General features: G+C 36.8%; 1 protein-coding gene and 1 long non-coding RNA gene across 2 annotated transcripts; both read right to left on the bottom strand.

The window, feature by feature from the left end:
- Positions 1–126,179: 126,179 nt before the first annotated feature.
- On the bottom strand, positions 126,180–281,422 carry LOC131429458 (neuronal PAS domain-containing protein 4B). Its single transcript, XM_058593593.1, has 10 exons — positions 280,600–281,422; positions 268,820–269,346; positions 237,548–237,729; positions 209,211–209,275; positions 199,708–199,797; positions 179,265–179,504; positions 179,004–179,188; positions 162,799–162,905; positions 153,190–153,343; positions 126,180–127,853 (listed from the first exon to the last, which is right to left on the bottom strand). Exons 2-10 carry the CDS (start codon positions 268,828–268,830, stop codon positions 126,548–126,550), a joined length of 2,340 nt encoding a protein of 779 aa, XP_058449576.1. The 5' UTR covers positions 268,831–269,346; positions 280,600–281,422; the 3' UTR covers positions 126,180–126,547.
- Positions 245,453–246,321, bottom strand: LOC131429459 (uncharacterized). Its single transcript, XR_009229430.1, has 3 exons — positions 246,262–246,321; positions 245,937–246,198; positions 245,453–245,879 (listed from the first exon to the last, which is right to left on the bottom strand). It is a non-coding gene; the product is annotated as an uncharacterized LOC131429459 (long non-coding RNA).
- Positions 281,423–288,358: the final 6,936 nt, after the last annotated feature.

Genomic DNA, 288,358 nt, shown 5'->3' with positions numbered 1-288,358 from the left:
TTATGAGGGTTCTCAAGGAATATCAATAAACCGGAAGTCGCCATCTTGGAATTCAGAACCACCTCAAATATCGTTTTACTACATGTACTCATCAAACCCGTTTGGAAAATACCCATATTGTAAGGGTTTTCAAAGAATATCAATAAACCGGAAATCGCCATCTTGGAATTCAGAACCACCTCAATCATCATTTTCAGACATCTATTCATCAAACCTGTTCCGAAAATACCCATATTGTAAGGGTTTTCAAAGAATATCAATAAACCGGAAGTCGCCATCTTGGAATTCAGAATCACCTTAAACATCATTTTCCGACATCTACTCATCAAACCCGTACCGAAAATACCCATATTGTAAGGGTTTTCAAGGAATATCAATAAACCGGAAGTCGCCATCTTGGAATTCAGAATCACCTTAAACATCATTTTCCGACATCTACTCATCAAACTCGTACCGAAAATACCCACATTGTAAGGGTTTTCAAGGAATATCAATAAACCGGAAGTCGCCATCTTGGAATTCAGAACCACCTTAAACATCATTTTCCGACATCTACTCATCAAACCCGTACCAAAAATACCCATATTGTAAGGGTTTTCAAGGAATATCAATAAACCGGAAGTCGCCATCTTGGAATTCAGAAAAACCTTAAACATCATTTTCCGACATCTACTCATCAAACTCGTACCGAAAATACCCATATTGTAAGGGTTTTCAAGGAATATCAATAAACCGGAAGTCGCCATCTTGGAATTCAGAACCACCTTAAACATCATTTTACGACATCTACTCATCAAACTCGTACCGAAAATACCCATATTGTAAGGGTTTTCAAGGAATATCAATAAACCGGAAGTCGCCATCTTGGAATTCAGAACCACCTTAAACATCATTTTCCGACATCTACTCATCAAACTCGTACCGAAAATACCCATATTGTAAGGGTTTTCAAGGAATATCAATAAACCGGAAGTCGCCATCTTGGAATTCAGAACCACCTTAAACATCATTTTCCGACATCTACTCATCAAACCCGTACCAAAAATACCCATATTGTAAGGGTTTTCAAGGAATATCAATAAACCGGAAGTCGCCATCTTGGAATTCAGAACCACCTTAAACATCATTTTCCGACATCTACTCATCAAACCCGTACCAAAAATACCCATATTGTAAGGGTTTTCAAGGAATATCAATAAACCGGAAGTCGCCATCTTGGAATTTAGAATCACCTTAAACATCATTTTACGACATCTACTCATCAAACTCGTACCGAAAATACCCACATTGTAAGGGTTTTCAAGGAATATCAATAAACCGGAAGTCGCCATCTTGGAATTCAGAAAAACCTTAAACATCATTTTCCGACATCTACTCATCAAACTCGTACCGAAAATACCCATATTGTAAGGGTTTTCAAGGAATATCAATAAACCGGAAGTCGCCATCTTGGAATTCAGAACCACCTTAAACATCATTTTACTACATCTACTCATCAAACTCGTACCGAAAATACCCATATTGTAAGGGTTTTCAAGGAATATCAATAAACCGGAAGTCGCCATCTTGGAATTCAGAACCACCTTAAACATCATTTTCCGACATCTACTCATCAAACCCGTACCAAAAATACCCATATTGTAAGGGTTTTCAAGGAATATCAATAAACCGGAAGTCGCCATCTTGGAATTCAGAACCACCTTAAACATCATTTTCCGACATCTACTCATCAAACCCGTACCAAAAATACCCATATTGTAAGGGTTTTCAAGGAATATCAATAAACCGGAAGTCGCCATCTTGGAATTCAGAATCACCTTAAACATCATTTTACGACATCTACTCATCAAACTCGTACCGAAAATACCCACATTGTAAGGGTTTTCAAGGAATATCAATAAACCGGAAGTCGCCATCTTGGAATTCAGAAAAACCTTAAACATCATTTTCCGACATCTACTCATCAAACTCGTACCGAAAATACCCATATTGTAAGGGTTTTCAAGGAATATCAATAAACCGGAAGTCGCCATCTTGGAATTCAGAACCACCTTAAACATCATTTTACGACATCTACTCATCAAACTCGTACCGAAAATACCCATATTGTAAGGGTTTTCAAGGAATATCAATAAACCGGAAGTCGCCATCTTGGAATTCAGAACCACCTTAAACATCATTTTACGACATCTACTCATCAAACTCGTACCGAAAATACCCATATTGTAAGGGTTTTCAAGGAATATCAATAAACCGGAAGTCGCCATCTTGGAATTCAGAACCACCTTAAACATCATTTTACGACATCTACTCATCAAACTCGTACCGAAAATACCCATATTGTAAGGGTTTTCAAGGAATATCAATAAACCGGAAGTCGCCATCTTGGAATTCAGAACCACCTTAAACATCATTTTCCGACATCTACTCATCAAACCCGTACCAAAAATACCCATATTGTAAGGGTTTTCAAGGAATATCAATAAACCGGAAGTCGCCATCTTGGAATTCAGAACCACCTTAAACATCATTTTCCGACATCTACTCATCAAACCCGTACCAAAAATACCCATATTGTAAGGGTTTTCAAGGAATATCAATAAACCGGAAGTCGCCATCTTGGAAATTTATGCTGCTTAGATCATCCTTTTACTGTAAATACTCGTAATTTTTGTTCCATAACTATCTAATATATTTTACATATCTAATAATACATATACATAAGGAAAACTTTTTTTACGTTGAAAATTCCAAATAACGTAAACTTTTTTTACGTCGAAAATTCCAAATAACGTAAACTTTTTTTACGTCATAATTCGATTTACGTAGTCCCGATTATTACGTAAATGGAGGTTTGGGTGTATTAAATTTGGAATAAAATTCCTGAAGTTTAGTTTAAACAACTTTCTTCCTAATATTGACTCGTAAAATCCATTCCAAAAGTAACAATATTATAAAATATTCGACAGTAAGTCATAATTACTCAAACAACGTTTAATAAGTACTGTTATTGGAACTCGTTTCGAAAACATTCGTTTTGCTACGGGTCTCGAGAAACACCATCTTGGATTTTGAAATGACTTTAAACATCATTTTCCGACATCTACTCACCATACCCGCTCCAAAAATACCCACATTATGAGGGTTCTCAAGGAATATCAATAAACCGGAAGTCGCCATCTTGGAATTCAGAACCACCTCAAATATCGTTTTACTACATGTACTCATCAAACCCGTTTGGAAAATACCCATATTGTAAGGGTTTTCAAAGAATATCAATAAACCGGAAATCGCCATCTTGGAATTCAGAACCACCTCAATCATCATTTTCAGACATCTATTCATCAAACCTGTTCCGAAAATACCCATATTGTAAGGGTTTTCAAAGAATATCAATAAACCGGAAGTCGCCATCTTGGAATTCAGAATCACCTTAAACATCATTTTCCGACATCTACTCATCAAACCCGTACCGAAAATACCCATATTGTAAGGGTTTTCAAGGAATATCAATAAACCGGAAGTCGCCATCTTGGAATTCAGAATCACCTTAAACATCATTTTCCGACATCTACTCATCAAACTCGTACCGAAAATACCCACATTGTAAGGGTTTTCAAGGAATATCAATAAACCGGAAGTCGCCATCTTGGAATTCAGAACCACCTTAAACATCATTTTCCGACATCTACTCATCAAACCCGTACCAAAAATACCCATATTGTAAGGGTTTTCAAGGAATATCAATAAACCGGAAGTCGCCATCTTGGAATTCAGAAAAACCTTAAACATCATTTTCCGACATCTACTCATCAAACTCGTACCGAAAATACCCATATTGTAAGGGTTTTCAAGGAATATCAATAAACCGGAAGTCGCCATCTTGGAATTCAGAACCACCTTAAACATCATTTTACGACATCTACTCATCAAACTCGTACCGAAAATACCCATATTGTAAGGGTTTTCAAGGAATATCAATAAACCGGAAGTCGCCATCTTGGAATTCAGAACCACCTTAAACATCATTTTCCGACATCTACTCATCAAACTCGTACCGAAAATACCCATATTGTAAGGGTTTTCAAGGAATATCAATAAACCGGAAGTCGCCATCTTGGAATTCAGAACCACCTTAAACATCATTTTCCGACATCTACTCATCAAACCCGTACCAAAAATACCCATATTGTAAGGGTTTTCAAGGAATATCAATAAACCGGAAGTCGCCATCTTGGAATTCAGAACCACCTTAAACATCATTTTCCGACATCTACTCATCAAACCCGTACCAAAAATACCCATATTGTAAGGGTTTTCAAGGAATATCAATAAACCGGAAGTCGCCATCTTGGAATTTAGAATCACCTTAAACATCATTTTACGACATCTACTCATCAAACTCGTACCGAAAATACCCACATTGTAAGGGTTTTCAAGGAATATCAATAAACCGGAAGTCGCCATCTTGGAATTCAGAAAAACCTTAAACATCATTTTCCGACATCTACTCATCAAACTCGTACCGAAAATACCCATATTGTAAGGGTTTTCAAGGAATATCAATAAACCGGAAGTCGCCATCTTGGAATTCAGAACCACCTTAAACATCATTTTACTACATCTACTCATCAAACTCGTACCGAAAATACCCATATTGTAAGGGTTTTCAAGGAATATCAATAAACCGGAAGTCGCCATCTTGGAATTCAGAACCACCTTAAACATCATTTTCCGACATCTACTCATCAAACCCGTACCAAAAATACCCATATTGTAAGGGTTTTCAAGGAATATCAATAAACCGGAAGTCGCCATCTTGGAATTCAGAACCACCTTAAACATCATTTTCCGACATCTACTCATCAAACCCGTACCAAAAATACCCATATTGTAAGGGTTTTCAAGGAATATCAATAAACCGGAAGTCGCCATCTTGGAATTCAGAATCACCTTAAACATCATTTTACGACATCTACTCATCAAACTCGTACCGAAAATACCCACATTGTAAGGGTTTTCAAGGAATATCAATAAACCGGAAGTCGCCATCTTGGAATTCAGAAAAACCTTAAACATCATTTTCCGACATCTACTCATCAAACTCGTACCGAAAATACCCATATTGTAAGGGTTTTCAAGGAATATCAATAAACCGGAAGTCGCCATCTTGGAATTCAGAACCACCTTAAACATCATTTTACGACATCTACTCATCAAACTCGTACCGAAAATACCCATATTGTAAGGGTTTTCAAGGAATATCAATAAACCGGAAGTCGCCATCTTGGAATTCAGAACCACCTTAAACATCATTTTACGACATCTACTCATCAAACTCGTACCGAAAATACCCATATTGTAAGGGTTTTCAAGGAATATCAATAAACCGGAAGTCGCCATCTTGGAATTCAGAACCACCTTAAACATCATTTTACGACATCTACTCATCAAACTCGTACCGAAAATACCCATATTGTAAGGGTTTTCAAGGAATATCAATAAACCGGAAGTCGCCATCTTGGAATTCAGAACCACCTTAAACATCATTTTCCGACATCTACTCATCAAACCCGTACCAAAAATACCCATATTGTAAGGGTTTTCAAGGAATATCAATAAACCGGAAGTCGCCATCTTGGAATTCAGAACCACCTTAAACATCATTTTCCGACATCTACTCATCAAACCCGTACCAAAAATACCCATATTGTAAGGGTTTTCAAGGAATATCAATAAACCGGAAGTCGCCATCTTGGAAATTTATGCTGCTTAGATCATCCTTTTACTGTAAATACTCGTAATTTTTGTTCCATAACTATCTAATATATTTTACATATCTAATAATACATATACATAAGGAAAACTTTTTTTACGTTGAAAATTCCAAATAACGTAAACTTTTTTTACGTCGAAAATTCCAAATAACGTAAACTTTTTTTACGTCATAATTCGATTTACGTAGTCCCGATTATTACGTAAATGGAGGTTTGGGTGTATTAAATTTGGAATAAAATTCCTGAAGTTTAGTTTAAACAACTTTCTTCCTAATATTGACTCGTAAAATCCATTCCAAAAGTAACAATATTATAAAATATTCGACAGTAAGTCATAATTACTCAAACAACGTTTAATAAGTACTGTTATTGGAACTCGTTTCGAAAACATTCGTTTTGCTACGGGTCTCGAGAAACACCATCTTGGATTTTGAAATGACTTTAAACATCATTTTCCGACATCTACTCACCATACCCGCTCCAAAAATACCCACATTATGAGGGTTCTCAAGGAATATCAATAAACCGGAAGTCGCCATCTTGGAATTCAGAACCACCTCAAATATCGTTTTACTACATGTACTCATCAAACCCGTTTGGAAAATACCCATATTGTAAGGGTTTTCAAAGAATATCAATAAACCGGAAATCGCCATCTTGGAATTCAGAACCACCTCAATCATCATTTTCAGACATCTATTCATCAAACCTGTTCCGAAAATACCCATATTGTAAGGGTTTTCAAAGAATATCAATAAACCGGAAGTCGCCATCTTGGAATTCAGAATCACCTTAAACATCATTTTCCGACATCTACTCATCAAACCCGTACCGAAAATACCCATATTGTAAGGGTTTTCAAGGAATATCAATAAACCGGAAGTCGCCATCTTGGAATTCAGAATCACCTTAAACATCATTTTCCGACATCTACTCATCAAACTCGTACCGAAAATACCCACATTGTAAGGGTTTTCAAGGAATATCAATAAACCGGAAGTCGCCATCTTGGAATTCAGAACCACCTTAAACATCATTTTCCGACATCTACTCATCAAACCCGTACCAAAAATACCCATATTGTAAGGGTTTTCAAGGAAAATCAATAAACCGGAAGTCGCCATCTTGGAATTCAGAAAAACCTTAAACATCATTTTCCGACATCTACTCATCAAACTCGTACCGAAAATACCCATATTGTAAGGGTTTTCAAGGAATATCAATAAACCGGAAGTCGCCATCTTGGAATTCAGAACCACCTTAAACATCATTTTACGACATCTACTCATCAAACTCGTACCGAAAATACCCATATTGTAAGGGTTTTCAAGGAATATCAATAAACCGGAAGTCGCCATCTTGGAATTCAGAACCACCTTAAACATCATTTTCCGACATCCACTCATCAAACTCGTACCGAAAATACCCATATTGTAAGGGTTTTCAAGGAATATCAATAAACCGGAAGTCGCCATCTTGGAATTCAGAACCACCTTAAACATCATTTTCCGACATCTACTCATCAAACCCGTACCAAAAATACCCATATTGTAAGGGTTTTCAAGGAATATCAATAAACCGGAAGTCGCCATCTTGGAATTCAGAACCACCTTAAACATCATTTTCCGACATCTACTCATCAAACCCGTACCAAAAATACCCATATTGTAAGGGTTTTCAAGGAATATCAATAAACCGGAGATCGCCATCATGGAATTCAGAATCACCTTAAACATCATTTTACGACATCTACTCATCAAACTCGTACCGAAAATACCCACATTGTAAGGGTTTTCAAGGAATATCAATAAACCGGAAGTCGCCATCTTGGAATTCAGAAAAACCTTAAACATCATTTTCCGACATCTACTCATCAAACTCGTACCGAAAATACCTATATTGTAAGGGTTTTCAAGGAATATCAATAAACCGGAAGTCGCCATCTTGGAATTCAGAACCACCTTAAACATCATTTTACGACATCTACTCATCAAACTCGTACCGAAAATACCCATATTGTAAGGGTTTTCAAGGAATATCAATAAACCGGAAGTCGCCATCTTGGAATTCAGAACCACCTTAAACATCATTTTCCGACATCTACTCATCAAACTCGTACCGAAAATACCCATATTGTAAGGGTTTTCAAGGAATATCAATAAACCGGAAGTCGCCATCTTGGAATTCAGAACCACCTTAAACATCATTTTACGACATCTACTCATCAAACTCGTACCGAAAATACCCATATTGTAAGGGTTTTCAAGGAATATCAATAAACCGGAAGTCGCCATCTTGGAATTCAGAACCACCTTAAACATCATTTTACGACATCTACTCATCAAACTCGTACCGAAAATACCCATATTGTAAGGGTTTTCAAGGAATATCAATAAACCGGAAGTCGCCATCTTGGAATTCAGAACCACCTTAAACATCATTTTCCGACATCTACTCATCAAACCCGTACCAAAAATACCCATATTGTAAGGGTTTTCAAGGAATATCAATAAACCGGAAGTCGCCATCTTGGAATTTAGAACCACCTTAAACATCATTTTCCGACATCTAATCATCAAACCCGTACCAAAAATACCCTTATTGTAAGGGTTTTCAAGGAATATCAATAAACCGGAAGTCGCCATCTTGGAAATTTATGCTGCTTAGATCATCCTTTTACTGTAAATACTCGTAATTTTTGTTCCATAACTATCTAATATATTTTACATATCTAATAATACATATACATAAGGAAAACTTTTTTTACGTTGAAAATTCCAAATAACGTAAACTTTTTTTACGTCGAAAATTCCAAATAACGTAAACTTTTTTTACGTCATAATTCGATTTACGTAGTCCCGATTATTACGTAAATGGAGGTTTGGGTGTATACCATTCGACTGAGTTCATCGAGATCACAAAATGTCTGTCTGTGTGTATGTGTATGTATGTATGTATGTATGGGTGTATGTGACAAATAATGTCACTCAATTTTCTCAGAGATGGCTGAACCGATTTTCACAAACTTAGATTCAAACGAATGGCCTTATACAATACTTCCGGTTCCGGAATTACAAGGCAATATGTCATGAAATTCTTTAAAAAGTCCCCGAAAAAATGATCCAGATCTGACTACCGGTTCCGGTATTACAGTGCAATTAGTGAAAATTTTCAATTTCATGAGTATTTATTTACAAGCGATAGCGAAACGAGGTGCACATTTTTATAAAACTTACTGCTAGATTCATCTAATTAGCAGATCTTGTTAGTTAGTTAATATATAAAACTACTTTGAGACTACTAGGTTTCCGCTTCCGAAAGCACCGATGATAGTGAAGAAAATCTCCAAAAACGGAACTCACTTCGATTTCTCAGCAACGGTTAAGCCGATTTTCCCGAATCATTATTCAAATTTAAGCTCTCATTGTCTTATAAAATACTGTGAAATTTCATCCTGATCCGACTTCCGGTTCCGACATTATAGGGCGATGAGTGTCAAAATATTAAAATCGTAATTCAAAATGACGATGCAAAACTAGTACGCGACGGTACGTGCGGCTTTGATCCGTTTGCAGCGTGCTTTGTTCAATTTCGTATAGCGCGCAGCGTTGCCTCATTAAAATTTATATTTTTCAGATAAAAAATATGTAAATTTCTAATTCTTTTATTCAATTGGTACCTACTTGTGTTAGTGTTATTACAAGATCATGATAACGATGATTTTCTATAAAAGTACACTTATTGCCTTTCTCATATAGAGAGTTTATGCAAACACTTGAAAAATTTACTGTGAAAATTGGCCCAGAGGGCTAAGTGTTTTATACCATATGTATTGATGTGAGTATGTGTCAAATTATGTTACTCATAAAATAAAAAATCTCGTAGTCCCATAGGTTCCTGTTGAATCTCACTTCGTTATTTGGAGCAACGATGCAAAAAATGGTAAAATTCTTCTAGATTTGGCTTCTAACTGATTCAATTTGTAGGTTATATTAGTTACTTACTAAACGGCTTCGGCTTTACTAATCCCAAGTTCCCGGTTCCAGGAGTACCGAAAATAGTAAAGGTTAGGTTCCAAAAGTACCGAAAAAGTTTAAAACGAGACTCATTCACAGATAAAAGTTCCTATAGTCTCATAGGTTGCTGTTTAATTTCATCCGAATCCGACTTCAGGTTCCAGAACTATAGGATAAAGTGTGTTTAATCATTTAGTGCGACGATGCAAAATACAAAAAAAATATTATTAACTTGACATAACTGTTTACAAATTGAAAAGGTTATGTTTGCTACTCAAGAAAGTTTCTTATTTTATTCAAGGTTGAAAAAAATTTCTTAACAGAATCTTCTAGTGATATTTTGGGAAATAAAAGTAATATGAGAAAGGTATCATTACACCACTAAGTGGATTAAAAACGTTTTTAATTTTATGCTTGTTTGTTTTAGTTATACAAAGTTAAACTTGAAAATTCTCAGTTTTTCAACAATATTTGTCACAATTGATCTTTTAAACGATGTATGATTCAAAACTTGATTTCAACAATCTTAGGCCGCCCGGTGAACGACCGAAACTAGGTTAAAACCGGGCTTAAATAAACGATAATAATAATAATCTTAGGCCCAATCGAAGGCAACTATTGGATTTTGATCAAATTTAAAGATCAAATAGCAGATACTTCCGGTTCCTAAGTTATAATCGGATAAGTAAGGTAACCGACAGAGCGCGCTTTTTTCTATTTGCACTTTTTTTTTTCAGAAAGTGACCATTGATCATGCTTATACTGGTACTTCTGGTTTCAAAAATATTTTCGAATATGCGCTACTACGACTCGCTCCTTTGAAAGATCCGAATTAATTGGAATAAATTTGTGTCAAAATGAAATTCGTGTCAGAAATTATCCTAGCGATAAAATATGTTTTAATGAGATTGTTTGAATGCCAAGAGAAAGGCATTATCACACCACTTGAGTTTATGGCAATAATTAGCGAAATGATTTCATATGAGAAGGTGCATTGAAATGACATTGTCTACAATCTTTACCTGCTTCCAGTAAAAAGTAACTGCCTTCACCTATGTGCTGGAACATTAATTAAAGGCATCAAATTTCAGTTTTGGTGCATTAGGTGGATAAAATCATGTTTCCTTAGTACTGATTACCTTTGGTCATGCGCATTTTACAAAGCTCTTGGTAGATCGGAAAGAATCGTCGATGACTTTATTTTAATTTCAAAGAGTATGCGCGTTCGAATTTTGGTTACTATTTTTCGAAATATCGTTGAACCAAACAATGTTCTTTTCTCTTTCGGACGCTTACAAAATGTTGATGTTTAAATCAGAGGTGGAAATCAGATTTTTTTGGATTCACAGCAAATAAAAATAGTCAGTGTCATCTTTTCATATCACATATTTATTGTAGATATTATGATGAATTTTGAAACGAATGATTTTTGATAAGATACATTTTGGTTTTACTTAGAGTTTAAAGATGTCCTCATCGTTATCAGTATCACTGTCTGATAACCGGAATCAACATTTCAACAAAGTTAGGCTCGTTTTAATGCTACTCTGTGTGCATTAAACAGGATTGAACTTTAAATGGCTGTCACTTACGGTTCCGGTGATATAATGGTATAAGTGACGAAAACGTTAAAACTGTTTATGGCTCAATTTTCTCGGATATGGATTTTTTTTTTATAAAATTTTTTTATTCAGGCCAATTTGCGTACAAGCTTTACGTGGCCGAATGAGCCATTTTTTTTTATTAGATAAAATAATTTTTTTACCGATGGATCTCGTTGTCGCCCTTTTTCTAGGGGGAGAGGAGCTTCCATTTTTATCTTGCGATGAGTGAGGGGCACTTTGTTCGTCGCTCGTCTCGTTCTCCATTGCCGCATCGGTGGTATCGTTGTTGGTTTCCGTTTTTTCTTCGTTTTCCTTGTAATTCGCATTCTTGGGTTGGTTGTTAGTTGCTGTAGACGCGCCTTGTTGTGCATTAATTGCAGTTGCTGGTGGGTTTGATGGTACAACAGGAGTACTGCGCTCACTAGTTTCCGTTGTTGGGCGGTTGTCCTTATTTTTGTTTGAAGATGTCCTTTTTGCAGTTTCAGTGCAAAGTTTGCCGTAGTGTGCAGGTTGTTCACAAAACTGACATGTAACCAGTTGATTTTCATACGTAATCAGCGTTTTACACGGATGTATCCCGTCTTGATCACAAATGATGTAAGATGGAATTGCTTTACGTAGTTGCATACGTACCACTCGCACGCCATTCCGGATACCCGGAAAAAAATTCCGCCATACTTCCCTTTCGATGGAAAGAACTTCACCGTACTGCGACATACATTCCCGAACATACCCATCGCTGGTCTGCGGGGGAAGGTCATGCACGCGTACTTCTATGGCATTGTCCACCATGTACACAGGGATTTTATATTCAACATTGTCATGATCAATACTGTGCATTCCGTTATTAACCGAAGCAAATGCAATTGCATCTTTTTCACGTTTGAACATAATGTACACACAGTTAGACGCCTTGTTGAATTGAATCTCACTTACATCATTAACGTTTAGATGCATTCGTTCCTTAAGCAAGGTTTCAATTTCGGTTGCTGCTGGTCTAACTTTGCAGTGCTTGAAATCAATACAAATTGAATTTGGCCTTGTGGCCAACTTTCAGGCTTTGTTAAATCGTATTTTCCCATTTCGTACACTCTATTGTTCACTACACTGTATTGTCTTTGTTTTTATCGTCTCGACCGTAAGCAATTGTTGACTGCGTCTTATGGGATGCGAGCACGAACTGAACGGATATGGATTATCCGATATTAATAATTTTATATTCGTTAGGTGAGTTTATTTCGTCGGTCGCATCGAAATTCCATGTTTCGTGATGTATTGGAAATTTACTCCGTGATACCGTCGTGGTGGAGTAATATCATCAATAAAAGCAGCTAATAATATTAACATACATGCATGAATAATGGGTGCGGGTCATTTCGCCGAAAGGATCATGTCTCCTGTATGTTATGTCCCCTGTATAACTGAAGTAGCGCAGCCACATAACCGAAGCCAAGATGGCTCGGCGGCACAAAGCCGTCAAGGCAACGTCAGCTGAGTCGACCCGCCGTCGGAAGCGGCGGCCTCTTGCATACAAACCTGTAACCGCCTCGTTGGCCCGGTCTACTCAAAGCTAGGTTTCTTTGCTTTAGTTAGGTCCGAATGAGCGGTAGCGAGGTCGGAAAGCACATGAACCAAAACGATGTGGCGTAGCCGCATTAGATATTTTGTCATTTTCACTTAATAAACGGAAAATACCACATACATTTGCCTGGTAGATACACCTATGCAATTGCTTTGATCTTTAGTAGCTAATAGTCAATAAGTTTTCTTGCGAACTCAAGAGTGCAAGAATCAATTTTTATTCAAGAAGTACAATTGTAGGTTAACAAAACGGGCGTTAACGCTATATCATCCTTCATTTGGCTTTCGGCGAAATGGCATTTGGCGAAACGGCCCATTCGGCGAAATATCATTCATTTCATCGAATGAAATGAAACCCTTTCGAAAATGACCCTGATCCTGAATAATAATTATAATGATAAGAAAAACATGTCCATTCACAAAGCGCTTGAAGCATGAATCTCATACACAGAAGTAACAGAAGTGCAGAATTTGCTACGCCAATTCAAACACACCAACGCACCATTCAAACGCTGTGCCAAATGCTGCGCTCTTGTTACTTCTAAAATAATGATATTCATATCAAATAGCGTTTTTTTCGTTCCCATATCCCCTTTTTACCCGTTTTTCTACAATATTTACTAACCTATGTCTCTTTCATTCTCTTCCGTAACATAACCATCAACTCCAATGGAAGACCGCTCCAATCGATGACCAGCATGCGGGCCATGCCGGGTCTTCGTAGCCTGGGGGTGTTTTCCGCGGACCCATACGGACCAAAGGATGCGGACAGCATAAATATTTACCAACGTCATCTGGAAGACTCGCGCTATATTCAGTTCATCGACCACTGCGGATAGCCAGCTGTAGGCTGGATTCTCGAGAATCGACAATTTCAACACCAATATTACAGTTTTATGTTAGTCGTTAACTAAAATTGGAAAAAGCCGGCATCTTAAAGCTTAAGCAGTGTTCCTTAAAAATTATATTATATTATTGAATAAAAAAAAGCGTTTTATTAAGTTTAACGTAATTAGTGCATATACATCATCATCAGCATCAACCAGCAGCTGTAAGTAAACCAAAGTCTTTTGTTTCTATAATCACTATTTGGTGGGGTATATTTTTTTTAATAGTTTGGCGTTGCGTATTGACGTATCTTTTAATATTCCTTATCACCCGTCATTAAACTTCCCAAAGATACAAAATTGGAAATTTTTCTATGATTTTAAAAGACTCATCGATATGCGTTATCCATAGTTAAAAAATCCTGTAGGACCCCTCATCGGGATCAACGATTTTAGACGTAAATCAATCGGCACTCATGTCTGATTCTGCTCATATTAATACTTTGTATGCCAAAATCGGACTTGAACTTTCCAGAGCAGAAAACCTTTAGAGTCATTTTTAGTGCAAGAACCGGGGACAAAAAGCTTTGAATCGGATAACCGGATAAAATCTTAGCCGGTACTTTCAGAGCAAATGTGTTGATTTTATCATGGAAACTTTCTACGATTTTTGAATACTGGCTATTGACAACGAACCTTTCATTTTAATCTAAATGAATAGAAATCAGATATTTTTATCTTGATCTTATTCGATAATATATGTCTATTAAAATATTTTTCGGAATCAAAGTTAATTAAAGAGAATTATTGTTATTATTATTACATCGTTATTTCAATTCACCCCGGATTTAACCATTAATGGTTATTCGCCGGGGGGTTAAAGTGTAAAAAGTTACTCCAACTATCGATATTATCAGGTTTGAAAAGTAGTTTAATATAATTAAAATTACTAACGTGATTACTCTATTTTATTCTAGATCATAATTTGAATGTTTTTTATGTATGAACGCAAACAATTTTAAATAAATTTTAAGGTGGTGTTGAGCAAGATTGCATCAAGATTTTCAAGAAATAGATAAAAAAAACTTTAGAATGATTGAATAGTTACAGAAACACTTTTTCCCGCTTCTGAAAACTGAATTATTACCAATATTGTGCCTTACGCCAAGGAAAGTAATTAAACATGTCTCAGAAAACACAACAACCAAAAAATGTAGGGTTTAATATTCTTATAAAATTGTGTAAATGGTGCGATCAGTGTTGGTGATTGCCGAAAATTTGACAGAAGCTGTTCGATATTCATCAATATTGTGTACAACATTTTCAATCCGGCAGAAGATGCTACAAGAACTCGAATCTCTCAATGCATGAACCGCGAGAGAATTTTTCTACATTTCTTCGCTCCACTTCATACTCTGAGTATTTCAAGGTTCTTAAAAAAAATTACAGTTTGATAATGATTGGTGCTGTGTCGAATTTACCAAGAGTGAATCGCAAGTTAACAATTACCGCAGAAAGTCGAATGATGATTCTCTTACTAGGTTGCTATATTTGAAAAACCCTTGTGTGGAGTATTCACATATATTATACGCACATAGTTAGAATAAGAGGCAAAAGTAAAATGATTCCATCGCAAATATCAACTGCCCGTATAGAATCGGATCGCGCAACGAGAAGAAGCGACCGTTTGTTGCTCCAGAGAGAATGCCCACAGCAGCGAGCTAACTTTTGATTCTCAGACAGGTCATTGAGAGAAATTCGCTCTCGCACTGGTGTCTATTCTATGTTAAATGAACCATGCCGGTTTTTTGCTGTTGCGATGATATCCGTCTCTCTTGATGGTTTCCCTACAACCCAATAGTAATTGCTGGGCTCACTGGTGCAGTCCGCCTGTCACTCAGTTGAGGCACCGACCAGCATCCGGTCTATGTGTCAGGATCAGAATGTGTTATGTAGTAGCATAAGTAACACACGGTTTTACCTCTAACTGTCCGTCTATTAATAAAGTCTTTTTTTAATTATTTTCTACGTTTCGTCATTATTAATGTTTGGGTCGTGTTATATTCATTATTGGTCACCTACGAAACGGGGCCACAACTGATGGCACTCATTGAATCGTGTGAAGAGTTGCTGGTGAGCGTTCTTTGACACGGTAAAAGCCATCCTTGGGTGCGATGCCTATTCTCATGCGACTGAAGCACTCGAACCTGAGAACGTACGAAGCGCTGTGCATTCATTTCTGCCGCGGTACATAAATTCGTGAACGAGTTTTTGTGAGAGCAACTAAATCTCTTCGCCTGCGCATGGTTATCTTCCATGGTCTCAGCGCAATAAAAAGAGCGCGTATGCATAAGGTCTTTTGCTACTCTGTGTAATATACAGTTCTCACATTTAAAAAAATAATAATAATTTTGGTTTTGTTACCCAATTTTTTAATTCACGGTGTTCGGTTTTTTGATTCACAACCGAAAATCTTGATTCACATTTTCATGCGCAAAATGGGCTTATTTCAACCTCTGGTTTAAATATTATGCATTCGAAGTAATGCAATGGATAATACCAATTTTTACCTAAAATATCTATTGAAACGAGCGAAGTTGACCGAAGCTCCAAAACGGCTCACCAGAACATAACTACTCATCCCACGGTCAGTTCTATGGATTTTAGTGATCGTATAACCGCATAGGATACGGAGATATGATCTGCGTTTCATGACATTCGTCGGTTGGCTAGCCGGTTCGGTGCGGCCCTGGTCGCCTTGACCGTGATTCAACGGTGGCGATGCCTGATACCGTCATCTCGTCTATTGCCAGAGTAGACAGGCTAAAGGTTAGAAGTTGAAATGTCGGAATCAGCATTCCTTGCCGTTCCCTTTTATTACAGTTGCTGGGTCTCATGGACATTCGATCATACTATGAATCTAGAGCGATCCGGTTTGGTGTTATTTTTCATGTAAACTTTGTGAAGACTTAGAATACTGAAGTAAGAATTTTAATGATCTGCTTGAATTAAATGGTTTTTCGCATATTCTAGGTTATGAACCTCAATGAATAACATGTAAGGGAAAAAAATAGCAGTTCGACTAATAATAGCATTAGCAACAACATAAACAGCATTATGTAATTATGTATCACAAAAAGAGATATTTAATTAAGAAGTTTCCAATGCTGCTTTGGAGATAAAGTACTGAGCCTGTATTCAATTATTTGCAAAAAAAGACACCCGAACCCTAAGCTGAAGCTAAAAAAAAACATTTCACTTTCGGTCGCAACGCGCAGCGCATTTCTAGCGCTTGGTGGAGCATCGAAAACAACAATCACTGACTGGCCGACAATCCTACGAAAAAACCGCACCCGTGTCAAACAGCGGGTCAACCCTTCGTGATATCATTTAATACATATTGTATGCTAAATACGTGCAGCAGCGCGTGAGCCGTGCATTCTCACCTCGGCGTTCGTTCTACTGTCCGGGAAAAAGTGGCTGATATATGAATATGCACACATGGTGTACCAATCTGCTGACGGTTTACCCCCAAACCGAGCACTATCCTTCATACAGTACAATACAATGCATCATACGAGCAAATCAGTCGGCGCGGCAACCGGGCGAACGGCTCGCGGTTCCTTCAGGTGCGATAAGTCCCGGCCATTCGCGCATATGGCACCCGTTGTCGACATCGCCGTCGTCGTCGTCGTCGTCGTCGTCGTCGTACGCCACACAGAATTCAGAACTCGTGAATGCACAGTAACCACACACTCCTGATAAAATATTAACACAATGTGAGGTTACTCTACAGAATAGGGCGCAAAAAATAAATAAATAAATCGCTAAACTCAAGATTGCGTCCAGCCCTGCCATAAAATTGTACGACAGAAGCAGATTACAGCCCTTTTGTTTGCATAAATTTTATTGTGAGAAAAGTGGTGATAAACTTGCTGCATTATGGCTGCCAGTGAGTTTCGCAGAATTTTGCCGATCACATTGTGAGACTTTCGGAGATTGAACTGCTTGGTAGAAAGTATTTCTATAGAAAGATCGGAATACGTGTTATGAACCCGTTGATAGTCAGAATATGCTTGGATTTGTTAAGCAACATTAAAAGTCCCGTTAGACATGTGAGTTCAAAATCTGAACGAAGAAAAACGGATCATTGTTTCACTTGACAACCAAACCATTGTTCGTTTCGACAGTGGCTCCTTTTGAACAGCCCATATTTGTTCATCGAAAGAAATCTGTTACCGTTATGACGAGTAACAAATTGCAAAAGAATCATTTGGTTTTTTTTAAGATACTTTTTTCAAAGGAACATCACAATATTTCTCCACTTTTGATTTCAAGAAGAAATCGAGCCCCGACTGAAGTGAGAGCGTTCTGCCCTGATTGGAACAAGTGATAGTTGAATGGCGCCATTTCTGGATTATTTGGCGGATGAGGTTGAATTTCTCACCTACAACTATCCAAATACACGACGGACATAATTTGTTTCTGCAACTTTTGTTTAGGATAGGGTAAAGTGTTATAATATGTCCCCCTTAAGAAAACATTGAGATATTTCTAAATGTACTGATATATTTTCTTCGAGAATGTAGGTATTTCTTTGCAATATGCCTGAGGAACATAATTTTCAATGATTTCGATAGAAGTGATGAGAATTGATTGATACAAACACATTTTCCAGACCGACCACATTCTCAGTTTTATCGCTTGCCATAGACAAAATGCCCCAGCAACCGTATAATAACATGCCTCAACAAATCGGTGGTAAGGAGTGTATCGAAAATAAGCTATCCACTAATTTTTCTTTCAAATTATGATAAAAAACGATATTTTATTCAAACTAAAAATTGATCCTCTATTGTACGAGGTTTAACTTGAGCATAATGAAAACCGGATGAAATTTAAGTTATTCCTTCACGAATTTTCGAACTTTTTATGGAACGCTCTTCATCAAGTTCCGGACAAGTCTTGCATCGCATTTTCTGGACGCTTGAGCTCAAATTTTTTTAAGCTCCTGCATGTTCCCAGCTGCCTTACCAGTCTTCTTGAAGACCCTCTTCACGATTGCCCAGTAACGTTCGATGGGTCGAAGCTTAGGGCAATTTGGTGGATTGATATTTTTCCCAACGAAATTTATACCCTTTTTCGCAAGCCAATTGACAGTGGTTCTGGCATAGTGAGCCTAAATCCGGCCAAAACAGTGGAGGTGTACTATGCTTCTTAAATAAAGGCAGTAATCTCAGTCTTTGTAGTCAGTAATCTACACTTTGTTTCGAGATTTTATGCTTCTTGTAGGTCTTCAGGTGATTTCGCCTCTTGATTCGCTGCATCATTCCCACACTTGTTCCTGCTTTTTTGGCCAAATCACGTATTGACATTGATTTGTTCTTCATGATTAGAGATACCATTTTCTTGTCCAGTTTCGGGTTGGAAGAACCGGGTTTTCTGCCTCTTTTTGTTAGCTCATCCAAAGAATAGTGTTTCCCAAACTTATTAATGATGGTTTTAACACTGGCATGATGAATTGCAAACCGCTTCGCCAATTTTCGCATAATAATACCCTTCTCACTTAGCCATGTGTCCAGAACCTTAATTTTCAATTCCTTTTCAATACGCGACATTTTGAAAACGCAGAATTTCAAACGCACAAACAAGTAAACAAACGAAAGCTGACAGCCAAACGTACAGCATGCTGTGATCTGAGTATAAAAACCCATCACAAATACATGCGTACAACACAAATGTATGTGGATAGCTTATTTTCGATACACTCCTTATACCCCACAACAATGATACAAAATGCCCCTTGAAATGTAGATGTAGAAGAAAGGCAGATAAAGAAGATATTCTTTGCATCAGAAATCAATTGCATAATCAATTAATTACAACTGAAAACCAATATTTTTTATCCTAACGCATTTTGTTTTAATAACCGTTATAAATCTGTAAAACAATATTTAACTCGAAGCATACTGATGAATCGAAGATGAGGCATAATGTCAGTTGAGTGACTGTTATGAGAAAATTCGAATCAAAGAAATGGCTTTGTTTCTTTGAATTTTTAAAACTGTAAATAGAGACAGTAGCACTGCTAAAGGTTAATAATTAAGTAGCACCCGACCATTAGACGTTGTTGTTTAAAAAATATAAAAAAATTGTAACGCACTACCTTGGGTTGGCAGTTTTCTAAATTTACATAAAAATGCACATTGGTTGTATGATTTCGTCAATTCAGATCAATGTTAAGAATATTTATTCCCCCTCCCTCTTGAGAATATTTTTGTGAACCTCGGTTAGTTGCCCGAAATATGCTGTACTCGTAAAGAAGTACCAATTTTTCGTAAAACCCGATCGATTTTCCCTTACACTTTCTAGGTTCGGGTCACTTACTACACTCCCTCATCCTCAAAATAACCTTATAAGCTATTTTGATTTAACTTCCTTTTGTCAGAGAACTTACTACAGATCTCCTTCATGATTATCCTGAGTAGTGTAGAAAGTATCTGTGCTTTTCAAACAAATATTGATTCCCACCTTTGGTACATGTGCCAAACTTGGTGGCGATTCGTTTAGTTGTTCCGTAGTTATGCTGAGACTTAAACACATTCGCGTCGCGACAAAGATTATTTTCCCTTAGTTCTTTGAATTCTCCGGCAAAATTGAACCATATCTTTTGAAATTATTTAAATAAAATTGCCTTGCATTCAAATTAACAACAGCAATACTATCTACTACGACCTTGAATTTCTCGCCCCTCTCTTTAAAAAAAATGAGAGAAGAAAATTTATTTTTAAAAACCCCTCCTTCTAGTCTAAATGTCGATTCTCTTCAAATTATATAAATTTCGCCATTGACCCTCTCCCCCCTGTTAAGGACACTTGCTACACACTCTCCCCCTGGAAATTTTTTCTTCCCCCTGTTAAAGATACTTGCAACGCTTCCTCCCCTATAAAATACCTTTATGACCATTTCTGAAGAGCAAGAAATACCTGTGCTAAGGTTTAAAAGAATTCGTGCAGTAGTTCCGAAGTTATGCCATTGCAAACATTACACTCTCGGTTTTGGAGGCACTTACTATATTCTCCCCCCATCGAATATCCTTATAATCATATCTAAGTTGTGCTAAAAGTCTCTATGGTCTTCAAAAAGTACCGATTCTCGTCAAATTAGATAATTTTTTTAATGAGCCCTTTTATTAAGGACACTTGCTACGCTCTCTCCCTCCCACAAAAATATTCTTATAACTATCTCTGAAGAGCAAGAAGTACATGTACCAAGTACGTTAGTAATCCGTTAAGTAGTTTCGGAGTTATGTCATTTCAAACAATATACCCCCCTTTTTAAGGACACTTGTTACATCCATCTCCCCAATAGTCATATCTAGGGTATGCTAAATGTTTCTAAGGTCTTCAAAAAATATCGATTTTCGTCAAGTTATATGATTTTTGTTCATGACCCCTCCTTGTTAATGACACTTCCTACGCTCCCTCTCCTATACAAATACGCTTATGACCATCTCTGAAAAGCTAGAAGTACATGTGCCAAGTTCGATAGTAATCCATTCGGTACTTTCAGAGTTATGCCGTTACAAACATTACATCCCTCCTATTTAGAGGCACTTGTTACATACACCCCTCGTTGAGTCATATCTAAGGTATGCAAAATGTTTCTATGGTTTTCAAAACGTATCAATTCTATTCAAGTTATATATATTTTTTCAAAAACCCCTCCCCCCTTGTTGTTGACCCTTGCTATGCTCCCTTCTCCTATAGACTTTATAACAATCTCTGGAATGCAAGAAGCACTTGTGCCAAGTTTAATAACAATCCGTTAAGTAGTTCCGGAGTTATGCAATTACAAACATTACACCCCCCCTTTTTAAAAGGCACTTTCTACATCCACCCCCCATATAATCATATCTTATATAAGCAAAATGTTTCTTTGTTCTTAAAAAAGTATCGATTCTCGTCAAATTAGACCAATTGTTTTTAATAACCCCCCCTGCTACACTCTGCTTGCTACACTACCTCCCCCATCACAGTACCCTTATGACCATCTCAGAAGAGCAAGAAGTATCTGTGCCAAGTTTGGTGCAATCCGTTTAGTAGTTTCGGAATTATGCCATTTTAAACATTACACCACACCCCTCCTCCCCTTTTAAAAGCACTTGCTACATCCACCCCTCATATAGTCATATCTAAGGTCTAATGGCGGTCCGATGCCTTATTTTTTAAAAAAGGCTCAACAATGCACCTTTGTTTGTCGAGTTCGAACCGAATTGAACTCTCGTTGCATAATTTCTTGGACGTTCATTGTACTGAAGACCACTATCAACTTTTAAGAATTTTTCTCAAGGAGTTCATTCAGCGTTTATTCCCAAAATCATTTAATTTAATTCCATACCGGATTCGTGTGACTTGACCCGAAACCTGCACGGTATTCAAATCGAAATATTTTGGGAATCGAGTGGTAGTTTCTCCTGACAAAAGCAAAGCCTTGGTATTACATTCCTGTAGTGGAATTTGACCTTCTGTTTCATCGGACTTCGCAGCCGATTCAGAGTGTACAGAACCATAGCATGGCTAGTGCTACGGTTCTACTGACACTACGAATCCTTCCAGGTCGGGGCTCGAACATACGACAGCTGGTTTGTAAGACCAGCGCCCTATGCATTGAACCGCCAACCCGGGACCAGTTTTTCCTGACACTTCTGCCAAAAAAAGCCAGGTGTCGCTTGACGCCGTTGTTGCCACTCAGGTAACGCTTTACGTAACATGTTGCGGGTATAAAACTTTTTACGATGCCATCGTAGTAGGCGTAATTGCATTGGCAGGTGTAATTTTGAATAAAACATTTTTGGTATCGAAACAATCAAGATGCGTTATCTGTTAAAGTTTTCGTTAGTGCCGCTAATGGCCACCATCGCCTTTCTCGTAACGGATACCACTTCCATCGGACAGGACGTGATTGTTAGCCTTCCGATGATTGTTTTCCGGATTGTTCCATATTCTGGACTTCAATTCTAAGGATGAACATATCAAAGCGGAATGCTTGTGCCGCGAATACGACAAGCGATAACGGAACTATTAGTTTGTTTTTGGAAGTACTATAGAAATTTTTGATCGAAATAAATTTTTTTTCCTCATGAATAATTCGATTATTTTATTAAATGGATTTCAAGATATTTTATACTGCAAGTTATTAGAGAAAGAAAGTTCTAGCAATTTTGTGTATAGAAATGTTTGTTTTACGTTCGATGATTTCCATCAGTTTCATTTTCTATCGGTTGTCTTTAATATTGGTACTGCATAATTCTGCTAAAAAAATGGACTACTTAGATTAATTTGAACAGAACAATCACGGTTTTTCATTGTAGAGAATATCTCTATACGTGATTCTGGTATTTTGGAAAATCCTGAGAAGTGATCAGTAAGGTAAAAGTGGAAGTGAGACGGATAATAAGCGATAATTATAATAATTCCGAGAAAACATTGCTTAATTCTGTAATGCTGTGGTGGGGCTTATTCATTTTTCAAACCGGGGCAAACAATTGCGGCTATTCTGAAGCACCGTTCCTACTGTGCGTAATGCCAACAAACTTAATCGGAAGTGCAAAAATAAAACAATTCACTTTGAGTATACTCTCCATTCCGAATATATTTGAACTCCAATTGCTTGGACAAACTTTAAACCTAGTATTATGTTGTTTGTGTGGTGAACTAATTGTGCTAAATCATTCAATTTAGATCATTTACAAAAGTAGAACGTGCTCTTTTAAGTAATGATTAATAATTTACTTTATTGTAGATAGAAGAGTTGGGGTTGGATAGTCAACCTACATGACTCTTTCATTTATTGGAAGCCGAATTCAGAAAGCACTCGGTAAATATACTTACTTTTGAATAGTATAGTTTGATCATATTCAATTATTTCTTTTCTCAATCAGACTTCATACAGAAAATATAGCAGATAAATCGAACATAGAATCACATTGAATGTTTGATGTAAGAAAATTATATTTGCTTTATACTAACTGAATGATATCTGATTAAGTTCAAGCTTCTATTTCTCTTTATAGGATTCATCCAGTACAAGTCAGAGTACTATTGATCCTAGATTCGGCACTGATCATCTGGATGAGCCTGTTTCAGGTGTTAAAACCTTATTCGCGGAACTCCACGAGGTATCGGATGAGATACTGCGAGATGTGCCAGCTGTAAAAGCTATGAAATTTAAGATTTTGCTATACATTATTGAATTTTTATTCAGTTGAATTGAATATTACAGCAATTATTATTCTGTTGTTATATTTACGGTTACTGTTAATTGCTATGTTGTGAAATAAAAAATAATAATAACTACAAAATCCATGATCAGTTTATCCGAAAACTGTATTGGTTCTATTACATCTGAGCGATCACATATCAGGAATCAGAACAAATTGGCTCAAATGGCACGTTCCCCTTGATATTTGGAGATTTGTGCCTTGCCATCAATTTGTTTTTAGCATCATTTTCCCGATATATAAGAGGGAAGGATTGAAAGGAAATGGTAAGGGTTGGACTAGGAGGATGGGAAAAATTGACGACACAAAAACACATAAAAGCAGAAGTAAATTCTGCACCCCTAAGGGATGCCGAACAATCTGCTGAGGATCACATTTAGTGGAAGCAGAAGTAAATTCTGAACCTCTACGAGGTCCCGAACAGTCTGCTGTTAATAAAACCTCCAACCCACGAGAGGATTTAGAGATCTTACAAAAGCGACACCATTCTGAACTCCCGGAAGAATGCAGAACGATTCGCAGTATGTACGAGCAGAAGTAAATTCGGCACCCCCTAAAGAATGCCAAACAATCTGCTAAACCCTATTTAAGGTGAATACAGAAGGGATTCATTCACTCCAGGAAGAACGATGAACCCTTCTGCCTATAGCTCCTTACCACATTGGGTGAGAAACGAGAGAATATCCTTCAATTTTAGCTCCGCATACACAGACTCAACCATGTATGGAGAACCAAAAACCCGGATACGTAGCTGCGTCAATGCGGGACAGTTACATATCAGATGATATGAAGTACCATAATCGCATTCACACAAATCACACGAATAATACTCAGCACGTTGAATAGTAGCCATGTGATAATTGAGTTTGCAATGTCCAGTCAGAGCTCTGACCAGAATACTGCAATGTTGCTTGGAGAAATGCAGTAGACACTTTGACATTTTCAGATTTAAATCTGGTAGAAATGCTTTTGTCTGAGCGCAAGTTTGCAAGCTGCGCCAGTAGCTGGCATGTTTGGATGCAGCCCAAGAACGAATCTTGTGATTTATCCAACTAGTTGAAAGTGGTAAAGCTGGTTCAGGACCAACGAAATCATTCGTTGCACCAGCTCTAGCCAACTCATCAGCCCATTCATTTCCAGTAATACCAGAATGGCCGGGTACCCATAAGAAGTAAACAGCATTTGAAATGCTGAGGTCTTCAATTTGAGTTCGACATGCGATCACTAGATTCGACCGTGAGTCATTCGAACTGAGTGCTTTTAAGGCTGCCTGACTGTCGGAACAAAAATAAATTCGTTTACCACAGATCCTCTGCTGGAGTGCCGATTGTACTCCACACAGAAACACGTAGATTTCTGCTTGGAATACAGCACAGTATCTACCAAGTGAATGAGACTGCTCCAGCCTCATTTCACGACAGTAGACACCAGCACCAGCACGACCATTCAACAGAGAACCGTCCGTATAACAAACTATGTGTTCATCAAGTTGTCGTTCCAGACAACCAGACAACCATTCCTCACGAAGAGGATAGCTCACATGGAATGTTTTGAAAGGAAAACTTCATGTGAGAGTTAGGTCACTAGGAGCGAGTAAATACTCATCCCATGTAACCATTTGAGACCACAAGCGAGTGTGGCTGGTAGCATAATCTAATGGGTTACTGTTCCAAAGCCCTGTAACCTTAAGACGATATGCACAAGATAATGCTTCTTGTTTTAGGAACACATGTAGTGGTTTAATGCACAGTAGCGCCTCTAGAGCAGCAGTAGGAGTTGTCGTGAATGCTCCTGTCATCGCCATTAGGACCATCCTTTGGAGATGATTTAGCTTTGACTGAACTGTCGCGACTTCTCCTTTCTGCCACCATACAAGACAACCATATGCTAAAATTGGTCTAACAATAGTTGTGTAGATCCAATGAATATATCTGGGTTTGAGTCCCCATGATTTTCCAAAAGCTCGTCTGCATTGGCCGAAAGCCATACAAGCTCTCTTAATCCTGAAGTCAATGTGAGCAGACCAATTCAGTTTTGAGTCAAGAATAACCCCGACGTATTTAACTTGATCGACCACAGTGACCTCTGAACCGAAGAACTGTAACGGACGAGCTCCTGTGATTATCCTACGATTAGTGAAAAGCACCATTGATGTTTTGCCCGGATTTACAGACAATCCAACCTGACAACACCATTGTTCAACAGATCGCAGGGCTTGCTGCATTAAATCAAAGAGAGTGTTAATGCTTATACCGGTCATCAATATATGATAATCGTCGGCAAAACCATAAGTCGGAAATCCAAGGTTATTAAGTTTCCTTAACAAACCATCAGCGACTAGGTTCCATAAAAGTGGGGATAGTACACCACCTTGAGGACACCCACAGACACTCAGCTTTCTAAGCTCTGCTTGCCGAAGCGATGAACAAAGAAGTCGATTGCTAAGCATTGCGTGTATCCAATTTGTGATACTTGAAGGTATGCCATGACCACGGGCTGCTTCCAGAATTGAATTGAAAGACACGTTATCAAAGGCACCTTCAATATCTAGGAAAACTCCCAAGCAAGATTGCTTTTGTGAGAAAGCTTTTTCAATGTTGTACACAACATCATGTAACAGGGTTGTAGTGGACTTTCCACGCTGGTAAGCATGTTGCATTCCATGTAGCGGTTGCACGCCCAGACTAACATTCCTGATATAGTGATCGACTATGCGTTCCACTGTTTTAAGAAGAAATGAGCTAAGACTGATAGGCCTGAAACTCGCTTCGTGTCGCGACCGCCTTTGGGAATAAATTTGAAAATTATTTCCTGCCAGGCTCTTGGAATATATCCAGTCGCAAGACTAAAAGTAAGTATTTTCTTCAAAACATGTTTGAAATGTTCATACCCTTTCTGCAGTAACACTGGGAAAACTCCATCCTTTCCAGGAGATTTGTACGGAGCAAAACTCTCAACTGCCCATTTGACCGATTCAATCGTCACAACGCTTCGAGCAAGGGCCCAAGAATCGTAACTACCTGAAAAAGTCTCGGGAAGAGCTGTCGGTGATGGATCCATACATCCTGGAAAGTGAGTGTTAAAAAGGCAGTGAAGTACATCACTTTCATCAGACAAGTGTTCACCATCTGAAGTTCTTAAGAAACTGACATTAAAGTCCTTAGACTTCGAAAGTAACTTATTTAATCTGCTAGCCTCGTTGAGACTAGACATTTGTGCAGAGGCTTTTCCAACCACTTCGCTCAGACGATCGAAGAGCATTTTTGTAAGCCCTTCGAGCCAACACGAATGCCTCCGACCCATCTCTGCGTCGGTGGTTCCAAGCTCTTCTGCATAGTTTCCTTAGTCTAGCAAGTTCAGCATTCCACCAAGGAGTTCCTCTAGTAGCTCGCACAATCCGAAGTGGACAAGCCTCTTCATATGCTGCAACTATGAGTGAATTTGTCTCGTCGACAACATTTTCCAAATCAATTGGGGTTTCAATTGTTGGTTGGTACCCGTAAAATCTAGTCGCCAAGCCCTCTTCATAGAGGTCCCAGTTTGTAGATTTGGGATTACGATATGTGACAATATCAAATATAACGTTTGAATGATCAAAGAATATGTACTTATGATCAGACAACGAAGGTTCGAGCTCATCGGAGACGAGCCAATTCACCAACTCATGCGCAATTCTATCAGAGCAGAGAGTTACGTCCAAAACCTCCTCTCTTCCAGATCTAGCAAAAGTTGGGCGGTTTCCTGCATTGACTATGTGCAGGTTTGTACTGCTCACGAATTCCATCATATCAGAGCCTCTCGAATTTATATCTGTGCTGCCCCAAATGATATGGTGAGCATTTATGTCACTGCCGATTACAAGCGGTATATCACTCTTGCAGCAGTATGATACAACCTTTTTGAAGTCATCGCTTGGCGAAGGTTGGTTATGCGGTAAATATGCCGAACAATAGACATATTTCCTGTCTATGCCATCAATAGTCATACTAACTGTGACAGCACAAATATCCCGAGTTGTGAGCTCCGATATGAGAGAAACATCGAGAGCACTATTTGCAAGTATGCATGCTCGAGGCATTTCACGTGGATTTGTCATACCGATCTTGTTGAAGGCAACAAAGACTGGGTTTAACAATTTTCCAACGTAGAAGTTTCCCTTTTGGAAATATGGTTCTTGAACCAAAGCTATAGAAGCTTTACCTTCTTGAAGAAGTCTGGATAGATTCATAGTTGCTGTACGTTTATGCTGAAGATTGATTTGTGCCACTCTAACCATTATAAATTAGAGTAACGAACATTCCACCTCCAGCACCAACCGTACAACAACTACAAGAAACCAAATATATTGGCTTATAATCGCCTATAGCGAACCATGTAAGGATTTTTTTAAATGTTATTATCATTTAAATCCCACGAGTTGCGAAGAAAGAAGTCGTCCACTGTGCCAGAGCTTCGCTTAACACAGTAAGGGAACACCCCAAGATATTCCGTTCACGACTGCATTGTTTAACCTCCTGTAGCCATTCAGCCATCGGCACGGAAATACACCTTGGCTTAGGAGTTCCTATTTTTGTGGCCTTTTACGACATGGAACAGGAAACCAGTGGATCAATTCTTGGTAAAAAAATAATTCCGCCGGATGCCACACGGCTTACCTGTTTGGTGGACTTATACCACCGGTACAGGTGGACCGTAGCGTTATTCCTAGCCAGTTGGGAAACCGCTACCGACACTACACGGCTATCTAGGCTGCTCAGAGAGGGAAGTTGACACTGATGGTCAACTTCCATGGATGGCCGAGCAGCCGACAAAATTGCTATGTTGTGAAATAAAAAATAATAATAACTACAAAATCCATGATCAGTTTATCCGAAAACTGTATTGGTTCTATTACATCTGAGCGATCACATAACTAATGAAAAATCAATTCTTAAGTGGTGTGATAATGTCGTTCGATTGTCTTTGGCACTTTTTTTTTCTTTTTTTTACTAAGGTAATTTCTGATACGAATTTCTGCTCATTTTTTATACAAATTCATTCAGATTGATTCGGGTAGTTAAGCAATAATATATTAGAATCTGTTCATTGGTCACTCACCGAAGCTTGAAGTGTCACTCATTTCATCTTCGAATTCGATCCACATCCCAAAATTAGTCTCGAACGAGCCTAACATTATTGAAAAGGTTTTTCCATAACCGAAAAACTTGAGTGGTATTGAGATTTGTCGTTTACGACACCTATACCATTATATCACCGGAGCCATATGTGATTGCCGTTTGAACTTCAAACCTGTTTTATGAACCGATAGTAGCCTACGATCCTACGCTTGTTGAAATCGCTTAAGTCATCTGAATAACGAATTGAAAATCATAAATCAAAATGAAAAATGAAATTCACACACAAATGAAAACCATTACGGGTAAACATTTTTGTTTCTAGTCAATCTCGATGCCTCTGCAAATACGTAAAATTATGTTTAAATAGGTGATAGTTTTTTATTTCACTTATTTTTTCATGAAATACCGGTCTTTTTCGTCCACCCTAAATATATATATATATATATATATATATATATATATATATATATATATATATATATATATATATATATATATATATATATATATATATATATATATATATATATATATATATATATATATATATATATATATATATATATATATATATATATATATATATATATATATATATATATATATATTTTTTTTTTTTCCCAGCACCACGTGAAATGGTGTTGTGGTGCTATGCCAAATCGACCGGTGACATAAGATGACAAGTGTCTTGCCTAAATACAGTAAAACTTAACACTCTTTTCGATACCGATCGACCGTTGTAGTATCGCTTGGCTGAACACCTTGACCATCGAACCACGAATATTCGCCTTTGGCCTTCTCTTGTGTTTGGCTCGGATCTTCATCTGTTTGTCTTCGAATTGTTTTGGTTGTCCAGAGCGGGGCCTGTCTTCAACACTCAAATATCCATTTTAAAAAACTTCGAAACCATTCCCTACCATCATTTATATCAGTTGGAGCAATATCACCATAAACATCCACAAGCATTTGATGCGCTGCACTTTTCTTCGAATTAGAACAGAAAACTAAAACTTATCGCAAATGTTGCTAAGCTAACACGAAATTGCTCATAATTAACACAGAGAAAAAAACAGTTTTTTTAAACTCGAAGCAACTGAATATCAATGCCAGATGTCTAACTTCTTGAAACTATCGACAACAACTGTTATTGTTCAATGTTCATAACAGCCAGAGCCATTTGTTTGAAAACGGACCGAACTAATTTGTTCTTCCAATATCATGCAAAACTTGGGCACAAAAGCGTTTTTCTCTAAATATCAGAATATTACTTCAACAAATTTCGGAAAACTCAGGATCGTCGTTTCTCTACCGCACAAATCTCTATTTAATCATAATGAAACAGCAAAGATATTTTGAAAAATTCAGTGAAGATTTGTGGGATCGGGACAAAACGAACCCTTCATTGTACTATTAGGGTAAAGTGTTCTCATATGCCTCCTTAAGAAAATATTGAGATATTTCCAAACCTATTTTAATATTTCCGAATAATATGTCTCACAAAAGAATCAGTGACATGCCCCACAACAATGATGCATTATGTCCCATTACATGTCCATATAAAAAATACAGAAAATCAATTATTATTTGCATCAGGAATTATATACGTAATCAACTCATAGCAATCGGGATGCAACATTTTCGGTCCTCTCAAAGGTACATTTGGTTTTAATCAGGCGCGGCAATATTTTGGTAACTGGAATAAATATTAGAAAATTTGCTAGAAATATCTTATGATATAACCCTTTTTCCTGTTATCTCCGTAGTTCGTCTCCGTAATCTTTCATATTTCTTATCTAAGTTACTAAAATTTTTTAAACTAATTTTCTTCAATGTGGAATGTACTATACTTTCCCGCTTTCGAATATTGGTTATTACTGGAATAGTAGAGAAAATATTTGTGATTTTTACTTGGTTGCTTTGTACTAACCTCTCCTTTTCCTTTATAAAAATGCTTTATATATAGCAAAGTTCAATGATCTGTAGTAATAATTTTGTGTGCCCCCAATATTTCATGGAACTTGCCACCCCTGGTTTTATTAATCGTATATTTCTCTTCGATTTTTGAAAGAAACCAAGAGATTGTTTATGCATAACATACAGAATAAAAACAGTGTTTTGATTGCGTAAGTCATCCTTAAGAAAACGAAATGGGTTCACTATTATATGCACTTCCGGACCAAAACCCGAGAACCGGTATAATCAAAGTCGGTTCGTACAGCCACCAACTAACATGACACACAAACTCTTCTAGTACGCACTCTATATTACGATTTAAATGTTTTTTGTATCCGAAATTATTTCAAGTGACGGTGTACAATATTGAACAAACTTTACCCTATAACTCCGGAACCGGAAGTCGGATTCGGATGAAATTCTGGGATTCCGTATGGGATCGAAAGACCTTTCATTTGAATCTAAGTTTGTGGAAATCGGTCAAACCATCGCTGAGAAAAGTGAGTGAGATCCATTTTGGTATATATGACCACTATTTCCGGTACTTCCGGAACCGGATACCGGGAACCAGGATAGCCGAAATCGGTTTGTTTAGTTGCCTACTGATAATGACTATCGATTTGTGTAGTTTTGAGACCAGTTTAGAATTTTTTTCACGTATTTTGTTTCGCCGGTTTAAGTGACGGTGTACAATATTGAACACACTTCACCCTATAATTTCGAAACCGGAAATCGGATCCTGATGAAATGTAGGAATTCCGTATGGGACCACGAGACCTTTCATTTGAATCTAAGTTTGTCAAAATCGATTCAGCCATCTCCGAGAAAACCTAGTGAGATTATTTGACACATAACAGGTCGGCTGAAAAGTTCGTATCGTTTCTATGAGAGGGCGCCACTAGAATTAAATCCATACCATTTTCAGTTAGTACCAACCTTCAACAGATACGTGTATAAATTTAACAGCTGTCTGATTATTAGTTTGTAAGATATTGCATTTTGAGTGTAGCTACTTTTGTTATTGAGAAAAAATAGAAAAAAAAGGAATTTCGTGTGTTGATGAAACACTACTTTTTGATGAAAAAAAGTGCCGCCGATACCAAAAAATGGCTTGATCAGTGTTATCCAGACTCTGCACCGGGCGAAGCAACAATTCGTAAGTGGTTTGCAAAATTTCGTACTGGTCATATGAGCACCGAAGACGATGAACGCAGTGGACGTCCAAAAGAGGCTGTTACCGATGAAAACGTGAAAAAAATCCGCAAAATGATTTTCAATGACCGTAAAGTGAAGTTGATCGAGATAGCTCACACCCTAAATATATAAAAGGAACGTGCTGGACATATTATTCACGAATATTTGGATATGAAAAAGCTTTGTGCAAAATGGGTGCCGCGTGAGCTCACAATCGATCAAAAACAACAACGAATTGATGATTCTGAGCAGTGTTTGGAGCTGTTATATCGAAATAAAACCGATTTTTTTCGTCGATATATAACAATGGACGAAACATGGCTCCATCACTTCACTCCGAAATTTCCACTTCACACACGAAATTCCTTTTTTTCCATTTTTTCACAATAACAAAAAGAAGCTACACTCAAAATGCAATATCTCACAAACTAATAATCAGACAGCTGTCAAATTTATACACGTATCTTTTGAAGGTTGGTACTAACTGAAAATGGTATGGATTTAATTCTAGTGGCGCCCTCTCATAGAAACGATACGAACTTCTCAGCCGAACTGTTACACACACAGACATTGCACGGTTTTTAAAGTGATTGCATAACCTTTCTATATGAGAAAGGCAAAAAGTAGATATAAGTATATTGGTTTAAATGAGTAGAGTAGAACCAGCAAAACTTACTTTAGCTAACGAGTTCAAATGATACGATGAGATGAATGCTGAGGGATATGGGTACACTCTAAAAAAATTTGAATTTTACAGGTGACTTAATCCCTCATACGATGTAATTCATAAAGACCTAATTTGTCAAATGACGGAAGATTTTATTTGTAATGACTTAATGTTAGATGAGCTTGAATTTTACTGGTTTCGACTGTAACTCGCGTTCTACTAGCAGGTGCGACTGTATGAATTTAAATGCAATTTTTACCGATCAAGCAGATGTATGGTTCTGTGGCTCGGTCGATTAACGGACGTACTTGCGATCCAATGATTCTCGGTTCAAGGCGCGCGGTGGTTGCTATCAGTATTCTTTTTTTATTTCAACGAATTTCATGTCATGGAGTTTTAGATACAATATAGAATGTTCTGCCACGTGATTTTGCGTGAACAGCGACGCTCCATTTATGTGCATCTTATAAGATGTAAAATCACAGGGATTTTTTTAAGTGTGTACGACCACCATAGTCGGGTTAAAAGTTGACAAAACAACTGCTTAGGGTAATGTGTTATAATATGCCCCCCTTAAGAAAACATTGAGATATTTCTAATTGTACTGATATATTTTCTTCGAGAATGTAGGTATGTATTTCTTTGAAATACGTCTGAGGAACATAATTTTCAATGATTTCAGTAGAAGTGATGAGAATTGGTTGACACAAACATATGTTCCAAAACGAACTTATTCTCTGTTTTTTCGCTTGTCGTAGGCATAATGCCCCAGCAACCGTATAATATGCCTCACAACAAATCAGTGGTATGCCCCACAACAATGATGCAATATGCCCCTTGAAATGTCGGTATAGAAGAAAAGCAGATAAAGAAGATATTCTTTGCATCAGAAATCAATTGCATAATCAATTAATTACAATTGAAAACCAATATTTTTTATCCTCCCAACGCAACATTTTGTTTTTATAACCGTTTTAAATTAAAAAAAAAATTTGTAACTCGAAGCATACTGTTGAATCTAAGGTGGGGCATAATGTCCGTAGAGTGACGAGAAAATTTGTATATCAAAGAAATGGCTTTGTTTCTCTATATTTTTATACTGTAAACAGAGACACTACCACTGCTGAAAGTAAATTAGCAACCGACCATTAGACGTTTTACACAGTTAAAATGCTTGTTTAGTCGAAGCAAAACCTTACATCGAAAAGCTGCCTAGTGATATTCTCAGTTTTTTTCATATTCTACTGCAAACGACAACTACCAAACTTGCATAGCAGAAAGACCTTAGGAAAAGATACTGTTAGTGATAAAACTTTTGTGTAGAAAAGTCTTAAATACTTAAAAAGGAGGGGGCGTTTTGGAAAGCAGGGGCGCTTTAAAACACTTTCCCCTAATGTTGTCAATTGTGCCAGTGAAGGCACACCTTCCTGGGCAGATAATAAGCACGATGAATAAACGGCCGCCAGGTGCACACCGGGGAAACAAGTCCTGATGACAAGAATTGAGGTCAGTGAGTATTGCACTAGCAGCCACAGCTAAAACTTACACCAAACTGCACCTCGTCGCATAGTGCAGTAGGTGGATCCCAAATGCTAACACTATGCTGAACGAGTGAATACAAATATCACAAAAGTCAGTACACATTTCATGGTCTGAATCCGAAGTTATCTGTCTCGGTTAGTCAGGTCACTGGATTGGCTTCTTGGGTGTGGTATGAACTTTAAATCGCAGCAGGAACCGTCCTCGTGGTGGCAGGCATGCTGCTCCCACCGATGAATTCACTTTGTGTCGATTAAAAGGGTAGAGTCATTTACCGACTTATATGGTTACTGTTTGGCAGGAGCACTCCGACATGAAGTTTGACGTATTCCAATAAGAGGTACATTCATTGGTGAAGTAAAACAGCAATCCTAAATACGGTTCTAGCTAATTCGTTCGGTTTGCTGCATGTTTTTTTACACCTGCTGGTGTTTATCATATCTTTTGCTTGTCAGTGGTTAATGGGCTCAATTACCACTTTGCCAATAGCACTGCCAGTTTAGAAGCTTTCAACGCAATAGCATACCAATCTAATCTCGTTTACTGGGTAATAGGTTCACATGCCGTGCACTTTGTTGCAGTCAGGATCAGCAATAAAGTGCTGCTACTGAGCTGTCATAAAACGTGAAATGTTTATGTCGATAGGCAGGGCTGATATGGTGGGAAAAGACTTTTAATTTTTCATTTAATCAAACAGTATGTCACTATTCTAAATAACTGCCCAACGACGATCGAAGATATCTCTATGAAGACATTCGTTAAGCTAGCATTGGAAATGATCCTTCGTTATACTGTACATATTGAATTGAATTTTTATTTCGGCTTGTATTCAATAAAAGATTATCGTTTAACTGCCACAATTCCACGATGTCCATAACTTCAAATCTATTCAAATGAATACCCTCAACCGGAGTGACACTCCCTCTCCGCTTCCCACTCAGTGAAGGTAGGTAGCGCCAGTTTGAAGCATTTTTCAATCGCTGCTGCTTAGCATAATGATGACGTCCAGATGATAAGCAGGCGAAGCCCATAAAGCCAATCAACTGCAGAAGAGGTCCAAGTCCACCTTTCAGTTGCAGCTCATTGCGAGTTCCAACAATGCAACTCACATGAAAATGGTACAAAGCATCGGGCACAACTTCCAATCAACCGTTTTTATTTACTTTTTTTATTATTTTTCGCTGACGGGAGCTGACTGCATGTTGGTCGCAGTCGTCAGCGAATCGGATTGTCATCTGGCTTGATGTTTATGAGAATTGACTTGCATTCGTGATCCTTTTGCTCCAGTCACCTTCCAAACAGGCAGGCAGGCAACCGATTTGCGATGCGACAAACGTACGAAGAAGGGGTGGTTTTAGCATATGGTGGGTCGGTAAATCGAATGTTGATGGCATCATACAAAAGTGTTATTCCAATATCCGCGTCTGAATTGTTCACTCTGCCACTGATGGTTGAGCCATTTCAGTTGAAGGTGGTTTCCGTTTGCTGCTTGGGAACAGAACATTATTTTAAATTCAAACGATGACGACAATGTAATGACGGATTGCGCGCCGATGATCGCTCGGTGGCTATAAAATAAGGGGAATTATCTGCATCTGGCTCTCCGGTGGCGGATATGAGTGCTGGAAACTGAAGCGGATGAGATCTTCGACACTGATTTCCCGGTAATTGATTGGTTATATCAGTCCAGTAGTGATTCCCGCAAGTTATAATCGTTGATTGTGAGCTCAGTTCGAGTGTTTGTCATATTGTCTTGGAATTTAAATAATAGATTTAATCAAATTAAATTTACCCTTAGCTCACTCACAGACATGAAGTCACATTCAAGCTTAGCAGATCCGAGAAGTGTTCTTGTACTATCATGAGAAACAAATACACTTGTTTTCACTGTATAAACTTTTCACGTGATTTATCTAATGAATAGTAATTTGGTATGAAAACCGTGATTGATCGTGTATTTGAAGTGTTTTCCTTACTGATCATAGATGTACTTTATTTCAAAACCAGTCACGCCACTACCTAGAAACAGATGATCATATGGGGACTGTGCTGTGACAAATTAGACCAATTCTATATATCTGTTAATTGGGTTCATTCAGCAGAAGAAAATCTAGATGCAGAAAAGTACAGTTTGTACGTTCCTTCCGGATGAAATCACCTTTACAGATTAAAAACATTGGGAAGGGGATAATGTCTAGAACGTGCTTTTTTACTTAATACAAAACATAATTTACTAGCTGTATTGGAGAGTTGGCATCACTACGAGTACGAGGCGGTGTTAAAGTGTTAATACATGTTGAAGCGACGCAAACTGAGAATTTACCGCCCAAAATTAAACGATTAAACGAAGTTAACTGATTGAAGCGCCATCTGAATATCATTTTCGAAGTTATCAGATTCAAGCACAACGAAAAAATATTGTGGTCGTTGCGACAAGATAGTAAAATCTGAAGTAGATTTAATAGAAAGTAGGTATGGACTGTGTGAAAATTTACAAGTCAATCCTGTGATTCTGGATGAAAATCTAAAATAGGTCTGCAGTAAATTCATCCGCGACTGTTTAATTCATTTTAGTAAAACACCCAATTTTAACACTATTTTTGTAGGAAAAAACAACATCCCTAAACCGTTCCAACGCCCTGATTGTTTTAACTAAAATGTCATAGATTTAACTAACATGTTAGTTGATTTGTTTTTTAACGAATAGCTAGTATTTGTATTTTCTTGAAAGCGCATCTCTAGCATTAGGCTAATTAGCAACATAGTAGAGTAGTAGAGTAAAAATTGTTTAATGACCGCTGAGCAATGTGGTATTTTTAATCAAGATATCGTAGACATTGTAACATATTTCGGACAGCCCAACCGTTGAAAGAATATCTGTTACAATAGGCATTTCACTTCAAATAGCTCAATAACTGCCCACTGAGAAACGGGGTCATTTATCGTACCAACTGTGGAACGTATTGAACCAATGGAAAAAATTAGAGGGTTGTATTCAAGACACGACCGAGCACAATGACATTAACAATGGAACGTTTCTAGGGTCTTCATAATTAATACGAAAATAATGATGATAATGATGATGATACACTAAACTAAAAACTTATTCAATTGACTAATTACAAACTTGCTCTAGTTTAAGCGCTTAGACTGTTAGTGAATGATAAAATTGTGATTAGATTCTTTCTGGATAATTGATTCTATTCAATTTTGATCCCTTTCCACAAATTTTTACATTGTTAAGTTTTTTAATAACGTCCTTTAACTAGAAGTCAATTAGAATGAATTCAAAGTAACTTGAAAGCTCTATTTTAGATACAAACAACCTAAAGATTTAAACCTGAACAAATGAATTATTTCATTTTATTTTATGATAATAATTTTCGAGAAACGTACAAACTTATTAATTTTATAAACAGTTAATCGATCCAAGAAAAGATGTTATTTATTTTAACGAAAAATGTTGTACCAGTAAACTCAGTAATAGTGTAATTTTATTATTCCTTCTTCAAAATCGTCGATAATCTTCGGAAAGTGTCGGTAAATAATATGGCAACAATTCTAGGAAGCAAACATGTGAAACAGTCCGCATAAAATATTAAGCTACTTACATTGATTTTCGCTTTGGCATATTAGGAATATACAGAATGGATACGCATACGGAATGGATATGCAACAAAACTCCGAAATTTTGTTCATATTGTAACTTGATGTTATTAACACATGAATGAACATTGTCATAGTTACAACGCGTGTAGCCATCAGACGCCTATTGTTTTGAAGCAAATAATAATTAAACTGAAACTGGCGGTTATCCAAATTCTACGAGGGTTCCTATTCAAACGATACATGTAAAATCGCAGGTAAACTTACCTTGAGTTTATCTTTGATACTACATGATTTTGCTTTTAATTGTACTGTATATGTGAGCCTGTGGAACTCATTTATACTTCTAAACCGAGGAGGCCGCTTTTGAAGAAGTTTCAGAATTGTGCGGCGAATGACCAGAAACGGTTAAAGTCGCTAATAAAATAAAACAAACAAACAAACAAAGTTTCAGAATTTAATTTTGAATCTTTTGAAGTGTCTAATGAAAAAGAAGTATCTATGATTATCATCATAACATAACTTTATACTGAATCCTTTTTCGCGTCACCGTTGTGTTCGTATGGGAATGGAGATTTAAGTATGCAAACCGATCCGTTGACAAATTAAAACATTTTTAAGCTTACAATATTTAAGCTTTGGAATCATTTAAATGAGGTAAATCCATTAACAAATCATCGAGGAACAAGCGCTGCAAATTCGATCCGAAAAATCTGTCGCCGATAATTCTAAATTGGCCTGATAGTTACCGGAGAGCAATAATAAAATACTCAATGCAAATCAATTTTTCAATGGTATGGAATTGAAATATTCAAATGACGTTATCTCATAAGTTCAAGTTAAATGTTTTCGAATCGATTGGTTGTTGAATTATATAAATCCATCAACAAATGACTGAGTTATACTGACACCCGGCCCCGTATAGCGAAGAGTAAGGCATTTTTAATGAAAAAAAACCTTTTGGAAATATATTGCTATATATTAATTGAAGAAAATAAAACGTGAACGTTTCGTTACTTTTCATAATTACGAAAAATACTTGTTGCATGCATTGAACAATGCGTAAAATATGTCATTTTTCAAAACCTCTCAAACACTTTCCATTGAAGGATAGAACGCCCGATATCAATACTTAATTTTTGTATGCGAATTCCAAGCATTTTGCCCTACACGATTCGGATCATTTTGACTCCATCGACAAGAGACGATAACTTTTACGATTATCAAAGACATCATATTAACAACATATTCCGCTCTCACACTTCCCGAACATATCCTTTTTTGCGAGCATGGCGCCCTCAGGCGAGTCCGCATCGAAAATCGTACATAGAAGCAGAAGATGCCATTTATACAGATTTATCTGTATTATACAGATTTTTACATACACATACAGATTTCATACAGAATACAGATTTTCTAAATTCAATATAGATTTATACACATTTCACAAAACGTAATCGAAAATAATAAGCTTTTATATCTGAGCGATTTATTAGTATTATTAGTATATCAGTGAATCTTTTGTGCAGATATTTGGTGATCAACACTGAAATACATTCATATTATAATTTGAACTGATATTTGAGGAAGTTATATCATCATGGAACTTTATCGTCAGACTGAAAGTTGTATGACCTAACTTGAGGTTGCATTTTAAGTGTTCAGAACTAATTGGCTCAAGTGACACGCTACAGATAAATACAGATTTTTTATACAGAGCAACACAGATTTTCTATGCAAATATATATGGCAACTCTGCATAGAAGTAGGGGAGAGAAATATCAAATTTGTGCACGCCAAAATAGCAGCACTGCGCACCCATACAATGTGATGTCGTGTGATGGCGTTGCTGAACTGAAGAATGATTTCGCTCCAAACTGACAGGATCTGTGATTATTCAATTTATTAATTAATCATCTCAATTAGAATTGTATTTAGGTTGAAAGGAGTGGGTCAGAAGTTAACTGGTTACACTATTAAAATCGTCTTCGTAACTCTAGAAACTTACTATGGAACGAACATCGAAAATGCTTATGACAACGACATAATTGATTTTTGTTTATATTTTCAGATATGAAAAATCCATAGTTACCAAAGTTTTGCAGTTATATCTTGGTATAATAGACTTTCAGCTTCATTAAAATTTCTGTGCAAAAAATGTGTAGCTTCAAAGAAAAGCTTGGGATAAGTTTTGCCCCGGGGGTTCGTTTCATCACAACTTCCTCTACAGGTAACTTTGTTTGGAGTGTGTCATTGCTCAGACTGGGAACCATCTCGTGAATTATTTTGACTTTCAGTTTGACTCTAAATTGTAATTTCATACACACTTAACTCTGTATTTCCGGGCGGAATTCTACACTTTTTTTTAATATACATAATATCTTTCATTTGAATCAAAGTTAGTGAAAATCGATCGAGCCGTTTCCGAGAAATTGGAGTGATTTCTGGTTTTGAGTATACGATCACTGTTATCTGTACTTCCGGAATCGGGAACGAAGATCCGGTATACAAAACATCAATGTGTTTGATCAACTAATCGGACATGTTCTATTGAAGATTTATACGGCTAGTTGAAGGTATATTGGTTGATTTTTCAGTGTCAAGTATAAAAATACGCTCCTAAAAAATGAAATTATTATGATTATTACGGTGATTCCGAAACTGGAAGTCGTTTTCGGATGAAAATTGGTACTTTAAGATTGTAAGTCCTTTCATTTGAAATTAAATATGTGAAAATGGGTTGAACGGTTCGTGAGAAAATCGAGTGGATTTTTTAAATATTTTATCCCGTAACTCCGGAAGCGGAAGTCGAATTCGAATGAGATTAAATAGCAGATTGTGGGACTAAAAGGCTATTTGGATTTGATTTGAAGAAAATCGATTAAACGATCTCAGAGAAAATAGAGTGCACTTTTTGACTTTCTAGTATAGAAAGGCAATGCAATCATTTTGAAAACCGACTTTACAACTGAGGCCCGAATGGCCGAGTGTCTTATACCATTCGACTTAGTTCGTCGAGATCACAAAATGTCTCCGTATGTGTATGTATGTGTGTATGTGACAAACAATGTCACTCAATTTTCTCAGAGTCCCGTAGACAGCGATTAAATTTTATCCCTATCCGACTTCCGGTTCTGGAATTAGTGGATGATATGCACCAAAAATGGAAAAAAATAGTCGGACACGTTTCTCAGAGATGACTGAACCAATTTTCACAAACTAAGATTCAAATGAAAGGTATTATAGGCCCATACAAAGTTCCTGGGTTTCATTTAGATCAGACTTCCGGTTCCGGAAATACAAGAAATTATATGAAAATTTATGAAAAAATACGCACTCAATTTCCTTGAAAATTTCTCAACCGATTTTCACAAACTAAGAAGCAAATTGAAGTCTCCGAAAAGTTGATCTAGATTTGGTTTTCGATTCTGGTATTACAGTGCGGTTGAAGAAAATGTCCAATATCAGAGTTTTTTTTCACAAGCTATGGCAAAACGAGGTGCACATTTTTATAAAATTTACTGGTAAATTTATCCTGTTGGCAGACCTTGTTAGTTGGTGGATATATAAATCTGCTTTGGGACTACTAGTGCCCGGGTTCCGCTTCCGAAAGTACCGGTAATAGTGACGAAAAGCTCCAAAGCACACCTCGATTTCTCATTATCAGGAATCAGAACAAATTGGCTCAAATGGCACGTTCCCCTTGATATTTGGAGATTTGTGTCTTGCCATCAATTTGTTTTTAGCATCATTTTCCCTATATATAAGAGGGAAGGATTGAAAGTAAATGGTAAGGGTTGTACTAGGAGGATGGGAAAAATTGACGACACAAAAACACATAAAAGCAGAAGTAAATTCTGCACCCCTAAGGGATGCTGAACAATCTGCTGAGGATCACATTTAGTGTAAGCAGAAGTAAATTCTGAACCTCTACGAGGTCCCGAACAGTCTGCTGTTAATAAAACCTCCAACTCCCGAGAGGATTTAGAGATCTTACAAAAGCGACACCATTCTGCACTCCCGGAAGAATGCAGAACGATTCGTAGTATGTACGAGCAGAAGTAAATTCGGTACCCCCTAAAGGAGGCCAAACAATCTGCTAAACCCTATTTTAAGGTAAATACAGAAAGGATTCATTCACTCTAGGAAGAACGATGACCCCTTCTGACTATAGCTCCTTACCACATTGGGTGAGAAACGAGAGAATATCCTTCATTTTTTGCTCCGCATACACAGACTCAACTATGTATGGAGAACCAAAAATCCGGATACGTAGTTGCGTCAATGCGGGACAGTTACATATCAGATGATAATCGTACTATAATCGCATTCACACAAATCACACGAATAATACTCAGCACATTGAATAGTAGCCATGTGATAATTGAGTTTGCAATGTCCAGTCAGAGCTCTGATCAGAATACTGTAATGGTGCAGTAGACACTTTGACATTTTCAGATTTAAATCTGGTAGAAATGCTTTTGTCTGAGCGCAAGTTTGCAAGCTGCGCCAGTAGCTGGTATGTTTGGATGCAGCCCAAGAACGATTCTTGTGCTTTACCCAACTAGTTGAAAGTGGTAAAGCTGGTTCAGGACCAACGAAATCATTCGTTGCACCAGCTCTAGCCAATTCATCAGCTCATTCATTTCCAGTAATACCAGAACGGCCAAGTACACATAAGAAGTAAACAGCATTTGAAATGCTGAGGTCTTCAATTTGAGTTCAACATGCGATCACTAGATTCGACCGTGAGTCATTCGAACTGAGTGCTTTTAAGGCTGCCTGACTGTCGGAACAAAAATAAATTCGTTTACTACAGATCATCTGCTGAAGTGCCGATTGTACTCCACACAGAATCGCGTAGATTTCTGCTTGGAACACAGTACAGTATCTACCAAGTGAATGAGACTGCTTTAGCCTCATTTCACGACAGTAGACACCAGCAGCATCACGACCATTCAACAGAGAACCGTCCGTATAACAAGCTATGTGGTCATCAAGTTGTCGTTCCAGACAACCAGACAACCATTCCTCACGAAGAGGATAGCTCACATTTCTATCAGAGCAGAGAGTTACGTCCAAAACCTCCTCTGTTCCAGATCTCAAAAGTTGGAAGGTTGGTTATGCGGCAAATATGCCGAACAATAGACATATTTTCTGTCTATCCCATCGATAGTCATACCAACTGTGACAGCACAAATATCCCGAGTTGTGAGCTCCGATATTAGAGAAACATCGAGATCACTATTTGCAAGTATGCATGCTCGAGGCATTTCACGTGGATTGGTCATACCGGTCTTGTTGAAGGCAACAAAGACTGGGTTTAACAATTTTCCAACGTAGAAGTTTCCCTTTTGGAAATATGGTTCTTGAACCAAAGCTATAAAAGCTTTACCTTCTTGCAGAAGTCTGGATAGATTTATAGTTGCTGTACGTTTATGCTGGAAATTGATTTGTGCCACTCTAATCATTATCAATTAGAGTAATGAACACTTCATCTCCAGCACTTATCGTACAACAACTAGAAGAAACCAAATATATTGGCTTATAATCGCCTATAGCGAACCATGTAAGGATTTTTTAAATGTTTTAATCATATAAAATCCCACGAGTTGCGAAGAAAGAAGTCGTCCACTGTGCCAGAGTTTCGCTTAACACAATAAGGGAAAACCCCAAGATATTCCGTTCACGACTGCATTATTAAACCTCCTGCAGCCATTCAGTCATCGTCACGGAAATACACCTTGACTTAGGAGTTCCTATTTTTGTGGCCTTTTACGACAGGAAACCAGTGGATCAATTCTTGGTAATAAACAATTCCGCCGGATGCCAAACGGCTTACCTGTTTGGTGGACTTATACCAACGGTACAGGTGGACTGTAGTGTTATTCTTAGCCAGTTGGGAAACCGCTACCGACACTATACGGCTATCTAGGCTGCTCAGAGAGGGAAGTTGACATTGATGGTCAACTTCCATGGATGGCCGAGCAGCCAAAAAGACCTTGTTAGTTGGTGGATATATAAATCTGCTTTGGGACTACTAGTGCCCGGGTTCCGCTTCCGAAAGCACCGGTAATAGTGACGAAAAGCTCACTTCAATTTCTCATTAACGGTTAATTCGATTTTCACAAATCATGATTCAACTAAGTTGTCATTGTCTTAAAAGATACTGTGAAATTTTATCCAGTTCCGACTTCCGGTTCCGAAATTATAAGGCAATGAGTATCAAAACTTTTAAACTGTCATATAAAATGATGCAAAATCGGTACGCATCGGTGCTTTGTTCAATTTTGTATTGAAAATGGTTTTTCTCTTTTTTTCGCATATTTTACTCTGTTACTTCCAAAGTGCGATATGAATAAATATTAAAAGCTGGGTGTGGAACCAAGAGACCTTTCATTTGAATCTAAGTTTTCAAAACTCAGTCCGGTCATCTTTGAGAAAATCGAGTGTACGTTTGTTTTACATACACACAGACATTTGCGATATCGACGTGCTGAATTGAATGGTATACGACACTCGACCCTCCTCCGGATCTCAGTTCAAAAGTCTGTTTTCGCAGTGATTGATAGATTTTATATTTTATAAAACCCCGGGGAACGACCAAAATTGCCGGGGTAAAATAAATGATGTATATAAAAAAACATATATTTGATAAAAGCAGAAATTACAGTTTAGAAAAACAACAATTTATTAGCAAATTTTCACAAAATTTTAACAAACCGATTCAGAAAATAGCTAACATTTTAGTTGATTTGCGATCGCAGATTTTTGCGTGTAGTTGGTAAGATTCTGTTTTTCAATAAATCTGCTATATGAAACGAACTAAATAATTGATGTATTAATAGTAAGTAATCATAATTAGTCTTATATTCCATTTCCTTCCATTTTTTGTCACCAATGTACGTACAATACATATGTTCTGCAATAAAATTTGTAAAAGTTTAATTGTATGAAAATATTGACCGTTTTATCGTTCTCATAGAATTGCCAGCGGGAGCGATTCTCCTACATCCTCATTATACTTACTTTTCCTAAGATCAGTAATTATCAAAGTCTGTAATCATGGCCTTTGCAATCATTCATTGGTACAATAAAAATAACCGCGACAGCCGTTTGCGGAACCAACAAACGTCAGCACGGCGTTGTCTCCGATTATCGAAAGTTACCGCATCAGACGATCTCGACATTGACAGGATGATTCTGACTGACAGATAGGAATTGTACATCGATGCTTTAATTGTACAGCATCACCATGGTTTTGTTCCCAGACGGATATCGCTGATTGATTAAGCGGCAATGGATGTTAATTAAGGTTCGTTTTTATTTTGCTGGTGACGCATTTGAACACGAGGATTTACATGAGGCGTTGCTTATGTTTTACAATTCAAACCGAATAATTCCTTATCCTTTTATCTTTAACTGTAAGTTCATGGAAGATTGTATGTCTTTCATCAATGTATTAACTGATCTGATAGTTATTTTCGTTGAAAACAATAATCAATCAGTTGGCGGCTAGTGACGAATTGAAACCACCTCTGCAACCTGTGAAATTTTCATCCCATCCGTTGACCCACCGGCCGACCACCTTCTATAGTTTAATCATTCTAGCGACGTAACATTTCAAATTATTATTCATAGCCGGAGGTCCAATTTGGATTGCGATCGGGGCGAAGATGCTCTCTGCCTGTCTCTCTTTGTGACTCGTTTGATATTACTGTCGATAATGTCATAAGTCCGAGACTGGTGGCAGGAAAAACAAGCCCATTCGCGCGAGAGAAAAGGGAGGAGTGAATAAAAGCGATTAAATGGACCGAAGATTATCGTAAGCGGTCGCGAATGTGAATATGTATGTATTAAAAAAATATATACACCGTAGGTTGGTACATGAACCAACATCGCCGATGCAATTGGCGAGTGCGGGGCCAAGCGGCATCAGAACCAGTCGATGCGACGATGTGCCTTCGGTCGCTAGAGTTGAGTTGGAGGGCGCTGGAGAAGAATCCGATTCTAGAGACACAAAATCGATAAAAGCCTGTCCAGGGTGATGATTGAAATATTCAATTAAATCTTTCCCCACCGTAATAGCCTGAGCTTTTTTTTGTCTTTTGCTTTCCGATCGGCGAGACCCTAACGACTGTCCGGAGCGATGAAATATAATCTGTTTATATGTTGGTATTCAATTTAGTTTTGCAAGGTTCCATTTTGCTCAACGCCAAAGGCACGGGGCAGAAGACAAGAGAAATAATCAATTTATGTGCGATAATAATCGTCATAAATATTATCCCGGTCCAATGAACTGATTTACGTTGTGTTTCGGATAAATGCTTTATGAGTCTTATTGACGTTATCAGTAAACATAAACTTTTCGTAGCACGTTTCCACAGCCCGGCCGGTGGGTTGATCTCACGTCTGACCACAAAGCAATAAATAGAGTGCAAATTTTGCATTTTTGAGTCCAAGTGGAAACTGGTGCGCCAACCACATGAATTATCTGCCCCTCGTGCTAATTCTGGAGTGTAAGGTGCACAAAAACCACAAACAAAATTAATCCTTGAAATTGGTCGGAGGCATTTCTCACCTATGCTGACCAAAATTACGTAGAAAACTCAACACGAATAAATTTCAATATAAGGTCAATTGAAGTAATTTTTTTAATTTCGTTTGGGCTAGGTAACCACAAACGAGTAGAATGGAATTCAGTGCTGCGCATGTTTGTAAACAGTATGCGTAATGTGTTCATATATTGGCTTACTTCGGAACACTGTTCAAATGGAAGGGAAAAAACCGCACAAATCATATAAGCTCTGGGATGGTTCCGTTGCTTCTGGTTCACATATGATACCTAACAGTCCCGGTCGCAGATGTCCTTTGAATAACTCGATCAATCGCAAACCTCTCACGCTACCTAATTACTCTCTTCTTGGCCAACACACTTCTTTGGTGTCCTTCCTACGCCATGTAATCACATGTCTGGCACACTGAATCACGGTGGTATCACGTGAGTTTCATGAGACACGTGGGCTGGTAAGTCCCGGGCCTAACAAAGAGAACACGAGTTTTTGATGTGAAGCACATCTTTATTTTCTATATAGGAGCCACGTATTTTCAATTATAAATGATTGAAATTTAGTTTAGTTTAGTTTAGTGGCGAGCAGTGTCCTATTTTGTCTGCTAAAAATCTCCAAGATACCGGATTTCTCTGCCATAGACGACGGTTTTAAAGGAGTAAGCGATATATCAAAGAGAAAGCATCGCTCTGATTGGTCAATCGATGCAAAAGCGAAACTGTTGGAAGCACGCGAATCTATAAATAGAAGCGAAATTACAGCTAACGTTTCAGTCCTACACGTAGCATGCTAGAGGAAGGTTGTTGCTAGACAGCAAGGCAAAAAGTGCCATCAAACGATTTGAAGCTTTAATTGGTATGCTCTGATCTTGTGTCATGCAAGCTCGGATGAAATTCCATGTTATGTCGTTTCGCATGAGAAATTGATAACTACCCTAGGGTGAATTATTAGTGCTGAAGATTAATTTCTAATTTATATAAGATGAACTCGATTGATAATGAGAAAAAGTTTTTTAACGCTACACGGAACGACCGAAATTAGCTCTGCGCCTACTGTTTACTGTTTTTGAATTAATTGATTTTAACAACAAAATTTCCAAAATAACTATGAAATTAGTTAAAATAAAAAATTTACTTTGCTGAGAAAAACTCTTATTTTTAGAGAATGTGTTTAGTTGGCGAATATCCTGGACACAAACCAGCAATATTTCAATCCAACACGAAATGCTCATTGACAACAAATTTCGTTATTAAAATCAGAAAAATTTTTTCTATTTATCTATCACCGTCATTACTGAAGGACAGCACAAAGAAAACAAATATGAAATTGGTTTTATTAACAAGTTTATTAGTTAAAAACTCATGAGAAGTGTCAAAGCAAAACAATCCATTTAAAAGGTAAAAAGGACAGTCTTGTTGAAACTGCTTGCAAATTGTTTAGATGTTTTTCGCATGTGTTACGATATATCCATATATATTTCTAAACCGATAGGTGAAAATGACGTAAACTGTTAGTGGAATGTGTATTTATTCAGAATTTGTGCGCATTTGAAGCGATAGTGGGTAATAATGTTTTTACGCGGAATAGTGAAGTGAGTTTCGAATGTTGCACTCTAATTGTACACGTCAAATGATGTTTTTGTATCTTCTAACATTCCGGGCTACGCCGTCCGGTGTATTACTTGTATTCGGTTTTTGTTTTCCGAGTGCTCTAAGTTTTCAGTGAGAGAGTCGATTTCGCGAAGTCTAATGAAGAAAACAGCGATTCAGAAGTAAAATTTTCAAAAAGAAGTTTATGTTTCGCTTATGTCTTTTGCTCCAATACAACATCGTATATATACCTGCCAATATAGAAAAGATGCCATCTAGTGGCTAGTAGTCATTACGGTGTTAACGTTTTTTCGGTGACAGAGCGCCATATAGCTGCAAATTGCAGAAACCAATTCAACTATTTATGTTGGTTGAAAACAACGTTTTATTTCTCTAATTCAACTAAAAAATTAGTTTAATGGAAATGAAGTGTGCCTTAGCTAAGAAATGACAGCACGTTTAATTGTTGAATTCAACTAAAAAAATAACCATTTCAACAAATATATTATTATTATTATTAAGGGATTTAGAATTAAAAAATCTAAATTAGCAAAAGTAAGATTATTTTAGTTGTCTCAAAAAATAACTAACTAAAATCAGAAAATCAACTAATTTTTTCGCCAAAATGCTGATTTCGGGCTTTCCGTGTAGGATTATCAGAATGGAACCATTTTTCGACATCATTTGTGACGATCTGGGTCGGTGGATGCACTCAATTATTCCTAAAATATCGACAAAGCCATGGTTCAGGGGACTGAAAATTGCGATCTAGCATTTTTGGTTTTTGCAGTTGTTGTTTTAACTAATAATTAGTTGATTCAACCAATTTGCTATTTGATTTGCACATATTGAAGTAGTCGAAAAATATGTTGCTTTTAATGCTGTCTAATGTTGAAAACAGCACAAAGCAAAACAAAAATCGTAATGGAAAATCTATTATTACTTTAGTTTAAATTCAAACGCGATTCTTAAACATTTTCATGTAAACGAAATTCGTTTATTATACGTTTGTAAAACTCATGAAGAGTAACTTTTGAATGATAGTAAATTAATGTTTGTCATAATACTAGTTGTCACAATATTAAAGTGGTGATAAATTATATATATATATCTTTACTGCTCTGGTGTTACAAGAAGAAACGATTGATATAAAGTAGTGCTATAGCCGTTGGAGATATTGCAATTAACAAAACGTGTTTAACCAAAACTAGAACCCAGTGAATTGTATGCGCTTGAATTTTGGTCTTAAAATCAACTTGATTCTCCATCGTGAAATGCATGTTAATGAATGAGCATCATGTTATCTTCAAGTCATGTACAAAAATTGTATGAACAAAGTGATTTAATTGAAAATGTTTTATATTCATTCATATAATCTGTTGAAACTGTAAGTTGCAATGGCTCAAAAAATGAATATCAGTGCATTCGGTTCGACTTTTTGTTCGTAAGTAATACAGTGGTTACAATTAGAAAGTTTCGTTGACACCAGCACTACTAAAAGACAGTATATTAAAACCAAAAATAAAAATGGTTTCAATGAATAATTCATTTAATATAAAGCAAGGGCTGAGAAAGGTTTTATCATACCGATAGATGGAAGGTAATATCATTCTTCTGCTTCATTAAAAATAATACTTGGCTTGATAGGATATGAGTGTGATCCTTTACCGAAAACTAAAAATTAAAAATAAATTTTAGGAACATAGGACCTCATTAGACTTTAAATTGATATACTAGTTTATTTCGCAAATCAGTTACCAATCATAGAAATCAATTAATTTGATGCGTTACTTTCAAATCGGTAATCATTACTTCAGTGAATAAAAACCGTGTTTCTAGTCTATTTTGCTATTATGTTGATATCAGTTAACCTACAAAGTCGTATTCGTTAAGAATCAGATTCTTATCTAATTGACAGCTGCACTGATGATCAGTATTTGATGGTAGTCAAAAAGAATGATTTTAAAAGTAGTTAAAGAAGAAAATCTCTCCATTGGGAACAATAATTCTGATCAACAGTTTCAATAATATCACTAACCGAAACAAGATTTCATCTAAACTCAACTTTTGTTGTTTTGGTGACGAAATCAGTGCTGATAATGTTGACGTTAAAATATGAACTCGAGTTGTTTCTTCTTATGAAAATGCAATTCATAGTGCAGTTAAATTGCATCACCCTAATAATTCCTATAGTAAACCGGAAAAGAGTGACTTATTCTTTGCACTTATACTCTATCAAGAACACATAGAACGGTCCTTATGCTGTAGATTTTTTTTTTCTTGCACATCTATTTGTACTGTTAGGATCAAACCTTTCTATGAGGAGAACAACAAATATGGCATTTTCATTTTAGGAAACATTTCATTTTAAAAGCTTACCTTACTTAATTGGTATATTGCTGGAAGTTCTCTTTATCACACAATGAAAATTACGAGTAATCCAAGCTCAATACGCTGTTATAAGAGTGGAGCCATATGAGAAAATCGAACCGTTACAGTGAACTAAAGGAGCAACTTAAATAAACAGAGTCTATGATATTTGAGAGTCACGCGAAAAAAAAATACCTGATACCATAAAGTAAATATACATAGAGACGCGACTGGAATACCCAGTAAGTTTGGACCTTTATACAAATATTTTTTTATGAAATCACTTCTGTACACGACCGCCGGTTTCAGTGCGTAGAAGTACTACGCGCAGAACTACAACAACATTAACTTTAATTTATACCATCATAATATAATATATTATTTATATTAAATATTACATATTTTTTTATATATCTTAACATACCGAACTTTCATTTAAAAAACCAGAACGTATATCAATAAGAAATATTTTATTGTCATTCAAAATCAATAATTTTGCTTAAGTTGAAATAACTAATCGCAATATCTAAAACAACTAAAACCAATTTGTTTTTCAACTCACATAACTGTTAAATCAAAAACAAGGTCGGTTGTTGTAACTAAAATCTTTATTGAAATTGAAAGATGTGTGTCTTGACTAACTGACAGTATCTTTTTTTCAACCAAAAATTTTGTTATTACAACCATCGTTTCTGTTGATCGAAAAACATAAATGACAGTTTAGAAAAAACATCAATCGATTAGTTGTACCAAACTTTAACCAATCATATTCAGAAAAACAACTAATATTTTGGTTGTTTCACGATCGCGAGGGGTTCCGTGTGGATGTGAATAGGGACTACATTCGTGTGATTTCCAGACTCATGTCCAATCACTACACGTTAGATGAACATCTCCTTCGAATTGGACTTTCCGAGACTAATCATTGTGCTTGTAGCGAAGGTTATCGCGATATTGATCATGTCGTTTGGACATGCGTGGAGTATCGTGATGTCAGATCTCGACTAATAAATTCCTTGCGTACCCAAGGTAGACTATCCAATGTCCCAGTTCGCGACATTCTTGCTTGTCGTGTCATTCCTTTCATGAAACTTCTTTATCCAATGATAAGTCCATTGGAGTTCCAATTTAAATTTTAATTTATGTTAGACTGTTTTTTCTTCCATGAGTTCAACCAATAGCCAGCTATCTTATATTAAGTAAAAGTGATGAACTGATACAAACAAACCTAAAATAGTTATAAGATGTACAAAATAAATGTATTTTATTTAATGTAATTTATAATAGCAACTCGCTTGATAAAAACAGTGTATAGATTAACTAATGAATACCAGCATACTAATATGATATTCGAAATGTATTAGGTCTAAAGTACTATGTATTGTGGATGCCACGGCGAAGAAAAGCTTATGTATATTGCCTATGGAATAAAATACACACCTCGGTAAAATGCTACAAGTAGCATAATTCTTTAACAAAGTTGTAGTAAATTTTCAAAAAAAGAACCAATAAAAGTTTGTGTTTTTGGTAAAGTTTTGAAATACACATTAGGAAAACAATGTATTCGTAATTGTTCATACAATCAACACTATTGAGCCATTGTTTCTACTCAATAACAAGAAACATTATTATTGAAAAGAATTTAGAAACATCATTATTCATACTTTGAACGCACATGTGGTAATAATTAGCGATAAATATTCATTTCATCAATTAATCAGCTGTTAATTGCTGACCAATCGAAATTCTATTTATCACGTTGGTTTCCTATATTCACTTCCGGAAATTCTTAAAATTCTAATTAAAAACCAACTTTATTCCTTGTAATTTTGAGAAATTACTCCAGCTACAACACTTAAAATTACGCTGTTTTTTTATCAAATTGAATGCCGTTGGACAGAAAGAAAACTCTTTTGGAATTGCCTTGAAAGCATATTAAAAAGTGAACAGCAAATTCTGTCTTTCACTGTGGGTTAGTGGAAGCATTTTCAATTTTAATAAATGCTTGTAGTAGTCTCCAGTCGTAAACCTAGCACAACAACTTAAAACTTCACAATATCCTATTAAAAACATCTATAAGATAATTTTCATCTAAGTGAACTGTTTTTCACAAGGTTTATAAAGCAAAATGAAAAACCATACATGTGTTCTTGAACATGTGTGTGTGTCTTGCCGTTTTTAAAAAATGATGACATACTTAGAATATTATATTTTATTTACGATTTTAAGGCATTCTTTTAATTTTTTCTTTAAAAAGATCGTTAAAATTCGAGTAAAACAGAAATTATAACTAATCGCCTTGGAATTAATGCTGTTTTTGTGAAAGTCTGCATGATTTATAATCAAAAATTAGTTATCCATTACCATTTTGTTGTTAATCAACTTCATTGCGTAGAATATTGTGCTGTTGTTCTAATAAATAATGAAAGTCCTTCATATATCGTCCTTTTTTGTTTTTATTTTTATGTCAGCAAATGTTACGGTAGAACATCGAAATGGTGACCATTCAATTTTCCCCAATACTAATTACACTTAAACAAAGATGCAATTCATCTTATATCCCAGAACAGACGTGTCATAAATGTATTTCAAAACAATTAAATTTGTTATGAGTGAAACTGTCATCCGATGAACACAAACAAAAACTAGTTTGGTGAAATAATTTAGAGTGACAATGATTATAGCTGTCACTTTGCGCTAAAAACACATAACTATTCTTATTTTTTTATTTCAGCAGAAGTGCTATGTCTTTACTGAGTTGAAAGCGAAACGTAAAAAATATTGCGTAAAAACCCCTAAATAACACTATCTGTTGACGGCCAGAACGTTGTCACTTACAGGGTTCGCCATCTAACATGTTTTTTTTTAAACTAACCTTAATGTCACTTCTGATTTGACAGAAACTTAGTTTTATCCTTCCGTTGAACGAAAATGGCTGTGTATACGCTAGAGGAACGCGTGAAAGTAGTGCAGTTTTACTTTGAAAATCAGCTTGAAGAAGACGCCGATTTTTGCCAAAAAATCATTTTCTCGGATGAGGCACATTTTCATCTCGGCGGGTATGTTAATAAGCAATATTGTCGCATCTGGGGGACGGAAAACCCGCACGTTATCATGGAGAAGCAGATGCATCCTCAGAGAGTGACGGTTTGGTGCGGATTTTGATCTGGCGGCATCATTGGGCCATTTTTCTTCGAAAATGAGACAGGAACCGCCGCCACGGTCAATGGCGAGCGCTACCGCGCCATGATTAGCGATTGGTTCTTCCCGTTACTTGAAGAGGAAGACTTGGATACCATTTGGTTCCAACAAGACGGCGCTCCGTGCCACACAGCCAACGCTACGATCGATCTTCTGCGCACAGCCTTCGAAGATCGAATTATCAGTCGAAATTCGGATATCGTTTGGCCGCCTCAGAGCTGTGATTTGACACCGTTAGACTATTTTATTTGGGGAGCTGTTAAAGATAAGTGTTATGTAAACAAGTCAGAGACAATTCAAGCCTTGAAGGACAACATTCGAGCAGCCATAGCTGAAATAAAGCTGTATACAATCGAAAATGTACTAAAAAACTGGACTGACCGTATGGCGTACTGCAAGGTCAGCCGAGGGAGCCATTTGAATGAAATTATATTCCACAATTAACCGGTAGGATTGTACTTTAATATGAAAAAATAAATTTTGAAATCGGATGAACCGTTTGTGTTTTATTGCATGTTTAAAAAAAGGTGGGTGGGTAATGTCAGAGACATAACTGGATGTCGTGAATACGAAAAAACTGGCACGCTCCCATCGCTTTTCCGAATATCAGTTAGTTGATTGATTGTATGAATTGTGCAAGCTTTCCTCTTTTTCACTAATAGAGTTTGAAGCGATGCTTCTACATTAAAGTACAGATTTGTTACATTAAACAGCTACTATTCTACAACTGTATATTCTAAACTTGAAACAATTCCTTTTTAATTTGCTGTAGTTTATTTTTATTGAAGCTGTGAAGTTCGAAGATATCTGATTCTTCTCGAAATTTCAGTACGAGACAATTGCAATGGCCTGGTCTGAAATGTATCGACGATCTTCGGTCATTTAATAATAATAATCATAGTAATAATAATGATACTAATAATAATGATAATAATAATAATAATAATAATAATAATAATAATAATAATAATAATAATAATAATAATAATAATAATAATAATAATAATAATAATAATAATAATAATAATAATAATAATAATAATAATAATAATAATAATAATAATAATAATAATAATAATAATAATAATACAGATTAATCTGTACATGTATGTATATATAAATAAAATACAGATTAACCTGTATATATGGCAACCCTGTTTCGCATGGCATATTTTCACACGACCCTATACTTTCGCTTTCGCATTGCCGTTCGTAATTGAATGTGTTAGTGACGGTGCAAATTATTTAAACTTCTCGTGTGTGTCTTGTTTCGGCAACAGTTGCTCGGAAAATAGTAGGATAGCGACAAAATTCAACTAGTTCTTTATGATTATCTTCAGCACTAAAAAGTGCTTTTGAATGGGCCTTGCTGGACTTTTTGACTGCCTTTCTACCGGTTTTCGGTGCCATCGTGCTGACGGTGTCTCGTACGTTCAGAGTAGCTGCTTTAACTTAAATGACGCTATTTCTCACATCACATTTCATGTTATACCTGCTACTGGCAGCGGTGCACGGAGAGCCCTTTCCCAAAATTCTTTTTCTTGTACGCAGAACTGGAAACAGTGAGACGACAGGTCCTCGATGTTGCTCTCGTGTGTCTTGTTTCGGGAACAGATGTTCAGCAAATGGTAGGAAAAATGAACCACTCAACTCTTATATGGATGCTCTTGTATAGATGCAGATATCTCGCGTTCTGATTGGCTGGTGCTGTCATGGGTTAAATTAAACAAGTTTTTCAATAGTGTACTATTGAAAAACTTCAATGTTGTTGCAATACACGTTCAAGTTGAAAATTTTCGATTCTATTGGTAGTTAGATTATATAAATCCTTTTATTGATCATTAAGCATTTGTGAAAAGTTTAATTTTGACCTATTTGAGATTATGTCACACAACTGAAAATTTTATCATAGAATTGTGATCATATTTCCTATGGCATGTCGCAAGAATTATGTTGATTCATTAGATACAACAGGAGATATTCACGGTCAAAAACTTATCAATTTAAATTTTGAAAAGGCGCCCCATAGTAAAGTAAGTCGTATTCACGACAAAAAGTTACATGGCGGACCCTGTAGTTTCGTTTCTTTCGGCACGTTAGTAAAGATATAACACTTCGGTGTAATAAGTGTATATGCAAATAGCATTAACTTTGGATCTGCTCTACGGCTTATGGTGATTCGGTAGGTGGCGTTAGCAGTTCAACACAAACTGCTGACGCACTGATGAGCTGAGGGCGAAACGTAAACAGTTGCAAGATTCTCTCTTGGCTCACTGCGAGTGATCAAATCAGCTTATCAAACAACCTAATAGTAGTTTTCAAACGAGTCTAAGTCTTTCGAAATCTCTAATCTTCAAGAAATGTTGTTGCATTGAAGAACACTGTGATTTGTCGGTAACGTCACAAAGAACATTACATTTCTCGAGCCGGCTATAAGCCTTCCAAAATTGATAAACATTGTTAGCTTTCAAATAACTTTATCGAGATTCATTGAGTCATCTTCGAGAAAATTTAGCCGAAAAATGTGTATTTAATCGGTTACGTCACTTATATTAAAAATCTTCAGAACCGGAAGTGACAGCCATTTGATTTTCGAACTTCATCTAAAATTCAATAGTAGTTTGCAAACGAGCCTAGCCATCTTTGAGAAAATTGAGCGGTAGAAAAACAACGCGTTTTGCCGTTTACGTCATTTATACCATTATGTCTCCGGACCCAGACATGGCGACCGTATGATCTTTGTACTTGATCAATGGTCAAATAGTCGCTTTCAAACGAGCTTAAGCATCAAATCCGAGAAAATTGAACGATAAATTCTTTTTTCAAAAGTTCGTTGTTAGCTCTCTCTCTCTCTGTTGTTGTTCTCTCTCTCTCTATCTATCTCTCTCTCTCTAGAATGGTAGTAAGACTTGTTTTAAAGCTACTATAGAGCTATCGATCAAGTTCGAAGCTCAAATGGCTGTAAGTTTTGGTTCCGAAGATAAGATGGTATAAGTGACGTAACCAACTAAACGCACTTTTCTCTCCGCTCATTTTGATCGTGATGGCTGAACCGATTTCAACAAAGTTAGGCTCGTTTGGAAATTACTATTGGTTTATTAAACAGGTTTTAAGTTCAAACGGATGTCACTTATAATTCAGAATTTCAGAAACTAAAAAAGAAATCAGAATTTCAAAAACTAAAAGAAGAAATCAGATCACTGAATAATTTATTCATATAATAAAAAAATCATTCAAAACTTTTGGCTTGAAACGATGCTAACAGTTGGCTGTGATATAGTTTTTCTGTGTTAAATTTGCTATCTAATTTATTACAACTATTGTTATAAATTCCTGCTTTCGGACTTCTATAGTTATATCAAATTCAATAATAATTGTGATACGAACGTTTCAAAATCTGTTACGATTTTGTTCCCGCTAGAGTCTTTTTTGTTATGGTTTTTGTTATTTTAACAGCTTACCAGCCAGAAAAAATTTCAAAATTTGTTACAAAATATTTCTGAAATAAATTACTCCAATTGTTATAATTCTGTTATTCCCATCTGATCGGGAAAAGTAGTACATTTCAATCTGATCGTTAGTCACTTTCTGAACAAATATGCGGATAGAAAAATAAACGCGATTGTAGTATCTGCAATTTGATCTTCGAAGTTGATCAATAATCGAATAGTAGCTTTCAAACGAGCCTAGGATAGTTGAAATCGGTTCAGCTATTTCCGGGAAAATTGAGCGAAGGGAAAAATTGCGTTTTGTCGGTTACGTCATATAGACACTGAGACTAAAAATGATAGCCAATTGATCTTCAAACTTGATTTACTGCTACTGTCATTCAAATTAGCCTAAGTTTATGAAAATCGATGTAGCCATCTCTGAGAAAATCAAACGGAGAGAAAACAATGCGGTTTTTCGGTTACAACACCTATAAAATTATAATTCCGGAACCAGAAGCGACAGCCAATTGATCTTCGAACTTGATTCAGAACCTAATAATGGCTTTCAAATGTGCCTCAACTTTTGAATTTCCTATTTCAACCTTTTGATTTTACCAATCGCTTGAATGCATAAGGTTATATTTATTGATAAATTGATCGATCAGATCTGTACAACATATTGCTAATAGCTTAGTAGAGCTATATCCCAACAAGTACTAGGTTGCTAAATCTTTCCACCGAGGATCGATGCAGGTGCGGTTACACAACGAACCCAACCCAACCCATCGCGAGGAACGTGTTCCGAGTCATCCTGCCATTCATTATTGGGAAGCGATTCACTGGAGAAGGGCAGCAATTGTTCTTGAATTAAGCGGAAAAACAACAATCCTCGTACCGTTTGCTACGTCGCCCAGTGCTCCGTTCTCCTCATCCTGTGCCCTCGATATCCTAATAATTTGCGGAGGCAGCACAACAACACTTCATTTATTGTACGGTCGATCGGTGGTGCGCGCCCTTCATCTGGCGCAAAACTTGACTTGCGCGCGATCATTGTTGAGATGCTTATGTTCCACTTGAAGACATTATTGAGCGCTGAGAAAAACATAACACAACCAGTACACACCTCCGCATATCGGAGCGCGAGAGATGCATCCGAACTGATAACGCTTTGATCGTCGCATTGTGGCCCCACGATCGAAGTCCCCACGAGGCACATGTAAGTTCCGGATCAACCCTGACGCGACCGCCGGAGACCACCACTGACTGGCACATTATTCGATGATGCCGAGCTTTCGGAGAGCCCCGGAGGTACGGCGGGTGGATTAAGGCGTGTGAGCTGCGATGTCGTTTAAATGGTTCCCTTTCAGCTGTTTGTGCGGAAATGTGATTGAGATGCTGTGAATACGATCCCTTCAACCTTCAATTGTTGTGTCAGTCATACTGCGATGGTGGGAGGTTCGATGACGATCGGATCCTTTTGCATGTATTACCATTCAGTTGACGGATTTGTACGTGGTGGGAAAAATGAACTTATTAATTTAATTAGCAGAAACGTACACTTTTTTTCCCGTGCCAGAGGCTCGATTCGGGTTGGAATTATTTTTATTCGCATTGAATTCGAGGCCTCACGGAATCACCCGAGATCGTAATACGACTAGAATATTAGTTGTTTTTCAGAATTCGTTTCTGTTGTTCGCAGAATACTTATTAGATTTGCACTGAAGTGCAATGTCCTTACTAACGTGCCTAACGATAAATTTTTGTTTCGATTTTTAGACACACGTTAGTCGAATCAATAAACAACCGGATTAAAACAACTAATGTAGACGATGACTTCCTTGTTTAGAAATGAACAAATAGTTGGGGGGTCATATTTGGAGGATGGAGGGGGGGTGGGGGGGGGGGTAAGTGTGCGACGAAACGAAATTATTTCGAGTCCATTGTTTTGAGCTTTTGAGCGTCATAATGCTATCTTGAATTTTTTGTAAATGTTCATGAATTGACAGCATGTGAAAGCTGCATTTTTTTAACTATCAGCTAAGGAAAAACCAACAGAAACGCAATCAATGTTGAATCAATAACTTTTCAGTTGAAACAGCCAAGGCAAGAATCAAATTTTGCAATATTGCAAATATTGCAATATTGGTTCTCCATGCGACAAATGTGTTTTCTTTTGAAAGGATTTCATCGAAAGAATGTCTTTTTTTTGTTGATGTTACATTGATAGTGAAATTTAAAACAAGTAGGTTCCGTTTATAAATACTTGAATTAGTCCATCTAGCATATAACTGCACGAATTTCCTGAATTATGGAATTAGGAATTAGCCACGAAAATCATTTAGCCGTACTTATAGTAAGAATTAATTTTCCTGAAGGCGGTTTCATAAAACCTTGATTAAAGCTACGATTTCAACGAAAACATAAAAGATGATCGCTGCACAGGCGTAAATATCTGGATCATCCAAGCAGAAACGAAAATTCTCAATATGTACGCAACTTCGTAATCTGTGTTCCCACTCCTTGAACCGCTTATTAGCAGGTAGCCGTAGAACGGTTGCCGTTCGCACCAGAAGAAAAGGGAAGCAGGGGAACGGTTTCCCGAATGTGTAATACAGGTAGCCCAGAGAGCAACACAAAATGATATGTATTGCGTGTGTTTGCCCTCTGCCGGTACAAACGTGGTCCGGTTCTCTCGAATCGCTCAAATCCCCAGAGCGAAAAATGAAGAACAGAATCGCTACCACCAAGTCTTTTCGTAAAGCGATTGAAGTATATGTTTTCATCGAAATTAAATGCAACGCCGCCGACAGCCATCGGTGATCGTCAATATCGTACAAGTAAACGCGTTGAGCGATAGGCAGTTTCCCTTCCTTGCGAGTGTAATAAAAGCGATTCCTGTTGCATTTCAACCTCCGACTGTGGACTAGAGGATAACTGCCAAGAAATAATACGTATGTTTGAAGGATTAGCACGCAACGAACGCAAGGACGAACGGAACCGTTGAAATGGTGAAATGAGCTGGACTTTATTACCCCCGGGCTTTAGCAACGGCGGTTGTGTGTGGGAACGCGAACTCACAACAGGTACGTACATAAAACGAAATCATCGGGTTTGTGCTGACCATTACGAAAATTGGCGCCCGCTACCGTAATAATGCTTCGGCTAAGAAGGGATTTCCCATGAATCATAAAATACGCAAATATTTTTTTTGCTTGCTCTGAATCATGATAAGTATACGAAGAAAAACTACTTGGTTTACGATGTATCTGTTCGAAGAAGAAGTGTACATAGATAGATGTTTGGAGTACTCGATAGATATCATTTTCTCACACGCATGTAACTTTTTAGTTCGGAAAGCAAATTAGCGAAAGGTTGAAACTTGTGTGATCGATACAGAAAGGGAAATAATCATGTGAATATATCATGAGTGTGCATGTGTAGAAGTATAGTGTAGCTTTGTTTAGCTACCCGATCAACAAGGAAGAACAAAGTTGTATCTGGGGTTGTTTCGGTTTTTTCTATCCAAATTTGTCATAATCTTGACCTCGTTAATAGTTAAAATAACAAAAATTATAACTCAATTTAACCTAGGTGATAACAAAATTGTTACAAACCTTGATATGTAAATATCAATATTATATCTTAATTTATTACAAATTTGGTACGACTTTTCAGCTGTTATTATCAATTTTTTGGGGGGAAAGGCTTTACCGCGCAAATCTAAAAAAAGATTTCGCGAAGTAAGATGAAATTGGTTCCGAACCGGGAAGTTTTGAGTTGCCAACATTGCACAGTGGTCGAGGAAGCAAAATTAGCAGGAAACAATTGTTTACGCTTTTATTATTGGCCTCAGAGATTTGAAGTCTTCAGCACATTTGTTCCACTTAATAAACTGCGTGTTTCGGCCATAGTGGTTTTAGGGTGGTCCTACAACAAACTATGAATTAAAAAATTATTTCAAAATCTGGATGAGATAGAACAATGCATCCTTCCACAATAACTTAGAATAATCAATTTAAGGCAACTTTGTCGAAGATATTGGTTGTATATCTTTAACCGTTTTTAAATTAGAACGGTTAACATATCCTTAGTTAGGGTGCTTCTTAAAAAAACAGTTTTTATTCAATAACTTTTTCATTTGAATTTTCTCAATAGAGTGATGTTCTAAGAAATTCAGGAGCCTAAAAAGACGCAACTTTTAGTGGAAGAAGATTTGTTTTATACTACCTGGTTCAATAGTTATGTAAGATTTTAACAATAAAATACGCCTTTTTTAAATAACAGTTTCTAAAAATGGCGCAATCCGAAAAAAAAATTTTGATTGCATTTGATAGCTTGTACTTTTTTATATAATAAGAGAAAAAATTGGAAAACAGTTATTTTTCTATCTCATTTAAATCGAAATTTCATGCAAGTATTTTTGTACGTTATCATATAGCATGATAGTGAAGAATATTTTATTTGAACAATTTTAACAAGTCATTTAGGGGTTAACCTTAGTTTGTGCTTAGGGCACATAACCGTTTTAACTTTTCCTTACGTTTCGTCTTAAACTCGTCAGTGCAGAACAGTTCAAATTGAACTGCTTAATGCAAACTTAAACAGTTCAACTTAAACCGTTAAGCAGGCGTAAAGTTAATGCTATTTGCAAAACACTTATTAATTGGCACCGAATGATCATACCTGAATCGGCCAGTATTAGCAAAAAATCACGTTTCCGTTCGGCACGTCAGCAACGATGCCGATTAATAAGTGTTTTGCAAATAGCAGTTCAATTTGAACTGCTCTGCACTGACGAGTCTAAGACGAAACGTAAAGAAAAGTAAATTTTAACAAGGTTATCAACCCTGCTTTCATACCATGGGCTCAACTACGAAAAAGTCGTTAAAAGTTCCGCTTTGCGCGAGAAAAACACGTGACAGTACTACTGAATTGTTAAAGCGTGTTCATTCGTTTGAGATTGACTGCGGTGAAAAAAAAACGAATCAAGTTTTACAAGATCACATCACAACTTCATGATGAATCAAGTTTTTGTTTAACATATACCGATGCTTAAATTTATAATAACACCGTTATCTGTCAAATGATGTTCATTCATCGTAGTGTGTGTGATTTTGTTATGTTCGTGTGAAACCTAAAGCGGCCCATACACGTTCAGTTTTCCGGACAGTTCAGATGAACCTTACTCTGAAAAAAAAAAAAACAACTGCACGATTATTTGAACTGAGCAAGTGTTGCGTCAGGTTAGTTTTGCGTTTTGTCTTCATGTCAGTTTCATCAGTTTTGGCAATTCAGTACCAATTCGGACTCTCTCCGCTTCATGCGTATATTCGCACCAGGGGCGGTAAGTTCCGTGAAATATTGGGGGGGCACAAAAATTATTACTACAGACCATTGAACTTTGCGAAATATTAAAAATTTTTATAAATGAAACGGAGAGGTTAGAGCAAATAAAAAGCAACCAAGTAAAAATCACGAACATTTTCCATACTATTCCAGTAATAACCAATATTCGAAAGAGGAAAAGTATAGCACATTTCACACTGTAATATATTAGTTATAAAATTTTAGTAATTTAGTAAAGAAATATGAAGGATTACGGAGACCAACTACGGGGATAACAGAAAAAAGTGTTATATCATAGGATATCTTTAGCAAATTTTCTAATATTTATTCCAGTTGTCAAAATATTGGGGGGGCATGGCCCCTCCAATAAATCTTTTGGGGGGACCAAAAAGTGCCTTGCCCCCCCATAGTTGCCGCGCCTGATTCGCACTATGGAGTTGCGTTTGTGCTTGGAGAAACCAAATCGTTTGTGCTTGGAGAACATTGAAGTGGAACATTTCAAAGAAAAATAATCAAGAGCAAGGTGGTCTACGAATCGGTGAACCTCGGCCAGGGGGAGGAAACAGCGGTAATGTTACGAGGCGGTTTTTTTTGAAAGAAGAGAGATAATCGCTAAAATTACAGGACTGGATCAAGATTTATTGGAAAGATTTTATGTTATACTATCACTAATTAACAGCAAATGGAAATCGATGTGGTGTCTTTCAGAATATATATGGTTGGTACGCTTTGTCACCAACTGTACACAAATTACTCGTGCATGGAGTGACTATTGTACAATATGCAATTCTTCCAATTGGAATGTTCTTAGAAGAAGCAGCAGAAACGAGAAACAAATGCATTCGAAGATTTAGGAAAAATAATACAATAAAATTCAACAGACAGGTCAACTTAGAAGATCTGTTCTTAAGGCTTCTAATGACTTCCGATCCCATCATTTCTCTGGAAAACAAAACAAACAAAAATACTAACAAAGTTTTCCTTCCAGCAAATACGCGGCATATAATATTGTAATATGATACTTGTTAATATACTTATTGTTCCAATTAATTTTACTAAATAGTTTAGGAAAATCCCCTTCCTTTACATTACTACTTATAAGAAACACTAGGAAATTGATTTGTTGACGCTTTTCACCATGTAATTGTATATAAATGAAATGAAAATTAGGAGATTTCTCTGAGATCCCCATTAAAACTAAGTTTGTTAACATCAGTTAAACCATCTCCGAAAAAAATTCGTGCGCAAAAGTGTGACAAACACAAACACTTTTGATTGGTATATGATATTCGGCTTTACGGACCTCTGTTCAGAAATCAGTTTTCACAGTGATTGTAAAAACTTTCTTTATGAGAAAGATAAAAAGTTTAATAAGTATATCTTACTATACGTACTACAAATGTCCAAAGAATAGATTTTAAATATTTGTTATGAAAATACACTATCAATTCCTTTTTCTAACACTCCTTAGTATATTACTAAGCTAGATGTTATATGATAACGTACAAAAATACTTGCACAAAGTTTTGATTTAAATGAGATAGAAAAATAACTGTTTTCCAATTTTTTCTCATATTATATAAAAAGTACAAGCTATCAAATGCAATCAAAATTTTTTTTTCGGATTGCGCCATTTTTAGAAACCGTTATTTAAAAAAGGTGTATTTTATTGTTAACATCTTACATAACTATTGAACCAGGTAGTATAAAACAAATCTTCTTCCACTAAAAGTTGCGTCTTTTTAGGCTCCCGAATTTCTTAGAACATCACTCTATTGAGAAAATTCAAATGAAAAAGTTATTGAATAAAAACTGTTTTTTTAAGAAGCACCCTAACTAAGGATATGTTAACCGTTCTAATTTAAAAACGGTTAAAGATACACAACCAATATCTTCGACAAAGTTGCCTTGAATTGATTATTCTAAGTTATTGTGGAAGGATGCATTGTTCTATCTCATCCAGATTTTGAAATAATTTTTTAATTCATAGTTTGGTTTAGGACCATCCTCAAACCACTATGGCCGAAAAACGCAGTTTATTAAGTGGAACTAATGTGCCGAAGACTTCAAATCTCTGAGGCCAATAATAAAAGCATAAACAATTGTTTCCTGCTAATTTTGCTTCCTGGACCACTGTGCATTGGCATGAGAACCAACTGAGGTTGGAAGGATATATTGGCATCATATAATAACTTGTGTAAGTCCATATTGCTACAAAAATAATCTTTCTCTCTCCACCTCTTTCGTAGTTTTCTTTCCAACTGGCATATGAATGACAAAGGGTTATAGTTTTTTTTATTCAATAATATAAGGTAAGGGCTCCCTATTTCATCTCATTTGTAAAAACATTGCCTCAAAACCCCGATTTAGCCACTATAATCACTATAACTATTTCATATTATTGCTTCATTCGCCTTGCTCCACGTTGAGAATTGATTCACATTTCTTGAATTATCATGAAACAGCTAAAAACTCTTATGATGTGTTCACTACTCTGCTCCTAATTTCATCTCAATGGATTTTTATCTATCCTTTCGTTGGTCCTTTATTCATCCTATAAATTAGTAATGGCGACAGCAATCAATACAAAATATTCCACTATTACACTCTCACGTTCAAAATGTCAGAATTCTTCTTATAAACGGCCTAATGCCAACTATGAGACAACACACGATATTTTAGAACCAATTTGAAATCATTTCAACGTTTAAAAAATTTTCGGTCGTTTCCGTTACCTTTCGCCTTAAATTTAAAATTTTATTGCAAAGTTAATTTGGTGAACTTTAAATAAAACCAAAGACGGAATTGTTACTATTTAGGCATTAGCCCTTCTTAAAACAAAATGTAGAGCCAGAGATGCCATTTATACAGATTTATCTGTATTGTATAGATTTTTGCGTTCGCAAACTGATTTAAATCAATGTACAGATTTTATACAGATTTCCTAAATTTAATACAGATTTCTACAGGTTCATAAAAAGTGAGAAGTAAAAAATTAGACTTTTCTCTCTGAGTATCTATTAGTATTTGATTACAAAGATTCTGTAAAAGTTTACTAATCAACGGACAAATCACATGTTAAAGTGGGAATCTTTTATACAGATAATTGATTATGATTAACACCATTTCATTAGTGAACAGATAGAGCAGATATAGACTTTCTATGCGAAGTAATACATATTTTCTATGAAAATATCTGGCATCGTTGTGCACAGCCGATGAAACATACACACTTCACAGCGTTATGTTGACGTATAGCGGAATGAAACCAGTGCTACTAGATTGACTACTTTTGATGATGATTTGAAGAAGAAAAACAATTTTTGTTCTGTTACAATATGAGATAACTTGGCAACTTTGCGAAACCAAATGAGATGAAAACAAAGCGCAATCAAGTGAACTAAGTGAAAATCTTTCATCTCATATTTTTGAAGACTTTTATCACTTGTCGGGTAATTTTTGAAGTTTTTAATCGTTAACTAAGCAAGTGGCAAGTGAACATTACTAATTAAGAAGTCATCCAGCATTCAATAGTAGTGTATTTGTGCGAAATAGTGATCATGTTTTGAAACGAATCGATTAGTAGATAATCAGAAACATGACGAACTGTAAATCTTGACACGAAAATGTGTGCTAAATTGAAAAGTCAGTTTATTTTAAATGAAAAACCTGTTTTAATCCACCTAGTGGTGTAATGATGCCTTTCTCATGTACATATAATATTGTGGTATTCTATTCAAAAATTTTCTCTTCGATTTTTGAAAGAAACCGAGTGATTGTTTATGCATAACATACAGAATAAAACAGTGCTTTGATTGCGTAAGCCATCCTTAAGAGAACGAAATGGGTTCACTATTATATGCACTTCCGGCACCGGAACCCGAGAACCGGTATAATCGAAGTCGGTTCGTACGGCCACCAACTAACATGACACACAAACTCTTCTAATACGCACCCTATAACTCCGGATTCGGAAGTCGGATCCGGATTAAATTCAGGAATTTCGTATGGGACCGGGAGACCTTTCATTTGAATCTAAGTTTGTGGAAATCGGTCAAACCATCGCTGAGAAAAGTGAGTGAGATCCATTTTGGTATATATGACCACTATTTCTGGTACTTCCGGAACCGGATACCGGGAACCAGGATAACCGGAATCGGTTTGTTTAGTTGCCTACTGATAATGGCTATCGATTTGTGTAGTTTTGAGACCAGTTTAGAAAAATTTTCACGTTTTTTGCTTCGCCGGTTTAAGTGACGGTGTACAATATTGAACACACTTTACCCTATAATTCCGGAACCGGAAGTCGGATCTAGATGAAATTCAGGAATTTCGTATGGGACCACGAGACCTTTCATTTGAATCTAAGTTTGTGGAAATCGGTCAAACCATCGCTGAGAAAAGTGAGTGAGATCCATTTTGGTACATATGGCCACTATTTCTGGTATTTCCGGAACCGGATACTGGGAACCAGGATAACCGGAATCGGTTTGTTTAGTTGCCTACTGATAATGGCTATCGATTTGTGTAGTTTTGAGACCAGTTTAGAAAAATTTTCACGTTTTTTGCTTCGCCGGTTTAAGTGACGGTGTACAATATTGAACACACTTTACCCTATAATTCCGAAACCGGGAGTCGGATCTAGATGAAATTCAGGAATTTCGTATGGGACCACGAGACCTTTCATTTGAATCTAAGTTTGTGGAAATCGGTCAAACCATCGCTGAGAAAAGTGAGTGAGATCCATTTTGGTACATATGGCCACTATTTCTGGTATTTCCGGAACCGGATACCGGGAACCAGGATAACCGGAATCGGTTTGTTTAGTTGCCTACTGATAATGACTATCGATTGGTGTAGTTTTGAGACCAGTTTAGAAAAATTTTCACGTTTTTTGCTTCGCCGGTTTAAGTGACGGTGTACAATATTGAACACACTTTACCCTATAATTCCGGAACCGGAAGTCGGATCAGGATGAAATTCAGGAATTCCGTATGGGACCACGAGACCTTTCATTTGAATCTAAGTTTGTGGAAATCGGTCAAACCATCGCTGAGAAAAGTGAGTGAGATCCATTTTGGTACACATGGCCACTATTTCTGGTATTTCCGGAATCGGATACCGGGAACCAGGATAACCGGAATCGGTATGTTTAGTTGCCTACTGATAATGACTATCGATTTGTGTAGTTTTGAGACCAGTTTAGAAAAATTTTCACGTATTTTGCTTCGCCGATTTAAGTGACGGTGTACAATATTGAACACACTTTACCCTATAATTCCGGAACCGGAAGTCGGATCAGGATGAAATTCAGGAATTCCGTATGGGACCACGAGACCTTTCATTTGAATCTAAGTTTGTGGAAATCGGTCAAACCATCGCTGAGAAAAGTGAGTGAGATCCATTTTGGTACATATGACCACTATTTCTGGTACTTCCGGAACCGGATACCGGGAACCAGGATAGCCGGAATCGGTTTGATTAGTTGCCTACTGATAATGACTATCGATTTGTGTAGTTTTGAGACCAGTTTAGAAAAATTTTCACGTTTTTTGCTTCGCCGATTTAAGTGACGGTGTACAATATTGAACACACTTTACCCTATAATTCCGGAACCGGAAGTCGGATCAGGACGAAATTCAGGAATTCCGTATGGGACCACGAGACCTTTCATTTGAATCTAAGTTTGTGGAAATCGGTCAAACCATCGCTGAGAAAAGTGAGTGAGATCCATTTTGGTACATATGACCACTATTTCTGGTACTTCCGGAACCGGATACCGGGAACCAGGATAGCCGGAATCGGTTTGTTTAGTTGCCTACTGATAATGACTATCGATTTGTGTAGTTTTGAGACCAGTTTAGAAAAATTTTCACGTTTTTTGCTTCGCCGATTTAAGTGACGGTGTACAATATTGAACACACTTTACCCTATAATTCCGAAACCGGAAGTCGGATCTAGATGAAATTCAGGAATTTCGTATGGGACCACGAGACCTTTCATTTGAATCTAAGTTTGTGGAAATCGGTCAAACCATCGCTGAGAAAAGTGAGTGAGATCCATTTTGGTACATATGACCACTATTTCTGGTACTTCCGGAACCGGATACCGGGAACCAGGATAGCCGGAATCGGTTTGTTTAGTTGCCTACTGATAATGACTATCGATTTGTGTAGTTTTGAGACCAGTTTAGAAAAATTTTCACGTTTTTTGCTTCGCCGATTTAAGTGACGGTGTACAATATTGAACACACTTTACCCTATAATTCCGAAACCGGAAGTCGGATCTAGATGAAATTCAGGAATTTCGTATGGGACCACGAGACCTTTCATTTGAATCTAAGTTTGTGGAAATCGGTCAAACCATCGCTGAGAAAAGTGAGTGAGATCCATTTTGGTACATATGACCACTATTTCTGGTACTTCCGGAACCGGATACCGGGAACCAGGATAGCCGGAATCGGTTTGTTTAGTTGCCTACTGATAATGACTATCGATTTGTGTAGTTTTGAGACCAGTTTAGAAAAATTTTCACGTTTTTTGCTTCGCCGATTTAAGTGACGGTGTACAATATTGAACACACTTTACCCTATAATTCCGGAACTGGGAGTCGGATCTGGATGAAATTCAGGAATTCCGTATAGGACCACGAGACCTTTCATTTGACTCTAAGTTTGTGGAAATCGGTCAAACCATCGCTGAGAAAAGTGAGTGAGATCCATTTTGGTACATATGACCACTATTTCTGGTACTTCCGGAACCGGATACCGGGAACCAGGATAGCCGGAATCGGTTTGTTTAGTTGCCTACTGATAATGACTATCGATTTGTGTAGTTTTGAAACCAGTTTAGAAAAATTTTCACGTATTTTGCTTCGCCGGTTTAAGTGACGGTGTACAATATTGAACACACTTTACCGGGAACCAGGATAGCCGGAATCGGTTTGTTTAGTTGCCTACTGATAATGACTATCGATTTGTGTAGTTTTGAGACCAGTTTAGAAAAATTTTCACGTTTTTTGCTTCGCCGATTTAAGTGACGGTGTACAATATTGAACACACTTTACCCTATAATTCCGAAACCGGAAGTCGGATCTAGATGAAATTCAGGAATTTCGTATGGGACCACGAGACCTTTCATTTGAATCTAAGTTTGTGGAAATCGGTCAAACCATCGCTGAGAAAAGTGAGTGAGATCCATTTTGGTACATATGACCACTATTTCTGGTACTTCCGGAACCGGATACCGGGAACCAGGATAGCCGGAATCGGTTTGTTTAGTTGCCTACTGATAATGACTATCGATTTGTGTAGTTTTGAGACCAGTTTAGAAAAATTTTCACGTTTTTTGCTTCGCCGATTTAAGTGACGGTGTACAATATTGAACACACTTTACCCTATAATTCCGGAACTGGGAGTCGGATCTGGATGAAATTCAGGAATTCCGTATAGGACCACGAGACCTTTCATTTGAATCTAAGTTTGTGGAAATCGGTCAAACCATCGCTGAGAAAAGTGAGTGAGATCCATTTTGGTACATATGACCACTATTTCTGGTACTTCCGGAACCGGATACCGGGAACCAGGATAGCCGAAATCGGTTTGTTTAGTTGCCTACTGATAATGACTATCGATTTGTGTAGTTTTGAGACCAGTTTAGAAAAATTTTCACGTTTTTTGCTTCGCCGATTTAAGTGACGGTGTACAATATTGAACACACTTTACCCTATAATTCCGGAACCGGAAGTCGGATCCGGATGAAATTCAGGAATTCCGTATAGGACCACGAGACCTTTCATTTGAATCTAAGTTTGTGGAAATCGGTCAAACCATCGCTGAGAAAAGTGAGTGAGATCCATTTTGGTACATATGATCACTATTTCTGGTACTTCCGGAACCGGATACCGGGAACCAGGATAGCCGAAATCGGTTTGTTTAGTTGCCTACTGATAATGACTATCGATTTGTGTAGTTTTGAGACCAGTTTAGAAAAATTTTCACGTTTTTTGCTTCGCCGATTTAAGTGACGGTGTACAATATTGAACACACTTTACCCTATAATTCCGGAACTGGGAGTCGGATCTGGATGAAATTCAGGAATTCCGTATAGGACCACGAGACCTTTCATTTGAATCTAAGTTTGTGGAAATCGGTCAAACCATCGCTGAGAAAAGTGAGTGAGATCCATTTTGGTACATATGACCACTATTTCTGGTACTTCCGGAACCGGATACCGGGAACCAGGATAGCCGGAATCGGTTTGTTTAGTTGCCTACTGATAATGACTATCGATTTGTGTAGTTTTGAAACCAGTTTAGAAAAATTTTCACGTATTTTGCTTCGCCGGTTTAAGTGACGGTGTACAATATTGAACACACTTTACCGGGAACCAGGATAGCCGGAATCGGTTTGTTTAGTTGCCTACTGATAATGACTATCGATTTGTGTAGTTTTGAGACCAGTTTAGAAAAATTTTCACGTTTTTTGCTTCGCCGATTTAAGTGACGGTGTACAATATTGAACACACTTTACCCTATAATTCCGAAACCGGAAGTCGGATCTAGATGAAATTCAGGAATTTCGTATGGGACCACGAGACCTTTCATTTGAATCTAAGTTTGTGGAAATCGGTCAAACCATCGCTGAGAAAAGTGAGTGAGATCCATTTTGGTACATATGACCACTATTTCTGGTACTTCCGGAACCGGATACCGGGAACCAGGATAGCCGGAATCGGTTTGTTTAGTTGCCTACTGATAATGACTATCGATTTGTGTAGTTTTGAGACCAGTTTAGAAAAATTTTCACGTTTTTTGCTTCGCCGATTTAAGTGACGGTGTACAATATTGAACACACTTTACCCTATAATTCCGAAACCGGAAGTCGGATCTAGATGAAATTCAGGAATTTCGTATGGGACCACGAGACCTTTCATTTGAATCTAAGTTTGTGGAAATCGGTCAAACCATCGCTGAGAAAAGTGAGTGAGATCCATTTTGGTACATATGACCACTATTTCTGGTACTTCCGGAACCGGATACCGGGAACCAGGATAGCCGGAATCGGTTTGTTTAGTTGCCTACTGATAATGACTATCGATTTGTGTAGTTTTGAGACCAGTTTAGAAAAATTTTCACGTTTTTTGCTTCGCCGATTTAAGTGACGGTGTACAATATTGAACACACTTTACCCTATAATTCCGGAACTGGGAGTCGGATCTGGATGAAATTCAGGAATTCCGTATAGGACCACGAGACCTTTCATTTGAATCTAAGTTTGTGGAAATCGGTCAAACCATCGCTGAGAAAAGTGAGTGAGATCCATTTTGGTACATATGACCACTATTTCTGGTACTTCCGGAACCGGATACCGGGAACCAGGATAGCCGGAATCGGTTTGTTTAGTTGCCTACTGATAATGACTATCGATTTGTGTAGTTTTGAAACCAGTTTAGAAAAATTTTCACGTATTTTGCTTCGCCGGTTTAAGTGACGGTGTACAATATTGAACACACTTTACCGGGAACCAGGATAGCCGGAATCGGTTTGTTTAGTTGCCTACTGATAATGACTATCGATTTGTGTAGTTTTGAGACCAGTTTAGAAAAATTTTCACGTTTTTTGCTTCGCCGATTTAAGTGACGGTGTACAATATTGAACACACTTTACCCTATAATTCCGAAACCGGAAGTCGGATCTAGATGAAATTCAGGAATTTCGTATGGGACCACGAGACCTTTCATTTGAATCTAAGTTTGTGGAAATCGGTCAAACCATCGCTGAGAAAAGTGAGTGAGATCCATTTTGGTACATATGACCACTATTTCTGGTACTTCCGGAACCGGATACCGGGAACCAGGATAGCCGGAATCGGTTTGTTTAGTTGCCTACTGATAATGACTATCGATTTGTGTAGTTTTGAGACCAGTTTAGAAAAATTTTCACGTTTTTTGCTTCGCCGATTTAAGTGACGGTGTACAATATTGAACACACTTTACCCTATAATTCCGGAACTGGGAGTCGGATCTGGATGAAATTCAGGAATTCCGTATAGGACCACGAGACCTTTCATTTGAATCTAAGTTTGTGGAAATCGGTCAAACCATCGCTGAGAAAAGTGAGTGAGATCCATTTTGGTACATATGACCACTATTTCTGGTACTTCCGGAACCGGATACCGGGAACCAGGATAGCCGAAATCGGTTTGTTTAGTTGCCTACTGATAATGACTATCGATTTGTGTAGTTTTGAGACCAGTTTAGAAAAATTTTCACGTTTTTTGCTTCGCCGATTTAAGTGACGGTGTACAATATTGAACACACTTTACCCTATAATTCCGGAACCGGAAGTCGGATCCGGATGAAATTCAGGAATTCCGTATAGGACCACGAGACCTTTCATTTGAATCTAAGTTTGTGGAAATCGGTCAAACCATCGCTGAGAAAAGTGAGTGAGATCCATTTTGGTACATATGACCACTATTTCTGGTACTTCCGGAACCGGATACCGGGAACCAGGATAGCCGAAATCGGTTTGTTTAGTTGCCTACTGATAATGACTATCGATTTGTGTAGTTTTGAGACCAGTTTAGAAAAATTTTCACGTTTTTTGCTTCGCCGATTTAAGTGACGGTGTACAATATTGAACACACTTTACCCTATAATTCCGGAACTGGGAGTCGGATCTGGATGAAATTCAGGAATTCCGTATAGGACCACGAGACCTTTCATTTGAATCTAAGTTTGTGGAAATCGGTCAAACCATCGCTGAGAAAAGTGAGTGAGATCCATTTTGGTACATATGACCACTATTTCTGGTACTTCCGGAACCGGATACCGGGAACCAGGATAGCCGGAATCGGTTTGTTTAGTTGCCTACTGATAATGACTATCGATTTGTGTAGTTTTGAAACCAGTTTAGAAAAATTTTCACGTATTTTGCTTCGCCGGTTTAAGTGACGGTGTACAATATTGAACACACTTTACCGGGAACCAGGATAGCCGGAATCGGTTTGTTTAGTTGCCTACTGATAATGACTATCGATTTGTGTAGTTTTGAGACCAGTTTAGAAAAATTTTCACGTTTTTTGCTTCGCCGATTTAAGTGACGGTGTACAATATTGAACACACTTTACCCTATAATTCCGAAACCGGAAGTCGGATCTAGATGAAATTCAGGAATTTCGTATGGGACCACGAGACCTTTCATTTGAATCTAAGTTTGTGGAAATCGGTCAAACCATCGCTGAGAAAAGTGAGTGAGATCCATTTTGGTACATATGACCACTATTTCTGGTACTTCCGGAACCGGATACCGGGAACCAGGATAGCCGGAATCGGTTTGTTTAGTTGCCTACTGATAATGACTATCGATTTGTGTAGTTTTGAGACCAGTTTAGAAAAATTTTCACGTTTTTTGCTTCGCCGATTTAAGTGACGGTGTACAATATTGAACACACTTTACCCTATAATTCCGAAACCGGAAGTCGGATCTAGATGAAATTCAGGAATTTCGTATGGGACCACGAGACCTTTCATTTGAATCTAAGTTTGTGGAAATCGGTCAAACCATCGCTGAGAAAAGTGAGTGAGATCCATTTTGGTACATATGACCACTATTTCTGGTACTTCCGGAACCGGATACCGGGAACCAGGATAGCCGGAATCGGTTTGTTTAGTTGCCTACTGATAATGACTATCGATTTGTGTAGTTTTGAGACCAGTTTAGAAAAATTTTCACGTTTTTTGCTTCGCCGATTTAAGTGACGGTGTACAATATTGAACACACTTTACCCTATAATTCCGAAACCGGAAGTCGGATCTAGATGAAATTCAGGAATTTCGTATGGGACCACGAGACCTTTCATTTGAATCTAAGTTTGTGGAAATCGGTCAAACCATCGCTGAGAAAAGTGAGTGAGATCCATTTTGGTACATATGACCACTATTTCTGGTACTTCCGGAACCGGATACCGGGAACCAGGATAGCCGGAATCGGTTTGTTTAGTTGCCTACTGATAATGACTATCGATTTGTGTAGTTTTGAGACCAGTTTAGAAAAATTTTCACGTTTTTTGCTTCGCCGATTTAAGTGACGGTGTACAATATTGAACACACTTTACCCTATAATTCCGGAACTGGGAGTCGGATCTGGATGAAATTCAGGAATTCCGTATAGGACCACGAGACCTTTCATTTGAATCTAAGTTTGTGGAAATCGGTCAAACCATCGCTGAGAAAAGTGAGTGAGATCCATTTTGGTACATATGACCACTATTTCTGGTACTTCCGGAACCGGATACCGGGAACCAGGATAGCCGAAATCGGTTTGTTTAGTTGCCTACTGATAATGACTATCGATTTGTGTAGTTTTGAGACCAGTTTAGAAAAATTTTCACGTTTTTTGCTTCGCCGATTTAAGTGACGGTGTACAATATTGAACACACTTTACCCTATAATTCCGGAACCGGAAGTCGGATCCGGATGAAATTCAGGAATTCCGTATAGGACCACGAGACCTTTCATTTGAATCTAAGTTTGTGGAAATCGGTCAAACCATCGCTGAGAAAAGTGAGTGAGATCCATTTTGGTACATATGACCACTATTTCTGGTACTTCCGGAACCGGATACCGGGAACCAGGATAGCCGAAATCGGTTTGTTTAGTTGCCTACTGATAATGACTATCGATTTGTGTAGTTTTGAGACCAGTTTAGAAAAATTTTCACGTTTTTTGCTTCGCCGATTTAAGTGACGGTGTACAATATTGAACACACTTTACCCTATAATTCCGGAACTGGGAGTCGGATCTGGATGAAATTCAGGAATTCCGTATAGGACCACGAGACCTTTCATTTGAATCTAAGTTTGTGGAAATCGGTCAAACCATCGCTGAGAAAAGTGAGTGAGATCCATTTTGGTACATATGACCACTATTTCTGGTACTTCCGGAACCGGATACCGGGAACCAGGATAGCCGGAATCGGTTTGTTTAGTTGCCTACTGATAATGACTATCGATTTGTGTAGTTTTGAAACCAGTTTAGAAAAATTTTCACGTATTTTGCTTCGCCGGTTTAAGTGACGGTGTACAATATTGAACACACTTTACCGGGAACCAGGATAGCCGGAATCGGTTTGTTTAGTTGCCTACTGATAATGACTATCGATTTGTGTAGTTTTGAGACCAGTTTAGAAAAATTTTCACGTTTTTTGCTTCGCCGATTTAAGTGACGGTGTACAATATTGAACACACTTTACCCTATAATTCCGAAACCGGAAGTCGGATCTAGATGAAATTCAGGAATTTCGTATGGGACCACAAGACCTTTCATTTGAATCTAAGTTTGTGGAAATCGGTCAAACCATCGCTGAGAAAAGTGAGTGAGATCCATTTTGGTACATATGACCACTATTTCTGGTACTTCCGGAACCGGATACCGGGAACCAGGATAGCCGGAATCGGTTTGTTTAGTTGCCTACTGATAATGACTATCGATTTGTGTAGTTTTGAGACCAGTTTAGAAAAATTTTCACGTTTTTTGCTTCGCCGATTTAAGTGACGGTGTACAATATTGAACACACTTTACCCTATAATTCCGGAACTGGGAGTCGGATCTGGATGAAATTCAGGAATTCCGTATAGGACCACGAGACCTTTCATTTGAATCTAAGTTTGTGGAAATCGGTCAAACCATCGCTGAGAAAAGTGAGTGAGATCCATTTTGGTACATATGACCACTATTTCTGGTACTTCCGGAACCGGATACCGGGAACCAGGATAGCCGAAATCGGTTTGTTTAGTTGCCTACTGATAATGACTATCGATTTGTGTAGTTTTGAGACCAGTTTAGAAAAATTTTCACGTTTTTTGCTTCGCCGATTTAAGTGACGGTGTACAATATTGAACACACTTTACCCTATAATTCCGGAACCGGAAGTCGGATCCGGATGAAATTCAGGAATTCCGTATGGGACCACGAGACCTTTCATTTGAATCCTAGTTTGTCAAAATCGGTTCAGCCATCTCCGAGAAAACCTAGTGAGATTATTTGACACATACACACACACACATACACACACACACACACACACACACACACACACACACACACACACACACAGACATTGCTCAGCTCGATGAACTGAGTCGAATGGTATATGACACTTGGCCCCCCGGGCCAATTTTCACTAGTCGGTTTTTCAAGTGATTGCATAACCTTTCTATATGAGAAAGGCAAAAACGTTCACCGAAGAATTTAAAACCATTTCTTTCAATGGGAAAGTGTGACAATAGCTTTTATAATCATTTTAAAATATTTCACAGTTTGATTCAGATAGGTTGTAAAATATTATTCATGTTCAAAGTAATGAGGTGACGGGATGAGATGGAAATAGGCGCTCAGATGAAATAGGGAGCCGTTACCCTAATATAATTTCTAGGCACACTTGAAGAATAGTAAATAGTAAATGAACGGAAATGACTACATTCTGTGAAACAAAACTACCTTATAGAAGCTAAGGAAATTAACTAATGAATGATAGTTTTTCAGTTTTTTCTTCTTTGTACCAAGACTTTCAAATAACATTCGAATCAGTTCGCTCGTTCAGTTGAAGTAGTGAATTGTCTGTACGTGTATGTATGTCGATTGGCGGGCATATTTGATTGAAATATGTACTTAATTTTCTCGGAGATGGCTGAATCTAATTTCTTAAATTTAGATTAGAATAAAAACTCATTGGAAAGACAGTGCAAAATCTGAAGAAGTGTATAGCTCATGGTTCCGGATTGGCAGTAATCAAAATACTACGAAATGAGACTATCATAAATTTATCATATATGGATAGATTAGAATTTTCAAATCAAAGGTATTATGGTGTGATAAATCGTTTTTGTCTGATTCATGAATGTTAAAATGTTCATGGAATGATATAGATGACAATGGGCAAAATGCGATATCTGCAGTTTGTAGATCTTATTAATTGATAACCAAACCAACTAATTTCGATTTTACTGGTTTTGTATCTAAAAATTGTGAAAGTGATTGGACATTACTTTAATTTGCTTTAGGCCATGATGATATCATCAGCGCCACCAGTGAACATTTTTCAATGTAATATTAGCAAAGCTTTTTATTTAGAATAAACTCACAAATCATACCAATCAAAGTTTGAATAAAACAGATATTTTATTAGCAAACCCTTGTTACCTTCAAAGTAGATGTTAAGAATTTATGAATGGAAGTGATAAGCATCTAATATGCATCTCTAAAAAATCGGCCTATCACAAATAGTGAATAATATTCATCTAAAGCCTAAAATCAATATCGTTGACGCACCACAACTACGTAAAGAATCATCAGATCAACATAGTATAAAGTACAGAACTAAGAATAAATCCATACGAGTTTTTTTTTCTCTATTTTCAGTACATCCAGGGTCCAGTAAAACTAAACTCGCTATTTTCAATTTCGCTGAAACTAAAAGACATATAAATCGAAAAAGTATTGAGCTGAGTTTAGATTTTGTTTTTCGTTTATTGCAGCGTCACTTTTGAAGACGTTTTGAAATGTCAACGATAAAATTGAAGAATTCAAGCATTCATTTGACTCCAAGCTTGTGAAAATCATATCTGAGGAAACATTGCAAAATTCAATGAACTGAGTCGAATGCTATATCACTTTTTTTAAATATTTATTTGTCGAGTTTTAAAGCTTTCCCCTTACCTTCCTTTGTTCGTAAGAGAAAAAGCGCAAAATCACCTTGAAAAATACTTATTTTAAATATAAAATTAATATTTGCATAAAAGCTTTACACAAATTAGTAGGAATTACTTAGGAACGTTCTCAAATTGAAAATTGAAAATCAAATATCATATTATTGTTTTCAAAAGCATCTTCAGGTATGTGCAATTGGAAAAAATGTTTGTTACTGCTCTACACAGATAAAAATATTTTGTGATTTTACATTTATTTTAATGCACATATTTGGAGCAGGCAATTGAATGGAAATTTACATTACAAAACGAAGCTGTTTGTAAATATACAGTCTTGTTCAATGAAAAACTAAATGATTTTTAATGTAATTTTACATCAATCATGGTTTTAAATCAGATTTTCGTTTCAATTGATGTCTATTTCATAGTACTATCGGTTTACATGTCGTGTAAGTTTCATCTTTTCTTTCTGTGTATATTGAAGCATAGCATTTTTCGGATTGAAAGTCAAAAACATGATCGACAAAAGTGACAAAACTTGATCAAATTTTCCACCGATAATAGAGAAGTAACAGTCATTTTCATTTTAGAAAACATTACATGGAATTCGCGACAAGGACTGGACATCCTTTAATACGTATACCTCTGGAAATACTTCATCAATGCGTGTAATATTTCACAGACTAATGATCGTATGCCTGTTAATTGTGTAAAATCTATTTTTGGTAATACTACAATCTTTTAGATAGAGGATGGCGTTAAAAAAAGAGCACGTGCGAAAAGCAATTGTGTGCGGTCGCCATGAAAATTCGAACCTGACAGTAAGAAAACTTGCAAAAACGGTTCGTTTCCTGCAAGCACTATCCATAACGTGTTTAAATCTTTCGATACACCTTTGACAACATCCAGGAAGGCTGGTAGCGGATCAAAAACGGATCTCATGATGATTTGAAATGACTTTTTGAACAACTTTGCTGAACACAGAAAGAAATTATGAATTTTACAGGTGACATAATTCTTCAAATGATACAATTCATAACTACTTAACTTCTCAAATGACACAATATTCCATTCGTACATAAATTCACTGGCTCCGAGCGTAATTAGCACTCGGCTAGCAAGTGAGACTGTATGAATTTATATGCACGATTTACCAGCCAAGCAGATATGTGCTTCTGTGGCTCAGTCGACTAACTGGTGTGCTTTGTGATCTAATGTTTTTCGGTTCAAGTCGCGTTGTTGATCTCGATCTTTTGATTTTTATTCCTTTCGTTTTAAAGCCATGTAATTTTCAAATCACACAATTTTACATGTTCTTGAATATAAATTTGTGTGAAATATGACGCTCCACTTATGTGCATCTGATAAGATGTAAAATCGCAAGAATTTTTTGAACTGTGAAGTTACTTAGCCCCTAAGTTGACCCTAAGTTGACCTAAGTTGAGCATTAAAAAAAACAATATTATTATCTCACTTTTAGGGGATTAATCACAAAAATAAAATTTGCCAAAAGATGGCGTCTATCATTCTGAGCAAATTATGAAATTGCGCTTTTGAACCACTGTGCATCGTGTGGATTTCTTTGTTATCTGTCACTCCACATAACTGTAACCTGTGACAGGTATTTCATCCCGTCTGTGGAAGAGTTATCTCTCCCATGCTCGCTCGTACCCTATCATTCTGCCACTTTCGCAAGAGGGGGTGGAACACAGTCGATATCGATAATTGTTTTTAAACGAACATCTGACTAAATCATAGAAATGCATACCTTGGTTACGAGATAATTTTTCGATTAAAGCCCCAGGAAGTAATATTTGAGATGACATCATGGGTTCTACCTTGAACGCAAGAGAAGGCTACTGATTGCACAGGTCTTCTTGGGAAAACTAAAAATCCAAAAACAAATTTTCAAAACTCAAATTTTGATGATCGCTAGTTTACGATACACTATGGATTGTGAAATGTGTTACCAAAATCTACAGTGCATCATCAGCCCGTCCATGATACATGCACTCAACTCAAATCAGTCCATTTTGGTCCATTTCTGGCTAATACAACATCAATTATAAAGCACCGTTTTCGCGGATTAAAATAATCTGCAAATTAATGTTGATTTTGTTCGAAAAAAACAAAACATTAAAATGTGTGTCCCAACGCGAATGGTAATGGAATGTCACAAATGACCACTAAAAGAGGCAGGTAATTAATCTGGATCAACTGGTAAACTATGCTTAACTTTAAATGTATGAATGCTCTTAATGACGCGCTGTCAAGTGGTCTTCAAAAGACCAGAAATCTATAGAACAACCTCGAATTATTGAGGGTAGTACTACTATTAGTAATGTGGCTCAATACCGATCGGAGTATGACTCTTCATTTCTTTGGAATATCCCAAACAGACTCAGCACTTTGTGATGTACGATAGTTTTAATTCTGAAATCGGCTGAAGTACCGTCCGTGTGGATGCGATGATTAATTACCTACATTATGTGCTTATCAATAACGTTATTATACTTAGCCTTGCTGGTTCCTTCCAACATCGCTGAAACAACAGACGAAAAAATCATTTGGTCTCAGTCTTGAGACAGCTTAAGAGGAATTAGAAAGTGATATTCGAATTCGTCGAGACATTAACAGATTACGTTACTTTTTTTTCGGTCGACATCGTGGGGACAATAGTGCGTATGTGTGTAATGCCTTATAGTAAGTAGGAGGATTTTAACTTTACCCCGTATTTCTTCGAATATGATTCATTATGATTCTGTGCATTAATTCAGTTCAAATTTTGCCATTATACAAACAAAAATTTAACTAGTGATTAACAAACTGACCTTCAGTATGAAAAAGCCATTGGTTCTAGAAAGTCATTGCATAATGCAGTACGGTTGGGTAACTGAATTCAATCAATCAATCCTTCAGCACACCATAACCGTATCCGTGATTCACTGCTTTGCCGTCATTTACGACCATCAACGTCCTCCCAGTATCATCGATTCCATGTTTTCTCGCACTCCATAACTCGTACCGGCCGGGTAATGTTTTGGAAGTAGGTAGGATTTTTACACACCAACACCTCTGGAGTCGATCTGGACAATCCGACTGCTGCGTCACGGTTACCGATGGCGCTTTCGATTCTTTCGTACACCCGAACGGTGATTGTTCGCCGGGAGATGAAAACATCTCGTAAAACAAAACCATCCGCAGCGAAGCAGCATCGTACGGAGCACGCAAAATTTATGGCTCTTCCTCGCGGTTTAACTTCGAAAGCAGTAACAACAAAAAGGGGTTTGGACACGAGCGAACCCATCAAGCGGATGGATCGGTCATAAATCAGGCAGCCCCGGTTGACATAACGAGATCACCTCCCGAGTGGACAGTACCGACGGATGCAAACAATGCGTTCATATGGGAATTCGTGCAAAATCAGCTGTAAAAAGGTTGAGAAATTCCGATGACGGTATGGATGTGTTCCTGGACATGTTGTTACGTGCCATTGTGATCCTGGAAATTTGATACTCACGCGTAGTTCAGGTTTTCCACTTTTATCGTGACTTGCATTTATTTCTAGTTAGCTTTATTCAAAATAATTGAAATTTCGAGTTCGTTGAATATTTGAGGTATTTTTTTCTTAAATAGAAGTATGGAATCATTTAATCGAGTCTTTCGAAACTATACTACTATCAAAACGAGTGAATTAGTCCAAACGTCATTTAGCTATCGTAGTTACAAGAAACTATATCGTGTATAAAACACATTTTCTTTTCTACGTTTCGTCTTCTTATGAAGGGTGTACGGAATCAAATTGCATCACATGCAAATATTCGGCAAAACTCACCCGTAGATATCCAACCTTTCAAAGTATTAAACCAAAGATATCATTTAACATTTTCCATGTTCTTTTATTCATTTTTTTGCCATACACAAATGCACGAACCTTGCTCATCAGGCGCGTATCCAGCATTTCGTTTCAAGAGGGGCCCCACAGATGAAAAAATAATGTTCCTGAAGACTGCTTAAGTATGTTAGATAATTTCCGGTGTGCCATTTACCGACGTTTTTAACAGACACCTTATACTTTTACACTGGACCCTTTAAAGGTCCATTTCTAGAGCACAAAAATCCACAAGACGTGTAATGGATTTTGAGAAGTGATCCGAGATAGTTCCCTTACTTCGATTCGTGGAGAACGGAAAGTTTCTTTTAAATTTGTAGGTGATATTAGTTGATGGCCATACAAACTTACAATGAAATCATATTAGAACCAATATATATTACACTTAAATTGCATTACCCTAAAACAAAAAATCTTATGAGGCAAACGAATAAAAATAAAACAATTATTGGTGGATTTCGCAGAAAGCTGCATTAGCGAACGTTAGGGTAACAGAGGTATTTTGGCCACTTCGTATATTTTGGCCCACCTAACAAACTATATGGATTTCCCCGATGTTAAGTAACCCACGTTGCATCAATTTGAAGCTAATTACATTAAATTACCTATTGCGGAAGAGTTTTTCAAAGATATTACAACATTTGGTGGACATTTTTACAAAGTGGGCCAAAATACCTCTGTTACCCTAATTCTTCTTTGTTTACTTTTTTCTTTCGGTTGTTGTGACGCGATCCCGAAGATTTCCATTCCCCTTTTTATATCGAAAATTTGAAAATTACAAAAAGTTGAGAGGTGAACGGGGGAAATATGTAATAATTAATAGAAAAGAAAGTAAACTACGAAGAACAGTCTGGTGAACAATCCATCGGACGTTTATATAATATGAATACATTTCTAAAATATGTGGATCAAACTGAGCTTCAAGCCAGATTGAATAAGTTACACGAAGATTTTTGCAGCCATTTTGTTCAAAGCATTTTAGGTCTATGTTTGACACTTAACAGTTCGGCTGAAAAGTTCGTATCGTTTAATAGAAACACACATTTTTTGCCAAAATTCGTTTTTATTATTCAACATAATTGCCATCAGAGGCGATACAGCGATTATAGCGATCTTCCAACTTTTCGATACCATTTTTGTAGTACGATTTGTCCTTTGTCTCAAAATAGGCCTCAGTTTTAGCGATTACCTCTTCATTGCTTCTAAATTTTTTACCAGCGAGCATTCTCTTGAGGTCTGAGAACAGGAAAAAGTCACTGGGGGCCAAATCTGGAGAATACGGTGGATGAGGGAACAATTCGAAGCCCAATTCGTTCAATTTCAGCATGGTTTTCATCGACTTATGACACGGTGCATTGTCTTGATGAAACAAAACTTTTTTCTTGTTCAAATGAGGCCGTTTTTTTTTTAAATTTCGTCCTTCAAATACTCTAATAACGCTATATAATAGTCACTGTTGATGGTTTTTCCCTTTTCAAGGTAGTCGATGAAAATTATACCATGCGAATCCCAAAATACAGACGCCATAACCTTACCGGCCGATTGTTGAGTCTTTCCACGCTTTGGGTTCGGTTCATCGCGTGCAGTTCACTCAGCTGACTGTCGATTGGACTCCGGAGTGAAGTAATGGAGCCATTTTTCGACCATTGTTATATATCGACGAAAAAAATCGGTTTTATTTCGATATAACAGCTCCAAACACTGCTCAGAATCATCAATTCGTTGTTGTTTTTGATCGATTGTGAGCTCACGCGGCACCCATTTTGCACAAAGCTTTCTCATATCCAAATATTCGTGAATAATATGTCCAACACGTTCTTTTGATATCTTTAGGGTGTCAGCTATCTCGATCAACTTCACTTTACGGTCATTGAAAATCATTTTGTGGATTTTTTTCACGTTTTCATCGGTAAAATCCTCTTTTGGACGTCCACTGCGTTCATCACTGAACACGATACGCTCATATGACCAGTACGAAATTTTGCAAACCACTTACGAATTGTTGCTTCGCCCGGCGCAGAGTCTGGATAACACTCATCAAGCCATTTTTTGGTATCGGCGGCACTTTTTTTCATCAAAAAGTAGTGTTTCATCAAAACACGAAATTCCTTTTTTTCCATTTTTTTTACAATAACAAAAGTAGCAATATCTCACAAACTAATACTCAGACAGCTGTCAAATTTATACACGTATATTTTGAAGGTTGGTACTAACTGAAAATAGTATGGATTTAATTCTAGTGGCGCCCTCTCATAGAAACGATACGAACTTTTCATCCGATCTGTTGATATTACCAGAATTATCAGCGAATTATTACGAAAACATATGTACTTCAACACAGGGACACTCAAACTGATATGTTATGACATTGATCTATGTCCTAAAATTACAAGATTCAGTTTTATGCCCAAAGTATGAGATATCAAGATGCCCACACTTAAGATTCGACACACTTCATATTTATGCGCTAAACTTTTGAAGTAGAAATGCAACGTATTTAACTTTTAGTGCTCCTAGAAACATGGAATATATTTAGAAAAATACATAGAAAAAAGTGTTGATTTTTAGCAGTGCAGGTTCGCTTCAACCAAGGGCGACTACATGAGCTTTTTGTTACACCGAAAAGTAATCAACGATGGAGAAAATTCTACAAATCATCTTTCTCATGGAGTGTAGATGTTTACAAAAGAGCATTAAGAACTATCCAACTGTTGAAATGTGTACATCGGAATTGAAAATAATCAGTTCAGTGAACCATTCGATCGAGTAAGGGTAATAATCATAATTAATAATAATCATTCAAAAATTCATTCAAACGGTTTGAAAGCAATATTCGATTATTGAATAATCGAATAATTTGAAAAAACTGGCATCCCTAAACGAGTGCAAATAAAAGTTAGTGACGTCTCGAACACATTCAACCACGGGCAACGCTCACACACAATGCAAAATTAAAAGTATTGAAAATCTATTGCACATGATTTTCTCACCGTATTTGGTCGTTCATTACGATTCGGTGCCTTTTGAACTTTGTATGGAGAGTAAAGGTAAGCTCACCAGCCTGAATGTTTCGATAAATAACATTTTTCCAATTCAATTAACAACAGGTATTATTCCTATATTTCGGATTTTCAACACTTCGAAACACATTGGACTCACTGTAAGTTTTCAAATGTGAAGTAAAATTGAAAAAAAAAAAAAAAGCAAAACTAGCATCCCCACGGAAGGACGGATGTTATTTTTCTAAACAAAAGTTTAAACGTATATCACTAAAGTAAAAAAAGATTCCCATTGCAAACCATCTAGACTATTTGCCTATTATATTTTCCTTAACAATGATTACTAGAATGGTGAGCTTGGACAAAAACGTAATAATGATTAAGTGCTTATTAGTACGTGCACCATAGGGCCACTTTCTTTGTGGGTAAGACCGCTATGGTGTTTGCTTTATTTTTTGATTCTGATTTAGAGTGGGACCATTCACAGATGCCACGGAAGTACAAAAGAAAAGTTGGACGTATAAGTTAGAGCCAACATCAGCTAAATCTAGCAAAAGATGCAATAGTCTGTGCTTCCGAGTTGAATGAATGTTTTCCTTTTTAAATGTGATCTCAAAACATTCGAAATATATCAGTTTCATGAAACAGAAATAAATAATATTATTTAGTTAACCCTAAATTTGAATTCCACAGAAACTCTAAGGTTGTTTGGGTTGAATGTTAGTCTCACTTTGAACGATGTCGGTCTTACCTTCACTGCCCATACTTGCATATCAGTCCCATATGGAAAATCGGCATGTCGAGAAAAAGACGATCAAAATTTGACTTCCGAATTTTTAAATTTATTGTGCTACCTAATGCTAAATCATGGTATTATTACATGAAACATCGGTAATACACCTTTGCTATTCCAATATTGCAACAAATAAAATTATTGAAATTTGCACTGAATGGGACTGATATGCGGGTACTTTCCATATGGGACAGACATGAGTTGATATTTTTTCACATTTTACTGTACAAACCCTCAACTTTTATTGCAATTTCTGAGAGTATAGTGAGGATGTATTTCATTCCTCAAGCTAACTAAAAATTGGTGAAAATCGATATAGGACTGATATGCGAGTATGGGCAGTTCAGGGGGTGGTGATTTTACTAGCACTTGTTGAAGCATCTTAATTATAAACACGTTTTTTTCGAAGCACATAAAACAACAAACCATTTTCCCTGCTCTGCACATATGGTATTGAACTGTACCTATATTGACATATGCCGTGGGTGGAGTTTTAATTCCAGATATCTGATATTAGAAAATAACCCAAATGTTTAGGTTGGCGGGCTTACCCCACAGTGTTTTTGTTGTGTCTTGCACGAAAGTTTCATTCAACCGCAACTTTCAGAGTACTTTTTTTTCATAAATACGTTTATTTCATAAGGCAATATACATGAGTTTTTCTTCACCGTAGCATACACAATACATAGTACTTTAAACCTAATACATTTCGATTATCACATTAGTATGTTGGTATTCATTAGTTAATCTAAACACTGTTTTTATCAAGCGATTTGCGATTTCTTTTAAATGAAAAAACATTTATTTTGTACATGATCTTACAACTTATTCAAGTTTGCTTGTATCTGTTCATCACTTTTATTCAATATAAGATAGTTGGTTATGCACAGAAAAAAATAATGAAATTTACACGACATGTAATAAACATGGGTTGAATCGAAAGTTTAATTGAAAACCATCATCGACGCAAAATTAAATTGGATTGCATTGAATTTTCAATGAATAGAACTGTATCTTTCATTTTACGCTTAGTTTTGCGATTAAATTATATTGAAATGTACAGAATTGTAAAATAACTTCATGTTTAATTGCCTGCTCCAAATATGTGCATGAAAATAAATGTAAATTGAAAAAAAAATTATTGAACTGATGGAAGAGGAAGGAGTCTAACATAAAATTAAAATTAAATTGGATCCAATGGTCTTAATGAAATGATAAAGAAGTTTCATGTATGGAAGGTCACGACAAGCAAGAATGTCACGAACTAGGACATTGGATAGTCTACCTTGAGCACACAAGGAATTTATTAGTTGAAATCTGACATCACGATACTCCACGCATGTCCAAACGACATGATCATTATCGTGGTAACCTTCGCCACAAACACAATGATTAGTCTTGAAAAGTCCAATTCTAACAGGTCGGCTGAAAAGTTCGTATCGTTTAATGAAAACACACATTTTTTGCCAAACTTCGTTTTTATTATTCAACATAATTGCCATCAGAGGCGATACAGCGATTATAGCGATCTTCCAACTTTTCGATACCATTTTTGTAGTACGATTTGTCCTTTGCCTCAAAATAGGCCTCAGTTTCAGCGATTACCTCTTCATTGCTTCTAAATTTTTTACCAGCGAGCATTCTCTTGAGGTCTGAGAACAGGAAAAAGTCACGAGTCTGAACATCACACGAATGAAGTCCGTACTGAATTCCAGCCCCCTGAATCACGCTTTTGTAGATATTTTAGGAATAATTAAGTGCATCCACCGACTCAGATCATCTCTATCCCAAGAAGCTTGCCAGGTGGCAAGTGTTCTTTGGCGGACGCGCTATAGAATTCGTTGAAAGCAATCGGTCGCTCATAAAGTTTTCCTTCAATAGCACCACGTTTGGCTAAAATATCGGCTTGTAGTTCAAGCACTGTTTTTTTTATCCAAGAAAAACGGTTCATTCTTGCCAGTCCGGTTTGAGCGAATGGCTTCAATTGCTCATCTCTTAGAGTACTGTTTGGATTCTTCTTGAAAGCTATAACTATCTGCTTGTTATCCTTTTCACTATGCTAACAAAGATCGGAAACCATCATTTTTTTGCAAGGTTTTTTTTTCAGTGTCAGGAGCAGGGTTACACGATTAATGTAAAACCCCCATTTATGAGTACCACAAATATCCATTTTCGATTTCAATTCGGGCTCTCAAAAGTAGGGTACTTTTTCACATAAAAAACTTGGTGAATACTGTTTATCACCGAAATAAATGGGTTAAATAATACTCTTCAATAATTTTAGTAAGTGAGAGAACTGGTTATCGAATCGAGGAAATGACAGGTTTGACGGCGAATGTCATCAGTTGGCCGAAGAGAAGAATGCAGCAAGGACGAGGATGCTGCAACATCGCACTAGAGCGAACGAGGAACGATACAGACAGGACACGGTTTTCCGGAAGAAAAAGCGCCACCAGCAAGACCTAGATCGCGAAGCGATGGAACGGCTGTACCGCGCAAATGATACACGGAAGTTCTATGAGAAGGTGAACCGCTCACGTAGAGGCTACACGTTACAGGCCGAAATGTGCAGAGATACCAGTGGTAACTTTCTCACGAACGAACGTGAGGTGATCGACAGGTGGAAGCAGTACTATGACGAGCATCTGAATGGCGAAGCACAAGATACAGAGAACGGTACAGGAATCAATCTGGGTGCACGCTCAGCCGACGACAGATTCCCAGCCCCTGATCTGTCGGAGATAAGTTAAGAGATCGGCAAGCTGAGGAACAACAAAGCCGCGGGCAATGACCAGTTGTCAGGAGAGCTGCTCAAACATGGAGGAGAGGCACTGGCTAGAGCACTACTCTGGATGATTTCTAGGATTTGGGAGAAGGAGATTCTACTGCAGGAACGGATGGATGGAGTGGTATGTCCCGTCTACAAAAAGGGCGATAAGCTAGACTGTTGCAATTACTGCGCAATCAAATTGCTGAACACCGCCTACAAGGTACTCTCCAAAATCCTCTACCGTCGTCTATCACCAATAGCTAAGGAATTCACAGGGAATTACTGGATCACATATTCGCGATAAGACAAGTACTCCAGAAGTGTCGTGAATACAACGTACTCACGCATCACCTATTCATTGACTTCAAAGCGGCATACGACACAATCGATCGAGAACAGCTATGGCAGATAATGCACGAATACGGTTTCCCGGATAAACTGAAGCGATTGGTCAAAGCAACGATGGATAGAGTGATGAGCTACGTCTGAATATCTGGGACGCTCTCGAGTCCCTTCGAATCTCGGAGAGGGCTACGTCAAAGTGATGGACTTTCTTGTATCTTGTTAAATATTGGGCTGGAAGGTGTGATTCGAAGAGCGAGGATCGACACGAGTGGCACGATCTTCCGAAAGTCCGTAAAACTTTTTGGCTTCGCTGACGATATTGATATTGTGACACGTAACCTTGAGAAGATGACGGAAACCTACATCGGACTGAAAGCTGAAGCTAGGCGTATCGGACTGGCCATAAATGAGTCGAAAACCAAATACATGAGAGTAAGAGGCTCTGGAGAAGAAATACTACGCCTCCCACCACGAATATTGATAGACGGTTACGATATCGAGGTGGTTGACGAGTTCGTGTATTTGAGCTCACTGGTGACCGCCGATAATGACACCAGCAGAGAAATTCATAGACATATTTTGGCAGGAAATCGTGCGTACTTTGGACTCAGAAAAACCCTCCGATCGAGAAAAGTACTCCACCGCACGAAATTGACCATCTACAAAACGCTCATCAGACCGGTTGTTCTCTATAGCCACGAGACATGGACTATGCTGGCAGAGGACCAACGCGCCCTCAGTGTTTTCGAAAGAAAGGTACTGAGGACCATCTATGGCGGAGTGCAGATGGAAGACGGAACGTGGAGACGGCGTATGAATCACGAATTGCGTCAGCTGCTAGGAGAACTACCTATCGTACGGACAGCTAAAATCGGACATCTACGGTAGGCTTTGCATGTCATAAGGATGTCGGACGACAGCCCAGTGAAAATGGTTCTTGAATCTAATCCGACTGGTACAAGAAGAAGAGAAGCGCAGCGAGCAAGGTGGATCGATCAAGTGGAGGGTGATCTAAGAAGCATCCGTGCCTTGAGTGGCTGGCGACGAGCAGCCATGAACAGAGTTATGTGAAGACATATGCTTGATACAGCAAAGGACACCCCAGGTCTATATCTGTTAGGTAAGGTAAGTAAGAGAGAACTGGTTTTTTAAAACAATCAGAATTACAGCATAACCGAGTGCAAAGCTTGCCTATTTGTCAATTTTAAATAAGATTTAACATTATATTAATTTAGGTTTCGATTTGTTATCTTTGGTTCTTGTTTCAGAAGTTCGCTCATTTTCTTAAAGAGAAGTTGGCCTCAAAGATTATATCACATTCATTATTTACATGTACATAAAATATCATTAAAGGTATGACATACGTGAAAATTTCAATAAATTTTTCAAATAACTTTCATTCATTTAGCTATTTCTAAGCAATACAAAAACACCTCATGTTTGATTCTGAATCATTTAAAAAAAAACCTGTTTTAATCCATCTAGTGGTGTAATGATGCCTTTTTCATATCAATCATACTATTATAAATAATACTGTGGTATTATTCAAAATTATTTTTCTTCGATTCTTAAAAGAATAAACGAAATAGATCTGTTTGACCGTCTACTGATAAAAACTATCAATTGGAAAAGATTTGAGGTCGACTAAGAAAACTTTTTACGGGTTTTCTCTCTTTTCAGTGATGGTATAAAATTTTTATCACACTTTACCCTATATTTCCGGATCCGGAAGTCGGATCCTGATGAAATTCAGGAATTACGTATGGGACCACAGGACCTTCACCTAAGTATGTGAAAATCGGTTGTGCCATATATGAGAAAAGTTAGAACACATATATTCATTTTTTTGCACATTTCACCCCATAACTCCGGAACCGGAAGTGGGATCCAAATAATATACGGGAATTTTGTATGGGACCACAAGACCTTTCATTTGAAACTAAGTTTGTGAAAATCGGTTCAGCCATCCCCGAGAAAACACAGATAAAAATATTTTGTGAATTTACATCTATTTTCATGCACATATTTGGAGCAGGTAATTAAACATAAAATTACTTTACAATTCTGCACGTTTCAATACAATTTAATCGCAAAATAAGCGTTAATTGAAAGATACAGTTATATTCATTGAACATTCAATGCAATTCAATTTAGTTTTGCATCGATGAAGGTTTTCAATCAAAATTTCGATTCAACTCATGTATATTGCATATTACTATTGATTTACATCACGTGTAAATTTCATTATTTCTTTCTGTGAAGTTAGTGCACTTATATTCACAATTTTTTGCACATTTTACCCCATAATTCCGGAACTGGAAGTCGGATCCAAATAATATACGGGAATTTTGTATGGGACCACAAGATCTTTCATTTGAATCTAAGTTTGTGAAAATCGGTTCAGTCATTCCCGAGAAAAGTTAGTGCAAAAACATACGCACATACACACACTCATACACACACAGAAATTTTGCGTACTCGACGAACTGAGTCGAATGGTATATGACACTCGGCCCTCCGGGCTTCGGTTCAAAAGTCGGTTTTCACAGTGATTGCATAACCTTTCTATATGAGAAAGGCAAAAAAAATGTTCTTCGATTCTTAAAAGAATAACCGAAATCGGTTTGTTTGACCGTCTACTGATAAAAACCATCAAATTGGAAAAGATTTGAGATCGATTTAGAATTTTTTTTAAGGTTTTTACCCATTTTCAGTGATGGTATACAATTTTTAACGCACTTCACCCTATATTTCCGGAATCGGAAGTCGGATCCGCATGAAATTCAGGAATAACGCATGGAACCACAGGACCTTTCATTTGAACCTAAGTTTGTGAAAATCGGTCGCGCCATCTATGAGAAAACATTTTTTTTTTGCACATTTTACCCCATTACTCCCGAATCGGAAGTCAGATCCAAATAATATTCAGGAATTTTTATGGGACCTCAAGACCTTTCACTTGAATCTAAGTTTGTGAAAATCGGTTCAGCCATCTCCGAGAAAAGTTAGTGCAAAAAAACGTTACATACACACATACGCACAAACACACACACATACACACACATACACATACACACATAGACACACAGACATTTTGCGTACTCGATGAACTGAGTCGAATGGTATATGACATTCGGCCCTCCGGGCCTCGGTTCAAAAGTCGGTTTTCACAGTGATTGAATGAATTTGTTCCAGCGCATAAAATTGGGTATTAAATAACCCAATTATTGACACATATTGGCTTCACCCTTGATTGAGGAAAGGGTTTTTATCCATGAAATGAGTTTTCTAAGTTTTGTCGGAAATGGGTGGATTGATCCACATAAATGGGTACTTTATTTTAACCGTATACTTTTGACAACAGATTGAATCACTCAACTCAACTGTCAGATTTTAAGCAAAATTTAGAATAATTCGCGAAATAGTTCACAGTCTTAGTTTCCGTTGGATTGTAACACAGATCCTGCAACAGTCCTAAACCTTTTACTAGCCGGCTGCAAAGCCTGTTTAAACAGATGATCAAATTCCGTATCGAAATGTAGTTTCCTGACTATGTTTACAATTATTTTCTAACTAGGCGATTTTGATTGAAATTGATTCTAACGCAGTTTCGACCTCGACTGTTGTCAAGTAGATGGATCTGACAGCAACTGCGAGTTGTGTCTGACAAAACTTGATTTCAATACTTCCCATGAAACTTCCACTGCTTTTAAAACAAATTACTACCAAAACATTGCAAAACCGGTCACTGCAGTCAATCGATAACTACGACTCTGTTGATTCGCAAAGAAAATTTTTGCTTTTCCTGGTCTCCAGCTGAAGCATAATAAACACACCAAGAGAAGAATAAACCGACAAAACATGGGTTAATGGCTATGATTTCCTCAAAGAAAACATCAATTACACCGCCTACAAGCATTGGTTTTGAACATCATTTAGCCCATCATCACTTTCATCACCCGATCCCGGTTCATTTTTTCCCATAATTTTAACCGACTACGGACCCCCGGTTCCGACACAATCAATCCTCTGTGACTACAGAAGCGATCGCTGGTGATGGAATCTACTGGAGCGGCTTTGGGCGCCTCGGCAAGATCACTTTCGTGAGCTTTCTTGCCACGAATAGCGGGCGTGTGTCGATCCGAAAAATAGTATAATTATAATTGATCGATTTTTCTAATACCCATAATTGAATATAAATGAGTTCCTGTGTAAGATCGGCACGTAAGTAGACTGCTGAAACCGACAGTGGATTTGTTTGACCGTACTCAAGCAGTGCTATGCTATGCTCGAGATTTCCGTTTCCTGTAGGTTTCACCTTCGATTCAAATAGTTTCCCACTATGATTCGCGAATGATTTGTAAGTACTTCTCTGTTGCGATTTTATTGATTTGAACATGTTTGTTCTTATCCAATCCTGGCGACACATTAAATTTAACTACATTTAAATTGAAATATTTCATTATGAAAAATCAAATCAAATTTCCATGACGGAACGAAAGACGTACGTATCGGTGAAGGGAAAACCATTTACAAAGCTGTTAGTAGTCACTACGGTGACGGTCGGAATTTGCTTTTGTTTTGATGGTTTCTGTTCGACGACCGGCATTGTAAAGGTATTCATTTTCTGAGCCAGGCGGCGCCCGACAGATTTGGTGGAACCACTCTGAAAGCAGTAATCAGTTACAGGGGACTAACCAACGCACGCGATTCATGGCGGACATGCGGCGGGAGTCAATATTCATTATTCACACAGGAAGCGTTTCAGGAAGGCCCTGGCTAATTGATGGTGTTGGAGGGCTTGTATGATGTGTTTCATATAGTAAACCGCGTTAGAGTGGGGACCATTGGTGTTTACAATAATTATGAACATATCTCAGCAAAATTACTAGTTTCGACAAATCACTCGAATGACATTTCGTACGTAGCAATAGTGTTTGACGAATGATTTTATGTTAGTTGATTGTACACGCGATGACAGATTTACAACTCTGTGTCTCTTCTAAATCATTCCAAAATAGTAAAACATTCACTTCCTTTCAATTTCCCAATGAAATTGCGGCCAGGTGGTATCGTTCAAGATGGATTGATCGCTGCCTGGGAATAGTCACATGTTCGCCGCACGCCACAATCAATTTAAGCATGTTCGCATTAACTACCTTTTTCCCGGCTCATTTCCTGCAGAACCCGGGTAATCTTCCGTACAGATGTATTTGATACAATCGGAGACAGATACCGCATGGTCCACGATGTGGAGATCCGATCAATTGATTGTTTTCATTCCACTGAAGACAGTGGGCGAACCCATATCTGTCGTCAGTCACATGTTACTGTGCGACTCCACAAGTCGGCAATACGCTCACATCAATCGATCACGAAGTTAACAGATAAGGATCTGCAATCTGGTCGGCTTTAGCTAGATTGATTAAGTCGATGAAGGTCGAGGAAGCACCGAACCAGTGCCGCGAAATAACCGTACATTCAGTCATTCTTGGAGTTCCGATGCTATTCAAGAGCTGAATCTACGAATGTTTATTGAAACTGGAAGCGAAAAATTTATCAATTTAAATTTTATAAAAAGCGAGCTTAGAATTTATGAAATGAGCAAACATGTTTTAGGATTTTTTAAAAACCAGCAAATGATAAGATTCTAATATATAAATTCCAGAGTTATCAGTCAAAAAGGTGAAAAAATCGGGATTTACTTGTTCTGATTTGGATGAAACTTTGTACATGTCTTCAGTATGGAAAACCATTAATTTCGTCCGGATAGAGAGACCGATTCGACTGGTTTTTGAAAAGAACGAACGCTTTTTTTTACATTCACTTTTTTTAAGGCTAGGGTCTAACACTCTTGAAAATTCATTTATATTGCTTTCAAGAATTTTTTATCAAATGTTCAAGTCTAGCGGAACAAAACTCTGGAAGTTATGGGCCTTTATCTTTCCTTATCTCATACTGCGAAGAAGTAAGCTCTGCTACGATTGACTTGAAAATTTGGCAAAACATTCTTGAAATGGTTTTTTAAACAAAAGGCAAAGAAAAATATGATTTTTTTTAAGTTTTAGACCCTACGCGCCCTCTAGAAAAATAAGTTGTTTCCTTTGATTTTAGAGAAAAAAAACTTCTTCGTTTTTTTCGAAAGCAAAATCTCTTTTTGTTTTTACTTTGGGTAGGCTTTACAACTACAACAAGGGTAGATTTGTCGTGAAAAATTATAGATTTGGCTTTAAACAACCACCAAAAATTAAAAAAAAAATGGAGTAGGTAATCCCAGAGACATAACCGCGAGATTGATAGCAATTGATTCATTACTGTTTGATGTTTAAGATTGGTAGTTTTGAAAATGACCATTCGGTTGCGTTTGTATTTTATTCTCTGTGACGCGCTCTGCAATTGATATGGCGGAACTTGACGAATCTGTTGAGACATGTTCAAGCTTTCACCAGTCTTTTAATAAGATGAAACTAAACGATTGGCTACATTTCTTTTATATCTTAAAAATAACTGCTTTAAGCCCGCCCATGTTAGGTTTTCAAAACTAAAGCATTTCGAACGTTGATTCATGAAAGATTTCCGATATGAAACTGCCATAATGTTATTTGGAACTCATTCCTAGTCCAGAAAGGTGCCATATCGTGGAATTTTCCCCAATATTAAACACTGCTCGGTCATTTTTCTTGAACTCAAAGCAACTGAATGTTGGTTTTATTTGCATTCGTTTAGTGCGGACTGTGCACTGCGAAAGGCTATGCAATCACTGTGAAAATCGACATTTTAATCGAGGCCCGGTGGGCCGAATGTCATATACCATTCGACTCAGCTCGACGAACTGAGCAAATGTCTGTGTGTGTGTGTGTGTGTGTGTGTGTGTGTGTGTGTGTGTGTGTGTGTGTGTGTGTGTGTGTGTGTGTGTGTGTGTGTGTGTGTGTGTGTGTGTGTGTGTGTGTGTGTGTGTGTGTGTGTGTGTGTGTATGTGCGTGTGTGCGTGTGTGTGTGTGTGTGTGTGTGTGTGTGTGTGTGTGTGTGTGTGTGTGTGTGTGTGTGTGTGTGTGTGTGTGTGTGTGTGTGTGTGTTTGTGTGTGTGTTTGTGTGTCTGTGTGTGTGTGTGTGTGTGTGTGTGTGTGTGTGTGTGTGTGTGTGTGTGTGTGTGTGTGTGTGTGTGTGTGTGTGTGTGTGTGTGTGTGTGTGTGTGTGTGTGTGTGTGTGTGTGTGTGTGTGTGTATGTGTGTGTGTGTATGTAACAAAAATATGCACTCACTTTTCTCAGAGCTGGCTAAACCGATTTTCACAAACTAAGACTCAAATGAAAGGTCTTATAATATCCTAAAAATTTGTGGAACATTTTATCAGGATCCGACTTCCGGTTTCGGAACTAAAGCGAGATAAGTGGAAAATTACGATGGTTAAAAAAAGGGACAAATCCCATAAAACTGTCTGATACATTCTTCTAGTTTGCAGAGCTTGTTAGTTTGTGGGCATGATAACTTAATTCGGCACTACTGGTCCCCTCTTTTCCTGTTCCGAGAGCACCGAAAGTGGAGAAGAAAAACTCCTAAAACTAAAATCACTTCGATTTCTCTGCGATGCTTGAACCGATTTTCACAAATCTTGATTTGAATTAAAGTTCATACTGTCTTTAAAGCTACTGTAAAATTTCATCCGGATCCGACTTCCGGTTCCGCAGTTGCAGGACGATGAGTGTCAACGTTTTCAAATCGCCATATAGAGTGACAATATGTACAACACCGAAAGAAGAAGAAAACACAAAACCAACAAGGCGTGCTTTGTTCTATTTCGTGCACGTTGTGTAGTGATGTCAATAATAATAATAATAATAATAATAATAATAATAATAATAATAATAATAATAATAATAATAATATTAATAATAATAATAATAATAATAATAATAATAATAATAATAATAATAATAATAATAATAATAATAATAATAATAATAATAATAATAATAATAATAATAATAATAATAATAATAATAATAATAATAATAATAATAATAAGAATAATAATAATAATAATAATAATAATAATAATAATAATAATAATAATAAAAATAATAATAATAATAATAATAATCCTATTACATGTTTTATGCTGTTTAGCTTGACTTACATATGCAGAAGTAACAGAAACGCAGGTTCGTTTCGTTTGTTAGATTTCGTTTATTTGGTTTATTCGAAATAAAGCATGAGATAGTAAGTATAGGTTTAACTACGTTCAGAACTGTTCCAGTTTGTAGGTCATATTTGTTTACTACCAACAAATATGGCCTACAAATTGGAACAGTTTTGAATGAACCAACTTCGGCTATTCCGTTTTTCTGAATCCGGTTTCGGAAGAATTGGAAATAGTGATCAAAAACTGCAAAAAGGATTTCACTTACTTCTCTTGGAGATGGCCAAATCGATTTTCACAAACTTATAGGTTCAAAAGAAAAGTCTTACAGTTTCATACGGAATTCCTTAATTTTTTGTGGATACTACTTTCGGTTCCGGAACTACAGGGTAAACAGGTTTTATAGAGTTTGTGAGATTAGATCCGAACAAATTATCCTATTTCTATTCAATAAACAGTTGTTTTTGCGAATTTCACGATTATATTTATGATGTAATGAGTAATATGAGAAAGGCATCATTACACCACTAGGTGGATTAAAATAGGTTTTTTCTAAAGAGATTATGTTTACTTTCGATTTTCATAGTTCAAAGAAGAATAATTCCATTAGTCCCTTGGGAAACCCTTAGAAAGGCAGATTAATGGATTTTTCTGCGTCGCTCACATTTCGGTGTATTTTGCTTGAATGCGAACTACCATCAGCTGGAAAATGACACAATCGCTCATGTATTCCAATATTTCATTTATCTCAATATTTCAGTGAATGAAACTATCAAAATGCTGTACGAGCATAGATGCCAGGTAAAAATTTCAAATATTTTCAGACAGGGTTGTAAAAGTTTGTATATCTGCAGTCAGCAAGTAGTTCTTGCTGGCAGCAATTTCTCTATAATGTATGATACGCTCAACTGACTTGGCGCGCAAAAAAAAACGTCGTGACGAAAAACTCAATTTTCAAAAGTCTGCAAAAGTCTGCACAACAAAAAATGTCTGCAGCACTATGTACGAAATCTGCAGATTTACAGACAAATCTGCAGATCTGGCATCTCTGTGTACGGGATTCATTTCTGACATTCAGAAGGATCAAATTGCGGAATTCTCTAGGAATGATCAAATTGTAGAATTGTAGCAACAAATAGAATTTTGATATCTATTATGAGGTTTTGGATTTGCATATTTCAATGAAAGAAACTATTGAAATGCTGTCGGGTTTCATTTTTGGCATTCAGAAGGACCAAACTGTAGAATTCTATACGATATTTAACACTGTTCGGAACATTTTTCTCGAGCGCGATGCAGCGAAATAATAGTTTACATTCGTTTGGTGTAAATTTCGCATAGCGAAAAGTGCACAAAGCTAATCAAATTATTCAAGATTTGCTATAAAACGGATGATTTTTACTTTCGATTTGCAAAGAAGCGATCTTAATAGTTCTTTTGTTTGAAGTGAAACTCACACTGCGAATGTCCAACAGAAGATATGCTCACAGACGAACTAGTTGTTGTTTTCGGCTGGATGAACGGAACCTCATATTCGCCATTGACTGAAGCACCAGTTGAATAATGAAGGGTGTAGTTCCATTGTCTTGGCGTATATGGCAGCCTGCGCACCGATGTGTCCCCGTTCATGGATTATCATAGACTTAAGATAGAAAACGTGCAACAGGTTTACTATTTATAGATTCGGTTAATTTTAATGTTTAGTGTGTAGACCCATTTTTGCCTTTCTCATATAGAAAGGCTATGCAATCGCTGTGAAAACCGATTTTACAACCGACGCCCGGAGGGCCGAGTGTCATATATCATTCGACTCAGTTCGTCGAGATCACAAAATGTTTGTGTGTGTATGTATGTATATGTGTATGTAACAAATAATGTCATTACATTTTCCCAGAAATGGCTGAACCGACGATCTTAGATTCAAATGAAAGGTTTTAAGGTCCCACATAAAGTTCCTGAGTTTCATTAGGATCCGACTTCCGGTTCCGGAATTACAGGGCGATATGCTTTAAAAAAAGGAAAAAAATAGTCACGCACGTTTCTCAGAGTTGACTGAATCGGTTTTCAAAAACCATCCAGGTTTATCCAGGTCATATGGCCTCATACAATTTTTCTGAATTTCATTTGGATCCAACTTCCGCTTCGGGTATTACAAGAAAATATGTGCAAATTTATTAAAAAATTCGCGCTCGATTTTCTTGGAAATTTCTTAACCGATCTTTCCAAACTAAGAAGAAAATAAAAGGTCTTGAAACTCTTCAAAAAGTCCCCGAAAAAATGGTTCAGATCCGACTTTCGGTTCCGGTATTACAGTGCAATTAGTGAACATTTTCAATTTCATGAGTATTTTATCACAAGCGATGGTGAAACGAGGTGCACATTTATATAATCTAAAATAAAATAAACTAAATGTTTACTTAATTTATGATATAATACTTACTGCTAAATTCATCTAGTTGGCAGATCTTGTTTGTTAGTGAATATAAAACTATTTTGGACTACTAGTCGTCAGTTTCCGCTTTCGAAAGCACCGATAATAGTGAAGAAAATCTCCAAAAAAAATATCACTCATAAAATAAAAAATCTCATAGTTCCATAGGTTGCTATTGAATTTCATTATGCTTTCATTTAAAATTGCACATTTAGAACGACGATGCAAAACAGGGTAAAATTTTTCTAGATTTTTCTCAAAACTGATTCAATTTGTAGGCTATATTAGTTACTTACTAAACGAATCGACTTCGGCTATACTGGTTCCAAGCAATGGAAATAGTGATCAAAAACTCTAAAACGAGATTCACACAATTTTCTCAGAGTTGATTTGATCGATTCCCACAAACTTAGGCTCAAGTAAAAGTTCCTATAGTCTCATAGGTTCTTTTAGTCCGTTTTCCGGTTCTAGATTTATAGGGTGATGTGTGTTCGATCATTTAGTGTGACGATGCAAAATAAAGTAAAATTCTTATTAACTTGACATAACTGTTTAAAAATTGAAAAGTTTATGTTAGTTTATACCCAAAGAAAGTTTCTACCTAAGAATCTTCCAAAGAAATTTTTGAAAATATAAGTAATATGAGAAAAGCATCATTACACCACTAGATGGATTAAGACAGGTTTTCACTATTTAAACAATGTTTTCGTAATAAACGTGGTATTAGTAACAATCTTACACATTTTTTCCATTCGTTTCGTGAAAGAATTAGAGAAAATACTCAATCAGGGAAACAGTTATTAAAAAATCAAATCTGGAGTAACTTTCGTGTCGTGAAATTTTGAAAATGTATCCAGGTGAGCATAGTGAAGAAAGACGTAGGCCTAAGTCAAAAATCAAACAGAAACGTCTAGGAAAACATCTACTATAACTATGTAGAATTGATTCGTTGATTTCTAATAAGTTGGCACTAAGATACAGTGGACACCACAAATCATGAAGCGTCCTCAAAAATAGTCCTTCACCGGTCTAGTTTGAAATATTTTCCCACAAAAAAATAAAATAAATATAACGTTACTCGAATGACGCTTTATGTTATGCAAAACATTTGATTTTATTCTGTGGAACGATAGCACGAAAAAACGCAATAATGTATTGGCATTAAAAATGCCTTACTCTTCGCTATATGGGGCCGGGGGTCAAATAAAAGTTTCAAAAATAGCCGCGTAACCTTTTTGTGTCATAATTTTGAACGTTAATAGCTCAGTCATTTGTTAATGTATTGATATAATTTAACTACCTATCGATTCAGCAACTTTTCACTTAAACAAGTATGACAACGTCGTTTCAGTATTCCAATAACATACTATTGAAAAAATATTAGAATCGACCTATGTTTTCATCCACCAATCCCAGTTGTTCAAAAAGACGTCATTTTCTTGTTCGGCATAGGAGGCTTCGCATCATACATAAAAACACCGCATTGTTCTGCGTAGCAATAAGAGAAATCTATAAATATATGCTGCAAAATATTTTTTTGCCCAGTTGAAATAAATAGATCGTCCAGTGAGGTGATGACTAGATTGTATATGTGTTCGCTCGTTGAATTGTCGCTTTTGCTTACTCTTCAGTATACGAGGCTGGGTGTCAATTTAAAAATGCAAAACTAACCGCGTAACCTTTTTCTGTCATAATTTTGAACGCTTATAACTCAGTAATTTGTCGATAGATTTATATAATTTAACTACAAATCGATTCGGAAACATTTAACTTAAACTTTTGCGGTAACGTCGTTTAAGTATTTCAATTGCATACCATTGGAAAATTCTTTTGAATTGACCTATATTTTCACGAGCCAATGACAGTCGCAGTGAATGATGTTAAACTCTCGTCCGATTTGCGCAATATGAACTATAGCACAAAAGGAAATCTATAAAAATATGCCCGAATACATTTCTGCTTTAGTTTTCCCATGGCTGCCAGCGAGGAAAGGTGAGTGGACGACAAAGCTGGATAGTTTTTTCTGTATGTGTGCGGCGTGTTGATACCGTTTTCACTGGTATTCAATACAAGATAGCTGGTTATTTTGATTCTCCGGTAACTTGTAGACCAACTGAAAAATTATCGGCGATAGATTTTTAGAAGAACCTAATTTGAAGCTTTTGGCCCCAGCTCGGTCATTTATTGATGGACTTGTCTCATTTAACTTGATTCGAAAGCTTCAATATTGTACGCCTCGAAATGTTTTCATTTGTCAACAGGTCGTGTGCATACTAGAATCTCCATTCACATACGAGCAACACGGTGGCGCGCGAACAGATTCAGTATAAAGTTATGTTATGATTATACTCATAGGTTCTTCTTTTTCATTGAATGTGGCTAAACACAATAAACTATCTCTCAGCATAATCCCTCAGACTCTATTTTTGAACCAAACAATAATGGTGTAACCAGATTGAACAGTCAGAAATTGATTTAGTCTTGTAAAGCATAATATTTTCTTCTAACCTTACTTCCAAGAATCTTATAGAAGGGATCCAGACTAAGTGTAGCAAAAACAATGCATATCATTATGCAGTATCAATTTAAACAAGCTGTTGTCCCACCAGGAAATGCTTCAAAAGATTCGGAACTTGATACAAATAAGATTCACAGACTCACATATACATGTATCATTTGAGTCCTCACTACACTCGGGTCACCGCCAGTTTCAGTTGAATTATCATTTATATCAGAACAACAAGTTGCTTTTCACTACATGCGTTGTAACTATGACAATGTCGTTCATGCATTAATAAAATCAAGTTACAATATGAATAAAATTAAGGAATTTGGTTGCGTATGCATTGGTTCTTTAATATGCAAAAGAGAAAATCAATTAAAGTAACAAAATATGCGGACTGTGTCACATATTTTCTTCCTTGTATTGCTGCCAGTCTATTTTCAGACACTTTTCGAAGATTATCGACGCTTTTTAACGAAGGATCATTAAATTTACACCATTACTGAGTTTATTGGTTGACGGTTATTCACATTTCTCTAATTTCTGTTTATAAAATGATTAAGTTCGTACGTTCTCTGTCTTGAAAATTATGATGATATAAAATCGTTTCAATTGTCCAGATTTATATCTTGAGGTTGTTCGTATTCAAAATTGATCTTTTAAGTAACTTTGAAATCATAATAATTGACTTTTAATTACAGGATATTTTTCAAAAATTTTCAAATGTAAAAATTTGTTGAAGGCATCGAAATAGAGTAGAATCAATTGTTCTGAAATAATCTAATTGTAAATTTGATCATTCGCAAAAAATCTAAACACTAAAGGTAGAGTAAGTTTGTAATTTATTTAATTATTTTGTATTTATTATGGATGCCTTAGAATTATTTCATTTTTAATGTTATCGTGATCGGTCGTGTCTGGCATACACCTCTTTAATTTTTTTCGTGTGTTCCTATTTACTTTGAGTCACCTTTTAGTAACACGTAAACAGTTTTAAAATAACTTGTAAATTACCGCTGAAACAACTGTAACAAAAATCATCCATCATATGTAACAGAACTTCACATGCGATATGAAATTTGCACGACACATACTGCTGTGGTTCAAATTTACATGACATAAACTGATCAGCAGTAAATTTACACGTTTTGAAAAAAATCGAGCATGTAGAAGTAAAACAGCACGTGATATTCATTGATAAAATTTTCGGATCATAAATGAAAATGTTGTTTGAATGTTATACATATAAAAGCAATTTATTTGTTTATAATGTTAGATGGTAACATCAGGATAAAACAAACCATATTTTTATAACCAATTCGAATAGCGTTGCAATTACTTTTCTTAGTGTCCGCTGCTGTTTATTTGTTTATTTGTTGTCCAATGTTCACTGCTTGTGACTTGCATCTGTTATTCAAGAAATATTCCTATTACTTTTAAAAAAGTTTTTACCCGTGCTGTTGTTGCAATTAGCATTAGAGACCCCCCCTCCATAAATTCATAGTTTCATAAATATAAATATAGCAGAGTTTTTCAGACCAGTTCTCGCAATTTATTTTACTATAGTGAACTATAATTTTGGTGTATTGTTCATCGTTCGCGCATTTATGCCGCACGCAATATAATCTCTTTCGCATCAGAATCGATACCGTTCACTTCGCTGATCGCAGCACAATACACTGCAATCGATGCGTTTGTTCTTATTACCTCGGACCGCCAGGCTCCAGCACACCACTCACCACACCAGCCAAGAGCGAGACGCGAACAAACGATTGAGGAATCAAACTTCGCAACATAAACACAGGTATTAATTTAGCTGCCTCAATTAATGGTGTTCAAATAGCATTCAAAGGAAAGATTTCCTTCTGTACCTGCGAGCTGCGATGATGCCCGGCGGAAGCAGAGGGCAAAAGTTCCACGACGGCTGAAAAAAAATCTCTGCCCTGGACCCCGATGGGACCGCGCGGATGGAAGCGATATGGGAACTTCTTATCTGCTTCACGGACGACCGACCGACCGACCAACCGGCAGACGGCTTGCCTGACCAGCCGCGACCTCTCGGGACCGGGGTTCCTCCTGCGAATGGCTGCCGTTTTTCCTCCCGCTTTCGCTGCGCAAATCTTCTTCTTCCCACCTTCATACCGTGATTGACTTTGGGAATGAGGGTCTTATGAAGGCTGATTATTTTTTCCTCGTTTCGCAACTTTTCTGACTGGTTGGTGTATGGCAGTCGATGGTTGTCGGTGTAATTATTAGTGAATAAGTGTGTTTTTTTCGCTGCCTGACTGGAATGCGTTGATTGTGGGAAAAATACGGTGAAACATTTTCCAGTACATTGTGTGTCGCTGGAAGAACAACCGCGATAAATCCTGTGCGAATTTCCAGCATCCGTGCTCATTTGCCCAGCGGAGGCGTATCGACCGACTATTGTTGCATGAATGGTAGGAATTCAGGTGATTGTAGCCAACCTTCAAAAAGTTCCTTCCTGTTCCTAGAAAACCGAAACCTGAACGAATAGCAGTACCCCTGAATGGTTTGAACCACTCTTCTTAGGACGACAATTAGCACCCTTTGTTTGTTTGTTTGTTTACGATTAACAGCCGAATTGGTGAGTAGTCTGGTTCGTACCACCAAAAGCCAACCCGACCACCAGTAGCTGCCGAATGAGGTGCTAATTTCAACAGGATATGACGCCAGGATCAAAAGACCCCCGACGTGCTGAGTTCATTAGGTTTAGTCCATAAACATCGTCTCTGGGTGGCACCGTAATAAAAGTGATTCTCGTTTAGAATCAAACTAACTCGAAAACAATTGAGAAATATTTTTTCAATAAATTTCATTTCAATTTGTATCCAACCATTTATCATGGTCGAATTTGGACATTGGTAATTTCATTTTCGATGGATGATTGATGTCTATTTGGATAACGGCCTTCGATTGCAAACGAGGCTAACGATTAAAGATTCCTAGTGATTCTCCTCTCCAAGTGATAGACACTGAAATGTTTTCTTGCATGTCTCTTTGCGCCGAGTTTTTTCTTTGGTGTTTAGTTTTTGGCGTTAACCTTTTGTTATTGTGCTGCAGCACTGAAGATTTCCGTTCAAACGTCGACGGAATGATTTTTGACTTATAATCGCCTTGACTAATCAAACTGAACTCGCGTCTCCATGTTGATTCAACGCGCTAGTTTATCATGTCTATATAAGAACATCCCGAAAAATGAAAAGATTTGGCAGAGCCGAGTAAAGAACGATCGAGCTCATAGTGGTCCGGTAAGGGATCACATGCACTGTCTGCCTGTTTGTCTAAACGATTGATATCGACTACCAAGCCTCACAAATGATTATATTAAAAAAGTGTAATAGCACAATGTGATTTCACCTTCAGAAGTCTCGGTGAAAATGATGTAGTAATGCCTTGTTCATATAGAGAGGATAGGTATTTACTGAGTCAATTGGCAATTCCAGGAATGAGTAGACGAAAAAGTGACAAAATCAGAATCAACCTTCTCCGATTTGGATGAAACTTTGCATTTGGCTTCAATATGCAAACCATAAGTTTTGAACCGATAGAAAGGGTAATCCGACTCACGACTGATTTTTAAAAAAGGCATTTGCATTTCAAAAAAATTGCCTGTTTCAAATCGTTGTAACTCTGAAACCGTTAATTGTACAAAAATGGCGTTTAGGAAGAAGTTGTAGGGAATCGATTGGACACTCTAATAAAGATATACACTGAAAAAAAATTTGATTATTTTTCTCAATAATTTTAAAATGGACCAAAAAAATTTTATTAAAAAAAAACAGGGTTTCGATTTTTTTTGATAATTTTTTTTAAAAGCTCTTATTAAAACCTATAGATTGATGGCTATCCCATCCGTGCCTTTTGAAAAATGAAGAAGTTACAGCTAAAGCATTTTACGGGTCCATGCAAATGGTCAAGTTCTTCTCGTTGTAATTCGGAAACCGTAAATCGTACAAAAATGACGTTCAGGAAGAAGTTGAAGGGAATCAATAGGGTACTCTAAAAAAAATATACACTGAAAAAAAAATTGATCTCTTTATCCCGACACTACTCTGCTGACGTCATCGCTGTTGAAATATAGCACCTTATTTTCTATCGTTTCGTTCCTGCTGCGTCTCGGCTTTTTTTCGTCCGTTGATTTTCTTCCCTGCGACACAATGTATTTGTTCGCCTTGAATTGGGTGACTATTTTCTCCTTCGACCACGAGTTTGGCAAGACTGACAACAAACGCACTTTTTCATTCCTAGTGCAATCAGGCTTAGAAAACTGCTCTATCATTTTAGTAATCACTTCATCCAACTCTGCTACTTTCGTTTTGAGTAATTCTGGACCTTCTTTATCCGCCGGGAACTCGAATATTTGCTTTTATATACCTCTTGAAATATCGAAATATTTTTCTCGAGGATAATTAACATTCCAGGTTTTCTTCGCTGATATCGGAGACACGCTGATTCCTGCGATGTCCTTGTTGAAGAGTTCAATGTTGTGTGCTCTTGAATGCTCTGCCGCGACTGATGCTTCAGAAGATGCTGAGTTGATTGAAGCTGCTGAAGGTAGTTCCTCTAAATCGTATTGCGATGTAGATGGTTGTGGTTCCGTTGTTGAATGCCCTTCTGTTTCCGATGTATGACTTTCCTTATAAGCCCGCCTACGACAGGGAAAACCATACTGATATCTGATGAATTTAGGTAGACAATTCGCCGGTAAGAACGTTGGTTGTAAACAGTAGGTACACAGAAAAAAATTATTAATTTTACTGGTGACATATTTCTACAAACGATATAATTTGCAACTATTTAATTTTTCAAATGACGCAATATTCCACTCGCACAGAGTTTTACACGTTCCAATCGTAATTTGCACTAGGCTACCAAGTGCCGCTGTATGGATTTATATGTATCAATTATTCAACAAACATATGTTCTTCTGTGGTTTATTCGAGTTATCGATGTGCTTGTGATGTAATGTTTCTCGGTTCAAGTCGCCCTGTTGTGGTCGATCTTTTGTTTTTATTTCATTTGAATTCAAGCCATATAATTTTCATTTCACACAATTTTACATGTTCTTGTATATAAATGTGTGTAAAATACGACGCTCCATTTATGTGCATCTTATAAGATGTAAAATCGCAAGGTTTTTTCGAACTGTGTAGTCAACTGGCACACCTCTTTGATTTTACATGTGTTTATTCGTTTTGACGTAGTTCCGTTAGTTCTACTGTTTAAATGATTATCTTTCAACGAGAACTTGAAATTTCGAATATATCTGTAAATTGTTTTAGCTGTAACTTCTTCATTTTTCAGAGGGCACGGATGGGATAGCTATCAATCTGTAGGCTTTAATTAGAGCTTTTGAATAAAAATTATGACAAAAAATCGAAACCCTGATTTATTTTTTAATTAATTTTTTTGGTTTATGTTGAATTCATTGAGAAAAAAAATCATTGTTTTTAGCGTATATTTTTTTTAGAGTGCCCTATTGATTCCCTGCAACTTCTTCCTTGACGCCATTTTTGTAAGATGAACGCTTCCGAATTACAACGAGACCCGTAAACTGTTTTAGCTGTAACTCTTCATTTTTCAAAAGGCACGGATGGGATAGCCATCAATCTGTAGGTTTTAATAAGAGTTTTAAAATAAAAATTATCAAAAAAAATTAAAACCCTGGTTTTTATCTTATTTAACTTTTTCGGATTATTTTGTAATTATTGAGAACAAAATCAAATTTTTTTTCGGTGTATATATTTATTTAGAGTGCCCAATCGTTTCCCTACAACTTCCGCCATTTTTGTACAATTAACGGTTTCTGAGTTACAACGATTTGAAAAAGTCAATTTTTGTGAAATGAAAAAATACTTACGCCTTTTTTAAAAACCAGTCGTAACGCCTTTTTTAAAAACCAGTTGCCCTCTCCATCAGTTCAAAACTTATGGTTTGCCATACTGAAGCCATGTGAAAAGTTTCATTCAAATCGGAGAAAGTCGAGTCTGATGATTTGCTAAGCATTTCTAGAATTGCTCATAACGCTTCTTTTGAAAGTGGCACCCTAATTTTTATTAAGGAGCTAGTGCCAATTTCGAAGAAAAAAATTCTCGGAGATGGTTGAACCGATGTTCACAAACTTAGATTCAAATGATAGGTCTGATGGTCTTATACAAAGTTCCGGAATTTAATTTCGTTCTGACTTCCGGTTCTGAAATTACAGGGTGATATGCATTAAAATTATGCAAATAATGCACCAAAATGTGGAAATAATATCACTCACTTTTCTCGGAGATGGCTGAACCGATTTTCACAAACTTAAATTGAAATTAAAGGTCTTATAATCTCATACAAAGTTCCGGAACTTCCGGTTCCGGAATTACAGGTTGATATAAAAAAAAGTGAAAATAATGTCACTCACTTTTCTCTGAGATGGAGGGTCTTAAGATACCATAAGAATATCCCAATTTTCATTCGGATCAAAATCTTGGGTGGAGGTAGGGTAGCTTAAAAAAATGTCAATTTCAAGAATACTTTGTTCATAAGCTACTTCTTCATATTGGTTAGTGATTTCCTCTAGTTTCCTCTAGTGATGTCAGGCTTTCGGTTCCGGAAGTACCGACAATAATAATTAAATGTGATAAAATGGAGCTCACTTCGCTATCTAACATATGATTGAATAGATTTTTACTAACTTGTAGTATATCAACTTTTTTAAATTGTAGTATTTCGGGGAATTTCTACTGTAATATATAAGAAAAAATGATAATGAGAACGGCATCATTACGCCACTAGGTGGATTGAAACAGCTGTTTTTATTTTAAATTTATTTTTATTTTTGCTGAAAATATAAATTATGTAATAAACGTATTTTTTATTCATTCGCTTTACTTAAAAAAAAAAAAGTTTTCTGGATTCATCTACGTAGAATCTACCTTTGTTGCTTGAGTTTACTACATAGTATCAGATTACATTTCAATAAGTAATATTTCCGAATACACCAAGTTCATATGATGTCACAATCAGCACAAAACAAATTTTATGGGAAAAATAGGCGTTTTTCAAATTCGTTAAATTGTTATTATGTTTTTTAAGCTCATGCTTAAACGCACGACTTAAGCAAATTGTTGCGATTTCCGATTTGTTTGCTTTTTGACAATGAACAATACTACAAAAAAAAATCTAAGTGGAACTCGATGGAACTTTTTGTTGCCTTTTCAAAGTTAGTTTTAATTGTTGAAAATCCGGACAGTTATCAAAAGCTCAACACAAACAACTCAAACACGGTAAAGTTTCATTAGCAATACATACATGTAAAAGTACATACCTTAAAGAAGAAATTCCATGTTTAAACGAGTAGATCAGTTGATTTATCTCAAAGTAACATGATTTTGGAGACGAGATTGTGCGACGCTCACTGCAAAAATGAGTAACAGGGATAGCAAAGGTTTGACGCCTTCCGTTTCTCAACCACGCATGGTTTCACCACGATCATAGTGAAAATGAGTTATACAAAAAGTACTCAAGATATTCTCATTGGAAAATCTATTGTACTAAACAATATTTGCCTTTCTCATATAGAAAGGTTATGCAATCACTTGAAAACCCGACTAGTAAAAATTGTCATTTATTATTCGACTCATTTCATCAAGCTGAGCAATGTCTGTGTGTGTGTGCGTGTGTGTATGTTTGTGTGTGTATGTGTGAAATAATCTCACTAGGTATTTCTCGGAGATGGCTGAGCCGGTTCTGACAAACTTAGATTCAAATGAAAGGTCTCACGGTCCCATACGGAATTCCTGAATATCATCCGGATCCGACTTCCGGTTCCGGAGTTATAGGGTAAAGTGTGTTCAATATTGTACACCCTCACTTGAAGCGGCGAAACAAAAAACGTAGAAAAATTTCTAAACTGGTCTCAAAACTACACAAATCGATAGCCATTATCAGTAGGCAACTAAACAAACCGATTCCGGCTGTTCTGGTTCCCGGTCTCCGGTTCCGGAGTCACTGGAAATAGTGGTCATATATTCCAGATTTTTGAATAGAATACCACAATATTATATTTGAGAAAGGGATCATTACACCACTAGGTGGAATAAAACAGGTGATTTTTACTCTTTTGGCCAGCTTTTTGGGGTGAAGGTATGCATTTTTACAATATTTCATCATATATTGGTTATTGAATTTTTTCCAAAGTTATTTTACGTTTCGTCTTTGACTCCTCAGTGCGTAGTAGCTTATGTTGAGCTGCTACGCACTGATGAATCAAAGACGAAACGTGAAATAATTTTGAAAATGGGTATGTGCACCTTGCATAAATTTTAGGGGTAAAAATAAAGCTTTTTGCCTTTCTTATATAGAAAGGCTATACAATCACTGCAAAAACCATCTTTTCAACCGTCAAAGTCATATACCATTCGACTCAGCTCGACGAGCTGAGCAGATGTCTGTGTGTGTATGTTTGTGTGTGACAAATAATGCACTCACTTTTCGGAGATCGCTTAACCGATTTTGACAACTTAGATTCAAATGAAAGGTCCCATACAAAGTTCCTGAGTTTCATTTGGATTCGACTTCCGGTTCCGGAATTACAGGGTAATATGCACCAAATATGTGAAAATAATGCACTAAAAATGTAAAAATAATGTCACTCACTTTCCTCGGAGATTGCTGAACCAATTTTCACAAACTTAGATGCAAATGAAAGGTCTCATGGTCCCATACAAAGTTATGAATTTCATTTGGATCCAACTTCCGGTTCCGGAATTACAGGGTGATATGCACCAAAAATATGAAAATAATGTCACTCAATTTTCTCGGAGATGGAAGTTCGTAAGATGCCATCAGAATATCCCAATTTTCATTAGGGTGCTAGGTATGAAAACGTCAATTTCAGGAATACTTTGTTCATAAGCTACCTCTTTATATTGGCTATAATTTTCTATACCATGAGACTCTGTAACCAAATAAACCATTGATAGTCCCATAAATGATTTGCTTGCTGCATCCAAGTCCGACTACCGGTACATTTTTTCCAAAATTCAAATCGTGATAGACAATCTTAAAAAAATGTGTAGATCATATTAGTGCATGGTTGAATGAACCGAATGTCACTATGCCGATATCCAACATTTGATTCAGGAAGTACCGGCAATAATAATAAAAAAAATTGAGAAAAATGAGAAAGGCATCATTACATCACTTGGTGGTTTAAAACAGGTTTATTTAATGTGTGTTAAACTTTTGATAATTTTTCGGATTTTCAATAATTTAAACCAACTAAAGACTGTCCCAGAAAGTATGGACGCACTTTGATTTCGCTCTAAATAATTCACAAGTGTTAGATATTCAAGTTTTATCTGATATACTGATAATATTGGACTACAACAACAGAATATTATTCTCAACATTTGCTACTTAACCATTGTAGACTTGCTGGCGCACTTTCTTGCGAACGTTCCTTATTAAATTCCGTACAGACTTCTTGGTGACAAGTTTTGACACTTTTCCAATCTTTTTCGAGCTGTTGAATGGTTTTGGCTGCCGAGACATGTTTCCTAAGATGTGCCTTCGTTAATGCCCAAAATTCAAAATGTTGTGGGCAATTTGGTGGATTCATGTCTTTTGGGACGAAATTGACATTTTTGGTAGTATACCATTCTACCGTTGATTTCGAGTAGTGGCAAGATCAGGCCAGATAACAACATATTCTTTGTGGCTTCGAATCATGGGTAGAAGTCGTTGTGTAAATATTCCTTGATGTATATTTCGCTGTTCATTGAAGCAGTGGTGATGAAGGCTTTCGAAATCTTACCGCAGCTACAAATTGCTTGCCAGACCATAACTTTCTTACCAAATTCAATCGATGTCTCGGACTGGTTTAACACTTGCCTTTGTCGCATCGTATAATATTGTGGTCCCGGCAAGGATTTGTAATCGAGTTACACGTAGGTTTCGTCGTCCATGATTATGCAGTTCAAATTTCCAGCAAGAATCGTATTGTACAGCTTTCGAACCTTCGGCCTGATCGATGCTTCTTGTTTCGGACTATGTTTTGGTTCTTATAGGTTCTTTAGAACGAAGAACATTTGACTTCGAAGTGCTCACTTTTTTGGCCAAATCCCGAACTGAAATCTCCTTCTTTTGTTCGAACGCCTTCAGTATACGTTTATCCAACTGAGGGTTAGCAGGACCTTTTTTCGACCCGTTTTCGGTTTATCCTCAAAGGTGTTATCCTCACCGAACTTCCTGATTACATTTCGCACGGCTTTTTCACTTACTCCTTCTATTTTTGCTATTTTTCTCAATTACAGTCCGCGTTCTGTGCACCATTTGTACACAATTTTTCGACGTTGTTCTGCTGACGGTCCACGCATTTCGAAACAAACTGATGAAAACGAATAAACAACTGCACAAGTGGTTAGAGAAGAGTGTAAACAACAGGACGCAGCCATAAAAGTTGACAGATTCTGAACCATTGCGAAATGGCATTGAGTTCCATTTTGATTTTTTTTCTAGTATTAGGAATATCTTTTCCAAAGAGTATTGTAAAGGTCAGCTTCATTAAGTTGCATATTTCGCTTTGGTGCAGAATTTTATCTTGGGTGAAAAAAGGTAAAATGTTGTATAGCTTTGCCAGGAAATAATAAACCCAAGCACTACCTGCCGTAAAGATATCAGAAAGCAGTGTGTTTACAATTATGCAGGCACATTTGACTATTAGAAAGCTCTTTTCAAAGTGGTTGCGTTCACTCACAGTCGATCAAAAACAACAACAAAAACAACATCGATATGTGACAATAGATGAAACATGGATCCAACCCTCCACTCCGGACTCGAAATGATCATCTGAGTGAACGGCAGCCACGTCCGAAGCATCTAAAGACACAAGAGTCAGCTGGGAAGGTTATGGCTTCAGTATTTAGTATGAACATTGTATAAATTTCATCAACCATCGTGAGAAAGGCAAAACGATCAATAGCAAATACTACATAGCGTTGTTCGATCGTTTGAATTTCTGTTTGAAAAACTACTGTTTTACCAAGACAATGCACCGAGTCGATTGCGACGATGGTTAAATTGGACGAATTCTGGCCGATAAGTAATTCAAAGCTAGACGTAGCAAATTACCGCGGTATCACTTCTCTTTGTGCTGGTTCTAAATTATTCGAAATTCTCGTTAGCAATGTTCTGTTTAAAAAAATAAAATCATACATATCGACCGATCAACATGGTTTTTTCCCCGGGAGATCAACAGCTACGAACTTAGTTCAGTTTACGTCACACTGCATCAGAAACATTGAAGATGGAGCACAGGTTGATACAGTTTATACAGACCTTAAAGCAGCGTTCGATCGTGTTGACCATACTCTGCTACTTGCGAAAATTCGAAAACTAGGTGCATCGGAAACATTCACCGATTGGCTCAAATCGTATCTTGTTGGCCGTTCACTTTCTGTTAAGCTTGGAAATTGTGAATCAAATAGCTTCTCGAATCTGTCGAGAGTGCCTCAAGGTAGCAATCTCGGACCTATGCTATTTTCTTTGTTCTACAACGACATCTGTTTTGTCTTGCCACCAGGGTGTAGGCTTGTTTATACAGACGATCTCAAGCTATTTCATATCATTAGATCTGTAGAAGACTGCAGGGCCTTACAAGTTGATGTCTTTAGCGACTGGTGTACACGTAACCGATTGACGCTTAGTATATCGAAATGCTCAGTTATTTCATTCACACGCAAGAAAGAACCTATTCTCTGGAGATACACTATTTTTGGAGAATTCCTTGAGAGAGTATTAATTGTAAGGGACTTAGGTGTAGTACTTGATTCTCAGCTGTCGTTCAGAGACCACTACTTCCACATCATTGCACAAGCTAACCGGAATCTTGGATTTATCATTAAAATAGCAAACGAATTCAATGACCCTTACTGTCTCAGATCATTGTATTTCACCCTTGTCCGATCTGTTCTTGAAGCTTTATCGGTAATATGGTATCCTTACGCGGACGTTTGGATTAACCGAATTGAATCAATGCAAGCTAAATTCCTTTGCTACGCCCTCAGATCTTTACCTTGACGCAAACCGACAGAATTACCACCTTATACTGATCGTTGTCGATTACTGGGTATGGACACACTTTCAAAAAGGGGAAATATTTCCAGAGCTGTATTTATAGGGAAACTATTGATGTGACAAATTGACGCTCCTAATACCCTTTCTCAAGTAAATATCAATGTACCACCTAGAACTTTAAGATCGCGGAACTTTTTAAGACTTGACTATCAACGTACTGACTATGGACAAAACGAACCCATTAGGGGAATGTGTAATAGTTTTAATAGTGCCTATGAATGTTTTGATTTTTCCATTTCATGTGATGTTTTCAAAGATAGACTAAGAAGATTATTGTAATGTATAAGTGTAAGGCCACAATGTAATATGAAAATGTATGTATAATTGTATTATTGTCAACCGTCAGAAAAGATGAAGGGGTTTTTACGCACAATTTGACGATTGAATTATCCTCAATTGGGCATTTCCCCTTTCCCCTTGCTTCATGGAGACTATAACAGGTCAGATGAAGGTATAAGAAATAAAAAATAAAATAAAAAATAAAATCAAATGAATCCGCAATTGCTGAATGTGAAGCCTATTCTGAGACAAAAGACATATCCTTCTGCAAGTGCGGTATCGAGAAGTTAACGATGGAATGATTGTATTGTTTTTGAAGAAGATGAAGAATAAAATCGATTTTTGGCAAAAATAAAAGTAGTTTTTTCTTAGTTAGTCACACGTTTTATTGAATGATGTGTTAAAACTGAGAAAAATCCTTTTTTATGTTATGTGAAATTTAATTTTAATAATAATAATTCTTATATCGTGGAAATGCAATTCATGCCTTCAAATTGTTATCTCTCATCACAACAATGTCGTAAATATTAGATATTTGGAGTTAGGCATAGTAAATCTTGTTCTCGAATTCACTTTAGATATGATCTCTCTTTAATCGGCTCAAATTTTCATGCACTAAACTGGCCAAAGCACACGGTTCCCCAGAACCAATTAATGTGGACTGAAATTGCCATTAAAGGTAAATCAGAGCCAAACATTATTCTTGCAACGTCAGTTTACTTGCATCGAAACATAATTATTATTTCAGTATTCATCGATATATGAATCGATTGGGACCCACGAGTCTTTCCTAAACTCGGACGTCGCGGTGTGGTCCAGCCAGCGCATAATTTATGTGAGAACGGATCGCACTTGGTTAGTGTAGCTGGTGTGCAAAACTGTGTATGTGCCGTACCGCAGCAAGCAATATTATTACCCGATATATCTACGGTAAAGAAAGTCCACTTTTTGACCGCTTGCTCAGTCGTATGTGAACTTATGTTTCGCTAGCCGCGGTATCGAAATAAACATGCAATGAGCTCTGGGAGAACCGAAAGCACATGTTCGCGAAAACTGTTTACTTTTTTTTGTTTTGTTCGCTGATGGTTTGTGTTGCACAAACGAGAACAAGTTGCAAAACATTCTCCAGAGGAATCCTCGGTGATTTCGAAAGCTACCCTCGATGCTGGTGGCGGAATGCAGCAAAGGGGTTTGGGAGGTCATATGAATTATGATTTCACTGCTAATAATACGGTCCCGTCGCTCTTTTGGTCCATGACGATCGACCGATCGGCCCATGGATTGCCTTCTTGGGAGCAGCTCCGCTTCTCACAAATGAAGCGCGTGTGCCTCGGTTTACCAAAGGGATGCTCCGATGCGGCGCGCGAATTCCCATGTGAGCCGTGCTGTGCGTCCCCATTGATACCTGCTCGGTGAATAGGAACCTCTTTGAAGCTGCACCAGGCGAACCGTTTATGGCTTCATAATAAATATTCGAGAACTCGTCAATATTGGCACAAGTAAGACTGTTGCGAGCCCCGAAACCGGTACTCGCCGTTTCACCTGTTTCGCTGCACCAATGCGATGTGCTATGCAATAAATTCGCCATCAGAGTTGGTGCTTTACTCGGCTGCAACTGACTATTACCGCTCATAAATATCAAATTTTTAATTAACTCGTTAGAGTACCTGCCGGTAATCGATCATTTTTACCTTGCTCTCTGACTTTGCTGGGCTAATGTGGTTTATTTTAGTAAATTGTGTGGCTCGGCTATGTTATAGACCGCAGTGAGCAGGTCCGCCATACGAGCATGTAGGGCTAATTTATAGTTCAATGATAACATTACTTGGGCTCAATTTAGTGCTGCGATCGAGAATGATCAATTTTGTGAAACGACGCTCTGAGAAACCACCACTCGTGATTCATACATTTGTACTACTCTCGATTTTGACAGCTCGCTCGAGCAGCGAAATACTCTGTTGGGAAAATGTGTGTTTAGATAAGCACCAAATCTACCAATTTAAAGTTGTTTTTTCATAGGTTAGTGTATAAGTTTACTGATAATTTGGTAAACCTTGCCAATTCGAAAGATTCTTTCGACTTGTTTGCAACGCTGGTCTGCATCCTTGGCAAGATATAACTGTTGTTGGCTCCAACTTACATGGCTATTATTTCCGTTGTAGTTCCGTGGCACCTGCTGCAAGACTCTAGTCTTAATCATTACCATCAAATAAATCGAACATCATAATAGTCTTACCCCACAAGGAGAGTGGCGAGCTTATTCCATTTTTCCTCGTTTTTAGCACATTTTTCATCGACTTTAGCACGGATCGTATTTGGCAGCATAATCGTTCACATATGACAAATTAGAGGGATGACATACTTTTAAAATTCAAAACAATTTCATATTCATATTAATTGAAAATGCTTACAGCAACAATTGCTGGAAGAACATAACATAACATCCATATACTATTCGAATCTGTTCGTCGAGATCAGCAAATGTCTGTGTGTAACAACAAACAACAAATGATTTCTACAAACTTGGATTCATATGATAGTTCAAATGCTTTCATACAAATTTTCTGAACATCTTTTGGATCCGACTTCTGAATTCTTGAACTACAGAGTGATATGTGTCAAAAATTAGAATAATGTTCCTCATTTTCTCGAAGATGAAGATAATTCAGATCCAATAAAAATTTTCTGTTTTTTAATCGGATCTGACTTCCCGTTCCGGAGATACAGGATCATTAGTGTTTTTTTACAAGTTATAACAATGTAGAATTGGAACTACCAATTGAAACACCTTGAATATTCAATCCTATCCGGTTCACTGGCGCCCCGACGACTCAACACCGGGAGGCGTAACATGAAAGTCGTTGTCGGGAGAACTTACTTCACTGAGGAACTCTTCGTCGGTGTACGTTAGATCATTCGTCGGGGACTAACCGAGTAGTAGTCGTAGTACCGAAATCGAGTCATCGGTGACCGCTACATCGGTTTCCGAATTCTGCTTCCGAAATTCTCGGGAACAGAATCGGGAATCAATCTTTTTTTCAAAGAAGAAAAAACCGAATTTCATAAACAAAAATTCAAACTAAATACTTTGGTCGCCTATGAAACTGCAGGATTTTATTCGATTCTGAAAATACAGGGTAATGAGTTATTAAAATTTAAACCGTCATAGAAGATGACGATACCGAAAATCGTAAACAATCTTCAAAGTTGTGTTCAAAACAATTCCAATTTGCTCCTCATGTGAATTCATGCAGCAAGGGCGAGGATGCTGCAACACCGCACGAGGGCGAACGACGAACGATACAGACAGGCACGAAACAGACAGAACACGGTTTTCCGGGAGAAAAAGCGCCACCAGGAAGACCAAGATCGCGAAGCGGTGGAACAGCTGTACCGCGCAAATGACACACGGAAGTTCAATGAAAAGGTGAACCGCTCACGTATAGGCTACACGTCACAGGCCGAAATGTGCAGAGATACCAGTGGTAACCTTCTCACGAACGAACGTGAGGTGATCGACAGGTGGAAGCAGTACTACGACGAGCATCTGAATGGCGAAGCACAGGATACAGAGAACGACACAGGAATCAATCTGGGTGCACGCTCAGCCGACGACAGATTCCCAGCCCCTGATCTGTCTAATCTAATCCGACTAGTACAAGAAGAAGAGGAGCGCAGCGAGCAAGGTGGATCGATCAAGTGGAGGGTGATCTCAGAAGCATCCGTGCATTGAGTGGCTGGCGACGAGCAACTATGGACCGAGTTATGTGAAGACGTATGCTTGATACAGCAAAGGACACCCCAGGCCTATAGCTGTTAGGTAAGCTTAGTAAAACACCGAGGAATATTCAGGCAAAAAATACATGTGAATTGATTAAAATAGGTACGATCTCACTGCTAGGTGGATTAAGCCGAAATTGTTCGATTTACGAGACCTCGTTTTTGTTTGTAAATGTATATTTGAGTGTATTATCTGGTTTGGTAGCCTTGTCTATGTAATTTATCCTGATGTTAAATAGTATCAGGTGGTACTGGAAGACCTTACGTCTTAATTTATTTTTGTGAAAGCGAATTTGAGTCTCTGAGAAAAAAAATGAGTGAGACTATTGGATGAACACACACTCTTACAAACCACATACGCACACTTCTCAAAGTTGTGAATATGACAAGGATAAATTTTTTAATATTAACATTTAATTCTGTTATAACTTATAACAGAATTAAATGGTAATATTAAAAAAATTATCCTTGTAAAATCATTCTGTTCAAACACTCAAACGAAAAGTTAATGAAAATTGTGAATATGGTTTTTGGTGCGATGAAAACCGTAGGGGAGACCGGTGCGAAAATGGCCACTCGTAATATTAGAGTATATTCGGTGAGTATTTTTAGCTAAGTGAAGTCATAAACTTATTTTTGTTTTGTGCATAGAATTGCTGATTATTTTACAATATTTTCGAGTAACAAATAAATGGTCCAAGAATCCCCAAATTTCGGGCATGATTGATAATCACAAATACGATATTACCGACGACGTTCCTAAAGCACTTTCAGCATCAGCTGCACAAAAGATGAGAGAAGATTCCGAACCATCAAATAGTTTGGACAAATGTTTCGTTTATTGGGACAAATTACTCAATTATCTGTGCTACAATATTTGCATTGAATGCTTACACAGAGCTCAGATAGAGCCTGCATTTTCACATAAGTGAAATGTTTCTCTGAGCCAAACAGTGAATCAGATTATGAGTGAAATATTTTTATTTTATTTATTTAACATAACTAAAAACCAATAGCATTTTATTTCGCTTTTTTACCATTTTTCATATTTCTTTGGCAAAATCAGTAATTTTCAAATGAAATGAAATATGTTCCATGTATGATAAATTAATATATCAATAAGACCAAAAAACTGTTTCACTGTTTTTTTGAGGACGCTTCATAAAAATCATGATTTGAGGTGTAGTATTTTTTTATTTTCAAAAATTGTTGGTGGTTGTTCAAAGTGAAAACTACGATTTTCCCGAAAAAAATCCGTCATTTTGTAGCTGTTAAGCCTCCAACTCCATAAACAACGAAAAGGAAAATGTTGGGGTCTGGTTTTTAATAGGTTTATGAGAAAAACACGTTTAAAGTTTTTTGTCTATAAAATTAATGGAAACAATTAATTACACCAGGAAGCCCGTAGGATTTAACATTTAAAAAAAATCATATTTTTTTCTTTGATAATTTATTATAATGAAACATTCAAAAAATGTTTTGACAAGTTTTGAAATCAATCGAAGTAGAGATCTTGGGCCTGTGCGCCGAGCTCTTGCTTCTTCGTATGTCGTTTTCCCTTGATGCTAAACCTAACCTAGTTTCCACTCTAACTGCTGTCAAACCGTTTGTTTGAAGCTAGTTTCGAACCTAGTTTCAACGTTGTTGAACTGAAAATCGAGTCAGTTTCGAGCCTGGTTGTCATATCAGGTTTGCTCAAACCCCCGTTGCTAAGTGCGAAATCAACATAGTTTCGTGAAAAGTGTTTGTTTGATGAAACTACCCTGGGTCAGTTTCAGTTTTCTCAAGCGAAAACGACAGTAGAATGAGATAGCCATAGATAGAGAACCATAACTCCCAGAGTTTTCTAAAAATAGGCTTGAAAATTTCACAAAAATTTATTGAAATGTTTTACTATAAGAAAATATAAAGAAAATAATAAATGATTTCTCAAAAGTTTTAGACCCTACTCGCCCCTTAAATTATTGAAATTTTGGAACTGCAAGACGAATAAAAGATAGAAATTGTATGAAACCCAAAAATTATTCCTTTCAATATAAACGTGTGACAATGTTGTAGTGAGTTTCTCTTCAAAGTTTTTGTCATTATTTATGATGCTTCCAGAAACGGTATTCAGAGACCAGCATAACCAAAATTAATTCATGTGTCCATGAATTAAAGGGTGATTTTTTAAGAGCTTGAGAACTTTTTTAAACAATAAAACGCATAAAATTTGCAAAATCTCATCGGTTCTTTATTTTAAACGTTAGATTGGTACATGACATTTACTTTTTGAAGATAATTTCATTTAAATGTTGACCGCGGCTGCGTCTTAGGTGGTCCATTCGGAATGTCCAATTTTGGCAACTTTTTCGAGCATTTCGGCCGGAATAGCCCGAATTTCTTCGGAAATGTTGTCTTCCAAAGCTGGAATAGTTACTGGCTTATTTCTGTAGACTTTAGACTTGACGTAGCCCCACAAAAAATAGTCTAAAGGCGTCAAATCGCATGATCTTGGTGGCCAACTTACCGGTCCATTTCTTGAGATGAATTGTTCTCCGAAGTTTTCCCTCAAAATGGCCATAGAATCGCGAGCTGTGTGGCATGTAGCGCCATCTTGTTGAAACCACATGTCAACCAAGTTCAGTTCTTCCATTTTTTGGCAACAAAAAGTTTGTTAGCATCGAACGATAGCGATCGCCATTCACTGTAACGTTGCGTCCAACAGCATCTTTGAAAAAATACGGTCCAATGATTCCACCAGCGTACAAACCACACCAAACAGTGCATTTTTCGGGATGCATGGGCAGTTCTTGAACGGCTTCTGGTTGCTCTTCACTCCAAATGCGGCAATTTTGCTTATTTACGTAGCCATTCAACCAGAAATGAGCCTCATCGCTGAACAAAATTTGTCGATAAAAAAGCGGATTTTCCGAATGGACCACCTAAGACGCAGCCGTGGTCAACATTTAAATGAAATTATCTTCAAAAAGTAAATGTCATGTACCAATCTAACGTTTAAAATAAAGAACCGATGAGATTTTGCAAATTTTATGCGTTTTATTGTTTAAAAAAGTTCTCAAGCTCTTAAAAAATCACCCTGTAGTATGACGAATGAATTGAAATAGTTTTGAGCCCAATTTTAAAGAATTTTCGATATCGTCAGCTTTTATGACGGTTTGAATTTTAAAAACTTATCACCTTGTAATTTCAAAAAAGGATGTTGGAATTGGATAAAACTCATCAATTTTGTATGGGACCATAAGTTTATTTTGATTAGATTTTTTTGTATATGAAATTCGCTTTGGCCTTCTATTAGTTTCTCTATTCCAAATACTTGTGGAAATCGGTGTAGCCGAAATCAGTTAAATTCGCTTAATGTATAGATAACCATTTCTTTTGATTCCAAATTTTTGAAAATCAGTGTAGCCATCGTAGAGAAATCAAAAATCCTTCCACTTCTAATTTTTGAGTACCTTCCGGGATCGGAAACCAAATACCGGTAAAACTGAAATAAGTTTATTTGGTCGTCGACTCTCAGAATCTGTGAACCCGATTAACCCGATAAATTCATGGAAATTTTTGCTATGGATTATGTTGCCAAAATAAACCGTGCCAAAATCGAAACGTCGCGAAAAAGGGCGCTGTGCATAGTTTTTAAGGATGCTAAGAAGTAACTGCATGAAACTGTATTTAAAATCGTGTTTCGCTTTGCTTCGAAACATCGTTTTATCATCAAATGCTTAAAACTTCTACTACTGGAATAAGGCGAAAAGCCACCTACACAAAAATATCGATACCTCAATTGAAAATGAACGGATCGTAACAATCTATGGCTTGCTAGATAGATATTACCGCAATTTAAGTCTAAAATCATATTCTGTTTTGAAGGTCAATTGTGACAGATATTGTCAAAACACTGAAAATTTTAACATAAAACTTCGTATAACTCAAAAAGTAATCATCCGATAGCAAAACCATTCATTATCGTTCAAGGTGACGAGAAGACCTTTCATTTGCAACTAATTTGATCAAAATCCAGTCATCTCTGAGATCTCGACCTCTTTGTTGACAACACACATACAGGTACACGGACATTTTCTCAGTTCGTCGAGCTGAATCGATTGGTATATGACTCCCGGCTCTCCGGGCCTTGGAAAATTTTTCAAAAGTTTGAGCGAATTCTATACCTATTTTTTATATTTATAAAAATATTATGTTGTTGGGCATCTCTTATGGATCAGCTGAACACATTTTAACTGATGTCTTGGGTTTGAAACGCGTCGCTTCTCAGCTGGTGCCAAAAAAGCTGAATTTCATTCAAAATCAGCGTCGTGTTGATGGGGCCAAAGAGATTATTTCCAACGCAGATAGTGACCCCACATTCATCGAATGCATCATAACTGGTGATGAGGTGTGGATCTATGAATATGACATCGAAACCGCACAACAATCGACCGAATGGCGCTTCGAAGGTGAGCCGTTGTTCTAAATTCTCATCCATTATAAAAATCGCCACACGAAAATTTTTCAACTTCTTTGTATAGACGCCAAACAAAAACTAATCGTACGATATGCGTCAAAATTTGACAGAATGTGTATAAAAGTGTTGCCAACGTTGAGAGAATAAAAGTTTACCGATTGGACAAGCGCGGGAATTTTAAAATGAAAATGTAGGTACGGATGAAGAAAACACAACACCGCAATTGTGAACGGTGCACGCTGTGTACGATGTTCGATTTCGGTTCTGGTTGAAAATCATTGCCACAACGGGAAGTGCGCCAGAAGATGTGAAAGAATTTCAATAGACAGTAAGAATGTGGTGATAAAGTAATATCATCTATAAAACCTGTTTTAATCCACCTAGTGGTGTAACATTAATGAAAATTCAATTACAAAATGGCGCCCCACCCCAACCAAATGCGTTTTGTAACTGAATGTTATAGCTTTCGAATTGTTTATAACATTCCGAGTGAATTCTCCGCACTATTTTTTGCTCAAGACCAAAATTGGCCATTTTCGCCCCGGTCTACATAAAGAACAATTTGGCCACGTTGCTTCATCCGATATTTTTAGAGACGCTTTAACCTCTGCATCACCAAGGTAGTTGAATAACTAAGGGCAGGCGCGGCAACTAGGGGGGGGAGGGGGGGGCAAAGCACTTTTTGACCCCCCCCCCCCCCCAAAACATTTTTTGGGGGGGGAGGCATGCCCCCTAATATTTTGGCAACTGGAATAATTATTAGAAAATTTGCTAGGAATATCTTATGACATAAAACTTTTTTCTGTTATCCCCATAGTTCGTTTCCGAAATCCTTCACATTTCTTAACTAAGTTACTAAAAATTTTAAACGAATTTACTATAATGTGAAATGTGCTATACTGTACCACTTTCGAATATTGGTTATTACTGGAATAGTACGGGAAAATGTTTGTGATTTTTACTTGGTTGCTTTTTATTTGCTCTAACCTTTCCGATTCCTTTATAAAAATGCTTTATATATTGAAAAGTTTAATGATCTGTAGTAATAATTTTTTGTGCCCCCCAATATTGATACTTCCATTCATCTCAGCTCTAGTAGTCATCTCATATACGAAAACAATTAGTTAAAGTGTGATTTCTTATCTCTATTCGATAGATTGACTTTAAGGGTGAGGTAGAAATACGAGAAGTCACTTCTAGTTTTAGCGTCGCTATAATAGCAGTATTGAACAATGTTCGAATTATGTTTTTATGTGGTATCGCTTCTTAGAGTCGAAGCTATTGTGTTCGTTAATTGATAGTCGAGTAATTGGTAAAAACCTGTTTTAACCCACCTAGTGGTGTAATGATGCCTTTCTCATGTATAATATTGTGGTATTCCATTCAAAATTTTTTTCTTCGATTTTTGAAAGAAACCAAGAAATTGTTTGTGCATTAACTAGTATAGCATACAGAATAAAACAGTGCTTTGATGCTTCCTTAAGAAAAGGAAGTGGGTTCACTATTCATATTCGGCACCGGAACCCGAGAACCGGTATAATCAAAGTAGGTTCGTACGGCCACCAACTAACATGATATACAAACTCTACTAGTACGCACACTAATACAATATTGAACACACTTTACCCTATAACCCCGCAACCGGAAGTCGGATCCGGATGAAATTCAGGAATTCCGTATGGGACCGGAAGACCTTTCATTTGAATCTAAGTTTGTGGAAATCGATTCAACCATCGCTGAGAAAAGTGAGTGAGATCCATTTTTGTACATATGACCACTATTTCCGGTACTTCCGGAACCGGATACCGGGAACCGGGATAGCCGGAATCGGTTTGTTTAGTTGCCTACTGATAATGACTATCGATTTGTGTTGTTTTGAGACCAGTTTAGAAAATTTTTTACGATCTTTGTTTCGGCGGTTTGAGTGACGGTGTACAATATTGAACACACTTTACCCTATAACTCCGGAACCGACAGTCGGATCCGGATAAAATTCTGGAATTCCGTATAGGAACGGGAGTCCTTTCATTTGAATTTAAGTTTGTGGAAATCGATCAAACCATCGCTGAGAAAAGTGAGTGAGATCCATTTTTGTATATATGACCACTATTTCCGGTACTTCCGGAACCGGATACCGGGAACCGGGATAACCGGAATCGGTTTGTTTAGTTGCCTACTGATAATGACTATCAATTTGTGTTGTTTTGAGACCAGTTTAGAAATTTTTTTACGTTTTTTTGTTTCGCCGGTTTAAGTGACGGTGTACAATATTGAACACACTTTACCCTATAACTCCGGAACCGAAAGTCGGATCCGGATAAAATTCAGGAATTCCGTATGGGACCACGACCTTTCATTTGAATCTAAGTTTGTCAAAATTGGCTCAGCCATCTCCGAGAAAACCTAGTTAGATTATTTGAAACACACAGTCATTGCTCGGCTCGATGAACTGAGTCGAATGGTATATGACACTTGGCCCTTTTCACTAGTCGGGTTTTCAAGTGATTGCATAACCTTTCTATATGAGAAAGGCAAAACATATGGCGACCATACTAATAAGATGATTACTACACTGGCCATAACATATGTAGTTCTAAAGATTTAAGATGATTTGCAATTTCGAATAAGGCTTCAGATAGATTCATTTTCCTGTGTTTCATATTGTCAGTTAGTAGTCTAAGCTTTTTCTGTGGAAAAGAAAATTTTATTCAAAACCGGGGTTTTTGAAAATAATAGCCATCACCTTAATATGGATTGTATCCAGTTCTCACATAAAAACGTAAATATATTGGAGTTACAACAAACCTTTTTTTGAATTTCATCATTCTGTTCCAACAGATTTTGGAATCGATTGTTAGTGTACAGAATCATTGCATGACTAGTGCTACGATCCTATTGACAACAAGAATCCTTCCAGGTCGGAGCTCGAACTTAAGACAACTAGTTTGTAAAAACCATTCAGTAAACATATTCATTAAACCGTCACAACTCTGTTTTCAAACATACTTACGCTAATGTTTTCCTATCTTGACAAACTGAGTCCACAGTAATTTCGTTGCCTTTTTGTTAGTGGTAGAAGTAGAACATGTGGAAACTCAGGTAAATGTCCGAATAAATTTTCTGAGAAACCAAAATCAATATTAACCAAATTGATTTTGGCCACGCACAACAAATTTTCATCATCATGAGTTTCGGAATCGAATCGAACGCTTATAATTCTTACAGAACGAAAGCTTTATTCATAATAATCGTAATCTGCTCACGAAATGTACTAGATAATAAATAAATAAAATACTGCGGGCTAATAAATACTCTAGAAAGGAATCGAACTTCGAGAAGAAATGCACGTTAAACGTCATTGTCGAATTCACTGTGTAGGAAACATTGGAAATAAAAACTTCAGATTCAAATAAATTGCACTTTCAAAACAATAAAACTGTCGTGTGATCTCGCATGTAAAAAATAAACAGTTGACTATGTTACGCTACAAACAACACTAGCTACTTGGCGTATAGCCTCTGTACTATTTACTGGAAGGAATTTGTACCCTCTAGGACCTATATCGTAAAACAATACTGATACTGGAATAAGAAATGGCTTCTACCGAATGGGGCAGAGTGTTTACTTCTTCTCAATGAGATCGCTTAACTCCCCGTTGATGATTGCTGTTCATGCTGCTTCCGGGGTTGGAGGAAGACGACGTAGAGGTTGATGACGAGGACGAACCGGGATTGTGAAGCTGATGCTGCAGCTGTTGGTGCTGCTGCTGATGCAGCTGCTGCTGTTGGATGAGATGATGATGATGAAGATGATTTTCTTCCGTTGGTTTACGGTCTACGCTTGAGGAGGATGTACTTTCCAGTGCCAACAGGCGATGATCCGAAGGCCACGGTGGAGGTGGTATCTGAATTGGTACTGGCACCGGAAGAGACATGGGCACCGGAATGCCGTCTTGATTTATGGTACACGGTAGAACGCATCCGGATTGTGGCGGGGGATGACAATCTGTCATAATTGGCACGAATTGCTCTGGCATCCAGTCAAAGGAAAACGTTGACGGTACGCCAGTAACGTGAGGAGCACTTGTTGGAGTCGGTGGTGTGGTCGTCATGTAGGGACTAAGTTCCTGATGGGTAATGTCTGGAACTTTTTGTACAGTCGTATCCGACCAAGGGGGACTTGGGTTCCACTGGTCGATGAAATCCGTTGGTTCTGTTACTGTCGATGAGGGAGGAGCTTTGAGCACGCGAGTACTTCTGTTGTGAAACGAGGTAGACAGAGTCATGGTTTGAACTCCCCCGGATCCCATGATTGATCCCGTTCCACCGTCAGCGATTCCCGCACTGCTGTTGTGATTTGGATCCGGGTGTTCGAGATTACCGGGATGCGTCGGAGGATGAAGCTCCGTTACGGAACTTTCAGGGGAGTCATGACCATTTTCCGGAATATAGAGTGGTTCTATTCGATTCAATGCTCGCTTTTTTGCAGGAGGCGATCCATTACGGTCGGGCTGAATACTCTGACTACTGCCGCTGCTATCGCAACGTATCGGAATGGAACCCATGGACGGTTGTACTTGACTACTGTAGTCTACGGGTTGAGTTTCCAGACAGTATGCGTACGGTCGATAATGTTCTCCACCTAGACCATGGTGATGACTGATGATTGGGGTTGAGGATCCATTCATGTGATGTCCGCTCGTACCTCCTCCAGTCTGCCCCACAGGTGAGTGGTACCCGTAGGAAACATGATGCGGAGGTGCAATGTAACCGTGGGCTTGGATCGTCGACGTGGGCGAAGGGTGACCGTGGTAATAGGAAGTATTGGGCGGAATCCGAGTCGCTCCTTCGAACGGGATTCCAAATTGCATCTTCGACTGAACGGTGTAGTAATGATAGAGCCATGAGTTCGAGAGCATCACCGAAGCTTCGCGATCACTAAAAATAAAGGAAATAAAAAAAAATTGTTACGAAAAAGTGAAAAAACAATTATTGCACTGTTCAGAACTGCACAGTATGAAAATGTGCTGAAGCAATAATGTGGTCATATATGCAACTGCTCTGATCTGACAGAGCTTTGAGGTCTGTAAACGACAACAGAATTATATGGATTTTTCTTTGTTTCTTTTCAACTCATTATCAAATTTCTAAGCAGGATTATCAGTTATGCAGATATTCGAGATACTTTCATAGAAAAACTAGAACCCAGAAACACGGTTGTATCCAGTGGTGTTAGATTTATCGAAATCTCTGAAGATCTACGGATTCGGAAAAAATCTCCAGAAATTTGAATTGACTATTCAGATAATTTTTTCTATCTCAATTTCGACAGTTTCCAGAACCAATCGGTTGGAGTCTAAACTCATTCGGGATCGGTAGTTGCACTGGAGTCCGCATTGATTCATTGATGCAACAACCGATTCAGAATAAGTTTTGCCGCAGAGGTGGAAATAAACCCATTTTGCGCACGAAAATGTGAATCATTAAAACCGAACACCGTGAATTAAAAAATTGTGTAATCAAACTGTATTTTACACAGAATAGCTTCAGACCTTATGCATATGCACCCTTTTTATTGCGCTGAGACAAATTTGTTCTCATTCTTACAAGACAACCATGCGCAGGCGAAGAGCTTTAGCTGCTCTCACAAAAAACTCGTCCGCGAATTTATGTACGCAGACAAGGATGCCACTTTTCCCTGAGATCGTATCCGTAGATTTGGCGTCAAGTTTACTTATACTCATATATGTTGTATTGAGACTAGATTGTCGTGCGAAACCAGAGCTACCAACTTAATTTTTTTTAAAATTTACGATGGGAGGCCCGGTTTTAACAGGAAAAACACTATACCGTACACCAAAAATTAAAAATCGGTATTGAAATTAACTAAGCGGTATTTTAAAAGAACACAGAATTACGGTATCGAGTACAAAAATCGGTATAATTACCGATTAATCAGTACAGTAGTAGGCAGCGTTGTGCGGAATTCTTCCGACTGAAAAGTCGTGGCCTCAAATATGGACCAAACAACTCACTAAATGTGCCTAAAAATATGTTTAGATTAAAAATTAGTATCCACCAAATGCAAGTAAAAAAATAAATCAAAAATTTATTTCAAATTAACACCTTGGAAATCTAAGCGATAAAAATAGGCATCGAAAAATTAGTAGTGTGTGACGGAAGATGTTTGATAAATTTAATAATTGGGCTCATATAATTTTGCCTAGATATTTAGCGAAATAATATAAATTCTGAGCTTTTTGAAGAAATATTTCAAAATCCGTAGATTTCGAAAGGTCCATCCGTAGATCCGTAGGAAAGACAGAAACCCGTAGATCTACGGATAAATCCGTAGAGTTGGCATCGCTGCGCAGAAGTGAATGTTCGACGCTTCGTACGTTTTCAGTGCATTTAGCCAAGAACGAGGTACGAGTGCTCCAGTTGCATGAGAATAGGCATCCCAACATGTGCTAATTAACTCTCCGATAAGTCCCCGTTCACCATATAACATTTATACAATTTTGTAAGAATATTAAACCCTACATTTTTTGGCAGTTGTGTTTTCCATTCATGTCTATTTATGTTAACTTGAATGAATGTATTAGGCCGCAGAAAATTTTCATGTTGTTGTCGCTCATTTGAATCACAATGTAAACATCTAAAATTATAGTGGTCCATAATTCCAAAATGGAACTGGTATCGATCGATTTTCACGAATTTAGATTCAAAATAAAGCTATTATAAATTGAATTTCATTCAGATCCAACTTTCGATTCTGCAATTCCAGAATTATGAGGCTCTTATCCTTGTTGTTATTCACCTCTCCGGATCAGAAAAACTCCACAAAAAAATTAAAACTGGTGTATAAATGAACAAAACCTGTTTTAATCCACCTAGTGGTGTAATGATGTCTTTCTCATATCTCACATATTCTCATATATAAATGGGGGGTATTCTTCAAAATAATTTTCTTTTCTTTTCAAAAACCCAAGAACAAACAAGAAAGCCAAATTAATGTTTGGCCGTCTACTGACAATGACTACCGATTGGAATAGTTTTGAGGCAAGTTTGAAAATTATTTTACTTTTTCTTTCCGGTGCTTCCAGAATCAGAAACCGAGAACCAGCAAATCCGGAATCGAGTTGTTTGGTTGTCTATTGACAATGGCTACCGAGTGGAATAGTTTCGAGGCAAGTTAAGTAATTTTTACGTGTTTTGTTTCGCCGCGTCAAGTGACGGTATGCAATTTTTAACACACTTCACCATTAGATTCCGGAAGTCGGAACCGGATGAAATTTAGCAGTTTGGTGTGAGACTATGATACCTTTCATTTGAATCTAAGTTTGTTAAAATCGGTCACGCCATCTCTGAGAAAAGTGAGGAAGTAAGTTAAAATAAGATTTTTTTCGCAAATCACCATGTAACTTCGGAACCGGAAGTCGGATCAAAATAAAATTTATGAACTTTGTATAGGACAATTATTCCTTTCATCTGAATATAAGTTCGTAAGAATCGGTTCAGCCGTCTCTGAAAAAAGTAGGTGCACTTATTTTCATTTTTTTGCACATATCAGCCAGTAATTCCGGAACCGGAAGCCAGATTCAAATAAAATTCAGAAACTTTGTGTGGGGTTACAAGACTTTTTATTTAAAATTTTATTTAAAGTTCATAAAAATCGGTTTAACCATCTCCGAGAAAAGTCAGTGCAAAAAATTTGAATGTACATACATACACACACATACACATATACAAAAATTTTGCGTACTCGACGAACTGAGTCAAATGGTATATGACACTCGCCGGTTTTCACAGCGATTGCATAACCTTTCTATGAGAGAAAGGCAAAAAAGTTATAAATCCTCGAAACTGGTTTCACACATACATTTCAAATCACCTTCTATGTCGAATATATGACAGACTCAGGAATATATAAAAAAACATGGCGAGTTTGATTTTTATGCTTATTGCTAGAACGATTTGTTAAGAATCTATAAATATTTTAAGGGATAATTTTTTCAATTTTTTTCATCTAATTAGAAAGCGATACCCATATGCGAAAAATCCTGTAGTTGATTTCTTGAACTTTACAGGTAGTGAAACTGTAAACTTCGAAGATACTCTTGAATTCAGGGCTGGATAAATCAAGATAAAAAAATCATCAAATATCACTACCGAAGTTGATCGCTTGTGATCTAATGATGTGCCAATAAAGGTATCATAACAATAATCAGTTTGGATCATAAACGCATTGATAATGTCAATTTTACATTTTGCATTGCGCAACAGCAAAACGCAATGCAATATAAAAAAATAATAAACCATTATATAGACTTTGTTCTATTTCCATCTGGTTGATGCTAATGATGGTGTTCATGCAGTATTTAGATTAAATCCAATAAAACGCTATTTAATCTGAATTTGATTTATAAAAGTAACAGGAGCACAGCGTTCGAATGGTGCGTTTGAATTGATGTAACACAATCCTGCACTCCTGTTACTTCTGTGTATTATTCATTCATTCATATTCAGGCTAATTAGGGTAATATCAATCAGCTGCGTAGCCCGCTTTGTGATTGGACTTGTTTTTCTTATCATTATGATTATTATTCATCGCAACGTGTATGTTAATATTATTAGCTGTTTTACCTTTTTTTTAAATATAGGTCTAGAATTCGTTCCAACTTTAGAAAATTTTTCCGAGGTCTGGAGGGCCGAGTGTCATATACCAATCGATTCAGCTCGACGAACTGAGAAAATGTCCGTGTGTGTGTGTATGTGTGTTGTCAACTAAGAGGTCGAGATCTCAGAGATGGCTGGACCGATTTTCATCAAACGTCGCAAATGAAAGGTCTCCCCGTCACCCTGAACGCTATTGAATGGTTTTGTGATCGAATGTTTACTTTTTGAGTTATACGAAATTTAAGTTAAAATTTTCACATTTTTTGACAATATCTGTCACAATTGACCTTGCAAACAGAATATGTTTTCAGACTTAGATTCCGCATGGTAATAGCTATCCAACAAGCCATAGGTTGTTAAAATCCGTCCATTTTTAACGGAAGTATCGATATTTTTGTGTAAGCGCCTTTTCCCCCTATTCCAGCAGTAGAAGTTTTGAGCGCTGTATGACAAAGCAATCCTTGGGAGCAACGTGAAACACGATTTTTATAATGTAACACACAATTGTTTCTGAGTACCAAAAAGACTGTGTACAGCATCTTTTTTCATGACTTTTTGTCTCGGACCGATTTTAGCATGGTTCATTTTTGGCAACATAATCGTTGAACGATATGACATTTAAACAGTAATGTTAATATGATAAAATGATGGCAGCATTTTCACGTTGAAAGTAATTCCATAATTATATTTATTTGAACTACTTACAGCAATAAATACTGGAAGAACATAACACCTATATACCATTCGAATCAGTTCGTCGAGATCAGCAAATGCGTGTGTGACAAATAATTTCACTCAATTTTTTTCGGAGATGACTCAACCGTTTTCTACAAACTCAGATTACAAACAAGGATCCTGAATTATGTTTGGTTCCGACCTCTGGTTCCGGAACTACAGGATATGTGAAACGAAATTAAAACTGTGTAACTCATTTTTCTTGTAGATGGCTGAACCGATCTAAGATTCAAATGAAATCTAAGAATCATCTAAGATTGAAATGCAAAGTTTTCTATAATATAGATTCTATATAACATCTTGCTTTTCAGTCAGATCAACTCCCGGTTTAGGGGATACAGGGTGATTAGTATAAAAAGGTCCATTTCACATAAATTAATCAGGTTTATCGGGTTGGCAGATTTGGATCAGTTTTCGATTCGGGACGTACCCAAAAATTTAATTCGCACTACAATTTCTCAAAGATGTCTACACACTCAGGTGAATTTAACTGATTTCGGCTACACTGGTTTTAAAACTCCGGCTCCAGTATCGAATCGTTTCTCAAAGCTCAATCATTTTCTCAAAAAGGCCAAATCGAACTTCAAAAACAAAAATTCAAATTAAAGTACCATGGTCCCATAAAAAATTGGTGAATTTTATCCGATTCTGGAATTACAGGATGATGAGTTTTTAAAATTTGTAGATAAAAAATTATTATTTAGGTATGGCCATGCGAATCATTTGTTATGCTAGTTCCAGAATACGGGCTCTAGCATAACATGATACGTAGGTATCATCTCACTGCTAGGTGGATTAATCACGTTCTTATTGATGATATTACTCCACCACGGCGGTATTACTGAATAAATTTCAAATACATCACGAAACATGGCATTTCGATGCGATGCGACGCACCTAACGAGCCTAAAATTATTGCTATCGGATAATCCATATCCGAGAAAATTTAGCAATAATCAGTTGTGACGTTTGCGTCACTTATGATTGTTTTGACGTTTACGTCACCAATACCATTATCACCAGAACCGTAAGTGGCAGCAATTTGAACTTCAAACCTGTTTAATGAACACAGAGTAGCATTAAAACGAGCCTAACTTTGTTCAAATCATTCAGGGGTTAGCCAAATTTTGTGCTAGGGCACATAACCGGTTCCAATATGTTTACGTTTCGTCTTTGACTCATCAGTGCATGAACTGCCGAGTTTTGCATGAAGCAGTTCAATTTGAACTGCTATGCACTGATGAGTCAAATACGAAACGTGAACATATTTGTTGAAATGTTAATTCCGAATCAGACAGTGATACTGATAACGATGAAGACATTTTAAAATTTTAAATAAATATGTGGTATGAGAAGATAAAACTGACTATATACTATACTACGCCATGCCTATATGGGCGGAATGTGCAAAAACTCACAAGCAAAAGCTTCAGGTTGTGCAAAACAAATGTTTAAAAACGATTCTCGATTTGCCTTATGACACTAAAACAACAGTAGTCCATAGACTAGCAAACATGAAAACTATTCAAGAAGTTATAGAAAATTCTCATGAAAAATTCTTAGAAAAATGCACAAACTCTGAGTATCCTTTGATACAAAATTTAGTTCAATAGGTTAAATTAGTAATTAAGGTTAGGTTAAGTTAGGTTAAGAACAAACAATCACAACAAATGTTGTTCAATAGTTCAAATTGGTTATATGCAAAAATCATACTACACAAACAAAACAGTAATCAAAGATGAAAAATTGATAATTGTATCACTTAAAATGTAAATTATACTGATATGTAAAAAAAGAGAAACAATAAATGAATAATTTCGATAATACTGACTATTCTATTTACTGTGAATCAAAACATTTGTTTATTTCCATTCCTGTTTTGCCGTCTACCAATTGCCTATAAGGAGTGTATCGATAAGTAGTTAGCAACATTCGAACAATTATTACTCGGAAATGGCTTAATTTTTTGCAGCGTATTTTGCGGTGGCATGTTTGTTTACATGTCAATAACAGCTGCGCAATCGATTGGATTCGGTACGGTTTATCGTTTTAATGATGAGTCGAATTGATCCGGAAACGCGAAAGAAAATTCTGCACACTTGGTGCTCAGAAAGTGGTGTCACGTACAACGAAATTGCAAAACGGGTGAAAGTGCACCACACCAGTGTCAAAAATATTATCGAGAAGTTCGGTAAGACTCTTTCCATGAAGGATTTGCCCCGTTCCGGTAGGAAAACGTGTCCCAGCCAGCTTGGCAGGGACTTAAAAGTGGTTGAGTACATCAGGAAAAACCCATCAGCATCGACGCGGGATTTGGCCAAGCAGTTGAACAACAGCATCGGGATGATTCAACGGATCAAAGTTCGGAACTCCCTGAAAACGTACAAGAAACATAAGGTGCCGAAAAAGTCCGTGGTACAGCAAGTTCAGGCCAAAATAAGAGCGCGAAAGCTGTATAACCGGATTCTACAGAATAAAGACGGATGCATCCTGATCGACGACGAAACCTACGTCAAGGAAGACTCTCGAGCGCTGCCCGGACCGCAATATTATACGAAATCGGTGTACCAGGACCTGGACGACGCTGACGCCACGGTGGCGATGGGAAAGTTTGGGCAGAAGGTGTTGGTCTGGCAAGCAATTTGTACCTGTGGTTTGCGGTCGTCGAATTTCTTCACGAAGGGCACAATTAACGCCAAGGTGTACGAGGAAGAATGTTTGAAGAAGAGAATGCTGCCATTGTACAGAAAGTATAAGGATCCTCCTCTATTCTGGCCGGATTTGGCTTCAGCCCACCACGTCAACTCCGTTATACAGTGGTTGTCAAAAAATAATGTACAATTCGTGGAAAAGGACATCAACCCACCGAACTGCCCGGATCTTCGGCCAATTGAAAGGTATTGGGCAATTGTCAAGCGGCACTTTCGGAAGGAAGGTACAGTATCCCAAAACATGCAGGAGTTAAAAAAAACCTGGACAGCTGCCACCAGGAAAGTCACAAAAGTAACTGTGCAGAATTTAATGAAGAATGTCAAGTCCAAAGTGCGAGCGTTTCACAGAAACTAGGATTTTCTTCAACATAATCAGTGAAATGCATAAAAATGTAATTTTTCTACAATATATCGAAAACTGATATCAAAATATGTTTTTTTTTCGCTTTTTTATTCAATAATCAATGTTGCTAACTACTTTTCGATACCCTCTTTACATCTCAAAAAGTCGGTTTTCATATGGTAAAATGACAAGAAAATAAAATAGTGAAGATTAAACTTCTTACCTTCCGGCATTTGAGGCTTTCATACAGAAACAGAACTGTAAACAATTCTGATATTGTCTTCTCAATGCGTAAATAATCACGTATATGCAGCGATGCACTCGTAGAACTTTTTGTCACAGATTGATTAAGATTTGCTTGGGTAATTCAACGCTAATGTCGTTAATACGGACACTTTCGCTATACCGAAAGTATCAGTAATAATACATTTTGAGCTTGATTACTAGCCTGATGCATTTCAGCTCTTTAGATTACTATGTACATTATGGAAGTAAGTGATGTAGTTGAATTAATTCCATGATTATTTTCCCCTTATCAAATGTTAGCCAAACCGAACTCAGTTCCATCGACCATTCAATACAATCGAAAGAATTCTTTCAATACAGGAAATTATGCAACTATTCGACTTACATTTAATTGGTCTCGAACCAGTAAATTGACCTGCGCACCATTGCCAGGTTATCCTCCTGCGATGGCAATGGCTCACACGATCAGTTCGCTCGTCTTCAGGACGCCATCCGTAACAAACAACAATCACTTCGACTTACTTTAGTTCTTCTTTTCTTTTCGTCTTATGTGGCTTCTTTGTTGTGCACTGGAGATGTTCTCATTCGTCCAGAAAAACGCATATTGTACCATCCTGTCGGCCGGACACAATGTTCATTTCCGCCCCATACTCTAAGCCCCCCGGGTTGGAAACTTTGCGTTCGCAGTAATGTGAGTGAATTAAAATAAATCCTCGAAAGCTGGGTAGAAAGATTGCAAGCAAAGTGGATATGCGGAATACTGAAAATTCCAACTAAATTACCCCCAGAACAATCAAATTTTATTTTATTCCAATGGCCCGTGTTCCCTTTTATGCGTCGTCGTCGTCGTCGTTGTCGTTGTTGTTGTTGTTGTCGTCGTCGTCGGTACAATGCGCAACGCTGCAATGCCTCCAGGGCCCAGCAGGGTTTGGATAGGAAAGGGCTTGGCGTGAACTTTGCATGAATGAAATGCGAATCGATATATGTCGGTTGGTTTCAGGTTAGAGGATGTGATCACACACTCGCGTGCCTCATCCGGAAAGGATGAGACCTCAACGCACCACCCAATGCAATGCAATGCTAGGCTCTTCGCCTGCGTCTTTGCATACGTGTGCGAGTCGAGCCCCGCTCAGCAAGTCTTTTGTTTTCTTCGGTGTAATTCAATTAATTTCTTCTTGCATTTCGCTTGGCATTCGTTTTGTTGGGCTTCTTTCATGTTGTACTTTGCCACATTAGAGATTATTGGCCAATTAATTACGAACCCAACTGCTGGTCATTTGAAGTCCCCACGCCATACATAGGCGATAGTTTTGTACTTTGCGCAGAACAAGCGTGTGAATTATTTGGCCTATTCACGACTACTGAAGGTGCCTTAATGAGGTTTAGGTAGGTCAGTGAAGTGCTTCTGAATTTGTGCAACATGCTAGCTAGTGTCTGATTGTATAGTAAATGACCAGACATTTGTTTTCACCTCCGGGGCTTTACGTACCACGCTCGTATTAGGAACTGAACTGGGTCTCGCAGCAGGGTGTAATGGGCCTTCATGGAACCTGTTACAACCGCCGACCGAAACTGGGGCCGTGATATGTTGATAAATTCACCTATCAATGGGAAATGAATTGACCAATTAAATACAAATCTGGAGTCACATATATTCTGGCAAGTGTAGTCTAACCTAACGTCAAACGAAAAGTGAATAAAACGTCATACGGGTACCATCAAGTTTATTGCGAAACTCCACGAAGCCACGATGAAAACTTGAAGCCAACCGTGTGCCGGTCACAACTTGACAGAGAACATAATTTCCCTTCCTACTGACAGGCTCGTTGGTGATGCGGGTAATTTATTAGCGAGTGTGAAATCGGATCGTCAAACCAAAGCAATTCTACTTCTTCTAATCGCTAGTCCACCGACACACATGTGATGCCCGTACATTGATTTTGGTACCACGCTGTACCAGTTCACAGTACACAGTGGTCCGGATCCACAATTTAGGGGGACAAAAACATGTCTGGTTTAGATCTATATTTTAGAACAATGAGGTCTTCAGAACAAATCATCAGAGATAGATATGAGATAGTTGAGATAAAGGACTGCATCCATCGGCAAAATTATAGGAAAACCTATATCAAGCAGCTTTGGCAAAGACGCTTTTGCACTGTGGTTCAAAAGTTCAATTTTACGCTCTTAATTGATAACATGTTAAAAATGTGGTTTTCGAGGTAAAGTATCTTGAGCAAAGTTGCTCACAATGACAGGTGCCATCTTTTGAAATTTTTTATTTATGTGATTAATCCCCCTAAAAGTGAGATAAAAATATTATTTTAGCTCAAGGTCAACGTAGAGACTAAGTAACTTTGACAGAGTTGTGCATGAAGTCATTTAAAACTAATTTGCAGAATGTTAGTACCTTCCGTAACTTGAGTGTAATTTATAATATAATGTATTTTCTCAAAATGCTGTTTTAAAATCAGTTTTTGTAAGAAAGCTTACATATTTTCAATTTCTATGAGTTTTTCATGCTATACAATTTTTTCCATATTTAGAAACTACACAACTTTCTCCAATATACTAGGCCGCTATCATTTCAGTTTAATGAAATAGTCATCAAAAGGCGCAGAAAGGTGCAGATGAGACCACTTACATAAAAACTACTTCAAAGGAGCTTTCATATCGTGGTTGAATTACTCGTTTAAGATCGTCTGCATGCGAGATATGTTCTTTTCAAACATCCTTGTCCTTGTCCTTGATAAGGTTCGTTGTGTATCAGACCAAATTTCAGTGTATATTCATTACCACGGAAATGTAAGTTTTCTTACAAAAAAAAAAATTGAATAATACAGGTGACTTAATTCCTCATACGATGTATTTTATAAAGACCTAATCTGTTAAACGACGGAAAATTTCATTTGTAATGACTTAATGTTAGATTAGCTTGAATTTTACTGTAACTTGCATTCTGCGAGCAGGTGTGACTGTATGCATTTAAATGCTTGTTTTACCAGCCATGCAGATGTGTGCTTCTGTGGCTCAGTCGATTAACAGACGTACTTGCGATCCAATGATTCTCGGTTCAAGTCGCTCTCAGTATTTATTTTTTATTTCAATGAATTTAATGTATGGAGTTTTTATTTCAATGAATTTCATGTATGGAGTTTTAGACACAATATAAATGTTCTTCCACGTGAATTTGTGTGCATCTAATAAGATGTCTCCATTTATGTGCATCTAATGAGATGTAAAATCACAGGGATTTTTTCAAGTGTGTAGGATACCCTTTTCAGAAAATACATTATATCATAAATTACACTCAAGTTACGTAAATAGTATCTTCTGCAAATTTGTTTGAAATGACTTTTTGAACAACTTTGTCGAAGTTATTTAGCCTTTTGTTGACCCTCAGCTAAAATAATATATTTATCTCACTTTTAGGGGGATTAATTGTCCAAACAAAACTTTTCAAAAGATGGTACCAACTTTTCTGAAGATATTTTACCTCTAAAACTACGTTTTTAACGTGTTATCAATTAAGGGCTGAGGACAGTACCGTTATTTTCCCGTTTCAAAAAAAAAATTCTTGGAAACGGTGCAGAATATAGAAAAACCCACCTGACAATGTCTTCGAAATTTAGTTGAGAATATTCTGTGAAATTTTCAGAATGATTCATTGAGTTTAGTGGTCGTGTTGTAATTTTTCTGACTGAAGAACTGCTGAAGATTGGAACGCTCGAAAATGCATACCTCTACTTGTTCATCGAATATCTCGGCTTTCAAGGCTTGTATTATAAATCTACCGTGACAAAGTCTAGATAATTTAGTTTAGATGCTATTAGTACATAAAAACATATATGCTATCGTGATAAAAATAAAGTCTTGTATTTTTCTGTGAAACAAAGTCAGTTTCAATGCATGCACCATTTTTTTCGCTTTGTTTTCCTGATAGCATTCTGAAAAAGGAGAGAGAAATAAAATTGGCTCGACAAGGCTGCCAAACACACAGACATTCAATCTTTGTGAAAGTTGAATATTTTTTCATTGTTCATTGGAATCCATGTAATGTCCAACCCATACTATAGATTAATGTGATAAAACTTCTCATCAAAATAATAAAATATATGCTGGCAACCCGGTACAGTTTGCTCATATACTAGAGAGTACAAGAGAAATACGATGCGCAAAGGGAATTGAGCGAGCCACGTGGTCGATTTAAAACTCAACACGTGACCCTGTGTCCTCAGACTTCAAAAGCGCAAAATTGGTCTTTTGAACCACTGTGCATTGAGATAGGGAGTGTATCGAAAATATGCTATCCATATACATTTGTATTGTACGGATGTATTTGTGATAGTTTTTTATGCTCAGATCACAGCATGCTGTGCGTTTGGCTGTCAGCTTTCGTTTGTTCACTTGTTTGTGCGGTTGAAGCTCTGCGTTTTCCAAATTTTGCGTATTGAAAAGGAAGTGAAAATTAAGGTTCTGGACACATGGCTAAGTGAGAAGGGTATTATTATGCGAAAATTGGCGAAGCGGTTTGCAATTCATCATGCCAGTGTTAAAACCATCATTAATAAGTTTGGAGAACACTATTCTTTGGATGAGCTACCAGGAAGAGCCAGAAAACCCGGCTCTTTCAACCCGAAACTGGACCAGAAAGTGATATCTCTAATCATGAAGAACAAATCAATGTCAATACGTGATTTGGCCAAAAAAGCAGGAGCGAGTGTCGGAATTATCCAGCGTATCAAGAGGCGAAATCACCTGAAAAAGCAGAAAAAGCAGAAAATCTCGAAACAAAGTGTAGAACAGAAGAAGCGAGCAGCAACGAGGGCCCGGAAATCGCATTCGCGTCTTTTGCAGTGTCCGGATGCATGCGTTTCGATGGACGATGAGACTTATGTAAAGGAGGACTCAAAAACCCTTCCAGGTCCACATTACTTTACTGTCGTCGTTGGAGAATGTGAGCGATGCGGACAGGTCGATTCAAGTGGAGAAATTTGGCGGAAAGGTACTGGTATGGCAAGCAATATGTTCATGTGGTTTGAAGTCAAACATTTTTACACATCCGGAACTATAAATGCAGAAATCAATCGATCTGAGTGTCTCCAGAAGAGATTGCTGCCTTTATATAAGAAGCATAGTACACCTCCTTTGTTTTGGCCGGATTTAGCGTCGGCTCACTATGCCAAAACCACTCTCAATTGGCTTGCGGAAAAGGGTATAAATCTCGTTGAGAAAAATATCAATCCACCAAATTGCCCTCAGCTTCGACCCATCGAACGTTATCGTGAAGAGGGTCTTCAAGAAGACTGGTAAGCAGTTGGGAACACGCAGAAGTTCAAAAATATTTGGGGTCAAGCGTCCAAAAAATGCGATGCAACACTTGTCCGGAACTTGATGAAGAGCGTTCGATTAAAAGTTGGAAAATTCGTGAAGGAATAACATAGATTTCATCCCGTTTTCATTATGCTCAAGTTTAACCTCGTACAATAAAGGATCAATTTTTAGTTTGAATAACTTATCGTTTTCTATCATAATTTGAAAGAAAAATTTGTGGATAGCTTATTTTCGATACACTCCTTATCTCTAACGGTTTTAGTGTTACAGCTATTTTAATATTACACAGAAAGAAATGATGAAACTTACACGGCATGTAAACCGATAATACTATGAAATAGACGTCAGTTGAAACGAAAATCTGATTTAAAACCATGATTGATGTAAAATTACATTAATATTCATTTAGTTTTTCATTGAACAAGGCTGTATATTTACAAACCGCTTAGTTTTGTAATGTAATATTCCATTCAATTGCCTGCTCCAAATATGTGCATGAAAATACATAAATGTAAATTTACAAAATATTTTTATCTGTGTAGGGTGCTCCTATAAATCTCGATTTTTTTACTCTAGCTTTTTTATTTATATATTCTCGTTTTTGGTGTCTTTAAATATCTTTTGGAGTTTATTAAAAACATTTTTTTATGACTAGCACATTCAGGTAACGTTTTCTGAACCGAAGTTATGAGCAAAACTAGTTCAAAAACATGTTATTTTTAAACTGCTATATCTAAGGCAAACAAGAAAACAATATGTTCCTTGCATTTGATACAAAATATTTTCGAGCATGTTTATAAAAAACGGCGGAGGAGATATTTTTTTTTAATTTGGGGGTTTTGCCATACTCATATAGAAAGGCTGTGCATGTATGTGTGTATGAGAAAAAATAATATCACTCGATTTTCTCATAGATGGCTGAATCGATTTTCACAAACTCATATTTAAATGAAAGATCTTATGGTTTCATAGATTGCAATTGAATTTTATCCCGATCCGACTTCCGGTTCTGAAATTACAGGGTGATATGTACCAAAAAAATGAAAAAAAATTGTCACTCACTTTTCTCAGAGATGGCGTGACCGATTTTTACAAACATAGATTCAAACAAAAGGTCTTATGGTCCCATAGCTCATTATTGACTTTAACCTTTATTCGCCTTCCGGTTCCGGAATTACAAGGCAATATGTGAAAATTTTACAAACTAAGATGCAAATAAAAGATCTTAAAATTCTTTAAAAAGTTTCCGATAAGTTGATCTAGATCCGACTTTTGGTTCCGGTAATAAAGCGCGATAGGCGAAACATTTTTCAAATCCATGAGAATTTTTTCAAAAGTGATGGCAAACCGAGGTGCAAATTTTCATAAATTCTTCTGGTTGACAGATCTTGTTAGCTAGTGGATATATAAATCAACTTTGGGACTACTAGTCCCCGGTTTCCGCTTCCGAACGCACCGGTAATAGTGCTCAAAAGGCTCCAAAAACGGAACTAACTTCGTTTTCTCAGCAATGGTTAAACCGATTGCCATAAATCATGATTCAAATTAAAGCTCTCAGTGTCTTAAAAGATACTGTGCCATCTCATCCAGATATGACTTTCGGTTCGGGCAATGAGTATCAAACCTTTAAAACTGTCATACAAAATGATGCAAAACAGGTACGCATCGGTACGGAAGAAGAAAACGCCACCGCCTAGTACACAGCATGCTCTGTTCAATTTTGTATAGCGTACAGGATTGCCACATTAAAATCTATATTAACTTGACATAACTGTTTACAAATTAAAAAGGTTATGGTAGTTTATACCCAAAAAGGCGGGTGGGTAATGTCAGAGACATAACTGGTAGTCGTAAAAACGAAAAAAAAACTGACACGCTTCCGTCACACTTCCGGATATCAGTTAGTTGATCGATTTTGTGAATTGCGCAAGCTTTCCCCTTTTGCACTACTAGAATTTGAAACGATGCCTACACTAAAGAACAGATTAGTTACATTAAACAGCTACTATTCCCAAACTGTATATTCTATAAAATGAACAATCACTTTTAAATTTGATAATATAGGCTAGGTACAACAAATTTGTAGTTTATTTTATTGAAAACTTTCAAGTAGAGACTTGGTTTTGCAATAGTAATTTTAATATTTATAATAATGGTAATAATAATAATAATAATAATAATAATAATAATAATAATAATAATAATAATAATAATAATAATAATAATAATAATTATTATTATTATTATTATTATTATTATTATTATTTGTATTATTATTAATATTAAAATAATACTAATAATAATGGGCAAATGGTCAAATTTCATAAAAAAATTAGAAATAATAAAATCAATTATTCAATATAACATTATTCACCGCGGATTCAAGCTAATCAACAAGATGCAAAATTATTGGAATATATCAAGAACTTTAACTCCGCTATTCGTAATATTATCACTAGTATTTCATAATAATTATTGAAAAATTTGGCACGCACTCAAAACATAGGAAAACCAACAATGATAATAACAATCATATCTTATGATTATTATTTCATTATTATGATAACTTTCTTGAAAAACAAATAACATCAGAAGTATGTTCAAGATAAGTAAACGAGCCGCTATAATACCTATATTAAAAAATATGCCATGCATGAAAGAAAAATATAGCATAAACATATCATGTGGGCTTCCAATCAAACCCGGATTTTGAATTCCACTTACTCCAACCACTTTTTAAAGAAATGTGGATTTTTAGCGTTGTTTTTAAAGAAATTTTTTCCTTTCGCAATATTTGCATCTGTATTTTTCAGGCGAAATAAAATACAGATTAATCTGTATATGTGGTAACCCTGTTACGCACGGCATATTTCGAAACGACACCCATACTAGCATAAAGATGTGTTCTACATCAATACTTTCATTTTAGCATTGCGTGAGTCGCAATTAAATGTGTTAGTGACGGTGCAAACTTTGTCTACTTCCATTTTGATGAATCTGATGCTTTTGGTACGAAATAGAGAAAATTCAACTAATTCTCTATGATGATTTGTAGCGCTGAAAAGTGCTTTGAATTTCCACGACCAACAGGTGTAAACTGATGACTTCAGCTGGCAGGCTTCTGCTGTGGTTTTGCTGTGTGACCGCGGCCCGGCTGCGACTGCCGCTCGCGACATTTTAGCGTAAAGTCTTCGATGTTGCTCCCACACCCTAACTGAGCAACGCTCCCATGACGACTGATGATTTCAGATGGCAGATTTCTGGTGTAGTAACGCTGTGTGCTCGGCCCGATGTTACTCTCGTGTGTGTCTTGCTTTTATAACCGTTCCCTACAAAATGATAGAAAAAGTAAAATATTCAGCTTTTATATCGCTGGAGTAGCACGTATTTCGTTCTCTTTCTCAGGACGCGTTCTGATTAGCTGGTGCTGAAATGGGTCAAATCAGACAGGTTTTTCAATAGTGTACTATTTAAAAACTTTAATGTTGTTGCAATACACGTTCAAGTTGAATTATTTAAAGATTATATAAATCCTTCCATAGATCACTGAGCTATGAACTTTTGAATTACGAGAAAAGCAAACGCAGGTCATGTGTTTTACTCTTCAATACTCGCTAATACCAAACATTTCAGAAAAGTTTTTTTTTGTATTGTTTGTGATTATGTCACACAACTGAACATTTTATCATAAAATTGTGATCATATTTCCGATGGCAAGTAGCAAAAATTGTGTTGATTCGTTTGAAACAACAAGAGATATTCACGATCAAAAATCTATCACTCTCTCAGGGGGTAAATTAGGAAAAGGTGCCCCATAGTAAAGTATGTCGTGTTCACGACAAAAGTTTTTGATTTTATTTAAGTTTGAAAAAAAATCTTGACAGAATCATCTAGTGATGTTTTTGAAAATATCAGTAATATAAGAAAGGCATCATTACACCCCTAGGTGGATTAAAAAAGGTTTTTTTTAATCAAAAAATACTCTGTCATGTAAGGCATTTATTAGCTTTATATGAAAATAAGGTATTTCAGACTTCTAGCGTGTTAAAGCTAATTCAACTGCATAATCGGGTAGATGAGTTTTACTCACGTTGGTTGTTAAGAGTCGTGTAGGGTCGTTAAGAGGCGGGTAGGGTCTAACAATTTTTAAAAACCATTTACTTTTGCTTTGTGCATTCAAATTGTAAAACATTTCAAAAAATTATTGATTTTTTGTTCAGTTGGTTTGACGTAAAGCCGCCATAACTAAGTTCAGTTTGCGCAATGACTAAGTGGAAACATATATTGAAGAAGCCAAATAAATGAGAAACTCACAGAAAAGATGTTTTTTATGGAAAAATATACGCTCAGAGGCAGGACTCGAACCTGTGTTCTTATGCGATCCGTGCATACGCGTTTACCGTTTCCACCACCCTGAGCTGTGGTAGACACAGTTCTACAACAGACCGAGTTGTTAACGTACATCGACCGAATTATCTAATCTAATTGAACAAATGTATAGACCGAGAAAACTAGCGTTGGGTGTCTGATGAACAGAGAATATGTTTAGATATAAGGGTATCGGTCGTGAGTATAATAATTATAAGGGAAAGTGTTCGGTTACCGGCACCCTTTTCTTTTACGTTTATAACTTCTGACTAAGTGCACATTTTGCAGACATCTATATATCAATGAAAAGCTAAAGTCTATAGCTAACAACTGAATAAGACAATAAGTTGATTCAATCGATTGAAAAAACTTTATTATTTAGCAAGATGATAAATTTTGGCCATTACAAAAAATGTATTCGGCTACCGGCACCCCAAGAAATTTCGCTAAAAATGGAAAAATATAAGTAAAAACTGCAATTATTCAAAGAAAAAACGAAATTTATTCTTTTCGGAGGCATTTTGGACAAAAGTCTTCATTGTCTGTGGTGACTTCGCCATGGGTCTCTTGGCCAATGATTTGTATAGTGGTGCCTTGGTGTTGATTAGGCCGGTCTTTCACCGACTTCGCGGGATTGAATACGTGGCTGCAGTCGAATTTATTAGCTTCTTATCCACTAAGCAACGTTTAATGGCATTAATCAGTGCATAAAAGTTCATTTTCCTTGACTTGGACGATTTGTTTGAAGTCGTCATGACTAACAGAACCAGAGAACCAATGTTTTTACTTATATGACGGATATATTGAAGCCCTCAAGTTGTCTACGTGTTGCATATCACCAGCGATGCCAGTTAATACAATAAGTTGAGCTAACAAAAACGAAAAGATCGCGCCAATTTTCAAAATTTCGGTTTCGGACTTTCGGTTCGGGCAATGAGTATCAAACCTTTAAAACTGTCATACAAAATGATGCAAAACAGGTACGCATCGGTACGGAAGAAGAAAACGCCACCGCCTAGTACACAGCATGCTCTGTTCAATTTTGTATAGCGTACAGGATTGCCACATTAAAATCTATATTAACTTGACATAACTGTTTACAAATTAAAAAGGTTATGGTAGTTTATACCCAAAAAGGCGGGTGGGTAATGTTAGAGACATAACTGGTAGTCGTAAAAACGAAAAAAAAACTGACACGCTTCCGTCACACTTCCGGATATCAGTTAGTTGATCGATTTTGTGAATTGCGCAAGCTTTCCCCTTTTGCACTACTAGAATTTGAAACGATGCCTACACTAAAGAACAGATTAGTTACATTAAACAGCTACTATTCCCAAACTGTATATTCTATAAAATGAACAATCACTTTTAAATTTGATAATATAGGCTAGGTACAACAAATTTGTAGTTTATTTTATTGAAAACTTTCAAGTAGAGACTTGGTTTTGCAATAGTAATTTTCATATTTATAATAATGGTAATAATAATAATAATAATAATAATAATAATAATAATAATAATAATAATAATAATAATAATAATAATAATAATAATAATAATAATAATAATAATAATAATTATTATTATTATTATTATTATTATTATTATTTGTATTATTATTAATATTAAAATAATACTAATAATAATGGGCAAATGGTCAAATTTCATAAAAAAAATTAGAAATAATAAAATCAATTATTCAATATAACATTATTCACCGCGGATTCAAGCTAATCAACAAGATGCAAAATTATTGGAATATATCAAGAACTTTAACTCCGCTATTCGTAATATTATCACTAGTATTTCATAATAATTATTGAAAAATTTGGCACGCACTCAAAACATAGGAAAACCAACAATGATAATAACAATCATATCTTATTATTATTATTTCATTATTATGATTACTTCTTGAAAAACAAATAACATCAGAAGTATGTTCAAGATAAGTAAACGAGCCGCTATAATACCTATATTAAAAAATATGCCATGCATGAAAGAAAAATATAGCATAAACATATCATGTGGGCTTCCAATCAAACCCGGATTTTGAATTCCACTTACTCCAACCACTTTTTAAAGAAATGTGGATTTTTAGCGTTGTTTTTAAAGAAATTTTTTCCTTTCGCAATATTTGCATCTGTATTTTTCAGGCGAAATAAAATACAGATTAATCTGTATATGTGGTAACCCTGTTACGCACGGCATATTTCGAAACGACACCCATACTAGCATAAAGATGTGTTCTACATCAATACTTTCATTTTAGCATTGCGTGAGTCGCAATTAAATGTGTTAGTGACGGTGCAAACTTTGTCTACTTCCATTTTGATGAATCTGATGCTTTTGGTACGAAATAGAGAAAATTCAACTAATTCTCTATGATGATTTGTAGCGCTGAAAAGTGCTTTGAATTTCCACGACCAACAGGTGTAAACTGATGACTTCAGCTGGCAGGCTTCTGCTGTGGTTTTGCTGTGTGACCGCGGCCCGGCTGCGACTGCCGCTCGCGACATTTTAGCGTAAAGTCTTCGATGTTGCTCCCACACCCTAACTGAGCAACGCTCCCATGACGACTGATGATTTCAGATGGCAGATTTCTGGTGTAGTAACGCTGTGTGCTCGGCCCGATGTTACTCTCGTGTGTGTCTTGCTTTTATAACCGTTCCCTACAAAATGATAGAAAAAGTAAAATATTCAGCTTTTATATCGCTGGAGTAGCACGTATTTCGTTCTCTTTCTCAGGACGCGTTCTGATTAGCTGGTGCTGAAATGGGTCAAATCAGACAGGTTTTTCAATAGTGTACTATTTAAAAACTTTAATGTTGTTGCAATACACGTTCAAGTTGAATTATTTAAAGATTATATAAATCCTTCCATAGATCACTGAGCTATGAACTTTTGAATTACGAGAAAGGCAAACGCAGGTCATGTGTTTTACTCTTCAATACTCGCTAATACCAAACATTTCAGAAAAGTTTTTTTTTGTATTGTTTGTGATTATGTCACACAACTGAACATTTTATCATAAAATTGTGATCATATTTCCGATGGCAAGTAGCAAAAATTGTGTTGATTCGTTTGAAACAACAAGAGATATTCACGATCAAAAATCTATCACTCTCTCAGGGGGTAAATTAGGAAAAGGTGCCCCATAGTAAAGTATGTCGTGTTCACGACAAAAGTTTTTGATTTTATTTAAGTTTGAAAAAAAATCTTGACAGAATCATCTAGTGATGTTTTTGAAAATATCAGTAATATAAGAAAGGCATCATTACACCCCTAGGTGGATTAAAAAAGGTTTTTTTTAATCAAAAAATACTCTGTCATGTAAGGCATTTATTAGCTTTATATGAAAATAAGGTATTTTAGACTTCTAGCGTGTTAAAGCTAATTCAACTGCATAATCGGGTAGATGAGTTTTACTCACGTTGGTTGTTAAGAGTCGTGTAGGGTCGTTAAGAGGCGGGTAGGGTCTAACAATTTTTAAAAACCATTTACTTTTTCTTTGTGCATTCAAATTGTAAAACATTTCAAAAAATTATTGATTTTTTGTTCAGTTGGTTTGACGTAAAGCCGCCATAACTAAGTTCAGTTTGCGCAATGACTAAGTGGAAACATATATTGAAGAAGCCAAATAAATGAGAAACTCACAGAAAAGATGTTTTTATGGAAAAATATACGCTCAGAGGCAGGACTCGAACCTGTGTTCTTATGCGATCCGTGCATACGCGTTTACCGTTTCCACCACCCTGAGCTGTGGTAGACACAGTTCTACAACAGACCGAGTTGTTAACGTACATCGACCGAATTATCTAATCTAATTGAACAAATGTATAGACCGAGAAAACTAGCGTTGGGTGTCTGATGAACAGAGAATATGTTTAGATATAAGGGTATCGGTCGTGAGTATAATAATTATAAGGGAAAGTGTTCGGTTACCGGCACCCTTTTCTTTTACGTTTATAACTTCTGACTAAGTGCACATTTTGCAGACATCTATATATCAATGAAAAGCTAAAGTCTATAGCTAACAACTGAATAAGACAATAAGTTGATTCAATCGATTGAAAAAACTTTATTATTTAGCAAGATGATAAATTTTGGCCATTACAAAAAATGTATTCGGCTACCGGCACCCCAAGAAATTTCGCTAAAAATGGAAAAATATAAGTAAAAACTGCAATTATTCAAAGAAAAAACGAAATTTATTCTTTTCGGAGGCATTTTGGACAAAAGTCTTCATTGTCTGTGGTGACTTCGCCATGGGTCTCTTGGCCAATGATTTGTATAGTGGTGCCTTGGTGTTGATTAGGCCGGTCTTTCACCGACTTCGCGGGATTGAATACGTGGCTGCAGTCGAATTTATTAGCTTCTTATCCACTAAGCAACGTTTAATGGCATTAATCAGTGCATAAAAGTTCATTTTCCTTGACTTGGACGATTTGTTTGAAGTCGTCATGACTAACAGAACCAGAGAACCAATGTTTTTACTTATATGACGGATATATTGAAGCCCTCAAGTTGTCTACGTGTTGCATATCACCAGCGATGCCAGTTAATACAATAAGTTGAGCTAGCAAAAACGAAAAGATCGCGCCAATTTTCAAAAGTCTGTAATTTCTGACGAATGTCTGCAAACAATCGAAGCTTCAAAAGTCTGTAAAAGGACTTTAGACGAAAAAAGGTTTACATGTTAACTAAGCAATTTGATAATTTACGGACAAATTTGCAGACTTGGAATCTCTGCATATCACTGACAAGTTTTCGCGATTTGTGGGGTGCCGGTAACTGAACACCTTGGGGTGCCAGTAATCGAAATCGGTAGACATTTTGAAAATTACAAAAAAAAACTTTGGTTGGGAAAATTTTGATAGCAACCGGTATTAAATCACGAAATAGATCGATTTCACCTCATGAATATTCAATCCACTCCACTTCGTTTTCAAGTAGTTTCATTATCACATCTGGAGTACCCCAAGGAAGTCATTTTGGGCCACTACTATTTGTGCTCTTTATCAACGACCTATGTGATAGACTAACGTCTTTTAATACCATGTAAAGCTTGCTTCATTTAGAATTGGAACAAACTTTTGCCCATATTGTGGCGCTCCTGGTGGACGGATTTGGAAGCTCTTGGCGCCCACGTGTCGGGAATTTTGTCAGCTTCACGTATGATTTTTGACATTCCGAAAATCGACTGTACTTTGTAAACAATCAACATGGAAGCCGAAAGAAGGAAAAAAAATTGTGCACAGTTATTTGGAAAATCCATTGTGGTCTGCATTTAGGCTAGCTAAACAGCAGAATTTGCCCAGAAATACCGTATGGCGCGTTATCAAACGGTGTAAGGAAACATTGACGACGATTCGGAAGCCTCAAGCCGATCGTCGGAGTCGAACTGACGACCGGAAATTGCGTGGTAAGATTTTGAAGACGATTAAGAGGAATCCTAATCTGTCGGACCGTGATTTGGCCAGAAAATTCGGTGCTGCCCATAGTACCGTGAGGAGAACTCGACTCCGGGAAGGAATCAAGTCGTATCGAGCTAGCAAACAGCCAAATCGGACAATAAAACAGAATAGTGTAAATTTGTTTTTGCCGACAAATTTGCAAGAAAATTTATGATTTGGCCGGGCATTTGCAGCTGCGGCAAAAAAACGAAAGTTTTCGTTACAAATAAGACAATGACATCGGAACTATAGCAAAAAGAGTGTCTCCAAAAACGAATTTTACCGTTCATTCGATCCCACGACCATCCTGTAATGTTTTGGCCAGATTTGGCAAGCTGTCATTACAGCAAAGCCGTTTAAGAATGGTATGCAGAGAAAGTGGTCTAGTTTGTTCCGAAAAACCTTAACCCACTCAACTGCCCCCAGTTCCGCCCTATTGAGAAATACTGGGCAATCATGAAGAGGAGACTCAAGGCAAAGGGAAACGTTGTCAAAGACATCAATCAGATGACGACCTGGTGGAATAAGATAGCTAAAACGATGGACGAAGAAGGTGTGCGCCACCTACTGAGCCGTGTTACAGGAAAAATTCGAGAATTCCTTCAAAACCGTGACGAATAATTTTATCCGTATTTTTTCTTAAAAGTATGAAGAAAACGCTACATTTGTATAAAAAAAGATCTTGAATACAATAATAAATAACTGAAATACAGGCAATTGTCTTCAAGCTTCGTTTTACAGAACACTACTCAACGGTTACTGCTAAGGCATTTGCAGTACTGGGACTAATCAAACGTGTAACTCGAGACTTCACAGACGTTTATTGTCTAAAGACACTTTACATTTCCCTGGTTCGGAGCATCCTTGAGTACGGAGTTATTGTGTGGTCCCCGTATCACTCCATTCATATCTATCGTATCGAACGTGTTCAAAAGAGCTTTATGAGATTTGCTCTTAGACGACTTCCTTGGCAAAATCGTTTCCAACTACCTGCTTATGAACATCGCTGCGCTCTCATAAGTTTGCCTACTTTACGTGATAGGCGAATCTTCCTACAGCAACTATTCGTTTTCGACTTGCTCTCAAACAACATTGACTGTGATGCTCTTTTAGCTAAATTGGATGCTCTTTTAGCTAAATTGGATATTGCTACGCGGAATGGATTTCTTCCGATCATCAGTTCATAGAAGGCAGTACGGCCAAAAAAATCCACTGCACGTTTTCTGTAAACAATTCAATAGCGTTTTTAATTTATTTGATTTTTATATTAGCAAAGAGACTTTCAAACAAAGAATAAGATTAGGATTAAATTAGTATAAGTCTAAGTCTGTGCGTAATTATTTTTTAACTCGAAGACAAACAAACAAATAAATAAATAAATAAATTTCGATTGATGCTTTTCAATTTATGATACTATAGAAAAAGTCATAAAAAACTTTTATGTTGATTTTCACGCAATTGATTGATTGATTTATATCGTTTATTTACCCCCGGTTATAATTCACGCAATTAAAATTTGTTTTAAGTGCAGCAAAAAGTGCAAGCGTCTGTTTGTTCATGACATTTGTCGAAATGACACTATCTGTTTTCTCTCAAAAGTTACGGTGGGGTGCCGGCAACCGAACATCTTCCCCTATACGACAACTTGTATATAAGATAATCGCCCTATGCGTCGCCAACCCGAGTTTTTGTAATCAAGAAAGTATTTGAAAAAGCTGGTTCCTTAGAAAAAGCAAGTTCAGTAATGACAGGCGCAGAATATTTGGTTGGCTATGAGAAGTTTCGATGAATATTATAATATCCTTTTGAATCCCATGAATGAATGAATATTATAAGCTCCTTTTGATACCAACAATCTATTGTGCTTATATGTGTCAACTGCAAGTAAATTTGTAAACTTCTTTTTCAGAATAATTTGAAACTTAAACAACTCCACCGATTGCCACCCAACTTAATCGGTAAACATTCCAGAATCAATTTAACCTACAAACAGAGCATTCTCGCAACGACACGAGCTAGCTGCTTGCGCCGCTTGTTCCACCGTCTTTCGGCTTGTCCATTTCGTCTTGTTTTCCATCAAGCGATCAAAATCTACTCGATTCCGAATCTCGACCTGTCGATGGCAGATTACTTTATGGGGCGGACCGGAGAGCGCACCGATCCGCGATACCGATCAAGATCACCGATCAGAAGTTTTTAAGTGCACATTTATTGCGCCGACTCAATAACTGTCAAGCGTTCGGCCATGGTAAGCTATATTATAAAGGGTTTCAATCGATCACGGTGGTACAACCGTCCAGATAGTGATCTTGACTGTGGCAAGTTCCGGGGAGGTTATTGCGAGTGAAATGGTCGACAGTACTGGCCGTTGATGGCAGTGCGGATGGCATGTAGGGACCTACCTCAAGACCTGGTTTGTGCACACGATCACCGACTGTTGGTTCGAGTCCTGGCCGTCACGGACTTGCAGCACCACGTGCACCCAGATGAAGTCGTTCTGCCGCCGCTGCATCCGAACCAGCAGTATGCAGGAACGGTCCTGTTCAGATTGGGTTACTGCGGATGGAAGAGCAAACAAGAAAAAGAGAAAAAGATAGGTGAAAATTTGGTAAAATAAGATTAATCGTTGGGGATAAATTTCAATTTGCCTAATGTGTGTGCTCCATAATCAATTATTTCTCGAGCGGGGAGCGGACTTGGCGGGAGCAGCACTCGATTGGAACGACTAGCAAAAAGCGAGACGCGGAGAAGGCCTAAAAGTAAAAAACCCAACCATATCGATTAGGGTCATTGATTAATGTGCGATGGGGAACCGAGTAACGGCCAGTTAATATATGATACCACTTACGGCCCCGAAGCGAGATTGTTCTTGATGGCTCTGTGCTGGCCAGTCCAGAAGGTCGAAACAAAAAAGTTTGAATGATTGTTGCAAGATGGATGGGGCTTTTTAGTGTTGTATTATCTTGATGAGTTCAATGATAGATTCACCGGAGGAGGTTGATTAGTCAGAATGTTTCAATTACTGGTTGGTTGATTTGTTGGTTTAATTAGAAAAAAAAGTTAAGATCAAAAATTTAACCTGAACTTTTATTAGTTTTTCCCAATTTGTGGTTTAGATTCAAGTATTTTCCAAAAATCTATTATTAATACATTTAGAAAAAATCGTCTTCATAGTTGCACACAAAAGGAGCGTCGTAAATTTACAATTCAAAGCATGTAAAAATATGCTATACAGTTACATCGAAACAGACACAAAAATTAGTTTTACGTGTTCATAGATGTAATATTGTATCATCAGCGGAGAAATTACGGCATGCTTGAATTTACGTCGAGCGTAAATTTCGATTTTCCTAAGAGTGCACACTTAAAAAATGTTACATCTTTATAGATGCTAATTTCACAAAAACTGTAAATAAATACCACCATTCCACAGGTCTGGCAAGTTGACATCGGTTATACTGGTGCCCGGAATCCGGTCCCGCAAGCACCGGAAATAGCAATCAAAAACTAAATTGGGCTCAAAACTTTTCTTATATGTATAAGTCATGTGAGTTGCTGACCATACGTCCATAGTCTTCGGAAAGCAGTTCCGAAATTACCGAAAATTGGAACAAAATCTCATTTTTCTCCGAGATGGCTCAATAGACATCCACGAACAAACGTCCCACGTAAAAGGTAATCCGGAACTACAGGTAGAATTGTGTTTAAAATTTAGCCTTTCTGTTTCATTCAGACTTCACAGCCGAATTTTTACATTTTATACCTACTCAGTAATGTCGCTCACTCAAATCCGTCGTCCGAGTACGATAAGTACAAACAAGTTTTTTTTTATACTCGTTGATACCAAACATCTTAGCAAACTATAATTTTGAGTTTTTTGTAGTTATTTCATACTACTGAAAATATTATCATAAAGTGTAAATATTTCAAATAACAACTTATATCAAACAATAGGGGGTCGATTTCTAGACCTCGACACACACACGACAAAAAATGTCTAATTTTGGCTAGAAATAATTTAGTAAGAATATATGAGAGCAATTGTTGCTTATGAAATGAAGAAAACTATGAACAATAATGAAGTGGAACATTTTCAGTGAAACGAATCGCGCCACGAGTATAAACGATGACAAAAGCGTATGTTAAAGAATGATAAATAACACGAAAGAGGATTTCCAGATTAGATTATTATTTAAAGTACAGAAGAATAGATTAGGAAATATTGTCTTAAATAATTAAGAATATATTAAAACAGTTTGTTGAACCAAGTGCTGGTTATACTCAGTGGATGTACTCTTTGCTACATTTTTTTGTTGCCTTATTCCACACGGTCTCTAGGCTGGTTTTGTCCAGAGAAAGATAACTGTTATTATCAATCTCGTAGTGGACCTCAGCCCGTTGTTGGTGACACTTGCAATGATAAGTGATTTTGCACGGATTTATGCGCAATACAAAATTTCATATGGAGCAAGAGTGGCTTTCATTTGAGCCTAAGTTTGCTAAAATCACATATAAAGATATTTTCTCAGTTCGTCGAGCTGAACCGAATGGTATGTGACACTCGGCCCTTCGGGCTTCGGTTCCGAAGTCGGGTTTCACATTGATTGCATAGTTTTTCTTTATTGCTCTATTGGATTCAATTGAAATAATATATAATAAACAATTTTTTAAAACTTGGAAAGAAAAACATAGAAATTAAAAGCAGTCGGTGTTGAACAGTCGTTCGCACCGCACGCGTATAGCTCTTAACTCCTGGAAATTTTTTCTGGTTACCTAGAGTTTCATTGATGCAAGGGTTCAGTCTTTTTCAAGGCTACTTGAATCACTAACAGTATTTTTAAAGACTAACAATTAGTCAGCCTTTTTCAAGGCTATACAAAGAGTGATATTCTAATATAATCAGTCTTTTTCAAGACTAAGAAATTAATCAGCCTTTTTTAAGGCTAGCTATTCAAAGAACTATTCTTCGAACTAATCAGTCTTTATTAAGACTACCACAAAATCAGTCTTTATCCAGACTTTTCCAAACTAGGAGTCTAATCGAAGACTAATTTAGCCTAGTTAATTTAATTTCAAATTTCATTCATTTCTAAAATGCTTGCGTCCAACCGGAAAGGCAACAAGCCTAGTGCTAAAAATAATTCAATACGGAATAAATCACAATCCGTTATTCAACATTTTTCTAATAACATTCACGATCTTATAGAATCTGAATGTAAAAATAAAAGACAACGGACGGATTTCCCTTCCGTTGATCCTATGCCGTCTAACAATATTTACGAGATTCTTCCTGAATCCGATTGTAGCGACACAGATGAAAATTCTTCAAATGTTTTCAAAATGGATGCTTGTCGTTCTGGAAAGAAACAACAATCTATGCCACCAGTGACGGTGATGATTTCCGAATTCAAAGCATTCCTTACTGAGCTTTCTACTTTTCTCCCGGAAGTAAAAGTCTCATTTCAAATCGGACGAAGAGGAGAATGTCGAGTCTTGGTTGATGGATTGGAAGATTACGAACGTCTTGAAAGGCTTATCAAATGATCAGTACTGATGATATTAAAAACGAACTCAAAGAATTGCTTGGTTTTGCCTCTACCCAAGTAATATTTATGAAAAAAAAGAGTGAATGGTACTTCTAAATCACGCTCGGGAATTTCCCATGAACTTTACTTAATACACTTCAATCGAAGTGATGTAAACAATTTGAAAACTTTAGAAAAAGTACGTTTCATTTCCCACATTAAAATTCATTGGGAACATTCCAGAGTTTACTGAAGATATTAATGTAAATCAAATCGAAGTGCTAGACATAATAGATGCCCTAAACAAATTGGATGTCTCTAAAAGTGCCGGACCTGATGGGATTCCACCCATATTTATGAAAAAATTAGCATTAGATCTTGCAACCCCTTTGTGCTGGCTTTTTAATAATTCGCTTCAGTCTGGAGTTTTTCCAGATACGTGGAAAAACTCTTTCCTTATACCAATTTTCAAAAATGGGAAAAAAGCAGACATATGCAACTATCGCGGGATTGCTATTCTTTCTTGCATTCCGAAGCCCTTTGAAGCGATCGTTAATGACAAACTGTTTAGTCAAATAAAAACTAGAATTACTCACATGCAACATGGATTTTTCAAAGGACGTTCCACTACTACTAATTTGCTTGAATTCGTCCACTATACCCTGACCGCTATGGACAAGGGAAATTACATTGAAGCTCTTTATACAGATTTCAGCAAAGCATTCGATCGTGTTGACATACCCATGCTTACGTTCAAATTACAGAAATTGGGAATCTTACCAGGTCTTCTTAATTGGTAGGAATCTTATCTAACAAATCGTCAACAAATTGTAAAATTTAAGGGTAAAAAGTCGAGCCCCATTCACGTCAGTTCCGGGATCCCCCAAGGATCTCATTTAGGTCCTCTTGTATTTATCTTGTTTGTTAACGACATTTACTTTCTTTTAAAAAAAATAAAAATTCTAATATACGCAGACGATATAAAACTATTTTTAGAAATAGAGAAAAGTGAGGATGCCAAGGTTTATCAAGAAGAAATTCTTTCTTTTTGTACATGGTGTAACAAAAGTCTTCTTCAACTAAATGTGAAAAAATGCAGTAGAATAACATTCAGTAAAAAACGAAATACACCTGACTTGATACTTACTCTTGGAAGTCAAACAGTTCAAAAATGCGAAAGAATTAGGGACTTAGGAATAATACTAGATTCTAAAATGACTTTTGTTGACCATTATAATACAATCATAAACAGAGCCAATAACATGCTAGGACTCATAAAACGATTTTGTTACTGTTTTCACGATCCGTATACAATTAAAACATTATACATTGCCTATGTTCGGTCCGTACTAGAATACTGTAGCTTAGTTTGGTCACCTTACTTAATCACATGGGAAGATCGAATAGAATCAGTTCAAAAACAATTTTTGTTATTTGCACTTCGTAAATTAGGTTGGACAAGACTTCCTCTTCCGTCCTATAAAGCCCGCTGTATGCTGATCAGTATTCAAACATTAAAAGAACGCAGAGAATTTTCAATGGTCTCATTTGTAAATGACATTGTCTCAAATCGCATAGATTCCAGTCAACTCCTGTCCAAACTAAATTTTTACATACCAGCTCGGCGTTTAAGAAATCGAAATATTTTCATTACAAACCACCAGTGAACAAACTATGCAAAAAATGGGCCAATAAATCAATTGATGGCTGTATACAACAAGCATTCAGAAGCAGTCGATTTCACTATGTCAAAAAACAAACTAAAGCAATATTTCAGTTCTATTCGGTAAGCCAATTATTATTATTCAACTCATAAAAAATTATACATTATTTAGTGATCTATTTAGAATAGTTTACTAATTTAAGACGATCATTGTAATTATCCTTATGGTCTACTTTTGAATGACGACAAATAAACAAATTATAAACGGCATAATCGTATTGCACTCTTATCGCAATGTCGTCGTTGCCAAGGCTTCGGCAATGGAATCAAAAATTGTCATATACGGTTATACGGTTTGAATTGTGGTAAATCGCATTCGAAAGACGTTTGTCCAATGAATGAAACCACTGATAAATTTTCATGTTCAAATTGCGATGGAAATCATAAATCCAATTATTTGAATTGCCCTGTCAGGGAAAAAATTTAAACGCTCGTTCGCTTAGACAACAAGTCAAATCAACTGCCTTAAATTTACAGAACATATCTAAAAATAAAAAAAAAGTTATAAATGTCACGCCTAATTCTTCTAAGGCACTTATTTCTCCGAATTTTATACAAAAACAGGTACGCCGCCCAATTCGTCTTGTAACGAAAACAATTTATTGACAGGTAGATCGACCTCGTCATCATATTCTTCTAATGACAGTTACGCTTTGGTAATAGGTAGACAAATACCTCTTCATTCTTCTAATGTAAATAATCAAAACACAGGAACGCCTTCCAGTTCATCTTCTAACGAACACAATTTATCAATAGATAGATCGACCAAATCATCTTCTTCTTACACTAGTGTAACAGGTAGAAATCTACCTAGCAATATTTCTTCATTGCCATTCGCTTCTTTAAACGAAGGCGATTTAGGCGATATAACTGAAAATTAAATGATCTACCTACAAGATCAATTTTTTTAAATGATCATCCGAATGAATTCGACTTCATCACTTTTTTAAGCATTCCAAATCGGATGGCAATTTGCAAATAATATTATAATGAATTTAACAGTGATGTTAAATAATTATTTGAATATTTTAAAATGGAATGCTCGATCTTTAAAATCGAGTGAAGATGAATTTTATAATTTTCTCAAAGTTCACAAAATTCATACTGCCATTGTGACAGAAACCTTTCTTAAACCAAATGTCAAATTGAAAAGCGATCCACATTATGTGGTTCATCGATTTGACAGGTTTACTGGAATGGGTGGTGGAGTTGCCATTTTTTTTCCAACGGTTAATTATAAATCGAATTTTACCTTCTTTCAATACTAAAGTTATTGAAAGCTCGAAGTTGAAATAATTCATGGAATTTATTTCATCGCTGGAGCATGTTTGCCATTCCAATGCACCGGCGAACAATTAAATTTCTTTCACGGCGATTTGCAAAAACTCACAAGATATCGACCGGAATGTTTCATAATAGGGGACTTAAATGCTAAGCATTTCCAGTGGAATTGTAGGCAAAATAACAGTAATGGTAAAATACTTCATAATCAACTCTCAGCTGGTTACTTCACAGTTCTTCATCCCAGTAATCCGACTTGTTTCTCTTCCGTGAAAAATCCCTTTACAATTGATCTGGTTCTAACGGATCAAAGTCACATTTGTAGTGAACCGAATACACATGCTGACTTTGATCTTCCTGTAACATTCAGACTTTCCAACGAAGCTTTAATTAATCCAATTAGTTCTATATTCAACTATCATAGAGCTAATTGGTTGGATTACAGATCTCACATTGAAAACCATGTGGATCATGAAACTATTTTAGAAAATTCTGCGGATATCCGCACAACAATAGATAATTCGAATCATTACATTATCGAGGCTAGAAATCTTTCAGTTCCCAAAGCTCAAACTAAATTAAATTCTCCTATCATCGATGACAATCTTCAACTGCTCATTTGGTTGAAGAATATTCGTCGACGACATATCAACGTTCTCGTGATCCTGCTATGAAAAACATAGTTAAGGATTTACAAAAAGAAATTAAACATAGATTTACTCTTTTACGAAATGAAAATTTCGCTAAATAAGTTGGACAAATTAAACCATATTCTAAACCTTTCTGGAAGCTTTCTAAGGTTCTTAAGAAACCTCAGAAACCAATTCCTGCTCTCAAGGAAGGAAATCAAATACTTCTTACAAATGACGAAAAAGCTCAAAAACTTGCTCAGCAGTTCGAAAGTGCCCACAGTTTTATTTTGAACGTTGTGAGTCCTATTGAAAATGAAGTCTCACTGAAATATGATCATATTTCAACTCAAGTGTTGACATTATTTAGACAAATTTTGATGAAGTAAAGTCTATCATTAGGAAACTTATAAACATGAAGGGTGAGTATAATGATAATATTTGTAATATTCTTATTAAAAATCTTCCCGATGTTGCCTTGAGACTCTTGGTTAAAATTTTCAACAAGTGTTTTTCATTAGCTTACTTCCCAAAAAGATGGAAAAACGCTAAAATAAATCCTATCCTCAAACCTGATAAAAAGCCAGCAGAAGCATCAAGTTATCGACCAATTAGTTCACTTTCTTCTATCAGTAAACTTTTTGAAAAAAAATATCTTGTTGAGAATGATGTCTCATAATAAATGAGAATTCAATTTTTTCACCAGAGCTGTTTAGATTTCGTTATGAACATTCAACTACTCATCAGCTTGTCAGGGTAGCGAACATGATAAAATCAAATAAATTTTCTGGGTTATCCACTGGAGTTGCTCTTCTAGACATAGAAAAAGTATTCGACAGTGTTTGGCACAAAGGTTTAATAGCAAAAATGTCTGATCTCCAGTTTCCTATTTATTTGATCAAAATGATTCAAAATTATTTAACTGATCGTACTCTTCAGGTTAGCTATCAGAATTGTAAATCTGAATTGCTACCCGTACGAGCCGGTGTTCCGCAGGGTTCGAGCGTAGCTCCAATCTTGTATGATATTTTCACTTCTGATCTTCCAAATCTACCCGTTGGTTGTCAGAAATCGCTATTCTGTGACGACACAAGTCTGTTAGCCACAGGTAGAAATCTAAGAGTGATCTGCAGTTGCCTACAAAGAAGTTTAAATATTTTCAGTGATTATCTGTCAAAATGGAAAATTAAACCAAATGCAGCAAAACCGCAATTAATTATCTTTCCTCATAAGCCAAGAGCTTCTTTTCTTAAACCAAACAATAATCACATTCTCAAATTGAATGGCTTGGAATTGACATGATCTGATCAATCAAAATACTTAGGTTTAACCAAAGACATCATATTAACAAGATATCCAGCTCTCACATTTCCCGAACAAATCATTGGCAACAACATTTTTTGCGAGCATGGCGCCCTCAGGCGAGTTCGCATCGAATCTCGTACACAGAAGTAGGGAAGAGAAATGTTAAATTCGTGCGCGCCAAAATAGCAGCACTGCGCACCCATACAATTGACATGATATGTTGAATGTGACACCGTGCGATGGCGTTGTTGAACTGAAGATTGATTTCGCTGCAAGCTGACAGGGTCTGGTTTAACGTATGACAAAAAACGCACTTTCAGGGGTCATATTGAAGGAATCCAGGCAAAGTGTAATAAATATATTAAATGTTTATACCCTCTTATAAACAGAATTTCTAAGCTCTGTCTAAAAAACAAATTGTTAATTCCACCAGGAAGAAAACGCTTCAAAGGATTCAGAATAAAATTCTGAAATCCCTGGTTTAGTACAAATGAGTTACACAGACTCACAAATATATGTTAGAACCATTAGATGTAATGTCACATAATATTATAAGCAAATTCCGACAAAAATTGATGCAACCTTCAATTGAATCGATTCACTTTCAGTATTAGTTAGTAAGTTAGTATATAAGTTCCTTTTCCCCATTACACAATACAAGTAGGTTTAGAATTTTCCCTACACAAAAATCTCAGAATTGCGGAAGCAAATGATGTATTCATGGTAATAATTAAATCATGTATATAATAGGGCTGAAAAGTCACCACTTGTGGGTGAACACCCAATTTAAATCTTAATTATTTAATTTTAACTCACATTCCAATAAATAGTTATTTAAAAAAATAGAAATTAAAAAAATATATAAGTTTGCTTATAAAAATTGGACCCATTTAAGAAAGTGATGTGAGGTATCAGGAATTTTAATTGAGTTATGGGAATTTTCAATTACTGAGCTCTGGGTGGATTAGAACAGGTTCTTACAGTTCGATGTAGTTTAAAAATTTTATAATCCTTGAAAAAGTATCAAATTTAACAACTCTCTTCAAATGGTTTGCCATACTGAAAACGTGTGCAAAGTTTTACCCACATTGGAGCCAGTCGATAGTGATTTTCACATTGTTTCTTCTGTTTATTTCAAGAATTGCTCATCAGTAAGTTTGAAATTTCGATATCTGTTTGATAACTTTTATATTGCTCTTCGTTGTCAATGCAAGGACACCGGCGATTGGTGAAACGACTAATGATATCGATTTGGACTCAATTGCTTTATGTTATTTTTTAGAGCTTTTTCAGAAACGATAAATCATCAACAAACGTCCATCGATCAGTCGTTATCATCATAATTACTTGAATTATCTTTACTAACAACTATTGTGTTATCGCATGTCGATCATTTGCTTCCATCTGATCGCTATCAGTGCGCGTTCATCAGTAGTGACAGAACGTCGTGAGAATCGGAACCAATTTTTTCGTTGACTTTCTAAGAAACGGCGGCTCTTGCCATCCTCATCATCAACAACCAAAACAACAACAACAACTCATACTCACTCAGTCGATGTTTGCTTTGCGCCTCCCGCGTTGATTCCCAGTGCAGCAGCTGGTACCACGAAATGCCCTGCAGTTCACTGCGACTGTAGCCGAGATGAAATTCACCACTGAAACGAGACGAAAGCGGAAAATTGTCAATTTTTTACTTCTCTCTAGCAAAGGATCTCAAAACGGAGTACGGAGCTGTCTGGGAGGACGCGTAACTTTTGTACATATGGGGACGTTTATCTCTGAAACAAATCTCGGATCTCGCCCATCGATATCGTCGTTTCGGATCCGTAAGAGCATAAGCATCCGAGGGAACACAGATCACACAGTGACTAAACAGCACCTGCAGCAAACTGCAAGCAAACGCCGATGCCCATTTGAGCAGATATTGTGCAATTTCAAGGTTTAACGCTTTGGACCCACCCTCGCCACATTGCCGTTGCTGCTCACGCGAACCAAACATGTATATTATTATTATTATTATTAATATTATCGAGGGGTGTTTTGCATTAAAATTCAATAAACCAAGCGGTGAAAATTAAGATCGTATGTTGTTGCTTCGGCGAGTCGCAGAAACACTCCCGGAAAAGGTGATGCTATTGTCGAACAAAAATGACCCCGAGGGTATGCTTTTGTCTTACAATGCTGTTGTTATTTTTTTTCATTAGTAGGGACAATCTAGAGGAGTGCATCCAAGGTATCGAATCCTATTGAAATCGATCTGAATATGGTAGAGATTCGTAACTCTAACAAATCGATTACATGCCCGATGGTTTGTGCGGCATTTGGGGACATGCATGGTGCAGCTGAGTTGGTACGATGAATTTGTTAGACGGTCTCTGAATGTATCGTGTTCAGACAAGGACATTTAGTGCCAAGCAAAACAAACTGTAAAACCCTTTCTCAGTATCATTGAGTTGAATCTCAAACATATGATTATTTTTATTTTTTTAATAAAATGATCTTGCTATTACTAGACCAGTATCAAGTAACGAAAAATGTTTGTGAATAAACCAACCGATAGAATTTTAAGAATAATGATGACTGTTAATCAACGAACTGCTAATTTTAGGGTTTGGTAGCCTTCGGAACTAAAAATGGTAATGAATTTGCCGGGGCAACTGACAACATTTACTGGAACAGTTCAATTATCACTTGTGCAATATTGTTGCAAACAAGCATATTAATTGGAACACTCCCCCGTACCATTGCATTGGTAGAACGGTCTGGCGAGAAATGCGAAAATCCGTATTGGTAAAAGGACGGAATTCATATCTCCTTTAGCCAGGTTCACACCCCGATGCGACCACAGTCGCTGATATGGGCCGATGGTGTTTTGCAAAATCATTGGTCTCCATCTCGGCAACTGAAGCCTGCGCCCCGCTCATTCCATAAACAACATAAAATTTGCGATCTTCGATGCTGTATCAACCGGCAAGGCGTTTGTCCGGCCGTTTGCTGGTTCCATTTGCGATTGCCTAGCCCCATAGCCCGAGACCAGGGACGAATATCATAATAAATGTACAAACGGCATTGTGTTCGTTGGGTAAGCAAAGTGAGAACTCCAAACGATATGTATGATTGTTCGTACGTTAACAGTCTTCTCTCGTATTGTACGGTTTTTCTTGAACTGTTCTTAAATTCACTTTCGTAAACAATTTATATATTTTCATTCGAAGTTTGCTCAAATGTTCAAGTAATCCAAGATTGTTAATGAAACAGTATGCTGAGTACCCAAAATTGATTTTTTTCATCAAGTAAGTTCCCTGCAACCATCCAACTTACCTTACCTAACAGCTATAGACCTGGGGTGTCCTTTGCTGTATCAAGCATACGTCTCCACATAACTCGGTCCATGGCTGCTCGTCGCCAGCCACTCAAGGCACGGATGCTGCTGAGATCACCCTCCACTTGATCTATCCACCTTTCTCGCTGCGCTCCTTTCCTTCTTGTACCAGTCGGATTAGATTCAAGAACCATTTTCACTGGGCTGCCGTCCGACATCCTTATGACATGCCCATCCCATCGTAGACGTCCGATTTTAGCTGTCCGTACGATAGGTGGTTCTTCTAGCAGCTGTTGCTATTCGTGATTCATACGCCGTCTTCAAGTTCCGTCTTCCATCTGCACTCCGCCATAGATGGTCCTCAGTACCTTTCTTTCGAAAACACTGAGGGCGCGTTGGTCCTCTGCCAGCATAGTCCAGGTCTCGTGGCCATAGAGAACAACCGGTCTAATGAGCGTTTTTTAGATGGTCAATTTCGTGCGTTGGCGTACTTTTCTCGATCGAAGGGTTTTTCTGAGTCCAAAGTACGCACGATTCCCTGCCAAAATACGTCTATGAATTTCTCTGCTGGTGTCTTTATCGGCGGTCACCAGTGAGCTCAAATACACGAACTCGTCAACCACCTCGATATCGTCACCGTCTATCAATATTCGTGGTGGGAGGCGTAGTGTTTCTTCTCTAGAGCCTTTTCGTCTCATGTATTTGGTTTTCGACGCATTTATAGCCAGTCCGATACGCCTAGCTTCAGCTTTCAGTCCGATGTAGGTTTTCGTCATCTTCTCAAGGTTACGTGTCACAATATCAATATCGTCAGCGAAGCCAAAAAGTTGTACGGACTTTCGGAAGATCGTGCCACTCGTGTCGATCCTCGGTCTTCGAATCACACCTTCCAGGGCAATATTGAACAAGATACAAGAAAGTCCATCACCTTGACGTAGCCCTCTCCAAGATTCGAAGGGACTCGAGAGCGTCCCAGATACTCGGACGTAGCACATCACTCTATCCATCGTTGCTATGATCAATCGCGTCAGTTTCTACGGGAAACCGTATTCGTGCATTATCTGCCATAGCTGTTCTCGATCGATTGTGTCGTATGCCGCTTTGAAGTCAATGAATAGGTGATGCGTGGGTACGTTGTATTCACGACACTTCTGGAGTACTTGTCTTATCGCGAATATGTGATCCGTAGTGGCGCGGGCTCCAGTTAATCCCGCTTGGTATGGCCCTACAAATTCCTTAGCTATTGGTGATAGACGACGCAAAGAATTTGGGAGAGTACCTTGTAGGCGGCGTTCAGCAATGTGATTGCGCGGTAATTGAAACAATCTAGCTTATCGCCCTTTTTGTAGACGGGTCATACCACTCCATCCATCCATTCCTGCAGTAGAATCTCCTCCTTCCAAATCCTAGAAATCATACAGTGCAGCGCTCTAGCCAGTGCCTCTTCTACATGTTTGAGCAGCTCGCCCGGCAACTGGTCATTGCTCGCGGCTTTGTTGTTCCTCAGCTTGCCGATCTCCTCACTTATCTCCGAAAGATCATTGGGTGAGGATATGTCGTCGACTGAGCGTGCAACCAGATTGATTCCTGTACCGTTCTCTGTATCTTGTGCTTCGCCATTCACATGCTCGTCATAGTACTGCTTCCACCTGTCGATCACCTCACGTTCGTTCGTGAGAAGATTACCACTGGCATCTCTGCACATTTCGGCCTGTGGCGTGTAGCCTCTACGTGAGCGGTTCACCTTTTCATAGAACTTCCGTGTGTCATTTGCGCGGTACAGCTGTTCCATCGCTTCGCGATCTTGGTCTTCCTGATGAACTTTTTCCTTCGGAAAACAGTGTTCTGTCTGTTCCATGCCTGTCTGTATCGTTCTCGTTCGCCCTCGTGCGGTGTTGCAGCATCCTCGCCCTTGCTGCATTCTTCTCTTCGACCAACTGCTGACATTCGCGGTCAAACCAGTCATTTCCTCGATTCGATAACCTCGTACCTAGAACGGTTGCAGCAGTGCTACTCACGGCGGACCTTATGTTCCTCCAGCCGTCTTCAAGAGTCGCCGCGCCAAGCTGCTCTTGCGTTGGTAGCACTAGCTCCAGTTGTTGCGCGTACTCCGCTGCAGTACGAACGCTACGTAGCTGCTCGAGATTGAATCCCGGCGTTCCTGTGCGACGAGTGTTGTGCACCGTCGATAGTTTTGAGCGGATACAAACTGCAACAAGGTAGTGGTCAGAATCAATGTTGGCACTGCGGTAGGTGCGGACATTGATATGTTCGGAGAAGAGAACAGATCGATTTGATTTTCCGTATGTTTATCAGGTGATCTCCAGGTGGCTTTGTGGATATCTTTGCGGGGAAAGATGGTGCTTCGAACTACCATTCCTCGGGAGGCTGCAAAGTTTACGCATCGTTGACCGTTGTCGTTTGTTACCTCGTGCAGGTTCTCCAGCCCGATCACGGGCCTGTACATTGCCTCCCGGCCTACCTGAGCATTCATGTCGCCGATGACGAGTTTTACATCCCGCCCTGGACAGCTGTCGTAGGTTTGTTCCAGCCGCGCGTAGAATGCTTCCTTCTCGTCATCGGGTCTCGTCTCATGTGGGCAATGCACGTTGATGATGCTGTAATTGAAGAAACGGCCCTTGATCTTCAATACGCACATTCTATCACTGATTGGCTGCCACCCAATCACGCGCTGGCGCATCTTGCCCAACACTACGAATCCCGTTCCTAGAACGTTGGTTGTGCCACAGCTCTGGTAGAAGGTAGCTGCTCGATGCCCACTTTTCCACACCTTCTGTGCCGTCCAACAAAGTTCCTGCAGTGCTACGACATCGAAGCCGCGGATTTGAAGCTCATCATGCAGCATTCGGTCGTATCCTGGGAAGGCAAGCGATTTGCAGTTCCATGTGCCAAGCTTCCAATCGTAGTCCTTATTTCGTCGCGTAGGTCTTTGACGATTATTCCGAGTCGTATTTGTATCCTGATTATTCGTAACAAGTGTTTTCCGGGCGGCTTGTTAGGCCTGCACCAACCTCCTGTCTCGCCGGAGGGCCATCGTATCCCACACTGACACAAGGACGGTAATCAGCCGCTCCTAACATGAAGAACAGACGCTGTTCCGAGCGCCCCAACATAGGGAACAGACGCTCGGGTAGGCTCGCTCTCTGTAAAGAGAAGGCAAGCCCCCCCTTCCCCGTCAGCCTACGACCAAGGTCCCACCGGGATTTTTTTTTTTTTTTTTTTTTTTTTTAAATAACTATTCATTGGAATATGAGTTAAAATTAAATTAATAAGATTTAAATTGGGTGTTCAGCCACAAGTGGTGACTTTTCAGCCCTGTTATATATATATATATATATATATATATATATATATATATATATATATATATATATATATATATATATATATATATATATATATATATATATATATATATATATGATTTGGTTATTACCATGAAGACATTATTTGCTTCCGCAATTCTGAGATTTTTGTGTAGGGAAAATTCTAAACCTACTTGTATTGTGTAACGGTCCCACCGGGGTTGGTTTCCCGATCTTTCCTATGGTTACTCGTACCCCAGCCGGTACCGCGGGGAGGTAGGGATAGGAGTTACTGGACAAGAGGCTAAGAACCACATTGGGGCCTGAATTGCGTATTGTCCAGTCGTTTACCAGCCAACCATCCCAACGCTTCCCGAATTAAAAGCGATAGCAACTTATATCACAAAAATAGTTCACTTATATCACAAAAATAGTTCATTATTGAAATAACAAAATACTGCTTAAATTTTCTTTGTTTTGCTATCATTCCGAAAGTTAGAGATAATATAACTTATGCAGGTATAACCCGACCAGAACAAAATAGTTAAAGCATACCTTATCTCCGACTAGCAAAAGAACATAAAGTGATATTCGTGAGGTTTAATTAAGAGCTAAAATAGCTAAACAGAATACTTAATACTGTTACCCGTATGAGTAGAGTTATATAGAATCAGGGTATTTCCAATACCACACGGAGAACCCTTCGATCATAAAATTGCGATATCGTTTTTGATTTGCATATATTCAAGTAGTTAAAAAATATGTTGTTTTGAATGCTGTCAAATGCCGGAGATAGTTGAAAGCAAAACAATAATTGCAATGCAAAATCAATAACTTTTTTAGTTGAAATCTGTTCGCGTCGCTTCAAAATGTCAATGAAAACAACATCGATGGTTAAAGCGTTTGGTGAAATTGTGTTCATTCGATTTGAGAAATTTATGATAACAAGTGTTTATCTAATATCGGTGTTGTGATAAAGTTAACGTTGTTTAAGATGAAAAAGATTTAGTGACAAATTAGAAAATGTTAATGAATGATCATCTCGTAATCTTTCAGGTATGCGCAAAAATTTTATGCTTCAAATTCGATCATTGATTTACTTCCAGCAGACTGTTTTACTTCCAGCTGTTTGATACCGATGATGATGTTCATGCATTAGCAATAAAACGCTTTTTGACATGAATTTAATTTATGAAAGTAACAGGAGCGAAGGGTTTCAAACACACAGAACGCGCTGCGATTGAATTGCGCGTTTAATTGCCGTCGCAAAATTCCAATTCCCAGCGGTTGATGCACCCAAGCTCATATAAATTGACTAAAATTTTCGCAAATCAATAACATTGTTCGAATTGATTCAACTATTTGCAATGTCTAAAACAAATAAAACCGATTTATTTTTCAACTAACAGAATTTTGTTTCAATAACAACACCAGTTATTTCAACTAAAATATTTGTTGAAATTGAAAGGTATGTGTCCTCACTAATTGACAGCATTTTTTTTTCAAACAGTTAAATTAGTTGTTTCAACCATCGTATCTGCTAATCGAAAAACAAAAATGACAGTTTAGTTAAAACAACAATCGATTAGTTGTACCAAATTTTAACCAATCGAATTCAGAAAATCAACTAATATTCTGGTTGAAATGGGATCGCGGGTGGTTCCGTGCAAAACAATAACACAGAAGCTTTGAAATGTAGAATATAGTAACTAAACTCAAAGTGCATTTGAATCAAAAACAAGTTTTATACCAAATTGGAGTGTTATTCTGCCATTTTATTGAAATAATACCTAAATAAGCAATGATAGTAAAATAAACTATTACTCTGATATAAGTTTTCTATTGCTTTTTATTTGGGAAAACTAATGAATTGAAAGTTAAAAATTTTCAACCTTCATGCAGTTGACGACACAAAAACGTAATAAATTTTCTAAGCAGTTTGTAAAACTATTTGAGAGAATTGAGTCAGTCTCGTTCTAGAGCTTTTGTCCATTATTTTCGGTACTTCCGGTATAGCCGGTTCGTTAAGTAAGTAACGAATATAGCCTACAAATTAAATCAGTTTTGGACCAAATCTAGAAGAATTTTAACTTTTTTTTCATTGTCGCTCTAAATGACGGTGTGCAATTTTAAAGTCACTTTACCTTATGAAAAGCATGATGAAATTCTTAAGCAACCTATGGGACTATTAGATTTTTATTGTAGCCTAAATTTGTGAAAATCAGTCAAGCCATCTCTGAAAAAATGAATGACATTATCTGACACATACTCACACACAGACATTGCTTAGCTCGATGAACTGTGTCGAATTCATTTATTGTCCTGTAATTCCGGAACCGGAAGTCGGATTTTTTAAAGAATTTCAAGTCCTTTGATGTGCATCTTAGTTTGTGAAAATCGGTTGTGAAATTTCCGAAGAAATAGAGTGCGCATTTTCTCACAGATTTGCACATATTATCATGTAATCCCGGAACCGGAAGTCGGATAAAGATGAAATTCAATAACAAGCTATGGTACCATAAGACCTTGTATTTGAATCTAAGTTTGTGGAAATCGGTCATGCTATTTCTGAGAAAAGTAAGTTACATTTTTTTCCTTTTCTTTGGTGCATAGCAGTCTATGGCACACTAAGACCTTTCATTTTAACAAAACTGTGTTGGTTTCGCACTTAGCAACGGGGATCTGAGCAAACCTGATATAAAAACCGGGTTCGAAACTGACTCGATTTTCAGTTCACCAATGCAAAGTTGAAACTAGCTTCAAAGAAACGATTTGACAGCAGTTAGGGTGGAAACTGGGTTGGGTTTGGCATCAAGCGAAAACGACATGAGAAAGGCAATAATTAAAAAAATTCGATAACAATAATCGAAAAATCAATCGAATAATCAATTAATAACTCAGATAATCGATCAAAATTATTCAATCGATCAGTTTGGACATTATACCCGGTTATAGATTGAAGAATCGAACATCGGAACTAATGTCGTTTTCGTTTTTAAATTGCACTACACCGGTGTAGCGAAAGTTGCACCTAAACCGTTCGTTTTTACCAATTGCACTACACCAGTGCTACACTTTTTCAGCACCGATACCACTGGTGTAGCACTCATCAAAAGTTTGGTGTAGCTCTGTGCAATGGAATCGTTTATTGTAGTCAATGGTTACTGTTTATGTTTTCGTCATTTTTGTTCGTTTATTCATGCCTCAGTGTAGCACTGCACCGGTGTAGTGCAAATTAAAAACGAAAACGCCATAAGACTACCTTAAAACCGTCATCCGAGTGCGAAAAAGCCAAGGAAGCGTTATGAGTTTTCCTCATTGTTTCCAAAAGTTTGAGACAATCAATTTTTTTTGTTATTTTTGGTATCCCACACTGTTGAAATTTTAATCATAAATATATTTCTGCTGGGATGAAGAAATAATTTTGTTATTGCATTTAGTATAACTCGAGATATTCACGACTAAGTTCTACTCGTTCTTCCAAAGAGCGAAATTTGAAAAGACGACCCTTAGTAAAGTAAGGCGTGTTCACGTCAAAGAATATTTCGACAAATGTCTGTTAGAAATATGATTATCAGAAGTCTGCAACAAAAATAAAAAATAATAAAAATAAATAAATAAATAAATAAATAAATAAATAAATGAATAAATAAATAAATAAATAAATAAATAAATAAATAAATAAATAAATAAATAAATAAATAAATAAATAAATGAATAAATAAATAAATAAATAAATAAATAAATAAATAAATAAATAAATAAATAAATAAATAAATAAATAAATAAATAAATAAAAACCATGTTAGCAGTTTTTTTAGAATGGATCAACAGAAACCATATTTCATTCTGTTTTTTTTTTTCATATTTTGAACCGTACCATCTTGCGATCGCGAAGTAAGTACCTCGCAACGAAGTACTGTATTTCGGTAGGAATAAGCGAAGCAACAACCAGTCGATCTATGCCACCACGCCACTGCGAGCGGGCCTGGCTACCAAAAGCACAGTCATCGAGCATTTCGAACATAAAATACCGCTAAAATACGACGATGGTTGTCACACTGAGAGTCTGTTTAACCTATGCAGTGACCTCCATATTAGTGTTGAGTAAGCTAGCGAAAACACATTCAATCATGGTATAGAGTTGGCCCTGTTGGTCGCAGTCTCAGGCGGAATCAAGATTTATACAGCAGATTTTTCGAATATTTCAGGAAAGGATTTTTTAATGTTTGAACTCGAATTTGACAATAAGCAACACAATTAATTTAAAGCAGAATTGAGGAAATTTATCAAAAAGAGCAGTAAATTTTTATGTTTATTGTTCATTACGATATCATAGTTGACTGGACGTTCCGGAAGTATTAAGGTAACCGTGGATAGAAGCCAGGGAAAATAAATCTAAAATAATTGGTGAAACAATACTTTCTCATATCATAATAATATTTGTGAGTAGAGCGTTTGCCGAAAGAAATACAGTGGCAAGAACAAACTGTAAATATTGAAACTATCAAATCACCTATCAGAACAGAACGGACTTATATCATCTTCATGCTCATTCTGGAGTTAACAAATTGCATTTATGCGACCAAAAGAACATAATGATTGTGCCAAAGAAGATAGTTTACTGTTTGATCGACGACACCATCAGACACTTCGAAGAAAAATCGGAATAATAAGTGTTCGCAAGCGATTTACCGCCAGTTACCACAAATATAGTGACCCTTTGATATAGACAGAAATAATTTTCTCGAGTAACACTGTTTAAGTTGCTACAAACTCGTTACCAAGGAACACTGAGAGCCTCAATAAAGAAACAAACTGAAAAATTGATCTGCGTTCGGAAATTGGTCTGCTTGGAGTAAGTTGAAAATATGTTTTATTTTCCGATAAGGGCTTATTATTTTTAACCTAGCATATCTCTACATAAGCAAAAATAAACTAAAATTGCAGATAACATTACTAACAGTTCTTGGAAGCTTCCAGCTTCTTAAACTTTGGTAAGATACCTTACAGCTATTATTCCTCCAAATGACTTTTGTTACAAGTATTCATTTTCAGGCTCGGAACTTTTCAAATATGCTGGTGCTCGAATCATTATGACCACTGCTCAAGTTACAACTCGATTATTATCCGAAGAAATGAAATTTGAACAAAAATTCTCGTATTTTAAAAATTTGCAAAGAAGAAATGCAATTTGAACAAAAATTCTCGTATTCTAAAAATTTCCATAGTTCGCATTTGCATGATCGTAGCCAAAAATGCAATTGAATCGTAGAAGTGACGCAACTGAAAAAACGCGTTTTTTCTATCTGTTCTGTTTTTCGATTTCTTAAAATCCGTCAGCGGAGTAAATTTTAAAATAAAGGTTAAAAATTTCAATAAAAAACTAGCTTAACAAATTCTTCGGAAGGAATATATGTAATTTATTTCTGATGTATTAGTTTATTGAATGATGGTAATGAAAATTTAGCGAAGAGTCACCCTGAAAGCACTTTTTGAAAACGTGCAAAGTACAGAAAGTATAAAACAAGTAAATCAAATTTGTAGCACCTAGTAGTTTTCAATAGTTAAGATCATTCTTAAAAACAAACCATAATTCGCAATATCTATACGAAACCCTCCAATGGCAAAATAAGCTTTCAGTGTCGTCGTTTCAGTTGTTCCTCAAAATCTACGATTAGTTGAGTTTTATACTTCCCCAGAGTCAGCTAAATATCTCTCGAAGATATATACTATTTATAAACTTAAACCCAACTGTGAGTGACAGAGTTTTGTGTTTCTGAGTATGATATATACTTGTTTTTATGCATTTCACTGCATAAAATCAAATGCACTCGAATCAAATGTTTATATTTCTTCATATGAACAAATTTCAAAAAACAAATTTTTTTCAGACCACATGTTTCTTGTTTACATTGATAAATAGAACCGAATGCGTAACCAAGGTTATGGTAACTGTTTTTCGACAAACAACATTTTATCGACTTTGGTTGCCAGTTTCGAACATTTTTCAAATGAAATCATTTTGACATTTCGAGTTACTGAGGGGTAGTTAAATTTGTGATACAGTTTTGAAGCTGTTACCTAGATGGATTAAGTATAGTAACACTTGTATGCTGTTTTCATTTTTTCGTTATTATTAAATAATTTTTAATAGAAATATTTTCTTGCAATATAGTTTGTAAGACACTATTTTCGAAAAAAAAACATAAGCTTATCAATTTTGTCAAAATAAATATCATCTCTCACAACACTAGTAAAAATGTAATCAGTATGATTTCTGGAATTTACAAACAACATTAAGCATGCGTCTGCTTCACACGTATGTAAAGATGCTTGTGCTGTTATAGTTGAGTTTTTATCAATATGTACGTGTACCTATTGATACCAAATTATTGGACCCAGTATACTTTCTAAATTCTGTAGTATTGTTTTGAACCGACACTTCTGACAGTTCTTCCACTGCTTGAACTGATGAGTCCCGCACATACTCACTACCCGAAACACATTCTATCAACGCATTCCATATAGGGTAAGGGCTCCATATTTCATCTCATTTGTAAGGACGTTACCTTAAAAACCTGATTTAGCCACTAAAATCACTATGATTTTTTCATATTTCTGCTTAATTCGCCTTGTTCAACCTGGAGAATTAATTCACATTCCTTGGGAATAAAAGTAATGTTGAAAAAGTCAGCCAAAAACACTTCTGACATGTTCACTACTCTGCTCGTAATTCCATCCCAAAGGATCATCCTGTCGTTGGTCCTTTATTCATCCTAATAATTAGTAGTGGCGACAGCAATCAAAACAAAACATTGCACTATTACACTATCAGGCTCAAAATGTCCGAATTTTTCTTAAAAATAGCCTAATGCCAACTTTTTCGAATCATTTCGACGTTTAAAATTTTTTGGGCCGTTTTCGTTACCTGTCGTTTTAAATTTACATGAAAAATTTTACTGGTCAGTTAATTTGGTAAACTTGAAAACAAAACAAAAAAGGAATTGTTATTATTTAGGCATTAGCCCTTCTAAAAACAAAATGCAGAGCCAGAGGTGCCATTTATACAGATTTATCTGTATTGTATAGATTTTGCGTTCGCATACTGATTTAAATCAGAGTACAGATTTTACACCGATTTTTTTAAATGTAATACAGATTTGTACAGGTTCATAAAAAGTGAGAAGTAAAAAATTAGACTCTTCTCTCTGAGTATCTATTACTATTTAATTGCAGTAATTATTTGAAAGTTTATTAATCAACGGATAAATCGCATAATAAAATGGAAATCTTCGCAGATATTATCTTTTAACATCATTTTATTAGTGAAAACAGATAGAGCAGATATAGAATTTTTATGCAAAGCAATACATATTTTCTATGAAAATATCTGGCATCTCTGTGCACAGTCGATGAAACTCATACATTTAACAGCGTAATGTTGACATATAGCGGAAAGAACCAGTGCTACTAGATTTGAAACAATGGTCATTTCATTAGTATTTAACACGCTCTTTCTGGTTATATTCGAAGCCGAAATAGTTTTATTGAAATACAAATATCAATAATACAATAAAACTTATGTTACGGATACCAAAAAAAAACTTGTAGATGATAATTTGAAGAAGAAAAACAATTTTGTTTTGTAACATTATGCAAGGATGGCTTTTATCGTATCAAAGAACGCTCACTGGTAACTCTTCACACGATTGAATCAGTGCCATCAAAGAGAGACGGATATCATCGCAACAACAAAACCCGGCATGACTCATTTAACATAGAATCGACACCAGTGCGAGAGCGAATTTCTCTGAGAATCAATGACATTCCTGAGAATCAAAGGTTAGCACGCTGCTGTGGAGATCCTCTCTGAAGCAACAAACGGTCGCTTATTCTCGTTTCGCGATCCGATTCAATACAGGCAGTTGATAATTGCGATAGAAACATTTTACTATTGCCGCTTATTCTAACTATGTGCATATAACCTTAGTATAAGTTGTGTCTATGAAAAAGTATGTGAATGCTCCACACAAAGGTTTTGAAATATTGCAACCTAGTATGAGAATCATCAAGTTGAATCATCGATTCGATTTTCTGCGATAATTGTCAACTTGCGATTCTCTCTTGGGAAATTCCACACAGCAACGATCATTATCAGACTGTAATTTTTTTTAAGGGCGTGAAGTACTCAGAGTATGAAGTGGAGCGAAGAAATGTTGCAAAATTCTCTCACGGTTCATGCATTTAGGGGCTCCAGTTCTTGTAGCATCTTCTACCGGATTGAAAATGTTGTATACAATATAGATAGCAATATAGCAGCTTCTGTCAAATTTTCGGCAATCACCAACACCCGCATACGCATGGCTGCCAGATGGCTGACTAAACGCTGCCAGCTGGAAAAATATGGCTGGCAGACATTCTGGTGACCGGCTGCCTCACCGCTGCCAGGAATACAACTCAAACGATACAACCGTATCCACCAGGATTTTTCCACATTGAAATCTTTGACATTTTCAGCGAAGGTGAGAAGATGAAAACGCTCGGCTAACTTGGATACAGGCGACTTTGTTTTGTCAAATTGGATTTGACAACCGTAACTGAATCAATTTTGGTAGCCTTCTGGTGGCCATGGCTGCCCAGGTAGCCAAAACGCTATGCGGGCACTGACATTATGAGAAAACCTGGTAACTTTGCGAAACCAAATGAGATAAAAACAAAGCGCAATCAAGTGAACTAAGTGAAAAACTTTCATTTCATATTTTTGAAGACTTTTATTGCTTGTCGGGTAGTTTTTGAAGTTTTTAATCGTTAATTAAACAAGTGGCGAGTGAATATTATTAATTATGCAGTCATCTAGCATTCAATCATAGAGTAATTGTGCGAAACAGTGATCATGTTTTGAGACGAATCGTTTAGTAGATATTTAGAAACATGACAAAATGTAAATCTTAAGACGAAAATGTCTCCTAAATCGAAAAGTAATTGAATATTCATTTTTAAACATTTCACAGTTTGATTCAGGTACGTTGTAAGATATTATTCATGTTCAAAGTAATGAGCTGAAGGGATGAGATGGAAATAGGAGCTCAGATGAAATAGGGAGACCTTACCCTATTCTTCTTTTGATTTTCGCGAATGAGCGCTGCGTTCCTTTTCTTAGATGGACGAGGCATTTAGAAAAGATTGCAATACTTGATCTGTTAGTTTTTTCTGCATTCCATTGCGACGGTAAATAAGACACCATAGCTGCGGATAACTTTGAGGAAAGCAATGTTTAAAATGAAAATAAGGAAAATGTTATCGGTATTTAAAAAATTTTTTGAAGATTTTGATGGTGAAGTACGAAAGTTTTGGTCCGTAATTTTATATTAATGTGCTACTAATAGAAAATAAAACCATTTTTAGTGCATTGCAAGGTTTTTTTTCTTATTATGTATGGCATCACTGCCAATATTGAAGGATAGTATTACCAATACTAAAGCACGTCGGCAAACTTTTTATCGATGATTTTTGGAAAATTTCAAAACCAAAACTATGAGTTATTCAAAAGGTTCTATTATAAAATGTTTAGATCAGAGGATATGTTTACCGGTGAATAACAACCCAAAAGTGTTTCAAAAAGCTTACTTTTGCCACAGAGCTATGAAAAGCAGTTGAAATCTTGAGGTGAGTGAAAAATAATAACATTCTAAGAAGAAACTCTCTAATGAAGGTCCGAAAAATTTTAGCACAAATCATTCTTCAGAGTTTATAGTTTATCGTAAACATATATCAATACAACGAATTATTATGTTACCAAATTACAGTAGCAATTCCACGCAACATATTTACCCCTATGCGTAGAAAAAATGTATTTAATGGTTTGTTTACATCAAGAGCAGGGTAAAATGACTGAAGGTGGAGTGGGAGGGTAGGCGGTTTTTTTTGTTGCCATTCGTGGCTCGCTTCCATGGTCACCTTGAAACAACTGTAGCAAACTATAAATACCTTGGCTCAAGTCAGCTTACACTGGAATTTAGCGAATTTGAAAAAAAAATCTTTGTGATTTTATTGCCTTCATTTTAAACTCGTGTCGTTTTAACTACTCAATTCTATTACATTTTTGCTTGTAAGATTATACCTGCAAAGCCTTGTAGGTATTCAATTGAAACCAAATAGAAATATTTTTTTTATTTATTATAGCCTATTGGAAAAAAAAGTTTGCTTAAATATGCCGAAGAGCGAAACTTACTGACAGGTAATAGATTTGTATGTGAGCTATGTTCACCAATCCATTAAAATCATCTCTTAAATGAACAGAGGCAGCTCTAGTATTTCTATCAACAACCATTTCAATATGCATGCGTAAAATATTTTAGGATCATTTTACACCAAGAAGACCTGAACTTTGTAATTATATAACAAATCTTCTGAGTCTGAGCTTCACTTGACGGTGCTCGGCCGCATGACGCGATCAGCATTGACTGGACCACCCCAACGTGGGAACGATAACAAAATAAGTGCTCGCCAAAAATTAAAACCCCAATCTAATCTACGATAAATCGCGAGTGCTTTTACGACCCATTTCCCACCAGGTACCGACGCATTCGATAGTTTAAAACATGTCAAACGGCAGCTTCCAGACGGAATATAATCCTATCATTTTGGAGTAACACCATCAGGCAATCTCCATCAGACAACGTCCGAAAGTGGGTCCCATTTCGACCAACAGCCCAACAGTTTTCATGCAGACAGACAATGTTTCCCGTCATACCGATTTGGCTGTCGTCAGCAGCCGCAGTCCATCATCACACGCTCTGTCGACTTAAGTCTTCGCGAATAATACCTGAAAGAGCTCCGGCGATAGTTCGGGGGAAGAAGCGGGGCTTTGATTGAATGGTCAGCTCTCAGGATTTTAATGTTTCATTTCGATCGTTGAAGCTTACGTAACAAGTCTAACTAAAAGAAAGATCATTCTCTTTAGTTGGAAGTCACCCACAGAAAATAGTTTCTCATAAGTCATGAATAATGAATTTTTCATTCAAATTTTCCGCAGCACAGGTAGATCATGCTACACACTGTCCCGTTAACAAGCCCAGCATAGCAAATAAAATTCAACTTACTTCTTATCGATGTGCACAACTTTCATGTCCATGGAGTGGATCGTGGTGAAGACGTTGGTCGCCCCTTGGACAACGCATTCGCGCGTTTCGGGCATCGCGATCGGGGTACAGGTCGCTATGAAGACCGGTTCATTGCGACTGCAGAGTGGCAGGTAGGAGAGGTAGTGTCCCTGCACCAGGACGACCTATCGTGAACGTAGATGGAATACAGATGTTCGTTAGAATCACAATGAGTAGATCGTCAACAGCGTCATACTCTACCTTCTGATCACCGAATCGCATCTGCCGTCGCGCATTCCGACTGACATTCATCCGACAGAGGAATATTCGTTGCTCTCCGTCCAGCTGACTGGATGCTCCATGGCCATGATGACTGTGGTGGTGATGGGAGGCACTGGTTTGATGCTGCGGTACACCGCGGCCCAGTTCCGCTTGGATGGCACCGTGATCCTGTTTGTCAATGATATCGTACACTGAGTCACCGTGTATCAGCAGGTCTTCCTGTAATGCGGGAAAGAAGTTCAGTGTAGTGTTTAATATAAACTGCTAACGCACTGATATGTCAAGGGCAAAGAGTAAAAATAAACAAGAAATAGAATTTTTAAATACATCGTATTTTTCAGATAGAAAAAAACTATATTAAAACACTATTTTGCATTACAGGAAACTAGTTTGACTAATATCGCAGTTAAAAACAATGCAGACGGAGTTGCTGGTGATCGCTGTCCAGTTTTAGAGTTGATAAAATTACCCGAAAACTGACGATCGGACAAGGAATTTACTGTTCACTCAAAATTTAACTTTTTCACACCATCTAAACGAAAAATTCGATCGTATTATCGAGCAACAATACAACTGCGAATCACTGGTTAAAAATAGATGGTTTAGAACATACATTCCTAAAGTGGTCGATACAAGCATAGTTTTCACAATTGAACGATCGTTTTCAATGTAAAGCGCTATGATTTATTTCCTTGTATGTGTATCGACTCATAACTGAATGACGTTTGATAATTGTGTTTATCTATCAAAACGGTTTGATAAAGGGGGAATATTACAATGTTGAAATAGTACACAACCAGATGGTGCACCTTTTTCACTAGTTTAAGGGAGGTAATACGGTCCTGTTTTTATTATTTTACTTAACAGAAACCGGAGAAAACAAGCCTTTTGGAGAATCTTCAGATGTACGTTTAGGGTTAAGCGGGGAGAGATGCTGCACTTTTTTACATTAAGATAATAAATAACGAACCGTTACTATGAATATTTTAAAAATACTACAAACATCACTTATTAATCCAATCCCAAGTAGCAAACATTGTTCTAGTATTGTATTTCTTATACCGTTTTCGTTTCAGAATCTACACGCGGGCGACTCTGACTCCGAGTAAAACGAACACTTTGATTCCACAAGCAGTAATGTGAATGATTTTCACATTTGTTACAAAAACGTGTAAAATCATTTGTCTAACATATCCAACATGAATAACAGTTCTGTAGCAATTGTGAAACATGCCGATTAAAACAAGTATAAATTGCTACTTGGGATGTATCTGTTCGGAGAGAAATCAATGATTATGATAATAAATTATTGGCAACAAAAAAACATTTTTGCCTTTCTCATATAGAAAGGCTATGCAACCACTGTGAAAACCGACTCTTTAACCGAGGCCCGGAGGGCCGAATGTCATATACCATTCGACTCAGCTCGACGAACTGAGCAAATGTCTGTGTCCGTGTGTCCGTGTGTGTGTGTGTGTGTGTGTGTGTGTGTGTGTGTGTGTGTGTGTGTGTGTGTGTGTGTGTGTGTGTGTGTGTGTGTGTGTGTATGACAAAAACATGCACTCACATTTCTCAGCAATGGCTGAACCGATTTTCACAAACTAAGATTCAAATGAAAGTCCTAATAGTCCCATAGCCAGCTATTGAATTTCATTTGGATCCGACTTCCGGTTCCGGAGTTACATGGTAAAACGCGAAAATTAAAGAAAAAGTGCGCACTCAATTTTCTTTGCAACGTCTCAACCCATTTTCACAAACTAAGACTCAAATGAAAGGTCTTGTAGTTTCCTAAAAATTTCTGGAACATTTTATCCGAATTCGACTTCCGGTTTCGGCACTATAACGTGATAAGTGGAAAATTTCCAATTTCATTAGTATTTTTTCACGAACGATGGTCAAAAACAGGTGAAAATCGCATTTTTTTTTATTAAATAAATTTCAATTCATTGAGATTAGTTTGCAGAGCTTGTTAGTTTGTGGGCATAAAGACTTAATTCGGCACTACTGGTCATCCCTTTTCCTGTTCCGGAAGCTCGGAAAGTAGTGAAGAAAAACTTCTCTGCGATGCTTGAACCAATTTTCACAAATCTTGATTTCAATAAATGCTCATATTATCTTTAAAGCTACTGTGAAATTTCATCCGGATCCGACTTCCGGTTCCGCAGTTACAGGGCGATGAGTGTCAAAGTTTTCAAATCGCCATATAGATTGACAATATATACAACATCGGTACGTGGTGGTACGTTGGAAGTAGAAGGTACAAAACGAACGATTCGTGCTTTGTTCTATTTCGTACACGCTATAAAGAAAACGAAACGGTTTCGGATGTCTGCTGCTAGTGTCTGATATTGGTAAAAGACGGTGCTGCGGTTGATAAAAATTTTATCTATTTTATGATAAGTGCTACCGAGAGAATAAAAGAATGTGAAGCCGGGGTAAAATAATTGATATAAAAAAAAGAATGTTAATGAACTGAAGCTTATTTAAAAAAAATGCAAGTTTCCCAGCCGGTAGTGTAGTAATACCATGCGGGTGGTGTAGTGATTTCAATAATAATAATAATAATAATAATAATTATAATAATAGTAATAATAATAATAGTAACAATAATAATAATATCAATAATTACAATCCTACTACAAAATGGTCGCGCAGGTTTTGACTTTCAAATACCTCGGGGTGTGGTTTGATTCCAAATGAACGTGGGGAGGACACACTTGGTATCTGATAACAAAATGCCAACAAAGAGTAAATTTTCTTCGAACAATAACAGGATCTTGGTGGGGTGCTCATCCGCAAGATCTAATAAAATTGTATTAAACGATACTTTCAGTGATGGAATATGGATGCGTTTGTTTTCGTTCCGCTGCAAACTCTCATATTATCAAGCTTGAGCGAATTCAGTACCGCTGTTTGCGAATTGCCTTAGGCTGCATGCCTTCGACACATACAATGAGTCTTGAAGTTCTAGCGGGAGTTCTTCCATTAAAAGATCGAGCTGTCATCACGCCTGCTAATAAAATGTGAGGTGCTCATGGTAATTAATAATTTCGAACGACTAGTCGAGCTTCGATCTGAAACAAAATTCATGACAGTATATTTGATTCACATGTCACAGGAAATCAACCCTTCAAGATATATTCCTATCCGTGACAGCCTCCTAAATGTCTCTGACTCAACTTTATTTTTCGACACATCCATGCAGCGTGAAGTGTGTGGAATCCCGGAACACCTACGCTCGATGGAAATCCCAAAAGTAAGTTCAGGCATATTGACTCTGAGAAAATGTTTTACACGGACGGATCACGAATTAAAGAGGTTACTGGGTTTGGTATATTCAACAATAATGTTTCGGCCTCATTCAAGCTTCAAGAACCTGCATCTGTTTATATAGCAGAGTTAGCAGCAGTTCATTATAGTTTGAGTGTAATCGTCACATTATCTCCAAACCATTATTTTCTCTTCACAGATAGTCTGAAATTGAAGCCATTCGCTCAAACGCTGCTGGCAAAAATGAACCGTTTTTCTTTGGCAAAATAAAACAGTGCCTGAAAGACATATTGAATAATAATTATCAAATCACAATAGTTTGGGTCCCGGCTCATTGCTCCATTCCAGGCAATGAAAGAGCCGATAATTTTGCCAAACGTGGTGCTATTGAAGGTGAAATTTATGAGCGACCGATTGCTTTCAACGAATTCTATAGCACGACTCGCCAAAGAACACTTGCCAGTTGGCAAGCTTCTTGGGATAGAGATGATCTGGAAGCTCTCAATTATTCCGAAAATATCGTCAAAGGCATGGTTCAGGGGACTGGATGTGAGTAGGGACTTCATTCGTATAATGTCCAGACTCATGTCCAATCACTACACGTTAGACGCACATCTCCTTCGAATTGGGCTCTCCGAGACTAATCATTGTGCTTGTGGCGAAGGTTATCGGGATATTGATCATGTCGTTTGGACATGCGTGGAGTATCGTGATGTCAGATCTCAACTAATAAATTCTTTGCGTATTCAAGGTAGACTATCTTATGTCCCAGTTCGAGACATTCTTGCTTGTCGTGACCTTCCATACATGAAAATTCTTTATCATTTAATAAAGAAAATTGGAGTTTCAATTTAATAAAGGACCCTTTTAAGACTTATTTCTGATTCCAGCTGCGTCCATGAGTTCAACCAATAGCTAAATAAGAATAGAAATTATGTAATGATACAAACAAACGCGAAATACTTTATGAAATTATCAACAAAATGTCTGAAAATAACAGCTTATTTTATAATTTATAGAAGTTTATCGTTTGGTTCAAATAATATTTCCGAGTAGATTTCATAATTAATGGCGAATTACCTAAGATGATATTTAAGTAATAAGAGGAATATGTTTTAATGAATTTAAATCGTTGTGACTATTTTTGAATTATACTAGGATAAGAATTTTATGTAAAAGTGATACTATGGCGAAGAAAAACTTATATAAACTGCCTTAAGAAATAAACGTATTTATGGGAAAAAAATACTACTACATGTTTTATGCTGCTAATTCATGCTGTTTAGCTTGATTTACATATGCAGAAGTAACAGAAATGCAGGTTTGCTTCGTTTGTTAGATTTCGTTTAATTCGTTTAATCAAAATAGAGCATGAGATAGTAGGAATAGGTTTAACTAGGTTCAAAACTGTTCCAATTTGTAGGTCATATTTGTTGCTGGCAAACGAACCAACCTCGGCTGTTCCGTTCATCTGAATCCGGTTTCGGGAGAATGGGAAATGGAGAATAAAACTGCAAAAAGGATCTCACTCACTTTTCACAAAATCAGTTAAATTTTCGAGAAAAAATACTGAAAAAATCCTTATCGTGTCCTACACTGATAAAAATTGACTTTAAAAATTTAAAAAAGATTTACATAAGTTTTTTTAAACAATTTTGATTTCGATAAAATGATGTTCCCTGAAAACCGTTTATCTATTGCAAAATGGGCACTTTAAAAGGAAAAGATTTTTCGTAACAAAAACTATCTCTTGTCAAAGTTAATTTTTTTCTCAGTGTTCTTTAATCGAAAACTAAACTAAACTGAAAGTCATTATCATCCAAAATTCCAATCAAACTCAATTTATGAGAAAAGTACACCGAATACCGGATTGTTAGTTACCCGATATTAGTAAAAAGTATTATATCAAAGATGGATAAGAAAAAGTTTTCGTTAGCAGTTGCCAGGGAAATTAATTATCTATGCTGGTATAATTTCATTCAACTAAAGAATGGTTTTCTTTTGTAATTTGGCTTGAAATTATTGAGATCGATTTTTTCAGTGTAGGAATCGGTAAGTATTGTTTTCATTATTTTCATTCGAAAATTTTACTATCTTTGTTTATATCACTAGCCCTTTTTGTAGGATTTGTCAGTTTGCGATTATATTTTTGCTTTTCTCAAATAGAAAGGTTATGTAATCACTGTGAAAACCGCCTTTTGAGAAAGGCATAATTACACCACTAGGTGGATTAAAAAAGTTTTTTGTAAGAAAGACCGCTTGTGGCTTGTGGTGAATTTATTCAAAATGGGTAAGGCAAAAAGGAAGTACTCATTCTTGATTGAGAACAAATGATGTGAACGTAGTTTGCTATTCGTAAACCATTTTCATAGAATGTAGGATCGAAAATTGAAAAGAAGAAAATTTCAATTGAAAAAATATTATATGAAATAACATCTTTTACGCTGCGCGAAATAAACATCACTGCAACAGAGCTTACAAAACACTATTAGTTATAATTATTTAGATATGAAATATAATTCGCTACTATTAGATGCCTTTTTGTTGTCGTCTCACGAGGTAAAAAACTCGAAAATGCGGCAACTCTCCCAGAGCGGCATCTCACCCCAATTTATTCTATTGAATGGTTTTGAGATCAGATTGAATGGTTTTGGGATCGGATGTTTACTTTTTGAGTTATAAGAAGGTTTTATTCAAAATTTTCATTTTTTTGACAACATCTGTCACAATTGACCTTAAAAACAGAATATATTTTTAAACTTAGATTCCGCACGGTAATAGCTATCCAACAAGCCATAAATTGTTAAAAGCCGTCCATTTTTAACGGAGATACCGATATTTTTGTACAAGCGACTTTTCACTTAATTCCAGTAGTCGGAGTGTTACGCGCTTGATGATAAAGCGATGTTTCGGAGCAAAAAGAAACACGATTTTCAAGGTCGTCAAATGGTGAGACAACTAAGTCCTCACAAGTCCCTATCTCATGCCTCCCCGAGCGTCTATGATGACATTTGGTCAATAAAACGGCGTCGACTGGGTGCTATCGCCTTCTGCGTTAGTAGCAGAATGAGAGGGTGCGAAATGGCTTGTAGGTTGAAGCCCATCCTAAAGTGCAGTGTTTATCATAGTATATTACAACATATAATTCTGTTGTTTATTACATCATGTATTATTATTATTTTTATTATTATTATTATTATTATTATTATTATTATTATTATTATTATCATTATTATTATTATTATTATTATTATTATTATTATTATTATTATTATTGTTATTAGAAGAGCGTAACTGACACTGCGACATTAACTGTTTATTGTATCATAGCATATTATTTCACATATTATCGTCTTACACTATTTTATGTTATTATATACTATGTTCTATGGTATTATACTGCATTGCATTATATCATATTATATTGTATTATATAATATTATATTATATTGTATTCTATTATATTATGTTATATTGTATTGCATTATGTTGTATTATATTATCTTATATTATAGGGTTTATTATGAGTAGTACTACGTACCTCTGCGCAGAATATAAATTTGTTTTCCTTATAAGTTATCATTTTTAAAGTAACTTTTAACTAAATATCAAGGTCGTCACAAGGTGAGCTTGGTCCTCACTGGTTCCTGTTTCATGCCTACACGTGTGTCTGTGGTGACAATTGGTCGATGGAATGCGTTGATGGCAGAATGAGAAGATGAGAAATGACATATAAATTGAAGTAATATAATATCATAGCATATCGCAACATATCATTTTATTCATTATATTATTTATTATATAATTCATTGTACCATATTATGTTGTTTTTTATTATTATTTTCATTATTATATGTATTGTTATTATTATTAATTTGTCAGCAATAATAATAACATATATTATTTTTATAGATGTGGATATTATTATTGTTATTAGAAGAGAAATATTCTACTTCCTGCAGTATTGCGAAGATAGAAGAGCATAACTGACACTCTACATTAACTGTTATTTTATATATTGTTTCATAATATATTATATTGTATGACATTGTATTATATTATATTATATTAAATTAAAATATATTATATTTTATTATGTTATATTATTTTGTAATCTATTATATCATTTTATGTTATATAATTTCAGTACACTATGTTTCATTGTATCAATATAAAACATTTTGCACGGAGGCGTAAATGGGAGGGAGCATCAGGGCATCGGACGAATTGATGACTGGACGAGGGATTGTGGATAGCCAGCCCAAGTCACTTGAAGGAAACTTGTTTCCTTCTGAAGGTTTGAAATGAGTCTGACGCGCCCTTCTCAAACAAACCATCAGGCGGGTTCAAGCATGTATAGCGATATGATTCATCCATGCACTGGATATTATGGTTGGAAGAGCATCTTTTATTCCCGCGGAATACGAGTAAGTGACTCTACTTACATATCCGCCCAACCCTTTTTGTTGGCTTTTCGGTAACAGCTTTAGTAAGAAGGTGAATGGATGAGTCATATCGGGGCTAAGGTAAGTCTACCCGCATCCACTGGCAGTCCTTGAACTGATGGTGGCTTCACTTCACATCACATCACATCACAAAAAGAAACACGATTTTCAATACTGTTTTATGTAATTGTTTCTTAGCACCTAAAAGGCCATGTCCAGCACCTTTTTTCATGAAGTTTCGATTTTAGCACGGTTCGTTTTTGGCAACATAAACGTTCGAACATGACATATGTATTAGAAATTTTGTAGTATATTCAAATTTAAAACAATTTCATTTTCATAAGGATTTATACTACTTCCAACAATAATTGCTGGAGGAACACTGCTTCTTACACCCTTATACCATTCGAAGAAGTTCGTTGAGAAAAGCAAATTTGCGTGTGCACTGATTTCTACAAACTTAGACTCATATGAACAGTGCTATGGTCCCATATAAGGTTTCTGAATTTCATTTGGATCCGACTTCTGGTTCCGGAACTACAGGATGATATGTGTAATGAAATTAAAATAATGTCACTCATTTTGCCCGTAGACGGCTGAACCAATTTCGTCCATCTAGCATTCAAATGAAAGGTCTTAAGATCCCATAAAAACTGCTTGTTTTGCCTTTCTCATACAGAAAGGTTATGCAATCACTTGAAAAACCGACTAGTAGAAATTGGCGTGTGTGTATGTTAAATATTGTACACCGTCACTTAAACTGGCAAGCAAAAACCGTAAAAAATGTAGTAAACTGGACTTAAAATCGTTATTCCCAATCTTAGGGTTAAATGAAAGGTCTTATGGTCCTACGAAAAATTTCTGCTTCAAAAATTCAAACAATAGTTCAGAGTACGATGCAAAATCGTATAAAATCTATAAAATTTAAATAAACTAGTAAAGTTTATACGTCATGTTAGTTGGAGGCCGTACGAACCAACATCGAATATACCGGTTCTCGGGTTCCGGTGCCGGAAGTGCATATAATAGTGAACCCACTTCGTTTTCTTAAGCATGATCTACGCGAGCAAAGCACTGTTTCATTCTGTATGTTATACTAGTTATTGTACAAACAATCCCTTAATTTCTTTTAAAAATCGAAGAGAAAAGTTTTGAATAGAATACCACAATATTATATATGAGAAAGGCATGATTACACCACTAGATGGATTAAAACAGGTTTTTTAATCAGATCCGACTTCCGGGTCAGAAGATACAGGGTGATTAGTGTAAAAATTCCACAAAAATTTGTCGATTTTTTTCGGGTCTACAGATTTTGAGTGTAGATGACCAAATAAACTTATTGCAGTTTTACCAGTACATTGAAGTCTTTTTTTATGCGAATTTACGTACCGCATAAAAAACCGCCTAAAAAAACCGCATAACTCTGAAAATTCGCATAAAAAAACCGCATAACTCTGAAACTTCGCATAAAAAAAGTCGCGTAAAAAACCGCATAAAAAAGACCTCAGTGTATTTGGTTTTCGATTCTGAAAGGAACCCAATAATTTAATTTGGAACACACTATGATTTCTCAAAGATGGCTGGGTTTTCAAACATTGCGAATCTAATAAAATGGTTAACAATCCATTAGGCGAATTTAACTGACATCAGCTACACCGATTTCCGAATTCCGTTTCAAAAATATCGGGAATAGAGAAGCTAAAACGAAACGAAACGAAACGAAAATTCAAATTAAAATAAACTTATGGTCCCATATAAAATTGATGAATTTTAGCCGATTTCGACTTCCAATTTTGAAATTACAGGGTGATGAGTTTAAAAAATTCAAACCGTCATAGAAGTTGACGATATAAAAAAATCTTCAAAGTTGGGTTCAAAACTATTTCAATTTATTCCTCATACTAATTCATGGACATACGAACTAAGTTAGGTTATACTGGTCTCTGAATACCGTTTCTGGAAGTACAATAAAAAATGACAAAAACTTTAAAGAGGAATTCACTTCACATCTCATGGAATCCTGCATCGATTGTCACACGTTTAGATTGCAAGGAATAATTTTAAGGTTTCATACAAGTTTTATCTTCTATTCGTCTTGCAGTTCCAATTTTTTAATAATTTGATCATAAAAATAATTCTATGAAAACTAAACACAACGATGAATAGTCATGCGAAAAACACAAGGTGATGATAAAAAAAGGTGTCATGTCACTGCTAGGTGGATAAAGCACGATTTTCACATATTTCAACTCTTCGTTATGTAATTCCAGAACCGAAGATACGATCCGGATTAAACCCACATGACACCATAAGAACTTTAATTTGAATCTTTTTTCTTGTACTAAATTGATAACATTGTGATGGATTCTATTTTACTTCTGATTTTCATACATATTGCAATGGAAGCTCTTATAGCTCTTTGGGAAAATTTTGTGGCCTTTAGAAGGGCCGATTAAATGTATTTTTTCTGTTGTCGTTCACTTTCGGAGAATTTTACTCTAACGCTTACGACCAGCAGCTGAACAATGTAATAGCGGGACTCATTTCAGGCTTTCTCTATTTACACCCAAACCTCCATTTACGTAACTTATATATGTATATATGTATCAATATATGTACGCATGTGTGAAAATATGTGTACGTCTTAATACATATAAATATTGGTCAAGTAAAAGCGATCATTTATATGTAAAGGGTGATTTTTTAAGAGCTTGAGAACTTTTTTAAACAATAAAACGCATAAAATTTGCAAAATCTCATCGGTTCTTTATTTTAAACGTTAGATTGGTACATGACATTTACTTTTTGAAGATAATTTCATTTAAATGTTGACCGCGGCTGCGTCTTAGGTGGTCCATTCGGAAAGTCCAATTTTGGGCAACTTTTTCGAGCATTTCGGCCGGAATAGCCCGAATTTCTTCGGAAATGTTGTCTTCCAAAGCTGGAATAGTTACTGGCTTATTTCTGTAGACTTTAGACTTGACGTAGCCCCACAAAAAATAGTCTAAAGGCGTCAAATCGCATGATCTTGGTGGCCAACTTACCGGTCCATTTCTTGAGATGAATTGTTCTCCGAAGTTTTCCCTCAAAATGGCCATAGAATCGCAAGCTGTGTGGCATGTAGCGCCATCTTGTTGAAACCACATGTCTACCAAGTTCAGTTCTTCCATTTTTGGCAACAAAAAGTTTGTTAGCATCGAACGATAGCGATCGCCATTCACTGTAACGTTGCTTCCAACAGCATCTTTGAAAAAATACGGTCCAATGATTCCACCAGCGTACAAACCACATCAAACAGTGCATTTTTCGGGATGCATGGGCAGTTCTTGAACGGCTTCTGGTTGCTCTTCACTCCAAATGCGGCAATTTTGCTTATTTACGTAGCCATTCAACCAGAAATGAGCCTCATCGCTGAACAAAATTTGTCGATAAAAAAGCGGATTTTCCGAATGGACCACCTAAGACGCAGCCGCGGTCAACATTTAAATGAAATTATCTTCAAAAAGTAAATGTCATGTACCAATCTAACGTTTAAAATAAAGAACCGATGAGATTTTGCAAATTTTATGCGTTTTATTGTTTAAAAAAGTTCTCAAGCTCTTAAAAAATCACCCTTTATAAATATACACACATATACGCAGACGGGTAGGTGTGTAAGCATACATACATACATATATAAGGTTCGTAAATGGAGGTTTGGGTGTATTATTTTCTTGGCATTACATTCCTTTGTGGAATTTGGCCTTTCTGTTTTCAACAGACTTCGCAGCCGATTCTAAGCGTACAGAATTATTGCATGGCTAGTACTACGATCCTACTGATACTAAAAATCCTTCCAGGTCGGGGCTCGAACATACGACAACTGGCTTGTTAGACCAGCGTCCTATGCATTGAGCCGCCAAGCCGGGACACAATTTCAGGCTTTCAGAAAGTGATATTTTCTACGATATTGAACGCAGTTCTGGGTATTTTTCTCGAATGTGAAGTAGCCAAATGCTGGCTTTATTTGCACTCGTTTGATGCGAAGTTCGCTCTGCGAAAAGTGCACAAAGTATCAAATTATTCTATATTTGCATTAAACTGATGATCTCTACCTCCGATTTCCAGAGAAGTAATCTTTATAGTTCTTTAGACAACATTTAGAGCCCTTAGAAGGGCTGATTTTGTGGAATGATCCCCATCGTTGTTCACTTTTCGTTGCATTTTTCTTTAATGCAAATGACGCAATCGCTCTTTTTTAAAGCGAAACTGCCTTTGTGAACGTCCCGTGACACAACTGTTCACATTGCCGATTGATTCCAAACTGAATCAACTTTGTTTGAGAGCTATCATTTTACGTAACTTCGTTTGTAGCTTTCCCACAAATGGGTGGTCCTAATGTTATACAGAATTTTGATTTCGATTATTTTATTTCGGATTTGCATATTTCTCTGAAAGAAACTATCAAATGCTGTACGGGACTCATTTCTGGCTTTCAGAAGGGCCAAATTGTGCCAGGTAGATAGAGTCAAATTTTCTGATTTTAATCACAAAATTAGTTCCCAATGAAAATTTCGTGTTTGATTGAAATTTTGCTGGTTTGTGTTCAAGATAATCGCAAACGAAACACATTCTCTAAAAACAAGAGTTTTTCTCAGCAAAGTAAATTCTGAATTTCAACTAATTTAAAAGTTATTTAGGAAATTTTGTTGTTGAAATCAACTAATTCAAAAACAGTAATGGCGCAGAGCTATTTTCGGTTGTATTTTTGTACCTTATGATAAAAAAAGAACCGGAATTTTCATTTTAATATTCCCGCGCTTGTCCAATCGGTAAACTTTTATTCTCTCAACGTTGGAGACACTTTCATACACATTCTGTCAAATTTTGACGCATATCGTACGATTAGTTTTTGTTTGGCGTCTATACAAAGAAGTTGAAAAATTTTCGTGACAAGCGCGGGAATTTTAAAATGAAAATTCCGGTTCTGTTTTGATCATAAGGTATGTCTCTCGCTAATAAATATTTCCACAAACTCTGATGATTGAAAAACAAAAACCCAATCGCGATCCTATGAATGGTGTAAACAAAATGATGATCATTATCCTTTCCTGATCGTTGGACTTTCTTGGACTTCGCTAGCACGCGCAACTTGTTAATCATTGCTTTCCTTTAGTGAGTGTTAACGGAAAAAAAATCACTTGTCGTAGGCAGTTTTGCCACCAGTACGGTGATGAAGTTCAGCACTTTGTACTTTGTACGACACACTTCTTCGGCGGACCACGTGGACTCAAATCACACCGTCTACCATTATTGACTTTATTCATGCAATTATTTGTTCAACCGATCTTATCAGTTGCACACCGGTCATAAAGAAACTTCTAACGAGTTGTGCAGCAGGGCTACCACCTTTGAGCCGAAGCCCGCCAGCACTGTATTGATAGTTGGAAAGGGGTAGAAGTGTGGTATAAGTTTCACCTCCGTTCCACTCAGAGACCAACTTGACCGTGATCCAGCACAAGTTTCATTCATGTCACGTTGTTAATGAGCATATAAATAAAGTGTACTTTAATTGATTTTTATCGCTTACCAACCGAAGCTTAGGACCCTAGCCCTGGTTGTCGATAAGAGCGTCTCCTTGAACTGTCCAGCCGAAACACAGCCACAGCGTTGGGATTGGAACACAACCAACCAACGGTGACAGCTGCTGCGGGAGATCTCACCCCACCTTCGAGAGCCATATGAAGCTGTCGCCAAGAAAAACATGACAGACTTAACAAACTGTGTATTCCTAATTGTACAAATTTTCCAATCCTGCTCGAAGCTGCACTTGTCCGATATGGCAATAAATTCGAAGTAATAAGTCATAAACTACCAACGGTCTGTCATAATTGTCAGGTGTTTCTGTGTGCCCATATATGTAGGCAGGTATATGCAAAATACTTCTTCTTGTACTTGAGAACGCAAAACATGTGTTCGCTAAAGTTTGATTCCTAGCGTTCATCCGCCGCCGATTGGGGAAAAAAATCACCACGGGAGGTGCTCGCGGGAACGGCGCGGAGGGGGTCGATGTGCAGAAATCCCACAACTCAAATCGCTCTTGCTTTACGGGCATAATTTATGTGACACTGTAATAGATTTAGTGAACTTTAAATAGGTACCTATTTGCGAACGTTTCGCAAACGCTAGTTTCAATGGGATATGATAATATGTGAACATGTGCGCGATTTTCTTCTTACTGTTGTTGTTGTTGTTATTATTATTATTATTATTAGGATGTGTTGTTAGTTACACACGGGCAGTGCGACGTTGCACGAACAAGATCTATGCACAGAATCCCGATCGTTGTCACCATCGCGACGAATCAGCTAATATTGCATGGATCCATGCAATATACACTTGCGTGAATGCAATACCGCAAATAGAACCAATGACGCAAGCGATCGCTACAACAGGTTCAACTTTTTACCTCATTTGGTCAGTCGTCAGCGGTGTTTGCTGGAAACCGTAGGAACATGTGACATACATATGCTTTGTTTGTGCAGGACTCAAAATCCATTATACAAATCAATTTACTATTATTTTGTTTATGAATGTTACCTTCAGTATCAATTTACACAATTTTCCTATAGGTGTGTCACTCGTCCGAGGTAAAAAGTTGTCAGAAGAAATTACTGCAAAAAAAAAAACATCTCATTAGATCAGCCTGAAGATCCTCCCCTTTTAAGGTGGTCCCAGCAACTCATCACCGTGTACAGCTCATCAAGCGAGCAGCGAAAGTCTTGTGCAGAGAAAAAAAAGTCATTCGCATTGCGATTTCCCCCCATAGAGACACGTAAACGGGCCCAGGTACGAACTCCACCTTGTTTTTCAGTGTTTATATCTGCGTACAATTTATTTTCCCCTTCCACCGCGATGCTTCTGCGCACGGAAATCAACAGCCAACGCACCACTGTTGGCTTGCTGTTGTTTGATATGCATTAATTAACCCCGTCTCTTCCCACCGTTCCGCCTGTCAGCCCATCTGATCATCCGGCTGAGTCTTACCCCAGTCAGATTTCAACCAGTCACCAGTAGGTAGGGTACGGTTGGGAGTTTTTGATATTTCGCTTCATTCAACCTGTTCATCAGTGCTGTCATAATGCTCACTCATCAGGCGGAAAAAGGGAGGTTCCCTTTATGTACGCAGCGGCGCGCGCGATGCAATGAGCTCTTTTGGAAAACTAACCGGAGAATTTAGTGCAAAATGAACATGTTTACGCTGTAATTACTGCCGGCCGAACGAGTGCCTGTTTGTTTTTGCCATCAGGACAGCTCGTTTATGAGGCAATTTCTGTAGCCGGTTCTGGGATCTGGCGCAAACACTGGAAACGAGGGCGGATAAGTAAATATGGCCATCATGTCAAGATATGATGAGAGGCAAAAAACCCTTGAAAATGACAAGGGTCCGCCCAACGGATAACTTTAACTGTTGATGTGGGTCATTAGCCACTAAAATCAAAGTATCATTAATAGTGTATGTTAGTTGGAAAAGCTACTGAATAGTTGATATAAAGTGGTAAATCAAGGTACGGAAACGAAAATTCTTGATTTCCCTTTTTTTCATTCACTATTTATTCGCTACTGATATTGACTATATATTAAGAAAAAATCATCATTCGAATTTTATTTTTTTTATAAAAAAATCCAATCACGCAACATAATAAACGCAAACATATTATCATTCATTAGTTATTAAACGATGTTCATACTTTGTACTTATCGTTCGTCATAATAATAATGATAACTTACGGTAATTTTCAGAAGCAAAGTGTGATTTTGATTAAACTAGTCGCAAATGTCGGTCTTCCCGGCACCCTGAACGCTATTGAATGGTTTTAAGATCGGATGTTTACTTTTTGAGTTATACGAGGTTTTATTTTCTGTAAAAATATCTGTCACAATTGACCTTGAAAACAGAATATGTTTCCCGATTTAGATTCCGCACGGTAACAGCTATTTAACAAGCCATAGGTTGTTGTAATCCGTCCATTTTTAATGGAGATATCGATGTTTTTGTGTAAGCGACTTTTCGCCTTATTCCAGTAGTAGGTGTTTTGAGCGTTGTATGACAAAGCAATGCACAGTGGGGAAAAAACGATCGAAAACGCGACTTTGCTCAATAATTTTATAAAAACCTAAGCAAATATTTTCAAAGTTAGTATTTCTTATGCAACTTTTTTTGTAGAATCGACTTATGATAGTTAAAAGATCCGCAAAATTCACTATCATGCCCGTTTTGCTCCAATTCCTCTTTTTTCTTACTTTACTTCGAAAACTAACTGTGAAACTAAGGAAAAAAATCAATTCGACCAATCGATTTTCATCAACCGCAATCATCCTGCTTTCGGTATGCGAAAGAAAGTTTAACCAGAAATACGACTTATGCTATAAATTGGGGTAAAACGGGTTAAACAGGCTAGTATCGTCATTCACATTGTGTTTAATTGGATCACAGATGTTTTGCGCGTAATATGAACCAATATTGATAGATCGTATTGGATCTGCTTTTGGATTGTAGATCATATTTCAACTGAGTATTATAACTAGAAAAGTAATGGGGTAAAACGGTACAATGAGTTTTCTGCTGTCAATAAAACTATATGCAATCGATTTGTTAGACTTTTTCACATCGGAAACACTCTATTGGCTCTTCTGCAAGTTCTTCGGTTTCATGTTATTTAGTTAAGCTTGAAGACAATGCAGTATAAAAAGGGAACTTGGGGTAAAATGAACATGATAGCGTTTCGTGCGGTCCTTCTAAATACATGGAATCGAATTTACTGACCATTTTACACCATAAAAGTGCTTTGTGGTCAGCTGTATCATGCCTCCAAATGAATCGTCGCGTTTTTGGTCCATTTTTCTCCACTGTGCAATGCTTGGGAGCTACGTGAAACACGATTTTTTATACTGTTACGTACAATTGATTCTAAGTTCCAAAAAAACTGTGTTTAGTATTCTTTTTCGTAACTTTTTCTCGGACAGATTTTAGCACGGTTCGTTTTTGGCAACATAATCACTCGAATATGACATATGTAAACCAGATGACGGCAGAATTTTCGAGTTGAAAGCAATTCCATAATAATATTGATTTACACTACTTACAGCAATAAATGCTGAAAAAATAAAACACCCATATGCCATTCGAATCAGTTCGTCGAGATCAGCAAATGCGTATGTGACAAATAATTTCACTCAATTTTCTCGTAGATGATTCAGTCATTTTCTACAAACTCAGATTCGTATGAAAAGTTTCATGCTCCCAAACAAGGTTCCTGAAATACGTTTGAATCTTACTTCAGTTTCCGGAGCTACAGGATGATATGTGAAACTAAATTAAAATAGTGTAACTCATTTTTCTCGTAGATGTCTGAACCGATCTAAGATTCAAATGAAGTTTAAGAACCATCTAAGAATCAAATAAAAGGTCTTAAAATCCTATAAAACATCTTGCTTTTCAGTCAGACCCAACTTCCGGTTGATTAGTATAAAAACGTCCATTTCACATAAATTAATCAGGTTGATCGGGTTTGCGGATTTGGATATTCGAAAGCCAAATTACCTTATTTCAGTTTTCGATTCGGAAGGTATCCAAAAATTTAATTCGCACTACGATTTCTCAAAGATTTCTCTACACTGATTCTCAAACATTCTGAATCAAATGTAAACTATATAGCTCCTCAGGTGAATTCAACTGACCACAGCTACACCGATTTTCGAATTCCGGTTCCAGTATCGAATCGTTTCTCAAAGCTCATTCGTTTCCTTAGAAGAGGCCAAATCGAATAGAACAAAATTCCAAGTTAAAGGATTGATGGTCATATACAAAATTAATTGATTTTATCCGATTCTGACTTTTGATTGTGGAATTACAGTGTGATGAGTTTTTAAAATTCAAACCGATATAGAAGATGACAATCCCAAAAAGGTCCAAAGTTTGACTCAAAACTTTTGAAATTTTTTCGTCATATTAATTTATGGTCATATGAATCGTTGTGGAGTTATGCTGGTTCCTGAATACCGGCTCTAGAAGTACCGTAAATAACCGTAAACTCTAAAGTGGAACTTACTTCGACGTCTCATGGGATGTTCAATTGATTGTCACACATTTAGATTAAAATTTGATCCGATTTGCAGTTTCGACATTAGAGGGTAATGAGTGACTAAAATCTCAAATTACCGCTTAAAACGACGGTTATTAAAATGATGTCATGAGAACTGAAACACCGAAGAATATTCATGCAAGAAAACACATGTGGATTGCTAAAAAGAGGTATCATCTCATTGCTAGGTGGATTAAGCACGGTTTTTTGTTTGTTTTCCTTTGGCTATAATTCTGGATTACCGAAATATCTCGTCAAAAATATTACCGAGCAGAGGAATTAAATCTTAGTGTCAACAATCAGAAAACCAATCGAAATACTAAAATTTGAAAAGAACCCTTTTTATCTAACATACCTAGTGGTGTGATAATGCCTTCTTCTTGCCATTTAAATAGTCTCACTAAAACATTTGTAAGATTTCATCCGCGACCATTAGTAATGTGAGCTTACCGAATAGCCTTATAGTAGCTTTCAAACGAGTCTAAGTCTTTCGAAATCGATTCTTTTATTTCCGAGAAATTTTGTTACATTGAAAAACACTGGGATTTGTCGGTCAAATATAACATTGCATCTCTCGAAATGGAAATTACCCCTTGTTTGACATTGTTAGCCTTCAAATAAGCCTATGTTTTTCGACATTTGTGGAGTCATCTTCGAGAAAATTCAGTGGATAAAAAATGAGAGATTTTTTGTTTACGTCACTTATACCGTTATCTCCGAAACCGGAAGTGACAGCCACTTGATTTTCGAACTTGATTAAAAGTTCAATAATAGCTGAGCGGTAAAAATATCTTTGAAATCACACACATACATTTCACGATCTCGCCAAGCTAAATCGTATGGTATATATTACTATAATGTACGATTCAGACGATCCGTCTCCAACCGTCACCGGAACGTCTTTACCGGAACGTTCACACGTTCCGTTCGTCAAGACGTTCCGTGATGGTGACGTTGTGTGTGAATGTCTCCATAAGAATGCATGTAACTAATTTTGATGGTGGCGGTGACGGAGGTTGACTGTAACGGAAGGGTACGGACCGTCGGAATCGTACTTAAGTCTACGAGACTCCGTTCGAAAGTTCGTTTTTTACAGCAATTCTAATCAGAGCTGTAAAACTGTATTCAATTCAATTGAAATCGAATGTGTACACACACTGACGATCACTCTATTTCAGTAAACTTCACATTCTAACACACAACCTTCGCTGTCGCACCGAATGGACATAATCCCGTCCTTCATTCGTTTCTATGTAGTGTCACTAACGTGACAGGCTGAGGCCAGTGTTGGCCCATCTTGCCCGTGTATTGTTAGATAAGTATTTTATTTTATGTTTTAATTTCGATTGTGGTTTTATTCACATGTATTGTTCATTTTCCTTTTTATAGGTTATATTTCGATTGTGGTTTAAATTTCGATTCTTTTATTTATTTTCGGTTGTAATGTTTTTTACAGTGACTCCCGATGATAGTTTCGCGGCGTCGCAACACTGATTCTCTCTAGAACGCGAAAAATCGTGAAAAATACACAAAATTTCATCGTACTAGTGCAAAACAACATCCTCACACGTTGAGAGCTCCACCGGATGTCCTTCGTTTCTCTTTCTATCGAAGATCAGTTTCACCATCGTCAGTTTATTCTTGAAGTAACAAAAGATTTATTACAATTCAATGAGAGAGCGGCCTTCAAGTGAGGTTCATGTAAAAATTCGAATTGGTTCAAGATAATGGATGAAAGGTAAACCAGTCATGATAACTGAAATATCAATTACAAAATAAACATAAAATAATTGTTCCCTCTTTCAGTTGTCATTTTTAAACACATCTCAGTACATATTTAGCAGTCGAAATTATCGATTTCAGCTTGCCGGTGATAATTGAAACTCAAATGAGAACCGTCACCCTCTATTTATCATTATGGTCGGAGAGAGTTTTGTGTTATCGAGTTGATGTTTATGCCTATTCATTCGCACTTGCTCATTACCCACAGTGAAGGCAATGATACATGTAGACTGCCTGGCGCTACAAACTTAGTAAGCAAAACTTCAAGTGACTATGTACGGTTATTCCATTGACGATGAATTCTGGGAGCTTAGGCAACAAAAGTAAAATGAATGAGAAGGGATATGCTGACAGTCAACGGCTACAAATTTCTTTTTCATCTAATAATATTCGATTGAAATGAAGTTTCACCGCACTGATTCTAATACCATCCAATAGAGAAATGGCAAAAGATTTCTTTAATATTTATTTAAATAATTTTAGTTTTTACCTTAACTTCAAGTCCATATTTTGGTGCGAATTTGATTAATGTTAAATGGAAAATGAAAATGTAGCAGCTCAAACAATCTACCAATATTAGCAAAACTACGTTTTTAATAAAAGAAATAGTCATTTGCTAAATTTGCTCATATCGACCTTTCTTCTAGAAGCTCCCGTTCTTGTATTTTTGTCGAATGCATGCACAAAAGTTCATTTAACCTTTTTATTATTTGTACAAAATAACTCACCTAAGTTGTTAATTATTAGTTTGGGTATTCAAAACCACAGTTGATGACAGAAATATCGCTACAAACTTACCATCGAATGTCCCAGATACTCGGCGGCATTATCGGAGATGTACAGAAGCTTCCCGTTTTGCGTGAGCATCATCAAGAAGCCGGACATGGCCTGAAATGAAAAATATTACCAAGAAAAAACAAGTCGTAAGTAGGAGAGAATGTTAAAATCCGGATCAGTGGAATGAGATAAATTAATTACGACCACTTTAATGGATTTGACTTGTGGAGAGCATGCTCTCGACAGACACCTTTAAGCCAGATCAATCACAAAACAAATCAGTATAATAATCGGTGGTAGCCGCCCCCGTTCGAACCTCGAATCTCGGTCGCCCCAGACAAAATACGATGATGAGGGTAATCACAGATTTATTTCTGATGAAAGTGATTTTCACACGAACTGTCGCTGCCGGCGAAATCCGAAATTGACACCGATGGTAATAATATTGGAGACTCATTTCAGAAACTGTTGGCCAATACCTACGTTTTGTTACTTTCGAGACATGGCAGTTTAGTCGGATACTTATATTGCAAATCGTTGCCACCACATTTTTGGAATAAAAAAAAGGTTCGGTTTGCCGATTGAACGCTCGTTGTACTAACGAGATATCGAATTAGGTTCCCACCGAATCAATCCCACCCGAGCCCCCCTCTACGTTTGAAATAAAGCAATTTTGTTGAGCAGCAGAAAAACAATCACCAATGAAACAAACCAGCCACCAAATCGTACTGCAATCATCGTATCCGCATTGCGATAATCGATTATTGTTTATTTTATCTTATATTTATACCCCCGTACCGTCGTTTGCAATGTCGTTTCGCTTATTTCTACAATTGCTTCGAGATCAGAAATCATCGGTACCTATTATTGGATCTTTAGTCCCTCTCCGCTTGGCTTCCACTGCACCACCCAAATGCAGCCCAATAAGTCATCGGTCGATCGATCGATCGATCGACTCATTCGCCCTCACATGAGATTCGCGGAATAACAGCAATTGTGATGCAAATAATGAGTATTGTCGTTGAGTGTGTATCCGACGGTAGAGTGCACTTATAATCACAATAAGTATTCGATGCAATCGATCACCTAAGTGCAATTCCTAGATTTACTTCAGTTTGCGCGAATTTTACTTTTCAGTTGGATCAAGGGGTTACTGGACAGTAAAGTTGTCTAAAAACTGTAATTTAACACTGTTATATTAGTTATCTTTGTCAACGAAAAAGTTTATAAAATTTGTGATAACAATGAATTACAAAATAATTGCCCTGTTGATCGTAAAGTTATGGAGATGATTTAAACTGGATAGCAAATTATTTACTGGAAACCCCTCGCATCTCCCTGACTTTAATGGTCACTCTGAACTCGTCGCGTCACACTTTGATGTAGCTTTCTGCAGTATTTGTAAATACTAATAAACTTCTGACAGTATATGTAATTCCATTCCAGCACCTTAGCTCATCCCTAGCGGAAAATGAATATTCTGACAAGCGGTTGCGGGAGCAGCTTCTGAAAGCAGGACCAAAGGCGTACACAAAGGGGTAATTTATATGTTCATTTATAGATTTCGAAGTTGCGCTCTCTTGATCTTCCATGTGTTTTGTTTCAGCTCGGATTTATTTGTTCATGTTTGGTAGGACCGATTGGACCGATCATGCTGTACGCTTTAGATGTTTGGTCGTTGTTGCTACTAGAAACTATGGAAACCGAGAGGCAAAGCGGTAAGAAATGCCATGAAAAGCGGGGTCGAGGTCTATACCGATTATTATACTGTTTTATTGCATTTCGATGATTCATAGGAGAAGATTGAAGATAGTAAACATCGGTGGAATCTTCCGCCGGATTAGCAGTTATTATCGGGTAATAAAAACGGTAAATATTGATTCCAAGAGGTCACGGCGCCAGGCTCGATTTGGAACAATCGACTTATCGGTATCATTTGAGCCAACCAGTCTGCAGTGCTGGTTCAATTCCATTCGATGGAAGGAGATTCCTGGTGCGATTCCAAATTGATCACAGACCTACAGAACGATTTGCTTCAATGTCAAATTCGTGTAAACCAAACATAAAAGAAGCAAACTCTCGGTCATTAAGTTTAATTGAATTCATCACGCAAGCTGTTGTTATACGCCGATTTGTGCTCTGCCGCATCGCAATCGAAGATTAACACTTTTCAAGGGCTCTTTCCGGTCGGTAATTTGTCCCGAAGTACCTACGGTATAGTATAATTGCATCCATTCCACTCAACGCTGTAATTTTAATGCATAAAAACTTGATGAAATTAGGTGCAAGTTCTTAGGTATGTCGCAGCTTCAAAATTGTTACTTCGATTTAATTTTGAGATTAGAAATTGACTTCAAAATTTGTTCATGTGTTGCATTGGAATGGAACAGTACACACCAAAAGGAAGCGCTGAAGTGATTATCGAAATGACCAAGAATGAGGCCAACTTTTGCAAAAATCATCATGTCGGACGAGGCACATTTCACGTTAAATGAATGCGTTAATAAATAAAATTTTCGGTTCTAAACCACTGAAAAACCACAAATAATTGAAGAACAGCTTCTATACGACCAAAAAGTTACAATTTGGTGTGGTGTTTGTGCCGATATTGTAATTGGTTCCTATTTTTTCCATGACGATGATGGAGCAACGAAAACTGTTAATGGCGATTGTTATCAAGCCATGATAAATGGTTTTGTAATGCCCATTGTTAGTGAAAATGGTTTCAACAGGCCGGTGCCACATGCCATACAGCTCGACTTACAATCGATTTGTTACGACCATTGTTCCCCGGACGAGTCATATCGAAAAATGATGATTTTGACTGGCCCCCAAGATCAACCGATTTGACGCTACCAGACATTTCTTGAAGGGCTATTTGAAATCCAAGGTATAAACCAAGAACCATAGCTTCACTCAAAGACAACATATGACGTGAAATCGCCGCCATATCGACCGTTACATTGATTATTGATTTTAGGTTTTTAGTTGGTTTCACTAGTAGTAATACGAAATATGGTCACTTTTGTTACAAAAACTCATGAAATTACTTACCAAACATATCCAACTAAAAACTATTACACAATGTTCCACAAAAGAGGGCCCAAGTTGGATTCCTGACATTCTCTACCCGTGATGGAATTAACTTTCCAGGATCCTGCATAGCCCTCCCGGTACCCCCAGCCAAAATAGCGACTCTGCGGTATTTTCCCAGAAAACACTGTTGAATGCGTTTTTCACGTCTAGCGTCACAACCGCATAGTCCTGAATTCCACGTCGCTTGGGTTGGATGACTATCTCCGCGGTGGATACCACCAATTTTATGGCGTCCGTCGACGGCTTGCCTCTACGAAACCCTTATTGTTCGTTGGACAGTTCTCCTGCCTCTTCTATAACGGGTCTAGCTTGTTCAAGATGATTTTCTTCAGGAGCTTCCTTGTGGTGTTGATCAGGCAGATTGGTCTATACGCCGACGGCGACGCCCCAAGAGATCTCGCATGTTTTAGTAATAGTACAAAACTATGCCTTTTTCAAATGTCCGACAGCCGTGTGGCATCCGGCGGAATTATTTTTTACCAAGAATTGATCCACTGGTTTCCTATTCCATGTCGTAAAAGGCCACAAAAATAGGAACTCCTAAGTCAAGGTGTATTTCCGTGCCGATGGCTGAATGGCTGCAGGAGGTTAAACATTGCAGTCGTGAACGGAATATCTTGGGTTTTTCCCTTACTGGATACACGCAATGCTTAGCAATCAACTTCTTTGATCATCGCTTCGGCGGGCCAGAGATTAGAAAGCTGAGTGTCTGTGGGTGTCCTCAAGGTGGTGTACTATCCCCACTTTTATGGAACCTAGTCGCTGATAGTTTGTTAAGGAAACTTAATAACCTTGGATTTCCGACTTATGGTTTTGCCGACGATTATCATATATTGATGACCGGTATAAGCATTAACACTCTCTTTGATTTAATGCAGCAAGCCCTGCGATTTGTTGAACAATGGTGTTGTCAGGTTTGGATTATCTGTAAATCCGGGCAAAACATCAATGGTGCTTTTCACTCATCGTAGGATAATTACAGGAGCTCGTCCGTTGCAGTTCTTTGCTTCAGGGGTCACTGTGGTCGATCAAGTTAAATACGTCGGGGTTATTCTTGACTCAAAACTGAATTGGTCTGCTCACATTGATTTCAGGATTAAAAGAGCTTGCATGGCTTTCGGCCAATGCAGACGAGCTTTTGGAAAATCATGGGGACTCAAACCCAGATATATTCATTGGATCTACACAACTATCGTTAGACCAATTTTAGCATATGGATGTCTTGTATGGTGGCAGAAAGGAGAAGTCGCGACAGTTCAGTCAAAGCTAAATCATCTCCAAAGGATGGTCCTAATGGCGATGACAGGAGCATTCACGACAACTCCTACTGCTGCTCTAGAGGCGCTACTGTGCATTAAACCACTATATGTGTTCCTAAAACAAGAAGCATTATCTTGTGCATACCGTCTTAGGGTTACAGGGCTTTGGAACAGTAACCCATTAGAATATGCTACCAGTCACACTCGCTTGTGGTCTCAAATGGTTCCGTGGGATGAGTATTTACTCGCTCCTAGTGACCTAACTCTCACATGCAGTTTTCCTTTTAAAACATTCAATGTGAGCTATCCTCTTCGTTAGGAATGATTGTCTGGTTGTCTGGAACGACAACTTGATGAACACATAGTTTGTTTTACGGACGGTTCTCTGTTGAATGGTCGTGCTGGTGCTGGTATCTACTGTCGTGAAATAGGCTGGAGCAGTCTCATTCACTTGGTAGATACTGTACTGTGTTCCAAGCAGAAATCTACGCAATTCTGTGTGGAGTACAATCGGCACTTCAGCAGAGGATCTGTGGTAAACGTATTTATTTTTGTTCCGACAGTCAGGCAGCCTTAAAAGCACTCAGTTCGAATGACTCACGGTCGAATCTAGTGATCGCATGTCGAACTCAAATTGAAGACCTCAGCATTTCAAATGCTGTTTACTTCATATGGGTACCCGGCCATTCTGGTATTACTGGAAATGAATGGGCTGATGAGTTGGCTAGAGCTGGTGCAACGAATGATTTCGTTGGTCCTGAACCAGCTTTACCACTTTCAACTAGTTGGATAAAGCACAAGATACGTTCTTGGGCTGCATCCAAACATGCCAGCTACTGGCGCAGCTTGCAAACTTGCGCTCAGACAAAAGCATTTCTACCAGATTTAAATCTGAAAATGTCAAAGTGTCTACTGCATTTCTCCAAGTATCATTGAAGTATTCTGGTCAGAGCTCTGACTGGACATTGCAAACTCAATTATCACATGGCTACTATTCAACGTGCTGAGTATTATTCGTGTGATTTGTGTGAATGCGATTATGGTACTTCATATCATCTGATATGTAACTGTCCCGCATTGACGCAGCTACGTATCCGGGTTTTTGGTTCTCCATACATGGTTGAGTCTGTGTATGTGGAGCTAAAATTGAAGGATATTCTCTCGTTTCTCACCCAATGTGGTAAGGAGCTATAGTCAGAAGGGTTCATCGTTCTTCCTGGAGTGAATGAATCCCTTCTGTATTCACCTTAAATAGGGTTTGGCAGATTGTTTGGCATCCTCTGGGGGGTACCGCATTTACTTCTGCTCGTACATACTGCGAGTCGTTCTGCATTCTTCCGGGAGTGCAGAATGGTGTCGCTTTTGTAAGATCTCTAAATCCTCTCGGGGGTTGGAGGTTTTATTAACAGCAGACTGTTCGGGACCTCGTAGAGGTTCAGAATTTCCTTCTGCTTCCACTAAATGTGATCCTCAGCAGATTGTTCAGCATCCCTTAGGGGTGCAGAATTTACTTCTGCTTTTATGTGTTTTTGTGTCGTCAATTTTTCCCATCCTCCTAGTTCAACCCTTACCATTTCCTTTCAATCCTTTCCTCTTATATATCGGGAAAATGATGCTAAAAACAAATTGATGGCAAGGCACAAATCTCCAAATATCAAGGGGAACGTGCCATTTGAGCCAATTTGTTCTGATTCCTGATTCCTGAAGAACCATAGCTTCACTCAAAGACAACATATGACGTGAAATCGCCGCCATATCGACCGTTACATTGATTAATGATTTTAGGTTTTTAGTTGGTTTCACTAGTAGTAATACGAAATATGGTCACTTTTGTTACAAAAACTCATGAAATTACTTACCAAACATATCCAACTAAAAACTATTACACAATGTTCCACAAAAGAGGGCCCAAGTTGGATTCCTGACATTCTCTACCCGTGATGGAATTAACTTTCCAGGATCCTGCATAGCCCTCCCGGTACCCCCAGCCAAAATAGCGACTCTGCGGTATTTTCCCAGAAAACACTGTTGAATGCGTTTTTCACGTCTAGCGTCACAACCGCATAGTCCTGAATTCCACGTCGCTTGGGTTGGATGACTATCTCCGCGGTGGATACCACCAATTTTATGGCGTCCGTCGACGGCTTGCCTCTACGAAACCCTTATTGTTCGTTGGACAGTTCTCCTGCCTCTTCTATAACGGGTCTAGCTTGTTCAAGATGATTTTCTTCAGGAGCTTCCTTGTGGTGTTGATCGGGCAGATTGGTCTATACGCCGACGGCGACGCCCCAAGAGATCTCGCATGTTTTAGTAATAGTACAAAACTATGCCTTTTTCAAATGTCCGACAGCGTGTGCTCGTGCGGTCATCTCTGCATGACCTTCTCGAACATGTCCGCTTTGAGGTTATAGCCACCTTTAGAACCGTCAACAACTCTCCGTTCGTCACCCTAGCTACCTCGTCCGGTGTCGTGGTGAGGGGATCCTTCTGATCTCCTTCAGCTTCGTTGACTACATTCAGAGGGTGTTCTTCTCGTTTTGGCCATAACCATTCTGTATGTATCACCTCATGAATTGGATTTATCACCCTGATACAGGTTATCGAAGCAGGCTATTTTGTTTGCACGAATAGCCTTGTTCAAAGTTAACCTCGCCGTTTTGAACGCTTCGTTCCTTCTTACTTTTATGTCCGATGACCTAGCTTTTTGCGTCCAGGTTGCTCGAAGGTCTGCAATTCGCTTATTCCACCAGTAGACCGATCGTTTGTTGGTCCTCGGTTGAGCCTCCCTTAGAATAGTTACTTCGCACGCCCGTGTCAGGACGGCTATCAACTCTTTCCCTCTGCACTAACAGTTTAGCCGCACTACGTTCAGGTCATTTTACTAACTCCGTTGCAGGGACAGGCGAGGCCCCCATAGCGTGGTGTTAAGTCTTCTTCTTGCTCCAGTCGAATGTGTATGCATTGTGACTTTCGCCTCCGCAACGCTTGTAAAGCTTGACTTTAGCGCTCATAGTTTAGTCTAACCGATTGTACTGGAAAGTCACATTGTTTTGCAGGGCTTTCATTTTGACCCCATCACCTATAACTCGCTGAGCTAGCGCCCGAGTTTCGAAGTGACAGCTCTTTAGGACGGATCAGGGTCATTTCACCGAAAGCCATTTCGCCGAAAGGGTTATTTTGCCGAATGACATTTCGCCGAATGCCATTTCGCTGAAAACCATTTCGCCGAAAGGGTCATTTCGCCGAATCCTGGAAACGTCTTGAAATCGTAATTAGAATTGATTTAAATTAAAGACAAACGAAAGATGACAGCGTTAACGCCCGTTTTGTTGACCTACCATTGTACTTCTTGAATAATGATTGATTGTTGTACTCCTGAATAAAGGTTGATTCAAGAACCTCAGAAAGTAATTCCCAAGAAAACTTGTTGACTATTAGCTACTAAGCATCAAAGCAATTGCATAGGTGTATCTACCAGGCAAATGTAGGTGGTATTTTCCGTTTATTAAGTGAAAATGAAAAAAATATCTAATGCGGCTACGCCACATCGTTTTGGTTCATGTGCTGTCCGACCTCGCTACCGCTCGTTCGGAAACCAAAGCAAAGAAACCTAGCTTTGAGTAGACTGGGCAAACGAGGCGGTTACAGGTTTGTATGCAAGAGGCCGCCGTTTCCGACGGCGGGTCGGCAGCCGACTCAGCTGGCGTCGGCTCGGCAGCTTTGTGCCGCTGAGCCATCTTGGCTTCGATTATGTGGCTGCGCCACATCAGTTATACAGGAGACATAAGATGTAGGAGATATTACCCTTTCGGCGAAATGACCCTTTCGGCGAAACGACTTTCGGCGAAATGACCTATTCGGCGAAACGACTTTCGGCGAAATGGCATTCGGCGAAACGACTTTCGGCGAAATGGCATTCGGCGAAACGACTTTCGGCGAAATGGCATTCGGCGAAATGGCTTTCGGCGATATGACCCGCTCCCCTTTAGGACTAGCAGTATCTTGCCGTCGAATGCTACGAACCAGCCAACTTGACTTACTCCGCATAGCCTTGAGGAAGCCGGTGTACCTCTTCTTGTCGGTTTGATGTATAAGGCTTCTTTTTTACCGCTATCTCTTCTCTCGGTTTCTTCCCGGTGACCTTAAGCCAGGGCCGATCTTTATTGGGTTGTTCTTTTTTAGGTTGTAACTTTTCCACTCCAGGTTGCTTCCTGTCGCGTCCCTCTTCTCTAGATTCGGGTTCGCTTTCGTTACTCGAGTTCGGTGACCATGTCGTTAACGATCTGACCCTTACTTCGTTGATGAATTAGACAGAATTCGTAGTCGATCGTCGCCTGGTTCGAGCTACTTTGGAAGGAGAAAGACTGTGTTAAGGAGCATTAGCGCTTCTTGATTCCTCTTTGCAACGTTCACGGTCTTACGTAGCTTCTGTAGGATCAGCTCGAGGGCCTTGCTGATGTTGCTCTTTTCGCTCGTAAAGGCGATGATCACGTCGAGTTGCTCTTTGGCCGCCATCATACTCGATAGGGTTTCAACAGGATTCGACCCAAGGTTTTTAGGTTGGTCCGCAAGTAGCCGCCTTCGTGACTTCATGGTTATCTATGCGAAGGTTGACTATAAGCAAATAGCCGGATCAGCGTAGATCAGGATTGGTGCATCCCACCCAGATGACAGAAGCTAAGACGATGCGCCATAAGGCCTGCCACGGTTTTTATGGAATGGAAGACAGCGGTGGCATTAGCCCACTCACCATTTCAAGCCGGTATCACCCTACTTTACTGAAGGAGTAGAATATACTACCACTCGCCAGTCTCAACATATGTTCCAGTTTGCCTTCTCGTATATGTGGACGGTTCTTTATTGCCAGTATACCGTAGTTGGGACCTCACTGGCCGCAATGAACACTAAGCGCTAGAATTGCTGTACCGAGTAAATGACATATGAAACTACTAAAGCTACCTTAAAAGTGCTCCTCGATTATAGTGGCAGCTGGTTAGACTAGTATTGCACAACACAAACCACGTCTATGGAAAGATGATAAAGGCCCTAAATCTTCTTGAGACTTCAAAAATTGAAAATACATTCATAGTGAAAACAACCGTTACGATTTAAGAAAGATCCCAAAACAAATATTCCTTCGTTTATTAATTCCCCCTCATCACAACTTACCTTTGAAAATCCTATATTTGGCGTAGGAGCTGTATGCAGTCCAATATCAATAGAACGTTTGAACACTGAAAATAAATACAAAAATCTGAATGTGAGTTACATGAATCAAATGAATTACACAATCGGCAAATAAAAATCTAATCATTGGAAATCAAACTATAAAACTTAGTCTTGAACTGCTTCACCACAAAAAGTTCGACAATAATTTTCTCAGTGACAAGTAACGAAGAAGTTCACGAAACAGAAAGTGAAAAACGAAAAAAGGGGTGTAGTTGTTGTCTTTTATTTGTGACTTTAACCACGTGTGGGTCGTTCGCCGCACTAAACAGAATTGTTTACATTGGAGATCTCGTTAAGAATCAAATGTAAACAACGTTTACTTGTGTTGGTAATTGGTGTATTACGTACATTTTATTTGGTACGTATGTTACAGATCTGTGTATCTGCAGTGCAACCAGTTTACCAAAGTGACTTAAACGATTGAATTTAAACCAATCCTTTTTAGTAACAATTTATTCTCAAACGAATGTTAAGCCTGACTTTTTGGATGAAATATCAGTTTTGATCATTAACTTTACGTCTGCTCAGCGGAATATGTTGATCCGGGGGTTTTGCATCAGCAGTTCAACATAATCTGCTGATGCACTGATGAGTCGAAGACGAAACGTAAAAACTAGAAATAAATCATGTGCACTTTGCATAAACTGGCTACTCACGAGGTACCAAACCCCCAAATGATGAGTTTTGTTCAATTTTTCACAAATTATTGATGGTTTACATTTTATGAATGTACATTTTAATACCCTAATAAAAAAAATGAACTGCTTCAATGTATTTGTATTAGATCGCGCTACACAAAATAAACAAAACTAAATATTTTCTGTCAAAAAAGCAGTTTTTTAAAATCATAAATAATTTCACGACAGCTTTCCATATCCAGCCTTTCGCGTGTTAAATTGAAGGTTCTTATTTAAAATTAGGCTACGTAAATTTTCATTTCGCAATAATTTCTGCATGAGAAAATCCATATAAGAATGTGTTTGTTGCTAATCAAATATGTTGTAAGTGAGCAGTTTTCAGAAAAACGGAAGAGTTCTAGACTAAGATTTTTGCTTTTCTTCTATCGCAATTCTAAGCAGAATAAACTGATTTGTTTATTTTTCAACCATATGTAAGAGTTATTGATTAAAATCAGGAAAAGAAGCACAGGATTTTTTTACGCACACATTGTTGACATTACTCATACGCTTGCAAAGTGTCTTGCTCCTTGAAATATTTCCAGAGATAGGTCCAAATTAAAACGTAAAATTCTTTGCAAAGCACACCTACAAACTTTGACATCTTCTGTTTTCTAATTCCATCTGGGACATCTCAATGTATTAAAAGATACTGTACAATTTCATACAGATCCGACTTTCGGTTCCGAAATTATAGGGCAATTAGTATCAAAACTTCCAAATTGTCATACAAAATTATGCAAAATCGGTATGCATCGGTACGTGTTGATACGGAAGAAGAAGAAAACGCACCCGCCTAGTACATAGCGTGCATTGTTCAATTTTGTATAGGGTGCAGGGTTGCCACATTTAAATCTATATTAATTTGACATAACTGTTTACAAATTGAAAAGGTGATGGTAATTTATACCAAAGAAAATTTTTGATTTTATTAAAGTTTGAAAAAAAATCTTGACAGAATCTTCTAGTGCTGTTTTTGAAAACATAAGTAATATGAGAAAGGCATCATTACACCACTAAGTGGATTAAAAAGGTTTATTTAAAATTAAATTTTATTATTTTACTTAATTTACAAATTATTATACAAAACAATCCAACATGGTTCAGCCAATTGAATATAATGAAATGTACATTACGGAATTGTTTGGTTTCATATAATCTGGTTGAGGTCGTGGGTATCCAAAAATTCTCTGGAAAAACGAAAATGCATTGGAAAATTCCATGAGTGTTGACAAATGCGCGCTTCGTCATACTTTTCGTCATAGGTTTCGAATAAATTGCTGTTCCACGAATTTTCAATGGATTCAAATCCTACGATGTTTTATTATTATATAATGTATTTTTCTCTATTTTCAGAAGTCCAAAACATAAAAAAATTTGATCAACCTAGTGGTGTAGTGATGCCTTTCTCATATTACTTATATTTTAAAAAATATCGCTAGAAGATTCTGTGAAGAATTTAGTTTCAATTTTGAAAAAATAAGGAACTTTCTTTGGGTATAAACTAACATAACCTTTTCAATTTGTAAACGGTTATGTAAAGCTAATAGGAATTTTTCTTTATTCTGCATCGTCACACTAAATAACACATTTCACTCTATTGTCCTGGAACCGAAAGTCGGACCCGAATTAAATTAAACAGCAACCTATGAGACTATAGGAACTTTTATTTGAGCCTAAGTTTGTGGAAATCAACCGAATCATCTCTGAAAAAATTGAGTGAGTCTCGCTTGAAACTTTTTAACCACTATTTCCGGTACTTCTGGAACCGGGAACTTGGAACCAGTATAGCCGAAGTCGGTTCGTTTAGTAAGTAACTAATATAGCCTACAAATTGAATCAGTTTTAATCCAAATCTACACGGAAAAAAATATGAATTTTGCAGGTAACATAATTCTACGAACGATACTATTCATAACTACCTAACTTGTTAAGTGACGCAATATTCCATTCGACCAGATTTTATCTGATTCTGAGTGTAATTTGCACTCGGCTACTAAGTGCCGCTGTATATGCTTATGTGGTTAAGTCGAGTAACGGCTTGTTTTGTGATCTAATGTTTCTCGGTTCAAGTTGTGCAGTTGCATCGATATGTTTTTATTTATTTCACTGGATTTCAATTCTTCTCTATTATTGTTGCTTCCGGAACCAGAAACCGGGGACTAGTAGTCCCGAAGTAGTTTTATATATGTTAACTAACTAACAAGATCCGTAATACCGGAAGTCGGATCTGGATCAACTGTTCGGAGACTTTTAAAGAATTTCAATACCTTTCATTTGCTTTTTGGTTTGCGAAAATCGGTTAGGAATGTGCGACAAAATTGAGGGTGCATTTTTTAATAAACTTTCACATATTTCCTTATAATTCCGGAACCAAAAGCCGGATCCAAACGAAATTTGAGAAATTTGTGTGAGGCCATAAGACTTTTCATTTGAATCTAAGTTTGTGAAAATCGGTTCAGCCATCTCTGAGAAAATTGAGTGACATAATGTCACATACACACATACATACACACACACACATACACATATACACACACATACACACACTGACATTTTGTGATCTCGACCAAATGAGTCGAATGGTATATGATACTCGGCCCTGCGGGCTTCGGTTGTAAAGTCGGTTTTCACAGCCATTGCATAGCATTTCTATATGAGAAAGGCTAAAACCAATTATTTTAGAAAATGGCATAGATAAAATATTTAAAAAAAATCTGTGAAATGGCATGATTTTGTCGAAAATTTGACGAAAAATTTCATTTCACAATAACATACAGAAAAAAACCTTTTTTAACGTTTCTTTCAAAAAGTCATTTTAATTATCAAATAGAACCAAATTATCAACACTTGAACAAAAAATAAAAATATTAAAGACATTTAGAGGTTTGATTGATTTAACGAACACTGACCCTATTACCACAATGGCGTCCACCGAATAGAACCAGTACAGCGCAGATTTGTTCGATTCGTTATTCGGCAGCCACCTTAGAACGACCCTTATGAGCTGCTCTTTTAATTGCTGACATGTTGAACAACATGCCCTGCACTCTTCAGAAAAATTTTCTTAAATGTAAACAGTTGAGCTTTTCGGAATAACGTATTTTTTTCGATTACCTCTGAGCCGTACTAATTATAGATATAACAGTTCTACTATTGATCGAATTTTTAAGTGTGCTTAGAAATATAATTAATTATCGTCCAGTCCAGTCCACATCCCCTATTGATTACATGTAAATAAATAAATAAATAAACCGCGGTGGGTGTTGGATTTGCACATATATATTCAAACTACCTACCAAAAAAAAACACTTAATATCCAAAATAAGCAAATACTTAGCAATAAATCGACTCTTTCCAATGCTGAACATCCTATTACATACTTCCCATACCGAAGCAATAGCTCCCACGCTCACGTTCGGTCATTTCCGCGTGAAAGCCACGTTTTTGCCGTTTCATAGTACCTCCATGGCAGGTTTTATGGGAGTGTAACCGGTAACAATCGCGCAGGGTGGCGGCGATAGTTTGTGGCACAATGAGTTCACACAAAGTTTGCAAGCAAGCTCCGAGCTTAGCTCTTCGCTTCGCGTTGGTGGCCCGCTACCGGTGCCGCATACTGCGAAACATACGTTCCCCTACCGAGCATGTGTTTTGCCATCAATATTTCGCGCTAAATGGTCTTGACAGACCGCAATTACCTGCTACGGCACGTCAATTGAATCCTACTCCTCCTCCTCGTCCTCCTTTTCCTGGGCCGTTTCGCGTTTGTCTGCTGTCTTGCCTGCCAGCTCTTGTGAGCTGCTGAGTTCGTTGTACCGACGGTCGGTGAATCCGACGAGGACGTCAAAGTAAGCAGTTCGATCCTGTACCGGTGGGTGGGCGTTGATTCATGATCAGTCAAAGGAATTGCAAGCTTGCGCCTCGATTACCGGAAAAACTCATGGAAATGCCAAATGGGAGCGTTACCGTACACTGTCATGGCGATGATTCAAAATACGATATCCAATAGAGCGATGACAGGTGTAGCAATTGTCTGATTGATCTATTGAAGTAACATGGAACCTGTAATCTGAGGAATGTGTTTTATTTTTTTCAACCCGAAAACCTGGTATCAAGTTGTATTCTAGACAATAAAAGCTAAACATGCTGTTTATCATTCAAGAATTTGTGTGTAATGCTTACAAATTCTTCAGATTAATTTCGGTTAGCGAAGAGATCGTTCCTTTGCGCTGACAAGCCATTTCAGATGCTCAACTAAACTTTTTGTAATTTCATCTGGCGTGTGAAACGATCTGATGGTAATGAGCCAACGTCAGTAAACATCGTACCTCATTGGAGCCACATGATAAATGTGCACAAAAATGTACGTTTAAATTATTGTTTAATTAAATTCATTCTTGTTTACATTAGCCGCTGTTAATCGCCACATAAGCCTTTGCTCTTCGTAAGCACAACTATTGGAATTGACGCTTGCTAGTCATCATCAGATGGCGAATCGTTTATAATTCCAAGTGCACATGACTTCAGTGCGATTATCAGCCGGTATCAATAGTAAACCGGTGAGCTTCACCGTTGCAAATTATCAACGTTTCAACACCTTTTTCTAGTTTTTTTCCTACTTATACATTCAATTTAACTGATTCTAGCTTGACATCCACATTTATAAAGTTAATTTACGATCCAATATCCCACGATTATGCATGGATTACGATACGAACCATCGTCGTCATTGCAAATCAGAAGATTTTATTCATTGTCGCTATTATCATTTAATAGTTTTAGTATATATATATTGACTTTTATGATTAAATTGAAAATTTTGGATAATCGGTTCTAATTGAAAAACCCCGTTTTAATCCACCTAGTGGTATAATGATACTGTCCTCATATCTCCCTTCTATATACACACGGAAAGACCGAAATCAGCATTTTGGTGAGAAAATTAATTGATTTTATGATTTTAGTTAGTTATTTTTTGAGACAACTGAAAAAATCTTACTTTTGCTCATTTAGATTTTTTAATAATAATGAAATTGAAATTGAAATGGGTATTTTTTAGTTGAATTCACCAATTCAACGTGCTGTCATTTCTTACCCAAGTCACACTTCATTTCCATTCAACTAATTTTCTAGTTGTATTAGAGAAAAAAAACGTAGTTTTCAACCAACATAAATGGTTGAATTGGCTTCTACAATTTGCAGCTATATGGCGCTCTGTCACCGAAAAAACGTTAACAACGTAATGACTACTAGCTACTAGATGGCACACTACTACAGAAAAAAAATTCAGTCGCGGTTGTCTTTTCTATATTGGCAGTTATAAATACGATGTTGTATTGGAGAAAAAACATAAAAAAGCAAAGTCTTGGCATTACATTCCTTTTGTGAAATTTTGCCTTTTTGTTTCAACAGACTTCGCAGCCGATTCTTAGTGTACAGAATCATTGCATGGCTAGTACTATAGATCCTACTGACACTAAGAATCCTTCCAGGTCGGGGCTCGAACATACGACAACTGGCTTGTAAGACCAGCGTCCTATGCATTGAACCGCCAACCTGGGAAAAGACATAAACGGAACATAATCTTCTTTTTGAAAATTTTTCTTCTAAATCGCTGTTGTATTCATTCGACTTCACGAAATCGACTCTCTCACTGAAAACTTTGAGCACCGGACGGCTCAGAGTTTACGTCATTTTCACATATCGGTTTAGAAATTTACATATGGATATATCGTAACTAAAAGCGAAAAACATCACAACAATTTGCAAGCAGTTTCAACAAGACTGTCATTTTTAGCTTTTCAATTGATTGTTTTGCTTTGACTTTTCTCATGAGCTTTTGGCTTATAAACTTGTTAATAAAACCAATTTCATTTTTGTTTTCTTTGTGCTGTCCTTCGGTAATGATGGTGATAGATAAATAGAAACAAATTTTCTGATTTTAATAACAAAATTAGTTGTAAATGAGAATTTCGTGCTGGATTGCCATATTGTTGGTTTTTGTCCAGGATATTCACCAAAGAAACACATTCTCTAATAGTAAGAGTTTTTTCAGCAAAGTAAATTCTCAATTTTAAATAACTTCATAGTTATTTTGAAAATTTTGTTGTTAAAATCAACTAATTCGAAAACAGTAATACGAATTAGACGCAGAGCTAATTTCGGTCGTTCCGTGTATGAATTAAAACGTAAGTCTATATGTTTGTAACGGCATAACTCCGGAACTACACATCGGATTGCCCCCAAACTTGGCACCGGTACTTCTTGCTCTTCAGAGATAGTTACAAGGGTATATTTTATAGGGGAGGGAGCGTAGCAAGAGTCCTTAACGATACTACTTGCTGATTACAGACATTATTAGTACTTCAAAGCAGGGCTGGGAAAATCACCGAAAATCAAAAATCATTGGTGATCTTAGATCACTGCTGATCTTAAAATCACTGATCTCGTACGTTAAGAAATCACTACTGATTTCATTACAAGTGCTCTTAGCCAAGGAAAAAATCTTCGTTGCGAAAACACATATGATCTGATCTCTAAGTAATTTTGATTTTTGTATGATCATGATCATGTCAAGTCGAGATCAGTAAAGATCTAAATTCTAAAAAGCTCGCTACTGATTCGATCGGAAATGATTGATGTAAGAAATTATTTCTGTTGTGATCAGCAAAAGTTCATAAATTTGCTTAATATGAGTGTAGGGAGATGATTCCTTCAAACGGTTGAACTTATGTTATGCACTGATCATTTTAGTCAATTTATATGAGCTTGGGTGCACCAATCAATCATGGATTTCCTTACTTTCGGGAATCTAATGATAGGTGGTAAGCCAAGGTGGATTATAAACCACACTGGTACGTACATGTGTTGGTAAGGATTAAGAAAGCACAACACCGCGATTTCGTATCACGGGACCGGTACGAAAGTCTGTTATCGGTATTTGATTTTGATTACACTTACACAGCGATTGAGAACAATTATAGCTACTTTACTAGAAGTACGGTAGAAAGAATGAATGAATTTCAATGAGTTTGTTTTGGTCGTTCGCATCCGAATTTAATGCTTCTTGGTGCATTTGGAATTTATTGAGTAATACCGTATTGGAGGAGTAATATCAATAAACCCAGCAAATAACATTAACATATATTCTGTGAATAATAATAATAATAATGATAAGGAAAACATGTTCAATCACAAAGCATGTGATGCAGCAAGCTGACTAATTTTATCTATTTAGTTTGAATATCATACACAAAAGTAACAGGAGTGCTACGCCAATTCAAACGCAGCGCCTACTGTGTGTTTGAAACTTTCAAACCCTGCGCTCCTGTTACTTATATAAATCAAATTCATAGCGAATAGCGTTTTATTGGGTTTAATCAAAATAGTGCATGAACATCATTATCAGCATCAACCAACTGAAAGCAAAATAAAGTATTTTGTCGCTATAATCACTATGTGGTGGAATTTTTTTTTAATATTTGCAATATCAATGTGATTACGATCCAAACTTATTATTTCCATAAGCCCTAATTTGACATATTCATTTTATTGTGAATCAAACAACCAGTTGCGAAATCTAACGTGCATGAAACGAGATCATATGTTGAAACTACGTAAACCGTGCCGTAGTGAAACCGGTGTTTTTCCCAACTCGGGTGATAATGAGTGTTGAAGGAGAATTCTCCAATGATACAAAACTGAAAATTTCCCATGATTTTGACTCTCATTGACACGCGGATATTTGTTGTCCACCCCTTATCGGGATATCAACGATTTTAGACGTAAATCAATCGACACTTATGTCTGATCTTGATCATATGTGATTTTCTTTCACCAAGCTGATCGAATCATGCTTGATCCTACATGAAAAAAGAATCATTTTAGCTCAGAATCACTACTGATTTTATGTGACGGAAGATCGGTACCGATTTTGATCGATGTGATTTGAAGATCACTGATCAACCGATCTTTAAAAGATCAGATAAGTAGTGATATTTATTGGGAAAGATTACAAGCAATTTTCTTCGGCAGTGATCTCGATTTGACGATTTTTTTATCTTGATTTTCCCAGCTCTGATAGTCAGAGTCGATTTGTTTGGCCATTAACTTATATGACCTACAAGCTGAAGAATATAAAAGATTTTCCTTAAGGGACGGGTGGAGTCTAATACTTTTGAAAAATGATTTTTTCTTCCTTATATTTTCTTACAGTAAAATATTTCAAGAATGATTTTCAAGTCAATCGATGCAAAACTCTGGAAGTTATGGGTCGTTATTTCTTCTTATCTTATACCGCAAAGAGGCAAGAGCTTGGTGCTAAGTTTTTGCAGTACGCTAGCGAGGGACAGAAAGAGAAAGAGAATAAGATGCAGACGACGAAGTTGCTGTAGGGATCTACCCGATCAGATGCACATAACAAAATTAAAACACAAGTAAATCAACAGTTGATATGTATAACAATTTGTGTTATTTTGAGATTTTTAACAAATGAAAACAGTTGAAATTTAAGACGGGTATGGAGCTAGAATCGATGATTCAGTGTGGGTTTATAAAAATCACTTATATTTTCTTTGTATTTTCTTATAATAAAACATTTATAGAATAACGATTTATTAATTTTTAGTTGGGTTGACGTAAAGCCGCCATAACTAAGTTCAGTTTTGCAATGATTGAGCGGAAACATATATAGGAGAAGCCAAATGAATGAAAATCTAACAGAAAAGATGATTTATTGGAAAAAGATACGCTCAGAGACAGGACTCGAACCTGCGTTCTTATGCATTCCGTGCATACGCGCTACCATTTCGTCACTCTGAATCTTGTTTTAGTCACTCTAAAATGCCAGTCAGACACAGTAGAACGTATAGCGAGAAGACTAGTGTTTGATGGACAGAGAAGATGTTTTGGATGTAAGATATCGGTCGGGTGACGGCCAGGATGTTATACCATGTTTAATGTACGCTCTACTGTGTCTGACTGGCGTTTTAGAGTGACTAAAACAAGATTCAGAGTGGCGAGATGGTAGCGCGTATGCACGGAATGCATAAGAACGCAGGTTCGAGTTCTGTCTCTGAGCGTATCTTTTTCCAATAAATCATCTTTTCTGTTAGTTTTTCATTCATTTGGCTTCTCCAATATATGTTTCCGCTCAGTCATTGCAAAACCATTTCTAGAATATTTTGTCAAATTTTTTCTTTCCATATCTGACACCGCCAAGAAGCAAAAGCTCGGCGCACAGGCGAAAGAGGGCTACTTCGATTGACAAAACATTCTTGAAATGTTTTATTATAACAAAATACAAAAAAAAAAGATTTTTTGAAAGTGTTATGTCGTTTTCGTTTTTAAATTGCACTACACTGGTGTAGCGAAAGCTGCACTGAAACCGTTCGTTTTTACCAATTGCACTACACCAGTGCTACACTTTTTCTGCACTGATACCACTGGTGTAGCACTCATCAAAAGTTTGGTGTAGCTCTGTGCAATGGAATCGTTTATTGTAGTCAATGGTTACTGTTTATGTTTTCGTCATTTTTGTTCGTTTATTCATACCTCAGTGTAGCACTGCACCGGTGTAGTGCAAATTAAAAACGAAAACGCCATTAGATTCTATGCGCACCCTAGAAAAAGAAATGGTTTCTTGCAATTGAATCGACAATTAACTTTAAACGCGTCCATCGTCATATGAAAAACTACTTCACCAATTTAGTTTCAAATTTTGCACACACTATACCCAAACTACAGCTATAGAGTTGAGTATTTTCGAGAAAATCGCAGTTTTGACTTTGAACAACCACCAAAAATTCTAAAAACTAAAAATAAATTGCAAATGAAAACGTTGGGGTCAAGAAAAACTGCTTTGTTGCGGTGACCATCGTAAATCAAGAAGAAGGCGTACTCGAAAGCACTCCTTCACCGGCTAATTTCTCAATATTTAGTTACGAAAAAGTTACAAAACGTTTGTATTATACATATGAATATTTTTTTTGAACGAAAGCACTAAAAATCGCAACAAAGCATTGTTTTTTTTCATTCGTTAAACCTTGTCCCACCCTGAAACAACTTGTCGTTCGGTAATTCTGGAACCGGGAAAAGAGGAAAAGAATCCGCAGATCGACGACAAAACTGCAACTAGGGATCATCAGTTGCTCGAAAAATTTTGCTACACGAATACAAATCAATCCCCGTTTCTGCGAGATTATTTTGAAACAACAAAACGACGAATTCAGAACAAGTACCCAAAAGTTACACAGTCAAACAAGCGAACAGTGACTAATGCAAAAAACGAAGACAAAAACAGCGGATACAAGATAAAAAACTCCCTTGTCGCATCAGCAGTTATATAAATTTTAAGTATAGTTATGAGCTCATTTCGACAAAACCAACCAACTGTGCAGAATGGAACAAAATCACAGAGAAATCTGGCATTCATGGTGCTGTTCCAGTCGAATGTGATTTTCCTCAAGCACACTACGGTTAGATATTCAATTGAAAACAACATCTAATCCTACCACGAAACATGAACATGAACAACCTTGCTATTAATTAATTAAAAACAAAACTATATGCCTTTGTCAACACACGTTATATCATATCCAAGTTTAGTGTGGTGTGTTCATTATTACTATCACGCTATTCGATTCGTCGAACAAATTATCGGAAACATCGACAGCAACAGAAAATGGCTACGCTAATAAGTGTTTGGGTGCAGCACAAGCAAGCACAGTAAAAAAAAGTTTCAATTGAAGCGGCATTTGAATTAGTTATGATTTTTTTGAATATTTATCTCACACTTTGGGCTTGTTTAAAGATGCCAAACATGATTCAACTTGTTTATAATTTGTATAACATTAGGAAAATGTTAGAAATGCTAGTTTGATACACTGGTTTCAAATAGCATTGGAAAGGGATTAAATACTTTCCGACTCACACATTCTTTTGGTTGAACTTTGTGCTCTCTTTCTTTGGTTGATATGATTCGTTAAAATTTTACCGCCCTTTACTTTTTTCTATAGATATTAAGAAATGGTATGGAATTTGCTCAAACTTTCGAAAAATATTCTAAGGTCCGAATTTCATATACTATTCGATTCAGTTTGACGAACTGATCAAATGTCCGTGTGTGGGTTTGTGTGTGTTGTTAGCAAAGAGGTCGAGATCTCAAAAATGGCTGGGTCGATTTTGATGAGTTCCAAGTAGTTCCAAATGAAAGGTCTGTTCATCAGCTAGAATTGAATGCAATCGATTGTTTTAAGATCTGATGTTTACGTTTCGAGTTGTGTAAGTTTTAAAAACAAAATATGATGCAAACTTATATACCTTTTGGTAATACCTATCCAACGAGCTACATATTGTTGAAATTGGTCTACTTTAAACGGAGATTTCAATATTCCTTTTTGTGAGAGACTTTTTCATCCTATCCCGATAGTAGGAGTTTTGAGTGCTGCATGATAAAGCGATGGTTGAAAACAATGGTAAGCACGATTTTTAAAGGTGTTTTTTTTTGTTTCTAAGGACTTGAACGACTGTGTACATTTTCCACGTTTTGATTTGAGCACGGCTCATTTTTAGAAACATTTTCGTTCGAATTTGACTTAGTAGGATATTAAAAACATGGTAGTATTTTCGAATTCAACCTTTTTTCAATAACTAGATCTATTCAAAGTGTATACAGTAGGATGGGACAAAATATTGATATCAGCTCCACCAAACTTTTCGTGTTCCTTTTGGATCCCATAAACCTCATGCAAAATTTTAGCTCGATCGCGCCCGCGGTTCAAAGTTTGTATGTGATTTAGTATGGAGAAATTCACTTTCAACAAAAAAAATCGGCTGGAGATCATCGTATGAACTCTAACAATCAGTGCATGTGTTATTTGCGTAAGAAATTTATCGAGTAGGAAAACTTTAGAAGACCGCAAAACAATCCGACATTTGTAGAAAAAGTTATTAAAGGAAAACCCACTCCGAACACTGGCTCACTCCTCAATATATCTAGGACCACTGCTGCTAGTGGTAATAATACGATTTTACTTTCTTTTATTATGCTATAACGGTTGATTTGAGTTGTTTGATGTGTTCACAAAAGTTTCTCAGCTGAGTATGAGAATTATTTTTAGGTGACAAGCCATGTTCCAAAACTCACTGTAAAGACACAAAAAAGTCTAACTTCTTATTTTGAAGAAATCGGTTCTTGTAATCTTCTACAATATTTTAGATAAACTGAAATCCAATAACTTTGCCAAATATATAAACTCTTTATCTCTTATAGTTTAGAAGATATAGATGGTACTATTTTATGCAAACAAAAACACAATTTTCATGACTTTTTGTGTCTTTACAGTAAGGTTTGGATCATGGTTTGTCACTTAAAAATAATCTTTATACTCTGCTGAGTAACTATCGTGAAGACATCAAACAACTCGGATTAACCATTATAGCACATTAAAAGGAAGTCACATCATATTACTTTCACGAGCAGCAGTGGTGCTAGATATATTAAGGAATGAGTCATTGTTCGGATCTTGTGCCGGTTTTCCTTTAATAACTTTTTCTACAAATGTCGGATTCTTTTGCGGTCTTCTAAAGTTTTCTTCCTCGTTGAGTTTCCTACAAAAATAATACATGCACTGATTTTTAGTGTTCATAGGATGATCTCCAGCCGATTTTTTTGTTGAAAGTGAATTTCTCCTTACTAAATCTCATATAAACTTTAAACCTCGGGCGCGAAAATATAGTTTCTCCGATCTAGCTAAGATTTTGCATGGTGCTTATGGAACCCAAAAGGAAAACGAAAAGTTTGGTGGAGCGAGAAAATAAACCTTTTCATCTTTTTCCCATACATCCTTGTCCCACCCTAGTATACAGCTATAATTGCTGGATGATTAGTACTTCATTCACCCGTTCTGTATTCACACCCAATTTTCAATGTGGTTATTTTATACGTAAGTACACAAGTTTTTTCGAAAGTCCTTCCGAAAAAAGGCGGGTGGGTAATGTCAGAAACATAACTGGATAACGAATAAAACTGTTATGCTTCTTCCACACTTCCGAAAGTCAATAATCGACGGAAATTTTTGATTGACTGCATTCGATGCCTCACACGCAGAATTTGACCGGTGCATCAATACTAAAGTACGTCTTTTGCTACCACACAATTAAACACGATGAAACAAAATAGAACACAAATTTACGGGGTTATGTACAAGACACGACCGATTACGCTGACATTTAGAATGCAATCATCAAACTCATTCCAGTTTGAAAAATACACAACGATTCGTTTGTCACCATCTAGAATTTCTAATCAAGGTTGGGAATTAATTTGGCATTAATTCCACAAACTTACTTGTTAAATCCGTCACGAAAACACAAATTATATAGCGATTTGAAAGAATATCAACAAAACCAAAATTCGCCATCTTGGATTTTAAGAATTCTACAACTATAAGTTAACCGTAGCAATATACATAATTAATTTTTGTATGCATTTTCGCCACTTCAGTGTACACGATTCTGTCTTCACTCGTGATCTCAGTTACTTACTCAGTTTTTTACACGAATTCCCTATATGACGCGATTTTTTACCCGTATCTCTGAAATTTCGCGGTTTTTTACGCGGGTTTCCGAAGTTACTCAGTTTTTTCAAGCGGAACTCCGAAATTAATCGGTTTTTGTGCATTATGTATCCCCCGCGTAAAAAAACTTCTGTGTGATATACTTTCCATTTCCATGGAATAATACGAATTCGATAGTTTGGATTTAGAGATGTCGAATCTATCGAATTCGCATTATTCCATCAGAAATTTATGAGGAATGGTAAAATATTACACAGAAGTTTTTTTTTGCGGGGGAAGTTACTGCTAAAAAACGTGTAATTTCGGAAATTCGCACAAAAACCGCGTAAAAAACTGCATCACTTCGGAAATTCGTGTGAAAAACCGCGTAACTGCGATAATCCTCATAAAATCGCGTTTAAAGAAACCGCATGAAAAATCACGTGAAAAAACCTGATAGTATTTAGTTGTAACCAGGGATTTTTTGTCGCTTCTCCCTAAGGGGCACGCTAGTGAACAATTTTTTGTTTTCCCTCCACAATGTTTTACGGAAAAAATATTGAAGTCATTTCTTGTTTCATTGGATAAAAACATGATACTTTAGTGGGACATCAAGAAAAACGGCTGTCTCAGTCTTTAAATACAAACGAATGTTGTTTACTGTTGTTGTTGGACAGTGAACAACTTTCGTTTGTATCATAAAACTATGACAGCCGTTTTTACTGATTTCCCACAATTATTACCACGATCGCACCCGGTGAACGACCAAAATTAGGTTAAAGCCGGGTATAAATAAACGATATAAAAAAAACCCTAGGTCGAAATCAAACATAATATTTTAGTAAAAAATAATAGCTGCTTATTATACTTTTATTTAGAAGTTATTGTTATAAAATAGTAACTTTTGTTTAGAATATACGCAATAAATTATGAATTCGCTTCCAAATTTTAATCCCTTTTTTTGTTCACACATTTTTCGCAATTATTCTCTCGTTGAAACTGCTATGGTTTGGATAGTATTGAGGATAGTTAAATTCAAATGAAAGGTCCCATATGAAATTCCTGAATTTCATCCGGATCGGATTTCGGGTTCCAGTCAAATGAGCGACGACTTAGAAAAGTAACGCAATTTTCCAATGTAATCTTGAATCTCTTTAGAAATACTAGTTTCGTGAGTTGTAGGATGATGGGTGTTAAAAATCCCAACCTTCATATGGTTAATGACGCAAAAACAGGGACGGTTTCATCAAGATTAGTATCAACATTACTCCGATTAGTTGGTCTGGCTAGTTGATGATCAAAATCATTAATTATGGATCAATACGTTTGATAAGCCTAACAATGCCCAGATGAGTCAGGATGATGTTTTCAAAATTTTCTTTGGTAGCACTGCGTATCACGTGCCCCCACAAAAAAGCCCTAGTAACTTTAATTTTGAGATATTTATGGATATCTCATACTATAGGAAAATTATAATATAAATTGCTGAACATATTTCCGATGATATGGAGAAAAAATTAGGTAGCTGCATGAAGTAAAACAAGAGATATTCACGATTAAGTTCTACCCATTCTTGTGCAGAGTAGATTTTAAAATGTCATCCACTATTAAAGTAAGACATGCAAACAAAAATTGTTTCTTCGAAAAAAAAAGTTTCACAATTTCAGAAAATGACACGATTGATTTACACGGTTTTTGTTTTATTTTTATTTCTATACGATTCACTGAGGACACTAATAATACCTCAGTCAGTCATATACAATTTTAAAAATCAAAAACCGTGTAAAAAATCGTATCATTTTTCGAAATTGTGAAACTGTTTTTCGAAGCAACAATTTTTGTTTGCATGCTTTCTCGAAACAACACGAATTGATTTTACCCGGCTTCATTCTGAAACAATGAATATTTTTAGTGTTCAGCAATGGGAATATGTTAAGGAAAAAAACAATATTCCCCACTACTTGTACCTGTAGCATATAATATTGTATTAATCACAAATGAAAAATTGGAGAAATGCAATAGAATAGAGATGGAACATTCCAAAATTCGCTGTTGAGACATTTCGACTTTGATAGCATCGAATTTATTAAAATATGTAATTTATTATTTAAATCTTTAAAACTCGATTGAAAACGATCGACGTGATGATAAAAATTATCTCACTGTTATGTGTATTAAGTACGTTTTTTTTTGTTTAGCTCATAGTGTCTGGCTTCTCAAGAAAACTTACAATAGTACTGCAGAGAATTAGGTTTCTTATTTACACAGAAAGAGTATTTTTCCACGCGAAGACTAATTGGTGTAGTGACACCACGGAATTTTTACCGGTAGTTAATGAAAGTAAAGTTTTTTGGACTATAAAAGAAAATTATCAAACTCTTTCATCAGACACAATACACATGAAGCTGTGTCATAAATGGTGTTAAAATATGCAATTCAATTTAAAAAGGTTTGGTAAACAATTTTTTTAATACTATCTCGAGAGCGACATTTTCGATTGTACAAAAAATTTAAATGGAATGATAAATCGTGGGCATTTATTAATTTTTTCACTTCATGCTGTTTTCTAGCGTCGATTTTTCAGTCCTTGGTAGTTTAACTCTTATTTACAGTTATATCGCGCAAATTGTACAGAATATTTTTACCTGTGTATGCTTTCTAAGCCGGCCTAAGTTAGGAATGGACATGTTGCACGGTGTAGATTATCACTACAAGTAGCTTTTGTGCATGAAAACCGTGCCCACTGAGTTCAGAGTTGCCGACTGTGAAGCTCATTCGCCACATGGATTACAAATAGCTTTCGTGCAGTAACTACCTTAACCTTAATCTTGTTGGATTGTTGTTGAAAAATCTTTTTAGGGCCCTTCAGTCACATGTATTTATTGGCTGCCGATAGAAACAGTACGGCAAGTTATCTACAACGCATAAGGTAAAAACAAAGTCCTATGTCCATTTGAAATTTGGCTAGTTTTGTGTGAAACGGCTCCAGCTCCATTTCACTAAAAACATTTTCAAAACGGCTCTGACCCAAAGGCTAACAATTACCAACAGTTGGGATTTAATTTATTCGTTCTAGTAGCATTCATTACCATTGGATAACAAAACGATGAATGTGTATCGAAATGAAATATTCTTCCCATTATCATAGAACACAGCAGCTACTATTTAGCTGAGCATCGTTTTTCCCTTTCCCCTTTTCTCCTTGTGTCAGAGGCGATTTTGAGATACAGATTCATTCTGTTGCTTTTCTTCGTTGTGTCTCCCCTCTAGCGGTGAAACTAATTTATTTAACACCAGAAACTGATTTTTAATCTACCGCCGATCGTGTTTCCCCGTCCACACCAGAAAGACAACCGTATCCTGTCGGCACGCGATGTTCGGTGATCGGCTGCGGTGGCCGTGAATGAAAATGCGGTGATTTAGCTGACAAAGAAAGATACACTGTTTTATTAGTTTGAATCCACTCTACCTTGACTGCGGGATCCTAATACAACTACGAAAATAGTCTGCCTGATCGTGTGATAGTTTACGACCCGAAAGTAAAAACGTTGCTGCTAAATGGAAGATACTCTTAATTTAATCTCTAAGTTGAATCGAATAAGCAATGCCTTTTGTAACCTAATTGAACGAACTGGAAGTAATTACAAAAGTAAGATAGAAAAGTTGCCGCTTTGCTCGAGGCTACTTTTCACATTGATCAACTAAATTCAAAATCGTAGAAGTACTATTTACTTTTAAAACTCCGTATTAGTGTTTTCGAATGCCGAAACAAGCATGCATATTGAATCCATAAAGCTGAGTGCCTTATTTTGAAAAATCAATAAAAAAATTTTCAGAACAGAGATTAGGAATCGCCAGATGATCGAATTTTGAAAAGGAGCGCCATAATAAAATAAGATGTTTTCGCGTTAAAAACATCCAGAAATTTGCAGCATATCAAAATACTTCACATACTCTGATTTAAATTAACCTTAACCTAAGTCTTAAAAACGACAAACCATTTATTTTTTTCACGGCCAATCCAACTCAAGACTGACATTTAAAAAGAGAGTATGGTTTTTTGTATGCACTTTTTCATATCACTGAGCTGAACTATAAATCGTGCAAAAAAGGTGTCGAATAAGAAGTTATAGGAAATTAATCGATGCGGCAATTGAGTGATGTACTCAATAAATAATGTGACTGACGCACAGATGGCATTATCATTTTCAAATCCATATGACGTTTATAAACTACCATCTTTCAAAATACTAAGTGTGAAATTTCGATTGGCGAGAAAAAAGTAACAACCATTTAAGCATATAATCTCCATCAACTATCTTGTGAAAGGAAAAACAATCAATAGCGAATGCTGCATAGCATTGTTAGATGGTTTTAATGCAAAAATCAAGGAAAAACGACCTCGACAAAAACACTGTTTCATCAAGACAATGTACCGATTCATAAGCCGGCAACGCAACGACGATTAAATTGAACGAATTATACTGCAAATTGCTTCCTCACCCAACATATAGTCCAAATCTGCCCCCAGTGACTACTGGCGTTTCGCTGATCTCAAGAAAGTGTTCGCCGGTAAGCAGTTCAACTCGAATGAAGAAGCAATTGCTGTATGTGAAGTCTATTTTGAGCCAAAAGACAAGTCCTTAGAATACAAGCACGGCATCGAAAAATTAGAGAAACGTTGGAATGATTGTATTGTTCTTGAAGGAGTTTTCAAAAACGTGTTTTTCTTAGTTAGTCGCACGATTTATTGATTGATGTGATAAAATTAAAATTAATCTTTGGTGTTGGTTTCATTTGTTTAACTCAATAAGTAAAAAAGTTGCAGGTGAAATAATTTTTAGACATTTTCTGCCGTATGTTTCTGATGAAAAATAGTCATTTAAATAATAGAATATGTTTAAACGGTTTAATTCATTAAAAATTTTCTAGGAGAGAAACCGCTAGAGCAGTAGTTGAATCCCACTCGGCTTGTGTACTGTATCACACAAAGGTCCAGTGCTATTGCATCTGTTGTATTGGAAAGCATGTTCTACACTTGTTCCAGAATAGCGTAGTTGATTGCGCTTCTTCACTGTTAGAAGACGGGCGATACTTTTTCGCAAAATTTTCTATTTGTCACTATTTCATTCATTCTCCTTCCTTCCCTCCGTCGGTTGCTCTTCAGTAGTGGTAGATGGGGTAAAATGCACCCCTTAAGGATATGTAGCTATATCTTAACTATAGAGAATAACACGAAAGAGTTTCATGCATGACTATCTTCCGTAACCATTATTTTTCAAAATTACGTACAAACACTCGCTGAATACATTGAAAAATACATGAAATATCTTATTTTCTAAAACCCTTAAAAATTGTCTATTGAAATATATGCGGGCATGACGCCCGATCTTGGAAAACATAAAAAAATATACATTCTAAATTACGCGAAGTGACAATTATCTGAACATATAGGCAGGATGATCTTAAACAACGGGTAAAAATCCATAAAAACAACGGATTAAAGCTCATGACAACCACGGGGCAATATGCACTCTCATAAAGCTTCTTCTTCTTAATTCTTCTTTAAAGAAAGCTTTAGACTTTTCGTTGACGAAATATTTTCCAGGTGGAAGATTGTTCACTATTATTCATTAAATGGATAACATATGGATAATTGAAGTAAGCGAATTCTTGAGCATTTTGCCTCACACAATTCGGATCGTTTTGCCCCAAAAATATGAGACGATAAATTTGACGATTTTTCTAGAAAAATGCAAATACATCGTCTGTATTAGAACTAATTTTAGAAACCCGAATGATTGGCAAAGAAGTTCGCTGGTTACAAAATTAAAATCGTCTTCCTCATTCTAGAAAATTACTATGGAACGAACATCAAAAATTACTTATAATAGAGATATAATTTTATAGTAATCTGTTGTTATGGCGGACTTTCAGTTTGATTAAAATTTCAGTGAAAAAAATGGGTAACTTTTGAGAAAAGCAAAAGGTGCATTATGCCTCGGGGGTGCGTTTTACCCCATCTTCCCCTAATTATGAATATAAAATTCATACTAAATAAATTAACGTCAAATGTGGAGTTAAAATTCAATTGTATAAGACAATTAACGAAACCTTTTTTAATTCAAATTTTTTTCAGTTATTCGAGTAATTCTTGAAAAAGCATTTGTTTTCTATTCAGTGTATCTTTCTCAGAGTTCGCAGTCGATTTTCTACAACTTCATCTTCGACAACACTTTTGTACAATATATAGTTCAATAAGTTATTTAGGGGTTTGACTAAAAACTATTTTAATGCTAGGGGCACATAACCGATTTCACTATTGTTTACGTTTCGTTTTCGAATCGTCACAGCAGATCAGTTCAAAGTGAAACATGAAATGTAAAGAATAGTGAAATAGAAATGAATAGAAGGTTAACAGATCGGCTGAAAAGTTCGTATCGTTTTTATGAGAGGGCGCCACTAGAATTAAATCCATACCATTTTCAGTTAGTACCAACCTTCAAAAGATACGTGTATAAATTTGACAGCTGTCTGATTATTAGTTTGTGAGATATTGCATTTTGAGTGAAGCTACTTTTGTTATTGTGAAAAAAATGGAAAAAAAAAGGAATTTCGTGTGTTGATGAAACACTACTTTTTGATGAAAAAAAGTGCCGCCGATACCAAAAACTGGCTTGATGAGTGTTATCCAGACTCTGCACCGGGCGAAGCAACAATTCGTAAGTGGTTTGCAAAATTTCGTACTGGTCATATGAGCACCGAAGACGATGAACGCAGTGGACGTCCAAAAGAGGCTGTTACCGATGAAAACGTGAAAAAAATCCACAAAATGATTTTCAATGACCGTAAAGTGAAGTTGATCGAGATAGCTGACACCCTAAAGATATCAAAGGAACGTGTTGGACATATTATTCACGAATATTTGGATATGAGAAAGCTTTGTGCAAAATGGGTGCCGCGTGAGCTCACAATCGATCAAAAACAACAACGAATTGATGATTCTGAGCAGTGTTTGGAGCTGTTGAACTGCTCCCTTATCCACCGTATTCTCCAGATTTGGCCCCCAGTGACTTTTTCCTGTTCTCAGACCTCAAGAGAATGCTCGCTGATAAAAAATTTAGAAGCAATGAAGAGGTAATCGCTGAAACTGAGGCCTATTTTGAGGCAAAGGATAAATCGTACTACAAAAATGGTATCGAAAAGTTGGAAGATCGCTATAATCGTTGTATCGCCTCTGATGGCAATCATGTTGCATAATAAAAACGAATTTTAGCAAAAAAATGTGTGTTTCTATTAAACGATAAAACTTTTCAGCCGAACTGTTATGTGCCCATACCACGAAAACTGGTCTTGACCCCTAAATGACAAAAATATGTTATCAACCAGTTCAGTTACCTATTCGTTTCCTTCGGGACGTCAGGAAAGACATTGCGCTTCGGTACAATATAAAAAAGTGTTTTGCTTAGCGGTTCAAATTGAAATGTTTAAGTTTGTAAAAAGCAATTCAATTTGAACTGCTCTGCACTGACGAATCGAAAACGAAACGTAAAGAATAGCAGAGGAATCTGAATGTTCTGAATGTTTCATACATCGCGATAAAGGCATTCTTTTGCTTTTTACCTAAATTAACAGTTTCCTATTTCATCTAAGCTCCTAATTCCATCTTATCCCTTCATCTCATAACTTTGAACATGAATCATATCTTTCAACGTACCTGAACCAAACTGTGGAATGGTGAACAATGTTTATTGAGGTTTTTGTCGCACTTACGCATTAAAGAAATGTTTTTAATCCTTCAGTGATAGTTTTTTCCATTTAAAAATAAGTTCCCTTTCCAATTTAGGAAACCTTTTTGTTCCAAGTTTTACAGTTCGTCATGTTCCTAACTATTTACTAATTGATTCGTCTCAAAACATGATCACTATGTCACATAATTAAACCACTATTGAATGTTGGATGACTTCATAAATAGTAATGTCCATTTGTTTAATTAACGATTAAATATTTCTAAATTTATCCGACAAGCAATAAAAGTCATAAAAAATATAAGATGAAAAAGTTTCACTTAATTCACTAAATTGCGCTTTGTTTTCATCTCATTTCGTATCGCAAGGTTGTCAAGTTTTCTCACAATGTTATGAAAAATATTTTTTCTTTAAATTACCTTCAACAAGTATTTTTTGGTATCTGTGACATCATTTCATTATATAATTTATATTTATATTTCAATAAAACTTTTTCGGCTATGAATATTACTAGAAAGTGCGTGAAAAATACTAATGAAATAACCATTATGGCAAATCTAGTAGCACTGGTTTCATTCCGATAAATGTCTACATAACGCTGTTAAGTGTGGGTGTTTCATAGGCTGTGCATCTGATATTTTCATATTTTTAGGGGGCCAACAACCTAACAATAAATTTTTCAATGTAAAACGAAAGCAAACGAAAACGACTTATTAATTTTTAAAAGCAAAGCCTTGGTATTACATTCCTATAAAGGAATTTGACCTTCTGTTTCAACAGATTTCGCAGCCGCTTCATGGTACAGAACCATTGCATGGCTGGTGCTACGATCCTACTGACACTACGAATCCTTCCAGGTTGGGGCTCGAACATACCGCAACTGGCTTGTAAGACCAGTGCCTATGCATTGAACCGCAAACCTGGGACCAATAGAAAAAATTTTAATTTTTAAAAGTAGTATTGATTCCAAACTGGTTCTAAAAATATTGTGTGTTGTGTCACAGTTTGCATTAGGCCCTATTAAGACAAATTATGATATTTTGAAGCTAAGAGTGTAATTGTGAAATATTTCGTTTTGATTGCTATCGCAATTGCTAATCAGTAGAATAATTATAGAACTAACGAGAGGATGAATAAAAATCCATGGAGATGAAACTGAGCAGTGAATTTTTCGGAAGTGTTTTTTGCTGTTACTTGGAAATAAATTTAATTTTTTAAGAAATGTGGAGCAAGGCGTCCTTGTCCAGTACAGATGATTTTTGCGAATACCGAACAACTTAGCGCTAGAGAATTCTTTAAAATCTTCTCACAAATTAAGTTTCATTGGATTTTTGGATGATTACGACTTTCATCTTAGATTAGTTTTTTCCTTAAAAGTGCCCAATCCATATCAATTTTGGAGAGACAAGGTATGCAAAATGACATTTTGTGTCAAATTCGTCAAATTTGACTATATGTACGAGGCTCTCCCGATCATAAGAAAAGAGCAAACTAATATCATAACAATAGTTTATTTAATTATCATTGCTTATTTAGCTTTATCATAATGAATTGTGAAATGTTGCTAGAATTCATGGTAATAGTAAAATAATGAATAAATTTAGAATGATAGCTCGTTTTATTATTATTTTCTTATTTAGACAGTGAGAAATGTATGAATGTATTAAAGTGTCGCTGTCAACATTTTCTGTGATTTTTAGTATATTTTAGTGCAAAGTCCATAATATATAAGAAAATCTCGATTTTTAGCAAAATAATGGACTGAAGATTGGAAACCCTGTTTAAATGATTTAGTAGGCTAATTATTTTTTCGAATATTATACATATTAAAATATTTATTACCTTACAATAATGTTTAATCTATCTAGATACATAAAAGTCAATGTATGTTAGCATTTATGTACGTTTCATTATGACTTTAAAACGCATGATCGTTTTATTATGACTTTAAAACGCCTAGTTGTCAAACTAGGCATATCTCGGGAGATGGTATTATGGGTTTCCATCGAATTTACAAGAAACAAAATGAATACATGTACTTAGCAATGGTCAGAAAGGGTTATTGAAGAAGGGCATAGACAATGTTTCTAACAAGAGAGTCTAGGCTTAAATTGGAATTGACAAAAACCCCTGTTTTAAACCACCTAGAGGTGTGATAAATCCTTTTTCTTGTTACTCATATTTTTATAAGTACTACTAACGCATTTAAAAAAAGTATAATTGAGTCTTAAATAAAAGTATAAAAGTTTGGATATAAACTAGCATCACCTTCTCAATTTGTAAGCAGTATTGAACAGATCCGATTTTTTCCATTTCCCACATTGTCGCTCTTTAATGACTGTTTGAATGTTAGCGCCTATATCACCTTATAATTCCAAAACCGAAAGTCGGATCCGTATAAAGTTCACGAGTATCGTATAAAATTATAATACCTTTCCTTTGGACCTAAGTTTTTGAAAATCCCCCCATTCATCTCCAAGAAATCTCCACTGATAAAATTCACTATTTTCCTGTAATTACAGAACCAGAAACTGGGGACCAGTATAACTGCAGTGAGATTATTCTGTGATCTGTCGGCAAGATCTAGTAACTCTTTACACGGTCACTTATGAAAAGCACTCTTACAATCAAAATGATTTGAAAGTGAAGATACCAATTTACTCTAATTTTTAGTAGTATAAAAATGCCCTCGGCATCTTATAGCTTAACGCAGTGTGCCTTAATATATGTCATTGAATAAAAACAAATCAAAATGGTTGCACTTATCTCCCTGTATCTCCGTAACCGGAAGTCAGATTCAACTAAGATTCTTGAGCATTGTATAGAATCACAAGACCTTTCATATGAATCTAAGTTTAGGGAAATCGGTTCACCTAGTTCTGAGAGAAAGTGCACTTAATTTGTTGTGCATATACATATAGACTTTGTTGATCTCGACGAACGGATCCGAGTGGTATATGACACTATACCCTCTGGGTCTCGGTTCAATGGTCCGTTTTCCAAGTGATTGCACAACTTTTCTATCCGAGAAAAGCAAAAAACAACTTCATTTCTAGAACCGGACATAAAAATTTTATGCAAAAACCGGTTTATATTTTTTTTTGCTGATTTTTTCGAAACAAATACCTTTATCCTATTACTTTTGGGCCGACTACCGTTCAAGAACGCAGCTTGGATCAGGCCCCGTAACAAATAGAGAAATTGGTCTTCGTTCGCAGCGAAATTCGGTCAAAACTAAACTCGTTCTTTCGGTACAAATGTTTGTTCGGTTCTCGTGTTTTCTAAACGATTTAAGTAATGTTAAGTCCGGGTTCGGTTTCTGCATTCAAATATACATACATAAACCGCTTTTCTAAATTTAAATGTATTCATTCGATATTGATATACTAAGAGTTATAAGTTAATTTAGTGACATGATAAATTTGTACATGCTTTTGGTTGCCACATTGTCGTGTGTGTGTGTGTGTGTGTGTGTGTGTGTGTGTGTGTGTGTGTGTGTGTGTGTGTGTGTGTGTGTGTGTGTGTGTGTGTGTGTGTGTATGTGTGTCTGTATGTGTGTTGTCAACCGATTTCGATCAAACTAGTCGCAAATGAAAGGTCTCCCCGTCACCCAGAACGCTATAGAATAATTTTGAGATCGGATGTTTACTTTTAGAGTTATTTTTTAAGTTTTTTGACAGTATCTGTCACACTTGACCATGAAAACAGAATTTATTTCTATACTTAGATTCCACACGTTTTTGGCAACACAATCGTTCGGATATGCCATATGTAAACCAGATGATGGCAGAATTTTCGAGTTGAAAGCAATTCCATAATTATATTGATTTAAACTACTTACAGCAACAAATGCTGGAAGAACATAACAGCCATATACCATTCGAATCAGTTCGTCGAGATCAGCAAATGCGTGTGTGACAAATAATTTCACTCAATTTTTTACGGAGATGACTCAACCGTTTTCTACAAACTCAGATTCATATGAAAAATCGTATACTCCCAAACAAGGTTCCTGAATTATGTTTGGTTCCGACATTTGGTTCCGGAACTACAGGATGATATGTGAAACCAAAAATAAACTGTGTAACTCATTTTTCTCGTACAACAGATCGCTCGCTGAACAGATCTAAGATTCAAATGAAATCTAAGAATCATCTAAGATTCAAATGAAAAGTTTTAAGATTCTATAAAACATCTTATTTTTCAGTCAGATCCAACTTCCGGGTTCGGACATACAGGGTGATTAATATAAAAATGTTTATTTCACATAAATTAATCAGGTTTATCGGGTTAGTAGATTTGGATAGTCGATAACCAAATAAATTTATTCCATTTTTGGTTGTATTCAGTTTTCGTTTCGAAGACACCCAAAACTTTAATTCACACTACGATTCCTCAAAGATTCATTTTCAAACATTTTGAAACAAATGTAAACTATACAGCTACTCAGGTGAATTTGTCTGACTTCGGCTACGCCGAATTTCGAATTCAGGTTCCAGTATCGAATCGTTTCTCAAAGCTCAATCGTTTTCTCAAAAAAAGCCAAATCGAATTTCAGAAACAAAAGTACAAATTTGAATAAATCCAATTTTATCCAATTCTGACTTTCGATTCTGCAATTGTAGGATGATGAATTTTTAAAATTCAAAGCGATATAGATGATGACAATCCCGAAAAGCTTTAAAGTTGGACTCAAAAATATTGCAATTTATTCGTCATATGGCCATACGAATCGGTTTGGGTTATGCTGGTTCCTGAATACCGGCTCTAGAAGGACCTTAAATTACCCTAAATTCTAAAGTGGAAATTACTTCGACATATCATGGAATGTTTAATCGATTGTTACACTTTTAGATTCAAATTCGATCCGATTTGAAGTTTCGACATTACAGAGTAATGAGTGATCAAAATCTCAAATCGCACTTAAAACGACGAACATTAGAATAATGTCATGAAAACTGAAACACCGAATAATATTCATGCACAAAACACATGCGGATTGAAAAAAAGGGGGCATCTCACTGCTAGGTGGATTAAGCACGTTTTTTTCTGCTAAAAAGGTTAATATCATTCTTTTTCAAAAGCCGTAATAATCAAGAAATCTGCACCAAAAAAACCTTCATTAATCTGTCGATATTAGAACTCTGCCAAAACATTCGAAACTACTGTAGTGGACCGCACAATGGACGACGTAGAATAGCATTTTGATTCCGTAGAGGTGCGATGGATAAGAACTCTGTATAAAATGTTCATTTCGACCTAAGTAACAATGAGAGATTTTCTTTGCTTTCTCTTTCTATTATTACGGTACTCTTAGCAATGCTTCTCTCCAATTATTTACCGATAGTAATAACCAAAGCTATCATCTTTTATTCTACACTGAAGAAATTACTGAAAAACAGCAATATTTCGCAATAATCGAAAGAGAAAGTAGAGAATCTCTCATTGTTACGTAGGTCGAAATGAACATTGCGTGCTTATTTACTAAACGCACTTGGAAAACTTTATATAGTAGTTATGTGATTACTACATATACATTACTCTCATGAATCTTCTTGGAATGCATGCACAAAAGTTCATTTAACCTTTTTATTATTTGTATATTTTTGCTTCACATTTATTGATGAAACAAATAAGAACCTTTGACGCCGAGAAACGTTTTTTAATACCTAAGAGCAACTCAACCAAATAATAAGTGATAGCACAGATAACAGATATACAGGCTCGAACAAAATTTTTCAAAATCCTGTGTAAATTTCAAATTTGCTATACGTTGGAAACACTACTGCCACCTACTCGACTATTCGCCGCGATCTTTTAAAACGTTCCGCTACGTTCCGGAACCTATTATATCAATATTCCAACTACAACAATTTGAACACGTATCACACGTTTTCCCTAAATGTTAGAGACAACTTTATTTCCATGTCGCATAAACCACATGAGAATTCGATCGGAATAAAACAAAAATAAATTTGCCATTTTTACCAACAGCAAAAGAAAAATCTAGCGTGGAGTGAATGCTGCGCCCAAAATTGTGGCTCATGTGAAAGCGGCACCCAAATCGTGGTCGCACCTCGTGTCGATCGTGGTGGCATCTGTAAGTGTTCGCCACGCTGATTGAGCAAATTTTACATACAGTTCATATGTGAACCTGTATATCTGTTATCTGTGGTGATAGTAAGCAAACGTTGAATTTTCATAGAAAAACCAGAACCATCCCGTTTAAATTCCACGAAAGATTAGAAATTCGAGAACCAATGTTGTTTCCAATATTTCGGATAAAAATAAATTACCTTGCTGGAAATAATTTGCTTTTCGCACGTAAACACACACAAGCGCCATCAGCTGCAGCTGCGACAACCGCTGTCGTGTGGACTGCGGAAGCGGTAGTAGATCCCGCAGGTTGGCGATTTCCGAATTAATCAGATCGCGCCGCAGTTTTGAGGCTCCTTTGGTTGATTTGTTTGCGTCGAATCTGTAACGGAATAGTAAAAAAAAATGGTCACACAAATGTAAACATAGCATCCGTCAAATTATAAAGTTTGGAAAATGTTTTCAGTTATTCATTACTATCGAGAATTTCATCTAACATCATGAAACAATAATATTCCAACATGTCATGGCTGACAAATGACGACACACGGCAATCTCAGATCGTCTAACAAGCATTAACTAGCGAATTGACTCAACAGACTATCTCTTTCCCTGGATTTGTGAGCTACAAGAATAAAGCCACCGCTTTCGAAAACTATCCGAACGATCAGCTTATCCCGGTCTCCTGGGGAGTTCTAGCATAGAGAGGGGAATCTCGGTTTTGTGCTTGCTCACATACCTGCGGCTGTCCTAGCCCAAAATGAGAAGCAGATCAAATGGCTATACTGACGAACCGCGTCATCAAGATATAGGGGTCTCATCGCAGCAGTCAGTAGAGATCGATCTTGTGTCCTATGCAGGCTGGCGGATCATCGGCGAACGTCTATAGGTACCTACACGGTGAAAACGAACCAAACCCGAAAAGTAAACAAAACGGCTAAGAACCATGCAGTGATACTCGTGTCCTAGGAGTGGGAAAGCACCGAAATACCGATGCTGTACCCGACCGGTGTGGAATAATATAGAGATCTTGAGACGCAGTGCCGAAAAAGAAATTCCTCGCGTTATAGCGACGGCCAATCAAGCGGGTGATCAATGATCGTTGTCCAAATAGAGATCATTCATCAGCGAATTACCTTGTTATGCGCTCTATTGGTGCGATGATCGATCCCCGCCGAGGTGAGGTCCAAAAATGAAAAATTAACAAAACAGAAATTATGACAATAACAAATAACTGTTGGACAATCGGATTGACAGTGCCAGCGATTTCTGGACTACGATAAGAGGGATCTATTGAAATGTTTATGCTACGCGGACTTTTGAACCAATCTTCCTTTGAGGCTGTGAACCAAACTCCACTTCGAATACTAAAGATTCCATAAGCGCACATCGCGGCTATCTGGCCGATTCCAAATTCAACTGCTCTCCTTGACCGAATGACCGCTGACTGGCTCAAACTTAGATAAGCATAAACTAGAAATAATAATAAAAATAACAATAATAACAGCAAACCAACATTTCATCTTGATGAGTGATGATAGCTTTTCGGAATGACCATCGAAAACAGATGTTCTACAACTGCGGGGCTCGGTTTTCTGGTGCGCAAGGTATGGTGGTGGGCTTCGATCGGGATTTGCTCTTTCGGTTACGTGAACTAACTGGGAGAGTTTGTTTTTCTGATCAACACTTCTCGGCATCGTTGCAGCAGACGGTTCGGCATGAGCGCGAGATGACGGATTTGGAGCGATTTGACACGAGTTCGGCTTGAGATTGGTGAGCCCCGCGCAAGTCATGCTCTCCGATGCGTAAAAGGTGATAAATGTGCAGACAAATATAATGGCATTTGGAGCAGAGAGCTGAGTACGACTATTCTGTATGACGCGTGCATTGTACAGCCCAGGGCCAGAACGAAGTGTTATTTGTTGGGACTTAAATGCTATGAAATTTACCATTTACGAATTAACTCATTTGGTATTCAAACTCTGCTCCGCACACCCAATGAAACAAACACGTAAACGTTTCATACTAGCCACAAGTGAAGCATAGGAACAGATAATGGCTATAAATTAACAAATTATGCCTCTAATTCCGGCGATTCCGACGCTACAATAGAACAATCGAGACCGCCCAGAAGCAATTATACAGACGCCACGAGCCACGATTTTAGCCTTACAAAACGGTAGCCGACACTCGATGAACCGTCAGTCAGAACCTGGACGAAAGGGTGTAGTGTAAGTGGTAATTGCCACAGATCCGGCCACGTGCTGCCACAAGAAATTGATCCTCAGCTCGCTTATGAGTGAAGTCATTACTATTCATGCGCTGCGGGTAGATGCTTTTATTTGATTTGTTCTTGGATTGCCTAGAATGGAACCAAAAAGGCGCTGTGGCTGTACGTGACTAAACCTTTAATTTCTTTGAAGTCGGTTGGTGATTCGACAAAGTTATATGCAGAGAAGGCCAGTGATCGCAGTAACCAGTGACGCAAAACGTTTCCGAAACTAAACCTATCGACAGTTCAAAACAATAGTTGGGTTACACAGCAAAAAAGGGAATTGTAACAATCTCGATGTGATTATCAATTAATGTGAGAAAAAATTAGACGTACTGAACATCAAATGCAATAATTTTCTGTTTTCAAGAAATATTGCAGATAAATCACACGTTATTGAATCAAAACAACATATTGAGTAGATTACATCAGCTTGACTGAATACTTAGACGATTCTGATAGGAAAATATGCTTCTTTTCGTGTAATATTACAACCTTTAGAACGACACCAATACATTTGTGATATTACATAAACATTACTGCACATCACTACTAATTACTGATGTGCAGCGATTACGGGATATTATGCCTTGGTGCCGTTCTGAAGGTTGTAATATTACACGAAAAGATGCACAATTTCATATCAGAATCACATACACTATTCAGATAAGGTGATGTAATGCAATCAATATGTTGTTTCGATGTAATAACGTGTGATTTATCTGCAATATTGCTTGAAAACAGAAAATTATTGCATTTGACGTACGTCTAATTTTTTCTCACATCGAGATTGTTACAATTCTTTTTTTGCTGTGTACAGCCCACTAGTTCGGGAGCGAAAATGGCCACTCGTAATAATTCGAACAAAAAATGTCACGTTCCATCGGGTAAGCCCTCTATACATACGTTGTCCCGAGCAATAGATACAATAGTCATATGTTTATTTGACATGTCGTTCTCTCAGCTGAGCATGAGTCGTTGGCGAGTGCGATGTGCCGAATTTTTCTTCTACAATTTTTACCTTTTTGCCTTTCTCATATAGAAAGGTGATGCAATCACTTGAAAACCCGACTAGTAAAAATGGGTGTGTCATATACCATTCGACTCAGTTTATCGAGCTGAACAAACAAAAACCTGTTTTAATCCACCTAGTGGTGTAATGATGCCTTTCTCATATCAATCATACTATCATATATAACACTGTGGTATTCTTCAAAATAATTTTTTTCGATTCTTAAAAGAATAACCGAAATCGGTTTGTTTGACCGTCTACTGATAAAAACTATCAATTGGAAAAGATTTGAGGTCGATTTAGAAAAGTTTTTAAGGTTTTTCCCCATTTTCAGTGATAGTATACAATTTTTAACCCACCTTACCCAATATTTCCGGAACCGGAAGTCGGTTTCGCATGAAATTCAGGAATTACGTATGGGACCACAGGACCTTTCATTTGAATCTAAGTTTGTGAAAATTGGTTAAGCCATCTCCGAGAAAAGTGAGTGACAATATTTGTCACACACACACACACAGATGGGTATAGAATTCGCTCAAACTTTAGAAAAATTTTCCGAGCCCCGGAGAGCCGAGTGTCATATACCAATCGATTCATCTCGACGAGCTGAGCAAATGTCCGTGTGTGTGTGTGTGACATATCTAAACCAGATGATGGCTGAATTTTCGAGTTGAAAGCAATTCCATAATTATATTGATTTAAACTATTTACAGCAATAAATGCTGGAAGAACATAACAGCCATATACCATTCGAATCAGTTCGTCGAGATCAGCAAATGCGTATGTGACCAATAATTTCACTCAATTTTTTTCGGTGATGATTCAACCGTTTTCTACAAACTCAGATTCATACGAAAAGTAGTATGCTCTCAAACAAGGTTCCTGAATTATATTTGGTTCCGACATTTGGTTCCGGAACTACAGGATGATATATGAAACCTAATTAAAATTGTGTAACGCATTTTTTTTCGTAGATGGCTGAACTGATCTAAGATTCAAATTAAATCTAAGTAATTCAAATTCAAATGAAAAGTTTCAAGATTCTATAAAACATCTTGCTTTTCAGTCAGATCCAACTTCCGGTTTAGGGCATACAGGGAGATTAGTATAAAAATGTCTATTTCACATAAATTATTCAGGTTTATCGGGTTAGCAGATTTGGATAGTCGATAACCAAATAAACTTATTTCAGATTTAGTGATATTCAGTTTTCGATTCGAAAGGTACCCAAAAATTTAATTCGCACTACGATTTCTCAAAGATGTCTACGCTGATTTTCAAACAGTTTGAATCAAATGTAAACTATTCAGCTCCTCAGGTGAATTTAACTGACTTCGGCTACTCCGATTTTCGAATTCCGGTTCCAGTATTGAATCGTTTCTCAAAGCTTAATCGTTTTCTCGAAAAAGGCTAAATGGAATTTCAAAAACAAAAGTTCAAATTAAAATAAATCCAATTTTATCCAATTCTGACTTCCGATTCTGGAATTGTAGGATGATGAATTTTTAAAATTCAAAGCGATATAGATGATGACAATCCCGAAAAGCTTTAAAGTTGGACTCAAAACTATTGCAATTTATTCGTCATATTTTTGGTCATACGAATCGGTTCGGGTTATGCTGGTTCCTGAACACCGGCTCTGGAATTACCTTAAATTACCTTAAACTTTAAAGTGGAAATTACTTCGACATATCATGGAATGTTTAATCCATTGTTACACTTTCAGACTCAAATTCGATCCGATTTGCAGTTTCGACATTACAGAGTAATGAGTGAATCAAATCTCAAATTGCCACTTAAAACGATGGACATTAGAATAATGTCATGAAAACTGAAACACCGAAGAATATTCATGCAAAAAACACATGCGGATTGATAAAAAAAAGGTATCATCTCACTGCTAGGTGGATTAAGCACGTTTTTATAATATCTATCACAATTTACCTTGGAAACAGAATATGTTTTTAGACTTAGATACTGCACCGTAATAGCTAACTTTAGATTGTTAAAATCATTTTCAACGGAGATATCGATATTTTTGTGTACGCGACTTTTCGCCTTATTCCAGTAGTAGAAGTTTTACGCACTCGATGATAAAGCAGTGTTTCGGAGTAAAGTGAAACACGATTTTCAACACTTTTTTATGTAATTGTTTCTTAGCATCTAAAAGACTATGCACAGCATCCTTTTCATGACGTTTCGATTTTAGCACGGTTTGTTTTTGGCAACATAATCGTTCGAACATGACATATGTAATATATAGAAAGATGGCGGTATTTTCAAATTCAAAAAAATTTGATATTTATATTGAATTATACTGCTTACAGCTTATTGCTGAGAAAACACAACTTCTTACACCCTTATACCATTCGAAGAAGTTCGTCGAGATAAGCAAATTTGTGTGTGAAAAATAATTTCATTAATTTTTTTCGGAGATGGCCTAACAGATTTCTACAAACTTAGACTCATATAAACAGTCCTATGCTCCCATGTAAAGTTTCTGAATTTCATTTGGATCCGACTTATGATTCCGGAACTACAGGATGATATATGTAATGAAATTAAAACAAAGTCACTCATTTTGCTAGTAGATGGTTGAAACAATTACGTCCATCTAATATTAAAATGAAAGGTCTTATGGTCTCATAAGTACTGCTTGTTTTTTTTTTATCAGACCCGACATCCGGTTCTGGAGATAGTATAGTGATAGTGTAAATATTCCACGTAAAGCTATCGGATTAATCGGGTTCACAGATTTTGAGAATCGATGACAAAATCAACTTATTTCAGTTTTACCGGTTTTCAGTTTTCGATTGCGAAAGGTACCCAAAAATTTATTTTTATCTCAAGAACAGCTACTATTAGAAGAAAGAATATCATGAACAAATTTATTGCCTTTAACCTGTAGAATAGTATTCTACTGTTTAAATGATTATCTTTCAACGAGAAATTGAAATTTCGAATATATCTGTAAATTATTTTAGCTCTAACTCCTTCATTTTTCCAAAAGCACGGATGGAATAGCCATCAATCTGTAGGTTTTCATAAGAGCTTTAAAATAAAAATTATAAAAAAAAATCGAAACCCTGATTTTTTTAAAAATTTTTTAATTTAATTTTTTTGGTTCATTTTGAAATGATTGAGAAAAAAAATCAAATTTTTTTTTCAGTGTGCCCTATTGATTTCCTACAACTTCTTCCTAGACGCCATTTTTGTATGATGAACGGTTTCAACGGTTTACAACGAGACTCGTAAACTGTTTTAGCTGTAACTTCTTAATTGTTCAAAAGGCACGGATGGGATAGCCATCAACCTGTAGGTTTTACTAACAGCTTTAAAATAAAAATTATAAAAAAATTAAAATCATGCTTTTTTTTATTTAACTTTTTCGGATTATTTTGTAATTATTGAGAAAAAAATAAAACATTTTTTCCAGTGTATATATTTTTTAGAGTGCCCTATCGATTCCCTACAACTTCTTCCTGGACGCCATTTTTATACAATTAACGGATACAACGAGTTACAACGATTTGAAAAAGGCAATTTTTGTGAAATGCAAAAATACATACGCCCTTTTTAAAAATCAGTCGTGAGTCGGATTGACCTCTCAATCGGTTCAAAACTTATGGTTTGCCATACTGAAGCCATGTGCGAAGTTTCATCCAAATCGGAGAAGGTCACTTCTGATTTTGCCACTTTTTCGTCTACTCATTCCTGGAATTGCTCATTCTGTCATAATTCTGCTAACTAATTTATAAAATAATCCTCACCTCACCTTAACCTACGAAGTATTTCTGGTTTTTGATAATTTTTTTTTGAAGATCTGGGCAAAGACGGAGCAATCTTTTTAATCAATTTATTCGAACTAATTAATTTATTTACTCGTGATAAATGATCTATACTTGCTCTCCATAAATATTTTACAAAAAAGTAAAGATCGTATATCTTTCGGTTGCCATCATTAGAGTTCTAATTTCAGTAGGGTTATTAGAGTTATTCACCCAAAGAAAACCATCCATCAGAAACCAGTATTAACTATTTATTCCACAGTAATCAACTAAGTGTGTAAAAGTTGACTAAACCATCTCTGAGAAAACTGGGCGATAAAAAAACAACGCGTCCACTTCAACCGTAAACTTTCGTGCATGGAAGTTTTTGACAACGAAGAAAATAACTACCGAGCACTCAGATATCAATCAATCTGTTTCGTTGTGTGACGAAAGAAATTACGAAAGCAAATGATGTTCTAATAGTAATAACCAAATTATATATGGGATAGCACTGAAAAGCTACACCGTCCAAAAGTTTGGAGAGTCTGTCAAAAGTTTTTGACATAGTTTTGGAAACACCGGTCGACGTGTTGAAAATTAAAATAAACATCATTTGCAGTTCACAATAAGTAGTAGCCTGGGTACCAGAGCAAAAAAAGAAAAAAAATGTTATGTCGCCGGGGCACCAATAGGATGCGCGACTTTATATATCTGAGGCTCTACCAAATACAAATAATAATACCCCTAGGTCCCATACATTCGGAGCGCCAATGTTTGGCTCACAGAATGATCAATTTAGCCTAGCCTGTTTCACTGTTTCGTCATGACAGCTTAGAAAAGTTGGAAAAGAAAATCTCTGGCAACGCTACAACATCAAAGTATGCTAGTAATTATCCTGAAAACAATGCGTCACTATCTAAGAGCGGATGAAAATATTTCTGCTCCCGCTATGTTCGCAGGATACATTAACGGAGAGCGGAATTAAATTAAACTGCGCAACGCGTTATAATGTCGAAAATGAACTATATATTTCTGGTCTTCAAACCCCACATGGCATACAATTCACAATTATACATGAAAACTTAATTTGGTTACCAATTACCATACAAATTTGATTGTTCGCTTAAAACGGATAGACCAGTGATTTCCAAATTGATCCCTATAACCTGCCAGTGCACGACAATACATGGTAAGGCGAAAGACGTTTCGTTGCGCTGCCGCAGAGGAAAGGAGAGTTTCGGAAACACTAGGATAGACAAAAAGGTTGCTTTTTGAAGGAAACATCTATCATTCCCAATACGCAAATGCAGCTCAATAAAATTTCAACTTCGTTGGTTTTGAACATCATAGAGACCATCACAAGGACGGTTTCGTAATTGATTTTCGATTCACCAGGTCAATTTTGTAACGTGATCAATCTTCTTCTTGGACGTTTTTATAAAACCTAGAAACTGTAACTCTGCAACAGCTGCGCGGCCCTAGAAAAATGCACCATGTTAAGCAATAGAAAAATATTGCTCTAATTTAAATTATACCGTATCTTGGGATCCATTTGGCGTTCTTGTTCGTCTCTGTTACTTACGTCTAGAACAGTTTGCACTGTAAGTAGTAGTGAGGATTGTTGAGTGCAGTAGCGCGAGGGACACCCACAATATGCCACTGAATAACGTAGCAATTCGTTCTAAATCATTATTCATGTGTTCCAACGGCTCAACCTCGAAAAAAGTTTGCCCTCGTATGCTGGACTCATCGTTATATTCAATGTATTTATTGATCATTTCCACGGAATGTTACATTCTATCAGAAAAAATGCTTTTTAATTACTAAATTACTAAGAATATAAAACGCTTTTCAACTTACTTGTGAAGTCCCAGGAGCAAAATTTTTCTGATTTAACTTCAGGGATCAGAATAATAAACAGTAACTATGGTGAGTTGAATTGTACCCTTCAGCGTTGCCAGTTGTATGGAAAATTTGATAAAGTACATTGTCACTCTGACAATGTACCCTAACAGTGTACCAAGCGCAAAATGTGTCCTTGAAAATTGGTCGGAGTATTCCGTATTATAATTTGTATTTGGCTCTACTGTTTCCGAAAAAATAAAATGATGTTAATATCACTACTGCAATTTGAAACATTCAACGAGAAATTCTGAAAAAAATTTAATAAATTTCATTTTTTCTATTGTGTGACTGTTTTGTTTTCGTTTGATTTTCTTCCTACAGTTTCAGCTTTCATAGATTGATATCAAAGCCACAAATAAGTCGCAATCGCAAACTGGTAGTTTTCCGCTACCCATCACAGCTGAGAAAACGCAAAGCCTTACGATTGCCGGATCAAACATTACCAACATAAATACTGGTATTAATTTAGCTCCCTCAATTTATGGTGCTTCGAATAGCATCCCTCTCCATTTCCCACAAATCCAAAGCGTTGTCGGATGGAGAGGAAATGTTCGGACAGGCAGACATGCTGGTCGAGAAAACATGATGTTTAAATGAACTTCACCTTCCAGCAACATCGGCTGCAGAAGCGCGGAATGAGCGAGCGATATGGGAAGCGTCTTATCGGAAGGTAGGAGCCTTTTCTGTTGCTTTCGCCTGTTTCGACTAATGCCGTAAGGCTTTAGTCGAGGGCTCCTCCGGCAAGCGGCTGCTGTTTGCGCTTTGGTGAATTGTTCACAGAATAGTGACCCAATGGCAAAGAAATGAGCTGAAGAAGGATGATTGACTTTCGGTTGTGGGAAATAATGACGATCGAGGATCTCTCGCGGTAGAAGCCACAGAGAAGGAATCAACCGTAACTGTGCGGTGGATTCCGTATAATTATTGGAAAATATTCGGGTCGAGATTGCTTCATAATTTCATCATCGATCTGTTCAATGTTGTAGTTGTGCACTCAGTTTGTCGTCTCGCTAGTATAGCTTCGAAACTAACAAGTTAACTGTGTTACTCTAGTAATGAACGTTTATTATTTATACCCGAACAGGAACACCAGTGTACAATTAAAATAGCTTCAAAGACACAAAATGTTGTACTTCCATCGAAGTTCATTTATTAGCCGTTCCCCGAAATAATGCTACTGATAGAAGCTTCACGATAAGCGTTGTCACCATTATCTTTCCAAAATTTGTAGTGTTAATTCACAAAGCCCAACTTTTCACGAAACAAGATCCAAAAGGTAGGGCCCCAAATATTCGCTAATTGACAGGAACAGGCGCCTTTTCGAGAAAGCTCAAAAGCAAAGCCACAGCGAAACCACACGACCAAGGAACGAGAAGGGAAAAGTGTCTCATTATGGTGACTAAAACACGTGGCACCAAGGGCCGGTATCGCACCAAGGATGCGACCGAGAAAAAAAACGAGCTCGATTCTATCTCTGAGCAACACACTCTTCCTACTACCCCGGTCAACCCATCATGCTGTGATCAAACAGGACGGTAGAGAGCTAAATTTTGTTGTTCAACTTTGGTCCTGTACTTGAAACATAACAGGTCCAGCAAAGATTTTAGCAGGAAGATCCCTCTCAGCTGGTCTTGTTGCCGGACAGGGCACACAGAAGATCCAGATTAAATTACTTGCTCCGGTGTGTACAAAATGAGTTCTCTCTTCAAATATTTCACTTCGGATGACCTCTCGGTCTCCCCCACCTGGTTCGGCCTGCAGCAATGGGAAAGAAAATCATAAAAGCACCAGGAAAGACCACCGCTTGAAAAAATCGAATTTTGATATAACAATTTCGATAAGTACGGTCAATGTGTATATTTTACCAATGCTACACGTCTCGCGTATTCCGATTTTTCGTCTCGTTTCGGTGCTAGCGGACTGATGGTGGAAAGACCCATCCGGAGATGTCGTTCCGCCTGGCACACATACGAGGCGTACACAAACGCGCACATTGTAACGTGTCTCCGCGGTCCGGTAAGACTCGGATGATCGAACAGAGATTGCTCTTGCAGCCACTCATCGCACCGAGCGAAACATTGCTTTTGATGTACGCAAATAATTGGCCACCCACTACTGGATCAGGTTCACCGGCAGGATAATGGCGATCGGTCACTTGACCAGGGTTGAAGTGGTCATTAGTGTATTTATTTACACTTGACAGCTTACACTGTGGTAAAGAGACTATTATGTAGGATTTTAAATAATTTAAATCAAAATAATTTACCTAATCAAGAGCAATTTCAGGAGAATTTTGCTTTATTTTGCATTATTGCTCTCAGTTATGGATTGCATACTTAATCCTGAATTAACGGAGCCGTAAGTCGACTTTTGACCAAATGGGAACATAATATACCTTTCATTTCAATCTAAGTTCGTGAAAATCGGTCCAGCCGTTTCTGATAAATTGGAGTGATTTCCAGTTTGGAGTACACGATCACTTTTTCCGGCACTTCCGGAACTGAGAACGAAGTTACGATATACCCAAAATAAATGTATTTGGTTATCAACTAATCTAACCTGTGTTCAATCGAAGAATTTTTTTATACTTATCAGCCTAAAATTCCGGAACCGGAAGTCGATACGGAATATAATTTAATAAGTTTCTATGAGATTGTGAGACCTTCAATTTGAACTTACTTTACTTAAAGCCTTTTTTTTGCACATTTTACCTTGTTACTCCGGAACATGCAAATGGATCAAAATTGAAATCAATAGATGACTATGGGATCATACAGACTTTCATTTGAATCTGAGAGAGAAAATCTGTTATGCGGTCTCTGGGTAAATCTAGTGCACTTTTATTCAGTAAAATACAATAGCAGGCAATGGAATCGATAGACTTTTCACTTGAATCTAATACCGTTTTCGTTTTTGAACCTAGACGCGGGCGACTCTGACTCCGAGTAAAACGAACACGTATGGCGTTTTCGTTTTTAATTTGCACTACACCGGTGCAGTGCTGCACTGAGGCATGAATAAACGAACACAAATGACGAAAACATAAACAGTAACCATTGACTACAATAAACGATACCATTGCACAGAGCTACACCAAACTTTTGATGAGTGCTACACCAGTGGTATCGGTGCAGAAAAAGTGTAGCACTGGTGTAGTGCAATTGGTAAAAACGAACGGTTTAAGTGCAGCTTTCGCTACACCGGTGTAGTGCAATTTTAAAAACGAAAACGACAGTAGTACGCGCCCTAAACAACAACTCATGAAAAAAAGAAAAAATAAACAAACTCGGCTGGATGCGTGGTGCGACCCGAGAAAAATTTCAGAGCGAAACTACGCGATTGGAGTCCGATCTAGAGCGACCTCAGGTTGCTAAAACAAACATATCAAACGTTGATTTGGCGACTCTGGGTCAGCTTTCGGGCTGCTCTGATCAATAAACGAAAACGGTATAAGTTTGTGAAAATCGGTTAAACCGACTCCGAGAAAATCGTAATTTTTGTTACATACACACGGCCACACACACGCACATAGACATTTTGCGTACTCGACGAACTGAGTCGATAAACCATTCCACTATCAGACTTCCGGGACTCGGTTCAAAAGTGGGTTTTCACAGCATTTGCTATATTAGGAAGGCAAAAGGCTAAACTAAAAATTCTGTTTTTTCATCTTTTAGTAAAATTATCGCATAGCAAATTAACGATATTCAATGGAAGAGCTCCAACCACTAGAAGAATATGACTTCCTCGTTTGTTCTGGAGGCCGCAGAACAAGCCCAAACCAAACAATTTCTTGGTCCATCGACCAACAGAAGGCCTCAAAACCCTTGGTGGGACGAAAAAAGGTCCGAGGATGCTAAACACGTGAAACAAAATGCTTGACGTTTTTAAAGAGGAGGAACTCCTTCAAATTTTGAAAAAATCTTGGTTTTAGAAACCAAGTACAAGAGCATACTTCGGGCCAAGAAATGTAGATATTGGAGATATTCTGTCGAAGGTTTGTCAAAAGAAACCTCAATGAGCACTCTTTGGAACACGGCCAGACGAATGAGGAACCGTAACGTGGGAAATGAGAGTAAGGAATACTCGAACCGATAGATATTTGACTTTGCGAGGAAAGTTTGTCCAGATTCTGTTTCTACGCAGTACATTATTCGGGAGTCTACCGCAAATAATGGTTCCATTGATAGCCCCTTTTCAATTATGGAATTTTCCATAGCACTCATGTCTTGTAACAATAACGCTCCTGGGTTGGACAGAATTAAATTCAACTTGGTGAAGAATCTGGCCGATTTTGCAAAAAGACGTTTGTTGGAATTATTCATCAAGTTTCTTGAGCAAAATATTGTTTCACCTGACTGGATGCAAGTGAAAGTTATCGCCATTCAAAAGCCGGGGAAACCAGCTTCGAATCACAACTCATACACTCAAATAAAAATTCACGTTCGATTCACTTGAAAAATCACGTAGAATGGTTTCAAATGTCAAATTGAATATTTTACGTGACGAAAATGAATGTTATACGAACATCCCCTAAAATGAATATAGTCATCACATAAGGTTTACGTGAATTGACCAAACGTCAAACAATCTACGTGAATTTCCAGTGTGAAAAACTCGACTTTGAAAATGGCGAGCAGTGGCCCTTCGAAGTGTAAGTAGTGTAAATATTTGAGAGAAAAGTTATTTAATTACAATTTTTTACTCCATCGACCGGACCATTCCAGTATGAAAGTTTCCATGCGTTCAACTGGACCGAGTGCCTGCGTGAGTCCGGAAGTTTACCCGCTCCTGCCGAATGCTTCAAACAGGCCGTCGGTATGAAGCTAGAGACACTGGAACCATGTAATGCGACTTCAACCTGCATCGGTAGTGTTGTGGGAGTTCTTGGATCTCGACTTCGGCTTCGGTTGGATGGCAGTGACAACATAAACGATTTCTGGAGGCTTGTCGATTTGAGATACCACGACGTTATTAGTTGCTTTTTAAGCCATTGGAATTATATGACAATTTTCTGAAATAAATGTTTTATATTTCATGGCATTTTTCATTTCATAGATTTATATCAAAATCTGGAATCTCCCTTTCGACTTCAACAAATATATAAAATAGTAATTTTCTGGTATTTATATTTGATATGAACTGATAGATAAATGTGATATGAACAGTACATTACATTTTACCTACGAAACACGTAACTTTTACTGGATTATGCATTAAACAGCTTCTAAATGCCAGTCCATTAAAACCTACGTGAAAAGTAGGGTGGAAAATATTCACATAACTTTTCACGTAACTATAATATGATTATTATTTTGAGTGTATCGACCCATTGCAATGTTGTCCTGCATCAGAAAATTGTTCGAAAAAACTTTTCTTCTACGTCGCGACACTTGTGTAGAGACGAACGGTTTGTTGTCAGTATTTTTAGACATTAAATGATTCAGTTTCCATTGATGTTCTTACAGACAAACTCCACCAACATGAACTTCCAGCGGTTATAAATAATTATTTGCACAACCTTTTGTCAGAGAATTGAGGAGGCTACTGGATTTTGTATATTTAACAATAAGGTTTCGGCTTCAAGAATCTGTATCTGTTCATATAGCAGAGTTAGCAGCAATTCATTATAGCTTGAGTGGAATCGTCACATTATCTCCAAACCATTATATTCTCTTCACAGATAGTATCAGTGCAATTGAAGCCATTTGTTCAAACGCTGCTGGCAAAAATGAACCGTTTTTCTTGGGCAAAATAAAACAGTGCCTGAACGACATATTGAACAATAATTATCAAATCACAATAGCTGGGGTCCCGGCTCATTGCTCCATTCCAGGCAATGAAAGAGCCGATATTTTAGCCAAATGTGGTGCTATTGAGGGTGAAATTTATGAGAGACCGATTGCTTTCAACGAATTCTATAGCTCGTCTCGTTAAAGAACACGTGCCAGCTGGCAAGCTTCAGGGGACTGGATGTGAGTAGGGACTTCATTCGTGTGATGTCCAGACTCATGTTCAATCACTACACGATAAATGCACATCTCTTTCGAATTGGACTTTCCGAAACTAATCATTGTGCTTGTGGCGAAGGTTATCGCGATATTGATCATGTCGTTTGGACATGCGTGGAGTATCGTGATGTCAGATCTCAACTAATAAATTCCTTGCGTACTCAAGGTAGACTATCCAATGTCCCAGTTCGCGACATTCTTGCTTGTCGTGACCTTCCTTACATGAAACTGTTATATCATTTCATTAAGTCCATTGGAGTTCCAATTTAAATTTTATTTTATGTTAGACTGTTTTCTCTTGAATTATATACATTTCGCATTCAGCTCATCAGTGCATTAGCAGATTATGTTGATCTACTAATGCCTCCTCGCGGATCAATATAATCCGCAAAGCAGACGTCATTGCTATTTACAACGCACTTATTTTACACTAAATTCACATTCTATTCTGACGTGCCGAAAGTAAAGAAACCAATTGACGGCAATGGTGGCCGCCAACAGATAGTAGTCATTTGGGGGGTTTGGAGCCTTTTGGGTTCCAGTTTGTGCTAAAGTGCACATGACTAAATTGAATTATTTACGTTTCGCATTCAGCTCATCAGTGCATTAGCAGATTAAGTTGATCTACTAATGCCACCTCGCGGGTCAACATAATCCGCTAAGCAGACGTAAAAGCTCCAAACCCCCAAATGACTACTATCTGTCGGCGGCCAGCATTGCCGTCAATTGGTTTCGTTACTTTCGGCACGTCAGAATAGACATTGCACATTCAGTGTAGAATAAGTGCGTTGTAAATAGCAATGAATTTACGTCTGCTTAGCGGATTATGTTGATCCGCGAGGTGACATTCGTAGATCAACATAATCTGCTAATGCACTGATGAGCTGAATGCGAAACGTAAATAATTCAATTTAGTCATGTGCACTTTAGCTCAAACTGGAACCCAAGAGGCTCCAAACCCCCAAAAGACTGTTTCTCTTGTTTGAATATCATCACAAAAGTTTTTTCTGACTATTTTTTAGAGTTTCATGAATTGAATAGCATCAATCGGAAAGGTGAGTGGATTAAATATTTATGAGGTGAAATAGATCTATTTCGTGATTTGATACCGGATGCTATCAAATTTTCCCAACTAACGATTTTTTTTTGTCATTTTCAAAACGTCTACCAATTTCGGTTACCGCCACCCCATTTTTTTCGACAAATCGTGAAAAATTGTCAGTGATATGCAGGCTGTTGTCGAGATAAACTATAGCTACTCATACAGCAGATGCTCCGGCTAAGAAAAAGATCGGCCAAATTAATACCAAAGGCGCCACCATCCAAATATTCGACCAAGAGAGCCAAGGCGAAATCACCATCAGATAATGAAAACTTTTGTCTAAAACGTCTCCGAAAAGTATAAATTCCGGTTTTCCTTTGAATAATTGCATTCTTTACTTATATTTTTTCCGAAATTTCTTGGGGTGCCGGTGACCGAGCACCTTTTTTAAAATGGCCAAAATTTATTACTTTACTAAATTAATGATAAAGTTTTTTCAATCAAAGGAATAAACTTAGTTTCTTAATCAGTTGTTAGCTAGGAACATTAGCTTAGTACGCATAATGTGCACTAAGTTAGAAGTTATGAGCTAAAAAGAAAAGGGTATCGGTATCCGAAAACTATCCCTTACTAATATAATATTCGAAATGTAAAAAAAATAACAATTATAACGTTTTTTCAATAAAATTCCCAATAATTATATATTCAACAATATTGCAGCAAACAAAAACTGTATACATGCTTCCAGTTAAAGGCAATAACTTTTATCATATTTGTTAAGTAATAAATGAAAGTTCACGATAGGGTCGAAAAATAATTGAATTCAAGAAATTTCAGTTTTGCACCACTGTGCAAAATGTTCTCTATTTTCTAAATACAGTTTGATAAACTATATTGTGCTTCCTTAATCCATCGTGTGCTCTTTTGCTCACTGCGTAAAGATGGTGCTCAGAAACACAACAATTGGCTTCCGAAAGGTGACGCTAAAAATAACTGCAGGGTTTAATTGATCAAAACGTACGAATTGGAATACGATACATAATTAATTAAACCCTAAAACCATCTTGGCATTCGTGGGAATACAACCCATCTCGTCGGTCCAGATATTGTTCATGACTAGCATCTTTCTCGGTCCTAAGATGGTGAAACACAGATGACGAAGATGACGTCGGTAAGACAACGATGGCAAAACCCTCCCGAAGCAGGGGATAGGAGGTAGCCTACTGCAACAGCGTGTGGTCAGTGTCTGGTGCTCTCGAAAGCGAGAGAGAGAGAGAGAGAGAGAGAGAGGGAAAAAATAATAACAGCAAACAATCTCGCCTGTCTGAACAGCATCATCAGTAACACACATCTTTGGATCTTCGGGAAAGGACACGGTAGTAAGAGAAGACATTTTCTTAATTAACTCTTTAAAACTGTCCCGATGGCGATCGGATTGCGGTTGTCCTTGTTGATCGTAGTGGTCCGGCCAATCGAGTAGATTCGAGCCGCTTGCAGTCGACCGATCGGTTCGGCGAGTAAGTTTTCGATCGCATTTTTAGTATGGAGAAGTATATTGGCTTGTGTAGCATATCGCGAACCGGTGCGATATCGATTGGATAGCTGCTGTATGATTGGTAACCTATGTGAAAATAAGAAAAAAAAATCACTGATGTGTTCGAAAACTGTAACGGTCAATTCCATCTAGCAGTTAGGACACTTTTTTGTCCGGAATCAAATCAGTCTAAGCTTATATGAATGCTCACAATCAACGACCGATTGCAAAGCAAGCAACAAATTAATACGTCTTACGGTTGGCCGGCAGCAGCGATTAACACTTACTGCCAATTATCGCCCCAACGGAAACAAACCAAGCATGAACATCAACAACGTTAGCCATCGAAACTAAGCATTTCCACATCGCCACAAATTAGAACGCAACTGTTAGTATTTGGAATCATCGAAACGGTTCGATTCGATGGAGTCTGGTGATAATTTCCGAAAGGGCACATTACCGGGCTGTTCGGGCTTTTAAGATGCCAAACAGAGATCAACTTTCACCATCAATTAAGGAGGGTGCCACCCCTTCGGAACTATCGGTCACACAATAGGTGAAACCGAGAGAGAGAGAAGAAACCTGCCTAGTAGAATCGATCGTACATCACGCTTGTCACGCTCCGATGCAGAGCTCCTACGGGTAGCACCACCTTCGAATCAAAATACAGCCATTTCTTTCCGTATCGAAAAAAAATAGCACAGAAGAAACACAGTGCACCTGTGTGTGGCATTCAGCGATGCCTCTAAATGGATCTGACTCCAGTTCTACAGGCGGAGTGGCCCCACAATAGGCCGTATCTAAAATGTATGGCAACGGGCTTAAAAGCATTTCTGAAACGATTACCGAATTTGTTCGCTATTGTTCGGATCGTTTAAATTGAATTTTGATTGATTGAACACTTTTTTTCACAGCCTCAGCCATTCATAATGTGCCCCGTAATGCTTACTGGGGCTTGCATTTGAGCTGGTTACGTGTTTGTGTGACCTACGGGGACGGTGTGAGTTTTGGTTTGATCAGCAGTTTTTTGTTGTTGTTGAACGTTGTCTAGCACGGTACCGTAGTGAGGGTGAGGCGAGTGAGGCGACCGCCTCGGGCGCCAACAGCCGGGGGGCGCCAAAATATGATGGAATTGGGAAAAATGTACAATTATTTTATGAAAAATTAATTTTATGAGGTTTTTTTTCGGAAAAACTATTTAAACTACACGGGCAAAATTCCGATTCAAGAAATGAGCAAAACGAGTCATGATTTGGGGAAAATAGCATATTTTCATGTTATGATAATACACCATGATTAAAAGTTCTCGGATCATGATCCATTTGGACTGATTTCGTTGAAATTTAGCGTAACGCATTTGACGTTGTTAGGTAACTTCAGGCGTGTTTCTGCAACAATAGTAATCTTTGCAACATAAATTCAGGCATTATGTTTTAAAATATGAAGACTTCAAATATGAATTAAATGGAATGGTGTGAAAGTGTGTGGCGTATTATTTACACGATTTCAACTAATGTCTCAAATAATGTACATTTGAATAGCAAAACAGTGAAAAGCACAACGAATTTCTTTTAATCTGAAGCATCAATAATTTAAATATGTTTTTAAACAACTACAACACCTAAAATAACATGTTTACTTGCGTTCATTGCTCCAGTTTTGATTTTTTGTGTCAGAATTTGAAACACATACACGAACTGCATGAAAAAACACGTGTGCATCAAACATCTTAAATCTTAGATGAAATATTTAGGTGAATCAATACAGCTTGTGTTCTTATATCTATGAAACAAATTAATCAAACTAGTTGATTAAAAAAAACTAATTTTCGTTAGATGGTGCTCCTAATTTACAGTTGAATTTATTTTTCGGTTTACGCTAGCTCTCGAAATATTATTTTAACAACAACAGTCACATCGAATATGGAAGAATACATTCAGATATATTCATACAAAAAGTAAAACTTATGATGTCAATTTTCGGTTCATTATCTTTATGTTGTCAATTCTCTATCAGCCGGTGGGTAAACCAACACAATTATAAAATGGATATGCCTCAGGATCAAGTAAAATTTTTCAGTAGTTCTTGCTTTTAAATGTCAGCTTTATGTCTTATCATTAATATATTAAACAATCCATCGCATCACTTGAGGCAGAGGGTTCAAAGTGATATCCGGATAGAAAATTGGAGTTACGAGCTTTAAAAGAAATACATTCCTCAAGTAACGCATTTTCGGACCATGATTAATTTTCATGAGAGAAGACTTTTTGCTCATGGTTTCATGAGAAGGTAAAATGATTGGTTTCATGATTTTCTAATCATGACAGCAGTAACTGATTTCTTCCCGTGAAGATTAAGTTTCAGATTAGTACTATACTACTACATAAATCCGACGAGATGCCGCCATAATCATTATCAGTAATAAACATGAAAATTCAATTTCTCCGTCATTTAGAATACAGAACCGCCGTTCAGTGACGACCGTAACAGTTATTGTTCATGAGCAAGAGACGCTCTCTTCTCGATTGTGGTTGTGAACTTGGATCTACCAAAGATCTGATTCTCAGAGAGCAAACCTGTGTAAAAAATTCGATTTCGGAATTCCAAAGTCGATTTTTTTTTCCCAAAAACTTTTTGAGATAACACTAGAAGTTTAAGATATTTTTAAGGCATTGGCATAAAAAAAGAATTTTCGATTTCGGAAATCTCAATTTCTTTTCAAGTTCCAGAGAATCGATTTGAAAAATAATTTTATTTTATATGACACTAGATCTCGACGTTTCATGCAATTCTAAGGCATTTGCCATAAAAAAAATTTCGATTTCTGAGATCTCAAAATTTCCATTGTCAATTTTTTCCATTGTCACTTTCTTCAAATTATTTTCATGATGACACTAGATCTCGATATTTCATGCAATTCTATTAAATTTTTTCAACCTCAAAATTTCCAGTTTTCAGTTTTAGAGTCGAGTTTTTTCTTCAATGAATTTTGAAATTTTAGATCTCGATTTAGGAATTTTTTTTTTAATTTTTGTTCCCGAAGTTTTAAAGACATTTGGCATAAAAAATACAATGCCGTTCTAAAATAAAATTTGTAAAAATTTTGGTGAACAGTCGAAGAAACAATTAAATGTTTTAGTCCTTATAAACACCGCACAACTTTCATATCTCGACAGCGGGAGCGATTTTTTTGAGAAACGTATTGTTTTGCTCTGGTTCGCCTTTCCAGAATGAGCAAAAAATTGCTTAACATAATCATTTTAACTCTATACTATCGGGAATATGGTTAGCAATTGTCGATCAAATTTTCAGTAGTATGAGAATCGTTAATAACGAAAAAAATTATTTTCCAAAACTTTTGGTCCTGGTTCAGATTTCAGCTCTGGAACTTAGGTTCAGAACCCAGTTCCAGAATTTGGGTTTAGAATCTAGGTTCCAGATTTCATTCCCAGAACCCAGGTTCAGATTCTAGATGCAGAATTCAGGTTCATAATCCAGGTCCAAAATTTATATCCAGAATCCTAGTACTGGTCGAAAATCTAGAATTCATGTCCAAAATATAGTTCTATTATTCAGGTCCAGAACCCAGGTCCCGAATGCTAGTCCAGATTCCAGGTTGAAAATTCAAGTCCAGAAATCAGATGCAGAATCCAGGTTCTGAATTAAAGCTCCGAAGTCAAGTCCAGAAATCTGGTTTCTAGAACTAGAATCCAAGTTCAAAATCCAGTTCCTAGTTCAGAATCCAAAATTTATTTACAAAATTCAATTCCAGAACAGATTTAGAATTCATGTCCAGAGTTCATATACAGAATCCAGTTGTAGAATTCTGGTCTAGAATCCAGGTACCGAAACCAGATCCAGATTTATTTTTAAAATCTAGAATTCAAGTTCAGAATCCAGAATTCTGGCCCAAAATCTATTTCCAGAATCAAGATTCAGGATCCAGGAGCAGAGTTCTACTCTGAAGTTTAGGAATATAGGCCCAGAAGGCAGGTCCAAAATTCAGATCAAGAGTTAATGTTCAGAATTGAGATCCAGAATTCATTTCCAGAACTCAAGAACAGCCGGTTCAAATAGTAAATGGCAAACGACCTTTGCTGTACCGTTGAATTCCACTATGTTATATCACGTCATTACACTCTCACAAAGTCACTATTTTCACAGTCACTATTTTTCCGAAAGTGTATCAAACGTTATAATACAGAATGCTATTTCGGAATGCTATTTGCATCCTTCTTCAGTGTATCGGTTTTATAAGTTAAAACCGATAAACTTATAAAACCGATACACTGAAGAAGGATGCAAATAGCATTCCGAAATACGTATCTGTATTATAACGTTTGATACACTTTCGGAAAAATAGTGACTGTGAAAATAGTGACTTTGTGAGAGTGTAATGACGTGATATAACATAGTGGAATTCAACGGTACAACAACAGTACTATTAGTGACAACATTCTACTAACAGCTCAAACAGAAATTTAGAAACGACCTTTGCCTTTACTTTCTGACATATCGGAGACTCGGATGATTCGTATCGCTAAGATGCCTAAGTTCGACTCCTCTGGTAGAAGGTAAAAGTTTAGATACGAGAAGCCTTCTGCTTACTTAAAATTACCCTTGTCACGCCTCACTTTTCCGCACTTTATCTTCACATCTTTGCTCTTCCTTGAGTACTTTGGCTCTATAATTTCATATTCTTTCCCCTCTCATAATCTCTAGCTGTAGAAAAAAGAAGACTTTTTTGGGGAATTATTTTGGGATCCAGAAAATGGAGTAATCCGAATTTTGTATTAAGCACTTTCTAATATGTATATTTAAGTACAACAAAATTATCAGTTTTTAAAATTGATAAACTAAATGGCAGTTTGGCGGCATTTCCGCGAAAGTGCTGCATTTTGACGGCCGGAAACTCAGCTCCCGCTATTTTCGATCTAGAACAAAAAACAAAAACATTTCTAATTTCATATTACAGTGTGCACAGAGGTACGTAGGGGTTTTTTTTAATTAATTAATTTTCTTCAAAATGGTAGCCTTTTGAAAAAAAAACGCATTTTTTCATCACAAAATTGTTCATAAAAAAATAATCACAATTTTTAATAACCCCTACGAACCTCTGTGGAGATAACTATCGAGAATATCCTGTAAAATTTTTGAATCGATTGGTCAAGATTTACTTGACTTATGTTTCCGGCCAGCTCAAAAAACGTGGTTCTGCGATGAACGCGTTTAAAGTTTTCAGTGCTGTATGATCGTATCTCATACTCGAAATTAAAACGTCTAGAAATTTTTCCCGCTTTTCATCTTTTGGAATATTATTTGACCTTTTGCAATGAAAAAAAAACAATCCGATTTTTTGAAAATTCTACTGTGGTGTAACCCCTTAACCAAAGAAACTGACAATAATTATCAAAACATACTATTGTTGAGATTTTTTTAAATTTTTTCTAAATGACTATTTATTGGAATATGAGTTAAAATTAAATTATTAAGATTTAAATTGGGTGTTTAGCCACAAGTGGTAACTTTTCAGCCATATTATATATATGATTGGGTTATTACCATGAGGACATCATTTGCTTCCGCAATTCTGAGATTTTTGTGTAGGGAAAATTCTAAACCTACTTGCTATTTTTGAGATTGATGTTATTCACTGCACATCCCTATGTCTCGTCATCTGGCTGGATCGATAATGCGGTATGAATCAAGTTTTATTGAAACATGAAGATATGAAATGCCTCGAAAATATTCTCCGGTGTTTATGTTTGAAGTTTCTCTTTCTACTTTGATGAAACCATAGAATCGATTTCATTTTTCAAGGCTAGGAAGAATGAGCGCATTTTACAGCCGTTGATACAACCAAATGATTTTTCAGTACAAAATTATGACAAAAGCTCAATTTATTACCTTTCGGTTTTCTGCGGGAATTGTAAAAAGGAAACAGAAGCTGACTTTAAACTGGCAGCATTGCTGAGTTACCTCCTTTATTTATTCACTGAGCAAATGTCAATAGGCTAACTGCACAATTTGAAATAGCGATTAAAGCGACACCTTGTGAGGGCTGCCGTCGTGAGCGCGGTACTCTGTAATATCCCTAACTATTATTTGCATGATCAGATGAAGTATGAACACGGTTATTGAAAATCTCTTTCAAACCGTAAAAATCCTTAGTTTTCTTCATAAATCGTTGAGGTAAGGAATAAAATTAATTACAGAAGTGAGTTCGAGGAGTCAAATGACATTGGGTTTCTCCAGGAAACTGTTTTACGCGTTCGCCAAAACGCGAAAATTTGTATTATGCCATTTTTAGGTATCGTCACTTCTTGTCGATTAAGGAAACTCGAGTGCAAAACCGAATAACCACACGGAGAACCCTCCGATCATAAAATTACGATATCGCAGTTTTTGATTTTTGCGATAGTTGATTCAACTAATTTGTTTTAGATTCAACCAAAATGGTTTTTCATTTGCATATATTCAGGTAATTGAAAAATGTGTTGTTTTGAATGCTGTCAAATGCCGGAGACAGCAGAAAGCAAAACAAAAATTGCAATGAAAAATCAATAACTTATGTAGTTGAAATCTATTCACATCGTTTCAAATGTCAATTCAACATCGATGTTTATAGCGTTTGGGAAACCTGCGTTCATTCGATTCGAAGAAGTTTATGATTTCATAACAAGTGTTTATCGACCGGCGATATAGTGATAAGGTTAATCTTACCATGAGAAAGATTTGGTGAGAAATGTTAACTGAATTAATGTTACAAAAATCATACAATTCATACACATTTGTACTCCTGTACAGAGATATTGTAATTCAATAGATTGCTAATAACGGAACATCATCAATCACATACATATATGCTTTCGTCTATACTTATCCGTTTTTGGCAAATCCATGTTAATGAATGACCATCTCATCATCTTCCAGGTATGCACAAAGTTTTGTTCTTTGCGATTGGTTCAGTGTGAAAGATAAATGTCGATCTTTAATTGTTAAAAAACAGTTGCTTTGGTTCAAAAAATGAAAATCAATGCATTTACAAACAAACTTTCCAATAATGGTGTGGCTCGACCATTGAGAAAACTACTGGTAGAAGTATCAATAGTCAATAGTTAGGAATTCAAAAATCGACTACGTAGTTCGCTGAAAAAAGTTGTCCAAAACGGAACATAATACCATAACATTTTATAATATATTTGGTACTATTGTTATCAGTACGATTAGGGCTAAGTTAGTCATAGTACACGTATAGTTTCATCAATCACTAGGGCAGTATCACTTGCACCTAATATTTAGCACTGTATAATCGATTGGCACTTTTAATAAGAAGTGTGTAAACAAATAAATATAAGAAAAGATTGCAAGAAAGTGAAAAATGAATCGATAACGGTTTTTTTTTTGTAATTTTCCATTGTTCATTATCGGTGAGTGTTCTGTAAATCTATTCTGCAGTACAAAGCACTGTATTGTAGTCTAGTACAAATAAATGAAAGTGCATTAGTCTGTAACATATTTAGTACTTACATTTCAAAATTATTCGGCATTTAGAAAAATTCGTTCAATTACTCTATCGATCAGAAAACATAAGATGTCAACACAAACAACAGAGATGCCAAATTATAATATCAAGTAATCACATGAAACCTTGTATTAAAAAAGTAGTAACTGTTGATAAGTTAGTTAACGGTAAGAATTTATAGAATTTTTGAATAAGCGAAATCCAACAAATGTGAACATTTCCCGAGAAATTTGTAAACTTCATACATTTTCAGGCAATAAAAGTGTATGAATCAAAAAACTGCAAAAGTGGCATCCTTGTCTGTGACGTGAGTCCTGAAATACAATGTCGATCTTTGGCCTGTCAGATTGTAAAGAAATGCAATGTCGACTCTTTGATTCCACAGTTCTTAAGTACATGAACATAGACCACAGTTGATTAATCTCTGTTCTGGTTAATCTAGAGATGCCAGTTGTTTAAATTTACTAATCAGTTTTAGGAAACGTAATACTCGCAAAAATCGGCATTGGGCGAAAAGCAGCACATAGCTAAAACTTAAACAATAAGCCGGCTATAAAGTCAGACATAAACGATATAATCAATCAATAAACTTAAACAATGTCGAAACTTTTGAATGTATCGGGATTTTATTTGTTTTTCATATTCAGCAACGCAGAACTGTACCAGTTCAAGTGAACCAAATCAGAAGTGCCAATAAATACGACGAAATTTTTAATAACATGACAGTTATTATTATTGGAATAATGGAATGTAAATAACGTGCATTAATATATAAAAGAAATCGGTTGCACTGCCAATGTCGCTAGTCACTAATCAGCCCGGTGGCAAGGATAAGGCGCTCAAGCAAGTGCTGTCGTAGGATGTCGGAAATTTCGAATTACTCGATTATTTAATAATCTAGTATAATTTTGAAACTAATCGATTGAAACTTATTCGATTATCTGGGTTATTAATCGATTACTCGATTATTCATTCGATTATCACTATGGGATTTTTTTGATTATTCGATTAGCTCAATAATCGAATATTAGTTTTAAGTTAATCGATTAAATATTACTCGATTATCTGGGTTATTCATCGATTACTCGATTAATCGATCGATATTACGACATACCTAATCGTAGCCAACATCTGGGGCATTTGGTGTGCAATCATCGAGTAAAACCTTCATTTCTTTATCGAACTGATGATATTCTGATCGATAATTTGTGGGGAAGTGCGGTAAAGGGTACTGAATAAAAAAGTAGTTCGTAATATCCAATTTTTGGCTGGCCACAGTTACATGACGTCATAGCAGGGAGCTGTCACAAACTATCATTAATAATTCAGCAGGGCCCATGGGAAGCCTACAACTACTACAACGATAATAGCCATAGTGAATTCATGTCAGATGGTTAATTAGAAGTTCCTTATGATTATTTTAATTACCCGCTATTTTTTGTCACTGTTGTTATAGCATGTCGAAATAAACATTGTAACAACATATAATCTTTGTAAAATACATTCTAGTTGAACAAAACCCGTTTGTATCGTTGAATCGAAAACATACCATAACAAGTTAGGTTAACACACATAAAAGATTTTTATATAATTCGAACTTTACCAGTTGCCATTTTTAATCATGCGAAAATGGAAAAAGCGAATGAAAAAAAAAATTAGAAACTAGTGAATGGGTAAAATAATTGGTGCACAGTATATCAATAAATCTGGCTGCCCTGTATTTAAGTAGTCGATATTGATTCAGCAAGTAAAATCGACTAAATAAAGATCAGTGATGGGCAGAGATGCCAGGTGTGCAGATTGGCCTGCTAATCTGCAGATTTCTTATAATGTGCTGCAGACATTTTTTGTTGCGCAGACTTTCGTAGACATTTAAAAACCGAGGTTTTCGCAGACATTCGTAAAATTTTACAGACTTTTGGAATTTTTGGTCGTCAAACCCTTTTTGTGTTTGATACTTTATATAGACACTAGGCCGCCACTTTATAGAGAAAGAACCCGCAGACATTTGGATTTACAAACTTTCGCAACCCTGTCTGTAGATTTTCGAAATTTTTACCTGGCATCTCTGGTGATGGGAAAGAAGAAGTCAGTTCTGTACAAAATGTTCAAAGCAACGTATGTAACAATGAGAGAATCTCTTTGTTTACTTTCTCTTTCGATTATTGGGAAATATGCCTGCTTTTTTCGGTAATTTCTCCAGAACAGATTAAAAGATGATAGCTTTAGTTATTATTATCGGTAAATGATTGGAGAGGATTGCTAAGAGTGCCGTAATAATCAAAAGAGAAAGTAAACAAAGAGAATCTCTCATTGTTACATACGTCGTTTTGAACATTTTATACAGAGTTATCAGGTTTGAAAAAAAATAAGTGGCATATTGGTTTATGAAAAAATTGTCGAAGTGAAAATATCATTTGATGCAGTTTATTCTTTTGGTTTTCTAGGTAAGGAGATGAAATTTCATTACATTACATTTTTTCAGTACGGATGGTTATAATTCGAAATTATGCGTTTACAAAGACAGTTAGATGTAAACAATGTGTGTTTCGCAGCATAAGCACAGGACAGTTGAAGCCGTAGTACATTGATTTTTTTATTTGAAATGAATCTATCTCCCTAATAATACTGTTATATTTTTGGAATCTACAGTACTTTTTTTAGATGAATACATGAAGTGATTGCCTATAATGATTTTTTTCATGTCTATACCTGAAGTTCTTGTTTTCTGCTTGTCTGTTAAGAGAGTAATACAGGTAATAATGAAAATAATATAAAACAACATATATGTGACATTTTAGACAATACGAATTCAAAAAAAATGACTTCTTTAATTAATGCCATCGATATAATTTTTAAGACGTGCATGTTGACTGATGCGTCATATCCGCCAGAGGCGAGATCAGTTTGGACCTTCATACAAATATTTTTTTATGAAATCACTTCTGTACATGACCGCCGGTTTCAGTGCGTAGAAGCACTACGTGCAGAGCTACAACAACATTAACTTTCATTTATACCGTCATAATGTAATATATTATCTATATTAAATATTACATATTTTTCATTTTTCATTTATAAAATCTGAACGTATATCAATAAGGAATATTTTATTGTCATTCAAAATCAATAATTTTGCTTAAGTTGAAATAACTAATCGTAATATTTAAAACAACTAAAACCGATTTGTCTTTCAACTCACATAAATGTTAAATCAAAAACAAGGTTGGTTGTTGTAACAAAAATCTTTATTGAAATTGAAAGGTGTGTGTCTTAACTAACTGACAGCACCTTTTTTTCAACCAAAAATTTTGTTATTTCAACCATCGTTTCTGTTGATCGAAAAACAAAAATGACAGTTTAGAAAAAACAACAATCGATTAGTTGTACCAAATATTAACCAATCAAATTCAGAAAAACAACTGATATTTTGGTTGTTTCACGATCGCGAGGGGTTCCGTGCACATTCAATCCTACTACATACATTCGAATACTCTTGCATCATTGTTTCTGCCTTCTTCTATAATGGGTAATAAAATTACAGGAAAAAAAATGTTTCTCTCTGTGTGTGTAGAAGAAAGCTTATCACTCAATTGTCTTGGAAATGGCTGAACCAATTGCAACAAACTTAGACTCGTCTGAAAGACACTATTAAATTATTGATGAAGTTCGACGATCCAATTACTATCCTATGGCTATATGATGATATAAGTGACGTAAACGACAAATCAATTTTTATCTACAAGTAATTGTTTTATTTGAGACTCATACATTTTCATTTGTTTCCGATAGAAATAATGAAGGAACAGGTTTTGGGAACAACTAGTGGGTCGCGTATAAATTGTGAATCGACCACGTGGCTCCCTCGAACCCCTTTTTCATACGTGTGTTCAAGAAAGTTATGATGGAAAAACTACATACTGGGAGCCTCATATCAATTATGCTTCATATACCGACACCAATGCATTTTAAAGAACTTGTGTTTTCGGCATATTTTCTTGTAGTAACATATTCTACAATTTTTCCGAAAGCATGAAGCATGAATTCTATACCACACGATGTATGAAAATTTATAACTCACTTCTACGTGGTTTAATGACAACTTTGATTTTATTCAAAGAAGAAGACAGAAGACAGTGTGTGTGTGTATGTATGTAACAAAAATATGCACTCACTTTTCTCGGAGACGGCAAACCGATTTTCACAAACTAAGCTTCAAATGAAAGGTCTCATGGCCCCATAGTCTGCTGTTGAATTTTATCCCGATCCGACTTCCGGTTCCGGAGATATGCACCAAAAAAAGGAAAAAATATACACTCACTTTTTTCAGAGATGGCTGAACCGATTTTCACAAACTTAGATTCAAATAAAAGGACTAATAGTCTCATAGCCTGCTTTTGAATTTTATTTGGATCCGACTTCCGGTTCCGGAGTTACATGATAATATGCGAAAATTAAAGAAAAAGTGTGCACTCATTTTTCTCTGAAACGGCTCAACCGATTTTTATAAACTAAGATTCAAATGAAAGGTCTTACAGTTTCCTAAAAATTTCTAGAACATTTCATCCGGATCCGACGTCCGGTTCCGGAACTAAAGCTTGGCAAGTGGAAAATTACCAATTTCATTAGTAGTTTTTTCACAAACGATGGTCAAAAACAGGTACAAATTCCATCAAACTGTCTTATAAATTATTCTAGTTTGCAGAGCTTGTTAGTTTGTGGGCATGAAAACTTAATTCGACACTACTGGTCCCCCCTTTTCCTGTTTCGGAAGCACCGAAAGTCATGAAAGAGAACTCACATAATAGAACTCACTTCGATTTCTCTGCGATGCTTGAACCGATTTTCACAAATCATGATTTGCATTAAAACTCATATTATCTTTAAAGCTACTGTGAAATATTATCCTGATCCGACTTCCGGTTCCGCAGTTACAAGGCAATGAGTAGTTACAGGGCGGAACTAGAGGGTAAACAAGATTTGTAGAGTGTGTTAGATTAGGTCCGAACAAACTTTCCTATTTCTATTCAATGAACAGTTGTTTTAGCGAATTCCACAGTTATATTTTTGATGTTATGAGTAATATCAATATGAGAAAGGCATCATTACACCCCTAGGTGGATTAAAACAGGCTTTTCTGAACGGATTTGATTAGTAGGGACCGGGAAAATGATGTTTGGGGTCGTTTCGAAATTCAAGATGGCGACTTCCAGGGTAAAGATATTCTTTGGAAACTCTCATAATTGGGATACTTTTGGAACGGATTAGATGATTCGACAATTATTCAGGTTGTTCCGAAATCCAAGATGGCGGCTTTCGGTTTTTCGATATTTCTGAAAAACCCTTACAATTTTGAAATTGCTGTAACGAGTTTGAAGAGCAGATGCCGGAAAACGATTTTTCAGCTCGATTCCGATTTCAATATGTCGACATCCGGTTTACAGATATTCCTTCAAACCCACTCATATTGTAAGTGTTTTCAGGGTATAGCAACAAACCGAAAGTCACCATCTTGAATAACGAAATGACCCCTAATATCGTTCTCCGGCACCTACTCATCAAATCCGGTCTGAAAATATCCATGAACTCAAACTCAACTAAATTGTGTATGACACTCGGCACTCCAGGTCTGGATTGAAGGTCGGTTTTCACAGTGATCATATATATCTTTTCTGTATGAGAAAGACAAAACAGAACAATTCTTCTAAATTTGGCTTAAACTGTTTCAAAATGTACGCTATGTTGATAGCTGGCCAAACGAACCGGTTTCGTCTATACTAGTTTCCACTTCCAGCAGCACCGGAAGTAGTGCTCGAAAACTCAAAAACGAAGCTCACTTCATTTTCTCAGATACGGCTGAATTGGTTTCCATAAACTAAAATTCAAATGAGAGGCTATGATTCTACAGGCTGTTCTTGAATGGCTTCCGAATCCGACTTCCAATTCCTGAACTAAAGGGTGAAGTTTGTACAAAATCACAAAGCGGCGAGGTAAAAAACGAACTTATAAATTATACTCAAAATTTTTTACAAATTTAAAAGGTTGAGTTTGTTTAAGTACAAAGAAACTTTTTTGTTCTTATACAAAATTCTATAAAAAGCTTTTTGTTTAAAATAGCTATTTTGCATATAAAATAGCTTTTTTGCATACCTAAATGACATTATGTTTGTGATTATATTTTTAGATCAGCACGATGAAATCGTATCAAAATATTTTGGGTAAAAAAGACACCAAGTTACAAATTGGGTAATGACTAATATTCTTTGTGGTTCTGCTTGGGTATCTTAAACTGTGTTGCAGTTATCTCAACCTTACCAATAATTAGATATTTTTCAAACATTCACTTCTAATCGAGTTTATTTGTCCCTAACCTTTAAGTACTACTGAATGAAAATACGCACCTGGTAAACATGTTGACTGATAACAGGATTTTTCCAGCAGCGTTCTACAGCATACGGGCACTTGACTTCCGGAGAAAATGTAACTAATTCAGATTATTCTAAAAAAATGCGTTTCATAAGCCAACAACACCAACCATCACAAACCGATTCCGGGCTAGACACGACAAACCAAAAACGATTTCAACGCGTACCGAACGACAAACACCGATTTCTACCGTCGCTGCGAATGCGACACCGCGGCGGCCGACGCCGATAAGTTTTCTATTCGCACCAATTTGCTCCCGCTCGGCCGGGGCAGTTGTCTCAACCGTACTAATAACAATAATTTTCAAATCCACTCTCATTAATTTGTTGACGGAACCGGCAATGGTGGCAGACACCCGGTGGCACTAGTCGAGTTGTACACAATCACGGCCGTTGTTTCCATTAGGTTTAAGGTCCAATGTTCTGCAACCGCACTACCGAACTCTGGCACCGCAGACCAGTGATGCCATTTCCTCGCTGAAGATGTCTTCGAACGACAGCAGCTGTATGAAAAAGTTGTAAAAAGAAGAGGTGCTTGTTAGTTGTTGTAGGATGAAAGTTAACATTTTATGGTGAACTGTTTTTTTCTGGTTCAAGCTCTACATGCTTTGCGTGTCACTCGAGTGCTACAAGTACTGGTACAGGTTATGGTTGTATGTTTGTCTGTTTGCTTGGAGACCTCGCGAGCGCACCGATTAGGAAACGAGAGCATCTCGTCGTACTCAAGAGGGACGTCAGTCCGTTTGGGGCTCCCAGAGTTAATGTGTCTCTTTGTAGTTCGAATTATATTGACAAAATGGATTAGTTAATTTTAATAGCTACAAGCAGACCGGCTACTACCAGCGATGGATGGGAACGTGTCATCTTTGGCATTGCAGCGAGGGCTGGCGGGAAATGTACAACTTCATTCCGCAATTTCGGTTGGGCAGGCAAGACGGTGAGGTCGACGGGGAAAAAACACCGTTGTCGTGACTGGGTGCCATTGTCTAAAGGTGAACAATTCATCTCAAGCATTCCTGACATGGAGCTGTCGCAACGCGCGGTCCAAGTTTTGTCAGAATGTCAGCGAATTTTGCATATGTTAGATGCGGTCGGTGAGACGTACGTTACATGTTGGGTTTCCTTGAAACCTTCGATGTTTTGGAGAGAAGTATTGGAAATTGGTGCATTAGAAAAACATTCATATGTTTTTGAGTACCAAACAGGAGGTTGCATATTCATACGTTTTCTAAAAGCTTATTCAACTTTTTATCACTATTCAAAAATAGACAGACTGAAAAAAGACTGACGAATAAAAGAGCAAAAATAAAAATTAAAAAAAATTTCCACAGAAGTATTGTTGTCAACCAACGTTGACAATTCAATTAGATTTTGTTATCACAACAAATTGACTCAAATGGCACGTTCCCCTTGATATTAATATTAATATTCGAATGGATGTTCGACTTGGGAAAATGCTTGAATACATGCTGTTGTTGATTCATGGAGTCCGAATGTAGTGCGGTGGAACCTCTGTTGAAGTAAATTAGTCGAGCGTAGAGATAGTTAAGAAGCACGGAAGTCGAACGAGATAAGGTCTTTCGAGAGTCAATATTGTCGTTGATTAGTTTTGCGACAAATAACGCTTGTTGTATCGTTCTACGTCACTCTAAGTGTAGAATTCAACATAACACCGATGTCATTGAAAATTTCGACTTTTCCTAGCGTTTGTCCATCAATTCGATAGTCAAATACTATGGGATTGGTTTCATGATCAAAAATTTGACATGTAGCGGTACAGATTATTGAAAAGTTTCTTCGCCACCAGTCTACGAAAATATCTAGAAGCTCCTCAAGATGAACACAATCTTCAACAGCACAGACGTCAAGTAGTGAAGCAGCACCGTTGAAGAATGGTACAAACAGTTGGGGACCTAGATTACTACCTTGAGGAGAACCGGATTTATCTGTGAACACATAAGTAGTACAAGAGCCAAACTGCACACGTAGTACTCTATCGCAGCTATGTTGCAAATAGTTACGTATTCAATGCATTTTGACGTAAGACTACGTCTTCCTTTATGATACTGACCTGGGTGTTATTTCGTAAATTTGTTTACATTTTATATTCCTAGGTAACACATTTGCCATCAAATACCTCTCCTAGGCCTATCCTGAGTTCTGTTTTCATCATGGCCCAACATGTGTCGATTGGACGTAAATCAGGGTAGCTCAAGGGATTCCGGAGACCTTGGGGACGAAATGCTGCATCACACAATTCCAACAGGCTACACATAAATTAGTAGAAAAAACGTCTTTGGGGGTTTTATAAACTTCGTTGCATAAGGCTTGACATATGCTAGTATTACGGGTAGTAATGCATTTTATAATAACATTCCTCTAAATAAAATCTCTTTCTAGCTTCTTTCGACGAAGTTGACTTGGGAAACATAATTGAATTCCCTACAATAATAACTATTTCAAATGATCATCCAAACAAATTCAAGTTCTCTATAATTGGGATGGAAAAATTATTTGAATGTTTTTAATACGGATCAGTAACAGGCGGAGAAGGAAAATTTTATATACATAAAAAAGAAAAACACTAAACTCTGTAGCTCAAAATGGACATTTTTTTTCTTTACCTCCCCGGTGAACGACTAAAATGGTTGAAGCCGGGGTAAAATAAATTATATTAAAAAACGGATCAGTGTAGGTAAAAAATTTCGAAAGTTGCGTCCATCATTCTACAGAAGTGATTTTCAGATAAAAAAAATCATCGATCATTAAACCTCCTGCAGAAAAAATTAGTACTGTTTTTTTTTGCAAAAGCGATTCTCACAGAAACTGATTTTACATGGCAAAAAATCAGTTCTGAAAAGTTCACTAGCGAACATTCTCCTCGATGATATTTAAGAAAAAGGTTCACACATTGAATATATCTGATAAGATTTTCGATCAGAAGATTTTTAGGAGATGAATTTTCATAGTCGTTATATTTTAACCCTTTGCAGAATACATGATGCATACATTTGCTGATGAACAAAAACTGATTCATTTTGAAAATGTGCAGTGCGCGTAGGGTGGTTGATAAGTGGGTCAATAGTTTCGGCAATAATAAAGCATTTCAGTAGTTTGAAAATTGTGCAATATTGCTGTAATAGCGACGCGAAAACTCTAAGCGAATGCACATATTATCATCTTACTCTTAAAAGCAATCTATCGATCAGAGAAAGTTTGACAGTTGACTACTAGAGCTGTGAAGAAAGGGGGGGGGGGGGGGGGGGTACCGTTACCCTATATTATGTATTGAAAATTTACAGCAGTTTGCATACATATTACTGTTTTCGATCGTGGAGTGCCATCTCTACACGGAGAACCCTTCGATCATAAAATTGCGATATCGCAGTTTTTGATTTTTGCGATAGTTGATTTAACTAATTTCTTTTTGATTCAACCAATATGGTTTTTGATTTGCACATATTCAAGTAGTTGAAAAATATGTTGTTTTGAATGCTGTCAAATGCCGGAGACTGTTGAAAGCAAAACAATAATCGCAATGCAAAATCAACAACTTTTTTAGTTGAAATCTGTTCGCGTCGCTTCAAAATGTCAATTGAAACAACATCGATGGTTAAAGCGTTTGGTGAAATTGTGTTCATTCGATTTGAGAAATTTATGATTCCATAACAAGTGTTAATCTAGCAGCGGTGTTGTGATAAAGTTAACCTTGTTTAAAATGAAAAAGATTTGGAGACATATTAGAAAATGTTAATGAATGATATGCGCAAAAATTTTATGCTTCAAATTCGATTATTGATTTACTTCCAGCAGACTGTTTTACTTCCAGCTGTTTGATACCGATGATGATGTTCATGCATTAGCAATAAAACGCTTTTTGACATGAATTTAATTTATAAAAGTAACAGGAACGAAGGGTTTCAAACACACAGAACGCGCTGCGTTTGAATTGCCGTAGCAAAATTCTAATTCCCAGCGGTTGATGCACCCAACTTTGCAATGTCTAAAACAAATAAAACCGATTTATTTTTCAACTAACAGAATTTTGTTCCAATAACAACACCAGTTATTTCAACTAAAATATTTGTTGAAATTAAAAGGTATGTGTCCTCACTAATTGACAGCATTTTTTTTTCAAACGGTTAAATTAGTTGTTTCAACCATCGCACAGTGGGGAAAAAACGATCAAAAACGCGACTTTGCTTAATAATTTCATAAAAACATAAGCAAATATTTTCAAAATGAGTATTTCTTATGCAAATTTTTCTGTAGAATCGATTTATGATAGTTAGAAGATCCGCAAAATTCACTATCATGCCCGTTTTGCTCCAATTCCTCTTTTTTCTGACTTTACTTTGAAAACTAACTGTGAAACTCAGGAAAAAATTCAATTCAACCAATCGGAAGGTATTCCTGACATGCTCATAAGTTAGATAAATAGATTGTTTTTAATAAGATTGACCGTAAACAACTGTATTCTGTTTTACCCCCAGTCATCTTCTTCCATGAATTTACAGAAAAAAATGTTCTACTGATCGGTGTTTGGACCAATTTTGGTTCAACAAGACAGTTCTATGTTTCGCAAATAACCTCAAATAATAATTCACAGATAGTGTTCATGATCGCATGCTACGTGCTACATCGTTTTACCCCAATTTTCCCACTAATATAATTTTATGTTGAATTCAGATTTAAAATCCCGAAGCAGATCCAATATGACCTACCAATATTGGTTCATATTACGTGCAAAACATCTGTTATCCAATTCAACACAAAGGAAAGACAGTACTAGCCTGTTTAACCCGTTGTACCCCAATTTATTTCATAAGTCGTATTTCTGGTTAAACTTTCTTTCGCATACCGAAAGCAGGCTGATTGCGGTTGATGAAAATCGACTGATATTACGTAGAAAGCCCTAAAAATAGGATTACAAATGAATTCAATGACCACACGAATCTTGCTATACCGTTTTACCCCAATTTATTTCATAAGTCGTATTTCTGGTTAAACTTTCTTTCGCATACTGAAAGCAGGCTGATTGCGGTTGATGTAAATCGATTGATATTACGAAGAAAGACCTGAAAATATGATTTCAAATGAATTCAATGACCGCACGAATCTTGCTATACCGTTTTACCCCAATTTATTTCATAAGTCGTATTTCTGGTTAAACTTTCTCTCGCATACCGAAAGCAGGCTGATTGCGGTTGATGAAAATCGACTGATATTACGTAGAAAGCCCTAAAAATAAGATTACAAATGAATTCAATGACCGCACGAATCATGCTATACCGTTTTACCCCAATTCATTTCATAAGTCGTATTTCTGGTTAAACTTTCTTTCGCATACTGAAGGCAGGCTGATTGCGGTTGATGTAAATCGATTGATATTACGAAGAAAGACCTGAAAATAGGATTACAAATGAATTCAATGACCGCACGAATCTTGCTATACCGTTTTACCCCAATTTATTTCATAAGTCGTATTTCTGGTTAAACTTTCTTTCGCATACCGAAAGCAGGCTGATTGCGGTTGATGAAAATCAATTGATATTACGAAGAAAGACCTGAAAATAGGATTACAAATGAATTCAATGACTGCACGAATCTTGCTATACCGTTTTACCCCAATTTATTTCATAAGTCGTATTTCTGGTTAAACTTTCTTTCGCATACCGAAAGCAGGCTGATTGCAGTTGATGAAAAATTGGGGTAAAACGGTATAACAAGATTCGTGCGGTTATTGAAATAATTTGTAATACTATTTTCAGGTCTTTCTTCGTAATATCAATCGATTTTCATCAACCGCAATCAGCCTGCTTTCGGTATGCGAAAGAAAGTTTAACCAGAAATACGACTTATGAAATAAATTGGGGTAAAACGGTATAGCAAGATTCGTGCGGTCATTGAATTCATTTGTAATCCTATTTTCAGGTCTTTCTTCGTAATATCAATCGATTTTCATCAACCGCAATCAGCCTGCTTTCGGTATGCGAAATAAAGTTTAACCAGAAATACAACTTATGAAATAAATTGGGGTAAAACGGTATAGCAAGATTCGTGCGGTCATTGAATTCATTTGTAATCCTATTTTCAGGTCTTTCTTCGTAATATCAATCGATTTTCTTCAACCGCAATCAGCCTGCTTTCGGTATGCGAGAGAAAGTTTAACCAGAAATACGACTTTTGATATAAATTGGGGTAAAACGGGTTAAACGGACTAGTGCTGTTATTCCCATTGTGTTTTATTGGATCACAGATGTTTTGCACGTATTATGAACCAATATTGATAGATCGCATTGGATCTGCTTTTGGATTGTAGATCATAATTCAACTGAATAGTATAACTAGAAAAGAAATGGGGTAAAACGGTGCAACGAGTTTTCTGCTGTCAATAAAACTATATGCAATCGATTTGTTAGACTTTTTTACATCGGAAACTCTCTATTCGCTCATCTGCAAGTTCTTCGGTTTCATGTTATATAGTTAAGCTTGAATACAATGCAGTATCAAAAGGGAACTTGGGGTAAAATGAACATGATAGCGTTTCGTGCGGTCCTTCTAAATACATGGAATCGATTTTACTGACCATTTTACACCAAAAAAGTGCTTTGTGGTCAGCTGTATCATGCCTCCAAAAAAATCGTCGCGTTTTTGGTCAATTTTTTCCCACTGTGCATCGTTTCTCCTAATCGATAAACAAAAATGACAGTTTAGTTAAAACAACAATCGATTAGTTGTACCAAATTTTAACCAATCGAATTCAGAAAATCAAATAATATTCTGGTTGAAATGAGATCGCGGGTGGTTCCGTGTAGTGAAAACCGCGAAAATGTTATCGCAGAGATGGGACTCTCTATCTAACCCTTATCTAGCTCCTAGCCAGGGAAATTGTATTGTATTGTAAACTACCCTACATATGAAAACACGTGAAGAGTCAGTTAATACTAACCTTTAAAAGACAACTGTTAAAATTTCATGTTATTCAATTCATTAGTTTGTGAGTTATTGTGCTAAGATTGATGCATTTTGAAAACAATGGATCAAAGACAATTTCATGTTTTAATTTTACACTTATGCAGACACCGCTCCATTAGAAACAACAATAAAACGTTGGTTTGCTGACTTCAAACATGGCCGTAGAGACACTGATGATGCAGAACGTAGTGGACGTCCAAATGAGGCGGCAATACAAGAAAACATAAAAAATCCACAAAATCATTTTGAATGATCGAAAAGTGAAGTTGCGTGAGTTAGCTGGCATCGTAAAGACATCAAAAGAACGTGTTGGCTTTATATTGCATGAGCATTTGACTATGAGAAAGTTCAGTTCAAAATAAGTGCGCGTTTGTTCACTGCTAACCAAAAATGCTGATGATTCTGAGCAGTGTTTGGCCATGTTTAAACGTGACAAACCGGATTTTTTTTTTGCGTCGATATGTTTCAATGGATAAAACATGGATTCATCATTTTACTCCGGAATCAAAACGATCGTCATCTGAGTAGACAGCAACTGGCGAACCTCGTTCAAGGCGCCCGAAAGCACAACAAACGGTTGGCCTCGGTATTTCGGGATGAGCGTAGTGTAATATTTATCGACTATCTTGAAAAAAGAAATGCCATTAAGAGTGAATATTATATAGCGTTATCGGAGCGTTTGAAGGCTGAAATTGCAAAGAAACGACCGCATATGGTAAAGAAAAAAATTTCGTTTCATCAGGACAACGCACCGTGTCACAAATCAATCAAAACAATGGCAAAACTACATGAATTGAGCTACGAACTGCGCCCACAACTGAGACCTATTTTAAAACAAAAGATAAACCGTTCTACAAAAGTGGTATTGAAATGTTTGATTGCGTTGCTCTTGATGGAGATTACGTTGATGAATGAAGTTAATTTTGAACCAACACAATCGTGTTCTCTTCATTAGGCCTGGGACTTTTCAGCCCATGTGTTAATAATCTTCGGGTGGTAACCACAATATTTTTTCTTAGCTAATTATGGGAAGCTCATAGAAAAGCTCTACAATGAGTGATTTCTCCTCAAAAAATAGTACACTTGATTTACAGTGTATGTCACGCGAATTTTCGTCCATAAACGCGTGCGAGCTAATTACATTTTATCAAAGCAAATCTGTCATAGTATCGAATCGTATTGTAATGTTTACTACCTTCCCCAACATGATTCATGTGAGACTGAAGAATTAACAATAGGCGTCTTAGGTTTTAAGTAAGTAATGTAAGACACTCCAAACTTCAATTATATATAATACATCCGCTCGATTCTCTCGTTCCCCGTCCCTGTCCACCATCTTCATTGGAACTTACAAGATCTTTTTTTTGTCACTAACTTTTTCGTTCGCCCTTCCCCCGTCTCTTAACCATCCCGATGGCAACTAATAAGATCTCTGTAGTTTGCAGACATTTGGTTTCCATACTCCCTTTTTACCCCGCTTTCCACAATATTTACTTTTTTTCATTCTCTTCCTTAACATCACCATCACCGCCCACGGAAGACCGCTCCAGTCGATGACCAGCATGCGGGCCACCCGCCGGGCCTTCGAAGCCTGGAGGTGTTTTCCGCGGACCCACACGAACCGAAGGAAGCGGCCATAGATATTTAACAACGCCATCTGGAAGACTCATGCAATATTCAATTCACCGACCACTGCCGATCGCCAGCTGAAAGCTGGATTTCCGAAAATCCGAGACGACATAATCTAATGATACTATTCTAGTTTTAAGTTAGTCGTTGATTCAGATTAAAAAATACCCTTGGCATCTTAGAGCTTAAGCAGTGTGCCTAAAAATATATTATATTATTGCATGAAAAAAAATTATATATAATTGATAATACGTGGCTTTAACCATTATTATCGATGCGTAGTAATATTTACAATCGCTCGTTGTATGTATTCTCAGTAGCCTGACCACATTTCTATATGCATTTTTTCTCAAATTTTGAATTAAAAAACAAATACACGTTCCACTTATAAAAGTAAAGTTCAAACAATATTGAGAGCTGCCGAAACACTACACGTTTACAATGAAGAATTACTCCATATTCAGTAAATTCAAGAGACGTACATAGTGATAATGTACCAGCGAAGTACAACAATTGAGAGGAAAATGAAACTTCGTACATTCCATAGTTGATCAATACAGATGTTATAAAGACTGTCCCATCAAGTATGGACGCAACAAAAAATCGCTTCCATTTCGCAATGGTTCAGAATCGGTAATTTTTAATGGCTGCGTCCTATTTGAACTGCATAATCATGGACGACGAAACCTACGTGAAACTCGATTACAAATCCTTGCCGGGACCACAATATTATACGGTGTGAGAAGGGCAAGTGTTAAACCAGTCCGATACATCGATTGAAGTCGAAAAATTTGGTAAGAAAGCTATGGTCTGGCAAGAAATTTGTAGCTGCGGTAAGATTTCGAAACCCTTCATCAGCAATGAACAATGAACAGCGAAATATACATCAAGGAATGTTTACAAAAACGACTTCTACCCATGAATCGAAGCCACAAGGATCCTGTTGTCTTCTGACCAGATCTTGCTTCTTGCGACTACTCGAAATTAACGGTAGAATGGTATACCGCAAGAAGGTGCGCCAGCTAGTCTACAATGGCTAAGTAGCAAATGTTGAGAATAATATTATGTTGTTGTAGTCTAATATTGTAAGTATATCAAATAAAATTTGAATATCTAACACTTATGAATTATTTACAGCGAAATCAAAGTGCGTCCATACTTTCTGGGACAGTCTTTAAAATACCTGTACCTTCTCCCTTCTTTAGCTTATAGCTACAATTATTTTTTATCGAGTAATGTTGAAATTAACTGGAGCATTTAAACACAAACTTCACTACACAAAATTATGTTATTTATCAACTTATTGAGATGAAAACTGATTGAGTAACACATCCATAATGTAAACAAAAACCAGGAAAATAAAGAAATCGTTCACTATGAGGGTTTACACACGAAGATTTGTTCGGTAATACTTTTGACGAAAACTTTCGGTTATCAATAGAAATAACGGATATTTTGTTACATGAGTTTTATGTTACAAAAATCATGCATTTTTTTACCGGACGATCAGCTTTATGCAAGTTATCATTACAGATGTAAATAGATATACAATTTGTACGGTAAATCTGAACAGTGGTCGAGTACGGGAAAAATCATACTGTCCGTATGGTAAAATTATCTTTCAATAACCAAACTTCTGCTTATACGGATTGTCGTGAAAATTAACTGTCAAACAGTTATTAACCATCACGGAACCCCTCGCGATCGTGGAACAACCAAAATATTAGTTGTTTTTCTGAATTTGATTGGTTAAAATTTGGTACAAATAATCGATTGTTGTTTTTTCTAAACTGTCATTTTTGTTCTTCGATCAACAGAAACGATGGTTGAAATAACAAAATTTTTGGTTGAAAAAAAAAAAGATGCTGTCAGTTAGTCAAGACACACACCTTTCAATTTCAATAAAGATTTTAGTTACAACAACCGACCTTGTTTTTGATTTAACAGTTATGTGAGTTGTAAAACAAATCGGTTTTAGTTGTTTTAGATATTACGATTAGTTATTTCAACTTAAGCAAAATTATTGATTTTGAATGACAATAAAATATTCCTTATTGATATACGTTTTTATTTTTTAAATGAAAATTCGGTATGTTAAGATATATAAAAAAATATGTAATGTTTAATATAAATAATATACTGTTATTTAGTAGTGCTGGTGTCAACGAAACTTTCCAATTGTGACCACTATATTACTTACGAACAAAAGGTCGAACCGAATGCACTGATTTTTATTGTTTGAGCCAGATCATATGAATAAATATTAAACATTTTCAATTTAATCACTCTGTTCATATAATTTTTGTACATGACTTGAAGATAACATGATGCTCATTCATTAACATGCATTTCACGATGGAGGATCAAGTTGTTTTTTAGACCAAAATTCAAACGCATACAATTCACTGGGTTCTAGTTTTGGTTACACACGTTTGGTTAATTGCAATATCTCTAACGGTTATCAGTTCTGTGCATAGCATTACATAGCATTATCAATCGTTTCTTTTTGTAACACCAGAGCAGTAAAGATGTAGATAATTTATCATCACATTAATATTCTGACAACTAGTGTTATGATGAACGCGTTTGAATTTCAACTAAAGTAATGGTTGATTTTCCATTGGGATTTTTGTTTTGCTTTGTGCTGTTTTTGACATTAGACGGCATTAAAAACAACATATTTTTCAACTATTTCAATATGTGCAAATCAAAAAGCAAATTGGGTGAATGAACTAATTATTAGTTAAAACAACAACTGCAAAAATCAAAAATTGCGAGATCGTAATTTTTTGATTGGAGGGTTTTCCGTGCAACGAAAAAAGTCTTGAAGGGTTCGTCGAATGGATTGAGGTACAAGTGTACAAGTTTTTTAAACATTAGAACTGGGCAGAAACTTGTTTTTTGAAATCCGAAAATCTATTCAGATCCAGCATTTTAACCAAAAAAAAAAAACAAACACAAAAAAATCACTGCACCATTCGTTAGATCTATCTGGTATACAGTTTACGGTAGTTGTTTGACAATTCAACAACAACCGAACGGTCGGTAATCCATTCAATTACCGAACGTTGGGCTGTTGAAAATTCGGTTAAAAATTTACCGAATTCTGCGAAATTAGAGTGTAGATTTATGCGACAAAAAATATGTACCTTATATTCAAATAAATCTGTGCAATTGATCCCGAACTATAAGATTCAACACTTGGCCGTTGTTCGTTTCGAAACGAAGTTTGCTGGCATTCCTACTTTTCTCCTAGCATATCCGTTGATTAGCAAGTTTTGCACTAATAGAAATTCGCCCCTACTGACTGTTCTCAACTAGCTGGTAGTGCGTTTACTTCCACTCGTTCCTCGACCAGGGGTCGATACCTAAACCGGTGGCAATAATCCCGATTCACCGTTGTAGGGCACTACACATAATTATCGAAACAAACCTTACCCGGAGCCGTAAACAAACATCCACCGGGAAGGAAAACAAAACGAACCGAATGCACTGTATTTGTTTGGCCCGATAGGTCGATAGACACGATTCTTCTTGTTTTCTGACACATTTCTACTGTAACACTAACGAAACTAACACTCGCGGCTCCTGATGCTGACGCTGCTGCTGCTGCTGTGCAGTGCGTCTTCAGCCGCTGGTTCAGACCTGCTAATGAGCTCGGTCAACATTACGGGGCATCCGGAAAATCAGAACACCAACAGTACACGTACGGCACCTGAACAGATCTAGATCATCTTCGTCAGAACGGGGGGCCGTCACGTAAATCCAGAACATCACCTGCACGAGGGTACACATTAATCTTTGTCATTGGCACGATTCAATCCCATTCACGATCAGTATATTTTTTCACACGCTTTAACCTGATATTTCACCGGCACCAAAGTCACACACGCGCTGAGTAATCTTTCCTTCGATCCTGCATCAACCGAACGTACCGCGAGCAAACCAAACGCAACAACGTTCCACGAGCCGCTCCCGGCAAACACTGACAGAGTGTGGCCGCGAAAAGATACATGCAGTTCTACCTTTGGAGCCGACACTTGGCTCGTCCGCAGTCCTCTCAGGTACGATCGAAGGGAAAAACCGGTTGCTCTACTCACTCTCGAGTGCCGCGATCAAGCGTTGAAACGAAATGAATAGTTGAGCAACGGCTTTTGATTAGGCCGCAGCGACTTCGAACCAGGAGAACGAGACAGACTCAGTGTCGGTCAGTATGGTGGACTCACTTGCAAGCACGGACCAACGATCACCGACAGTCACTCATCTGGGCGCGGTGATTTACGCCTCAACGAATCACTCAGTTCAAACCAGAAATCAACAACCAACCAACCAACAACCCTTCTGGTATAACAAAATCACAATTTTCCGGTTGCTGAAAACACTAATTTCCCCTCAATGACGTACGACCTACGCGGCGTGATCGGAGGCTGTTGTTGTTTTTTTTTTCAATCGTAGACGTTTAGCGTCAGTTTCACGCGGCTGGCTGGCGCGTTCCGGCCGGTAGATCACGAAATTGATTCATGATCTCGCTTAGTTCCGCGTGCCGGCCGTCCTCCGGACTCCGTCGGGTGCTATCAGCATATTCAAAGAGCCTGCGGTCTAACAGATATTGGGATTAAGACACATTTGCACCTTCTACCGCTGGCTGCCGGACTGCCTGATGAAGCCATTTAAGCCCATCCCGATGTAGGAACCATTCATCGGCATAGATTTACCGTTCCTCTCCTGTGTTTCTTCCTTCTGGTCGGTCAAAAAATAAACGGGAAGTCGATCTCGTCCCAAAAAAAGAAGTAGTTTAAATTACACACGCTCCAAGGAAGACTGGCTCACGAATTCTGACTACGAAGTGGAACTGTTCCTTTTGTTGTTGTTGTTTTGTGTGGAACAACTCAAGACTCGATTAAGATCGTGAAGATGGTAAAGAACGAGAGTTGTTTGGTCGGAAAAAAGACTTACTTTTTCGGTAGGAAAGGTCCTTGAACTAATAATAGAACGTGCGCATGAAAGTGAGAACACAGGCGATGCGATTAATGATTTTGATTGTTTCGGGTTCGCCGCTTGCAGCATTGAAATCTTTATGGACGAGTTGGCTAAATTTACACAGTATACTTTCAATGTGCTCTCGGTGTTCTAATTTTTGCTTGACTAATCAAATCTGAATTTCTGAATTCCGCTGAAGAAACTGATCCCTGTTCAAATGGAACGTTCGTTTCGAATTAGTATATTATTGTACAACTTTACTTGGACTAAGGATAGATATGGAAATTGCAAATGACCGTTATTCACGCAGTACAAACGGTTACAAAGTTGAAGCCTCTACAATTCAAACAGCAAGAAAAACCAACTATCGCATTTGATCCGTTCTCGCAATCTGGTTCCAGAGTTACAAGTATAAATACAGTTTGCTATGTTATACATATATGATCAATGAGAGTGCGTCATATCGCCGTTTTGTTCAAATTTTATCATGGCGAAACGTGGGAATTTCACAGAATTCTATGTATGACGAAATTAATCAAAAAATAATTCGCCAAACAAGCAGAATTTACAAAAATGATTTACCCATCATGTAGTAAAGTAAATTTAAACATGATAGAACATCAAATATATCAGAATGCTTGACTTAAGGACTCAAGTAGAGATAGTTCTGATACGACTAAGTCCAAACTATGTTGCAACAAGAGCACGAATATGTTTTTTTATGTTATACTGGTCAGAACAAGATGACACCAGTGTTTATTTAAAACATAAGCTAACTATCATTTGTAAGTTATCGTAACTTGATTCTAACATATCTTTAATCACAGCTATGCTTTTAGCTACTTGTTGAAAAAAATATTATTTTCCGTAGCGAAACTATTATAAATACGTAAGCCTATATATAAATCGTTACGGTGAATTGAAATAGCAATAACATAAATATTACGACATTATAACATACAATTTCTGCATTGATTCAGACAGCTATCGGTGGGTTTTCTCAACGTAATTATAACGAAAATGCAACCTTAAAAAACTTTTGTTGGCTTGAATAAGGCGATCACACTATGGAGTCGCCTGAAGTGTATGAAACATAAATAAAACCAGGATATTACTTTTTTCAAAGCTACTTTTTGCCGAAAGTAGTGAAGAGCAGAATAGTCATTTTTGTTCTAACATATGCACTATCATAAACACGAAGAAAATAATATACGGATTGAACATCGATTGTGATAATATTATAATTCTCATGATATATGAATTTAAATTAATGAGAGATCACTCTATTTGGATTAACTTTGAGCATTCGTGGTTATTTCGTTGTTTATTTTTCATATCTTTAAACAGGTAATTAAAATTGAATTCCACTCGACAGTTTTAAAATCGTTGTAAAATTTGTACCTTGTTAGAAATTAGTGATTTCAAGTACTCTACTGCCTTTCTTTCCGATAGAAAAGTATTCTGGATTCATTCAATGTTTATAATGTAGATGGTGACTAAGTTTCAACTAGTTAACTTGAAAACAAGTTTTCAAGTTGGATTTTCCCTTTTCAAATTAAATTTTCTAGGAAACGGTAATGAATATCAAAAAACCTACCTGACAATATCTTCGAAATTTAGTTGAAAACATTTTGTGAACATTTCAGAATGATTCATTGACGTTCACGAACGTGTTGTATTCTTTTCTGACTGAAGAACTGATGAAAATGGCAATACTTGGAATGACATATCTCTACTGTTTCATCGAATATTTCGACTTTGAAGACTTATATCTTAAATTTATTGTGACAATGTTAATCTTAGATACGATTAGTACATAAAAAACCTATATGTTGTCGCGATAAAAAAAGTCTTATATTTTTTTTTTGTGAAGCGCAGTCAGTTTCAATGCGTCCGCCATTTAAGAGGAATACAATCTCCTCAAAAAGGTTCCTAAACAGAAAAAATTAAGATTTATATGCGATTTACCGTCTTCAGGCCTCTGACCCTTTGTCCTCAGACCTTAAGGGCTGAGGCCAGTGAGTTTTAGGGTGATTTAGAGGACTATTTTCACGCTTCAAATTTGATTTTTTTAGAAACGGTGACGAATATCAAAAAACCCAACTGACAATCTCTTAGAAAATTAATTTAGATTATTCTGTGAAATTTCAGAATGATTAATTGACATAAAGCGGTCATAAATGTCTTTTTTCTGAAGGAAAAATTGCATAGCTGAAAGCTACCGCTTGTTTGGCAGCTTTTTTGAGCCGATTTTATTTCTCTTTCATGTTTTGTTACGTTACTAGGGAACTGGAGCAGAACCAATGGTGCGTACATAAAAATCGACTTACCTTCACAAAAATAACATTCACTTCATTTTTATCGCGACAACATATATGTTTTTATGCACTAATCGCATCTAAATTAAATTATCTAGACATTGTCAGGATAGATTTTTGATCGATGCTTTTGAAGGCGAGAATTCAATGAACAAGTTGAAAGACGGCGTTTTCAGCTATGTTATTCTTCCTTCAGAAAAAAGACTTTCCCGACCGCTAAAGTCAATGAATCATTCTGAAATTTTCACAGAATAATCTTAACTAATTTTCTAAGAGATTTTCAGTTGGGTTTTTTGATATTCGTCACCGTTTCTGAGAAAGTCAAATTTGAAGCGTGAAAATAGCCTTCTAAATCACTCTAGAATACACTGGCTTCAGCCCTTAAGTATCAAATCCATTTTAAAATTAATCACTTTAGACGTTTGTATTTTTCTTGGTTCAGAAAGCGTTGAATTGCATGATTTTCTACAAGTTCTGTTCTTTTCACCGAATATACCAAAATTTATGTGTTTTACCTTTTTTATAAATATGGGCCGAATGTCATATACTAATCGATTCAGCTCGACGAACTGAGCAAATGTCCGTGTGTGTGTGTGTGTGTGTGTGTGTGTGTGTGTGTGTGTGTGTGTGTGTGTGTGTGTGTGTGTGTGTGTGTGTGTGTGTGTGTGTGTTGTCAACCAAGAGGTCGAGATCTCAGAGATGGCTGGACCGATTTTGATCAAACTAGTCGCAAATGAAAGGTCTCCCCGTCACCCTGAACGCTACTGAATGGTTTTGAGATCGGATGTTTACTTTTCGAGTTATACGAAGTTTTATGTCAAAATTTTTAGTTTTTTTGACAGTATCTGCCATAATCGACCTTGAAAACAGAACATATTTTCAGACTTAGATTCCGCATGGTAATACCTATTCAACAAGTCATAGATTGTTAAAATCCGTCCATTTTTAACGAAGATATCGAAATTTTTGTGTAAGCGACTTTTCCCCCTAATCCAGCAGTAGAAGTTTTGAACGCTGTCTGGCAAAGAAATGCTTGGGAGCAACGTGAAACACGATTTTTTATACTGTCACATACAATTGTTTCTAAGTACCAAACAGACTGTGTACAGCATCTTTTTTCATGACTTTTTGCCTCGGACCGATTTTAGCACGGTTCGTTTTTAGCAACATAATCGTTCGAATATGCCATATGTAAACCAGATGATGGCAGAATTTTCGAGTTGAAAGCAATTCCATAATTATATTGATTTAAACTACTTACAGCAATAAATGCTGGAAGAACATAACAGCCATATACCATTCGAATCAGTTCGTCGAGATCAGCAAATGCGTGTGTGAAAGATTTGGATAGTCGATAACCAAATAAACTTATTTCATTTTTGGTTGTATTGGCACCCAAACAATTATTTCTCACTACGATTCATCAACGATGTCTACATAGATTTTCAAACATTTTGAAACAAATGTAAACTATACAGCTACTCAGGTGAATTTGTCTGACTTCGGCTACACCTAATTTCAAATTCCGGTTCTAGTATCGAATCGTTTCTCAAAGCTCAATCGTTTTCTCAAAAAAAGCCAAATCGAATTTCAGAAACAAAAGTTCAAATTAAAATAAATCCAATTTTGTTCAATTCTGACTTCCGATTCTGGAATTGTAGGATGATGAATTTTTGAAATTCAAAGCTATATAGAAGATGACAATCCCGAAAAGCTTCAAAGTTGGACTCAAAAATATTGCAATTTATTCGCCATACGAATCGGTTTGGGTTAAGCTAGTTCCTGAATACCGGCTCTGGAAGTACCTTAAACTATCCTAAACGTTAAAGTGGAAATTACTTCGACATATCATGGAATGTTTAATCGATTGTTACACTTTTAGATTCAAATCCGATTTGCAGTTTCGAAATTACAGAGTAATGAGTGATTAAAATCTCAAATTGCCACTTAAAACGACGGACATTAAAATAATGTCATGAAAACTGAAACACCGAAGAATATTCATGCAAAAAACACATGCGGATTGATAAAAAAGGTATCATCGCACTGCTAGGTGGATTAAGCACGTTTTTTTGTGCAATTAACTAATTAACTGGTGTGGAATCCCAGTGGAAGTAAATTTAAAATTACGCATATTGTATAAAAAATTTACCTCGTTACCGCTCGTTCGGACCTAACTAAAGCAAAGAAACCTAGCTTTGAGTAGACCGGGCAAACGAGGTGGATACAGGTTTGTATGCGGCCTTTCGTCTCTTTCGACATATCAATTATTCAGGAGACATAATAACCCAAAAAATATAATACACTGGGGTCTCTTTTTACGCGGTATTTTTAGTTCGGTTTCTTTTTATGCGGCTTTTTTACGCGGATATTCGAAGTTACGCGGTTTTTTTTGCGCGGTTTTTTACGCGGTACGTATCCTCCTATTACTTTTTTGTTCCACTTATATCGTTATTGCTTTCTATTCTATGTGCTATTGATTGAATTATATGATACCAACAATTGGTTTCCTTAATTATTAGTTTGAACAAAGCTTCAACTATTGTAAATCGCTTTTTTGTGTCGATGCCATCTGATATTGATCGCGGGAGCACCGCAGTAAGAAAAATTGTAAAACTATTCGATCTTGTAGGCCTGGCTACTTAATCACAGACTACATAACAGACTAGTCTGTGACTTAAAGACTCTAAAAACTTACTGCAAGGGCAACAGTCTCCCGATTCCAGAAACAGCTATTCAAAATGTCCAATATGAAACTTGTATCGATTTCTGATGAAATGTTAATAAGAAAGGCATTATTACACCACTAGGTGAATTAAAACAGGTTTCTTTTACAGGTTTCTTTTACAAGTTTTAAGTCGTTACCATAATTTTTCCTACAGCATCATGAAAAATAAAATGATTCCAAGTTTTTGGTTAGACTCGACATGAATGTATGACTATTATACTGCACCGGTAACGACGCCTTTCGTTGATTAAATTTGCTCATCTCGAAATTGTTTTATTTTTTCAACCAACTACATCTTGGAGTCGAGAATATTTCTAATAACATATTACAAGGTAGCAATTGGACCAGAAAATCTAAATAGAAAAAACTTGCGTCAGACAACCTGAAAATAAATTGAAATTAAACATCGCCATTTCGACAATGGCTGAGGCGAACGAAGTTTGACACACGGCTTCCCAGAACTTGGTTGAAAGTCTGAAGTGGTTTGGAGTCATACACTGTCATGAATTGCATAAGAAATGTAAATAAAATTTTTGAAAATGGGTGAATTCCTTCCTTGATTTTTACTTTTTTAAATCTCAAACGTAATTACCGTATTGAATTGAATATTTTTTCTCAACAGCGCTCTTGTTCCAAAGGACGAAAATATTGCCACTGGATGTTGTTGTTGCAATTAGCGACAAATTAGCGACGAATTATCATGCAGCTAAATTTCGCTGACGTGTTTCACATTTTCTGCTTTGTTACTGTCATCCAATCTAGATTGTACAATTGGACCTAGCGAACAAATTAGTTACTTAAATTAGCAATATATGAATGAACTCAAAAAACTGCAAATATAAAAATTTACAGTTGCCATTTTGATCCAATGCTTCTCAAGCA

The sequence above is a fragment of the Malaya genurostris genome, chromosome 2 (assembly GCF_030247185.1).
Source record: "Malaya genurostris strain Urasoe2022 chromosome 2, Malgen_1.1, whole genome shotgun sequence".
Lineage (NCBI taxonomy): Eukaryota > Metazoa > Arthropoda > Insecta > Diptera > Culicidae > Malaya > Malaya genurostris.
Note: the sequence above shows the minus strand (reverse complement) of the source record. Positions and strands in the feature narration are given on the sequence as shown.

Bases quoted from the DNA above. Each gene is read 5' to 3' on its own strand.
- LOC131429458 (XM_058593593.1), bottom strand. The intron at 162,906-179,003 runs GTAAGTTGAATT...GTCTCGTTTCAG, and splicing joins GTTGTGCACATCGATAAGAA to TGGTGAATTTCATCTCGGCT. The intron at 153,344-162,798 runs GTGAGTATGAGT...TTCCATCCGCAG, and splicing joins GCAAAGCAAACATCGACTGA to TAACCCAATCTGAACAGGAC.